Source organism: Melospiza georgiana, chromosome 7 (assembly GCF_028018845.1).
Source record: "Melospiza georgiana isolate bMelGeo1 chromosome 7, bMelGeo1.pri, whole genome shotgun sequence".
NCBI classification, from domain to species: Eukaryota; Metazoa; Chordata; class Aves; order Passeriformes; family Passerellidae; genus Melospiza; species Melospiza georgiana.
Genome location: NC_080436.1, coordinates 7,535,905 through 7,822,775, shown reverse-complemented (window position 1 = coordinate 7,822,775; position 286,871 = coordinate 7,535,905). Strand labels below are relative to the sequence as shown.

Sequence of the window (286,871 nt, the reverse complement as noted above, 5' to 3'; positions counted from 1 at the left end):
TTAAAGAAAAAACAGGGCTTTCCTAGACTTCTCACAAGTTTTACATTCCTTCTCCCTGACAGACCCATATGGGAAAGGGTAGAAAGAGTGACATCTGTCAGTGCTGATCTTCTGTGACTGCTTGTCCCTAGAGAGAAAGGGTTTTCCTTCACGATGGGTCTGCTCAGCCAGGACAGAAGCCTGCTGGCAGCCAGTGGAAGAGTAAGATCTCGAGGATGTACGCAAATAAATGGTTTTTTCCCTGCATTTAGGAATTCTTTGCAGCTTTGCTCTTGGAAAGGCTGCTGCACAACAGAATGGCTTGACATGCTCTTGAGAGCCTGGATTCTGCAAACAGAGTTCAGATAAACAAGATGTGAATTCTTAGGAGCGTGTACAGCAGGGTTTGATTAAGAGTGGGAACTTGGAGAGCATAACCATGGAAACAAGTGCAAGGCAGTGAGGTTTGAGCAGCTCCCTGCTCTGAGCACTCCTGTGTGGGGTGGGGGCTTCAAGCTCAGGTTCTGCTCTGTGTCCCCACTCTGTGCTATCCTGCCAGCCCTGACTGGTTCTGGATCAAGGCTAAAATCCTGCTGTGCTGGATTGTAAACAACTGTCTGATGAATAAAGGAGTGATCAAGCAGAATCCTGTGATCTGGAGGCATGTCAGACTCCTCTTGCCTGCAGTGAGAGAGGAAATGGCTGGTTAGTGTCATGGGCATCTTCTGTGACTGAGCAGTTGGCATGGGCTAGGAGTTGCAGTCATGCAGAGCTTTCTCCGCTTTTCCCTCACCTGCTTTGGCTTTTTGCAGTAGTCTTGATCATTTTGAAGAGACTTTTTGCAGTAGTCTTGATCTTTTTGCAGGCAGACTGACCTGTGTTTCTGTGCCAGCCCAAGGTGCCAGTGTAGCCTAGAGAACAGAGCACAGGTGAATTTTCAGGACACTGCTGCTGTCCTACTATGATGGCCTCTCTGAAGACTCTATTTTTTTCCTCTCTCTCCCAACCGTAAGGGAAGGCAAGGGGCTCATTTACAGGACTTTGCCTTTGTAGCATCTGCTGTAGTGTTAGTATTTAGGTGTGGTCAAATGCTAACTGCAAATCTGAAAGTCTTTGCTGCCAGCAGAAATTCAGTATAGAGATAAATAAAATTTTCCAGATGCTAAAATTTCTTCTTCTCTTACACATGCAATTAATTGTACTCACAGAGATACAGATTGCTTCAGCTTTGTGGTGGTAGGCATTGTCTCCAAAACAAGGTGAGAACAAAACTTGTCTCTAGCAACTGTCGAACTTAATGTAAAGTACCTTTGCCACCTCCTGGGTTTAGTGCTGGTCACGGCCTGTCTGGGTTTGAGATCTGCCTCTTTATGCCTGCAGTTCTTGTGACAGAGCCAGCTGTTGATAATGCTTCCTTTGCTCTCTGATTTGTTTTGCATCAGAACTTTAAACCTCTGTACAAATAAAGGGATTTATGTGCCTTTTGTGACTGGCTGAACAGCAACATGCTGCACTCAAACGGCAAGCTTGACTAGAACTGCAGTTTGCAGTTCTATTTCCAATTTCAACAAAGTAATGATAAACAAAATTCCAACAAATGATTTAATTTCTCCTCAGTGCTGGGCTGTGTAACTTCCACTTGCAAATGGTTTATGACTGGCTATGCACAGAGAGAGTAAGGAAAATAATCCTGAACTTCAAAGCTATTTGTGTCCTCTAAAGAGTCTTCATATAAGCAACCAAATGTCACTTTTTTTTTTTTTCCTGTGAAAACTGTTTGGGGTGAATTTGCATTGGTCTTTCATTTTATTCTATTAATTATTTGTTGTAGTATACTATCCTCTTACATTCTTAGGTAGAGAAGGAGACCTAATCTGACAGTGCCTGAGAAATATTTCTAGCAAACCTGACTCCAACAAGTGCTTGTATTAGTCAAATCAGTCTGGTGTCTAAATGGAAGCACCAGTAAATCTGCTTGGACTCTTCCCATCCTCTCCATCTCTGCCTCAGCTCTTTGGTGTAAGAAAAATCTGTGGAATAACTACCCCAAAATTCCTCTGTTCCTGCCACCTGTTGGATTAGGCTCTTTTCTGACCCAGAGATGGGGTAATGGAGAGAGATTTAAAAACTTTTATTCTATTTTCAGTCTCATGTGAAGAGTGAGAATGCAGATGTTAAATTTGCTCCATCACAATTAGAAGCCAACTATTTCTTTATTACAGTACATGATAAGCGTTTCTTGGCCTATTAGCTTTAGCTATGCCATGCTGTAAATGCCTTAAACCATCTAATCATCTGGAATTACCTCTTGTGGGTCATGATACAATGCATCTTTGCTAGTTCTATTTCTCCAAAGTATCAAGTCTTATTTGCAAGGTCATCCTTTGAAACTTGTTTCTAGTTTCATTTGTCTCAGCAATGTCTGTCCCATTCCGTGGCATTTCTAGGTCGGCATTCCTTACCTCAAAGTTTGCATAGAGATGCACACATTATGTGAGCTTTCTTTCCGGCTTTGAGTATTCTCTACAAACCCATTTCCCGCAATCACCGACCTGCACTTTCGGGGGGGGCTTGTGCCTTGCTTCCCTTCTCAGCCCATTTGGGAAGGAAGAAGAGCGGATAGGAAGGGGGATAGAGGGAAGAGAGGGAGGGTCTCTCCCGGCTCGGCAGGCTCTGGGATGCTCCGGGAATGCCTCTCTCTGTCGGGGCTGCCCTGTTGCTGTGCGGGAAGTTTGGCGGGCGGCGCCTCCTCCCGCCGCCCTCCCCCGGCACCGCCCGCTCCGGGCACCGGGAGCTGGCCACAGAGGGAGGTGCTGAAGGCTCGGAGGAAGCCGAAGGACGCGGACATCTTCGCTCCCCCTAATTTCCTCCTCCCTGCCTCCTCTGCAGCCATCTTGCACCGGCGGGGCTGAGGGAGGGGGCGGGCTGCGGGCAATGGAGGGGAGAGCGTGAGGAGTTGCGGGGGCCTGAGGCGGCCATGGGAGATCCCGGCTGGCGCGTCTGCTGAGGCTGCGGCGGCTCTCACCGGCACCATGGTGAAAAGGAAAAGCTCCGAGGGCCAGGAGCAGGAGAGTGGCCGCGGCATCCCTCTGCCCATCCAGACCTTCCTGTGGAGGCAAACCAGGTAAGAGCGGGGCGCTTGGGATGCGGCTGCAACAGGGCACTGCGAGTGCGGAGGGGATGCGGGCTGCCCCAGTGGCGGGGAGGATGCAGTGATTACTGCAGCTGCAATGTGAAGCCGTGAGGAAAAAAAACAACCGTTTTTTTTTTTTTTTTTTTAACTCAGTATAGAGCAATTAGTGTGTATCGGCTGTGGGAAGAGGTCTCAAGGCAGCTAAACCTAGAGGCAGTCCCAGGCAGCGTCTTGCTTTGACTTTAAACCCTCCATGTCTGTTTGTCCATGCACCTTTCCCTCCATCCCTGTCCCGTGCTCCCCATCCCCTCCATCCCCCATCTTTAAGAGAACTCATGGAGGAGCCCTTGTAGCAGAGGCAGCATCCCTCAGTGCTGCACCAGACCTGCAGCTGTGCTTCTGTCTGTATTTGCAGCTGTCCTAGAAGTGCAATCTGTGCTCAGAGAGGCCAGCATGCAAACAGAGATATCCAAGTCTCCCCTCATTTCCCAGGGCTGCAGAGTGAGGGATTGGACATGTGTGAGGGGCAAGCTCAATGTACATCTAGTGCTTTATGTTCCTTCTGAGTCCTGTCAGCCTCCCGTCCTAGCAGGATTCTAGATTGAAAACATTGCGGGGGAGGTTGGGAGATTTGAAGGTTGTGGCTCTAATTTAAGGCCTCAGTCACAAAATCCCCTCATGCCACAGCCAGTGTCCTTCAAAATAAAAAAAAAAAAAATAAACTGCAGTAAGGTGACCTGATTATTTTTTTTTAATATTTACTCTGATCTCATTCTGGAGGAGAATGATAGAGGGTGAATGTTCTCTACATACAGCATACAGGCCTGCACTTCACCATGAGCCTTCCACATCAGCAGCTGTGCAGAAAAAATATTTCATATGGAGCTGGCAAGTTGATCTCTGGCTTAAAATAGAGGCAAGGCAAAGTTTGGTAACATGTAACTAATTTTATACAGGATATGTTAAAAATATTTCACTGAAGTAAAATGGCTGAAAATTGTCTGCTGGAAGATTTTATCCCTGGGAATGTGTGGGCTGAATTAAATGCCTCTTGGCATATCAGGGTGGGCACTTCTTCTGGAAAACATAAAAGCATTTTGCAGATATCATCAACAGGTATCTGAACATAGTTTTGGCTTATGTCTTCCTTTACAATGAGTTTGTCAGCATTTTGACAACGTTCTGACATGAAAAGAATCCTAAAAATAACTAAGAAAAATACATGTTGATGTACTGGGTCTCTAATGCTGCTTCTCCTTTCTTTCAGTGCATTTTTAAGACCTAAACTGGGGAAACAATATGAAGCTTCCTGTGTGGTATGTACATGTGTCTGTTTTTCAATGCTTGTTGGTCACTGAGTTTTCATGCAGATCAGTCTGACCACAGTGCTGATCAGCAAGGTGCTTAGCTTGCACCAGACCTGGGCTTAGTGCATTCAGCTTCATTTTGTACTTCTGTCACATGAAGGATTTGAAATTGTTCCCATACAGAGAATCTGCATATCATGCCCATCTTAAGACAAAACAAAAATAATTCATTTGGATATTAGTGATAAGTATTTCATTAGTAAAGCTGTAGTAATGAAATAAATAATGACAGAGACAAACTGAGCTGTGACCGTCTGGGTCTAACCTTGCAGTTCATCCTGTGTGAATGTGCTTTTTGCATGAGACTGATGTAGTTTCAATTTATGATTGCCAAAGGTGCTTCAAGCTTATAATATGGAAAATCTAAACAATATTAACAGGCTTTGGACAATACTTTTACTATTGTGCAATATGGGAAACACTTCTGCTGGAAATGAGAGGGAGCATATCTTATCAGACTTAAGGAGAGGCTATTATGCAGATATAAATAACTATTATTTCTAAAAGTACTTCAAATAAAGCCTCAAGTTACTGCCAAAAAGGAGAAAAAAGGAAGACTTGAAGCAAGTTCAAATAAGATGGCTATCTAGAGAACTTGAGAATTCCTTGAATGGTTGCTAGTCTTTGAATTACTTAAAGTACATTAGTCAGTTGCAGCCAAACTTGACAGAGTGGAAAAATTTTGTCTGGACGTGTATCTCAATAGTTTAAAGTTCTTAGGTCTCTCTGCAGCAATTTTCTGACTTCCTTCTCACAAGACATTATGCTGGAGAAGCTTTATCTGTTGCTGAGTCATTTTCTTCTAAGAAATCCATAAATTTTTCAGAGTTTTTGCTAGATACCAGGTAGAGATAGAGGAGTGCTGGCTTGGTTTGTAGGGGAGTAAAATGCTCAATTCTAACATATGCAGCAGTGATGACTGGTTAATGCCCACTGACAATATCTGGAAAATGGAGCTTGTTGTTTTATGTCCTTTGCCAGGAGTGGAGCACCTCTAACCTGGGGCTGTGGCTCCTTCTGTGGGCTCATTCCTGTTGTTATTGGGTAGAGGGGCAGAGCTCCCTGTGATGTGCCTCTCTGCCTGTAAGTCCCTTTGCTTCCTGCTGTGCTGCTGGCATCAGGAATTTTCCCTGAGGAAAATTCCAAAGCATCTTTCTTCTGGGAGGGCATACTGGAATTTACTGAGTGTAAAAAAAAAAACAAAAAAAAAAAAAAACAAACCACACCCAAAAAAATCCCTAGACTGTGAGACAACAGAAATTACATGCTTCAACCAAGATAAAGGGAGCTCTGAAAACAGGCATTTTATAAAGATCCAATAAATTTCCACCTCTTGGATGAAGAACTTGATTCTTCTCCAGTTCTTACCATAATCATTAAATTATGGTAGAAAACTTTCCAAGGTGGAACTTAGTTTTGAGAATTTTGTAGGTTACAGGTTGAACTGACTTTTGCTGCCTTCTGCTTCATCCTTTTCCTGCTGATGTGCCCACACCAACACGTTCTGTATTATCCAGTGTGACAGCAGAGTGCTGCAGGCATGGGTGAGACAGGGTTCTGGAACTTGACAGGTTCTTGACTTGTCTTCTGAAACCTCCTGCTAACTATCTAACACCCCTGTATTGACTAGTGTGCCTAAAAATCCTGTGCACCTGTTACTTGGTCTATCCTTTGGTAATTCTCTAGCCAGCATTGCTGTAGGCATGCCTGTAGGCTGAGGCTTGAATTCTCCTGCTCTGGTTTGCATTGGCCGTGGAGGAACTCAAATGTTTTCTGGAGGATCCTGCAAATTCCAAGTTTCCTTCTTTTCTGGGTTTTGTGGTGGTTTTTTTTGTGTTTTTTTATTGGTTTGTTTTGGTTTTGTTTGTTTTTTGTTGTTTTTGAAAATGTAATTACGTGTTTTGATATTATGGATAATTAAAGTATAGCTGTGGGACAAAGTTCAGAAAGAGGCCACCTTTATTTTTTTGATCCAGCCAATGGATATGGTTGCAGAAAACTGAATTTCTGTGAGTAAAGTGTTTGGCATCTGTGTTTCACTACTTGTGAATGTTTATATTATTGCTTTGTTTATTAAACAATGGAGCCTTACCATCACTTGTACTATGAACTCCCGGGTTCCTGGATCTTTCCAGGAGCTCTTCCTTGCTCAGTTTGTGGTGATTGGGAGTGGGGCTGGCCCAGCCTCATCCCCAGTGGGCACAGCTGTGCAGGACAGGTGAATGCTGTTGAAGGGAACGAGCCATGGAGTGCCCAGGGGCACTGACCAACCACCAAAGGGAACAGAGGGCACACAGGTGCAGGGCAGCAACAGCAGGGGATAAAAGGCTGGGCTGAAGGACAAAAAGGGCAGATGCTTGAAGCCTTCTAAAGTGACATGATCTTACTCTGTATGGGGTGAAGCTTTTTGAAATTGTGTGGTGATGTTCTGCATCATGGGTGTCTCAGCTGTGGCATGTGCTGTGACAGGAACAGATAGCCTGAAGATGCCTAGACAAGAGGTACAGGACAGAGCAGTGTCCCACAGGCTGATCCTGGTCACAAGGTATTTGGCAGCACCTTTGGTTCTTGGTGGACGTGAAGGTAAAAGGAGAACAGCAGCAGTGGGAAGGCAGCCAGACAAGGCTGGCCACCATTCCCTGTGAAAACAGCTGTCACCACGAGGCTAAAAGGAAAAATGCTTGTGTAAGTGGTCCTGAGGGAGCTGAACACACACACAGCCCTGCTGAAAGGGCCTGTTTCTCCAGCCAAGGCACCAGCTTCCCTCACTATCCCCTTGGCAGATGTTCTTTATCTGCCTTTGGCGTGGGGGGTGTTGCAGGCTTGAGCAAGCCTGCTGTAAGTAGGTAGCTGTTTTCTTAGCTAAGCTGCAGCCCTGAGGCTGTGGCTCTAGACATACCCAGGGCATGACAGTGTCTGTCTTCTGACTCACAGGGAGCTTTTTCAGACAGTCTCATTCAGCCTTCTTGTTTGAGCATGGAGCTCCTCTCAGCTGGACCAGTGGTTGCTTAGTTCATGCAGAGTGAAAATTAGGTCTTCTGCCCCTGCAGCAGGTCCTGAACGAGAAGAGTCACAACACACTGAAAAGGAGGCTCAGGAGCAACACAGGACCTTGCATCCTGAGTGTCTGGAGGCAAATTCCTCAGGAAGGCTTGTCCAAAGAACTGCATGTTCCTGTTGGGCATTCATTCAGTGGTTTCCTTACAGCAGCTTTTGTGTTTGCATTTTTTCTGGCAACGTGTAGTACTTCTGTGTCAGAAGCTTCTGATCAGATAAGCTATTCCAGAAGCTAATCTTTCATTGTAGTACAGAAATATTTTGCTTTCTGCTCAGGCCTGGAAAGAACAGAAGAATGTGGTGGCTAACCACAAAGGGAAATCTTCACAATGGCTCTGCAGCCCAAAATGTTGTGATAAATACAAGAATAATTTAAAGATAAAATTGCAAACTGCTTAGCTGCCTCTTGAGTTTCTGAAGCACGCAGACAGTGGGGCAGAGCTTGCAGAAGGCAATTGCTGGGGACTTTCTACCTAATGCCATTGAGGTACCCAGGAATGAGACCTTGAATAGAAAGCCAGGGAGCAACAAGGTGTTTTCTGTCACACTTCAGAACAGGGTTGGTGTTCCCAGTGATTTCTTTTTTCCCCTCCCCTTGCCCTGCAAACTGAACAGCTTTGTACACTCTAGTAAAGTGTGAGCTTATGGTTTGGCTTCTGTGCTGGAGGTGAGATGATTCAATGCAGTAAGGGCAGCACTGGTGCTTGGCAGGCCTTTCAGGGAGCTGGTCCTGCTCACACACATGGGTGGGAACTGCTTACCTCTGCACTGACCTTCCTTTTGGCTTCTGTAGGGATTGGCTTGGCTGAATGAAGGGTTCAGTGAGCCCCAGAGCTAATGGAAGAATGGAAATAGGAGTGTTTGGCTGGAGCAATGACTAAGGAGTAGTCCCTGTCCTCTTTTGATAACAATAAGTACAACCTCATGTTTTTCCCTGGCTGTTTCAATTTTTGTGGTGTTTATAACAATGCACCTCTTGTTCTTCTTCTGGGGATATTTTACTGCTTTGCTCCCTCCTTTTGTTATGTAATAATCCCTTTACTGGGATATTTACTCTAAACCTCTGTTGTCTTTATACTAATGCACTCTCTGTCCTCTGTGAATCCTGACTGGGACAGAATCAGGCCTTACAATGGGTACTTTGCTCCCTGATCTGTCTGGGCTTCCAAAGCTTTGGTATCCCTTCATTTTGCCCCCATTTCTGAGCTGATAGGATTGAATGGCAGGAGACTTTTCCTTTCACATGCTTGTGGTCCCCAGCAGATCACTGTAAGGGTGAGCTGAAGCATCCCTTCTCTGGTGGACAGGTTATCCATTCCTGGTGCTGAGAAACACATGTGGCTGATAACCTGACCCATGGCACATTATTTTTGACTAATCCTCAGGAAGCCAGTGTTTTTTTCCATGTATTACAGCAAAGCCCTCCAGTTTCAGCCATTTTTGGTCCACAAGGAAAGTGTATTACATTTTCTGACTGCATCCTGGTGTTTCAAGTAGGTAAGCAGTGTGACCTTCTGCACACTGGTATTTGCTGGCAGCTCTGGTGGTTATTGTCAGTATTTCAGGGTTCAGTCTGTTGGCTTAGCCCTCTCTAATGGATATAGATGTGTGTTTCTGTGTCTCTGAGAACAGAACCATTTAGTTTACAGCTGGATGCTGTAAAACTCAAATGGTGTGGCACTGTGCTTGCACCAGGCCCCCCAGCTCTTGGTAGAGCAGCTCATGTCTGCCCACACGAGCAAACAGGGCCACAAAAACTGAGAGAACAAATGTGCCCAGCTGCTGGCACAGGCAGGAGGATGCCTGTTAGCACAGGTTAGCATGCCATGCTTGGGAGTGGTTGCTCATTCAGGAGAACATGTTTTGACATAATTGTTTTGCTCTTCTTCTTTTGTAAATAAACCAAATTTATTCTTATTACCACCCCCTCAATTTTACAGGAGAAAAAATTGGTATGACTGGTGTTGCAGGGGAAGCTTTGTGAATCTGGAGTGAGGGGCTTTTGAAGCATCTTTTGGGCAACAGTTTGCCCACAACTTGGTAAAATTGGTGAAACAGCCAATAGGTAACCATGAGGTTAAGCTGATTTATGGAAAGAATGTGCATTGGTATTATCTTTGCTGTAGGTACTTCAGTGAAGGAATATAACTGCACTTGTGACCTATAATGGGATCTTTGTATCTGATCACAGCAACAATTTATTGAAACAGTTGGAGCAGCTAACAGTAAGGAGCTTCCTTAGGGATTTGAGTGGTAGATAGCCTTATTTTGTGTTGATTGAGGTGGAAATAATGAACTTGCTGCAGCCATCAGCTCTGTAAGTGTTCACAAAACCATTACGTCATAGCTCGACAAAAAAATTTTGTACACGGATTATTTTTTGTGACAGGGTGTGAAAGCATTTCCTAAGGCCCATATACCTTTAGTGGTTTGCCCTTTATGTTACAGTAAACTGAAAGAGCATGTGTGTGAAAGAATATGCAGCACTCAGGTCCACAAATACAGGCTCTCCTGGGTCCTGTGACTTCTAACAGGATTAATGGCTTTACCCAGCAGAGCTGCAAGTCTGGCTTCATGTCAGCACTGACTAATATACAGATGATACTTCAATTCTCTTATATTGCAGAAAATATATTTTGTGGTCCGTTCATTTCTTAGTCAAGTATGTCCATATGTCTGGTGAGCTTTAGTTGCAGTCTGTATTTTTCAGGACAAATTTTATAAAATTTTCTTCAGTTGTACAATTAGAGATTTTTAAAAGATGATGTTCGTGTACTAGAAGGAATGTGAAGAAAGAGACATAACGTATATTTTTTCCTTGGTTCTTTTAGTCTTTTGAAAGAGTTTTAGTGGAAAACAAGCTGCATGGCCTTTCTCCAGCTCTCTCTGAAGCCATCCAGAGCATTTCTCGCTGGGAGCTTGTCCAAGCTGCTCTCCCTCATGTGCTGCACTGCACTGCAACGCTGCTCTCCAACAGGAATAAGCTAGGTCAGTGCTCATGTGAGCTTGTTTTCATTATTGAAGCTATCAGCTAAAATGTGACAGATTGCTGCGCAGGGTGCCAGCACATTGCAAATCCCTAGAATCCTAATTAGTTTCCTCTGGGGATTGCCTTTCTTGATGATTGTCTTTCTCTTTTATGGGAGGATAACCTGTGAAATATTCCCCAGTAAAGTTAGTGGTCTGATGAGCTAGAGAGTCAGAGTAGTTCAATAATATTTTGCTAGTTATTTCCCAGCAATAATAGAATTTATTTTGGCACCCAGCAGGCATGGATTCCTTGTAGGAATATGTATTTCTTTCAAGGCATGCTGCAGTGGTCAGTTGCAGCAGGTACTTTCAATATCTTCAGTTTTTGGGGGTTTTTCTTCCTATTTTTCTTTTTATTTAGACCAATGCATGTGACTCTCAGCAGATAATCAATAGAGGGGCAGATCCAAATCCAACTTACTTTATTTACTTTTGTACTGATTTCAGCAGGGATTTGCTTCCTGAAGCATGCCAGTAGAGAACATGAACAAGAAACAGCTTGAGCACCTTGCAGTGCTCACTGGCATTTTGTCTTATTCAATAAAGTCAGACAAGGCTGTTGAGTTATTTTCTTTTGGGACCACTCTGTGTCCATGCTGCTGTTCATGCCCTGCAGCTGACCTTGCAGAGACTGAACTCCAAATGCTGGGAAATAAATGGAGGCTTCTGATTTAGGAGGTCTCAAATGCAATGAGACAGAATGCTGGTGCTTTTCATGGTAGAATTTTAGTTTTCAAATGCTTATCTGAGAGTTGGATGTCCAGCCTCCAGTGCAACTCTGAGCAGTATCATTATTGGAAACCCTATGAGATAATGTGATGGATTTTTCCATACAGGACATCAGGATAAGCTTGGAGTAGCTGAAACCAAGCTGCTTCACACTCTTCACTGGATGCTGCTGGAGGCTCCTCAGGACTGCAGCAATGACAGATTTGGAGGAGACAGAGGCTCCAGCTGGGGAGGGAGCAGCAGTGCCTTTATCCACCAGGCTGAAAACCAAGGATCACCAGGGCATCCCCGGCCCAGTGCCGCGACCGATGAGGAGGAGAATAACAGGAGGAAGTTCTTCCAGAATTCCATGGCCACCGTGGAGCTGTTTGTGTTCCTCTTTGCTCCCCTCGTCCACAGGATTAGAGTAAGTGGCACACTGATGGGGTTCTTGTGTGGAGACAGCTCTGGGCAGCAAAGGAATGATTCTGCCTTTGTGGTTATTTAATTCAGCTCACAGTACACACTGGGGTACTGCTGGAAATATTTTACCAAGCTGCCATTGGGAAGAAATTCTTCCAGTGCCATGAACAATGACCACAGCATCAGGCAGGCACAAAGACAAAAATATACAAAGCAAGCCATTCTTAGCCTTTGGGAATGGCAAAGATCTGTGGCCCCTGTGAAGTCTCTGGGATCCTGAAAAGTGCAGAAAGGATTATGAGCTTTAACTTGCTCCAGTGATTCTCAGCCATGCCCCAGAAAAGCCTTGCTGGGATTTCAGAGATTCCACAGTGGGGCTGCCACTGGGGTTTGTTGTTGTCATTACTGATCATCATGATGCTAATTAGCAGGACAGTGTTACAAGCATGGCAGTGGCAAAGGCAATGGAGCATTCCTTTGTTCTGAAGTGTGAAGCAGGCTGCAGGCCTCCTGTCTGCTGGGGTTCCTCTGTTAGTTTTAATTTATCACCTTTGCAGAGTGATGTGATGAAAAGATTTTCTTCATGCTCTGGGAGGCTGCCATTTAGCCTTTGTTTCCAGGTAGGCCTTGAAAAAGAATAGCTCCTTGAAAAAAAAGGACTGTAAAGTCATGAAGTGATGGGGCTATCTGTTCTAATCCTGCCTTCTATGCTGCAACAGTAGGAAGGAACAGGAGATGAAGGATAATCTTTTGATTCAGGCAGGTAAAAGTGAGACTGGAGAACTAGATTCTTTCTCTACTTCTGCTACTGAGTTCCTATGCAGTAGTTTTTTATTTATTTAGCTCAGATTGTTCATACTTGTTTAGTAGCTGTCTGTAGGCTACTGGGACAGGACAGGAAGAAATACTGAATTCTTCTTGCACTACACACAAAAATGCAGGCTGCTGTTTGAATAAATGGAATGAAACTGGGGCTAGACCTTGGCTATTAGAGATCGGACGTCCAATCTTTAACATAAATCTTTCTGGCATGTTGTTTTCAAGATGGGGTTAATAACAGCACCTCAAATTTACCTTGAAAATCTCTGAGATCTCTGGAACACTGGGGTGATGAACGCTGAAAAGCCAATTAAAGCATGCACATTTCTGTCATCAAAATGAAGTGCAGGAAAGGAGTTAAATGAGGCATCTAAGTGGTTCACTAAGTGAGCAGTGTCCTCTTGATGTCTTTTAAGACTCAGGGGAAGAGCACTCACTACCTGATAGCCAGAGGAATGCATGGGCTCAAGGAAATAACACATGTTTGCATAGACAGACCTAAACTGTTCACTTTCTAACTTATGGGAGGGTTTTTGCCTTCAGCAAAATGTTTTTAAATCAGGCTTTGGGGGCTGCATGTAGTTCTTTAAGTGCATGGCTGTAGGTAGAAGTGTTGGCACGTCACCACAAGCTGGCAGTGCCAAGTGAAAATGCAGTGTCACTGCTGGCAGCTCTGAAAGCTTTGCAAGCTGCTATTAGTAGAAACAGTAATTAAAACCAAGCTTGTGAGTTGATTATGATGAGAGAGCACTGACAGAGGGTGGGGGAATAGAAGGGCTGGGGAGCTACAAGCAGTGGGTTCCTGCCATTCCTGTAGCTCTGTCTGCATCATCCATTCCAAATGCCAAGGCATCTGGGGCTGTCTCAATAGGAGAGTGCTGTGCACCTGAAATTACACCACCAAAACTGCTGTAACCATGTTTGTTTGCCACATTGGGGGTAGCTGGGGCAGTACTGACATCTGTGTCTCCCAATGTAGATCTGACATGAGGTCAGCTAAGTGCATAGCTGCCCCTTGATCCTGCTAATATTGACTTGTGTACTAATTTAGATGATTTCAGCTGCTTGCCTGTGTAAAACAAGGTTAGCACAGGTGGAAGTAGTACCAGTGTCTCTATGTACTGACAAGTTCAAGTACTAACAGTGCTAATGATAACAATAATGTGTTACCAGTGATGTGTACCACTACTTCATAGTAATCTGTTACATGTTTCCTCAATTTCTAAGGAATGCTTAAATATTTAGTATTCTTTTGGGGAAGAAGCTCAAGTCGTAGAGTGTAAATCCTAAAGTTGAGCTTGAATACTAAAAAAGTGGTTATGTATAATTAAAAGGGATACTTTGTAATGAGAATGGTCTTTTCTCTTAGAGCCTAATGTCCAGGGAAAAACAGGGTTCATTGACTAGGATAGAAATTTCCCTTGAAAAAAAACCTTTGTGTATTTTTGGACTGTAACTTCCCTGTGATTTTTCACTAGCTATAGTTGACATGTATAGAGCCTGCTGAATGCTGTCAGTAGCCCTTGAGTTAGCATGTACTGACTGGACAGCTGCACATGGCATCCCTTATTTCTTGTAAGACATGACAGGCTTTGCAGAGTGGAAACAGCATTCTGTTTTTCTCCTTAGGAGTCCGACCTGACGTTCCGGCTGGCCAGTGGCCTTGTCATTTGGCAGCCAATGTGGGAGCACAGGCAGCCTGAAGTTTCTGCCTTCAATGCTCTTGTGAAACCCATCAGGAACATCGTTACAGGTCTGTGACTTTGCTGTGCTGGTGGAGCTCCTGAGACCTGGCAAAGCTTTGCCTTTGTTTGCCTGGTGCTGCCTTTGCATTCTGTACGTGGAGGAATGTGTTGATCCTGCAGGAGCTAGTCAAACCTCAGAGTAGTTTAAGGTTGTTCCCCCTCAGGGTCAACTGACATTTGCATAATAATTAAATAGGAGATGGGAGAACCATCAAAAATAGGAAATTTGTAACTTGACAGTATCTCATAGCAGCCTGACATGAGTGAGGAAATCTTTCCCAAAGTGGCACTGGACAAAAATGAGCAGTGAAGAGCACCCAGGTGGTTCTGCTGTCAAAAATTTGATTTCCAGCATGTTATGAAATTAGAAAACATAGTTTCAAGAGAGTCCAAAGAAGGCCTAGGTTGTGAATTCACTTTTGGATACTGGAAGGGGTTGCTTTTCCTTTGTGCTTCAGCCATAGTGAAATTGGAATTGGGTGCTTAGGCTTCCAAGGCTTTGGCTTCCAAGTCTTTTTGTCTGGCTTAGTCCTAAAAAACCTCCCATTTTTACTGTTGTATATTTTAAGCAATAGCTCTTTATAATTGCTGTGATGTGGTGAAATTGCAAGTTAGCTGGGTATTCTGCTGTACCATTGCTTCCAGTTCTCAAAAGCATGGAACTGTAATTCTCTCAATAGTGAAAATGTAATTCACCAAATTAGATTTTTCTGATAACAGATCATTTTGGATGTCATATTTTGTTCTGAAGACTTTGTAGACCTACTGGGAAAGTCCAGAATTAAAAAGGTTCAGGTTTTCCATATGATTTAAAACAGTCTTTTACACCTTGCTCTTTGTCCCTCCACTTCAACTTGTAGAATTAAAATATAGTATTTCAGCCCTGGAACTAACAGAGAAAATCAGTCCTAAGTTTTCTTTGACTATTGGATTTTTTTTCTATAGGTCTATGTGTGGTCAGAAAATCCCTAAAAATAGTTTCAGAAGTAAAGTCTGGAAAGAAAATTCTCTATGATATTTTGAAAGTTCTTTCAGCAGGACAGAAATACTAATTGGAATGAGGTCTTTTATGTGGAGGAAGATGCTGCTATCCTAGCATTTTCACAAAGTGGGAAAAAATAAAGTAAAATTTACTTCAATTTTCTTTCAAACAACAAATAAAAAAACTAATAAAGAAGCTTTGCAGTATTTGTTTTGCAGTGTCTCATTAACAGTCATACCTGCACTGTTTTCAACAGGATTTCAAGACTTGTCATACCAGTCTGTTTGATACCCTTGGTCTGCTACAGCATTATAGATCAAACTTTGTGTGACATTCATTTATTTCCTGTGCTGAAGGCATTTGGCAAATTGGAAATCACAATACACTCTGAGTGATGTAATCTAGAAAAGGACCTGAATATATATACAAATAGGATGAAGAGCTCCAAAATAAAAGGCACTACTCTGCACAGGAAACACACTTGATGGTGAATGGATTTAGAACAAAATTTATGTTCAAATTTAGTTTTAAAGAAATAGAGAGTTTTCAGTAGACAGTGTTGTTGACAACACAATAGAAAGAATTGAAAAAACTAACCCAGTCCTATTTTCTTTTTATGGCTGTGATTAGTGCCTAGGAAGTTGGCAGCAGATAGATGGCTGGTTTTGTTTTCTGGTTTATGCTTTTATTATAATACTTTATAATAGGTACATTATAGTGCAGGAAGCATTTCCTGAAATGTCCTGCTTTGACTTCTTTCCTCAGCCAAGAGAAGTTCTCCCACCAATAATCAGAATGTGACTTGTGAATCCCCTAATCTGGACAGTGGACATACTGAGGTAAATCCTGTGCTGAAGTTTGACAAGTTTGAATAAGGTGCTGAAGGAGGGGGCAATAAATATTGCAAGAGAACTTTCAGTTAGCAACCTAAAGCATTTCATCTCCTGAAGTTACAGTTATTCACAGCTAAGGCTTCCCAGCATTGTTTGCAGTGGAACCAAAGGGTGTGGGGTGTATCTGTTTGGATCTCCTTGGCCTTATCCTGTCTGATAGGGTGGAAGCATGATCTTGTGTATGGCAGGAGGGTTGGAGCCTGATTTTAAGGTCCCTTCCATCCCAAATCATTCTCCTGGCCAAGAGAGCTGTACAATGTACGTTGTACCCTTTACTTCTACAATGCCTTGCATTGAGAAGCCCCAGGCTTGATCAGTTTTTCCATGGTTTTATGGTGTAAGTAACTGTTGTGTCTAAGCCCAAATTGCATTTATAAAACTAACCTGAGAGACATAAACATATTTATATACCTGTAATATATTCATGTACTTATTTTCTTTTTTGCAACTATCTGAAGGGACTGCAGGTGGTGTGTGAGGCACCGCAGCCAGATCCTGTACCTCCAAAGGCTTCTGGTTCAGCATGTCATCCTGGAAATTCCTTGGAGGGAAGTGTGTCCTCCCAAACATCCCAGGAGAGAAGTTCTGCACATCCCAGGTACAGAGACCTTCAGGAGAAACTTGGGCTCATGTAATTCAGGGGTGGAGGTCAAACAAGTCCATCTTGCATGCAGTTTTGTCTGGACATGCTGAGGGTGCAGGATGTTGGTATCAAATTCTTAATTCAACAAATCTCAGCTCTGGGTGATGAAAAAGAAGGCAGCACTTGTTACTCAGTGCTGCTGTCCTCAGAAATCTGTAGCTGGCCTGTTGGGACAGTTTCTTTGGTCTATTCTAGAATGTTGGAATTTAAAGACTCAAAAAATAACCCTCAGGTTCACCCCTTCCAGGCTAGTTTCACCTTCAGCCAACTGGGATATTATCTGGCTTCCTTCTGACCAGATTTTCTTTCCCCCCAATAAAGAATTTCTGCAAGTTTCTCTTCATTGCCTTCATTATGTCTCCTTTGCATCCTGCTGCCTGGCTGGCTTTACTGACCCAAAGGAACAGACTAACCAAGAAGCACAGCTATGAAAATGTGCTTCCAGCTTGTCCTGCAGTGCTCAGACTCTGGTTTCCAGCTTGGCACTAATAAATTCATCTAGATTTTGGCACAGAAAGGTAGAAGCAGATTTTCAGTAGTGCCGGACATTCGGTAGGGCCATAAAGTAAATCAAGATGAGTATTTTCAGAGATTTTGCAGAGGCAGGGCTGTAATTTTAAGTATTTATGGATTTAGGGGTGTCACTTGAACACCTGAAAGCTCTGGTCCTGTTGCTTATCTCTTTTGATAAATGTCATGTCCAAAACACTGCAGTTTTAGGAAATGGCTTCATTACAGTGACAGAAATAGAGGATGGAGTGATTTTTCTGAATATCAGCTAGGAACAGCTCTGATCTCTCTCAAATGGGAGCTCAGGGCATTTTTTCACTGATGCAAAGGAAAAAGCTATTCCTTAAGGCTCTCATCCCATCAAGAATGAGGTAAAACAAAATCCCTTGGGATTTTTAATCAAGCCCGTTGTCAGTTCTGGATCTGTATTTAATTTCTATTAATGTGAGCCAGTAAAACCGAAGGTGGGGACAGAGCTGCCTTTCTGTGTGTGAACACTACTGCTCAGAGAGTGCACAGCTGTAAAAAATAAGCAACCTTTTAAGAAGACAGAATCAGGTGATCAATTTATCAAGCAGGGCCTGGTTGTTGCCATGGGGATGAAGCTCCAGACAGGCTTTGAAGAGAGCATCATTATGCCTCCTCATTTGCAGAACTCATTGATGAGTTAAAACTGTACAGGGAGCTTTGGTTGCCAAGCAACAGATAACTGTGGAACAAATGTTGTTTACTCTGCTTACCAACAGCCAAAGTATTCCTTTGTCCTTGGCCTGGGGTTGAAGGAAGGCTGCTTTTCCACTTTCCCTGCAGTCACAGACACCCATCAGCTGATTGTACAAGCACTAGGTTTTCCTCTAAATGAACTACAGGGTTTGATTTCTGGTTCTTCAGAAAGTGTCTAAACAAATGGCTTGTTCTGGCCTTAGCTGAGTGTTGCTCCTTCACTCAGTGTAATTCTCCATATAGAGATGATTCAGTTTAATCCTGAAGCAAATAAACCACAGCCCTTTATCCAGCTGCTACCTTGAACAGGCTGCCTGGGGAATAAACTTTGCAGGAAGGACTTTAATTACAAATATTTCCTAAGGAAAACATGCCTTGCTCCAGCCTGTGAATAGGGGAGCATGAAAAGCTGTTTATTTAGCCCCACACACTGCTCAGGGTCCTGCAGAGCCCTTTGGCAATTGCTACTGGGATGACAGGCTTTATTTCCTTTGCTGGGGTACTTTGAGTCTACTTCTGGCTTTTTGTAGACTATTTGCACTATATACACATAAGTGTATGTGCTATGCACTTATTAGGAGTGTATAATCACTCCTAAACTTGGACAAAACCACCCTTCACATCAATTTTGTAGGGAAAATGTTACAGCATATTCCCATTTCACGTTGTTTTCTTTCCTAAATCAGTTTTTCAGGTTTTTGTGACAGCTCATTTCAAAGTTGTCAAACTTGCAGCCTTCTTACCTGGAATACAGCACTAGGGGAGAAACTCTGAGTGTATTTTGTGTGGTGTGGCATATGCTGACACAGGCTGGGCTGCAGCTTCCAAGTGCCTCCAGCATTGGCTTGTGGGGCTGGCAGCAAACTCTCCTCTGCAAGTTTGAGCTCTGCATCCATGTGTTGATCCAAGCCCAGCCCTGACACCTGCTCCCTGTTTCCAGGCATGTAAGATGGAGCAGGGTGCATGTGATTCCAGTTGGTGTCAGTGCTCCATGCACACTTCTCTCTCCTTTGCCAGCTCCATGCCTGCCTTGGGGGCACAGGGCAGAGATCCAGCAAAGCACTTCAGCACTCAGAGGTGCCAGGGGTCAGAGGTGCTGCTGTTCCCTTGGGCTTTCCTGGGCCACGGCCTTGGATTCATCTGCTTAGAATGTGGTGGAGATGGGGATGACCTGTCCACACTGTTTGCAGAGTTGATAATAAAAATGGCTTTTAACAAAAAAAACCCACCAGCCTGATGTTCTTGTGTTAATTCTCAAATGCCTGAGAATATAGTGCATAAAAACACTCTTAATTTTTATAGAATCCCAAAGTCCCAGAAATAAGCAGGTCACAGAGGTGACCTTCTAATATAGAGTGGAGACTTTCAAAATGTGTGTTCAACAGACCAAAAAAAGAAAAAAAAATCCAGAGTTTCTGCACCACCCCCAGCATTTCACACCTTCTCTTACCATGTGATTCTCCTTCCTATGACTCCCTTTCACTTGCTTCTTTCTGACATGTTGTCTCCTGACAGCTAGAGACTGTCCAAAGGGTAGATCAGGCCAGTTGTACTCTGCTGGGAGAAAAGTGGTATAAAACATTAGGAATGAAAAGTTGGGGGCATTTTATTGCAAAAACATTTTCTATGAAGGACATATAGATGCCTTTGAAATCTGAACTTTCTAGATTCTCATTTATGAAGCTCACTACAGCCGCCTTGCTTTTGTGTGCACTAATTTCTGCAATACTTAGGAACTCCCATATTAAAATCCACTGGGAAACTGATAGGGCAATAAATTTATAATGAGCATTTTAAAAGGTGCTTTTCTCTAGAGCACCTTGGAAAAGAATGCTCATAATAGTAGCTTTTATTTATGTAGGAGTCAATTTAATTAGCTTAAAAGGTTAACTAACTTTGCTGCCTTGCCTGCTTTTTCTTAAGTAAGGCCTGATATGTTCAAATCTAAACCATTCCTAAATATGCATTGCTAGTATCAGAGCTGCAGATGCTCAAGGGTTTTCTGCTTCTTGCTGAGCAAATTGCTCAGCACAGGTACTGCTTATCTTTAGATCACAGTTTAAGAAAGCATCCCTATCCAAGAAAACACCTAAGAGCATGTGCTGGAGTCCTCTGGGACGCCGAAAGCCAAATATCCAGTTAGGTGCCTTCAATTATCAGTTAGGCACCTCAATCCCAAAGGACTTTATGCAGAGAGCTGGGTATCTAAGAAGGCCTAAGGAACGTGAGGGCTGACATTTCTTCTCTGCCTTTTGGAACAGGGTGTCCTTGGTGATTCCCCCGTGCCAGAAGTCTCGCTACGCCACCTACTTCGACGTGGCCGTGCTGCGCTGCCTGCTGCAGCCGCACTGGTCCGAGGAGGGCACGCAGTGGTCGCTCATGTACTACCTGCAGAGGCTGAGGCACATGCTGCAGGAGAAGCCTGAGAAGCCCCCTGAGCCTGAGGTTACCCCTCTGCCACGGCCTCGCAGCAGCTCCATGGTGGCTGCTGCACCCTCCCTGGTGAACACCCACAAAACCCAGGTGAGCGGCTGTGGGCGGTAAGAAGATAATTGCTGTCGTGGTGATGCTGTGGAGTGGCTGCTGGTCAGGTAGTGGTGGGCACAGCTTTGGTATGGGCTCACTTCCAGGTCAGTCTTACAGTCAGGTACCTGCATTGGTTCAGAAAAGCAAAATTGATTGCTTCGAAGTGCAGAATCTGATGCAGAGAGTCGCAGCTGGTGACTGCTGAAAGCTGGAGCGTTGATTTGGGATAATTAATCTAGGGGGAACTGGGATAACATTAGTTTTAATGTGAGAATGTCCTTTTAATGTGAGAAAGTGCTACTGCAGCTGTCAGAAGAAAGGGTTACCAACGCCTTTGCATTACAGTGTAATAGTCAGGACACACTGAGCTTCCCTGGTGTACTCCCTCAAATGAGAGGAAAGGAACTGCACTTGGTACAGGACTGCACACTTCAGAGAAACTCTTGTGCTAAAATATTGACAAAATAGTGTTAGTTGAGAAACTGTTCTAATAGGTGTCAAGTCTTGCTCCCTGTTTGCTGGGCAATGAACCCTGTCTTCCTAACCTTGCTCCACTAAAGATCTTTGTGTTTGAGCTTAAATATTTTTTTCATTTTGTGTTGTTCACCTGTTCCAGAGATAAAAAAAGAAATGTTGTTGCATTTTCAGTTAATCTCCTTGTGGATTTGTGCTACTTTTAGGTTGTGCCCTCTTTTCCTGTCATGTGCAGCAAATGCCAATTTACTTAGTTGATGCAGCTGCCTTACAAAATTTAGCAGAGATTCTACTTTTGCCATCTGATTTTATGACACACTTGAATAAAAGACCTATTTGTTTTGCTATCAAATGTCTTTTTTTGAGTTGGAAATCTCAGAATTCTTGGTGTTTTTCCTAAAATTGATGCTTTTGGGGCTCTGATAGGTATTGACTGGAAGGAAGGTGAAATATCTTTTCTCCAGTAGACTCCAGATGCTCAAAATCTAGAAGACAAGCAAAAACATTGTAAATATTACTACTGTTAGTTTTAGATCTCAGGACTTTATAGACATTCTTAGCATTATTGTGAGAGCTGCTGGTTACTTGGGGTTCTAAGGGCTCAGCAGCAGCAATATTGTTTAAATTGTGTTGTACTTCAGTGTAATTTCTATAATGTGTTTCACCCCTGGAAAAGCTTAACATAGCTCCATTAGGCCAGGTGATAAGAATTACTATTCAATCTTAATCTGCCTATGCTTGGAGACTTTATAGGGTTGTTGTGTGTGTACAAAAAACCCTCCCTAATATCATCTCCTGGAGGGAAAATTGAAATACATTGCTCTTGATGTGTTTCACATGCATGTTTTGCTTTTGCCCTCCGATTTTATGACACACTTGAAAAAAAGATCTGTTCATTTTGCTATCAAATGTCTTTTTTGTGTTGGAAATATCAGAATTCTTGTTTTTTTTCTTAAAATTGCTACTTGCTTTGGTTCATTGCAACCTGGTTGTTTTGCATATTTGCAAGTTTAGCTCCCAGAGCAACAGGGAGTGCAGTCAGTAGTTTTCAGAGGCAATGTGAATGACATTGTCTTCCATGGGCACTGGCTGCACTAGTGTTGCCCTGGTTCTTCTCTTTATGCTGTAAAACACTTCCTTCCTTTTACAGCTGTCTTGCTTTTCCAGGCTGTTTCACTTCAGGAGACTCCACTGCTCTTCTCTAATATTGTTCTGTTAAATCCATTTGGCAATTCCACTGGGTACATTGTGGCTGCTAACAGGAGGGCTCTGTCCAGGGCATGCTTCTCTCCAAGGCTGAGTTTGAGTGCTTTTGGTGACCTCTGTGTCAGTCCAGTGTATTTTTGCCATACTTCTTTAAAATAGAATCCTGTTCCAGGGTTACAGCGTGTTAAGCAGAACAGCTGTGATGGAGGAACTGAAATGGTCTTCCAGGCAGCAAAACTTTCAACTCATGCCCCCCTTCTTTACAGCTTTGAGGTCTGAAACCTGTGCAAACACACAGAAGCAGCTGGATTCTGGTTCATCCCAGCCAACTGCAGAAACTTCACTGCTGTTCTTACATAAGTCTCATCAAAAAAGGCTCTCTGCTAGTTCAGAGCAGTGAATGCCACCTCCCAAAGGTTGGGATTTGTCCTTTCTGTTAACACAAGGGGTTGTGTGCTGAGCCTTCTTAAGCTTGTCTGACACAGGGCTATGCCTAAAGTTTTAGTTTTAGACTGTTTTTTCAGTCTAGACCTGAAATTCCTAACGTAGTGTCATTATTTCTACTCAAAGGTGATCAATAACTTCTCAAAAACATTGACACGCTGTGTTTCAGCAGGGAAGATATAAAGTGGCAGGCAAAAACTGAGTAAAGAAAAACCACCTACTAAACACCGACTTAGTAACCAATGGGCAAAGATACTTAATCCAAAATAATTTCATATAATGTTTTATAGCCTGAAGGGGCCAGAGAGCTATAAAGGCTAATAAAAAAGCTATGTGGAGTACTTGCTGGCCTCACCGTTGAGAGTGGCTAGGGTTGAATCCTGATTTACTGTGTGCTGGATTTTATATGTGACTCCTCTGAATCTTTAATCATGTATGCAAAGTGGTAGATAAGCATCCCTTTGTACTACAAACAGTGGTGAGGAGGAGACTTGCTGCTGTGTGTCTCCTGCATTCTTGTGCTGATAAAATTAAGAGGGAGGATTCAAGGGTAGTCTTTGATTAGCCTGAAGCATCTCTGAAAAATATGTGACCCCCAGTATTTGGTGCTGCAGACACCAACTGGTGTTAGACTTCAGCTGCAAAGGCTTCACCAGGTTCTTCTGGACCTTGTTGGGCATAAAACTGCACAGTTGTGTGCTGCAGAAGCTGGCTCTGCAATTTGCAGTCTGCCTAGGCAGGATCTAAACCTGTCACCGTGGTCACTTCAACTATCCCTGACATATGGCTATCTCTGCATTGAAAGCAGAAAGGTGTTTTAGCATGACCTGCTTTTTCAGCTGAATGTTTCTGGTGGGACAGCAAAGAAAAAAGCATTCAATTGGAAAAAAGCTGATACTTAGGGAGAAGCAAATTACCCTGAGGGAGTTTGGTCAGGTCAGCTGCACAAACATCTCATGGAAGATGGGCATTAGGTCTTTATTGAGAGCAGATGGCTGGAAGCTGAGTTTGTGCCAGTTTCCTTCTTTGCAGCAGGCAGGTATGGCATGTGGGGTTTGATGCTGAGGTGAGTTGGGTGAGCTCTGCTGAAGCTGGGGTGAGGGAGCCTCGTGGTTTTTGCTGTTGTGGGATGTTCTGTGATATAGGAAAGGGGAAGTTTCATATGAAAAATGATGCCTGGAGAGCCCTGTTATTACAAGCAAAGGATGTTTACTGATTTAGAAGTCTTAGATTTCTTTGAGTAAGTAATTTTTCTGAAAATTAAGTTTCTTGAAGGATGGTGTTACTTATTTGCAGTTTAGTTCCAAAATGTGTATTTAAAAGTGTATGTTATTAAGGGCATAGATCTTAAATGAAGCACTTTGCAAGGGGTAACCATTATGACTGTTCACGAACTTAAACCATCATCTCAAGGACATAATTAGTTACTTAGAGTCTTACCTGGGATCACAGTCAAACATGTTCTTCCATGCCACCAGACCAGGCTGACAGCAATGCCTGAGGTTTTCTACAGTGTGCTGTACTTTTTTTCCTTTGGTGACTGAAAGGTTAGACAAAGTAAATAATTCTGGAAGTTTCTAAATTTTGTTCATTTATTTTTCTTTAAACGTTTAAGTGTTTTTTTGTAATGAATTTGAGGTCTTTTTCTTCTACAGTGCTCCTATGATAGTTCTAGGAAGTAGCTCCTTTCTCAAAGCTGATTATCCTCTATTTCTCCTTGTGCTTGTCTTCTTTTGGGACCTGCAGGATCTTACAATAAAATGTAATGAGGAAGAAAAGTCACTAAGCACAGAGGCATTTTCCAAGGTTTCACTGACCAACCTGCGTAGACCAGCAGTTCCAGATCTCTCCACAGACCTGGGCATGAACATCTTCAAAAAGGTGAGTGAAAGAAAACTGCACTTTAATTCACCTGTGATTCAGCACCTCAGTGTCTCCCTAAGTAGCTGCTGAAGGTCTGCTTGGACTATGTATTCATGAGGTCTGCTTGGAATGTATATTCATGTCATATGTGAGATCATCATCCCTTTTCACTAGAGTTGATTCTGCATGTTATTATATTGGTTTTTATATGCACATCCTGAGCATAATGCTGAAGTCTTTATTCGAGTAATTGTCCTGATGGAACTGCATGAGAGGAGGCTGCTCAGACAGTGCTGAATTTTAAGTGCCAGTGCTCACTGCAATGCCAGCTAATTCAGTGAGTTCTGCTTTTTTTCCCTTGCCTTAGCTCTGGGTTTCCAACCATCCATTCCATGCTCAAGGTCAAAGAATGCCATAAAATTATCCAAGGGCATCCATCCCAGCCTCAGGCAAGACTGAAATCCTTCCAATGCTCACAGGACCCCGGCATGCAATTAGACTCTGCCATGGGAAATGGCCAAGATAAAATGCTCAGAGTGGAAAGTTACACTTGGGGAAATATATCTGTGTTATCTTTTTCCCTGAAGTGGTTGTTTTCCATGCCTCAAAGCTTCTTAACTGCTCCTGTTTCTGGTCCTCTTGCTGCAGTTCAAGAGCCGCAAAGAGGACAGGGAGCGCGAGCGCAAGGGCTCGATTCCGTTCCACCACGCCGGCAAGAAGCGGCAGCGGCGGATGGGGGTGCCCTTCCTGCTCCACGAGGATCACCTGGATGTCTCCCCCACTCGCAGCACTTTCTCCTTCGGCAGCTTCTCTGGGATCGGAGAGGACCGGCGTGGCATGGAGAGGGGAGGGTGGCCCACCACCATCTTAGGTGAGGCGTCGCTGGTCTGCCCCCGGCTCCGTGTCGCTCTTGTTGTGAACGTTCAGAGATCAGCAGGGGCTGTTTCTTCATCCAGCCCTTTTGTCACCCTCTGTTCCTGGTTCTGTTTGCTTAATTAAAAAAAACCCTCTTAATTCCAAGACTGTTGTTGAGCGGAATTGAAGGCTATGAGAACCAGAGGCTCAAAGATATTTGAGCGCATGGAAGAGCGAGGAGGTATCTGTGTGAAAAGATTGGGCAGAATGTTAAAGCATAAGCGAGTACACTGCCTGTATTTTCACTAGGATAACATGGCCTGGTGAAAGGATGTGACCCAATAGTTTATTTACAGCTTCAGAGGCCTTTGAAAGTAAAAATGGACTGTGTGGATGAGTGGCAAATAACCACTGTGACTGATCATCATTAGCACTGATAACCTGAGCATAGCATTGTAACTTGTGCTAAGCATTGGCATTTTCAGTGCCTTGAAGGGAAGCAGTGAAGAAGTCTAGGAAAGGGATGAGAAAGTCTAGGAAAGGGATGAGATTGCATTCCTGAGAGTGGGAAGCTACCAGGGCATAAATGTTTGCATTACATATCTGTTGGTAACTGTGTGGTGGTGTTCACAGGGGTCCCAGGGCAAGGGAAGAGATGAGAGTGTTGACTCCATGTTCCAGAAGGCTGATTTATTATTTTATGATATATATTGTATTAAAAGAAAATTATATACTAAAACTATAGTAAAGAATAGGGAGAAAAGGATTGCATCAGAAGGCTAGCAAAGAATGGAATGATAATAAAATCTTGTGACTGCTCAGAGTCCTGACAGAGCTGGACCTGTCATTAATTAAAAACAACCACGTGAGACCAATCAAAGATGCACCTGTTGCCTTCCACAGGGGCAGATAGTTTTTGTTTTTCTTTTCCTCTGAGACTTCTCAGGAGAAAAAATCCTGACAAAATGATTTTTTCATAAAATATGTCTGTGACATAACTGCTCACAGCAGACCTTGAAGGACTTATGCTTCAGTTCACTTTTTCTCTGAAAACTTCTTTACTGGAACAATAGCTACTCTGGGAGCCTGTAGTGATCTCTGTTCCACTTGAACACCACCATTCCTGTGTGATAGCAAGCACTACACAAGCATTGCATCTTCAAATAGATCCAAAGAATTTTTATATTCCCTTCTTTAAAAGAGAGATCTTTGAAGAGCCAGCAGTATCATTATTATGACAATTATTACAACAGTATGACAATTATTAGCAGCAGTGTCATTAGTATCATTAACAATGTCATTAGTATGCTGAAAAGTTCTATTCACAGTTTTCCTGGGGTGCATATTGGATAGAATATAAATAGGGTATTTTCTCAGTGAGGTTTACACTGTCTTGATATTGCAGAGGTACAATGTTTGAACCTAAAAATTTGTTACTTCAAATTTCTAAGTTCACTAAACAGTGTTTTTTTTTTTGTATTCTTGAAGAATTTAGTTTACCTTAGCACTCCTCTAAAATAGTATATTGATTTTGGGGGAAAGAGGAGAAGAAACTAAATTCCTATACATGCCCCAAAGGGTGGAGTGCTGACCAGTCTTATTTTCTTGAAGGTGCTGTTGGTTAAGAATGCAGGTGTCTGCTAAACCAGTATGTGCTGAGGGGAAGAGCCTTGCAGAGAGTTTGGACCATTTTGTCTCCATGTCAATGAACCCACATGAGGGATCCCACCATAATCTTTGGTTCCGCTTCACAGCATGATGAAAAAAATCTTGATTTTTACAGACTCCAGTCCTTTAATTTTTAATCTCAGCTGCTATCTCCAGCCACCCCTCATGTAGCTAAACAAAATCTCCATTTCCTGTTGTCTCTCTAGGGAAGTTTACCAGGAGGGGAAGCTCTGACACAGCCACGGAGATGGAGGGGCTGAGCGCCCGGCACTCGCACTCCCACCACACGCTGGTCTCTGAACTGCCAGACCCCTCCAACAGCCATGGGGACAACACAGTCAAGGAAGGTAAATTTAACACATCAGGACAGGTGCTTCACTGAAATATCAACCCCAAAAAGTGAAAGGAAGAATTACTCTTTCTAATGTGTGCGACTAACTGATTTTTCCTTTTTTGTTTCTGTATCTCTTGACGGGTTTTATGTACTATGAAGAAAAAGGTTTCAAACAGTTCATGTTTATCTGGAACGCTTTTTAAAACAATTGGTGGCCATCAGCAGGGAGAAGGCATGGTTGGAGGTTTTCTTGCCTTATCACAACACAACACAAAAGTGTGAACAGAAGCTTGGTATTGCTATCTTTAATGGCAACTGCACAACCTGTCAGGAAATGTGATTGCCACTCTGGCAAGTTGCTATGTACAAAATAGCACCAGTCCATCACTGAGTCACTGTTTATTAAATGTACTAGATGTCATTAGTTCATTAATTAGAATATATTTATATTCAATAGCCATAGGAAGAGATTCTTTGTTATTCTCTAACCCTTTTACTGTCCTATCTGGCAGATGGTGGTCTAAACAACCCTATGGGTGTCTTTCTGCACTAGAGGGTATATAAACCTACTTACAAAGCACTAGGTGTGGGAAATTATGAGCACTGGGACCTAGAAATCAGCATGAGTTTTAAAAATATGAGACATCCTTGATTAAAAGTTGCTCTTGAAGCCAGCTTGCTAACCTGAGCAGTTCAAAGTTCCTGTCTCTGAACACTGTGAGCTCAAGACTGCAGTGCCTTTCTCATCAGACAGCTATTCATTGTGGAGATGGTTTAGACTGTCACAGGTATTGTTATTTTCAACTGGTGTGATGAAATTTTCCAGATTGATGTGACTTGGAAAGCTGTTTCAAATTTGTGCTATGGTGCTGCTACCTTGACCCCTGCTGCCTTTCAGCTGCAGAGTTCTTTCTCTTTGCCTTGCAGGGGCAAACTGCTGCTTTTGAGATGAGGCACTGGATTAATGCAGAGAGAAAAATCCTTTTGGATTAGATTTAGAATGTCTGAGTTGCCTGATCTACCTGACTGCCCATTTAACATGAGCTTGAGCTGCCAGAGAACTGAACTGCTGGAACAAGCTTGGGGTTGTTCTAATTTACACTGTGTTAAAAGAAGAAATGAGTATACCTTTGGTCACTGTGCATGTGATAGGAATTAGGAGTTTGTGATTTCTTTTGGCATTACAAACCACTTTAGGAGCCGCTCCCTTTAGGCAAGCTCAGCCTCAATTTTCTGTTGTGTAGCTGTAGAGATGGAAATTTATTTACAGGTCGCTGTTTTCCTCCCTGCAGTGCGGTCCCAGATCTCCACCATCACCGTGGCCACCTTCAACACCACCCTGGCCTCGTTCAACGTGGGCTATGCCGATTTCTTCAGCGAGCACATGAGGAAGCTCTGCAACCAGGTGCCCATCCCCGAGATGCCCCACGAGCCACTGGCATGTGCCAACCTGCCACGGAGCCTGACAGACTCCTGCATCAATTACAGCTGCTTGGAGGATACGGATCACATTGATGGAACCAACAGCTTTGTCCACAAGAATGGCATGCTGGATCTCTCGGTAATTGGCAAGGAATGAGGAAAGCCAGGTCCCTCTTCTGTCAATGTAGCTGTTCCATTGAGATCAGGGGTTTGATGGGCTTTTCCTTCACATCTTTATATGACTTCTCTCAGCAGTACATAAAGGTCAGTCAGATACATTTGTGCATACCCTAAAAGTCTCCTCTGAGAAACTGCAACTCCTGTTACTCCTTGCAAGGAGCGCATGTGCATGTGGAATGCACACATCAGATCTTGAGTGGCTGTGTTCCTGGGGCATGCACCAAATTCCCTATAAAATAGTATAAGACTGAGTAGCACCTTTCTTCTAGCACCTTCAACCTCACTTTTTCTGCTCTCCCCTCAATGACTTGCCAGCTCTTGATGCACTGAAGCAGTGTTCTCAGGCTCACAGATGTCATCTCATGGTTTCCTTTTCAGCCTGACTGTGCCCAGCCTGTGGTTTATTGTCTGACATCTAGGTTGCAGGCTTTTGGTATTTAAGGTTGTGTATTATTTGTTCAGTTTGTATTGTGCCCGCTCTAATGACTCTCTGGAATCTAGAATCTTTAAATATTACTAGGAGAGGGAATAATTCTGGCTTTAAATAGGATGTTTGAATTCCTCAGGTGGTGCTGAAGGCTGTTTACTTGGTTCTGAACCACGACATCAGTTCGCGGATTTGTGACGTGGCACTGAACATTGTGGAGTGCTTGCTGCAGCTCGGTGTGGTGCCCTGTGTGGAGAAAGTGCGCAGGAAGAGTGAGAACAAAGAAAACGAGGCCCCTGAAAAGAGACCAAGTGAAGGCTCCTTCCAGCTTAAAGGGGCTGCTTGTGGTTCAGCCTGTGGGTTTGGGCCACCTCCAATTAGTGGAGCTGGAGATGGGGAAGAAGAAGGAGGTGGTGGAGGAGGTGGCGGAGGTGATGGAGGTGGTGGAGGAGGAGGAGGGCCGTATGAGAAGAATGACAAGAAACAAGAAAAGGTATGTCTTGCTTCTCTCTTTGTGCAATTCCAAATGTACTTTAATATCTGTTAAGACTGAGTATGCATGTGTATGCAGCTGCCCTTCTGTCTTGTTGTGGTGCTCACTTGGGGTTCTGCTGAGGAAACGTGATTAGCAATTCAAGCACTGTAACTACTGCAGAGAAGCAGCTGCCAAAAATGAAGTTTGTGAGCCTGGCACGGACATTTTCAATATCTTCACAAAGTGTTTGCAACCCTCAATGACAATTTTTTTTTCAGGTTTATTATTCATAGCTTGTAAAGGAAAAATGGAACCCAGTATGTGAGCACGGTTTCTTTTTTATTTGATTACTAGAAGTCTTAAATTTTTCAGTATTGCTATGAGAATTGGACAAGAGATGCTATATTGCTGACCTCTGAAGCTGCAACTTATAAGAGCATAATATCTAAGACATTTTAAAAAGAAACTTAGTTTTCTACTCAGCCAAGCCAGTTCTGTTTTTCAGGGATAATTTTTTGAAGTAAGTTCTGAATGGTATGCATAGCAGCATGTAGGGACTTCACATTTATAGCATACTTTTTGCTATAAATGCTTCACATTTATAGCATACTTTTTGGGAGCTGAAAAGGAGGGGGCTGGTCTCTAAACTTGAAAAATAATTGGAGTAAACACTTCAAGAATAACAACTCAGTGATGGAGTGTCTGAGATAAGAAATGGAAAGCAGTTTGTCAAAAGTAAAATGCCAACAGAATGCCAGTGGTTGTGCCAGGGTTACCCACTATCCTTTCCTCTGTGACCCTCAGGATGAAGGCCCATCTATCAGCACCCATAGGCTGGCACTCACAATGCTGATCAAAATTGTGAAGTCCTTGGGCTGTGCCTATGGTTGTGGAGAAGGACACCGAGGGCTCTCTGGAGACCGCCTGAGACTCCAGGTATTTCGGGAGAATGTAAGAGAATTAAAGCTCATTAAAGTGTCCCCCCTTGTACTGCTGAGATGGCTGCCTGCCCCCTCTGTAGCTTTCCCTGTATTGACAGTAAATGTGTTGCTTTTTGCCCCGGCTCACAGACTGTGTTGCAGCCCAGCCGTAGCAGATTTTCAGCTGTAGCGTTGCCTTCCAGTCCCTGGGGCTTTCTAAGGGCACACCTGGGGACCAGGGTGCTTCTGGCCACCCCAGCAGATGGGTTGGGACAATACATGGGAGCAAATTCCATGTGTGAGCTGGTGTTAGTAATTTTTCACAGGATAGTACCCCAAAAGTGTATGCTACTTACAAGAGGTGCAGCTGTCTTGGGTTGCCTATGTAAATCCAAAAGTCTGAGGTGTAAGTATGTAAGTATGTCCACCTTTGCTAGTGGTGATTATGACTGCTGGGCTGCTCCATCAGCTCCTGATGGTTGGAGTGCACTGTATTTGCACTGTACTTGTTCTGTTGTTCTGCAAGGAAGCAAAAGACTCACTTGGGCCCTTTTTGAAGAATTTTGTGGGTCATAACTGTAGGTTCCTAACAATTTTGGTCCTGCCCCAGTCAAGACATTGGAAAGTGCCCAGAAATCAGATTTAATCCAGAAGAATTTGTCTCCTTGAGATCAGTCCAACTCCCTGTTAAATGGGAGCCTTTCAAAGGCCTTCTCAGTGCGTGCCTCTTCCTCACCTTGTGTGCTTGCAGAAGGGAGCCTTTTCCACGACTATAGTGAGAGTTTACTTATCCCATGGGATGTGTGTGAACCACATTCTTCTCCATGGCTTTGGTTAGCTTGAGCTGTGGCAACAGAGCTGTAATTAGATTCTGGGCTCTGAGGCTGATTTCTCAGAGATGGATTGGCTGCTCTGTGTCCTTGCAGTGTTCTTGTGTTAGCTAGATTTCCAGGTGCTGCAGGAGTGGGCACAATTGGACAAGATGGATGAGAGAGTCCCAGTGGTAGCAGTAGAAAGGCTCTGCACAGAGCACTGGTTGAACAGGTTCCATATTCATCACCATGTCAGAAAGCAGAAAGAGTTTTCCTTTGGAGCTGAGCCAGCAAAGCATTTAGACCTATGCATAACATCAAGTATAAATAAATAAGTCTCTTGGAACCAAGATTCTTATCAGGCCCATAGAATTGAGGAAAACATTTCTCTACATGTGTAAGTCTGCTGCATTTTCTGTGTGTTTGTCTGGCCAAACTGCTTTGCATGCAGCGTTTGTGTTGACTGTGTGGACAATCATGTCTGAGTTTACTGGAAAGTTAAGCACCCTATTGTAGATAACAGGAGAGTTCATGTTTCCTGTAGAGATGATATTTTAGATTCTTTTAACTCCAGGCTTCCTGGGGTCCCAGTAGAATGGCTAGTTTTGTGATAAGAAGTTGACAATTAATAGTTTTTAAGTAAAAAGTTAGTGTTTTGTATGATGTAAATTGGATATAGGGGCATTCAATAGGTTGGGTCTGATCTGGAGGGTGAAAATCAGATGCCTGAGGCTAAGAACCTGTTCCACCAAGGCACTGAGCATTGACAGAGGTGGTGCATTCCCAGTTCATTTACATCCAGTGAGACTTTGCTTTGGGGTTGGGCACAGGAAGAGAGGACAGGAGATAGAGCTGGTAGTGGCTTTATCACCACCTCAAACAGTGGCACCCATACTGGTGCACTCTCTTTGGTGCCGAATTTCTTGGTGGCTCCAGAGGTGAACCTGTCCTGTTATGGGACCATTGACAGACAGCTAAGTGCAAAGTCACCTTGTTCTTGTTAGCAAAACTCGAGCTTGTACTTTGATGTGATATGATTTGATGGGCACTGTTGCAGGCCCAGAACTGCCTGACCAAGCTGTACAAACTGGACAAGATGCAATTCCGGCAGACCGTGAGAGATTACGTGAACAAGGATTCTCTCAATAACGTGGTGGATTTCCTGCATGCTTTACTGGGATTCTGCATGGAGCCAGTCACTGACAGTGAGTACTCCTGGCATCAGTCACTCGTGTGTGTCTTAAACTGTGCCATCACACTTGTGTGTCTTAAACCGTGCCATCAGAAAGAAGCCCCATTCCTGTCCTTCACAAACTACAAAATGTGATTTGCTGTTCTCAGAATGTATAAACTGAATCCTTAGGCAGTGGAGGCCAAGGGAGCTGGACCTCTTTGGATCTGACCACCTTGCCTCTAGATCTTATGGCACACAATGCACCTGACATTGAAGGGCTCCCTTTGATTCATCTTACCTCTTGTTCATGGCTTTTCACAGAAGAGACTTTCATTGAACCATGCCTGGGGCAGGAAGTTTTCTGCTTCATGACATGACAAGGCACCAGGGGGAATGGCCAGTTTAATACACAGTTTTTTCTGAATAAGGAAGTATAATGGAGCTTTAAAACCCTCTGGGTGCCTCAGAGCTTAGAAGGCAGCACAGTAAGCAGCAAGAGCTGCTTGAATGAATGAGAATATGGACACACAGATGCATATGCCTGCAGTTACAAATGCATGTGTGTACATAGGGGGGGTTTGAGGATTTTTTTAAAATCCTTTTTGTTGTATTAGAACAATCAAGTATTTATGCTTGGTCACTGCATGAAGCAACATTTAAGAGTGGCTGTTTAACAGAGTAGGAATAGCTCCTCTGAAACACTCAGAGTCTGACTAATTTATTAGCCTGTCTTTGATGCCAAGAATTTCAGGGAAAGCATCAAAGAACTTTATATAGCCAGCTTTCATGAGGAAGATTCCCATATGACATTTCCCTAAGTATTCATCAATTATTGACTGGCTTATTCTTTGAAACATGACAGCCTATGCAGCTCTTGAGAGTCTTTTCTCTCATCTCAGGAAACTGGGAAGTTTTTTGTAATTCATGTAAATGCGTAATTATTTTTTGAGGGTTTCTGAAAGTTTGGTGTTCTTGTGCACCTTCCAAGAAAAGCATTCCTATAGTTCAGAAGATTTTTGTTTCATGGGTGTTGTCACTTTGCTGCTTAATCAAACACCTCTTATCCCTTAGAATGGTAACTAGAAAAAACTGGAGTTATTCAAATTTGAAGCCTTATTCTGCACTTCTCTAAATGAGAGATGCCAATGGAACAAAGCTAGAAGTGTCCTCATATTTTCAATCCTTTTTCATAATGCATCTATATCTAGGAAATACTTCCATATTTATCATTCATTTTACCCTTTGTTTCTGCTATATTTTTTATAGAGTGGGGCTGAGAGAACTGAGCATAGGATATTAGACAGGAAGTTGTCTCATATATCATAATCATAATTCCTTTATGTGTGTCTTTAAGCCCTCCCTTTATAACTGTTCCCAACAAGATGGCTTGTTTGTACTTGAATTTTACAGATAAGGCTGGATTTGGGAATAACTTCACCACGGTGGACAACAAGTCTACAGCCCAGAGTGTGGAAGGTATTATTGTGAGTGCCATGTTCAAGTCATTGATCACTCGCTGTGCATCCACCACACACGAGCTCCATAGCCCAGAAAACCTGGTAAGCACTTGATACCAAGGTAACAAAGTGATTGTCTCCCTGTACTGGGCACTAGTGAAGCTGCATCTCAGAATCTGGGGACACCCTGAAGTTTTCTCCCTAAAAAATGGAAATGGGGCTGGGAAAGAGTCTGGAGCACATGTCTTATGAGGAACAGCTGAGGGAAACAGAGTTGCTTAGCCTGGAGAAAAGGAGGCTCAGGAGAGACCTCCTTGCTCTCTACAGCTTCCTGACACAGATTGTCTCAAAGTGTGGGTCGGTCTCTTGCCCCAGGTAGAAGTGACAGGACAAAAGGAAATGGTCTCAAGATGTATCGGACGAGGTTTACATTAGATATTAGGAAAAAATATCTTCACTGAAAATGGGAGGTCAGGTATTGGAACAGGCTGCTCAGGGATGTGGTGAAACTGATGCCCTGTGAAGGCTGACTTAGAACAGAGGCTAGATAGAGTTAAAGAATAAAGTAGGGATTTATTAAAAGGCCTCAGTGGATGCACCTTGGGCAGCACAAGAGCCCAGCCAGGGCTGCACCCAAGATGAACCAAAATGGTCACAACATGGACAACTGGTCACGGGGTCTGTCACTTTTATAAGTTCTGGTCCATTTGCATATTGGAGTTAATTGTCCAGTTACAGCTTTAGGTTATGAAATCCCATCCTTCTTGTTTTTCTCTCTTCAGTCTCCATTGTTTGTGCTCTTGGGCCTGAAATTTGGATCATTTGTCCTTGGTTCCCAACTAGAGAAGGAATTGTTTTGTCTCCCTGCTCTGTGAAGAGAGATTACCATCCCCTCATATGAAAAATATAAAAGCTCCAACCAGAAGGGATCAAAATAGGATTGTGATCAAAATCACTATGCCTGAAGGGATTTAAAAGATATGAATGTGAATGTGGAAGCAGGGACATGGTTTTTTGGTGGACCTGACAGTGCTGTGTTAATGGTTGGATTCAAGGATCTCAGCAGTCATTTCCAACTTCAGTTACTCTGTGATTCTAAGACCACAGCTGCAATGAATCACCTTTCAGCAAAGTCAAAGGCAGTTCACTTGGTTAACCATGTGGCCCTCTGGTGCTAGACTCTGTGAATTACTGAACAGCATCTTGGTAGATCTTCCCAAGTTTTAGGCAAACATTCAATTTACTGAACACATGGAGGAAAGGAAGGTGTTCCTTTGTACTATGCATGTGCTGTCTTCCCAGAGCAGTCAGTAGACTGAGTGACATAAATGTTCTTCTCCCAAATTGGTGTACCCTAGCAGCTTGTCTCAGGCCATCTGCTTTATTGTCAGAAATTAGGATTTTTCGTGGAAGCAAACAAGAAATATTCTTGTATTCCATCGTTACAGCAGAGCTGTAGAGACACTGAAGTCCAGCTAAAGGGGCAGTAATGCTCTGTGAGGAGAAGTAAAACCACATAAATGCCTTGAAGGAAAACCACGTTAATACTTAAATCAGCAGTGTAGTCTACCTATGTCCAAATCCTCTAGTTCTTATGGATATTCCTCCTTTGGAATGTTTATTGTAAGAGATTATTTGGTGGCGTACAGAAAAACATGCCCCATTATTGGACCTAGATTAGGAGCACTAAGGGTAAATTTTTCTTATAAATTGTGTTTCTTTCTGGAGCTTTTTTAGTGTTTTAGTGTGAAGCTTATCCCTAAGGGTAACACTGTTAATTGTGACTGTATGGAGAATACAGCATGTAGAGCATGTGTGCAGATTTGTTGTTGCTTTGTCATTGTTTAAAGTTAATCTTGTCATCAATATCCTGCTTAAAAAAAAAAAAAACCTTAATCAGGATACAGGTGAAATTATAAATTTGTTGAGGGTTTTTTGTTTGTTTGTTTTTGTTTTCATTTGTTCCTTGCTGAGAATTTTCAGAATAATCCAAGGTCTTTCAGGAAAGCTCACAGATCAAAATTCAAGCCCTCTAAAACTGTTCCCTCCATCCCCTTGCCCCCTCAGGTATAGAGGTGATTTGCACATCACAGATGTGTATGGATGTTCAGAACTATAAAGGGCTTTGAGTGTAGGAGGGAGGTTGGGGAATGAGTGAGTCATTCCTCTCTCTTCATATCATGTGAAGCTCTAAAATAACAAAAAAAAAAAAAATCCCAATATATCCCTGGTTCTGAAAAAAACATGCAGTTGTTTGCACTCAACGTCCTCTCACATACACCTGAGGTATTTTGTTTCTTTTAAGTTTGTGGTCTAGATGAATGGTATAAAGCAAACTTTAAGTTTGTAGCTCCCTCATTTCACAGGTTTTCTTTTAGCCTCTGATACCTCTCCATCTACAATATCCCAATGCAGATCATGTTGTTCTGCACTATGAGTTTCCAGCCAAAAAGCACAAACCATACACCTGAAGAGTAGATCACACAAGAGCCAGAGGAGAAGTTATGGCCTGGTGAAGTACCTCAGAAAGTACTGACTCTCACTCTTCTTTAGAAACTGCAGACTGAATTTGTTTTTGGGTTTTTTTTTTCCACGGTGTCTTGCTGCTCAGGGCCTGTACTGTGATATCCGACAGCTGGTGCAGTTTATCAAGGAGGCCCATGGGAATGTATTCAGGAGAGTGGCACTCAGTGCCCTCTTGGACAGTGCTGAAAAGTTAATACCAGGAAAAAAGACAGAGGAAACAGAGCAAGAGCCAAAACCTTCTGGGAGCAAAAGGTGAGTGTCAGGAGGGAGAAGGTAAATGACTGACTTGCATATGACTCTATGGCTGTCTGTGCCAAACACAAATATAGGAAGTCCCAGAGGATTGTTTTATATTTAGAGCTTGTCAGTTCTTGATGTACAGACTTTTGCTGTGGCAGCAGCCTCCTTTAAAATTTAACGATCTGAGACTGCAACAAATTTGCAGAGAAAATCAGTGGCAGTCTCATATGAGAGGCATAAGAGAACAGGAAACACTGGGACAAGGAGAGGTTAAGAGAACTAAGAAGCACAGTGTCACTCCCAAAACACTCAGTGCATGTACTTTTTAATATGCATCCACATCCTTTGGGATGTGTACCTGTTTTTCTGACAGGCAAACCCTGGTATGCAAAACAAGTCCCAGAAGAAACCTAATACTGACATGCTTCTTTATCAAAAAGAAATTTCCCCTGGTGCTTTGAGGAATTTGTCATATTAAAATGTTGAGAAGAAGGATTAAGAGAGTTGAAAAAGTCCTGAAAACCTTGGCTTTGCTGCTAGGAGCTGATGCCTTTTTTTGGGAATAATATGTGAGTTGCTAAGGAGAGAGTGCCTCTCTAAAGCTACTTTGCAGGTTTCCATGTGCAGTTCTGTGTGATGACCACGAGATGGGCCATCCATTTGCTTTGGCTGATGATTTATCTTATGTAGATCTTATCTTTATCTTACCTTGTGTAGGTCTGAGGCAGGAAGTGTCGTCATTGACAAAGGGCAGGCCTCAGCTGCCCCTGATGAGTGCCGGAGTTACGTTTCAAGCCGCCCCATGCAGACTCCAGAGCAGTAAGTAAATATATAAATATTGAATTGTTCAATGTGTTCATGCCAGCAGCTCCCTCCTGGGGTTGGTGCAAAGGGGCAGGAGAGCAGACTCACCTGCTTGGATGGTACAGCAAACTGTTGAGTGTCTACACAGGAGCTTCTGCAACCAACTGGGTAATGCCTATTTTCAGTGCTGCCAACTGCACCCATCCTGATTTTGGTAGGGAAACAGCAGAGGTTTGCAAATGACAATGCAGGAGATTTGTCAATACTGTGTACCCTGCTACCAGAACATGTTAATTCCTCAGAGATTTAACCACTACTGTTCTCAAAGATTTGTTTGTACACCTGGGTGAGGATTTTATTATTTTTCAGCTTCCATGTTGTTGCTCAGAGGCATTAATACTTCAGTGAGAGCCTGTCCATTCCTGACCTGCCTTGGGCTCTGAAGATTGCTGTAGTTCCCTTTTCAGCACAGGGAATCAACCTGCTGTTGGCATCGTACATCTGAAATCCATGTCCAAAGAATTCTGCCATTTACTATTGAATTAAACTTAGGCAATACTCTTGAGAATTTTAGAAAATTATGCAAGTGGCCAGTGATCCCTAAGTAATTTTTGGGCAAGTCATTTAACTCCTCTGAATACATGTCTGTCTTGTTAAAGAGCTTTGAGATGCACTGCATGAAGACATTGCTTGCACAAGGGCCCAGAGCTCTACATCACATCCTGCCGTAATTGAGCCTGCAAAGTCTCACTATTGCTGAGACAGCAGGGATAACACAAAGCCTTTTACTGCTCTGCAGGATTGTAGCAAGTTGTTCCTCTCTGAGCCCTGCCATAGCTGTGGGACATCTCAAGAATATAGTAAAAAATGTTGTCCCAATTCCAGTTCTAAATGAGCTGTCATCATGTCCTAAAGCTTTCGGGTGCAAATGCTTGTAGAAATTACTAATGTGGTCTTAGAAGTGTAGTTCATTGTGACATAAAGAAGGTGGTTTACTTTCATGTGTAGAAACTAAAAATTGGAATGACCTGTTCAATGCATGTTGTGAATGGAGAGGAGAGCTTAAACAAGTCCTTCCTTTGACTCAGATTTCTGGCAGTAACTCTTTTTAGGGGCAGCCTGCACCACAGATTGCTCTCACTCCTCGTGTTCTTAGTAACAACCAATTAGGTCTACTACAAAATGAATTATTTATTTAATGGACACAAATTTAACTGTCATAAGATTTTGACTGATTACTTACTACACAGGATAAACAAAAGAAACACTACTAATAGAGGAACATTTTGGTGCACTGTAGTAATAAGGTACCTATATGACAGCTAGAGAAGAAATACTTTAGATTAGGATTCAATGTATCTTACTATCTGTTTCTGGTGGGGCATACATAAAAAATCTTTTGCTCTCAATTTCTGGGGAAGTAACCACCAGGATGCATCCAAGCCTGGGGAAGGAGCCCTACAGGTTTCCAGGGAGTGTGTAGGAGACTTGTGCCTCCATGAAACTTTGTGTAGCTTTTATAGTTGTAAAGTGTCTCTCAGTTAAGGATTGCTCACTTATCTCTTTACACCTTGCTCTGAAGGTCAGGGATGTACACTGTCTGATAATAACCAGAGAGAACTCTCTTTTGGGCATGTGTCTGGCCTGGGTTATCTCACCCATGTGCACCACGTGTCTGATGTACAGAGCAGATAAACTGTCTATGCTAGAGGGGGATGATGTTCTGCCACAGTGCCTAAGGGCAGAAAAGATGGATATTTTGTGTCTTGAACAACACTGAGTGTGTTGTTATGTCCCACTAAGAGCAGTGTATTTGGAATTCAAAATGAAACAACTTCAAGCAATAGAGAGATTAGGAGTGTGCTGCAGAAAGGAGATTCTGTTTCCCTGAGCATCCAAGCTTCACTGAAATGCAGTTGATGCTTTGCATCCCTTCTGTTCCAGTGATGAGCAGATCCAAGGGGCCAATCTGGGTCGCAAGGACTTCTGGAGGAAGATGTTTAAGTCACAAAGTGCAGCCAGTGACACCAGCAGTCAGTCTGAGCAGGACACGTCCGAGTGCACCACGGCTCACTCTGGAACCACCACAGACAGGCGCTCCCGCTCTCGCTCTCGACGCATCTCCCTCCGAAAGAAACTCAAGCTCCCCATAGGTAAATGTATGTCTCTTTCTATTCTATATACCTATTGCATGTGCAGAGAAACACAGCTAGACATAGCTGGTTTAAGAAATCCTGCAGCACAGTTCCTTATTGTCTGTATATTCTCCCAAAAGAAGCTGTGATTTGCTGCTCGCTCCATTTTGCAGATGTGGAAGTGAGGCAAAGGGAAATGTAAGCAATTTGCCAAAGAGATCAGGGGATATTTTTGTCAAAATAGATTAGTGAAATTTTTCCTCTAATGTAGTAGGCTAGTACTGTAATCCCACAGGCACTGTTCCTGTCTGTGGAAGAGAAATATTCCAAATTAACATTTGTTTGACAGAGAATATTCTGTTACAATTCCCAGGACCTGGCCTTGCATGGTAGTTAATACATGTTACATGAAAATGTTACCTTATGCTTGTCTCTCATTTTCTCATGCCTTGGTGTGGCCACTGTGGAGAAATAGATTATTCTAGGAAGAATGCTTAGATTTGCACTGAGTGGCTCATTCTGTGACAGGGAACTGGCTGAAGCGCTCCTCCCTCTCTGGCCTGGCTGATGGGGTGGAAGATCTCCTGGATATCAGCTCTGTCGACCGTCTCTCCTTCATCAGGCAGAGCTCCAAGGTAAATGTGTCAGGCTGGATTACAGAGAGCTTAAAAAGGCAGGATCTGGCTGGTTTTAGCTGCACATGGGAACATTTTTATTCAATATGGACTTTGCAGCTAACAAGACTGTCAGAGAAGTCTCCAGAGTAGAGCCATGGCAATTTGACACTGGACTTCTGTACTTCAAGGTGAAGACTAGGTTAAACTTACACTGCTCTGGTGCACTCAGAGGAAAGCGCAGGCTCTGTCAACACACTTGAGCTTTAATTTTTGGTCACACTTCTCCTTCCTTCTTTGTCCTTCCACAGCCCCTCAAGAAGGACCAATCCTTTAAGCAGAAAGCTTAAAAGATGAAGTGCTTCAGCGTATGTAAATCCGTGCCCAGACCCAGCTGTGTTACTCTGGTGACCCTCACAGCCCCTCTGTAGATGTTTGTGCCCAACCAATGAGTGTCTAACCAGGTTCCCCAGGCTGACCAGCCCCTCTGTCCCTGCACAGGTGAAGTTTACCAGCGCAGTGAAGCTGTCAGAAGGAGGGGGGCCAGGAGGAGGCCTGGACAACGGGCGAGACGAAGAGGAGAATTTCTTCAAGCGTCTTGGTAAATGGCGCACCTGCCGAAGACACCCATCCAAGCTCCATCACACAGAAGAAAAAGATGGTTAGAAATCAGGGTTCTCGTCTCCTTTTTGCTTTCTTTTTATCATTTTTAAAAAATATATTTCTTTCTGTATTTTACCCCTTTCCCTTTTTTCCTGCTTTCTCCATGGTTTTTGTCTCCATCGTAGCCTTCTCCAATTTTTTAGTCTTTGTAACTGTTTTCTTTCCCTTCCTTCTTGCTTTTGTTTTGATTTAGAAAAAAGCTGTGGTAAATTTTTTTTTCTAAAAAAAATTACCAGATTATCCAAATAAATTATAAAATACAACATTTGGGCTTTTAAAATCAAATCAAATTTGAAAATTTAATACTTGCTTCAAAGCACTTATTCAGTTCAAAATTAGGTATGTAAATCTTCTGTTGTCCAATACAATAATTCCATCTGTTTTTTTGTTTAGTTTTGTTTTTTCAATTTGTAACTATTTGGCAGTTTTAGCAAATATCAGCACAGAAATGGAAAACCCTACACAAACCTTGTTGTAATTATCTCTTTTCTTCTGTGTTTGCATGTCTAGTCTCTGCATACCATTTGTTAGGGATGCTGTCCCTTTTTCTTAGCACACAACGTAAGAATAGAAACATTCCTTTTCTGTTCCACAGAAGTGTATTTAATTGTTATGTATTTTCAAAGTCAGCAATGTCTGAAAAGTGCTTTTATGAATAATACAAGGTCATGGTATAATCTGTTTTAAGATATCATGCAGTCATTGACATGCTCATGTTGTCAGCTCAAAGCACATCCTTCTTGCCAGGGGGATAACCTTGTCTCTTGAAGTTCTGTTACTTTTTTTTTAAGGCAACACAACTGGATTCCCAAAAACACACAAAAAGGAGTCAATTTTATTTTTTAACATGATTTCTGTAGTTTTATGATATGCTACATTTTCTGGCATTATGTTTGGTTTTCTTCTGACATTGCACTTTGACATTGCATTGTGTGTATTTTGCCATCACCTGTCCCAGGCCTGCAGAGTAATGCATTCAAGGCATTTTTAAGGCAAGTGATAATTGCAAAACATAAGCATATCTTGTCACTGTAAACAGGTCATCATCTGCCACTGGTGAATGGTGGTGCCTTTCTGTTAGCTCCTAGATGAAAAATATTGTTCCTTTATGAGAATGCATCAGTTCAGCACCTTGTTGTAGTCTGGCAGCATTCCCTAGCAATGGAAGAAATTTGTTTCTTCATCCACTGTTTTGTGCTGAAGTGGGTGTGAAATACTTCCACTATATTTTAAAAATGGTTAGAAATGGCTGAGGGGCAGTGAGAACTTTACAGAACTTTACAGACTGCCACAGCTCTTTCTGCAGTGTGCCTGTGAGATGACCTTCATATTTTGCCGTAGAAAATTACTTTTTTTTTTTTTAATCTTGCTAATACAAGAGTAATAAAAGTTTATGAGGCAAATTGTGACAGTTAAGGAAGCTGTATCACTGTATCTACAAGGGTCTCTGATACTCAATGAGAGCCACATAGCTTTAGCAAAAATAGTTGTATCTGCCCTCTGTATGTCTGTGCTTGCATGTGCACAGTGATATCAGAGGCTGTTTGTGGTGGGACAGTTTATAACCCAGTAGAATTCTACAGCAGCAGTACACTGAGCCTTCAAATTTCCAGTGCTTCCTTATCTTCCATAGAGATCAATTTTTCTGTGCTTAACAAAGGGAGAATAAAAGCCTTTTAATGGCAGATGGGTGTACTGTTAAATCCCTCAAGATCTGATCATAGGCATTATCCTGGAACCTCTCTCTGCCTTCTCATTTCTGTCATTCATGGTGTTATGCTATTACTTTGCTCTTGTGTTTTTTTCATGTGGTGTTTCCTCCTGTGTTTTTGGGTTTTTTAACAGTAGACCAAATTTAAGAGGTAATGCATAAAGGAGAAATAAATTGCATTAGAAATTATAAAAAGTAGAACAATTTGTGACATTATTTATGAACTGTAGTCTTCGTTGTGATTTATCATGTAGACCACTGGAAATTCTGTGTTACAGATGTATGTAAGCATACATATGTGTGTGTATCTGTATGTGTGCATATGTATACATATATCTACACATTCATGTGTAAAAATATTTATTTTAAAGTAAATAAATATTTAACTATACCTCTTTTTACCTATACTAAGAGCACATAGACATGGATAGAATTACAGTGCTTTTATGTGAGACCCAAAATGTTCCTTTGGGCACTTACTGAAGATGCTGTTATAACAGTCATAGCAGGGAGGCTCAGATAAGATATAAAAGCTACAAGAAAACAGGAGGACTTGGAAGGATGTTTGTAACTGCTCACATGTGTAAGTGTTCTACTTGTTCTTTCCACTTGGTTTGATCCATTTCAATGGAGTATTTTCCCAACATAGGAACATTTTGTTTGCTGGTAACTAGGTACAGCTTCACTGGAGAAAAAAAAGGACAAGGAATTTGTAAAGAGGTCTCTTGAAATTTGATATACTTCTGTCTTCAAGGGAAAAGTGAAGATCTACATTGTTATTTTCTGTTGTGGTTTTTTTTTTGTGGTGCATAAATGCTTTCCAAGTAATTCTAGGAAGTGAGTTTCAGCCATCCTTCTTTCCTGAAGTAGACAAAAAGTCCTGTAGAGCTGATGTTTTTACTCTTGTCTTTCAAGTTATCTATACTTAAAACCAATTCTGAATTCTCTACTCTGTGTTCTCTTCTTTAGTGCTTTTTCCTTCAGTGTTCTGTAAACTTTTGTACTTTTAGATGTAAACAGGGAGAGTATTATGGGCAAAGACAGAAAGCCCAGAAACTGACTTTGCTTTTTTTTTACGAAACACTTTGACCTTCAAACAGCTTTCCTTGTTTCTAATCTGTCTTTCTACCATTCTCTCAACTCTGTCATTACCAATTGCATAATGATGTTCTGCACTAGAAGTGCTAATGTGGATTAGTTGATTTAGGGTGTGAACTCTATACATAGCATTTAAAATTGTCCCCAGGGTGGGATGCCATCTTCATTTTTGAACTGAACTCTGTTTCCATCCCAAAACATACAAGACCCTTCAAGGGAGAGAGGCTGGAATGATGAAATCTAGGAGTTGAGGCCAGTCTCACTTTCCTCTTCACTCTTGTGGCAATTGCAGATGTTTGCCTGAAAAAAGTGCTTGATTTCCACATAGACTACACATTCACTACTGATTTTTCTGTCCTAGTAGATATGTTACTAAACTGATCCATGAGGAATAAGGGTTATGCATGCTGCACTTTAAACTAAAAGGTAATAGAGAAGTAAGTTAGGAGATTATTAAGGAAAAAAAAGAACTGTAAGCAAGATCATCTGTGTTAAACAGGTGGGGAGGAAAGACAGCATCCTAGTTCACCTGTGTTGGAGTAGCTCCTGGGCTTCCACACTGAGTATGGTGGGACTGTTCTGGGAAGATATCAGTGTGACCAATGCCAGAATCTGACTAGTTGTGTGTCTGTTTCATGGAAGTCAGGAATGTTGCAAAAATGAACCTGTTATCTTCAAGATAACACAAGGAGAGAAAGAGATTTACACTAAGGCTGTACTCATCGAGGTTTTTGTTCCCCATTTTTTACTGGTGAGAGACTGTGTTCCCTTCTCTCTACCCCTCCCTGCATCCCTTCTGTACTCTCTCCCTCTTTAGGTTGCCACAGCTTTGATGATCACTTGGCCTCCAAACAAGAAGGAGGGAAATCCAAGAACGTTGTGAACCTGGGAGCGATCCGCCAGGGCATGAAGCGCTTCCAGTTTCTGCTGAACTGCTGTGAGCCAGGCACCATCCCTGATGCCTCCATCCTGGCAGCAGCCCTGGACCTTGTAAGTGATGATTGCTCTGTGGTTTCCTGCTGGGAGCATGTGCACACGTGGTGGTCCACTGTCATTCACTAGTGCTCCTCGTGCCCCACAGACAGAGTGTAAAGCATCACCACCAGCTGCTGCTGGTGGTGTTAGCTGGAGTTTTAGCATCTGTGAGTGGACAAGTTTGCAGACAAAATGGATCTTTTTTTTATTACATGGCTCCCCATAACTGCATTATTGCCAGTGCAAAGCTTGTATTGTTGTCTCAGTACTTCTCTCACAGACGCTCTGTTTCTGCTCCTAGTGCCAAACTAGAGAATAAAGATTGAATAACTGCTTGGAGAGGTGCAGGAATTCCACTCTTAAGTTCTGACAGAGTCTAAGTGCATTAGGCAACACTGAGCTATTAGTTACCAGAGCCAGTCAGTGGAAAAAAAAATTATATCACAGTATGCTTGCTTTTAAATGTGGATATTGCTGATTGGCCAGTGCAAATCAAAGAAGTGACGCACTTCAGTCCCTTCTTCCTGATATTCTGTATCTCCTTCCTTCTTATCCTTGCAGTTGTGTTTTTTAACAATCCCTCCCATTTCTAAAGCTGTGGCCTTCACCCTGTGATTCATGAGCCAGTGGGGCTCTGTGAGGTGTTTATGTGACAGGCAAGGAGTGTGACAAATACAGCTGTGAAAAACCAGTCAAATATTAGCAATTTCTCTGCATGCTGCTTTTTACTTCCTCCCCTAAGTGTTTGGCTGTGTGCAAGCTGAAAAAAGATTAGAAGATTAAAATCCACATGCTCTCTATCCCTTTTCTTCCCATGCCTCACCTCTCACCTGTGTGACTGCTGTGCCATTTGTGCACAAATTCAGGTTTTTTGCTTACTGCTGGAGGTCTCAGGCTCATGGACTCTGCCTTGCTGCCCTGACCTGTGCTGCATTGCCTGCTCCATGGCTGTGGGGATGTTATGCTCTGTGCTCCTCTCCTCTGTACCTTCACCTTGACCTTGCACCCTTGCTCTGCACATCCAAGCACATCTGCATTGGTGTTGGTCTGGAGTTGCTGTTGCTGTCAGTTCCCATCCAGCTCTGCTCTTTGGAGTGCTCCTCACCCATCTTCCCACAGACACGGGTTCCATTCACTGTTCCCCACACCTCCTGCCAGGGATTGCTGTTCCTCTGGATGGAAGCTGTGGCTGCAGGGGCTGACAGAGTGCCCTTCCTGGTGGCTCTTACCAGTCAGGGTTGCAGTGAGCTCACAAGGTGGCTTTCAGCCTGCTGAGTGTGTGACACTCAACTTCAGTCCTCAAGGCTTCCAGGCTGCCACCCTGTTCCAAATTCTAAGCTAACACAGGAAGGTGTGAGGTGCATGGGCAGGAAAGAGCTCATTCCCAGCAAGTTTGTCACCAGGAGCCTTCTGAAGATGCGCCTCTCTCTGTTCTGATAAATCAGATGGTAAAATGGGGTTTGGCAATTATGTCCCTTTTGCCTGTTAATATTTTACCTAATTTTTTAAATTTCCCAAATGCCTAAGCACAGACCAGCTTACTCTGCCCATGCATGCAGTCAGCTGGAAACTACCAGTCAGAGTGAGCTGTTTGAAGATGTCTGACTTCCAGAGCTGACTTCTACAAACTAAAATGTAACTGTCTCTCCATTCCACTGAGTGATGCAGAAAATGTTGGTATTAGAATTTCTAAAGGGTCTTCAGCTAAAGATGAAGGAAGCCTTGCTCTAACTATAGCCTTGGGAGGCTCCAAGTACCTGTTCAGTTGGCATTTTGTCTACAAAGTATGGGAGATATATAAAAGTTAGGCAGTCACATGCAGTGTATATCTTAAAAGGTGACAGCCTGTCATACCACAGTATTTCTTAATGGCAATGGAAAATTCCCACACTGTATGTCAGCAGAGTATTCTGGGTGTTTTAACTTCTGTTTTCAGGCTTTTGAAGTAATAGTTTGAATCAGGTCTGATGCAAATGAAAAGCATCTTAAGTCATTTTATCCAGCCTGGTTGCTAAGGCAACCTTTAAAAAATGAAAGGCAAACAGTTCCAGTTTCAGTTCTCCCATAGTTTTTCTGAGCATGCTTTATCATTCAGGTTTGCAAAATTCTATTCTTACAGCAACTTTGAAATCTTTGATCAGCCTGGATGTTTATTTAAAGAAATTAGAGCAATGGAACAAAAGATGCATCCTCATGGAGTGAATAATTTGTTTGTGTATTAAAATAAGTGTTGCCTTAGGTTTAGTGGCTATGCAGTTAACATATTTTCCTAGAAGCAGCATCCATACTTGACTAAATTTTTAAAACCACTATCAATATATGGATGTGAAAACATTCACTGATAATTGATACATTGCAGACAGCTTCATCTTTATGTCCCCAGATTAAATCCAGACTTTGCAATAGTAAAATTGATTTACTTTGGGATATTTCAGTCTATGCTTAAGTTCATGTTGAGGGTTCCAATAAATGTTACTATGTTACCTCAAGTATCCTAACTAGACTGCTGTAAATGACTTGCCATCATTTCTCCAATAAGATGTGTGAGCTCATTTCTTGTGACATGTAAATCTTTTATCCTTGTTGGAATGCAATAGTGGTGCTGTTTTCTGGTAGGATTGTGTTTGAGGTGACCTCTGAAGTACTGGGACAGTAGAAGCAAAGTCTAAACTGCAAGAATACTTTTCAATATCCTGGCTCCATGTCACCCTGGGTCTTTGGCAGACTGGATTGTTCCCATGGCAGAAATATTTCTCTGTGGAAGTGCTTATGCTTGGGAAGGAAGTCAGAGATTGCTACAAACAGGTCCCAGAGTAAAAGACTGGGAACAAAACCAAAGAACTGTGTCATGGATTGTACTTGACCATTTTGTAGATATAGCCAGAGAGGTTTGAACTAATTGGAACAGGCAATTCTCCAAGACACTGATTAATAATTTACTTGCAACCTGTCTTTGTGTACCTGCTAAGACAACTTTCATGTCAGAGTCACTTTTGCTTAAACAAAGCAGAGCTACCCAGTCAGCACCTTTTGAGAATACTCAAATTTACCTTGGCATCTGTTAAAAGTAGGTTATTGGTATTTCATGCCCTTTTTTTCTGTCTTGAAGAGAACAGAGCCAAAAATGAATTTTTGTTCAAAGTACCATGTGAACTTTAAGAAGGGACTCAAGGAAAAGTACCGCTGATTGATTAGTGCCATAAAAGTCATTGTTCATGACAACAAAACTGGACATAGGTACTCTGTAGTGATAAAACTGCAGAATCAAGTTTACATGGCCAATAATGTGATGCTGTGAAATTCCAAATCCACTCTGCATTTGGTTCCTTCCACCCAGGTCACTTGCTCTTTAGAACAAATCAGGTTATCTGTTGAAAAAATTCATTGGGATGACTCGAATTATTAACAAAATCGCAAATTAATGTACATTTATACAGCACAAAAACAATTTCAAGGTGCAAGACAATATAGCAGGTCTGATGTTAAAAGTGGGCTTGTGAACAGTTGCATAGGCACGGACAGACTTGTGAGGGTATTGCTGCTGTGTCAGGTGTTGACAGTGACCACGGTGACTTGTGTTCTTTTCAGCTGCTCATCACCTGCCTGATTAATTTCTCTCCATTTGTGATGTGTTTCTCTGTTGTGTGAATCCATCTCTGTTCATTCTGTCACATCTTCATCTTTCTCTTGCTGCTGCTGCTTCAGGTTTCTCAGAGCCTCAGGTAAGCAATCACAGGGAGCTTGAGCCCTATCATGTTCCTTCATACCGGAGGTCTTTGCAGTGATTTTAAAATAATATAGTGATTTTTAATTAATCCTGCTCCTCCCTCTGCCCCCATCCTACATATCCTCCTTTAATTGTGCTAGCTATGTGCTTTCATCGTGTTTACAACACTTTTCTTTACAGGATTCCAGTATGCTAAGAAATTTTGACCTCATTGCTAGTGAACTAAACCAATAGTATACTAAGGCTGGGGCTTTATCTCTTCAAGTATGTCTCCATGGTTAAGGTTTAACTTTGTGAGAATAAAAAAATAAAATCCTCAACTATTGTGTTCCATAATGCATGTGATCAAAAAGTATTTAGTAATGTTTTTCCAGTGCTAAATACTAGTTTTGTTTCTGGGTAGTGAGTGTCTGCATTCAGCTTTCTGCCTTCTTCATCAGAACATCATGGCAGCTTAAACCTTCCTCTTCAAGAGAATTGCCTTTTTTTTTTCCCCAATGTTTGTAAAAATGTGAGCAAAAGCTGCATATGGATGTTGTGTCAGTAATTTCTTAAATCAAACTTAGAAGCATTGGTCCAACATTTCTTGTTTTCAGTTTTTGATTAAAACACTCTTGGAGGCTCTATTTAATAAAGTTCAACAGAGCATCTTACAGGGTCTCAGGGCCTGTCTAGTATTTATAGACCACATTTGACAAGCCCTTCTTTAAAAGTAGCTGCTGATCTGTTTAAATTTTTTAATTAAAGCTGTCAGCAGCTAAAAGTGTATAACACATGTTTGTGCTCTGTGAAATCCCTGTTAGTGAACCTTTTAAAGCCAGCTGGTAAACTGTAGGCATTGTTGTATTCTTAGTTTAACAGCCTGCTGTTTGCAGGAGTTTTGGTTGTGGAAATTGCAGGAAGAAAGGGGAAAATTAAATGGAAATTAGGAAATCCATTTGCTTTTTAGTCATTTTCTGTGTCTGTAAGGATATTATTTTGGCAGTTTAGTCTGCTGGGGAAAAAAGCTACTCCTGAGTCTGAGCTACCCTTTAGGAAACAAAATTACTGTGTCCATTTTTTGAACATTTCTGGAAGTTTCAAAAGCATTCTTTATTGGTCTAACATGTCTCCTGCTGGGTGAATTAATATAACCTAAGACACAGTCAATATAATTTCTTCCATTAAAGTGATTCTTTCAAGCCAGGGACAGGAGGATTTTCCTCTGAAAACTAGTCAGTCCTTTCAAAACTCAGCTGCCTGCTGTTATTTCAGTACTGAATTGTTAAGGTGATTGAAATTTGGGCAGTGAAATTTTGTTGACTTACACCAGAGTAATGTACTTCTGTCTCCATGGGTATTAATTACAACCCCCAAATAGTCCTTTTCCTAGTTTTAATGAGCCTCTATTTATGCTCTCATCCCCAAGATTCAGAAGCAGAACCTCAAGTGGCAGACGCTAGGATCTGTGTGGCCGTGGTGTCATTTGTTCCTGCAATATTTGCAACCTCAGCAGCAAAGGTGGATCTAAAACTTGACTTGTTTGTACAGTAACAGTGCCATGGTGCCATTTGTTCCTGCAATATTTGCAAGCTCAGTAGCAAAGGTGGAACTAAAACTTGATTTGTTTGTGCGGTAACAGTGCTAGATACACGCTTCTGCTTTTGCAGTTAGGTGGTTTCTGAAGGAGAGCATTACAGAGGGCTATAATGTTCTTTTTAAGTTTATATTTAAGTGTTTCTTCCTGCCCTTCTAGTGGACAGAGCAAGACTGCTCAGTGTTTATGAGCACAAGAGGTGAGATGGTGCAGAGAGACTCTGGTGTCACCTTTTTATGGAGACGTTGCTCATACCGTGTGACTCCTTGGCAAGCTAGCAAAGCAGTTTTTAAATCACAGAATACTCTAATGTTCTGAGAGCTTCTCCAACGTGTGCTTTGCTTCTAAGGTGATTTTTTTGCAAACGTTTCAGGAGGCTCCCGTGGTGGCACGAGCAGCCCTGTTCCTCGAGTGCGCGCGCTTTGTGCACCGCTGCAATCGTGGCAACTGGCCCGAGTGGATGAAGGGCCACCACGTCAACATCACCAAGAAAGGGCTCTCCCGGGGCCGTTCTCCCATTGTGGGCAACAAAAGGAACCAGAAGCTGCAGTGGAATGCAGCCAAGCTCTTCTACCAGTGGGGAGATGTAAGTGTTGGTTTCTCTTCTGCTTGCATTAAAAAATATGGCGAAGTATGAAGGTGATTGGATCCTGTACAGATTTCAGTCCTTGTAGGATGGGGATTCAGAAGCCTTCCTTCCCACCTGCACTTCACAGCCTGCCAGGATCCTCTGTTCTCCTAAGGGAAGTGACTTTGCTAGGACATGTTCTCCCCAAGGATCTGTTTGGCCCATTCTCCTTTTTCCAGCACTTGTCATATGTGAATGGCTAAGGAAGAAGGAAGATGTGGGCTGTGGTACTATTTTCTATTTTTCTTACTTCCAAATATATTTAGCCTTGGGCTCCTTGAACTAGGTGTGGTGCTGTGTCTTTAGTAATGAGTTTCTCTTTGCTGTACTTAATTCAGTTTCTCTTTGCACCCATACAGACTGTTAGCACTTAGAATTCTTTGGCAAGGAATTCTACACAGCTACTATGAGTCATGTAAAGAGTTGTCTGTTTTTCTTTGGCACTTGAATCCTTCAAGTTTTATTTGATTGTGATCTCTTACCATGCAGGAAGGAGGCAATTGCCCTTATCAGGCCCTATGAAAGTCACTTGGAATTTCCTTGTAAAGCCCCCAGGATATAATTGCTGAACATCTGACATGTATACAGGTCATTTCTCGCAACTCAAAATAGTGGGAGAAGTTCCTTTGACTGGTTTCAGATGTCTCCTGGAAGTGAGCTTTGTGCTTCTCACCTCTTCTGAAAACCAGTGGTTTTCACAGTGAGCACCATGATTCCCATCCCCCCAGAAAAAGAAGACATAAAAACCAATGCTTTTGGAAATTTAAAAGTCATGTTTTGCCTCGCTGACTTGAATTCTTGTAAGTTAAACCAACATGTGCTTCTCAGTGGAGCACACTGTAGGGAACCTCAAAATAAAGCTGACCACATGAATGCATTCCCACCACAGAACAGCCCAGGGGACAATCCAGCTTGGGTCTTAGAACCTGAGCTTAGTGTCTTTGCAGATCTCCTCCTTCCATTCCTAAAGCCAACTCAGAAAATGCTGCCTGGTCATCCTACTCTCTGGAAAAGTCTCAAACACAGGAGATTATCTTAATAACAGCACAAATACCAAAGTTCCTTGAAAAAGTAAATAGGGTGAAGGTATTTGTTTCTGTATTCCACGAAGTCACTGCCTTAGCCTGACTCCTTTGAGAACTCCTGTTAAGTGGAGAGCATAGGATTACATGGTCATTGAATTTTTGCATGTTTTCAGAGAGCCAGAACTCTGAAAGCATCTCTGTTTGTAGATGCTATGCTTCTAGACCTTCCCTTTTCTCAGATTCTAAAAAAATTGAAGACAAGAAAGACAGTAACTGTTAGAAGCCAGTTAAATTCCTCTTTAGCCATTTGTTTTTAGCAACTGATATACCTGACCTGGAAAAAGTCCAGGAAGGTTTTCTTTTCATAATGTCAAAAGTATTACCATGTGATTCAAGGTCATAAGAAAGGAGCCAGGGGAATCTGATCATAGGGAATTTAGCATAATTGTCTTCCCCTTAACTTTAATGGCATCATGAGACTTATCTGGATGCATTCTCCATTCTAAAACTAGTGTGTGTTTGCTGCTGCTTAGGAACATTTCAGAAGGGGAAAGCCTTGCATTTACTAACTGTAAGATAAGATAAGATTTGGAGAGTAGTTTTAGAGTGTGGATTATTTTCCTTTTTCTGCAAGGTGTCTTGCTGCTCACTCATATTTCTGATTCTTCTCACTGAAGGCCAGAAGAGTTTATTTACCCCCAGCCTCCCTAAAAACCATCAGAGAATCACAGTGACTTGGACTGCCCATGGCAGGAAAAAACCTTTTAAATCAAAAGAACTGACTTGTTCTGCTGTCTTTTAAAATAATACAATGCTAAATCTATTCTGATCAGGTTAGTCTGCCACTTCCTTTGACTGCTTCTGTTAAAAGGACTTTTGGTTTTGCTTCTGTGTTTGCTAGAAAACTGAAAATACAGAAAACACACTTCAGGAATTCAGTGCTCATTAAATGGGAAGCTGTGGGATTATGTCTTACTGCTTTAACATTAGGGTGGGCTACACAGCATAAATAATACATAATAAATTACTGTTTTATGGCATGCAGAGCATTTCTTCCTTTAAATGCTGAAATTTCTTCCTTTAAATGCCTGAAATATGAAAGGAAAAAAATTTGAGATGTGTGCAATTCCTTTAGCAATGTACAGGCTCAGAGATAGCTGAGATTGACAACTGTTTGTGTCAGCATGCAAACCACAACAATATCAACTCATTCTCTTTCTGTAGCAGAGTCTACCCTTTCCCCTGTTGCTGGGTTTCAGAGGAAGTGTTTAATAGCAAGAATAAGTGACCATTTATGTATTTCTGTGTCACTTCATCCACAGGGGGAAAATTGCATTGTGCTGGCATGACCATCAGTTCTGACTTGTAAAATATTTAGAAAACCTCCTTAGTATCTTTGTCTAAAACTATCTCATACTCAAATAGACAAAATGAATAATGCTGATGAAAACTGTAATTTAAAGCATCTCTCCCCTCACAAAGTGATGACCTCACAGGATAAAATTTCACATACTTATCTGTGTTCTACTCATGCATGTGCAGCAAAGAAAATTCTGAGTTCTCAAGAGCTCTCAAGTGTCCTAGCAGGAAAGCAATCTCCTTGCTAACACACCCTTACCTGGAGCTTGCTGACAACACCACAAGGGCTTTTGACATGCTGATAGTGATGCTGGCAAACAGCCATGATAAACAATCAGTTTAATCAATCACTTTAAACAATCAATTCCTCGAGGATGTAAGATGGAAATCTGACGGACTCTGCTCTTTCCGTGGATCCTCTGTACACCATTATCCCTGCACCTTCCGAGCTCCTCTAAGCACTTACAGCTCATTTCTGGGAATTGCATCAGTGTGTTTCTCTCCTTTGAAGATGGAAGCAGGCTTTCCCATGGGTATTTAACTGTCTTGTGGAGGATATAAGGACTGTTACTGGTTTCCTAATTCACAGCATGTTTTCTTTAAGCAGAAGACCTACATTCTCAGTGGAAAGACTTAGCAGAAACCTGGAATAAATATATCAAAGAAACAAAGAAAAGTGGAAGAAATTAATAGTTCGCAATGACCTAATCTCCTTCTGGGTGCCAGTTTGGAGGGGTTTATTGTTTAACTAAATTTACTGAAAGTTTTCGTCCTGAAATTTTGACATCCTGACACTTTGCATATTTTTGTTGACAAAAAGGGGGAAATAAGTTATAATTTTGATAGCGGTTTGTTCTCTACAGCCCTTTTCTCCCCTTTAGACAGTAAGAACAAAGCCAGGGCGCTGTGGTGGGGCTGAGACCCTCACGTGCCGTGCTTGTGTTTGCCCATCTGCAGGCCATTGGTGTCCGCCTCAACGAGCTGTGCCACGCGGAGAGCGAGAGCCCTGCCAACCTGCTCGGCCTCATCTACGATGAGGAGACCAAGAGGCGCCTGAGGAAGGAGGATGAGGAGGAAGACTTTTTAGATGACAGTAAGGAGACTCCCTTTACTACAAGAGCCCCCGCTTGTAAGAACCTCTGCTTTAGGAGCACTTATTATTTTTTTTTTTTCTTTTCATTTTATTGCCACCCAGCTTTATTTCCCAGTCCCTCGCTTTCACCCCAGCTTCCTCCCCTGTTCTTTTTGCTGTAAAACGTGACAGATGTGTGAGAGTACGGAAAGACTTGGATGGGAAAGGGAAGGGGAAACCAGAAAGTGAGCTGCAATTCCTGCACACAGAAACTGCAGTTGTAAGCAGGGTCATAATTTGTTTCTTGAGCCTTGCTGTCACCTGAGTGTCTAAAGTGGTTCAGGCTCCATTCCTCACAGTTACCTTCTGCCAAAATATTTATATAAGAGCAGCCACTTTTCAGTTTCTGAACATTGAAGGGTCAACTCAGCTGATGTGAATTGGTACAGCTCTGCTAAAGGCTTTTAAATCTTGACTTCAGTATAGTGCCTGATTTTCAGGCAGAAATTAAAAAAAAAAAGCATCATTAAAAATCTGTATAACAACTAGATGATGAAAACACATACATTTGTGCCTTGTGGAAGAGCTGTGCCAGATCACTGATTCTGAATGTCTGTATAGGCCTGCAAGTTACAGCAAGCCCTGTGAACCAAAATAAATTGTCAAAACACATCCTGTTGTAGCTGAAGGTGGTAGCAAACATGATGTGCTCTTTTAGACCATTTGTGTATGCATGTGTGCTGCAGTTTACTGGTGCTTGCCTGCCTGTACTGTTGTTCCCCATTGGTTGTAGTGTTTTATCTTCTGCTTTCTCTCCCTGTGGTTCTGGATTTGTTTTTATCACTGCATAAAAGCCCACTTTGGGCAGTGATATAGCACATGGATTGCTTGCACAATTACAGAAGCCTGACTTTAAAGGAGGCTACATTTTCCAATTATCAGGGTAGTAATTAATAATGATAGGAAAAGTATCTCTTTAACAGCTAGTCATAACTCAATTTATTTAAGATAATTTTCTATATTTGAAAGTAGTTCTTTTCCAACAGCAAAAGATTTGACTGAATGCAAAACTGAAAAGGAAAAGAAGGGTATCTACTTCTTAACCTGTATTAGCCTTAAATGACATGTATAGAAAATGTCACAAACTTGTGGTTAGTTTAGTAGGTACTTCAACATAACATACTATAATATTATCCATGTATATAATCATGGGATTATCAATGTATACAATATCAATGTAATCCAGTCTAATATAATAAATAATACAATATAATAGACAATTAATATATAATATAATACAACATAATACAATAATAATTAATATAATATATAGCATAATGTAATATAGTATAATCAATGTAATATAAATGTTGGTATGATTTCATGTGCTGGTAAATCCATGGTTGCTATTTGGTTGATTCTGTTTCCTTTAGTGTAGGCAAGGTGGCACAGAAGTGTGGGGTTTCCTGTTTTTCAGTGCAGCTTGCATCGTGCACCATATGTGACAATGTCCATCACCTCTTGGCTCCAGATCTTGCATTAGCCCCTTGCTCATGACAGAAATATTCTTTCCTAGGCACTGTGAATCCTACCAAATGTTGTTGTCCCTTTGCACTAAAAATGGCAGCCTGTCAGCTGCTCCTGGAGATAACCACGTTCCTGAGAGAGACCTTTCCCTACATGCCCAGACCACGCACCGAGCCTCTTGTGGTAAGTGGCCCACACACACTGGAGAGGGATTTGCCCACAGAATCCCAAATTCCAGGCTCTGAGGAGGGGCAGGGAGGGGTTAAAAACTCCAGTGGATCTCTGCAGGGAGAAAGGAGCCATTGTGTGGTGAATAGAAGATGGTCAGGGTACATGGAATGGGTTGGTTAAGAAGGTAAGGCCATGGAAGCACAACGTGTGCTGCTGGAAGTTAAAGAAAATTTCCAAAGAGAGAAGAGGGATTGAGAAAAAAGGGTGGGAGACCTGGGTAGACTATAGGAAGTGACGAGCTGAAATGCTCACTAGCTGATTAGCAGTGGCCAGAGATTGGAACAAGACAGAGGAAGGGAATAGAGTGGTTTGCAGAGAATTTGCCAGAACTTTAAAGGTGCACATTGGTTTGGGTAAGACCCAGAGAATTGCAGGGAGAATGGGAAGAAAGGAAAGAGATGGGGACAAAGAAGCAAAGAAAGAAAAAAACTCCATGAGACTCAGAGGCAAATCCTGGCATAAACAGTAAACTAAACAACTGATTAGCTGACACTAACCTGTGTCACCTGTGAATAGCAGAACGCATGAAAACAGATTTTAAGTGTTTCATTCTTGTGTGGATTTTCTTATGTCTATTACTGTTGTTTAACATTACCTTTAGCCTGTTGTTTCAAAAAACACACATGCACACAGTCATCTGTTGACAAGTTGTGAGAAACAACTGCTCACTTTGAAAATTTAAAAAGGTTTATTAACCCTTAACAAAAATACAAGAAGAGGACTACATAAGGAAAAATTTGCAGTGCTGGGAACTGCCCTATGGGAAGATCAGGGGACATCTAAACTACAATAACTATACATGACTAAAGATTTTCTTAAATACTCACAGAATAGTCATCCCTTAATTGCAAGAGCCAAAAATCTCATTATCCATCTGTAACAAAGCTGAGTTGACTGTGACTCTCACCTTCAGAGGTGGTTAGCATAGAATGAGATGAGAATTGAATGGCTGATGTAGTTTCAGCTTTTAAGCCAAATTTCTTTAAGAAACCAGGATAAAAATTATAAAGAAAAAAAGAGAAGTTAAATCTCCATGAAGGATTTAGCTCTACTATCCTGGCTTTTGTTAATGACAGATCAAATTTTAGTCATGGCAATTATGCTTGACAGGCTGATTTATCTGGATAGCATTGTAATTAGGTTCTGAAAATGAGTCCAGAGGCTGTAGATGACCTCTGATGAAGTGGCTCAGCCCCAAGGTGTGCAAGAAGGACAGTTTTAAAAAGCAATAAATTCAGCAAAATCCTCCTTAAATACACTGGTGATATTACATCATAATAAATCACTGCATCCACAAGCAGGATAATACCATGGTTTAGAATTCACGTCATTAAGTACTTAGGCTTGGAACTAAGAATATGTTGGATAATGAGGGTCAACAGAAATCAGTGCTTTTATGTGAGCTAGAAGTGCAACTGGTTAATCACTTTCTAGACTTGTGTATGGGAGACAAGGAGGAGGAATTATTCTGTGAGCTATAGGTGAAGGAAACCTCAAGGGCACATTATGTAAGAGTCTGTAAGAAAAAATGGCCATAGAGTGCTGCTTCTAACTTTGTACAGAGGAGAAAAAAAAGAGGCAACAGTAATTCAGATTAAAATATTAAGCCTGTATTTTTGGAGTGATGCTTCCTTTCCAAGAAGATCAGGTACATAATGTAATGATCCATATAGCTGGAGTTTCAGTAGAGCAGATCTCACTTCCACTGGTGTTTGTAGGCAGACCTGTTCCATAGGTAGGAGCACAGCCTTGGAGGCCTTGAAGAACTGAAACGTTTTCAACTGAACTAGTTTTGGTGAGCTAGTTAACTACCAATAGAGCAGGCAGACTTGCCAAGGCTGTGGGCTGAGTGAGGTGCTGTGTGTGGGTCCTGACTGAAGTTTCACCCAAAGCCCTGGACTGATCATGGAACAGATACAAGCTCATTTTGCTCACAGCTGGAGCCACTCCAAACCCACCTGGATGTGTTCCTGTGTCACCTGTTCTGAGTGACCTTGACTTGGCAGGGGGGTTGGACCAGATGATCTCCAGAGGTCCCTTCCAATCCCAATAATTCTGTGGTTGGTAACTCTTCCATCCTGGCAGGTGGCTCAGACTGCTGCAAGGCCAAAGAGCAGTTGGCTTAGATGTGATAAAAATAAATCCCATCTGAAGCAGTTCTTCCTCAAGAGCTGGGGGTGCTCAGCCTGGGGAAAAGGAGACTCAGAGGTGACCTTATCACTCTGCACAGCTCCTGAAAGGTGCCTGTGCTCAGGTGGGGTTGGGCTCTTTCACCAGGCCGCACTGACAGAATGAGAGGACACAGCCTTGAGCTGCACCAAGGGAAATACAGGTTGGATATCAGGAAAAGGTTTTTTACAGAAAGGGTGATAAAGTTCTGGAATGGCTGCCCAGGGAGGTGGTGGAGTCACCGTCCCTGGATGTGTTTAACAAAGCCTGGATGTGGCACTGGGTGCCAGGGTTTGGTTGAGGTGTTGGGGCTGGGTTGGACTCCTGATCTTGAAGGTCTCTTCCAACCCAGTGATTCTGTGAGTCCTGTGAAGCTTCTCTGGCTGCAGTGGGAGCTCACACTGCTGGCACATGTGTGTGGTCTCCGTTCTGCTGCAGGACCTGGAGAGCTGCAGGCTGCGGCTGGATCCCGAGATGGACCGACACAGGTATGAGAGAAAGATCAGCTTTGCTGGGGTTCTGGATGAAAATGAAGATTCAAAGGATTCCCTGCACAGCAGCAGCCACACCCTCAAATCTGAGGCTGGCTTCGAGGAGAAAAAAGGTTTGTCAGAACAATAAGGCTTTTGTACTCTCAGGGCTTGTGAAGTGGCGCTTGATTTTGTGTTTTCATTTGCATAGACTGTGTTAAAGAGCAGGCAGCCATGGAGTCACGTGGCTTTAAACCATTTCTGAGACGCTTTTGGCCTTCAGGGTTCAATATAATGAATGTGAGAAGCAAAGATGTTAAATTTTATAAAACAGTGCTATGACTGAAATCGATCGAAAGCTTTGCACCATTGCTAAAAAGGAGCAAGCCTTGTTTGAAACTGCCTCTTAGTGAGATGCTGAGAAAAGAGGCATCACTATTTGATTCACTGTAAAAATAAAGATCAAAAGTGGTGTTTGTTTTTTAATGATCACAGTTTTTCACTTTGGGGAAATCACAGATAGAAGGGAAGATTGGTATTTTTCCGTGGAAAATCTGTACGGGTTTGGAAGTCATGGCATCACAACAAATTAGTGTGATTGGCCTCTTGAATTCTTTGCTACCACATGAAAAATCCACTGTGTGGCTTTTGATGGCTAGCAGATTGATGTTACCAACATCCTCTATAGTGTACAAGCAGACTTCAAGCTCACTGTGTTTGCTGAGAGCAGCAGATCGTTTCCATTTTTGAGCCATCTCATGCAAGACTCATATTCTATCTGATGGTACAAGTGTTGCAATACAATATAGTCATTGTGTGTGTATTTGCAATTAGAGACTAAACTGCCAGATACCTCTAGATCACCCTCTAACAGGTTTCCTAGAACTTTTTACATTCTGTCTTGTAGTAGTTATTTACAGGTGCAGGGATTTGAGTGATAATTTTGCTTGAAAAGGTTAAATGTTTAATGATTGTTTTACAAGAATGAGGTCTGTGGCTGGTTTTCCTCTCAGAACTGTAATGTGTATTAATGAATTGGAGGAGCTTTTATTGACTTCTGCCAACTTTGGGTAAAATTTATGTTGTCTTCAGCTGTGACCTTGCCACAATTACTGGAGAAAATATTAGAAATGCTTCCAAGACTTGTGTGGTGTAAAACTTTCCCCAAACCTGTGTGTCTGGTGGGACAGTTACTTCTGTGCCGACCCACCTAGGAAAGGTGAGCTGGATAAATTGATGCTCAACCTCATTTTGTCTACTCTTGGTATATTGGCAGCCCAGAAAAACACACAGCCTTATGGTCTGTCTGTTAGTCTTAAGATGTGTGGGATAAGATGTCTCTGCCTGTTTAGATGAGAAGCAGTTTAGGTTGGGGTTGGGGTTGTTTTTTTATGAGGATACCTTCAAGCAGGCAGTCCTGCTGGAAATTGCTGGTGGAAAGTCTCTAACTATCCTCTTTTTCTTAGAGACAATGCTGATTTAGCTTTTCCTTTGCATGTTACTGTGCTACAGGCATAATGGATTTTTGCAAAGATAGTATTGACTTTCTGCACCCTTTTCTCCATTAAACTACATTTTCCTGGAGTTTTGAGTTTTCTTTCCATTTTCCCTTTTCCCTAAGCTGTTTTCCTTTACTAAAGCTGCCTCTTTAATGATTTTAGACGTGGAGAAATTGACTTGGTATATGGTAGGAAGGTTGAATCCTAATATACTTTAGCAAAAATGTAATTCCAGTATTTTAGAAGCTTAATAAATGCAAGGTAATGTTATATTTTAAAATTACAATAATTATGTTCTTCTCTTTGGCCACAGCATATTCTTCTGGGAATCCACCTGGGCCAAACACTGCAGAGGCATCTTTCATAATCTACACTTTCCTAGATAAGAAAACGTTGTTGTGTGAATGTAACTAAGTTTTGCTTGCCTGCAGTGAGGGGTTTCTTTATCTCAAACTCTTTGATGAGTGCTAATCTGTTTCCCCTTCGTTTTTCTTGAGTGTTAAAAACTTTGCTCTCATTGCTCCCCCCAGGCATGGCTTAGCAGCTCCCCCAAAGCCACGGGTTTACTGTATAGAATCTGCTCCAGGTAGGTCTGAAATGCAGACTCCACAGCTAGGTAGATGCAGGCTCTCAGATGATCACAAGTACTCTTTGGGTGCCAAAATGGGATTCTGCAGAGCTCATGAAATGCAGTTACATGTGCTGAAGCAGTCTGGGATTCGTGGAGCTGATGTGAACATTGTTCAAGCAGAAGCGATTGCTGAGGAACTTAGCATGGGCACTTGGAGGGAGATTCTTGGGTCACCCAGCAGTGCTTTGCCAACTGATTTGTGAGGACTGAGGGATAGCTCCCAAAATATCCAGCTGCCTTTGACCAGGATGCTAGCCACTGCAAATGGGAGTGGGAATTCCATTCTGGAGGAGCTGGGGGCAATCTCAGGAGTAAAGGTGTGTTTGCTTTATCCTGAAACCAAAATCCAATTCCATTTAAATCTTTTGCTTACCCATAGTATCCAAAAAGCTCTGTGCTGTTGGTTCCCAACCACACACCAAAGGTAATTGATCACACGTGGCCTTGCCTGGTTAGACCTGCCGTAAAATGACTGAGTGTTGCAACATTTGGACTGACATACTGCCATGTACTGCCTTTGAACTGGGAGGAGAATGAAAGTGCAAACAGTTGGTGCTTTAAACATTGAACCATTCCATGTCTGTGCTCATCAAAAATGCAGAGTGTCAATGGATGTTGTTAATGCCTGAAAGCTGCTGATTTGTCTGAAGGAGAAGATCTACGTGCTTCTGTTTCCTCTAAAGCATTCTAATGATGAAGAGTAACATGCAGAGACACGGATTTATGCAAACCTCACTTCAGAGAAGCCTTGAGTGCTAGCCTCATGGAGCAGACTCCCCTCTTGTATAAATAAATCATTGATCCTACTGCAGAGCTCAGGGAGGTTTACAGAGCCCAGGCCCATGGGAAAATAGGTTTGTCCAAGGTGCCTTGTTCATGCTTGGGATTCAGCCAGCTGTCCATAGCAAGAGGTGATGCTGCACTAATGTAAACTCTAAGGACTGGCAAAGAAAACTACAATTCACATCCATTGGGCAGATCCTGCTTCCTGGCAGGAATTGATTCAGTTTGGTGTAAACTGTAGGATTTTCTTGTCCACGCTTTGGGTTTCTCTTAGTGCAGATGACTCCACTTGCTGGTGGTTGAACAAGGGCTAATTCCAAATACAGACAAGGCCTGAGGTGATGTACCAGATCTCCAGGATTTGAGGTGTTGACCACATTTTTGTGAAGCATCTTTGCTCCCCGAGTGATCGAGCTGCATTGGCGTTGGCTTTGGAGGGAGCCTCTGACCCCACTCTGATTCCCTGGCAGAAGACGCTGCAAATACAGGCTGGCAGCAAAGGGCTGGGAGGGCGGGGAGGGCCAGCATCTCTTTCTTTTTTAAATGGGGAAAAATTAAGGGGAAAAAAGTCCTCTTTTATTCTTTCAATACAGTTCCCAGCAGGAAGATCAGGATAGGAGGCTCCCGCTTGCTCCAGATTAAAGGAACCCGCAGTTTCCGGGTGAAGAAGGGGGGTTCCCTTTCCAGCATTCGCCGGGCCGGCAGCCTAAAGAGCACCAAGTTATCACGGCAGGACTCAGAGTCTGAGAATGAGGAGCTGCAGCTGTCCCACAGCAGGGACACTGTCACTGATATAGGTAACTTAGATGAGTGGGCGGAAAGGGAGGGGACAGCAGGAAGGATAAAATTCTCTTGATGTGATCCCAGCAGAGCTAGAAATGATGAGAGAGATCCCCACCTCTGCAGGCTAGGAAAAATCTGGAGCTCTCTTCAGGGACTGCCTGGGCCAGGGCCTGGGAGGAGCACGGTACAAATCCTGGGTGCAGTGTCAGCTCCATGCACAGCTTGTCAGCTCAGAACTGTGTTAAAGCATGAGCTCTTAGAATGCTGGCCTGCCAGCTGAACGCTTGCTGTCTGTAGGGGAGCACATGCACCTGTGTATCTGCACATACACACACCCCCCTAAATCACAGGATATCATGAATACATGAGGTGATATGTATATATGATATTTTATTGTCCATAGCAACAGATTGGCTATATGTGTGTATATATTTATATATAAACACATATGTATTTAGGCATGAACTTCATATTCTGTGTCAGATATGATGTCATAAGCATGTCTGGTGACATGTAAAACATGTATTCATATATGCAGAGCATTAACATTCACATGCTGCACACTATATTTCTACATACTGGCATATAGATTTATTTTTGTGGTTTACAGGTGCTTTCTTTAGTATTTAAAAGATGGATGTCTGTAAATTTATCTTATGGGAACAAGATGTGCATCCTACTTTGTGAAATCTCCATCACAGTTGAATTAAAGGGATTCCCTTCACGATTGGTGTTAACCAAAAGCTGTGGATACATTTAGAGCTGGAATAACCTCCCAAGTTTAATGGTCATTTTTATGTTGCCCAAAAGATGCTTCAGTAGGAGAACACGGAGAGTGGGATTGTCAATTCTGTAAACTTTGACGAGTCACAGTTCACTTAAAGAAGAGAAAAAGGGTAAACTAAAAGTAATTTCCAGCCAAGTCCTAATATCATTAGTACTAGTTTTATAGGAGGCCCATAGGGTGTGAAGTGGTTAGGGGAAACACAGGGGTCAGTGAAATTCTCAGGGAAATCTCTCCCTTGGCTGAGGTCTGAAGTGTTCTAGTGTTCTAGAATCAGGATTTTTTTCCCCTTTCATCCCCATGGCATTAGCAGTTTCTATGGGCAATTAGCAGGGATTTTCCTGTTGGCATTTCCAGTTGGGTGCCACTTCTGGTTGGATTTTTGTTGACTTTTTTAACCACAGAGCCCAGTCAATGCAGATCACTAAACCAACCATTTGCAGCATCTGAATGGTGCTGAAAGAATTTGTTCATGATGGTTTTGGATTATCCATTTCCCTTCCATTAAAGAAAAAAAAACTAAAAATGGAGGGACAGACGTTTGCTACTGACAAGATGGCCCATGGGTCAAGTCCAAATAGTTCTTGTAAGTGTCAAGCCAGCAGAGGACTGGGGAGGGATGTCCCGATGCAGTCTTTCCAGTGTGACACACTCTGTGTACTCTCATCTGTTCCCACAAGGCTGGCCTGGCTTACAAGTGCTGTCCCTAGTCTTAAAGCACACAGGGAGCAGTAAAAACAACAACCTTTTGGGTATTTTTCTTTTGAAGAAGGGAGCCCTTGGAGCGCGAGCGAGCCCAGCATCGAACCCGAGGTACTGAGCAGCACGGGCATGGAGGAGAACTATCACCGGAACATGTCCTGGCTGCACGTAAGTACAAGCTGCCAGAAGTGCTCCCAAGGATGGCATTTTCAACTAAGAACACCTTGGTCTGGCAAAAAACAGATCACAGTTTGTGCTTTTCCCATATAGCATAAAGGATCTCAGGTGTAAGTAAGCTGCGACCTTTGGGGATTGTGTGTTTGCCATTTCTGAAATGGAATTAAACCTCCTTCTCTCTAGTTCATATATTTGATTTGTTTTCTCCCTAGGTGTGCAGGGACAGCCGTGCTGCCTCAGCTGAAAAATAAATTAGCTCAGTACCTTATCTCCAGCATGGCCAGTAGTGTGTGTTTCAGGGAGAGCAACACAATGGGCTACAGTGTGAGCTGGGCTTCTGGGAAGTGGCATTTTAGAAACTGCCTGTATAAGCCAACAGGGCCTTGTTGAACAGGGGCTAATTCCAAATACAGACAAGGCCTGAGGTGATGTACCAGATCTCCAGGATATGAGGCAGTTTGTGTAGTCTTGACTCTGTCCAGCAGCAGACAGGGGTACAACAGTGCAGATATGGTTTGGCCATGCAGGGTCTAAGGCATCCCTTTGGGCAATCTCTGTGCCCTAGACTTAAATCTCTGTGATTTAGACTTGCCAGAAGTCAATTGGGCAAGTCTGCATTGCTGTGCCATGATTGATGGTGTCCTGTGTGAGCACAGACACTCTGACTTCTGAGTTGCCTTTGGGAATGGCAGCTTGATATCTGACTTGATATTTTCATTTTTCAATACTGACTTGATGTCTTCATTTTTTTCCCTGGGTATTTCACAGAGCTGCCCCATTCCTATGGGGTGTGGGCAAAAACAGGCTTAATCTAATAGTTTGATGTCAGAAAAAGTTTTTGATAGTTTTCTTTTTCAGATGAGGCTGGCAGGGCAGGGAACTTGAATGCCATGTCTTCCAATCTAGTACCTCAATCCCTGGACTACCCTGCTTTCTTTAGTACTCCAATGCTCTTGGTAATGGTTACACCTCATTTGGAAATTGCAGTGTACTAAAGTGAGTACATATGTGTACTAAAGTGTTGGACATATGTGTTTGTATTAGAGGCTGCATTACTAGTGGATAAGGGAATTTCCCTAGTTAGAAGCTTAAGATACATCATGGTGTCCTTGCTCAGTGTGGGAAGCTGCATGAACTCATGAATTCTGAAAGAAACTTGAGATGTTTGTCTCACTTTACATGAGATAACCTTGCACAGGAGAAAGGATTGAAAAATCACCTGATACAGTTAATGACACACAGGTACCAATATTACATGACAATGCTATTTTTTTCCATTTGTTAGAAAGGAGGTGTGGGTAGATGGTCACTAAAACTACAGGCAAAACAAAAGCCTGCTTTACTTAGTTGCCACAAGCAAACAACTCCAAAGGATCGCTGGTTCCAGTTGCTGCTGTGAAGGCATCAACATTTCCTTTACATGTCCTTTAGGGAGCCTGGTGTCCTCACTACTCTAAATTACAGCAATTTGTAACAGTGGACCAGAGGCTGGTAGAAGCTCTACACTGCTGCTGTATGATTTGCACATTGATAAAAATACTGAGTTATTCTTGACTGACCCCAAAATGATAGGAGGCCAGAACAAGGAGGCAAACACAGGAATCCCACAAACATTCCATAGATTTATTTTAGGTTAAGCTCCTGTCATTTTTAGAAGTTTCAGTATTTTAAGGTTGAGAAGGATGTGGCAGCCTGGAGAGAGAGACATCAGACTGCAGCTGCACAGACATAGACACAGTGGATGAAAAATTGGGATAGCTTCCTTCTGGTAGTTCTGGGTACTTCTGCACTGGATTGTGGGGGGGAACACAAAGATTCATAAAGGCCTCTTAAGACCTGCAGTGTGAATGGCTTGGAGATGTCTGTGTGTTTTCCTCAGTGCTAATAAGAGGCTGGGTTTGTGTGTAATGTGAAGATCAATGTACAAAGAGCTGCTGGGCTGAGCTTTGCTCCTCTGGCAGGAAACCATCTGAGTTACACCAGAGAATGGTCACTCAAGTGGAGACTTGCCAGGGCTATCTTCAATTAAGTAGCTTAGAGACTAATACCAGTGTTTCTGCAGCAGGGCTCAGAATAGCTAAATTCCAAAATATTTACCTGATTTCTAGCTAAGTTTTACTACTCCTTGCTGCCATATGGCAACACTAGTAGAAACAGCAACTGAGCCAGCTCCCATAGAGCTGGGCTGGATGGGTCTGCCCAATGACATGCAGAGCAACTGACACAGCTTATTTCTACCTGAGAGCATCCTGAGATATTTCCCTCTGCACCCCTTGAAGGAAACTAACCCCAAGCATGGTGGGTTTGCAGCTTTATTAACAATTGCGTGGTTGATGGTTTCCAGTCCAAGCTCTCATATCAGAATGGTGATACAAACTGAGAGTATGCTGTTTTCCTCACCCTTAACCTTGCCACTAGCCAAATATACACATCTATAGCAGCTCTGTTCCTTTTCTTTGTTAGCACTAATGTTTCTTTAGCCATGCCCAGCTAGTTTGCAAACCTTTTGTCAGTATGAAGACCTACACAGACAAATACCTTTTTAAACCTGCGTTGAGCTTCACACCTCCCTAGCTAGGCTGAGAAAAAGCTGGCTTGCCCATCCCAATCCCTGCCTGTGCAGCTCCGTTTTCTGTAGGCAACCGTTTATGCTTTAATTTCCAGGTTATGATCCTGTTGTGCAACCAGCAAAGTTTCATCTGCACACACATTGACTACTGTCACCCCCACTGCTACCTGCACCACAGCCGCTCCTGCGCCCGCCTTGTCCGCGCCATCAAACTGCTCTATGGGGACACAGTGGACTCCCTGAGGGAAAACAGCACCCTGAACAACGTGGCAAGAGGCAAAAAGCAGAAGGAAGTGAGTAGATGGAAAAAGCAGTATGTTTTAGGGTTGGTCCAGACATGTCATGGTTGCCTTTGCAAACTGCGTGATGTACTCATACAGCTCTTTCATGACAAAATGGATACAGGTTTTCCTAAGCTTGGCTTTGCTGTAAAAAAACCCCTGAATGCTGAATTAAGTCATTAATGTTGAATTAAATCATTCAGCATTATTTAAGGAATGTCATCTCTATTGACTGGGATGAATCTTAGTTGCTGATAAGGTCATTTCAAAAGCTTACAACCTGACTTCACTTTTAATGCTCTTTTGTGGCCTCTACTTACTACCCTGTGGATTCTGTCTCTCTTTGTTCATGTTTTTTCTTGTCTATTGGTAATAATCACTCTTGAAATTCTTGTAAAATCTTATATAGTTTCTTTCTTTTAGGTCTGATCTCTCAGCTGTTCCAAGAATTGTACACATTGATCTTTAATGTTTGTCTCCTTTTAATGACCCTTTCAGCAGGGTATTCAGACAACTTTGTGCCTTTTTATATGTAAAAGTGTACTTTTAACGTCAGTGGAAATACATTTCTGCTTTCAGGAAAGTGCCCACCCAGACACCAACTGAATTGTGTCAACAGTTAAACCACAGCAGGCAGACTACAGTTATCCTGAATAATTGTAATGGCAGAGCCATTCAACTGCTTGGCAGTAACACTGAAGACAAAAGTGTTCATGGAACTGTCACGAAGCTTTCAGCTGGGTAAAGAGGCTGGCAGTGGCATACGAAGGGGAAAAATTAATTATGCTTTTTTCACCAACCAGGAGATTGTTTGTTTCCTGTCAAGTTAGGAAATTGAGGGATGTTTTCATGGAATAAAGCACAGAGCAGGTGAATCAGAATCTAATGTTTCTGCTATCCTGAAAACTGTAAACCCCACATTTTTCCTCTAGCACGGAAAAGCACAAGTTGTTTAGAAAGAGAAGCAGTCATTTCCTCTGCAGAAGGCAGGCAAGAGATGAGTAGCTGGTGTGTTTCATGAAAGGCAGCAAAAGAAGTGTGCATTTCTTTGGCTTGTTTCATCCCTAGCTTTGAATTGCACGACAGAGATAGGCATTTCATCATACATCAAACCATCAAAGCATTTAAGAAACAGCAGGAAAAAAGAATTTGAGAGGCAGTGAGGTCTCCTACAGACACGCGCAGGGTGTTTGCACAGACCTCACTTCCAGAGAGAAATTGACAATCTTTGCTTTTTTTCATAGTCCAAGAAGGACATGGAAGTGTGTCCAGAGAAGGGAATGGAGAGGAGGAAGGGGCAGGAGCACCAGGAGTAGCTGAGGGAGCTGGGGGAGCTCAGCCTGGAGAAAAGGAGGCTCAAGGGGACTTCCTCATTCTCCAAAACTGACAGGAGGGTGCAGCCAGGTGGATGTTTGTTGTTGATATCTTATTGTATTTCATATTTCTGGAGTCCCATACTCTTGTTACGATATTCTTAAAGTCCATACCTTCTAGCTGGTTTTCTACCATGCAGCTCCTCTCTGCTGTGCAGTTCCTCATGGCTTCACAGGGGCTCCTTCTGGGCTCTCGACCCACCCCCTTTTATCCCAGTTGCCTTCATGAGCTACAGCTGCTACCCAACCAAGGACCCCACAGCTGTAGCTCATCCAGAGCAACAGGACCCACCTATCCAATACATAGGACTCTCACTACATTTCCCCCTTTTTCTATTACTAACAGATGTATTCAAATACAATATAGATATTCAAGTACAATATATTCATTCCCTTTACAATACATGTTTTATCCCAAGACTCAAAGGCCTCGTACACCACACAAGTACAATACACACAATCTTCCACAGCTCTTCAGGCTGCTACAGCTCTCAGGCTGTCCTTATTTTCCACAGCTCTTCAGGCTGCATACCTCCATCATGTCGGGGTCACCAATTGTTGTTGTTATCTTATTGTATTTCATATTTCTAGAGTCCCATACTCTTGTTATGATATTCTTAAAGTCCATACCTTCCAGCTGGTTTTCTACCATGCAGTTCCTCATAGCTTCACAGGGGCTCCTTCTGGGCTCTCGACCCACCCCCTTTTATCCCAGTGGCCTTCATGAGCTACAGCTGCTGCCCAACCAAGGACCCCGCAGCTGTAGCTCATCCAGAGCAACAGGACCCACCTATCCAATACATAGGACTCTCACTACAGATGTTGAGCTTTGCTCCAAGGAAACAAGGGACAAGACTGAGAGGTAATGGCTCAGGGCCATTTGAGTTACACCAGGGAAGGTTTAGATCGAATATTAGCAAAAAATTTCTTCTCTGATTGGTTTGTCCAGCCCTGGCACAGGCTGCCCAGTGAGGCAGTGGAGTCACCATCCCTGGAGGACTTAAAAAAAAGCAAGGATGTGGCACTTGGGGACATGATTTAGTGGTGGACTTGGCAGCATTAGATTATTGGTTTGACTTTAGAGGTCTTTTCCCACATCAGTAATTCTATGATTCTGTGAGAGGAATCATTCTGTACACTGAACACTTCCATTGGTAATTTTTTAGAGAGAACCTGTAGACTTTTTGCCTATAACCTACTTAACTAAATACATGGGTGTGCCACCAGTGAAGATTACACAGAGAACATTAAAATTGTTCATTTGGTTTACTGACTTCTGCCTTAAGATTTTATTGGCAAAGGCATTGTTAAAAATAGAAGAAAATTGGATGAAATGTGTTGTCCCACTGATACTAGGCCTGTTGCCAGCAAAGAAGGCTTTGTGCTACAGCTCTGGTACCAGATGGTTTCTAGTATATGGAAATTCCTCTTGTACATAATCTCCTTTTCCACATTTTGAGCAATATAAAAGTGAACTCCACTTTGTTTTTATTTCCTTCCAGTGCTCAGACAAGTCATGCTTGAGAACTCCTTCTCTTAAAAAGAGAGTGATCGATATCAACTTGGAAGGGAAGAAGGACTCTGGAATGCTAAAATACATCAGGAATCAGGTATTGATTAGACCATATGCTAGTTAGTGAGGCAGATATATAGGTGCCATGTTAAAATGCAACAAGAGGGAAAATAAATATGGATCTCTAAGCCCATGTGAAGAGCTGTTCCTGAATATCAATCAGTTCAGCTCTACATCTTTTCCCAGTCTGAGTAGTACTAAATTTAAACTTCTTAAGGAAACATGGTCAAAGAATCCTTTAAATATTTACCATTAAATCACAATCTGCATCTCTGGCTTTCCATAGTGCCATATGCACCAGAGCTGAGGATTAAAAAAAAAAACAAAGAATTCACAGGTATGTTTAACTGCAGCCTGTCAGTTTACAGTATTTGTTTTCTTTCTTCTTACTTGTTCAAAGTTCCTGAAGAAGCAACAGCCTGTTCTTAGCGAGAGTTTAATGGACCTGTATTGCTGGTTGTGCACCACTTTGGGAGAGTTTGGCTTTCCTTCTGTCCTCGTTTTTGGTGTTTTGATGATGTGAGGGACAAGCAAAAAACTCTAATTTGGAAACACTGTCCTTTCAGTATAAGCTGAAGGCCACGTCCCTTCTGTGGAGCATTTTCTGAAATAGTTGAACTTAGAAGTTATTGGTGGGTAATTTGCAGACCAAAACCAGAGTAAAATCACTGAGTGTGTTCTCCCCTGTGGACAGTTTGCTCAGCCCTGAGGCGTGGCTTGGTTTGTTGCAGGTGATGAGCCTGTCCCCTGCCCCTCTGTCGCTGCTGATCAAGGCGGCTCCCATCCTCACCGAGGAGATGTACGGGGACATCCAGCCAGCAGCCTGGGAGCTCCTGCTCAGCGTGGACGAGCACATGGCTGGGGCAGCAGGTGAGACAGCCACACACTCAGGGTGGCTGCTGTGGCTGCACAACTCACAGCACTTGGCAGTTCTGCAGTGGAGGAACCTGAATGGCACCACACGTTTCTTGGTTTTCATAGACCTTTGTGTGCTCTGTGGAAAAGAGGTGGTCAGAAGGATCAGGAGGGCACTCTCTCTGGGGCCCTGAATGTGGTGGATGTTTGGAGAATATTAAAATTAGTATTTGTGTTCAATTGGGTTTGTAGGCAGAGGAAACACTGTGATTCAGGCTGTCCAGAGTCTACTGAAGCATTCTGTATGTTGCCTCATGGAAATGTTAGTACTGATGCCTTGAGAAGGCTGACCTGGAACAGAGGCTAGATGGAAATAAAGAATAAAGCAGGGATTTATTAAAAGGCCTCAATGGATCCACCTTGGGCAGCACAAGAGCCCAGCCAGGGCTGCACCCAAGATGAACCCAAATGGTCACAAAATAGACACTCGGTCATGGGGTCTCTCCCTTTTATAAGTTCTGGTCCATTTGCATATTGGAGTTAATTGTCCAGTTATAGCTTTAGCCCATGAAGTCCCACCCTTCTTGTTTTTCTCTCTTCAGTCCACATTGTTTATGCTCTTGGGCCTGAAATCTGTATCAGCTGTCCTTAGTCCCCAGCTGGAGCAGGAATTGTTTTGTCTCCCTACTCTGTGAAGAGAGCTCACCATCCCCTAACATGGAGCTCACACACTAAAGCAGCACAGAATCTGAAAAATATAAAAGCTAAAACCTAAAGTATTAGTACCAATTGAGAGCTCATACCAAAAGTGACACAGGGAATGAGAGTGAAACTGTCATAGCTCCTGTCAAGCTGTATGGAAAATTCCCATGTTGCTTGGAGACAGCAGCATTGCTCATTAAGTACTGTTATTGTACTAAATATCTAAAATTTTCCATTTCCACTTGGTTTTAAAGTACACAGATGATTGCTGATGACACATAGTTGAGAGGCATCTTTAAGAGAGATGATTAGGACATCATATACTTGTGAAAGCAGGACTTTGAAATTTTGCACCTGGCATGAAATTTATTACCATCATATACGTTGTTGCAAAGTAGTAATAAGAATTTTTCCACTTTGAGCTTGGATCTTCTCCCATGGAAATTATCTAGGTTCAGAGTTTATCCCTTGGCCAAAAGATGACTGACCTACGGACCAGCTGTGAAAAAATAAACAGGATATGTCAGAAGAAATATTTCCTTAGCAATTCAAAGTATTAATGCTACTGTAAAGCATGATGTACAATTACCTAGAACACAGCACTTAAATGCACAATTTTGGTCCCTGAAGTGAGATATTTATGTGTAACAGATGCTGTTAGGACAGCAGGAAGAATGAGGGGCCTATATGATATGTAGGATATTTATTTAATGGATTCAGATGAAGAAATAATCTGCCTGATGCAGTACTCCTTTCTCTGCTTCAAGTCCCTTTCTAAAGGAATAATTTTGGATACTTTTTAAACTATATGATCTTAGAGGTCCTTTTCAACCTTAATGATTCTGTGATTCTAATAAAAAATCTGCATGGGTTACAGGGAATGGGATGAGGAGTGCTATCTGGCTGCTGCTCCAAAGCAGCCTCTGAAATACATCTTCCTTCTTCTCCCTTTCTTGAAGGGAGGACTAAAATCCATTTGAGGGTTTGTAGTAGCTTTTTTTAGAAGAAGGTGAATACAGCCCAAACATAAATTGCATTCATTGAGGTCAAAGCCAGTGCTGCTATACAGAAACTGGATAAAAAGAAAAAAACAGAAGGTGGATAAAAAGAATGCCTTGTTCATGTACTGCAGCACCATCTGCTGACCTCTCCCAAGGCTCTGTTTCTGCTCTTGGTGGCCTCAGAATGAACTCACCCTTTTACATGTGTCCTGCTAAGACTTGTTATAGTCTGAGGAGATCAGAGAGCAGAAGGAACTCTCTGAAGGTCCCCACAGATTTTGAGCAGCACCAGGAGCCCAGGCAGTCAGAGACTAACCCCACAAACACTGCTCTGGGGCCTGGCACCTGCTGAATAAGCATTGAAGAAAACATTGGCAAATGTCTTCTTGCTACTGTGGAGGAGCAGCCACCAAATCTGGAGAGATTATCTTCAGTGCTCTGCAGGGAGCTGCTGGTCAAGGAAGCCATGGATTCTCTGACACCACTGAGCTCCCAGAGCAACAGGAATCCCTCTGCTTCTGCCTCCTGCAGTGCCCCTCTGACACCATCTGCATTCACTGACCTCCATCAGTCTGTACTTTAATTAATGTCTCTTTATATTCAAATATGATCCATTGAAGCAACTATTATAAATAGAGATGGGAGCTTAGATAAGTCCCTGCCTTTTGCCCAGGCCTCTGGCAGCAGGCAGTAGCTTTGTTGGGGCGGCCAGCACCCCAAAACCCACTCTCACTCTCAAATTCTTTAATAATGGCTGATTTGGTTCATTATAGAATAAATTATTTATTTAATAGACACAAAATTAACATACATAAGCTTTTAAACAGACTATTTGCTACACAGGAATAAAACAAAAAGAGCTACTAGTAGAGAACACACAGTGCACAACAGAGGTACCTATGTTACAGCTAGCAAAGAAACAGTACAGCTTAAAATCCAATGTACTGGTGATGAGGTACACATGGAATCTTTCCTCTCAATTCCCAGGGAAAGTGTCTGTGGAGTCACATCTGACCTTGCAGGAGAAGATGGAGAATATCCCCTGTACATTTCAGGGAGTGTGTAGGAGACTTCTGTCCCTGTAGAATTTTGTGTAGCTTTTATAGATTGTAAAGCTGTCTCTCAGGAATTTGTAGCTTATTTCCTCCCACCTGGTTTTACACTCAGTTGTTTATTTGGAGTTTCATTTGTGGCACCACGGATAACTCACTGCTTGACCTTTGTCTGGCCTGAGTCACCTCAATTCTTCATGGAGGTGGGGAAGGCTGTCCAGAGATGTGCACCAGGTGGTGGAAAGGCCAGATAAACTTTTCTGTGGTAGGAGAAGTGTCCTGCCTCAGCTGCCATCATGCTGCTTTGCTTCGTCCTTTGTCTCGCTCTGTTTTCTCTTGGAGACAGATTGGGATCATTGCATGGAGCCCACTGAAATAAAAACTGGTTTATGCATGAAAATATCCAGATGACTTCTACTGGGGCTCTGTCTCCTGTTCCAGAGCTTCTGCTAAAGGCAGAGTTTCTGTTAAATCAGCCTTGATTAAGTAACACAGAAATCACTTGGAAGTGGAACCTTTGAAAGCCGAACTCAATTAGTCCTTTTAATTCAAGAGATGTTCTTATTTTGAACAAGTCACAGCTGAGAAGATCAAAGGGGTACTCTATTTTAAAAAGCAGGTTTTCCAGAAGAATTTGCAAGCTTCAACTGTAATGCTGTGTGGCTCCAAAAGGTGGAATGACACGTGCTTGGTTTCATGAAGCACAATGCAGTTTCCTCTAGGCGTGGTACATTGGTGATCCTATTTGTGGGGTTTCTTTTGGTGTGGGTTTTTACACCTGCAGATTTTCTTTGCAAAATAAATATATTATTGAGAAACACAGGTGATCAGCTGTTCTCTCCCTGCAGCTGCCATGTTCCTGCTGTGTGCTGTGAAAGTGCCAGAGGCTGTTTCTGACATGCTGATGTCCGAATTCCATCACCCAGAAACAGTGCAAAGACTGAATGCCATCCTTAAATTTCACACACTCTGGAGGTTCAGATATCAAGTGTGGCCAAGGATGGAAGAGGGAGCACAGCAGATCTTCAAGGTAGATAAATGAAGCTTAATGATGGTATTTACAGCTCACCTTATGGGATAGATGATTCATGACAGACTGCCATGAAATTTCCTGAAACTCTGTTTTTAGGGAAAAAAAAAATTATTGTATAAGTCTCACTAGTGGGGGAGGTGATATGGAGAAGTCCTGTATAAAAGAGGAAGAATAAAATGGGAGCTCAGGTCAGGAAATATGAGAGAAGATGAGTGCCATACATGGTGCTACAGTGCAGTGAGATACAGAGGTGGGAAAAATTGGCAGAGTTAATTTATGCCTTGGGTCCTTGTGTTCACGTTCAATTAACAATACTGACAATAGTTTGCTGTAACAAGATGTCTTTCATGGTTTTGTTTAGATTCCTCCTCCAAGTATAAACTTTACTCTGCCTTCTCCTGTGCTGGGGATGCCATCTGTGCCAATGTTTGACCCTCCCTGGGTCCCTCAGTGCAGTGGGAGTGTGCAGGACCCTATCAATGAAGATCAGTCGGTAAGCAGACATCCTGAGAGAAAGCACTGATTCCTCTCTGTAGAGGTGTGGGGTAAATTAAGCCAAAAGATGTGGATTAACTCTGAGATTGTTGGGAAAAAATCTAGTATAGTCAGTGTAGGACACAGAATTTTCTACATGGGCATCAAGCTTTTCTGTTTGTTCACTGAGGTACTGCACTGCACCTCATATCCCTGTAAGAGACGCTGACTTAGATCTTAGAAGCACACAGCTGCTCTCTCTCCAAGAGAAGATTTTTTCACTAGAACTGCCGGAGAGACAATTTAGTCTGCACTGGTTCCTGTGGTGTCTCCTGGGATGAGTTTGCACCAAATCTCATTGTAGGTTTATTTCCAATAATTCTCCTGGTGAATCTCTGTTTAGCTGGCACCAGTCTGATTTATATTTAGAAACTGAGCTGATGAACCTCACTGAGGTTAAGCCTTTATCAGAAAATCTGTGTGCACCTTACCTAACAGCTTCAGGCTGTGTTTCTTCTCTCTTGCTCCCAACAGAAGTCCTTTTCTGCCCGAGCTGTGTCCCGTTCCCACCAGCGAGCGGAGCATATCCTGAAGAACCTGCAGCAGGAGGAAGAGAAGAAGCGCCTGGGCAGGGAAGCCAGCCTCATCACTGCCATCCCCATCACTCAGGAGGCCTGCTACGAGCCATCCTGTACACCAAGCTCTGAGCAGGAAGAGGAAGGTGTGCTCTGGGGCCAGGGACTGCATTCCAGCAACCTGAGAGCATTTCCCACAAACACAGAGCGCTGCTCAGGGCAGCGACATCCAGGAAAATTTATTTTTAGTGTTAGGGAAGGTCTCAACCACATCCGGTTGTTGAAGAGTCCAAGTCATTGAGAAAAAGTGTGTTTGAAAATTATAGAGCACTGCTTAGGGCAGTGATGTCCAGGAAAACTGATTTTTAGTGTTAGGAAGGTCCCAACAACGTCCATTTGTTGACGAGTCCAAGTCATTGAGAAAAAGTGTATTTGAAAATCAGTACCAAAAAAGGGACAAAACCTTGGATATATTGAGTTCTTACTGGGTGATAAAGAGACTGACCCCATCTGCCCCAACTTCAGTGGAACTTGGCAGCATTTTACATCTCAAAGCTCCCAGTTTCTTGCAGGATTTAACACAAGAGAATATGCGACAGTAGGAATGAAATCCATCTTTCCTAACTTCAACTTTTTAGAAATTAAAGTGTGGGAGGAATTGCTCTTTGGCTGTATCTGTCTTAAGAAACAGAACTTAGGATATTCTGAATTGCCCCTGAGGTTTTCTACCCTTGTGGTGAATATTGGGGGAACTCAGGTGACCAAATCAACCTCAGTACCAAACTTTGAGTCAGCCAAAATTACATGGCAGGAGTCAGAATAAGCTTAGTCTGTGGGTGAGGAGTTTTACTGGCCCAGGCTAACAGAGCACAAAAACTTCCTTAAAGGCATTCCAAAGTGTGTGCCATTAGGTGAGTAGAGAGTAGATGAGATCTAAGCATACACTGGGTAATCTGCAAGCAGAAATCCTAATTTTTAAGAAAAACTGAGGGCAACAATGAGGGCTAACAGGGAGTGGATGAATAGGTTTTTCCAGGAGCTTTTCCAGGGTTTTTTCCTGTGTTCTTCCAGAGGTTTTCCCAGGATTTTTCCAGAGGTTTTCCAGGATTTTTCCAGAGTTTTTTTCTGGGGTTTATAGGGTTTTTCCCAGGGATTTTCCAGAGGTTTTCCTGGGGTTATTCCAGGGTTTTCCCAAGGGTTTTTCCAGGATTTCTTTCCTGTGTTTTTTCCAGAGGTTTTTCCAGGATTTTTCCAGAGCTTTTTTTCTGGGATTTATTGGACTTTTTCCCAGGGCTTTTTCCAGGGATTTTTCAGGGTTTTCTCTATTAAAATGTGATGCACCAGAGCACTGAACATTCTTATGCACCAATGTTCTGCTGTTTCCCAAAGCATGAGCAAAAAACCTCTCTGGCTGATCTTGACAGCTTTTAAATTGTGTATTCTACACAATTACCCGACAATTTTTCAGCGTTCTGATTGGGTTGCAATTGCTGTCCTTCAAAAGCTTCCTTGGAGCCTGCTGGCTGGATCTGGATTGACATTTCCTGTTCTGTTTGTCAGTAGAAGAAGTTGCCAACCTGGCCTCCCGCCGCCTGTCCGTGAGCCCGTCCTGCACCTCCAGCACCTCCCACAGGAATTATTCCTTCCGCCGCGGCTCCGTGTGGTCGGTGCGCTCAGCAGTCAGTGCAGAAGGTGGGTGACTTCACTTTGCAGCATTCCCTCCTAGGATTCATTCACTGGAAGCCTTTCCTGTTGACCCATAAAGCTCTGGTGTTCCTTTTTGCCAAATATATTCCCAAGCTTGAGCTTCTTTATAATAAGTTACTGCCCTTCGTTATTTTATTTACCCCTCTTGCTCTCATTTTCTGCTTGGAGAGTAGTGCTACAGGGAGCACTCCAGCTGAAAAAAAAGAGATTTTAGCAAAAAGAACTGGGTTGCCTACAAGAAAAGAAATGTAAATTGAAAAATTACGTATTTACAGTGAAAATTCTTGATCAAGAAATTGGCTGGAGGCTTCATTTGTACTTTGAAATAGCTGCAAACCTGTCGTGCTTGCAATGTGTTCTGATCTTTGTTCTGCATGTACAGGCACTAACATATATGTTTGTCTAGATAGTAGCACAGTGTATTCCCTGACTCCTCTTCCTCTCACTGCTCCAGATGAAGAGCACACCACGGAGCACACCCCAAACCACCACGTGCCCCAGCCACCCCAGGCTGTGTTTCCAGCATGCATCTGTGCTGCAGTGCTCCCCATTGTCCACCTGATGGAAGATGGAGAAGTCCGGGAGGATGGAGTAGCTGGTATTGACCTCCATTAAACTTCAAGGCATTGTTGCTCAAGGATGACAGAACCAGTGTCAAAACTTTGAATGTAGATTTGCAATAGAAATGTATCTTTGTAGGGTTTTTAGTTTTTATTTTCTGCATAATTTGTGTTTGGCATTGAGAGGATTTTGCCCCTTCGGAACCCTAAAAAAGCCCCTAATTAAAAGAAATATTGAGAAGCTGAAAAAAATCTAGTGAGGGGATACAAGGATGGTAAGAAGCCCAAAAGAAATATTGAGAAGCTGAAAAATTTTGGTGAGGAGATACAAGGATGGTAAGAAGCGTAACACAAGTGTTCTTTGAGGAGGAACTCTAGGAGCTGGGCTTGTTTGCTGTGATTCAAAGGAAACAGAGAGTTAGAAGAACGCTGACTTCGAGTTTACAGCTTGGGAAGTTCAGTTTAGAAATTATGAAGGAAGTTAATCACCAAGTGCATAATTTCTGTTGATTCTCCATGCACAGGGGTTATCAAACCCTGGCTAGTCATAGCTGTGGTTACTATACCCAGTGTACATGACAGTCCTGCTCCAAGCAGGGCTTGGACTGGAGACCTCTGGAGATCTGTGCCCACTCATATTTTTGTGTTCCAATCACAAGCAGAATGTCACCTCTACACAGCCTGAACATTTTGGTCATGGCCTATGTTATGGTCTTTGTAAATTAATAGTATATTTCCTTGTATTTGTTTTATTGAAAGTGGTAATACCTGGTGGGCTTGGTGGGCTGTTCTGCTTCGTTCATCTCTCACTCATCATGTCAGCTAGTTGTGGATTTAATTTCCTGTTACATTTTGTATTCAGTTTTAGCTGTATGTAGCCAGCCCTCTAAACAATGTATGTGTGATTTTGTGATCAGGAGCTGAGTACTGAAAACAAAATAATGAGTAATTCTATGTTGTTGTTGACCTTCAGAAAATTGCAATTAATTGCACTTGAGGGAGTTGATCATGAACACAATTCCCCTCTGACTACCTAATACTGTTCACCAACACCAGATCAAATCATTCTATGAATCACCATGAAATTGAACTTATTTGCATGAACAAAACAAGTACATGAATTTATTTCTCTCAGTTGCTGGGGTTTTTTTCCAGCTCGAGTTATGAATCCAATCAATTATTTAACAGTTGTGAAGTGCTTCATGTCATGTCACCAGTGGTTAGGGAAGGTTCAAATAACCTGTGATTATTATTTCTGGGATCACTGCACTGGTTACCAGGAATTCCAGTGCATCAAATGGTGTCTTGGGTGTTCAGTATAAAATATGGCAGAGTAAGGAAGAGGACTAGGGAGGTTTTTTTAAGTATAGCAGTTCATGGCTCTTCCAAGAGACAGTTCTGACCTGGTCTCCTTTCTCTCTCCCAGTCAGTGCTGTTGCCCAGCAGGTCCTGTGGAACTGCTTGATTGAGGATCCCTCTACAGTTCTGCGGCACTTCCTGGAGAAGCTCACCATCAGCAATCGCCAGGTACCCTCCCAGGGACAGGGACACAGCTGCCCCTCCCCAGGGACAGGGACACAGCTCCTCAGGGGTGGGGAGCACTCCAGGGACACCACTGGAGAGAGAACATTTGCTGTTATAATGCAGCGTGCCATCATTTGGCCTCAGTCTTTGTCCCCTGATGTAAACAGGACACAGTTGATTTATCAGCTCTAAGCAGAGCTTTTGCTCCCAGCCAAGCTTTGAGCAGCTGTTTAGGGAACATGGCATAGGCATGATGGGAAGAAAAAAAACTTTTGCTTTTCTTCCAGGATGAGCTGATGTATATGCTGAGGAAGCTTTTGTTGAACATTGGAGACTTTCCTGCCCAGACATCTCATATCCTCTTTAACTACTTGGTGAGTAGCTTGTGGGCCCACTGTGCAGCCCAGAATCTCTCCTTTGCCTTCACGTGTGCAATAAATGCACTCAGTTTTTCTTATATAGCTCATACTTGCTCCTGCTTGTGCGTGCAAGCCACCAGGCTTCCACCAGCCTTTCTGGCCTTCTGGGGAGAGGAAAAGGAACCTTTCTGTTTTCATTAAATCCCTAAGCAGCCTGTCATGGATTTCTGAACTGAACCTTGGCCAATGAGTTGAAGACAATTAGAAGGGTCCCAGCACCAAAAAAATTTTAATTATTTTACTTAATTTGGGTTCAGAAAGTGCTTTGCTGATAGACAGTCCTCTTGGAGCAGATCTAGCAACTTCTTTCAAGACTGTGGAGAAATGTAGTTAGGAGGTGTTGCAGACAAGATGTATGCTTCTCCAGGGAGCCCTCTGAAGTTTGTGAGTTGTCTACTTGGCAGCATTTCAGAGCATAAAGAACAGGAAATCTATAACTGCAGACATTCTCACTTCTCCTCATCTGCAGTGGTGCTTAAGGCAGGAGTACATTTTGCCCCCAGTCCTCATGATCTCTAGAAAAAGGAAGAATAGTACAGGCAGATTGTTCTTTAATGCATATAAAATTTCAAGATGAAAGTTTAATGAGTTTATCCCTCTGAATGAAGAAAGGTAGAACAATACTGTTATTCTGTGTTACAGAATATTCTGTGTTCAATGCTCTGCACAGTTAAAAGAGTGTGTACAACCTGACATTCCTCTTTCTCATTCCTTGCAGGTGGGTTTGATCATGTATTTTGTACGGACTCCGTGTGAATGGGGCATGGATGCCATTTCTGCCACTCTCACCTTCCTTTGGGAAGTGGTGGGTTATGTTGAAGGACTCTTCTTCAAGGATCTCAAACAGACCATGAAGAAGGAACAGTGTGAAGTGAAGCTGCTGGTGACGGCTTCAATGCCAGGTATAATAAGTCTTTAAATTTACTTCACTTTATGGCCCAGTTTACCAAAAATAAGATACATCAGGTCTGGATCAGAAAAAAAAACTTTTACAAATGGCTGCATATTTTAAGGCAGTTTTCCTTCAGTTGAGTATTCAGTCAGTAAATTCTACTGCTGATTCCTTGAGATTCAGAAAACCACTTTAGGTTTTAGGAGCTCTAAAAGAAGCAGACAGAAAGTGAATTAGAACAGTATTTCAACCCAGAGCTTTGTGCCAGTTGGGCTGTGAAAGGCTGGAGCAGCATCATTGTAAAACTCGATCATTCAGGCTCGAGATATCTTGCTGATAAACAGGTTTGACCTTTTGCATGTTTCTTCCTCAGAGCTGACAGTTGCTGCTAAAGTCAGCTCATCCTTTTAGGAACAGCTCAATTTCTCATTAAACTGTGGAAGTGGGAGAATATGTTAACACTGCTTAATGGTTCTAGACAGGACTGGCTTAGTCTGCCTGTCCAGGAATGAATTTCAAGTACCACTCTTCCTCCATGGGCAGACTCCTAAAATTGAGTTAATTAAAGAAACCAGGGAGAATGCAACAACTTTTCTTCCTCCAGGCACAAAAACCCTCGTTGTGCATGGACAGAATGAGTGTGACATCCCAACACAGTTACCAGTCCACGAGGACACACAGTTTGAGGCTCTGCTGAAGGTAGGAGTCAGTGTTTGAGATGGACAAACTGCTGACATGACATGCTGCCATACCTGCATGCCAGCAATCCATTCTGCCTGATCATCCTGTCCCAGGCTCAGGGAGGGAAATTCTGCTCACAGGGATGTCTGTCTCCCTGGGAGGGGAGCTTGGTTGCAATAAACAGGCTCTCACATTTAAGGATAATAGAAATACTCTGAAATCAAACCTCACAAATGCAACTACATTTGGAGACACTGCAGCTTGCTGGGTATTTGCTGTATACCTTTGATCAATACACAAATCATTTAAATGTTTGGGTTTATCAGCACTAGAGACGAGAAATTGATCAAGATCAGAGTGAAAATGATGGCTTGGTAGCCACAACAATATTTTGGTAGCCAGGAGCTATGCAGTCGCTTTCTGCCAAAAATTTCCTGAGTGGTTTTAATTGAGCCACATAGGAAACAGATTTGTAAAGGCTTCAGTTTGACTGAGTGTGTTAAATTTTACTGGGAATCACATCTCAGTGTTTGGAAGGGTCAGAACTTCAGTGTCTCTGCATACCACTTATCACTAAATCTTGATAAATACCCAGGCCAATATGGCTCATCCAGTCAGACAAATATGTGTGATATCAAGACATCAAGATAATTAACACCAGTCTTCAGGATTGTGAGGTCAGCATGCTTTGATTATCACAAACATACCTTAATGATTAAAAAAGGAAATAAATAATTAAAGCCCCAACAGTGTGCCAGTCTGATTGAGGCATGCATGTTTGTAGCTTTATAAATTATTAGATGGATATTCTTCTTTTGGATGTTGTGGTATTTGTACCAAACAACTAAAAAGTAACAGGATGTTTTGATTTCTTTCTTTTCAGGAGTGTTTGGAGTTTTTTAACATACCTGAAACTCAGTCTTCTCATTATTTTTTAATGGATAAGCGTTGGAATCTCATTCACTACAACAAGGTGAGGCAAAGATCAAGTCCCTGTGACTTTTCATCTTGCTTCTTTTTAAACATCAGGGTTATCTAAAGGAGGAAAAACAGCCTATAAATAGAGTTCTGTCCTGTGAGCATCACATCTTTAGCTGTGTGTGGTAAAAGATTGGAAATTGAGAGAAGAGGGAGAGGCAGAAGACAAGAATGTCTAGTTTTGTTAGAACAGATCAGATTTCTCTTCTGTTTGTGCTCTTTCATGATGCCTGACACTGTCTGAAAGCCTTCCCTTCAGGAAGGGCTAAAGGGCCCTTTTTTCCATTCTGTTGAGTGATGCCATAGTGATTACATTTGTTTAAAATACACTTTTTCCCTTTCTTGGCAGACCTATGTCCGTGATATTTATCCTTTCCGGAGGTCAGTTTCTCCCCAGCTCAACCTGGTGCAGATGCATCCAGAAAAGGGTCAAGAGCTCATTCAGAAACAGGTAACTCATACCTCTAACCAGAAACAAACCCTGAAAATATGTTTTCCCCCCTTTTAAAGGCTTTTCCTCATGCTGCATGCAGATCAAAAGCTTTGCTGGAGAAGTAGCAGTCCGGGTGAAATCTGCCTTGAGGCCACATATTCTGTACATTATTAAGGAAGATTAGAGTGTGATGTGAATTCCCCCCTCCCCAGCTCTGTCCAGCCAGTTTCCTTTTAGGTGGATCATTTTGCAGAAAATTTTAAAAAGTATGTGCAGAAATGTGCTTAAATATTATGCATTTAGTATTAACAGTTGTGTTTTTGTAGCCAAAAATCAGCTATTGTAATTGTGTTCTTACTAAGAATAGGAAAATACCATCATGAGTGGTTATAAAAGACAGCTATAATGCTGCTTAAGAGCTACTAGCAGCTAAAATAATGGAAAAGAAAGTCAATGCCATCTCATATGTGTGTGGCACAGAATAGGACAATATTTCATGTGCTGCATCTGTCAGTAGAAAGTCAGTAGAAATCTGAAATTACTTGGGATCAACTTGGTTGCTTCCCTGACAGAAATTACTCTGGTTCTAGGAGGTGTCCCACAAATAAATGAGTTTAATACACTCTACATGATCCAAAAATGCTTATAATGGGCTTCACATTTTTGTCAGGGCATTATTTTGCTTTCCACATTTTTATATTTAGAGCACTCAGAGCCCAAAATATTTCTAAGGTAAAAACTTGTATCACACATTTGCTAGCCTCTCTCTAGTCATGCAAGATGTTGCTGGAAAACATCCAGCTTCAGAAAAGAAAGCAACAGTGTAGCAACCACCACTGAGGAGCAAAAAAAGGTACTTTTTTACTTGGAGAAATACTTGCTTTGTTTTATTGAGTACTTTTCTTTTGCAATTATAAATATACTTTCCATGGCCAGATGTCTTATCCCAGAAGGTAGATAGCAATTCCAACTTCTTGTTGACTTTAATCTAGGGCCTTGAAGAGAGGAAATACAAACATGTGGCTTTCAGCTTGGGTTTGGTTTCTCTGACCACCTTGGGGCTTACATTAATCTACAGAAAAACCCACGGCAAAGTTGGAAATTGTTCCATAACCACTTGGGGTCCTCCAGAAGACTGAAAATGTTGTTAGATCCATTTTTACAAACACAATCCACCTTGGAGACCTGGGCTGGAGAACTGTGGCACACAAATTCCAGCAGGAGGGTGCAACACCAGCCCTGTGAATTTCACAATGATCCTCTGAGCCATGAGTGCAGCATCCTTTGGATCAGAGCTGTCAGAACCCAAGAAATTCCTCTAGCTGCCCTGGAGGACTTGAAAACCTAACAGAGAGCTCAAAAACCTTAGCACAGAGTCAAAACCACCTGTGCCTTTGATTTTAAGCAATAGAAACAATGACCAACTTTGTAGAAAGAGTTACAAACCACAAGAGTTTGAATAAAATAATAGTGAATTTATCACAAAGTAGAAAAGTAGAATTTTGGAGTTTTAGAATGAAGATTCAAGAAGCAAAATAGATGAATTTTGGCGTGTCCTATCGTTCTTCCTATTTCTTTTTAGCCTCCATCTTCTAAGTGATAGTAGCACTTCTGGATTAATTTAGAGTAGAGACAAACTGTCTAACATAAGTAATAAGTATTTAAAAATTATTGTAAATCAAATACACGTAGTTTTTAGTATAATAAGATAACACACTGACCACTGAGGGTGGTCAGTGTGCCTCAACCTGACTTGCCAGACAGACCTTGGCAGGTCAGGGAAAAAATGTTATAGATTTAAAAAAAAAATAAACAACCTTGAGAACGAGAGCCAAAGAATCCTGTCGTCTTCCTCAGTCTTGAGGCTGGGAAAAAAAGACTTTCTAACACCTTGGAGTCATCTCAGCAGCAGAAACCTTGTCAAGAGCAAGCCCTAGAGCTGAACTTGCTGAAGTGCACGGACATTTTAAAGGTTTCTGGATTGGGCTGACGTAGACCTTTGTCTCTGTTTCCCTGCCAGGTGTTCACCCGCAAGCTGGAGGAGGTGGGGCGGGTGCTGTTCCTGATCTCGCTGACGCAGAAGATCCCTCCAGCCCACAAGCAGTCCCACGTGTCCATGCTGCAGGAGGACCTGCTGCGCCTGCCCTCCTTCCCCCGCAGCGCCATCGACGCCGAGTTCTCGCTCTTCAGCGACCCCCGAGGTACGAGACCCTGCTCTCCTGGAGGGCTGGACAAGGCACACAGAGTTCAGCTGATGCCTCAGGGTTTAGATTTTATATTTTTCAGATTCTGTATGGCTTTAGCGTGTGGGTCTGGGCTTCATATTAAGGGTTGGTAAGCTCACTTCACAGAGGAGGGAGACAGAACAATTCCTTCTCAAGGACAACTGATACAAATCTCAGGCCCAAGAGCATAAACAACGTGGACTGAAGAGAGAAAAACAAGAGGCATGGGACTTCATGGGCTGGAGCTGTAATTGGACAATTAACTCCATTATGCTAATGGACAAAACCTTATAAAAATGTGAGATCTTGTGACCAAGCTCTCTTTTGCTTCCATCTTGGAGCCATCCGGGCAGAGCCATGACTGTGGCTCTGGCACTGCCACGATGTGGCCTTCGAAGGCTCTTCAACAAATGCCCTCTTTATTCCTCTGAACTCTGTCTAGCCTCTGTTCCAGCCCTTAAGGCACCACAGTGAGTGCTTCATTTGCCTTACTAACACACAGGCTTGCAGCTTTTCTGGAAGCTGATGAATCTCTTCCTGAGGAAACCGATAAAAAGTTGCTGGTTTGTAAGCACAGCAGCAGAAAAGGCTTCAGTGTTAGAATTCTCCAGGCAAGGCTACTTGCTTTGGGCCCAAATGAGAATAAGTTTTAACTGACTATTAAAATTATGTGTGAGACTACCTAAAAAGAATTTCTCAAAGTTCTTTGCCATCTACTTTGAGGAAACAATTGACATCCAAGGAAGACTGAGCAAATTCTGCAGCAGGGATAAAGAAACAGTCCACATAGAAACTTTGCTCTGGATGTAAAGCAGATGCTAAATAGGTTAAACAGGCCATTGTTGCACAGTGGTAAGCATTGGCAAGTTCTGTACCTTGATTTCAGAAGCATTATTGTAACTCTGCATCAGTTTCCTGTAGTGTGTGAGTCACCTGGGACATAAAACCTGAGCATAAATCTGCACAGCCTCTGTGTGGGGCAAATGATGCACATGCAAGCTCAAATCTTCCACATTTTAAGAGAAGAGTGTCCAACCAGCAGATTAATGAACTGTGCGATATTTCTCATTCTTCATCTTCATATTGATGCTTTCAGTCAAGGTTTGCTCAAGTTCTGTGGGCACTTAAAGAAACACAGGATGGGGGAAATAATTTTTAAAAGGCAGAAGGATGGTCATGGGATTGTGGTGATGGTTGTGGGATGGTTCTTTGCAGTGAGGTGAGGCTGGCTGTGGTGGACAGAGCTGACTGCTGCTGATTGCTCTTCTCCCCTGCAGCCGGCAAAGAGCTCTTTGGTCTAGACACCCTTCAGAAAAGCTTGTGGATTAAGCTGCTGGAAGAGATGTTCCTTGGCATGCCCAGCGAGTTCCCGTGGGGGGATGAGATCATGCTGTTCCTGAACGTGTTCAACGGCGCCCTGATCCTGCACCCCGAGGACAGCGCCCTGCTCAGGCAGTACGCCGCCACCGTCATCAACACGGCCGTGCACTTCAACCACCTCTTCTCCCTCAGCGGCTACCAGTGGGTGCTGCCCAGCATGCTGCAGGTGAGCCATGCCCAGGGGCAATGCCAGGGAATGCTGCCATGTCCTGCTGACAGGGAGCAGCTGCAGGTCACACCTTGGCAGGGAATTCTTGCCGTGAGAAGAACTTCCCGTGAGTTCTTCCCCGTGAGCCTGGCAAAGGTTGCCCAGAGAAGCTGTGGCTGCCCCATCCCTGAGAGTGTTCAAGGCCAGCTTGAACATTCAGGAGCATTCAGGGATAATGGAAAGTATCCTTGCTCATGGCACAGGGTGGAGCTGGATGGGCTTTGAAGTCCCTTACAACCATCCTGTGATTCCATGATGGAACTGACAACAGGGAAACTTCGATCTGCTGAGTCCTCATAAGAGATTTTAGATTCCCCAAGAAGGCAACAATGGGATGGCCCAAATTAGCTTTCTGTTTCCTGCTTGAGTAAATTGCTAAATTTTCTGTTCTACATTGTGTTAAGTAAATAAATGTCTGTTTTCCTTTCTCTGTATTTCCACACAGAAATGTGAAATTTCTGAGCCATTCTTGGCCCTTAGGCATTTCTCCATGTTTTTTATTTCAGGGGTGGCTGAAGTTTGGGAAATAGTTGAAATATCTGGATTTACTACTTGCTAATTAAAACTAAATTATATTCACTTTTTAAGTATGAAAATAACTCAAAACATTTATGAAAAATTGCATGTTTTTTCTTGTGAGTAATGACAAATATTGGAAGTGTCAGAGGTGGAGTTTCTCTTCGATTAGAGATGATCAAGTGAGCTGATTTTCTTTTCCTGTTGAAAATCAGCTACTGAAAATAAAACATAAAAAATATTTCTTTTAAACATAAAAAGGATTATTTCTGTAGGGCTCAAAGGCAGTATCTAAGTAGAGATTTAATATTTTAATGCAGATACAGAAAAGAAGAATCCCTATACATGTTCATTTTCACTTAGTTAACAGAGAACAATTATTAGACCCAGTGATTTACTTTGGCTATCTAAACAACCTGTGTAGTAGCTGGAAAGTCTGATATCCATGATTAGGTAAGTATGAATTGGATCCAGCTAAGCAGTGCAGGGGTTTATTAATGAGACACAAGAGATTTGAAATAAAATAGTCTAAAAACATAATTTGAAGTTGTCAACAGTAACCATTCAGTCCTGCAGAGGATTCTCCCTTCATTATCACTTCATATTGAGAGAAATTAGTTTGTAATTCTTTCCTATCCTCACCCTCAATTATTGTCAACTGCTGAATTATTAAAATACTACTCCTGGGAGATAAAAAAGCAATTGCAAAGAAAAGGGGCTCTCAGGCAAAGATGTGGGAATAGGAATAACAGTTCTTTATTAGGGAAGAAAAAAATAACGTAAAAAAAATGTAGTAATACAAAACAGCACTGCCAGAGTCAGAGCAGGAGCTGCCCCCCTGTGTGTCAGGGAGGTGGCACAGTCCCATCCCATATTGGCTCAGCCCTCCTGCAGTGCCAGCTGTGGTTCTGCTGCAGCAGGGATCCTGCACAAGGGGGGAGGTTTCCTCTGAAGCTCCAGGGCTGCTGGAGATGGGCCTGGGCTCCCTCTGGGAATGCAGGGGAGCAGAAAGCTGCTCCTCTGGGAATGCAGGGCAGCAGAAAGCTGCTCCTCTGGGAATGCAGGGGAGGAGAAAGCTGCTTCTCTGGGAATGCAGTGGGCAAAGGCTGCTGTGCTGTTCCAAACCTCAGATTGTATCCAGGTAGGAATGCTTGGCTCCTCCCCTGGGCAGAGCATCTCCCAGTGGGATGATGGAATTTTATCATCCATGCAGGGACACTCACTGGCCCATGAACAGCAGAGATCTCCTGGAGGGAGGATTGGTTGTAGAAGAGATAAAGAAAACTGCCCCATGAACAGAAGAGAACTGCCCCACCTCTAAGGGATGGTGATAGAACACACAGCCCCAGGCACATCTTGTACCCTAAGACACCATGAAATGCATTGCCAGGGAGGGGTGGTCCAGTCTCCATCCTTAACAGTGTGTTAGACAAACCTGTCAGGAATGCCAGTGCTGTAATTGATTGAATCTGGGCTCAGGAGGTGCAGAGTTGGAGCAGAGCCTCCACGTGCTTTTCCATGTGCCCAGGTGTACTCTGACTACGAGAGCAACCCGCAGCTGCGCCAGGCCATCGAGTTCGCGTGCCGCCAGTTCTACGTCCTGCACCGCAAGCCCTTCATCCTGCAGCTCTTTGCCAGCGTGGCCCCTCTCCTGGAGTTCCCTGTGAGTCACAGCCACCCTCCTGTCTGGGGGGAAGCCTGTGAGTGCAGCCAGCCCCCATCAGAGGTCACAGGCAGAGAGCACTCAGTGATGCACAGAACCGGGTCCAGATTTATTTCTGCACGCTTCTGTGCATCACTTGATGGAGCAGGGTGCTGAGATGGCAGACTGCTGGTGTCCAGGCCAGTAAATGTGGTCTCACTTTAAATTTCTATGGATAAATGTATTATGAAAGGACTTACCTGGCTATTTAAATGGAGTGGTGTTTGCAGGGGTCTCAGGACAAGGGAAGAGATGAGAATCTTGAGTCCATGTTTCGGAAGGCTGATTTATTATTTTATGATAGATTAGAATATAATGATAGATTAAAACTATACTAAAAGAACGGAAGTAAAGGATTTCATCAGAAGGCTAGCAAAGAAAGGAATGGAATGATAATAAAATCTTGTGACTGACCAGAGTCTCAACACAGCTGGACTTGTGATTGGTCATTAAGTAGAAACAACTCACATGGACCAATCAAAGATGCACCTGTTGCATTCTACAGTAGCAGATCATTATTGTTTTTCTTTTCTTCTGAGGCTTCTCAGCTTCTTAGAAGAAAAAAATCTTAACAAAATTATTTTTCAGAAAATATATCCATAACACTTAAAGAGTTATAATGGCTTACGACTCTTTAAATGCAAATCTGTTCTGAGAATCCAGCAATAGGAATTAAAGGCTTAATACCAAGTTTTTAGTACATGTGAAGTCTAAGACTAGATTAGTCGTGTTTTGAAATATTCATTAATGATGTTCTAACATTTTAGGCATGTTAATGGGATCTTAATTTGAAGTCAGCACACCTATCTTTGTCCTTCACAGGGCAGCAAAGATCTGTGTGCAGTAGCATCAGTCTGTTGAGTCAGGCAAGGCTCATTGTTTGAAAGCAGTGAGTTCCTGAACTCCATGTGGACCCTTTGTCAGAACCAAAGGTTGTCCACACCTCCAGATAAACATTCCTGCTGGGATGACATGAATGTCTCTTGTTGGAACAGGATGTTACAAACAATGGAACCAGCAAAGGAGTGTCAGCTCAGTGCCTGTTTGACCTGCTGCAGTCTTTGGAGGGAGAGACTCCAGACATTTTGGACATCTTAGAGCTGGTGAAAGCAGAAAAGCCTCTAAAGTCATTAGGTAATAGTAAAGCATCCTGTATTCAGTAATTCTGGTTTATTGTTTATTAATTCAACAGACATTTGGTGCAGCATGATTTCTTCGGAGCCCTTCTCTTCTTTAGGAATGTCCTTTCTGTCTCCTGTGCCTCATGGGGCTTTTAAGATTGGCTTTATCACCATCATCCTTTTGATATTTTCTGCAGGAGGGCAATTATTAATTAATTTTATTGCAAAACTATTTTTCCTGCCTAAAGCCTTCTAGTCTGAGACTAGCCTCTGGCATTTTGAATTTTAACATGTGTGAGTGAAGAATGAAGATGCCTGATAAACTGTATTATGCTGATAAGATCAGTGTCATCCTCTGCTCCACATGGACAGGAAACAGAAGCATCCTCTCCTGTGGGCAGACTGTGACTGGTGGAGGATGATGGATACAATTCAGACATCCAGCAGTGCTGAGCTCCTGGGGAGGCTGTTGATTTATCATAAAGCAGAATATTTATGGCTCTATGGTGTATCCAGGACATTCTGTCTCTTGATAGTTATCCATGCAATGCTGCATTTAAGAATTTGGCTGCTTTGTGATTTTTATAAGGATCTTCAACTTGTTTTCCAAATTTGCACTGCTCTGAAATACTGGTTATCTTGATGCACTGTGAAGCCTGTCTGGCCTTGGAGTTAAAGCTTTGTAATAAAGTGGGATTTTATGATATAGAAAGTTTTAATATAAAGTAGTACAGAAACAGAAGATATTTCTTCCTCTTTGTGGATTGTACCAAACTTTTGTATAAAATCTTGGAGGTTTCTTTAATTGTTTCTGGACAATTAAAAACATCTCTGAAAATTCTCAAGTATGAGTTGATGATGAGACTGTGGATGAGTATGTTGTGTGTCTGGTATCTTCCATATGAAGATGAGAATTATTATTTACATGTTTTAGGACCTTAACTTTGCCTTGGGTTCCTGCCCAAAGTCACTTCTGAAAACAGGACTATTGTTCTATTAAAAATATTTTTCTTGTACAAATATTATTCTTTCTAGGTTCTTAGTGCCCAAAACTAATTATGCCCAAATTTGTATTTGTAGTATGTAACTTAAATGCTTTTGAAACCTTTTTCTGAAATCACTAGCAAAACAGAGTCACTTCTGTGCTGGCTCCCATGTGGCTATGAGTATAAAAGGGGATTGATTTTTGAGAAGTAAAACTGCCTTCTGCCTTCAGTGGTGCATCAGCATCACTTTTTGTGTGGTTGGAACATCTAATAAAAAGCATAGGAAGCATAAAAATTATCATTAATTTGACACGTGTCCTTGCCATATATGAGCTGAAGACTTAGCTTTTGATGGGTGATGTTTGAAACAGGACTCTGCAGGCATTTTGCTCAGCAGCAGGTGACCTGCTCAGAGCTGTTTCACTCACTGAGTTCCTGGGCAGTAGGGTTCAGGTAGGAGTGCAGCATTTGTTTCTTTCACAGAGACAGATTTTTATCTGTCCAAAAGCCTATTGGGCATTGTTAACATGAAAAGCAAGCAAGAGGAGAGGGGGCAAAGGAAATGTGTTAGCTCCTTTCATACTTAGTGTGATTGTGTGATAATCCTCTCATATTGCTTTACTCCCTCAGACTTCTGCTATGGGAATGAAGATCTGACCTTCTCCATCAGTGAAGCCATCAAGCTGTGTGTGACAGTGGTGGCTTATGCTCCTGAGTCATTCAGAAGGTGAAAATCTGTTGTCTTGATTTGTGCACACTCAGAAAAGGCATAAAAGCTGCCTATGGTATGTGAAAGCAAGGCTGAAGGCAGAGAATAAAGGATTCCAAGTGTGGGGCTTCTCTGAGGCCAAGCCTCTGCCTGTTACCCCCTCCTAGGGGTAACACCAGCTCCAAAGTACATCTGTTAGTTTGCAAGAGGGAATCTGGGTAGAAAAGAGTCTTTGGAAGGGAAAATACTTGTTAGCAAATGGAGGACATATTTGGAAGATACCTGAAAGTCCAGGGGGTTTTTAGTAGTAGTAGTATTGTTGTTGTTATTGTTGTTATTATTATCATTATTGTTATTATTGTTTCATGCATCATCTGGTTTCCCCCTGAAGTTCCTAATCCAATTTGCTTTGGTTCGTGACTTCTAATGAGAAGCAATAAAATCATTGCCTAATTGCAGATCTAGGGACTTCAGATAGAAACCTAAGCCTCTACCTAATGTGAGTTCAGGCATGGCAAGATAAAACAGACCAATATTGTTATTTTCCCAGCCTGCAGATGCTGATGGTCCTGGAAGCCCTGGTTCCCTGTTACCTGCAGAAGCTGAAGCGCCAGACATCTCAGGTGGACACAGGGACAGCAGCTCGTGAGGAGATTGCTTCCATGGGTGCCCTGGCCACCTCTTTGCAGGCCCTCCTGTACAGTGTGGAAGTTCTCACCAGGTAACACACGTGGGCCAAGGGGCTGAGCCTGCATTTGCTTGTCTGTGCAGGGACAGGGAGTGCCCAGGAGGCCACAACACGCAGCTTAGCTTGAGTTTTTCAGGCTTGGTAAAATTGGTGCATGTTCTCAGAGGAAAAGCAGAATTTCTGTGTTTGTTAGATTTAATGTGCAGTGTGCTGTTCTCCTTCTCCCTGCCAGGCCTATGACAGCCCCACAGATGAGTCGATGTGACCAAGGCCATAAAGGGACCACAACAGCAAACCACACCATGTCAGCAGGTGTGAACACCAGGTAAGGCTTTTCTTTCTTTTTTTCATTTTCTGAAACAGTTTTGTTTGTTCTGTTTGATTTTTTTGGTAAGGTAATATCTCAGACAGCTTGAGGGAGTGCTCTGGGTACTGTACTGTGGGAGAAAACAGTCACATCCAAAGAGCACATTCCCCAGGACTGCATTTCTGATGATAACCAAAACAGCCAAGACTAGGATTTTTAGTTTGAAACAACAGAAGACTAGAGTATCAAAATGGAGGACACACAGCCTAAATGATTCATTCCCCTTTCAGCCCCCTGGAAGTATATTGCTGAAGCTCTCTCACTCTCTGCTTTGCTTCCTGCTGAGTCCAGTGTCAGAGTGATCTGTGGGCATGGCATGCTTGGCCAGCAGAAGGGTCAGATCCTTCTGACTTTGTTCCAAGGGGCTGAACACCTGTACAAACTCAAATTGCCCATCAGCTGAGGTTCTCAGACACTGGCACCTCCTCTAGTTTTCTTTTGTTCCCTTTCCCATTTCCTTGTACATTCCTGTGATCTCTTTCCTCCACATTGGTCTGGGGATTTTTTGCAGTTACAGGTAGCACAGGAGGGATAGCTGAGAGCTTGAGAGAAGTCAAAGTAAGGCCTGGAAATATTCTTGTCCTTCTTAAAAAAACCCCAACCCCAACAAAACAAAACACCAAAGAACTTTCTCACAGAAGAAGGAAGCAAAGAAGGACATGGCACCAGTGAACTGTAATTTTGATCCTTGGCAATAGTGGCCATTCCAGTTAGCCTGCTGCAAAATAGACAAGGCCACTGACAATTTACTTGGTCATAGAGGAAGGGCTTAATCCCCCACAAACATTTGGGATTGTCAAGTTGTTTTTTTTGCAGCAGGCATCCCTGCTTTCTCCTGGCCGGGCTAAAAAATCTGAATGTTTGTGCTGGAAGGGGAATTGCAGCCGAGCAAAAGCTGGGGTAGCTGTTTTTCTGGAGTTTTCCAAGTTATTACCTATCTTTTTTTTTCTCTTTTTTTGAATTCAAGGGATTTAGAAATCAATTTCTGCATGGATCATCCAAGGGCTATTATGTCAGTTTATAAATGTGTACACATCTTGGTTGGTAACTCCTGGCATGAGTCTGTTCTATTCAGTCATGGTTAAAACATGGCTTTGACTTTCAATCCCTCATCTGAGAAGCAGATAAACTCCAGACATGACAAGCCAGCAGATAAACCAGACATGCTGAAGTATGAAGTGGGCCATTTACTTCCATTTGTATGCCATTTACTTCATTTGCAAGATTGCTCACTCTAAGGAGAATAAGGTGTAATGGAAAATAGTATTTTATTATCTATCTGCTGATTTTGGAGAGCAGTTAAAATGTATCTGCTGACAGACAATGTAGACATTCCCAGTGCAGTGAGACTCAGGCATCTTGACTTACATTTCCAGATTTTTCTCATTATCAGATGTTCAGTGTCTGATCCACAATATTTTTGCACTGCTCTAGGTTTCCTGCACTTGTTTCTTCTGTTATCATTGCTAGCAACAGCAGGATTCTCACAATGTTAGAATGATTACTGTTCAAGCCTTGGACATGGTGGCCAAGTGGTGCAGGGCCTGTTAATGCTTTCTCAAAAAGAAGTAACGAGAGAAAATGACAATAAAACAAAAAACACTCTGAGGTATTATTTTCACTTGGTGAGCTCTGGTTTCGTGAAAGAGATTGAGCACTGGGGTGAAAATCAGTAAGAGAAATCACTTGAAAGAGAGCGATGGTTTTCAAGCCTGAATTTTTCCTTTCAGAATAAGGCTAATAACTCTAGGAATATGGGGGTTTTTTTGATGGAAGTTGGGAGATAAAGGCAATTCAGTGTGATCAGTGTAGGCATTGTTCCAGTGGCACAAGATACCATCCTGACCATGGTACACAAACCCCTGGGCTAGAACAGTGTCACTTTCTTTTAGAAAGGCAAGTTTAGGCATTACTAAGTTGCTGTTTGCAACCTCACTGTTTCTGTTTTCCCAGGTACCCAGAACAGGGAGCCAAACTGCACTTTATCAGGTACAGTAAAATTTTATCCCAGTCTCCCCTGATGTGTGATGGAACATTCCCACACACGGTTGCTGTGACAGGCAGCCTTTTGTCAGGGAAGGTATCAAAAGATAGTTGATACAGAAAATATTTACATTTTTAGCAAGACTTGGAAGATTATAACTTCCCTTTTTTTGTTTCTCAATTGCAGATGCAACTACCTTTCTTTCAATTGCAGAGGAAAGCATCTGTTTCAAAAAGAAGATGAAGAGGTGGTTGTAATCTGTCCCTGATGATCCACAGCATATAATAAATACTGTGTCTTACTTTGTATCCTCCAGGGAGAACCTTCACCTAATGGAGGAGGGCCAGGGCCTTCCCCGAGAGGAGCTGGATGAAAGAATTGCCAGGGAGGAGTTCAGGAGACCCCGGGAGTCGTTGCTGAATATCTGCACAGAGTTCTACAAGCACTGCGGCCCCCGGCTGAAGATTTTGCAGAATCTGGCTGGTGAGCCCCGAGTGACTTCTCTGGAGCTGCTGGATGTGAAGTCCCACATGAGGTATTCCACAGGCATTCTGCTTTTACTTGTTCATTTCAGGGGCATTCCTTTCTTCCAGCTCTTTCTTTCTCATAATAACAGATGGAATCACTTTTTGGTTGTGTAGGTGCATGCTTTTGTCTGAAACACGCAGAGGCTGTTTTGGATGTTCCTTAGATTGTACTGATGCTGCTTGTGTATAAAGAAGGTTTCTTAAAATTTCCTCTGGTCTCATTCTGACCCCCACCTGAAACAGCTCCCTCTGATGCATCAGGACAAGATAAATCTGTCTGTGCAGGGCAAGGGCTGGGGAAGCTGCCCACCTGCTTGAATACAACATTTATCCTCTCCAGTGGCACTGTGCATCAGAGCCAACAGCTCATAAGCAAGAAAGGCACAACAGCCATTTTCTAAGTGAATGAAATACCAGGAAGGATGGCACAGAGGGCATTTACAGCCCAGCACCTCAGCATGTGATGCAGCAGATGCACAAGTCTTTTCCTGAAGTGCTGCACTGAGTCCAGCTTACAGGTTGGATGCTCACTGCAAATGGTTTCACGTGGTGCTGACCTGGAAGAAATCTGGGGTAGGGCCTCCTGGCACTTGGGGTCTGAGTCTGAGTTTGCTGTTCATGGTAAACACAGAATACCATAAATTGCTGCTGGGAAGCAATATCTGGGACAAGAGAGAATGGATCTGATTATTTTGTCAGTTTTTCATTTACACTAGCAGCTGGCAAATGCTGCTCTCTTTTCAAGAGAGAAAACCTCTGACTCTCATGGTCAGAGGTTACAGCAGTAAAGCTGGCATTGATTTACAGCAGATAATGAGTTGTGCTCTGATTCCTTTAGGTCTCCTAGAAAGTGCTGGAAATAGCTGCTTTGTCAGGGTAGTGACCTAAAATGCTTAATCATCATTATCTCTAAATAAAAGCAACGTATCTCAATCCTTACATAAATTCATAAGTATCAGTGACATGACTGACAGGATTTAACCACTGTAGAACAAACACAGTTCTACATGGAGAGCAGATTGATCAGGATGTGATGTGACACTCATGGTCTTGGGAGACTGGCAGGTGCCATTTCAGAGGCTTCAGAAAACAGGATAATATGGTAGCCACTTCAGACAGGATTCATCTCACCAATTTTAGCCATTTAAAAGTCAAATGTTTAGTGTGCAAAAGTCATAAAAATCTTTTTGCACCCAGTGGAAAGGAAGATGCACATCCAACTGTTTACCCCAGTATTTCAGGAAGATAAAAATTTCCCAGGTTACTTGTTTCTGCTAGGAAGGAGCTAGCAAATTAATTGAGATTGATGTTTCAAGTTGGATGAAATGGATCTCACACTTTATAATGCATAAGGAAGTTTTTATATGTCATTGCATGGAACTGGTATTGTATTGCTGGCAAGAAGCTTAATTATATGATAATTTAAATTTCACAGCCCTTAAGAAAGCAGACCTACTTCATAGTAGGACAAAGCAGTTTAAAAAAAGGAATAATAAAGAAATACTGGATAATACCGAATTTTCTACCAGTTTTGGTTAATCTGAGGAACTTGTTGCTCTTGATATTATTAGGCAGATTATAAAGAGAATAGAAATATGTTCCATTGCTTGGATGCATTTCAGAAATGCCCCCACAATATGGATAGGATTGTACTGTAATCATCCAATACAAAGTCTGTTGATGTTTCATGGTTTATTTCTGGTCTTTGCTTACCACAAACATCCAAGTATTTCAGCAGATTTTTGTCAAACTGCAAATGTAAGTCAAATGCTGCCATGATATTTCACAGTGAATACAAAAAAATGCCATTGGCAATGCCATCTGGGATAGTGGAAAAAGCAACAGCAACACAATCTGTAGGAGAAACAAATAAAAACTGCAGGGAGCAGTCCTACAAGGGACATGTTGTGTAAACCTATGGACACTTTATTTTTAAAACTTAACACCTGAAAATCGCACAGTGACACTTCCTAAAGTGATGGTAATGCTGAAAAACAAGCACAGAACCAAACCAAATCACTCATTAACTGACAAACAGGTGATGTCAGGTCTGTGTTTCACAGACATTTGCATTGTTGTAGTCTTACTGCTAGCACAGATACTCTGGTTTTAGCTACCCAAATCTGTGATTCCTGATGTTCCCTTGGTGCATTTAATGTCAATGTAAAAGTCATATTTAGACCATTCATGAATTCTTAAATATAAACAGTGATTCCAGCAAAACAGTCTTAACAGACCAGAACTGTGGTATCAGATCTGAGAGTTAAATTAGCAGCACATTTGACTTTTGCACCATTTTCTCTTCATTAGGCTCATGAAGATTTAAATGTTAGTTCATTGGCACATGTGTAGAAATGTTGGAACCCTGGATGCTGAGAATTTTAAACTTTCTGTGCTGACACTGACCCCCAAAAGGACACTGCATTTGACCTGAGACTGTGGAGAAGGCTTCCAAAATTGAATGACAGAACTGGGATTGTGGGTGTGGAGTTTGAATAGAAGTGTGTAACATCACATGGTGGAAACTGTATGAGTTTAAGGCTTTAGAATACAGTAATATATATAAAGCAAGATGGAGGTTTAGGGTGGAGGCTAGTAATAGGAGCTTCTTTGAGCAAGGTCTCGTAAGCTCTTGGAGGTCTATTTTTCACCCAAGATAGTTCAGCTACCTTTGGAGGCATAAAATCAGCAGGATGGCTTCTATTGCAGTGTTGGAAATAAAATGTTTTAATAAAAGACAAAATAACAAACTCCTTACAGAGAAAAATCCAGGTGCAAGAGGTTCTTGCTCCTGGTAAAACACCTCACAAAAGCCATTAGTTTCTTTGTTCTCTTCTTTTTCTAGTAAATTGCTCAGAGGGACTTTTTGGCTCCTGCCCAATTTTTGCTCCTGTCCTTAAGTTTGAGGTGAAGTTCTTCAGGCCTATGAGATGCCTTTTTCACTAATCCAGGAGAGAAACTTCTGGGCTTCTTTCTTTTTTGAGGGGACAAAGGATAGTTTTGTCACTCTGTCAACAGGGGGCACATTCCTATAGAGGCTGGTCCTTCTTCACCTTCTTTTTAGTTTGGGTAGTATTGTGTAACTGGATAAAAAAAATCAGCATTGCGGGCATGGGTGGTTGATTATTGGGTTAAAAGTAAAAATAATTTAGGTGTCATTTCTTAAATGGACGGTTTATCCTTAAAAGGCCTTGTAGAGAAGGAGATGGGGCTCCATTTTTAATTTGTTAGAGAGAAGTACCGTGGGAGTCACAGTTTGTGAGGCTGTATCATAGATAAGAACTGATAAATATCTGAGTCCCAACGAGAAATACCATCTCACTATTGGAATCCTGACCTTGGCAGGAAAGAGGCAAAAAGAATGGGCACAGAAATGCAGGTTGTATTCACATTTTCTCCCAATGCCCTTGGTGTCAGGCTGGCAGAAATCGCCCACTCCCTGCTGAAGCTGGCTCCTTACGACACGCAGACCATGGAGAGCCGCGGGCTCCGGCGCTACATCATGGAGATGCTGCCCATCACCGACTGGACAGCCGAGGCGGTGAGACCTGCCCTGATCCTCATCCTAAAGAGATTGGATCGTATGTTCAATAAAATTCACAAGATGCCAACGCTGAGGTGAGCAGGTGGTCTGGAAACCCTCTGGGGTCCGTTTCTGATGTTGCAAGCCTTGAAGTGTGGGTACGTCATCTGCTGTCGTGTTGCAGTGAGCCTTTACAACATACCAGAGAATTGCAGGTGTTTTTATCTCTGTAAGTGTGTTTATGTTGATGTTTTTGTGGTGTCTTCTGGTAGCAGTGTGGTTATTAAGAGCTAAAGAGAGAACTTCCAGAAATGTCATTTTTCTTTCCTGAAAAGAAGTCTTCAGATTTTTTTTCCATCTCATTGCCCTTTTAATTAATTTCTGCTGTGAGTTTTTTAAAGTTAGACTGTAGTAAGAGTATTTCTAGCATGGCAATACTTGTAAAGACAAAAATAGTCAGGAGCTATGCAGTAGATTCTGATTGCTCCCTAGTAAAAGGCAAAGAACTGCATCAGCTGCTTCAGGTCCATGCCTAGTGGAAGCCTGGTAGATCACACAGTGGCATTATGGTACATGCAGGCTTTGGCAACTTCAAGAAATACTGACTGTGGAGCATCCCTGATTGGAGGCAGTGGTGCAAATCCAGTGCTGGGTGGTATAAAATCACTCAGAATTGTGAATTTTCTGGTGATCTGATTAAAAAGAGGCATATTGGTCTTGGTCACCCTCATGGGCACATGTCCTCAACTGCTTGAATGGCACTTCATTGGCAGTCTCAGCTGAGAAGCCAAATCATGTTAGAGAACATCAGAAGTATGTCCCAGTAGGAATAAAAGATGGAACAATAATAGGGAGGTGATATCTTCTTTCTGGCATCCCTATCCTTTTCTTTGGCTAACCTGCTTCAAGAAACTCCACCCTTCTAGGGAATTCAGAGGCAGAAATTTTGGTGCTTCTCTGTCCTGTTGGTTTGAGTCTTTGCCATGTCTTGCCTGTTTCTCATTCATTCCTTCTTTCCCCGCTCATACTTTCTACTGCCTCAAAGGCAGATAAGGCTTTCTGTTCCTGAAGATCTTTCTTCCTCATGTAAGCTGAATGGACGTCCATAAATTAAAATTCCTTTCATATTCTCTCTCTCTATGCCTGTACCTCTGCTTGGCTTAAATTACCCTTTTGTCCACAAAAGGACAGCAAAGCTACCGGACCAAATGCAGCAACTAGATCGTAGCATCACTGAGTCAAGCAGTCTCTTTGGGATGGGTCTGAGTGCAGGAGCCCAGGAGCCATCCCTTGGGCTACTCAGGGATCAGAATCTTACACACTGCCTCCTGTGGGCATCCCACTCCAAACCTAGTGCCTGCTGTAATCGGTGGATGTGTAAGAACCAGAACAAACCTCTATTCTGGGGATTTAGTGACAGTGGATGCCCAAAGGTGAGATTTATTTTGGTCTGGAGAAGAGTTTGCATAGAGAACACTTGATTCCCCATGTGGCTCTGAGAAGTCACCTGAAGAGCTTGACTGGGGTATTGTTTAAGGCTTGTGCTGGCAAGCTGTGCCAGCCTTGTGTATTTCTGTCCAGTAAATACAGTAGCTGCTGACTTGTGAACTACAATGCCTGCAGAGAGTCAGGCCCTGAGATGAAGGGGTCGAACCACTTTGATGTTACCTATGCTTATGATTAGGAAGGGAAATCCTTTCAGCATCTGGCATAATCCATAAATTTCGTTTTGGTGAGGAAAGCAGTGTCAGGGAAGAAAGCATCCTGGAATGAAGGGTCCTGCGATGAAGGAATTCACCTCCTGTGCTGCAGGAGGTGGAGATGAAGATGATACAGCTGGTCCAGTTGACATTTAGGGCAGCGTGTCTGGGAGTGACACTGAGGAGCAGCCAGAGGAGCTGCAGAGGATCCCACAGAGGCACTCAGGCTGATGGGGTTTGTTCCTGACAGCAGGAACATCCAGGAGGCACACGAGATGGAGTGCATGGTGTCGGCACAGCAGGCCTTTCCCCACACAGGCACAGCCCTGGGTGGCCTCCCTCCTCAGCGGCAGGGAAGCACCAGGGAGTGAGCTGAGCTCCTGCCGTGAGGGGAGCGGGGTGTGAGGGCAGCCCCAGCCCGCTGTGCCGCGTCTCTCGTCTCTGCTCTGTGCCTCTCCCCACACAGGCACACCGCTGTGTGGCCTCCCTCCTCAGCGGCAGGGAAGCATCATGGAGTGAACTGCAGCTCCTGCCCCGCTGCCGCCGTGAGGGGAGCGGTGTGTGAGGGCAGCCCCAGCCCGTTGTGCCGCGTCTCTTGTCTCTGCTCTGTGCCTCTGTGCCTTTCTCCACACAGGCACACCTGAGGCCGCTCTGTGTCCTCCCTCAGTGACAGGGAAGCATCAGGGAGTGAGAGCAGCTCCCGCCATGAGAGGAGGGGTGTGTGTGGGCAGCCCCAGCCCGCTGTGCCGCGTCTCTCGTCTCTGCTCTGTGCCTCTGTCCCTCCGGACCAGCGCTCTCCCTGCGGCCACTCCGTGCTGCTCCCGGACACCCATCGTGGCTGTGTGACACGTCTGTCACTGTGTGTCCGTCGCCGTGTCTGGGCGTCTGGTGGGGGGCAGGAGCCCGCGGCTAATGGCACCTACTGTTGTATTGCAGGCGCCAGGTTGAGTGGGAGCCTGCCAGCAGTTTGATTGAAGGGGTTTGTTTGACACTTCAGAGGCAGCCTATCATATCCTTCCTGCCTCACCTTAGGTCTCTGATCAATGTCTGTGTCAATCTGGTGAGTAGCCGAGCGGCAACCCCATGAACCTTTGCTAAACCTTCCTTCCCCCCTGCTGTTGGTTTCTCTGGACTGAAGATGACAGCTTATTCCCGTTCCTGTCATTTTGCCTGTCCCCTTTACCCCTCACGAGGGGACTCTGCAGGTGACACCAGAGACAGGAAGGTTCATTTTTGAAGTGGTGCATGGGGAGATACCGTGACCGGCAGCAGCGGTCGAGCGATTTCTCTTCCATCCCTTCCCACGCACCACTTTGAAGATCGGCCTTTGCCAGACTGAGCTGAGAGCTGAGGGCTGCAAGTTGGAGAGTGGGGTGGTGGACACTGCACACACCTGGCAGATGGGGAGAGGGGGCACTGGGGATACCTACCGTCCCCAGTGGGGAGGGCCCTGGTGGCTCTGCCAGAGGCCAGCGGGTGCTGCATAGTCAGAAGGGTTTGCAAGGTGAATTGACTCCACTGTCTGGAATGTCCCTGGCTTGATCTAGTACAGGTTTGTATCGTACAATGTTCAGATCCCTCTCTTGGTGAAGTTTATGCCCCTAAGTGTGGTGTTTGTGAGGTCTCCGGGATGAGGTGAGAGATGAGGAATCTGACTTCATGTTCTCAGAAGGCTGATTTATTATTATATTTATTCTATTCTATTATACTAAAACTATACTAAAGAAAGAGAAAGGATACATCAGAAGGCTTAACAAGAATGAATAATAAAAACTCATGATTGACTCCTCAGAGTCTGACACAGCTGACGGTGATTGGTCATTAAGTAAAAGCAATTCACATGAAACCAGTCAAACATGCACCTGTTGGTAAACAATGTCCAGACCACGTTCCAAAGCAGCCAAACACAGGAGAAGCAAATCAGATAGTTATTATTTACATTTTTCTCTGAGGCTTCTCATCTTCCCAGGAGGAGTCCTGGCGAAGGGATTTTTCAGAAAATATGGCAGTGACACCTGAGAGTGTTGCAACACACAAGTGATATGGACAGAGTTTGCCTGGTCATTCAGTGGTAGACTGCAGTGTTTCTGCAGCTGTTGCACTGGGGACAAGCCCCCACTTGGATATCCATGTAGCTCCAGGCACTTGGGCACACAAGCATGCTTTCATTCCATGTGCAAAAATATTAATTAAGGGGGAAAGGCTGCACTAAAATTTTACTGTTATTGGGTTCTATAACATTTTCTCCTTGGAGCATAAATGTTATAACCTTATCTTGCAGCTTACCAAAAACATTTCAGGATTCACCAGTGCTCTGAGGGCCTTTAAAAGCAATGATCACTAGCTAAATTGCAATGTCAGGTTTTGCCAGGTTCCTGTCCTTCAAGTCTATTCAGCACTCATTGCTGCAAGGGCAGGGAAGCTCCAACCTGTCAGAGCCCATAATGCAAACCTGGGCCCTGAGATTACTCAAGAGCTGTTACATGGGGAGGTTGCCACACAGCTAGCTCAAGCAGGAGTTTGGAATGGCCTTGCAGTTTGTCAAGCAGGCGTGGCAGATTGAATCACCCCAGCGAGCTCTCCAAGGGGGCCACAGTAAGAATTATCCCGTGCTCTCAAAATAGCAGAAAGCTCTGTAGTGCTGAAATAAAGTCATTCTGCTTATATTCTGCTGGCTGGGAACACCAGGGAGAGCTGCCAGGAACACATACTTACTGCTACAAGTATTTTACCTTATTGCACTGGGAGCTGTGGGAGCACTGACTGCATGGTGTGTATCATGTGTAGACCCCAAAGCCCAAAAATCAATCAGCCAGAAAAGTGGGGAAATATCTCAATGATAATCCATAGTGATGTAAAGAAGGAGCTCTGACTCTTTCCCTTCTAAATTGTCCTTTGGTTTTCTGGCAAAAGACTTGTTACTGCCTTTTTCCCCAGGCTGAATTTGGAAGAGAAGCATGCTTTCATCTCCCATGAGCTTAGGTGTGGCCAGGTACCTTCTCCCTGTTCCTGTCATTTGGATATGTCTGGTCATGGTGAGAAACAGGCACATGCAGGCCTGTGATTTAATTCCTCCTGAGGGACACATCCCAAACAGTACAAATAACTCCCTCCCAGAAGTGCTGTTTCCCTGTGGTGATTATTCAAGGAGCTCCAGACAAGCAGGTCACATGCAGGTGACTCTGCTTCAGACAGTCAGCTGAGAGGAATCATGCTTAGAGTTCCCCCAAACAGGCTGTGCTTGAGAGGAATCTGAACATTGTACAAAACCTGGCTTGGGTCAGACTTAGGACATTATTTTTCAAGCAAGGGAAGGGAAAAGATGTCCACTTTCAATGCAGACTTTTTGCTTTGATGACAGATTTTTATTTGTTACAGTTGTCAAATGACATATCCTCCAACTCTAGCCGTTCCACCAGTCCAGTGCTGGTCATTCAGGGCTGGTACTGGGTACATTTACAAATGTACCGGGTTCCCTGTGCTCTCCTCCCATCCATGCTGGTTCCCCTCTTTCCCCCTCCCTTTCTTTCCCTGCTAGAACACCTTCCCCTCACTGGCCCCAGCTCCTGCCAGGACCACTGGGGGGGCTGGTCCCGCTAGATCCACCCCAGCTCAGTGCTCAATGAGAGGCACCTCCATTTCACTGCCGTTGGAGGATATGGCATGGGTGAAACTGTAAGCAGGCAGCTGTGGTGATGTGCTCTGTTTGTATTGCAGGTGATGGGAGTGGTAGGACCCTCCAGTGTGGCTGACGGATTACCCCTTCTTCATCTCAGCCCTTATCTCTCGCCACCTCTGCCCTTCAGCACAGCTGTTGTCCGGCTTGTAGCATTGCAGATACAGGTGTGTCTGCCCTGGCCCACGGCCAGGCCTCTAGAGCTTCTGGTTGAGGCACCAACTCATCAGTGCTCTGTTTGCTTTCTGCAAAAGCTGGGCAAAAACTGTGGAACTGCATCAAAAATTAACGAGAAGCGACATGTAAATTCTCCCTTCTTTCTGAAGGCTTGAACTGAGCTCAGAACCCATCTGTTGGGGCCAAGGCCACAGCAAGCATCCATCAGCTTAACTCTGCCATTGAAACCCAGGGAGTTTGGCTGATGGATGCTGCGTAAGGCTCTGACAAGCAGGTCAGGATTCTCTGCAGGATCTGAGGAGTTAGAATCCTTCTGCCACAGGAGGATGGGCCCTGGCTTGGGTCACATCCCTTCCTGTCTTCCTGTGGGACCATGTGTGTAACTGAGAGCGGGGTTTGTGCTCTTCTGCTCTTAGCTGAGCTGGTCACACAGTGTGCCAGCACAAAAAGCAGGGCAACTTGGCTTTTCAGCTGCTGACACAATGGTATCCTTGTTGCCAGAATTAAAGAAAAAAGTTCTAGGCTTTTTGGAGAATTTCACCACTGTTCCTTTCTCATAGCAGCACTGTAACTTTTTACAGAGTCTTTCTGCCTCAGTGTCCCTTTCCTTCCCCACTGGCATAAAATTAGTCTGAATGGTGACCAAAGAAGTGACAAATTTCCTTATCTAGCTCCAGCTTGCATTTTAAAATGTGCATTGGTACATCCAGTTGAATACTTAGGCAGGTATTTCTGAGCAGCAGGGTGGCTTGGGAAGGAAGGCTTACAGGGACCAACACACAAAGCTGTCCCTCACAGCATGAGGTACAAAAGGACTTTTGGGTACAAACTGACACAGAAGGATAACAGATTTCTTCCAGCTCTGAGGTAATGGTTCTTTAATCAAAACAAATGAAAACAAAAGGCTACTTTCACCTGCTGTGAAATGTTATCTACTAAAACCCCAAAATAGATACCAAATTAATATTTTTTATTAATTATGGGGAACATTTATTATGCTTTTTCCCTGTTCAATCATTTGTGGGCTTAAATGTAATGAAAATTGAACAGGTCAGGAAAAACACAAGTCATAATTCCCAGTTGTATTCCAGCAGAATACAAAGCAGTAGTACTTCACACCCCATCAGAAAACATCTCCTAGAATTTCTCAGCCCAGGTGTGCGAGGTTGAGTTGCATTTCACAGCTAAGTTTGCAGCAAATGGGATGTTGTAAATGAGCAAAGGTTCCAGTGACAGCCATCTGAATTACCTCCTCTGAAGGAAGGTGAAAGACCTTTCAATCTAAGCTTGACTGTGTGTCAAGAAGTAAACATGCATTTTGTTTATTTTTCAGGAGTTCATTCTTTGTCTCAGGGAGGATGACAGGGCAGCACAAAGTGAGGCAGAATGAAAATATGTTTTGGGAATAGCCTCCATGTTCGGGCAGGAGAATAGTTAGATAATGTCATTTGTGCAGTTTCCTCTGCTCCTTTTTTATTCTCCGTGTCAGATCCTGGTACCACTCAGAGCAGTGCAGAGCTCAGGACTGGCACTCAGCTGACTCCTGTGGGATACACGGATTCTGTGAATGAGAACTGGGAGTTAGGAGAGCAGGCTGCTGATGTTTGGCTATGGCACGAGCAGGTGATCCCTGTGCTACCCTGTGAATTCACTTCACTCCTGACTGAGTGCAGTCTGAGGGCATCTCATTCAAGCAGGTTATCCAGGCTGGTGTGGTGCTGTGTGAACAGGGATCATCACTCCCTGCAGTGACTTGTGTGTGTGATCTGCTGATGAAATGGTTTAATCCTTTTTTATTATTACTGCACAGGCTTTGAAAGAAGATTTCCCCCTAAGCCATGTCGTCTCCCCATTCACCAATCAGGAAAGAAGGGAAGGAATGCTTTTAAACCTACTGATTCCATTTGTGCTCACAGTAGGATCTGGAAGCAAAGGTCTGACTAATTTAACAAAAAGAATTTTTGTCCCCCTTTTCTGACAACTGATGTTTGCACTTTCCTTGCTCTCTGTATCTTATTTTAATTTGTATTTTTTAATTTGGTTTTCTGTCACTGGCAGTATGTCAGCTAAGTGCCCTCTGGGTCTGAGACTGAAAAGAGCCCCACTGGGATTAGTTATTATTTCTTCTCTTTATTTCAGCTGTGCCTTGGTTCTTGTGTCAGGTCTTACACAGATGTGCTCTGCTTTTGAAACTGGAGTGCAGGGCGAGACAAATCTGTTGTAGCAGAAGTCACAGAGGGGAGCAAAGGTCACAGAAATTGTGTGCCCCCGTGGATCACAGTTTGCCCAATCCATGCCACTTGTCTTGCACAAGTCCTGCTCCTTGCTTTCTGCTCTAGAGTGTTCACTGGTAAATCCCTAAATGAAAGCAAAGAGTAAAGGGAGAGGGGCATGCCAGAAGGAAGTGGGACCACTGAACGGGACATTTCTTTGTGCTGTGTAGCTCTGTGTTTGTGTGTGTTTGTGCCAAAATAAACTTTGCCTTTGCTTGCAGGAGGAGAAGCAGCATAACAAGGTGTGGGGGACGGAGTTTTGGCTTAGGGGACATTTGAGATGTGCCCCATTTTGGAGCTGAACAGGGTCTGGATCTTTTGGGTGTCTATGATGGGATGTAGCCTGACCTTTCTCTCTCTTTCCCCTCCCACTGCATCTCAGACAGCCCCTGGCTGGAGCAGCCTGAGGTCCTGCTGCTGCTCCAGACCGTTATCAATATCCTCCTGCCTCCTCGCATCATCAGCACTTCCCGCAGCAAGAATTTCATGCTGGAGAGCTCCCCCGCCCACTGCTCCACCCCCGGGGACGCGGGCAAGGACCTGCGCCGGGAGGGGCTGGCGGAATCCACCAGCCAGGCTGCCTACCTGGGTGAGTCAGGGCTCCTGCTCGCCACTGGCAAGGGACAGAGTTAACACGGAGTGCTCAAGGCTGCAGAGAGCACCAAAAAATTATTAAACTGGAGATGCAGCATCACTGAGGGCAGTCAGGCCTAGACAGGGACAGTTTAGTCTAAGCAGCTTCGCTGTGTCTGATTTTGTGAGGGCATTTATCTGAAGATTTATACTTGGGTCTTTGTTAACCTGTATCTGAAGAACGGAGTAAATCTGATGAAAAATTGGCAGTTCACCACTGATTTAGCCCCCTACCCAAACAAGCCATGATACAGATGTGTAATGGCTGAGAAGTCTTGGCCATCCCATTAAGAAAAATGGAGTAGTCAACTTCCCCCCCAACAATTCACAGGCCTTGCTGTTTTTGCCAGACCAGGGGAGCATGGAAAGGGGGAGATTCCTTGTTTCTCCTGTGAGCCAAGGGTTAATCACTGCCCACTTTAATGCAGAGCATTGTTCTGAACTTGATTGCTGTTCATCCCCATTTGTAATGCCATGCTTTTGCTCTTGTGAATTACTGCCCTTGGTTTACTGGACCATATTTGTATTTAAATTGCAGTGTGGCCATGACTCATGCAGCTGCCCTGCTAGAAACGTTCTTGTCATCACCCTATAAATCATCTGCAGTTATTGTGCTCACTGTTGTGTGGATATGCTTGGTCAAGGTTTTTGAAGTTGTCTGATCAGCCAGGGCTGTATTCCTCCTCTGAGCTGCTTTCAAAATATCTGATTCTGAAAAGACAAAATAACTCTGCAGGGAAGGGAGAGGGAACACCAGAGCAAGAAAATATAGAGGAAGTTAGGTATGAAGTAGAAAATTTTCTCTTGAATGGGACTGCCAGTCCTGATCCTGAGGTCCTTACTACTAGAAGGCTGCTTGCTCCTTCCCTGCCATGTTTGGAGAGTGATGGAGAAGCCAGTTGTGACTCTGAGGCGTGCAGGCAAAGCGCACCCGTGTGGGTTTGTGCTCACTGTGGCCCCCCTGTCCTGCCCCAGTGCTATGGGGGACACTGGTGACATGTCTTGTTGTATTCATAGTGTTGTATATCATATTTCCAGAGTCTCATACCTTCTGGGTGGCTTTCTCACAGCAGATCTTCACAGCAGTGGTGTTGTTGCTTCTCAGTCAGGGCTCCTCTCCAAGGCTGTCCCTGACCACCCCACCCCCTTTAATCCCAGCTACCTCCATGGGCTACAGCTGCTGCCCAACCAAGGACATCACAGCTGCAGCCCATTTACAATAACTAGAATCAGGGCAGGGTCACTAATACAATACAGAGATCTTTTACTGCCATACATATATTTACAATACATATATTTACTCAGGCCCCTACAATGTCTGACTGCCCTTTGCTGGTGTGTGTTCCCCTGTAGCCCTGAAGGTGATCCTTGTTTGCTTTGAACGCCAGCTGGACAGCCAGTGGTACTGGCTGAGCCTGCAAGTGAAGGAGATGGCGCTGCGCAAGGTGGGAGGGCTGGCCCTGTGGGATTTCCTCGACTTCATCGTGCGGACGCGGATCCCCATCTTTGTGCTCCTCCGGCCCTTCATCCAGTGCAAGGTAACATTGCTTTGGCTCCTGGTGTGTCACTCCCTGAAGGCAGGCTAGCCCTTAGTGCCCAGCTGAGAGCACAGGAGAGCTCCATGTAGTGAGTGAGTGGCCTTTCAGAAGTTAGTAGGCCTAAGAATCCTTTGAAATGAAATCACAGAGCTTTTTCCTAGCCAAAACTACAGAGCATGCCGGTCATCCAGGAGCTCTGATCCATGGAGTACAGCTAGTCTTGGTTCCTCTGGAGGGGGAAGTGCATGTGGACTTAATTCTACAATGAAGACATTCAGAGCCCTTGGGAGGAGTGTGGATGTGCTGAACCTGGGAGGGTGTTGAAAGAAATCTTGTAGTAATCTCTCTTCGGCACAGAGCTGGGCAGTACAGCTAACAGCCAGGAAGGACCACTCCCCTTTCCATCTCTTGGATGAAGGTTCTGACAGGACTTTACTGGGTGAACAGGCAGCTGCTGGGCTAAGGCATTGTGGAGATGTTCACAGGCATCCCAGGACCAGGGAAGAGATGAGAATGTTGACTCCATGTTTCAGAAGGCTGATTTATTATTATTTTATTATATAAATTATATTAAAACTATACTAAAAGAATAGAAGAAAGGATTTCATCAGAAGGCTAGCAAGGAAAGCAGAAGAAGAATGATAACAAAATCCTGTGTCTCACCAGAGAGAGACACAGCTGGACTGTGATTGGCCATTAATTAGAAACAACCACATGAGACCAATCACAGATCTTCCTGTTGCATTCCACAGCAGCAGATAATCATAGTTTATGTTTTGTTCCTGAGGCCTCTCAGCTTCTGAGGAGGAAAAATCCTAAGGAAAGAATTTTTCATAAAGCATGTCTGTGACAGGGCATCTGGGGTTTGAGTTAATCACAGCTCCTTGCCAGTTACCAGGTAGACTAGCACATGGTACTCTATTTAGCCTAGCTTGTCTCTCAGGCAGACTAAATTGTCACGGAGGAAGAATTGGATAGGATTGTGAGCTTAGCATAAGGGAGCCCTCCATGTACCCTGTGCCACTGAGGGTTTGATCTCTGTTCAGTCAAATGTAAGACTTCCTCTGAAAGACAGGTGGAAACCTCACAGACGGAATCAAAACCTCTTGCCTACAAAGCCTGCTGGCTGCAGGCTCATGCTAGCCTGGAGACCAGTCCCAGTTCCCTGGGCACCATCTCCCTGCAGTGCTAACTGGTGGCCCTTTTGCAGCTGCTGGCCCAGCCAGCTGAGAACCACGAGGAGCTGAGTGCGCGGCAGCACATCTCGGACCAGCTGGAGCGGCGCTTCATCCCGCGCCCGCTCTGCAAGAGCTCCCTCATCGCCGAGTTCAACAACGAGCTCAAGATCCTCAAGGAGGCCGTGCACAGCGGCTCTGGTAAGGGAGGCAGGGACGGCTCGGGGCCAGCAGCCTGGGCTGGAGCAGCTGCCTGCCCCTGCAGGGAGTTGTGAGGCAGACCTGGCCTTTGCCTAACACAGGAGTGGGGCAATCCACACACACCCTGCCAGCCTGCCCCTGGAGCTTATGCTCAGCCTTGCCACTGAACAGCCAACAGAAGTCCAGGTTAGTTGTGAAATGCACCTTTTTGTGCACCAAATCTGAGTTCCCATTCCAGGCTCAGCTGGCTTGTGCAGCCCCAGCCCCAGTGCAGTGAGTCCCTCCACACCACTGTAAAGCCAAAGTTGCTTGTGCAGAAAGCTCTGGCTGTTCAGCAGTAGCAGATCCTCCTCCTCCTTCCTCCTGGTCTCTTTGATTTTCCTCGACTGTGACATTCAGATCAGCATCCCTGAGCTAATGGGGCACTTCAGAATTCTCTCTGCACAAGGGGAGACTTTTCTCCAGTGACAGCCAGCCCTATTGCCACGAGGTGGCAGCCACTGCTCATACATGGCAAGTGGTTTATGCGTTTAGTTCTTAGGAAAACAAATTCAAAAGGAAATGCTTCAGTCTTTTTTCCTTGGCAATAATTTGCCTTGTTTCTAAATGTTGAAGCTGATCTGTAAAATACAGGTTGTGAAAATCAGGCTGCGTAAGTAAAACAGAGATTTTGGAAAGGTGAGGTGAGCAAGGCAGCTGCTAGTGCTTTATCACCTCTGCCACCCCTGTCACAGTATCACAGAATCATCAAGGTTGGAAAAGATCTCTGAGTCTTTTCCAAGTTCAACCTTTGCCTGATCACCACCTTGTCAACTAGATCATGGCACCAAGTCCCAAGTCCAGTCATTTCCTGAGCACCTCCAAGGGTGGTGACTCCACCATTGCCCTGGGCAGCCCATGCTTATGCTTATCAACCCTTTCCATAAAAACATTCCTCCTGTCCAGCCTGAGCCTCTCCTGGTGCAGCCTGCAGAACATTTCCCCTTGTGCTGTGGCTCCACCCTCCTGTCAGGAATTTGTAGAGGGTGAGAAGGTCCCCCTGCCCCACTATTCCAGGTTCCCCATATGCCAGGAACGCTTGCCTTGCTGTTGCTCTCCAGTTCCACCGGTGACTCGGGTTTGGTTTTCCCCCTCTTGCGCAGCTTACCAAGGGAAGACATCTGTCAGCACAGTGGGCACCTCCACGTCTGCCTACCGCCTGAGCCTGGCCACCATGTCGCGCTCCAACACGGGCACGGGCACGGTGTGGGAGCAGGAGAGCGAGCCCTCCCAGCAGGCGTCGCAGGACACGCTCAGCCGCACCGACGAGGAGGATGAAGAAAGTACGTGGCCACATACCACGCCCCCAGCACTGAGGATGTTTTCTTCGTGCCCAGAGGCCGTCTGGGAGGGGAGCACAGTTGCCCCCGTGTGCCAGTGTGAATGAAAGGGCCACAGGAGCAGAGGTTGAGCAGGTGGTACATGGTGTTGAAGTTTGGGCTGTAAAATACCTCTTCGTTGCCTTCTGAGCTGTGGCAGGGCAAAGGGGAGGGCACAGGGAGATTTTTAGTGCCTGATGTGCAATTGTCAGTGCTGATAAGGCATTGGGATCCTGTTCCAGCAGGATCCCCAAAAGCATCAAACAGACGGAATGAAAATGGGGGGCTCAAAAGAAAGGTCCATGCAGTTACAGTGGAATTGCCTTTTGGGAAAGAGCAGTTAGCCTGAAACTTTGCAGGTTGAGCCCAACTTTATTTCGCCACTAAACTAATTCACCACTAAGTGGGATCACCACCAGACTTTGTACAATCCACCCAGAGCTCTACTGCTTGTACATGGTTCAGATATTTACTCACTGTGGCAAAATGTGGTTTCAGCCTCAGATTAATTCTGAGCCACCGTGTGGAATGGTAAGTGCCATCTTCCTGTCTGAACTGTGGCATTATTCCCTCAGCCCTGCCATGGATAAACACTGCTGTAAAATGTTTCAGTACATCAGAATGGAAAAAAAGGTCAAAAAGAGGAGAGAAAATTGCACAAACCCACCCCTTTGTTTAATATACTTGTAATTAACAGGTTTCTGTGGCAAAAAAACCACAATAAAGTAATTTCTTTCTGGATACTTATACAATTTGAAACCGTACTGAAAGTTTTAAGCAGTCCTGATTGCAGTCCAGCTGTCTGCATAGTTCTCTTGCAGTATCATCTTTTTGAGTCAATTTATCCAAATTTTTGGTTGCATTTTAAAATGCATGCCTTGAAGGGTGTCAGTTCCGCATTTTGCTGTCAGGTATTTTGGCTTTTTTGTCACAATGCTTTGCTAGATCATAGCAGCAGTTTATTTCACAGCAGGAAAATGTCCAGTTGTAACCTTTGTGCTGGAAACACTGTATGTTAACAAGCAATTTATAATTCACAGGAATTAATCCCTAGTGGAAGCTGAATTCTGCAAACACGTTTTCCTGAGAGCCATTTAAAGAATACATAAACCCTGCCCTGTATTTGTCAGGTTCTTCGTGCTGCAGAGGTTTATGAGTATGTCTTTCTGCACAGTGGCTGTAAATCTAATAGAATTTTCCAATTTGCAGGCTTGGGCTCTTGGTAAGTGAATGCTGGGTACTCCTTTGGCATCCTGTTATCTCTTGACAACTGTTGGGATGCAGGTGGGCTTTGGGGGTGGTTGTTTCCTCTCCTTTCCTGTTTTTTCTCTCTTTCTAGATGACTCCCTGAGCATGCCCAGTGTGGTAAGTGAACAGGAAACATACCTAATGGGTGCCATTGGGAGGAGGCGGTTCTCCAGCCATCTCTCCAGCATGTCTGCACCTCAGGCTGAGGTGGGCATGTTACCCAGCCAAAGGTAAAAACATGGGCTTTTCACCTTCCCCATTTTAATAACCAGAGCAGAAATGGCCCAGGTACATCAGAGAGGTGGGGTGGTGGAATTGCTGCCAGCATAGTGATGCTGAATTTATTCATCTAGGAATAGTGTTGCACCAAGGGTGCAGGGTTGGAAATAATGATTTTCCAGGGTGATCTGTGTTGTGTAGGGTCCATAAGAACAAGCTGTCATCCCCAGCAATGTTCCTCTTAAACAGCTTCTGAAACACTCTACATTATTATTTCTCTCTGCTGCCACTGAACTGCAAAAGGAAATGTGGTTTTGGAGTATTCATTGAGCCAGGGGGCCATACCCAGTTTGTGCAGGAAGGAATCTTGAGAAGCTGGGAAAGAGGGACAGAGGCAGTTTGATTTGTTTTCTTCCATGTGTTCTTTGTCCTTCCTAAGAACAGTAACTAGCTCATCACAGAAACTAAATGCTCTGTTCAAAGATGGGATTTAATACTGTTTTAAACCTGAAATACTTGTTGATACAAATAACTTTGCCTTATTGCTGCCTGACATGGAATAGTGAGAGAGAGCCTGTTGGGAAATGTTCATCTTTAGAAGATGTGGAGAGAGGTTTTGCATTTAAACATGATTTTTTTTCCAAATAAGCAGTGTTTATGGTTTTATTTGTCTGTGACATAGTTATCCAAGGATATCTAACAATGGATGTATTAATTTATGTTATTTCCTTTGAACCCTTTAAAAAATATATTCTACATTATGTCTTGACCACCCCTGCAAAATCAAACAACATTGTTCCCTCCCCATTCTTGCTCGGAGTTAAAGAAATAACCTTGATAGATGAAGGAAAATTAACAGTTGTGGTACCTACCAGCAGAGATAGGAGAAGTGATTTACAGGGGAGAAGTTACACAGATTTTATCTGGGAGTTTTCACAAAAGGACTTACAGGAACTCCTTTGACTCTTGAACACAGTTAATTCAGTCCCTTTGTTCCTTGAAAAATTAATATGCAAGACTGCATTTTCCTCAATCTTTCACTGCCATCTTCAATGCATAAACTTCATAAGAGTCACAGCTGACTGAGAGCTTTGTGCTATCCCAAATCATGGTGATGCTGAGAAAAAAAGTCTTTAATTAACACAGAGCTTCAGTCTCTGCTTTTTAAGTGTATGGTATAGCAGGAGAATCACTTTTCATCTGGGTAGGGGAAGGACCAGCTTAGCAAGCATAATCATAGTCCTCAACATCCTGCCCTTTGAGTTATGGATGGTCTCTGGGCTTTCAGACTGCCTCACAAATGTAAGCTAATTAATGCTAAGTAATATTATTACTGCTTTCCTGCTGGTAACCCAGCAGACTACTTTCCTTCCTTCCTTCCTTCCTTCTTTCTTTCTTTCTCTTTCTTTCATGTTTTTCCTACGGCCTGAGCAGGCTGCTCCTGCCTCCAGGCTGCATTGGAATTGTGTCCCTTTGCCAAGACCCTTGCCAGCTGTTTATTTACAGTTTCACTGCACTATGAGACCTTGTTTCCCAGATTTTTGTCCTTAGAGTTGCACCAACAGGAGAGTGGTCTATAGCTCATGGGAGATAGATCAGCCCTCCCTCAAGGAAGTTGTGGCTCATGGCGAAGGGAAAAAAGCTTTCTCTGAGGCTGAAAGTAAATAGAACTGAAATAAACCAAAATGCTGCAGGAAAATAGCTTTGAAAGCAGTTCCCTGCCTTATTTCCTTTAGAAACACATCCTGTTGAGTTCTCAGCTCCCCAAATCTCAGCAGAGATGTGGAAGGCTTCATGCAGTGTGAACTCTCTCTACAGACTGCTGCTGTTACCAGATGTTCTTTCAGCTCCTCTGAGTCATATTTGTGCCGTTGAGCGTGTGAGACCAGTTAATGTTACCCTCCTCTTTTTACCTTTTTTTATTCCTTTGATATTTTTTTTCCCTTGAAAACAGAGACAAGCGCATGCTTTTTTTGCATTTTCTTTCCCTAAATTCTTAATCTCCCTGCCCCTTCCTGCAGTGAACCTAATGTCCTCGATGACTCCCCGAGCCTGGCCACTGAGGGCAGCCTCTCTAGGTACAGTGTGAACACTACCTGTGTGTCAGTGTGTGTGCTGGGAAACGAGCTGTTCCCAACCTTCTGTCTCTTCCCCCTCACCTTTTGTCACTCTCTCCATCTCTGTCTCTTGTGGCTCATCAATATTCAGGCCTGCAAGTCAAAGGTGTAGCAGCCCACCTTCAGTTTTCAGCTTTGATTGCCGATAACTATGAGAAAGGGAAGGGAAAAGCTGTAGTGAATGAAGCAGCAGGCTGGCCTTGGGGTTTTCCCCTTGTTTAACAATTGCTTGGAGGGCATGAGAAAGATGACCCACGAGGCATTAGCTGTGTCCTGTTAGAACCATTAGTCTGAAGGCTTGTGTAAAATGGAGACATCTGTTTTTTCCATTCATCTCACAATGCTGTCACCACAAAAGACTTCATACCAATCTGAGGTTTTTTACCATTCACTGATAAAACTGATTATGGTAAGTCCTGTGGAATATAGTGTTTTGTGGGTGCTTTACAATAATTCTCATTAATTTTGCAAAGCATTTTCAATTCTCAAATGACACCTTAGAAATCTTGCAGGTGGACACCATAAATACATATCTGAAATGGCTCTGTTAATGCTGGAGTTCAGGTCTAGCTGTTCCTCATTGCCCACAGACAGGGGAGCAAACACAAATGGGCCAGGAGTGAGCTTAGAAGGGAAGGCTGCACCTTTAACACCCAGATCTGTCATGTAAATCATTCTCCCTGCCTCTCAACCCATCCTCTTGAGGCTGGAGAGCTGCTGTAGTCCCAAGAGCATCTCTGTTTCCTCCCAGGAGAACACGGCCCCGTACACTGGCAGCACAGAGGGTAACTTGCTGTTTCATTCCTGCACCACTGGAAGCTGGGGATATGTTGAGAGATGTTTGTGTGAATGGTTTCTGTTCCATTAGCTTGGGTTCCCATGTTGGTAGTGGCTTTTTGGGATGGGGACAGGCTGCTGTGTTTGTTTGCTCACTCTCCTGAGCTGACCAAAGGAGAGTTTATCACCAGTGCTGTCACCACAATGAGCTCATTCCATGCAACATGGTGTCCTTTATGTGAGTGAGCCCTGCTCTGGCAGACTGCTCTGGGATGGGTTAGGAAAAGACATCAGCTTCTTGGCAGAGGCAGGAGTGCTGTTACCTGCTTTTTTGACATAGTAAGATGGCCTGCATGGCCATCTGAGCTAAAGAGGTGAAGAGAAATCACTTAGTCAAAGAACTTCTGTGTTGTCCCTTTAGCAGCACTAAAATCTCACTGCAGTTTTTGAAGAGGATAAAGTCTGTACCTAAGCTAAGGCCATAATGACCTGATACTTGGTTACATCAGTGTTGGTTTTGAAATGTTTAGATCTTGTTAAGTAGGGGGTAGCCACTCCTAATTACAGTGGTGAGGCTGAGTACTGTGAGACACCTAAGTCAACAAATGTGTTCAAACACAACAATTTATTCTGAACCCTGAAATGTAATCAGCTGCACAGTGGGTTCCTACTCATTCCTGTCCCAAAAATTTTCTTTGGGGACCAGGACACCCTGCTCTGTGGTACAGAGATTTAAAGCAAATGGGTGGGCAGATGCACTTGGGAGTCAGCTGTGCTGAGGTTTATTATCCTTTTCAAGGAGCAGGCACTAATGTCTTCAGGATGGGCAACAGGACTGCAGAGCCTTAAGAAGGAATGAAGACACTGCAAATATGTCTGAAAAGATTAGGTTAGATCTCTGTGAGGAGGAAAAGATGTTCCAACTGCATTGTTAAATGTGAAAATTGGATTCCTCCTCCAAAGGACAGCAGTAATAAAGCAGATGTTGCAGAAGCTTATTCTGCTGTGGGGATTATAGGGCAGAGTTAATTTGTTTTTACAATCAAGAATATTAGTTCTGAATAAAGCAAGCTTGAGTTTTTCTGAGGTAACTTTTTAGGATCACCTAAATTCATAAGTTGTTTAGTCTGAGATAAAGAAACAACTGAGATAAAGAAATAAACAATATTTACTAGGGACTAGACCCTTATAGAAGGTAGGAGCCTTAAATAAATTATGCAAATTGTGACAAATACTAAAGTAATAAAGTCTGTTTCCTGTTGTTCTATAGAAATTAGACACAGCCTTGGAGAAAAGCAGGGAAGGCAGGAAGGGGAGAGCACTGAAGTGCTCAGCCAGCTTGGGATACAGGTCTGAGGAGCATCCTGATCTGTTGTGGTTATAATCTGAGAGGACAGGACATTTGCCCAAATCAGAAAGGAAGAAGGTGAAGCCACTGTAATGGAAATCTGTTGCACAAACACATTTCTCTCTAATGTTTGTGCCTATCCTAACTCAATGGCTCCTAACAGGAAAAATCAGATTGAATCCACATTGCCAGGGCAGTTTCAGCAGCACATTTAACGCTAACTGGGCTGGGATGTGTCTGGAAATATATTTAACCCATTCTCCACTGCCTTTGTCCAATAACCCTCTCATTCATATGTCTAGGGACACAAAGAGTGTGTGCTCTACTGTGATGGTGTGGCAAGCATGTACATCTCTTTAATAGACATTGAAACTCATTGCTTCCTTTGTTTGGTTTGTTTGTTTGTTTTTGTTTGGTTTGGTTTCTTATTGGTTGGTTGTTGGGTGGGGATTTTTTTTGTTTTGTTTTTTGGCTTTTTTTTTGCCTGCATGGTTATGTTTTCTTTTAATTCCTGAGCATCACTTCTTTTACTTGCCAGCCTGACAAAGTTTGTTTTGGCCCCCGCTGTGTGTCACTCCTTGTAGGGCTGGCAAGATGCATCCATAACCTTGGGTTGGTTTGATCTTTGGCTCACCTCTGCCCTATATGATGGGAGTAACATTAGTGTGCAAATAAACCCCTGACAGAGATACTCAGAGAATGACAGAGCATCTGCGTGTTGAGCAGGAAAAAAAATCTTGTTTCTTATTCCCAAATAAATCCGGCTTATGTCCTTTAGAAAAACTATACTTACAGATTGCATTGCCATGGGTGGGGGGAAAATATACAGCCAGCTGAAAAGGGACTGGATTTGGTTCAAGTTTTGTTCCTTGGTTGGGTCCCACGGGCTGTCATGTGAACAGTGTATTCCTGGTCAGGTCTGGTAAACAAGGAGAGACAGAAAATGAGGGGAGGGCAGGCTGCACAGAGCCAACCCTCTGCTGCCATGCTCCTTCTCACAGAAACAAGGTGGGTAGTTCTGTTCTTTGAGGTGAAAAGAAACCCCCACAAACCCTCATGAAGAGAAAGCTTATAGCTGAAAATTCAGTCACTCATCTGAAATTTGTGATCTCTAGCATTCTCTCTCTCTCTTTCCTTCTTCAAAATGTGGGTACAGAGAGCAAAAAGCCCCAGCAGGATGTGTTGTGCACAGGCAGCTCTGCAAAACTCAGCTGCTCTCAGGTCCAGCATTTCCCTGCAAGAGGTATCTGCAATTTTAGCTTGTGAGAGCATCCCAGATTATTCCAATTTGTGTAATGATTCAGTACTGGAAGTAACCATCCACCAGCTCACTTCACTCATTTCACTTATGTTTATAACATTTATGCTGAAAATCCCAGACTCCAGCAGGAAGACACGAAGTCCAGCTTTTTTTTGCTTGCCTGTTTTTTGTCTCCAGTGCATGGGAATAGTTTTTATCTCGTGTGTAGCCTCTGTGCCCCCACACAGTCCATGTTTACCTGTTATCTAAGGCTTTTTCAAGTGTTTTCATATCACATGTGAAGTGAGTTTGTTTCAGCACTGTAAATGGTTTTGTACTGAATATAGTTGCAGTCTTTCTGCTACAGACAGGTCTCCTTTCTCACAGCCTAAGAGTTCCTTCATCAGAAATTCTAACAGTATTCTCAAAGCTAGTCCAGCAGACATTTTTTTTTTTCAAGAACTTCCCCAGCTAATTCCTACTTCACTCACATAGTGGCAAAAACCATAAAACACTTGTAGAAATTCAGAAGAGTAAGTTTTTATGTAATCCTAGGGACAGAAGATTAAGGAAATTCACCAAGCAATTTCAAGTAGTCTGGATCACAAATATAAAGACTAATTTAAGTGCAGTGTCTGCTTTAATAAGGAATGATGTGATGCTTTTGGCCTTAGCAGTCATATGTGCTGCAGTCACTGTCTGAGTCAAAAACATGTTCCTGCTAATAGGAGGAAGGGCTCTGCTCTAAGGGCTCTGCTTATCCCTAGGCAGGTGTTTGTGTGGTGTTCAGGATGCTTGCTATGTTAAGCTGCTATGGAAAAGCTGGGATATATGTTCCAGGGACTGGTGGTTTCATTGGGAATACCTAAGGAAGAAAAGGACTCAAATGTGTCTGAGAGTTTTTTGGCTTTGAGCTTGCTGAAGCTTTTCCTCTTTTTCCAAGGCAGAGCAGCTGTGGTGAGATTGCTGAGGGCATGCCCAGGATTAGGATTATCAGGCTGTAGTCTGTCAATCAAAAGATAAACAGATTCAGGGTCCCAAGATGTCTCTCTCCTCGAAGTTACCCACTGTCTCCCCTGTAGAAGTGATAAACACATGGACGTGGTTGATTGCAAAGTCTGGCTTTAGTTTAAATGAAAAGGAGGAAGGAATAAAGCTTTCAGATCAGGTAACCAGACTTTGCCTCATCTTGGTTTGAGAAACAAGTGTCTGCCAAGGAGGATAGGAACCTCCCTTGGAATGGAAAATATGACCCACTTCCCTCTGAATTATTATAACTTTGAAATTAAGGGGCTTTTAAGCAAAAAATTCTTGTGGTATCTCTGCCCCTCCAAGAGAAACCCCTCAGTTAGGAGAGTGGCCAGCTGCACCCTTCCCATGGAAACTTCTCTTGTCTCTCCTAAGTGTCGGTTGTTACGGTTTCTTAGTGACAGATGGGACAAAATTCCATGAGAGAGAGAAAAGGGAAAATCCTAAACCCCAACAGCCCCAAAGCAGAGCAGGAAACCCTCCATGTTCTGTTCTGCCAAACCTTCTAAGGACAATCAGTAACTTCTGCCAAACTGAAGAATGAGGTTCTCAGAAGACAAAGCTTTTTAAGCCATCCTCCATGTCTTGTCTGACCATGTCCCTAGGTTTGTCTTCTTCCTGCACCCCTGCACGGTCAGTTGATTAGTCTGACCATGTTAGTGGTACTGACAAACTCCAGGCAGATCCAAGGGAAGTATCTAGAGAAAATAATGTTGTTTTCCTTTAGATTGATGCAAGCCAAAGACAAAATGGATTGCAACACTGAGTCTTGAACACTGTGCATACCAACTATAGCTGGAAGTTGCTTAGATAGGACACGTTGCTCAGTGGATTCCAGTCTGGCTTAAAAAAAGCAGCTGCCTGAGTTCAAACAAGTCTGTCATAATTCTTAGTGACTAATGTAGTCATAAGTGTCTCAGCTAAAGTGTTTTGTGACTGCTAAATGCCCAGTGTTTGGAAGCATACAGTACTTTGATAAAAATGAGGGGAGGCTGGGATTTTTATATGAAGTAGGTTGGATGGTCAGTTGGATGGCAGTCTGAGATGGTACATAGCTCAGTATGTTTTATTGCTAAAGTTTCTTCTACTGCAGGTTTTCAGATCAAAAAGCTGTGTCTATCTATCGATCTATTGATCTATCTAATTTTTGTTTACTTGTCTCTCTTGTTTGTTAGTCACAAAAAGACTTGAGGCTGCAAGTGTTGAGTGTGGGGGCCTTGTTCACATAACTCATGCATCCATTATGTGAATGGATCCTTTGTCACTTTGCGTTTGTTTTTTGTTTGTTGACTTAAATTGAAATTAAAACCAGATGACAAAATTGTGATGAGGCCACAGAATGTTGTTTGGGAAGGAAAAAAAATAGCTGTTACAACATTGTCCTTGAATAAAGGAAAAGCAGACAAGAAGGCTTTTGAGCTAGGAAGCTGATGGTCCTGCCTTCACTGATGTGGCAAAGGATGCAGAGAAGTGAGTGCTGCTCAGTGGGATGCATCAATCAATGACTGAAAACTGAAACCTGCAGTTATTTGTATTTGGATGCTACCTGTGCGTGGCCAAGTCCTGAATACCATGACTCCACCTCCCACCCCTTCCCAAGCCCCGGAAGCCACAACCCAACAGACATGTCCCCTCCCATCCTTCAAAGATAGTGCTGCTCTTTGAAGTGACTGTGCCATTAGTGGTTGGTGGATCTCTTGTTTATTTATTTACTTTAGTCCCAATTGCCAGGACACCTACTAGTTATGCAGCATGCTTCTGTGCTTGGCCTAATGCTGTCACCATCTGACAGGGTGGCAAGCGTGCAGAGCGAGCCAGGACAGCAGAACCTCCTCCTGCAGCAGCCCCTGGGGCGGAAGAGAGGCCTGAGGCAGGTGAGAACATGGGCAGTAATGAGCAAACCTCCTCTCCTGCTCTGGGATTTGGTTTGGCTTGTCTTGTATGGGGCTGTTTGGACATGAGGTGTGCATGGGATGTGTCACCTCCACCTAAATTTTGCAATACCTGACAAGGGACTTTTGCACTCCCTTGACTTAGCAGGGACCATAGCAAAAATGGTAGGTGTGAAGGCAGGCAAATCCCTAAGAGAGGAGGTGCCCTTTGTTTGCAATTCCCCAGTCTTGTCCTCTGCAGGCTGTTTTCTTATTACTATTATTAAATGATGGTCATGCAGCCTGCACTGCATTACATTCAGTGTTGAAACGGAAAAGGCACAAAGCCCAGAAGCTTCATTCCACGTGAAGGAAATGTGTGAGCCAAGGAGACCTTAAAACACTCTCAAAGTAGAGTGAGGGGACCTGAGAGGTACAGACAGTGATGTTCTCCCCTCAGAGGAGAAGCTGTGCAGGATGTGCCCACGCACCAGGCCAACTCTCTGTTCCCATGTGCAGCTTCGCCGGCCGCTGCTGTCCCGTCAGAAGACTCAGACGGAGCCTCGGAGCCGTCACGGAGCTCGGCTTTCAACCACCAGGCGGAGCATCCAGCCAAAGCCTAAACCCTGTGGTAGGGCACTGCTGCACTTCCAGAGCCACACTGGCAAGCAGAAAATGATGTGCTTTGAGCTTTAAGGAATTGTAGGTTGTTAGCAGCTTATATGAAAGTGAAGTCCCAGCAGCTTTATACTTTTTCCTATCCATCCCCTTTTTTGAAATCCAACCCCTCAAAACACTTTGGTTTCTCTAGAGGTCAAGGTCAAACAGGGCATGGGCAATGAATGATCTTGTTTCCAAGAGTTATGGAGAATTTAGGGGATGGGTTTCCTCTAGTCAGGATGCCTCATCCAAAACCTCCAGATGTGCAAGTTTGGAAGTATTGAGAGTAGTAGAAAGGAGGACATGTCCCATCATAAGCTTAGCAGTGCAGAGCTCTAAGGACTGTCCATGGAAATGAATGTAGGACTGTTCCAGTCTGTGCTGTGTGTTTCCAGCAGTCAGCACTGCCAAGCCGAGCAGGTGGCTGTATTCTGTACCATCTGAAGTGATCAGTGAGCTCTGGAGGAAACATCTGGAAGAGCAAAGGTTCCTTGTGAACTTGCTGGGTTTCAGCAGGAGTGTGCTGGAGCAACACCACTGCTGGAGATGTTTGAAACATAAAAGTTAACAAAAAACAATTAAAAACAGGAATGGGAATATCAATTTTACTGTTAAGTTTTTAATTTAGCTATCTTTACTCAGTGCTCTTCTGTTATTCCTGGCTAGTGGACTGAGTCTGCAGGAATGAGGGCTATCTGTTGCACTTTTTATTTTAGATTTTCAGCAAAACCTTGGGGGATTCTCCTATCTTTTTGCATGCCAGTTTTTCTTTTATATTAGAGGGCATCACATGGGAATTCAGCTCAGTGTAGTCTTCTGGAATGGAAAGATGTTATGGGTGGTATTTTTCTCACCAAGCCATGACAAGGGTAGGTGTGCTGGCTAGACTTCAGGAGATCCCAGAGTATTGCTGTGGCTGCATTGAAACCCAGGAGAAAAGATTTTTAGATTACACAGCTTATATAAAGATAGAAGGAACCACAAACCCTGTCTTAGTTGTAAAACCCCCATGGATTCTCTCTCCTCTTCTCTCGTGTATTTCTTCCCGAATTTTAACCCTGAGTTTCCTGGCTTTGCACCCTCCAGCGGAGCAGAAGCGCTCGGTGACGTTCACGGAGGCGCAGCCTGAGGCACCCCCGAGCTGCCCCGCGGAGCCGCCGGCGCAGCAGCAGCAGCAGCAGCAGCGGGGCTGCAGCCACAGCAGCCCCCCGGCCGCCGGCCAGCAGGAGCCGCTCGGCAAACCCGGGCTGCCTTCCTCGCCTGCCATCGTCGTGGCTGATCTTCACAGCCAGGTAATGTCACTGCTGGGTCTGCAGCCTGTGTCCCTGCACAGCCAGGCAGTGTCACTGCTGGGTATGCAGCCTGTGTCCTGTCACTGCTGGGTCTGCAGCCTGTGTCCTGTCACAGCCAGGCAGTGTCACTGCTGGGTCTGCAGCCTGTGTCCCTGCACAGCCAGGCAGTGTCACTGCTGGGTCTGCAGCCTGTGTCCTGTCACTGCTGGGTCTGCAGCCTGTGTCCCTGCACAGCCAGGCAGTGTCACTGCTGGGTCTGCAGCCTGTGTCCCTCCTGTGCTCTGTCCCAGGCACGGGGAAGTGCCAGATGTATTACAGCACTGTGGTGAAAGCTGGCAGGAGGGTAAACACAGCAAACTCTCCTGTCTGGCTGTTTTTTAGGCTGTTTGCTGTCAAGCCCCTGCTTCTGTAAAGCCTTTCCCTTCCAGGTCTATGTAACAAGTCTAAATTTGAAAATGTATTTTCTGCATTTTCCCTTTCTGTCTTCCCATCACATACAGTGTCCTTGTGGACCCAGTCACCAAGGCAAGCTGTCCTCAACAGGTTTTCACAGCTTGCTCCCTGAGAGATGCCCCCTTAAGGAGGGAATCCATCAAAGCCTCAGGACTGTTTAAGCACCACATTGCAAAAGAAATTGCTTGTCCAGCATTTTTCTGTGTTGGTTCTGAGCATGGTGCAGGGACAATCCCAGTCATCCCTTCAACACATCAGTGACACTGAGATCATTTTTATACACCCAGATATTCAGTGTCTTTTGAGGTTATGTCCTTTGCCATGCACAAATGAGTGATCTCTGTCTTCAGAATCCTAGAATGAATCACAGAATGGTTTGGACTCATCCCACTCTATTCCACTATCCCAGGTTGCTCCAAGCCTGTCCAGCCTGGCCTTGAACCCTTCCAGGGATGGGGCAGCCACAGCTTCTCTGGGAAACCTTTTCCAGTGCCTCACTCTCCCCAGTAAAAAGGATTTTCCCCTAATATCTAATGTAAACTACTCACTCTCCATTTGAAGCTATATGCTAAAAAAGGTTAAATGAGCAAGTGTTAATGACTCAAATCAGATAACCTTTCTGATCTTGGATGTAAATTGGTATAGTTATAAGGTATAATGTTAAGGGATTTATAATCTGCAGTGCCTTGTTCTTTATGGTAAAATGTGTATCTGAATGAGAAAATGCTTTATAGACCTCAGTTTGCTTTTGTCCCCCTTTCCCTCCTGCTTCCTCTGAGCTGACCACCAGCTGTCCTCAACTGCAGAGCGAGGCCCGGTGTGCTGAGGAGGAGGAGGAGAAGGAGGAGGGCCCGGAGTCGCGGCCAGCCACAGCGCAGAGCACGCCGCCCCCGCAGCTCTCGGACACCGAGGACTTCGCGGGGCTGGAGACCACGAGCCTGCTGCAGCACGGCGACACCGTCCTGCACATCAGCGAGGACAACGGCATGGAGAACCCCCTGCTGGCCACGCACTTCAGCTTCACGCACGTGGAGCTGGGCGAGACCGATGTGGATCTGGACGAGTCTCATGTGTAACTCTTGGGGAAGTACAGTACTGGGAGGAGGAAGGAAGGAGGTGGTCACCTTTCCTTAGAGTTCCCTGCTAAACAGTAACTAATTAAAACAAGAGCACTTTATTGTCCAAGAGCAGGAAATAGCTATCAGCTGGTTGCTATAGACTGGCAAATTTCTGTTTGTGAGATCTGTTTTCAGTTCAGGGCAGGACCACAGGAACCAAGAATTGGTACAGAATTCTCAGGATAGGGGTGTGTAGGCAAACGTGGTCCATGGAGCCCTGATCTCCAGCCATGTACTGTGATCAGCAGCCTCAATGGGCTGCTGGACTGTGTGAGACAGAGAAGTCTCTTCTGAGACTGTGCCTGAGATTTATTTTTGTAGTGTTTTTGAGAGCAGGGCTACACAGCAGCTGAATCCAAGGCTCCTACACCTTGAAAACAGTGACAGAAAGTACCAATCTAATGCTTGATTATCTCAAGCCTGGGACCATTGTTTCTAACATGCAGAGCAACAATAAGCACCATAAAACAATTAATTTTTTTTTTTTTTGCCACTGCAGACTTTAGTTGAGTTTACTTTTGTCTGTTAGTTCCATCCCACTCTGTAAAATATTGCCCTTGTGCTACAAAAATATTTGCTCTGTAAAAACTAAATACAGTATATAGTGTAAGCAGGAATGCATGTGCTGTCCACAGACACAGATGGGCAGGGGCTGAGTGGTCTGCAGGTGGCATAAATGACCCACACTGTCCTGCTTTAATGTACTGAGCTGTTCATCTCCAGACTTTTAAAAGTCTGCATCTGGAATGTGTGGATCTTCTGGCCCCAGGCAACTGCTCCCCTGATGCTGTTGGATGTATGTAGAGGGATTTAAAGTAAATATTTATAGATGGTATTTTCATGTTACTATATATATATATAAATATATATGTACATTGTAAACAAAAGATGGATATTGCAGGGCAGAAACTTGATGAAAGAATCTATTTTTGGCATGCTGAGATTGTATTTTAAAAGGTTCCATTTTATGTATGTAACGTTTCATGGCTGCAAGTATTGGATAAATGTGTGTAAGGTGGAGATCCCTGAGTTAAAGGGTTTTTCTGCAGCATCATGGAATTACACTGAAATGTGAATTTAGCCATTAGCTGCTGACAGGCAAACTGCAAAATAGCTGTGAAGCCAACCATGAAATCATCAGCAATGTCCAAAGAGACCCTTGGGAATCATACACTGCCTTTTTTGGCTCATGTTAGACTAAGTGGAGTTTATAATCACGTCACTATTGTGCAGAGGAAAATGTTTGGGATCATCCTGAGAGTATCTAAAACGTGCTCATTACCACTTTGGCTCCTGAGGGCCTGCAATTTGGACACACACATGATAAACCAGCCTTACTAAGGAGGGAATTGGTATCCTTGTAGCCATCTCCACAGACAGGACTTCAGCTCTCCTCCTGGGCTCTGCAGTGGCTGTGGAAGTTCTGCCCTCCTGAGAGCTGCCTTGCTGCTCTAGTGCAGCACACAGCTTTTCCTGGGGCTGGCACCATTACCCACACAGCTGGCAGAGGTGTCAGCCTGTGCAGCCCACGGAGCCTCAGGCTGTGCTGCCTGGCATCTGCCAAGTGCTCACATTTGACAGGAGCTGTGCACACCACTCTGGGCAGGGAACTCACTCACATTAAACCTCTGAAGAGAGCAAAAGCCATTTTTGTCCCAGGGGCTGAGCATGCTCTGCTGGTGAGAGGAGGAGAATCTCAGCATGTCTTGGGAGCAGCAGGGCTGGAAAAACCCAATTATTTTTATAGTTCACCACCTCTATCCCCCACATATATGGGGCTATATAATGTACAGGTGGTGGTCTAATGCAACTCCAAAGGGTTCTTGGTGTTGGAAGAGAGGTGACCATGTCCCAGCGGATGTCGTGGATAACAAACTGTTTCCTCTGCTGATCAAAACATGCTGTACTGCTTTTATCTCCTCAGTGCACTGGAGCCTGTGCCAGCTACCTGTAGGATGCTGCTTTAGATTAGCTCCCAGCTCAGAGGTCACTCCAAGAATTGCTGAATTCCAGATGTTGAGTGTTATTATTAACACTGACGCACAAATGAGAGAAAGACCCCACAGCTTTGCTTCCAAGTCCCCAGGTAGGCTTGGTCACTGGCAGCCTGGGGGGAGGAAAGCTTCAGACAGGAGCTGAGTGTGAATGGCTGGGACACAACACACAGAATTCATAGTGCACTTTAGAGAGTGACCTTTTCTGCAGAAAAGGAGGAAGCATCCTCCTTGATGAAAAGTAGAGGCCTTCCCACTGTACTCTGCTCTAGAGATGACAAAATAACTGTGATTTACTTCATTTCATTCCGTGTATATAACGTTCGAGTTTCCACTGTCACAGGTGAATCCACAGTAGTAAGCCATAGCAAGGACTAAAATGCCTCTTTTTAATGTCTACCCTACTAGAAATCAATGCAACTTCTAAATGATGTAATCTGCAGTTTAATTTTATCCAGGTGGCTGTGCAGCTGGCTTTGGTTTTGTGGGATGATTGCTGAGAGATGGCACAGACAGGCCAGCCCGTCAGCCTGCCTTCCCACGCATTTTACTGTCGTACCAGTGCATTTAATGCCGTCCCGCTGAGTGGCATACCAAGTTCTTTAGCTGGTTTGTGCTGTCCTGCAGTCTCTCTGTACCAAACTCGGTGTTATTTCTGCTGTGGAGACAAACGATGCTGCTTTACATAGTGCTAGCCGCCTTAAGCGCATGTCGTGTTCAGCCATGTCCGGCCGTGCCTGTCTTGTCCACGTGTCAGTCGCTCCCGTTGCCTCAGCATTTTATGCAAACGTTGTCCCGAGGATTAAATACAAAGGAACGACGGCAAAGGACAGAGTTCTGTTGTTCTTGCGTAACACGGTCGGTGTCTGGCGCTCCGAAGGGTTTCCATGCGCGGTTTTCTTCCGGGATACCGGCAGCGCTTGTTAATGTTTACCCATCTGCTCCAGGCCCGGCGTGGGGCTTTCGGTGGGGGGGAAAATACACCTACTTGGGAATTTAAAATCACCTACACCAGGGTTATTACTACTATTATTACTATTATTGTAATTTCCGCCGGTTTCGGTCCGAGGGCGCGGCCCGTGCAGCGTCAGCGCGGCCGTGAGGGCGGAACGCGGCCCCAAGATGGCGGCGGCACCGCCCCCGCCCTCCCCCGGCCCGCCCTCCGTCCCGCCCTCCGTCCCGGCAGCAGCCGCGGCCGCAGCGATGGCGTCGGGGTGTCGGATCGGTCCCTCCATCCTCAACAGCGACCTGGCGGCGCTGGGCGCCGAGTGCAGCCGCATGCTGGACTGCGGGGCCGACTACCTGCACCTGGATGTAATGGACGGGTAACGCCGGGGACGGGCGGGAGCGGCCGGGCCGGGCCGGGGGCGCGGGGAGCGGGCGGAACAGCCCGGCCCGCTCCTCCCGGCCGCACCGGGTAACCTGTGGGCGGGCGCGTCTCTCTCTTCGGCCCCAAGACACTTCGTCCCGAACATCACCTTCGGCCACCCCGTCGTGGAAAGCCTGCGCAAGCGGCTGGGCCAGGAGCCCTTCTTCGGTAAGGGCCGGGGGCTGCGGGGCGCTGCCCCTCCGGCGGCCGGAGCCGGCCCCGCTGCCCGCTCGCTCTCCTCTTCCAGACATGCACATGATGGTGGCCGCGCCAGAGCAGTGGGTGAAGCCCATGGCAGTGGCTGGTGCAAACCAGTACACCTTCCATCTAGAAGCGACCGACAATCCCGGGGCACTGATAAAGGACATTCGGGAGAATGGCATGAAGGTGAGCGGAGTACACACTACACTGTGCTTAACTAACAGCTGCCTGGCTGGCAGGTTCTCTGCGGTGAGTAGTGAGGGAGCCTGCAGCTGTATCAGGGGAGGTTTGGGCTGGATAGCAGGAAAAGGTTTTTACCCAGAGGGTGCTCGGGTACTGGACAGGCTCCCCAGGGAATGGTCACAGCCCCAAGGCTGCCAGAGCTCCAGGAGTGTTTAAACAAGGCTCTGAGTCACAGGGTGAGATTGGTGGGATGTCTGTGCAGGGCCAGGAGTTGGCCTCGATGAGCTTGTAGGTTCCTTCCAACTCAAGATATTTTGATTCTGTGGTTTTATGGAAAACTCATTGTTGCCACTTCAGGTGGTCTAGGATTGGCATGTGCAGTCCACACACACTGTGGATGAAGTCAGTCTTTAATTTGAGTGAAGAAAATTTGGAATTTTTAAAGAAAGAAGCATGTTCTTCCTGCCATTATACAGTTGTGTAACTACTTCCTAGGAATCTGTACTGAGCTCAGGCCAGTCTTGCCCTGATGTGCACTTGGATTTGGCTTCCTTTCCTGCAGGTTGGCTTGGCCATCAAGCCTGGCACTACGGTTGAACACTTGGCACCTTGGGCCAATCAGATTGACATGGCTTTGGTGATGACAGTAGAACCTGGGTTTGGAGGACAGAAATTTATGGAAGACATGATGCCAAAGGTAAACTGTGTTTCTCTTTCATTATTTATTGAGCTGAAAGCTAATTAAATGAGTAGTGAAGTTGATAAATTTTTTCTAGATATATGAGAAGCTGTAGGATGGCAGCTCAGTGCTCAGCCTTTTATTTTTTTCTCAGGTTCAGTGGCTCAGGACACAGTTTCCCTCCTTGGATATAGAAGTGGATGGAGGAGTGGGGCCTGACACCATCCATAAGTGTGCAGAGGTAAGAGGTTGCAGCATTCTCAGTCACTGTGCTTACAGACTTATCAACTCCCAGAAAATAAAGCTTAGAATTTTTTAGTTTCCAGAGGGAACTGTAAAACACATTTAATATCAAAATCTTTTTGAGGTCTAATTTTGTGCCTGTTTTAAAATAGTGGCTGTTGAAGGCTCCCATAAGCTAAAGGAGTTTGTTTCTTTTATGTTGCTGTAAATAGGAGCAGTGTGATGAAGAAATTATATATTTGGGGGTTTCAGCTGTGTTTTCTGAACTTGATTTGGGGTTGCAGTTAGGGCTGTGTCCCCTGTGTCCCGCCCGTTTGCACAGCAGCCAGAATTCCCATGTCCAGTGCTCTCCAGGCAGGCTGTAGGCTGTGTTCCATGTGGCTGAGCAGTGTTTGCTGTCCCCCAGGCAGGAGCCAACATGATTGTGTCTGGCAGTGCCATCATGAAGAGCGCAGACCCCAGGTCTGTGATCAACCTGCTCAGGAACGTGTGCTCAGAGGCAGCCCAGAAGCGCAGCCTGGACCGATGAGACCTCCCCAGGCGTGTTCCAGAAGCTCTGGCCGTGCAGGAGAGCCCTTTTCTCGTGCACAAGCAGGGGCTGGATGGACACCAACTGCAGAAACTTCTTGCTGCTGAACAGAGGAAGCATTCCTTCACTGCAGTGAAGCAAGCAGCAGTGGGAAATGTTCTGGCTGTCTTTCAGGGTTGGAAATGCAATGGTTTGAACCTGTCTCTTGATTTTGTGGAGGCTAATTTTGTGGCACAACCTCTAATGCTGACTGGATTGAACTACAGTCAGTTTGTTGCTTGCTAGAAGAGTGTAGCATCGCCACAAGAATCTCTTGTGGAAGACTCTTTAATCAAACTGCCTTCTGCTGTCTGTATTTTTGTCATTTGATCTGTGCATTCCTACAAAACTTTTTCCACTACTGCATTAAACACCCCTTCCTTGATGTGTTAAGTTCTTGAAGCTGACTCTCATAAATAAGTGGGTTTAGGAGTAAGTTTAGGAAAAAGGCAGCTTAAGAGAGGTGAAGAAATCTCAGTGATGGTAGAAATGTTCCTGTCCTTTGCCTCTATTGCACTGGAAGTACTTGGCTTGTAGAAATCCAGCATCAGGTAAGTCAGTGCAGCATCTTTACCAGATCACAAAGTGGGGAGTATCTTCTCAGTTACCTTTCAAATAGCCAGTTAGGACAGCTGTGTCTGAAATTGCTGCAAGTGATGGGATTCCTCAGGAGAATGTTGCTCTAATACTCTTCAGGTAAGTAACAAGCTTTTTCTTGCTGCACAATCTCCTTGGTTTGTACATGTGTCCAGGTAAAGGATTAAGATGGTAATATAGAGGAAGGGTAGCTGCTGAAGAGATGTGTAGATTGAAATGCCTGGAGATGGGTCTGTAGAACAGCTTGTGGAACCAATCATCAGTCCTTCAGTTTGCTGTGTGCACAGGCCTGGCCTGCTTGGGCACATGAAAGGTGAGTTACAGTGCACTGGAGGAAGACTGAGCTGGCCATTTTTAAGCAGTGTCCCATGGCTCTAATTAGCATTGTTGCCTCTTAAATATTCCATGGTATTCTGTGTGGCATTTTTCTCTTTAGGTTGCAATGACAGAAGGGTTGCAGACAGTCTGCTGCCTTGGGGGCCAGGCAGGAGGCTCAGCAGCTCCCACAGGGCCAGAGTCAGCTCTGTTCTCTTTGCAGCAGCACTGGGCAGGTGTCACCTGGCAGCAAGGGGCACTTGGTGAGCAGCATGAGCTAGGGCCAGTTCAGATACTCTAGACAAGCACCTCAAATTGCTGAACTGCCACGTTTTTTCTGGGTGGTTAATTGTGGTTTAGGTGAACAAACGTTGCTTCCTGTTTCCACCTGCAGCCCCATTTGGGGACTAGCACAAGAAAAATGGAGTTGTGTGGACCTGCTGTACTGAGAGATATTTCAGAAGAGGTTTGCCAAAAGCAAGCTTGGCCATGAAGGCTGTAGTCCCAAGGGCTGTTAGAGCAGCTTATCCATGCTTCTGGAAAGAACCAGTGTGGAGTTTAGTGTATGCATGGACAAACAGTCATGGCTCTGGTAGATAAAGGCAGGCTGAACAGGCACCAGCTGAAATGAAAATGCTAGTTCAGGATGGGGAGTGGCTTTTCATGCTGTTGAAAGCAGTAGGACAACAGCTGTAGTGTAGTAACCTCCTGCAGTTGAGTGTAAGCTGCATTGGAAGGATAATCAAACTATTTCTGCTTTTTTCCTAATTAATTTGGAGGTGACATCCAAGTTGTGCTAGTTAATTGATGACATGGCTTCTGTTCGTAGGTTGTAGCCATTTTGTAATTGTTTTAAGGATGGTAAGGATGCATTGACTCTTGGGTTAGGAGCCATGTGGAAGAGATGCTACACTCACAAAGTACAATTACTTAATTGCTACTGTCTGAATACACTCAAGTGGGTTTATGCAGGTGACTCCTGCTGAAACAGCTTTTACACATCTGAGGTTAAATGTGTTAGTGACCATGTCCAAGAAATCAGAGTGATGAGTTATTCTTGTTCTTTAATGCTTAAGACTGTTTCAATTTCTCACCTGTGTCCATTTACTGAAGGGATCTCTCTGGGGCCTGTCCTCCAGTACTCAGTAACAAGCCTTGGGTCCCAGGACTGGAACTGAGTGTGACCTGAAAACCCAGAGAGCTGCTTGCAGGGTCTCCCCAGGCCTGAATAAAGCCCAGGCCAATGAGATGTTGCAATCCTCTGATAAGGTTTCAGCAGTAAGGGAGAGCACAGCCTGTTGTACTCAGGCATGTGCTCTAGAGTGGTCCAGAGTGATATGACAGCACAGGTCTGTCTGCTTTGAAAAACAGGATGAAAACAACTTGGACAGAGCCAAGTCACACTGGGGTTGCACATGTGCTGCACAGGGTGGTACAGCCACAGCCCTGAGAGAGATAAAACACTGCAGGAGCCACACACTGAGCTTATTTTTAATAGAGTTTAAAAATTCTTATTTGTACTTACATGCCATTAAGATCCTGGATGCAGAGATGAAGCATTTTAAACCCTCATAGCAGCAGGAAGCAGAACATAAGTGGTGTTAAAAAAATGCCTCAATTCAACATGGTAAATAAAGCACATGGAAAATGGCTTTGTGCAGCTGCAGACACCTACTTTCATGTGTGGAGGGGCCTTGCTGCATTAGGTTTTAAGTTGTTTTTTCACAGTCACTGTGGCACCTTCAGCCACAGCAGTAGGAGCAGCACTAACAGCTGTTTTCACAGCTTAACAGCCAAAGAGAGGTTGGGTTTTGTCTGGGGTTTTACTTTATGTTTAAAACTTTGAAAAGGCATGAAAACAAGCAGGGGATTCTGCACATTTTATGGCTTCAAGGATGAGCCTGGCCCTGAACCTGCTGCCACAGCAGGTACAGCTTCCTCATGACACCAACATTCCTGCAGCACTGACCTGCCTGGAGCTGGGAGCCCAGCAGGCACTAGAGCAGCCTACCAGTGCTGATTGCAGCTGCTTGGAGTAGAGGGACAAGAGAAAGGACAGGGCTGCTCCTGGAACCAAGGTGAGTTCAGCCAGTTTTTAAACCCTGTGCCAGTACTGAAAAGAGGGCTGCTGAAAAATCAGGTGTCTGGAGCCAAGACACAGAGTGGAGACAGAGAAGGCAGGGCCAGGTCTGCAGCTGCTGGAGAAGCAGCTCCCTTGCCACGTGCACCCAGCACTGCCCACCTGGAGCTGGAGGGATGCTGGAGGTGGGCAGGGGATGGGGAAATGCAGCCTGTACCCTGCTCAGCTGCCAGCAGAGCCCTGTGCTGGCACTGTGGGAGGAGCAGCAGCTCTGGCACTGTTCTCCAACAGCCACAGTGTGCTGTCACATCCACACTGTGCTGTCACAGGCCTGGCCAGCTGAGGCAGCTGCTGGAGGAAAGGTTTCTGCACTGAGTGCACTGGGGTCATGACCATATAGACATTTATTTTGTCTTGGGCCTTTCTCTAACTGGCCTTTTTATTGCTGTCTGATGAAGCAATAGCAAGTTCCCACAAGGGCTGCCAAGAGCATAGAAGGGACACAGCTGACAGGGTTCCCCTTGCTCAGACCACTCTGCAGTGGACAAGGAACCAGCAGCTGCTTTAGCCCACAGCAGGCTGAGCCTGCAGGCACACAATGGTCTGGCACTGCAGCTGGGGCCTGAACTGCAGTGCAGGGATGCTCTGCAGGTCCCCAGGCTAACCAGATTGGGGTAACCCTCTCCTCTGACACAGGGGGTCCTTGGCCTCCTTTTAACACCCTTGTGTTTCCATCCATCCTCCAGTAAAGCAAACCCCTCCTGTGACAGACTGGATTGTATTTCCACTTCTGGCAGCACTTGCAGGACAAGGAAGGCAGCTGGCCTGGCTGGCTGGTTACTTGGGCTGTCCCCTCTCCTGAAGTGCAGGAGTTCCTCCCTCTGCCCCAGGGATCAGACAAGACAGGAAACCCATACCTGACAACAAAGCTGGGTGAGAGCTGGTCAGATCAGGCTTCCTAAGGAGTAGATGGGGGTGTGGAAAAGACCTGCAAAACATCTGAGACACTGACCTTTGAGAAAGCTCTTCCTGGAAGCAGGTGCACATGCAGGGCCAGGGAGAGGGCAGCACACACCTTGTACTGAGGCACTGAGGGGGCCTTGGCCTCACAGCTTAAGTGCAGCCTCAGTACCACAGCCAAGCTGCAGGCCAAACAGAGCTCTATGCCAAGAGGAAGTATTGCTGCTACTTCTTCACTTCTAAAAAGCCATCAAATTCAGACTATATACAACATATATAGAAATAACTTTTAATTAAAAAACCAACCTTGCATCAAAGATTATTGTATCAGACATTGAGGCAAGACTCAAGTTTAAGACAAACCAGTGTTAAAAAAGTGTTTAAAAAAATAATCAGAATGTGCAATAAACTACAATGTAGCAATAGGATGTAGTGTTGAAACTTTACTGAACTGTTTTCATATGCCCAGTGTGTATTTCCTGTCATTTTGACCAAAAAAAAATTGACACTAAAACTGGGTCATCTGTTCAGTGCCATTCCAGATATTACACATGGAAGAAAACTGCACAAAAAACAGAGACTCCTATTAAATTGCCTTCAACTGTCCTACACAGAAAAACTGCCTGTTGATGGATTACACCTACATTCAATGTTTAATCTTTGTTAATACCTCTTGGGATTGCAGATACATTCCAAGCTATGCTATTCAGATGCAAGTTTAAACGACTTGCCTTTGTTTTCTCACTGTGCATGCATTGGGAAATGAGAAATCTATCCAGAATCACAATGGAAAGCTTTGGGGCTTTTTTTTTTATTGCTCTTCAAGACATCCATCATCTTTTCCTTTCCAGCTAGTCACCAAATGTTGGCATACTTACGAGACTCTTACAAGGCACTGTACAGAAATTGGAACAAGACTTTAACATATTAAAGCAAAGTATTATGAGCCTCATTAGCTACTGAAGGACTAAGGAAATAAGATGATCCAAACCACAACATTCCATGGGCCGTGTCACTGATTTGGCTCCACCCCTCTCTCCTGTCTCTCCGTCCCCACAGGCTTGAAGCAGAGATCCTGCTTCCCCCTGTGTCAGATACATTGACTGTGGCAATGCTGTGGCTGCTTCTGCCTTATTGCTTGAGGATTTCACCATGAAACATGCCCTGGCACTGCTGAGAGCCATGACAAGCTAAATGCAAGGCTTCCAGATGCCCTGGTTTGAAGTGCTGGTTCTCACCTCCCCTGACCTCACACGTGCAGTTAGAGACAGGTTTCTGCCCTATGGTCATGCCACACAGGAGAACAATCTGAGGCTAATGCTTATCCCCACTATTTTCAAGTAGTTTTTCTGTGTTCAGTTGAAGTTGTTGGATAAGGTAGACAGCATCTCCTGCTGCACCAGAGTCCACTAGAACCAGATATGCATTTGAAAACAAACAAACAGAAAAGGATGATTATTGACAAATGTGGCAATATGACAACAGAAAGTGAATGGTGCCAGCAATTTATGTGCGCCCACTCCCGACATTGGGAATATTAGACTTCCAGCTTGAAATAATTACTTTCTCTTGGGGTTCAGGAAGAAGAAAGTGTTGTCTTTGGGATTTATCCTGCCTGTTACAAAGCAAGAAAGAAAATATATTATACGCAGCTAACATAAAGGTTTTGAATTGTGCTGTCATATGCTGTGTGAACGAGAGATTTTACCTTACACTTCTCTCCACCTTAATTGGCTTTCTTAATGAACCACATTATTCCCTGTCACCTTTGTCTCCTTGTACTGTTGCTTCCCAGGCAAATGCTTTTGCAGTCTTCTGACTCTGGGGTAGATTGTTTTCTTGGTGTACAGCCATTGTCTGGCACAGCAGTGGGTGTGCCTGGAGTGCAGGAAGAGTTGCTGGGGAAAGTTGCACTTGACATTTCAGTCTGATTCGTTACTTGATCTTGGCACAGTAAAGCTTCTACCTCTTCATCATTTAGTGGAAAAACTCGAAGTTCCCACAGCCCAGACTGAAAGGAAGCAGAAGAGTAGGAGTGAGGGTGAAAAAAAAGAATATAGAGGATAAAAAGGGATTTCAGTTGAGTCTGAACTGATTAACTGTGTGCAGAATCATGTGCTATCAAATAACAAACGAGTGTCTTTCTTTACAGTGTTTGCTGGGCTCTTCAGATAAAGAATACAACACTGCCAGGCACCAAGATGTAAGCTGGCTGCATAAGGGTTTGAAGTAATAATAGACTTACCCTTGAACAGGCAAGGAAACTCTTTTCCACAGTGCCAGACCATCAGGATGCGTGACCCCCTAATGACCAGGCCTGTCTGGAACCTTGGCCAACACCCCTGAAAAAAACCCCAGCCCAAACCCAGTCCTTCTATATTTGCCTCAAAAAATGTGCCATGTGTACTGAGCAAGGAAACTTGTTGACAGATCTGGGGTTAATTTACAAAGCACAGCAATGTAGTTCTAAACAGGAGTGCTATGTTGAGTGCACATTAAATACAGTGACAGCCTGAGATTCTGATCAGTGAGACAGGAGAATTATCTTCAGGTTTTCTGTTGTCACTGCAGAACTGATCAGAGCTGGAAGCTGTTGGAAGCTCACCCACCTTCTCTTCCTGGCTGTCCCTGCAGAGTGGTGCCATCCCTGAGCACACAGAGCTGTGGCTTTCCAAAGCAGGCTCAGGAGCAGGGTCAGCAGTGCAATGGTCTTTCTGCAGCACGTCCTGGCTGTGTCGAGCATCAGCATTTTTGCTGTAAGATCTAGTGCAGAATTAAAAATTAGTTTTAAGAGCTACTCCCTGACCTTTTACACTACCATGAGCAGTTCACATTTTCTTCACAAAGTGTTCAGTTTCTCCACACATGGTACCTCCATTCTGCTTGCTTAAACCAAAAGAGCAGAGGAGAACGGGTGTGGTTCTTGACCTTGCTGGCTGGAGCCAAAGCAAAGCACTGTGTGGGGGAACTAAGTGGATAAAATGGGTGGGACAGGCACACTCTGGCTGCAGACAGCTAGTGACTGTATCTTGCTCCACATGCTCACCAGAACTGTGATTTTGGACAAAAGAAATCAGTGAGCCACAGGCTGTTCCACTCTCCCACAGGAGCCCGTGGGGTCCAAGCTGCACTGTCAGCACTGTGCCAAGTGCAAGCTGAGGGACAAGTCCTTGGGCTCCCCCTTACCACTTCTGCTCTGGACTCAAGTGCAAAGCAATCAAAAATGTAGTAAGATTAAAAATTTTGACCTTACTTTTAATAGAAATTTAAAACAGATAAAAAAATAATGCCATGCATCTGAAAGGCCAGGTGGAATCCTAACCTTGCTCATGTCAATGAGCAGTTTACTTCTGAATTTAAGCAGCACTAAGATTTTACCAAGAAGTTCAGTTTCAAAGTTAAGGTACATGTAGGACTTTTTATTTTTCAGTACACTTTTGAAGTTGGGAGGTTTTATGTTCAAAATTGCTTAAAATAGAGTTCCTCAATATGGCTTAGCTATATTTTTATCCTGCATTAAAAAAAGCTATCTTTGACTATATATTCCTAGTGTCATGGTTCACTTTCAGACAAGAGTAGACACAAGCATAGGATAAACACCAGAAAAAGTTATTCCAACATTTATAGGCTGCTTTTTGCCCTGGCAGACTGTAAAGTGATTTATGGGAACCATTTTCTCAGGGCCAAACTGCAGATGCAGCTTTACAATGTTTACTCTGATACACACCACTACTTTGTGCAAGACTTTTAGTGGTTATATTTAAATCTGATGAGTTCTGCACCAGATGGCAAGCCTGTGAGAAAGAAAGTCATTGTGTGAATGGTTCAAAGTGTAAGGCCCCTGGCACAGCCCAGGACCCTTTAGAAACACATCTCTGAACACTTTGGAGTTTCATCTGAGTCAGGTGAGTGAAGAAGGACATATGATACACTGGGTGCCTAAAGCCATAGTAACTGGGAGTGGCACAGTCTAGCAGAGCTCTGTGTTCAGAGAGGGAGATTTGTTTGGCAATGCCAGGTCACTAACATGCCCAATTTGTAAGTATGCATGCCTCAGCACTGCTTTCCCTTACCACCCACGAAGTTCAACATACCTGCTACTGTCCCTGATGAGTTAATTAATGAATGCCCTCATTTCCAAACTGCTGTGCCAGCATTTCTGGCACTGCTGTACCACAACCCCACCAGGTTCAATGGAAGGCTCTGATCAAAGCCAATACACCTGCCTGCTGTTCCTCCTGGGCCAGCGGCTCTGCTCCCACAGTGACCACCTGGCGCGCTCCCGCTCCTCGAACTTGGTGTGGCGCAGGGAAAAGGCTTTGTCTGACAGGTCTTCTACCTGTGGGGAGGCACAGGAGAGCTCTCAGTGCCAGCAGCACCCAAACAACACCAGCCAGCATTATACATACCTGTGTTAGACAGAATTCTGCAAACAAATGCTTTCACTACAAAGGCACATTTACACGCATTCACTTTATGAGAGCTCTGGTGTATGGGATGCTGTCATTTTAACTTTATTTCTTTACAGGTCTATGGTTGATCTGAGTGGATACAGAAGTTATACCCCTGCCATGCAATTAATACATTTTTCTCTGTGGTGATAGGCAGAAAATTTAGAGGATGAGTATTCATTTGCAAATCAAGGCAGTGTAAAAAAGTACATAATAAAGACAAGCAAAAATTCCGACAGTTTCCAGAGACTGCTTTAGAAGGAAGCTAGGAGGCAGCAGGATTTGTCCAGTGCTCTTTAAGCACTGAGAAATAGGTTTGAGATCACCAAGGACTTTGATAACTGCACAGAGAGGAACTCAGTGAACCTGAGGTGCCACATTCCTGCTGTGAAACCAAGCAGAAAATGGCTTCTGCTTTGAAGATCCTATTTCTTACCCAGTGGTTTGCATGATCCCAAGTGCAGCTTAAACCAATCTTAATGCAAGTACTTTACCTGCTCTAGTAAAACAAGAGACAGATTTTTAAGTAAAAGATTGCACCCACACTTTCACTGTGAAAGTACCATCCGTGTTTCTCTGATGGCAGCACACCAGAAGTTTGTTCCTTAGCCAGGGCTGGCTGAGAACTTTGCTGCTCCTCCCCCTCACTCCCCTGATGGCAGGGGGAGTTCTTGGCTGGATCCCTCCAGTACAGCTCACTGTTGTTTCAAAGTGCTCCAAACCATTCAAAGTTCACCTAAAAAGCTGAGGTTGGCAGCAGCATTTGAGTGCTGCAGCCATGGATTTTATGCCAGCAAGTCCCAACTCAAAAGCTGAGAAATTCTTGGAAAGAACAATTCCTGGTCATAGGAGTTGTGAAGCTGCACTGCCAGATCAGTCCTAGACAACAATTATACTAATAATTGGGGGAGGTCATGAAAATAAACTGCCTGTTTTTTTTTCTAAAGCAAAATTCTCAGTGGTGTTGTACAAGTACCACCATTTATCTTCCAACTGAGCCTACAAAATAGAGAAGCAAATGCCCTGTGCTCCCTGCAGTGCCAAGCAGTGCCATAGAGACCCTGGCAGGGCTCCATTGCTGTGTTTCTGTGGAAGCCATCTCCACATCAAGTCTCTCAGCACTGAGGTGGTTCACAGCCATTAGGGCTACAATGGCAAAGAATCACAACCTATCCATGTGATCCCAAAGGCTTCATTTTGATTGGAATCAGACACAGAACTGTGGCTGCCCAGGTCCTCCTCAGCCCAGCACTCAACAGGAAGCTTCAGGCAAACAGGCTGCTTAGTTTGCTCATCTCATCACTCCTTGCTGAAGGCTCCTTCATTGCTTTTATTTATTTATGTTAAACACAAACCACTTTGTTAGCTGCTGGTTTCCTTTCATGCAAGTGAACTTAATGGGCTTCCTCCTCTCTGAAATTCAGCAGCTCTGTCACTTGGAGCACATCCAAACAGGGCTACATCTCAGTTCACATTCTGTCTTTTCCAAGGTCAATGATGTATAGCATGAAAGTGAGAATTTTATTAACTACAAAAGTGTTATTCCCTTGGGGGAAATTCAGGGTTTTTCTGTGCTCAGATTTCCTTTGAAGTGGAAACAAAAGATAATTTAGAAAGAAAAACTAGGAATTTGAAAATACTTTTCTTAGCAAATTGCCAAAACTTTTCATGCTGGGAAGAGATTTCATTTTTAACAAGTTTCCATTCAAAAATCAAAGTCCATGTTCCTCTCCAAGTGAAGAGTTTTGAAAAATACAGAAATAAGCCTTGTTTGCTTTCCACAGCTGGTGATAGCATATTTAACCACTTCTTTATTTAAAAAGAGTTCCACCCTATTCTTTTGAACAGTACATTTTCTTATTTAAGAATTATTATCTGTTCTATGGATAAAAATGTCATGACATCAGAATAAAAGGTCTCTACTTAGTTCACTATAGCCTCTGCCACTCCCAGCATTTCCTCCAACAACTTTACATTAATTTAAAGTTCTGTAACAGGAAAAATGTGGTGGTTTTTCCTCACTAAGGTTAGTCTGAAAAAGGACAAAAGAAGTGTCATTCCTCAGTGGATGAATCTGGCAGGGATGTTGAGGGAAAAGGCTGTGGGGAATGCCTGTTTGTGAGGCATGTCTAATGATTTCACTGACAGAAAACCAAGCTTTGGATTCCCCCATGACACTGCAGCACACTGTGCAATAATGTGGAATAGCACCAGGACTATTTCTGAAAGGTTCTCAAAACAACAAAATCTGTGTTTCACTCTTTGGCTCCACAGGAAACTCTGAGTCACAGGCCATGAAAACACTTATGCAAAACTAATTGCACAAGGAATTACTCCAAAGAATTTTTCATTACTAAAACAACTACGAAATAAACTTGAAAGTTGCAACTGAGCCTTTCCAGAAGCTTTGACCTGGACAAAACAAATTAAAACCAAAACAAAACAGGAAAACCTGTGCCACACCCTCCCATGCCTTAAAGCAATAACACTGCAAATTCAAACATGCAAACCAGGAAACTCAAATGTTCTATTTCCAGAAAGTATTTTTAGAGCAAGTAATAGAGCAGACATAGATAGCAGATTAACTTTTGCATTGCCAATGTTGTTCTTATAAGGCAAAATGTCCAGAAACAAAAAAGCAGCCATAAAAGGTAAGCTTTTGTTCTCAAAGGCACAATGAATAGGCCTGATTCCCAGAAAGTGCTCAGTTCCCATCCTTGGCAGTGTGGCTCACATGGGGCATGACAAACTGGGGACCTCACATTTATCTGTAACTTAGTAATTGTTGGATGCAGATTTATTGCATGGATATGGGCTGTTGCATAAATGAAGAAGACAAAGATTAAGACAACAAAGACAATGAAGATGGAGAAAAGTTATCCAGTGGCAGAAATCTGACTACTGCTCCACACAAGGACAACTCTGAAGTTTCAAATTTAGCTATGCTGAAGATAGAGAAGTAAAGAAACCATTATGTAGTACCACAAAAAAAAAAAAATCATTTCCAACACCACCACAGGCTCTGAAATGCAGTGAAATGGAGGAAAAGAGCATTTTATATAAAAGCAGGAAGTATTTGCCTTCCCTTGTGTTATGTGAATGGCCTGCTGAAGCTTGCCTTGACTTGAGCACATGGAGGAATATTTCAGGAGTGTCAGAGCATGAGGGCAGGTAATGGTGCTGTCTCCTCATGTCTTTTTACAAGCTTACTCAGTAGCAAATGTACCTCAGCTCAAAGCTAGAGAAGTTGAAGAATTATGATCAATCACCTTTTCTCAGTACTCTGAAAAACATCCAAACTAATTATAATTAACATGATCCCAACAGAGGGGGGAATTGGCAAAGGAGGATTTACACAAACAAGACCATTAGTACTTTTCTCTGTCTGACATCTCTCCCCCTCATTCCAGCCAGTGGCTGACAGATGATACAGAAGCAGTGGCCACAGCAGGAGGCAAAGCTGCTGCATTGTTAACTCAGGTTATTTCCTGGCCAGAAGATGAATCATACAGGATTGAGAGTCATGCCAAACACCAGAGTACTGGGTGGGCTACTAATTCAGACATTAGCCCATGAGCTTCTGAGAGAAACCTTGAAGTCCCTTCAGCAAAATACACTAAAAGCACAAGATAAGTCATTTTTATGGAATCTGAAATCCAAACAAGAAATCCACTGATTCCATGCAAGCTCCTTGAAGCCCTGAATGCAAATCACTGTGAAATTCTTCACTGCCCTGAGACACCAGGCTGAAGACAGCAATGAACAGTGGATGCTCAAGGGACAGAGTGCCCTTGCTGCCTTTATTAGTTATTGTCCAAATGGTTTAATTAAATATCCTTGCAAGAGAGTTCTCCCGTGTGTGGAATTTGACCTTCTTGGTACAAAGGAAGGACAGGCATATTTCCTGCTAGCTGGGAGGGTACTAACCCAGAGTCAGTGGGTGGAAGTGACATCAATTTGACCACAGACTTCACAGAAATTTCTCAATTGCTCATTGGAAAAGGCAGACACAGCGTAAGCTTTTCTATTCCTTCTAACCCAAGAGTATCCATCCTGCCAGATAAGTGCAACTGCACCAGGTAAGGAGTTGAGACCATGATGTTCTCCTAAAAGAAGGGTTATAGAGCAGGTAGTTACAGGTCTATAAACTTCTGAGGAAGTTGTGCCTTTGTGGAGAGCATATTTTCTACCCCAGGGGAGTGACATAATGATTTGTTTACTGAGTTTAATGTAACCTTCTGCACTGCTACCTAAATGCCATCTTTTTCTACTGCTACAGCAACTAAACCTCAGCTGTAGAGATTCTCTCAAATTGCTCAAGAACAGATATTGTGGATAAAGGCAGGAACACAAGTCCTACAGTTACAATTGGTGACAGTGGCAGAGACTGGAGGGAGATTAAAGATGTCCAAAAGACAGCAAAACTGACAGGTTTCTGGAAAAGAAGCCATAAAAAGATTGGAAGGACATAAAACCAGCCTAGAGACCAGACTTGCTGGCACATTCACCCCAAGGTTAGGAAATGCTTCAAACCCCTGATTAGGAGAGAAAGGGACCCCCAGCTGCAAAGTTCATGGACATTCCCTGAAGAAAAAAGTAGATTTTTATGTCTGGAGGAAGCAACAACCAGCCCATGATGTGCAAACTTAGCTCAACAGGCAGGCAGGAAATGATGAAGGTTATGTTGTCCCTGACAATGCAGAAAAGTTTGTTCCCAACAAGAGGCCTGCAGGAAAACAAACACTAAAAAGAAAACTTGCTGGACCCACAGGCAAGATTGCTGAATAGCAAAGAGCAAATGCCATGGGAAGTGGCCTTGGAAGGAAAGGATGAGAGGGAGGGACAGCACTGGTGGCCCCAGGGGACAGTCACAGTGGGACAGGCAGCATCACAGTGCTCAGGAGCAGGGGGGCAGAGCCTGACCCAAGGGACCCTTCAGGAGCACTGACTGTGCAGCAGCAAGGGGCAGAAGAGCCACACAAACAATGAACAAGGAAAAGTAATGGTACACTTCCATTTCTATCTTCCACTGTAGGGACAAGACACATTTTCACAATTCAAGTGTTATCAGAAAGTATGTACCAATTACACCAATTATATATTGTATCTACTTTAAATAAACCTAGGGGTTTAATGAAAATGCAGCCTACCTCTTCTTCATCTGTTTGAGATTTTTCTAAAGGTTGAAGTTCAACAACTCTCCAGCTACAAATAAGACAAGGAAAATCAAATTAAGTTTAAGGTGCTGAAATTTATATTTTCATTTCCCATCAAAATAGCTAACCTTTCCTTTTCCTAACAGAGTGTTTAAGATATCCAATACAGTTTTAATAATATTTTTCAACTTAAAAGACAATAAAAAAGCAAATGCATATTATGGATTTAAAGTACAGAACAAGTACATTTAGCCCTTCAGGCAATGTGCTACTAAGACACTGAAGTGAGGAGATTAATTACACTGGTTTTGAAATCTAAAGATGTTCTCTTTCTAAAACAAAGGAGAAAAAGATCTCTAGAATCATGGATTGTAGGCCTACACTGCATGGAAAGAAATAAGCCTATTCTACTGTATCAGAATGGCTAAATTAAGAAAAATGCTAAATCCATTACTGTTAATTCACAGAAAATAGTTTACTATTTCTCATGTGCTATCAGCTGTCCAGTCTTCCTACAGCTTTGGTCACTTGAACTGAAATGCACACATAAAAAGCCAAGTGCATGAAAAGATCATCTTTAATACCATAACATTTTCTAATTCCATGTAAATTATATTCTTGTTTAATGTTCTCATGTTCATTTTCATGTCTTTGCAATTCAAGAGGTTGTGAACAAACCTTGGAGTAAGGATTTCTTTGTACTGTAGTTTCTCCAGCTTTGAGGGTGCCACCAGTGACATGGGAATAACAATGTTGTCTATATCATAGGAGCTCTCACTTCTCAACCTCCTCCTGGAGTTATGCTGAATAATAAAATCAACACAAGAGGATCAGCTCAAATCACAGGAAATACATTTTAGCAGATAAACATTAGAACTTCACAAGGAGAAAGCCTGAACTTTAATGGAAACAGTGCTCACTTATGTGTTCCTTGAATAAAGGAGTGTGTGTTGTGTAAGCTGTGTGGGATGCACATTTAAACTCAACTCTGCATTAAAACATGACAACTCTCAGAGCACCAGTATACCACTAGGCTTAGCAAAACCATGGGACCTGAACCTGAATATTGTTGTGAATTTTCCATTAATTTCAGTAAAATAGTGTGTTTCTGTACACTGAGCCAGAGTTCTGCTGCTCCTCAGTAAATTATATACCAGGGACTTTGCCTGTATTTCTGCACAAAGGCTTGTAAATAGGGAAACTGAGAACTAACAAATTTTGGGACTCTATTTGCACCATGAGGCCATTTTATATAGCTTCATCAAGAAAAAAAGGTCACAAGTGCCCTAATGTAAAACTGGCAACATAAATCACTGCGTATTTAATGAAATTTGAAAAAAAAGGCACAATGCCAATAAATCAAATTTATACTCCAGTTATATGATCTGCAAAACTCTTTTATAAACAAGTACACATACTCAATCTGGAATAAATTAGTTAAGGTAATCCACTTAATTCACTGTAAAAATGCTCTGCACTGTCACATGACACAAAATCAGGTGTAAAAGGCACATGGCTTTGGACTATTAATTTGCACAGCTCTCTGTTGATGTTTCAGTTGAGACAGCGCCACATTTTGGGTTTACCTGTGATGAAGAGCTGTGAGTGGGCCGGGCCATGGCACTGACACTGCTTGTGGGAGTGAAACTGCTGTGGGACTCAGGCTCTGCATGTTGGAAGGAGAAGGTCTCAAACCGAGCGCTACTTTCGCCTGTCATAAAAAACAGCAATAAACAAGACATACTGCCTGTTGGCTATTAGACTGCAGACATTTTTCCACACAGTAACAGTAAAGTCATTTCTAGAAGCCCACACTGAGCCACTTACAATTTACTGGATACTAAAAAAAGCTATCTAAATAAACATTTGCTATTCATCCTGTCATTGTTGTTCCACAAAACTCATCCCTCTTGTTCCATGACGGATTTCTTCTCATGGAAACAGCTTCATATGGGCAAATCCTGACTCTTTTTTTCAGGAGCTGTCATAAACTACACACAGAGCAATTACAATCTGACTTAGATTCCCTCTGTTCCTCAGCAGCAGTTTGGGTGCATCTCACAAGCTCTCCCTGACTATTTCTTCTTTAAATGATTCTTCTTTAAATGACTGTTTTCTTCTTTAAATGATAAAACTGGCAGCAAGGGTAACAAACGAAATCAGATCAGATCTCCAAACCAATAGTGGTTTCTTCTCATTCACTGCCCTCACTCAGTCCCAGTATAAGCAGCATTTAGAGGGATTCACAATTAACCCACTTGTTCTGCTTTCCTTCCACCTCATTTCCAGTAAGAAAGGAGATCTCAGACTTAATATACCAATGAACAAAAAGAATGAGTATATTCCAACATGGAAAGAGATAAGACTGATCCTAAAGACTGTATTGCACAGGCTGGGTCAAGGTAATGAACTACCATCTCCCAGGCAGCTCTGCAACTCCCTGGCACACAGCTTTTTTTTGTGGCCTTGTTCATTAAGCTGACCTTCCTCATGGATAATTTCTCCTAGACAGAGCCCAAATTAGGAATAAATATGTAGTACTACACCCATAGCACTAATAAGCTAGAACTTGTGCCTCTACTCATGAATGCACCACAGAACAGTTTACTGGCACTGGGATGATCCTCATGATAAAAGATTGCTTTTTTGGTTCCATTTATTAAAAGCTAAATACTATTGTCAGAGGACTAATGGTAACTTCAAAAGGTTTATAGCAAGATGTTTTCTCCCTTTTTAGTGCTCCCAAGTAACTCCAGCTGTTGATCTCAGTGTTCCTGACTACACTGTGGGAAACTGAGGAACACTGTGTCAGCATTCTCCTCTTGGGAACCAGCAAGTGGAGTAGGTGGAATGGGAAGCAGGATTACTGGTGGTCAAAGGGCACAGCACCCCCCTGGACACAGGCACAGAGGGCAGGAGGAGGCTGTACAGCACCAGGGGAAGGACTCAAAGGACAGCCCTCATCTAAATCCAAAGCAGTTTTCAGTGTGCCCCCACACAGCTTTTATTCTCTCCTAAAACTTTCTAATTGATTGGGTGGTCTTGCTTTGGGGTTGTGGATTGTGGGTTTTGGGGTTTGTTTTAATCCTAGATTATAATTTTTTATTAATTCATCTCTGTAGTAATTCCCGTATCTCCACCTCCAGTGAAAGATTACAGTTTGAATTTAATTTTTCCACAATGTTAATTTTTCCACAATGCTAACTGATCATTTATTCCTTTTCATTCTTTCCTAAAGGAAATTTTAAACTAATATGCTTTTGCTCAGTGATTTACTTTCTTCAAATGTCTTGTGAAGAATTTTGCCAAAGGTTTTTCAAAAGTTACATAAATGAATCTGTAACAGAATCTTAGGCTTTACATTCTAACAGCCTGGAGAGGTAAAATGCCATTTATCTTTACAGTGGTATGCTAAATTTTGTATCACATTATTCTACAGAACTTTTAGGGCACTTCCTATTAACTTATCAACTGCTGAAGTAGAGATTCAGTGGATTAAAACAGAACAGTAACAAGGGTAAAAACACAGTAAGAACTGGCTATTAACAAGTCCTCTTAAAAAGTCTGGAAGGGATCCAGAACCACAAATGACAGTACACAACAAATGAAATACAGTGGACAAAGATGCCAGGAATAGTAAATGTTTCACTGGGCACATGATGTAACAGATAACTTTGCAATGTTTGTTTCATTGACTACTATTAAAAAAATCCTTTTGTACTAAGAATGACACTCAGTATTAAAAGAATACAGTTGAACTGCTGAGCAGTTTCCTTTAAGAGTACTCCAAAAATAAAATACAGCAGCTTACCTCATTCTGTATGTACACTTAAGAAGAAAGATGATTACTATGCTTTAAAATAGCAAATTATTTTCATGGGGTTCTAAGTCTGTTTCTTCACAAGTTTCATAACAGTATCCTTTATGGAGACAACTTTTAATCCTCAGAGCCCAGTGATATTCATACAGTACATATTTTAGAATATGTAGTAGTCTCTTGCAGTGCTATTTTTCTCTTACCTACTGCTGTCTCACTTAGATGCCTTTTCTTTCTTCCTTCTGACAGGTGGTCAGGCGTCCCTAACACCAACTGAGATTTGGAATTAGACAAACAGCCACTGCTCCACTGTTTGACAGATACATGTGCATTGTAGTCTGTAACAGAAAAAGCATGTATCAAGTTGAGAAATTACTTTTCATCAGTACAATTAACAGGAAATCTCAACTGCTCAACTATTTATAATAGTCCTAAACTTCTGACAGAAATCCAAGTAATAACAGGACTACAGTCAGGCATCTGGTCCAAACTCCCCCCACTTGTATCCTCCTACAGCTCTGGTGGGATCATCTCAGTGCAATTAGGGAGAACCTGACTCTGTGCTCTGAGGAGAGATTTCTCTTCCACCTAAAACCATATTTAGTTACCTTCTCTGATAACCTGCTTTGTGACAAGTTTATAAACTGAACCTCTTCATGGCATAAAATACTGACAAATGAGTGAAAAACAGTCTTGCAAATGCTAAAACATTTTGCTTTACATACCATTGTCAGCAGATACTTTAAACTCCCCTCCCAAAGATGAGGTATCAGCAGGTTCTCCTTTGATGTCATTATTCCTTAATAATGTTTCAAAGTATATGTGAAGAGGGATATCTAATAAAAAAACAGAAATCCAAAGGAACAGAGCCTGCATTAGAAAGATGGCAACCTCTGAGCCAATGAATTATGCATTAAAACTAGAGCACTGATTCACTCATCACATTCAACAGAATCTGTGAGCAATATTGCTAAGGACTGAAACAGACTCTGGAAGTATTGAGTGTGAATAAGACTGGGGTCTTCAATCTTGACCAGCTCCTGCACAAAACCCAGCAGAGCAGAGAGCACACAGTGCACTTCTCCTGTAAATTGAAGAGGTTTTGGTTCAGCCTTTTGGGTACAAGTCACAATTGCTTTTGGAATTTGTTACTGCTGGGAGCCTATGGGTATGCTCAAGGTAAATTCCCTCTCTGTCTCCCTGGAAAGGTCTACAGCAGGGCAAACTAATTCATTTTCTGATAGGAGTTCTGATGCAGAATTAGCCTGCAAAACATTTTAAGTGGTAAGGAATCTATCCCCTGTTGTAAGGCAGGGAGGCTTAAAAAAAACTACCATTCTGAAAAGCCTTTCTGGGAAAAAAAATACAAGAATGAAGGGAAATTTAACCGAAAAAAAGTGTCAGTGTATAAAGTAGGCTTGACAGCTAGCAATGAGAAGAGCACTGTAGGCAGGCCCAAGGGTGGGCATTAAACTACATATATTTATGTACAGTCTTAGTCTCATGTGCCTTCAGGACAAAAACTTTCAACACACTTTGCTAAATAATAAGAACAATTTTCTTTTCAATTTGATATAGATCTAACTTGATTGCTTTATCTTAACACCCCAAGGTTTTTGCTGTGTTTCCTACTCTACTTCCAAGTTAAACAAAGAAGGTCAGAAAAGTGCATTAGTCACAACATTTAAGTAAAAAGAGAACCAAAACATTTCTCCAATTTTGTTGGTCTTTTGGTTTTGTCTTTTTGGGGTCTTTTTTGTGTTTTTTGTTTGTTTGTTGTTGGTTTTGTTTGTTTTGTTTTTTAACCTGGGAAACCACCTGGGTGATCCAGATTTTTTATCATGTTTTCCTGTATCTTCATTGAAAGGGCAGGAGTGCTTTTTTCAATCAACCCACAGAGGTAGAAATAGAAGAAATCCAAAATTCTTAGATGCAAACTACAATTTTCCAGTAATCAAGGTGCAAGTTGAAGGAGGTGCTGTTATGTTAAAGCAATACTGCAACACTCACATATCTTTAGTCAAGATTATTGGTAATTTGAAAACACTGAAAGAAACTTAGACATAGGGCAATTATGCTTCCAAAAGAGAGCACACCGGTGAGCCAGTCCCGCTGCAGTATTTACTAGATTTTCTGCAAATTATGGTTCAACTTTAAAGCAAATCACATGAAAAACCAAGGTTGAATCTTGAATTTGAATCCCTTCTTGCACACACACACACACACACACACATAAAATATCAAACTCCCAGAGTTCCAATATGAAACAATGTATTTTTAACATACAGAGAAAATGAATGCAAAATGCTTTTCTTTTACTCTGCTGACAATTTTTATATATAAAGATGTGGGCACAGCACAAGCAGTATTTTAAGAGAAGTCATTGCTCTGAAAGGGGATAACCAAGAAAGCTGCAAAGAAAACATGAAATGAGGAGGTAGGCTACAACTTGGAAAATTTCTACCATGCATTTATTCACAATAATTCTTTCACATGAAAGAAAATGTCAAATATACTAGTCTTCATGAGGAGCTAGAGACAGGAAAGTGCACAAAATAAAGCATGAATCCAGCCTCTCCCAAATGTGAGGACTGCATCTGAACAGGAGATGGCAGGTCTAGTACTTCTTCCCTGCCTCAACTATTATTAGCAGGGCTCCTGGAAAAGAGAACAAATATTCCTTAAGAAATATGTTCTTGATACTGGAATGAAGCTGAAAACATTTTTTCCTCCTCCATCCTGGCAAAGTGTCCAACAGTAGCCACAGCACAGTCCAAAGATTTTAGGATTTTTATGATGACAAAGCTTTTTCTGAGAAAACAAAAGCTCAATGTTCTTGCTGCACACCCCAGTCTCCTTTTACAGGGAGGTAAGAATGAGCACAAGGGGCACAGACCTCCCTTGAACAGATGTCTAAACCCCTGGGGTCCAGCTGGGCTGCCAAAGTCACAGGGGAAGTGACAGTGTGTGTAAAAGAAGTAAGATTTAGGTTTTTTTCTGTCCACGACAGAGTTCTGCTGAGTGGAATGTTTGCTGCTGCACTCTTGGAGTGAGTGTTCCATTTCTCCTACAATAATCTCCTCCTTAACCCATGCATGGGATGCAAACTGCCAGAGCTGAGGCTTCCTCTGCATTCCATGTCCACACTTGGGTCTTCTCTACAGGCCAGTGACAAGTTCTCCAAAACCAAACCTTAATTAATTCCTGACTTCCTAATACAGGGCTGCAGTGTCTACACTGTCATTCTGGGAAGACAGTGGGTTTGACTGAAGATTCAAGCAGTTCCATGGAAGTCCCAGCCTCATCTTCAGAATTATTTTGTGGCAAAGAAGCCCCCCAGAACAGCATAATTTCTGTACTGGTCAGTAACTATCTGGAAATGGGTTTTTCCTAAAACAAAAAAAACCCACAAAAATTCAATCCCTTCTGCTGCATTTTGGCTGTTATTTTGAAGTCCCAAGTTCTGTCAAGTTGCACCTGCACTAATTTCAGGGCTGAGTCACAGACAACACTCTCTACATTACTGTCCAAAAAGACTAAAAGATCAGATGACAAGAAACCATAAAACTTCCAAGACAATCAAAAGGGCCGACTATGATAAAAAAAATTTAAAAAAAACCCAAACTTTTTAGGCCTAGACCAAAGGGCCTGAACAGAAAGTTGCTTATGAAAACAACACAACCATGGTATTGTGTTGGCAAAAGCACCATCTCTAAAGGACTGACCCTGACTCAATTAGACACACCATGAAACACCCAAGCACACATTTTTTCATGACCAGTCTTTCCAGGCTGTAAGCACACTGTTGGTATGAGAAACCTACAAGGTGTGTTTTTCAAAAGTCAGGATCAAGGCAAGATTTTCATTTAGTCTAAACTCATGTATTTTGACAGTGTGAAGTTAAGTGAACTAAGCCTTAAAAATCATTGAAAAGACAAGTTATTCCACAACCTGCAGAGCTGTCACAAGCACAAGCACTCTTTAAGTCATGGCATTACTCACCTGAAGGGAATGATAAGACTGGATGGAAGGAAGAGTCCAGCTCTTGCACATAATCTAGGAGTTTAGATTCTGTGCTGTACTCACTGCTGCTGAAAGTGGAGGCTGGCATCACACATGGCAACTGAGCTTTATATGGAAAAGAGGCATCTCTAGATGGAAAAGTCTGCAAGAATACACAGAAATAAAAGTTAACTTTTCCTTTACTCATGTCCTTCAAATTAGACCAGAAGAGAGAAAAAAATCCAACAAATCAACAACTCAGTGAGTGACACACTTTAATATGTGAATGGGAAGAATATTCCAGCAACCTTCAGATAGTCTAAATATGACTTACCTTCACTTACTATGGACAACAGTGCACAACACAAAGAATACAAACTGCTCCTTCAATTAGGACCAGGAAACAGCTGTCAAAGCTTTCAGATAAAATGTAACTGTTTCCAATCATTCTTTTATCTATCCAAACAAACAAACACCACCTAAAATTTGATTCCAGGATAAACAGGCATGATAAAAATGCACAAACAAACTTAACACCAGACTAAATAGAGGATCTCATTCATTTATCCCCTTAGTAAGATTCTCAGCATCAGTATCTTTAGTCACCTTGAGCACACATATTTTAATGCAAGAAATTATAGTGAACATTTTGAGCACACTTTGTACATAAACCAAAAAGGCAAAGTCTTTACCTTGTTCTAATTTAAACATCAGATACAGATAAACAACAGAAAGAAGACATCCAGTAATAAACACAGAGAGGGATGCATTAAGAACTGATTAATAGGTAGCAACAGGAATTACTAGAAAGAGGAAAGGTGCAAAGAAGGATTAATTTAGCTGCTTGGCTGCAAAGCTTGTTGAAGTATGGAAGGTAAAATGATGGATGGCACAGAACTGGTAGATGGGAGGTAGCAAGACTGAGGCAAAAGGCAGGGTGAAAATGGGCAGGAATAACAGCAGAGTGCAGGCCACAGACTGAGCTCTGAATGACAGAAGGAAAGAATTCAATGTGATGGTACAGGACAGCAGCAAAGTGTGCTCAGTGCTTCAGGATGTGCTACAAAATCACTTCAGGGAAATAATGTGGCATAAGCTACTTTCTTACTGGGTACTTGTGCTAGTAACCTCAAAGACACTGACATTTTTAGAGGCTTCTATAGGTTTCTGATATTTTGCCAAATGCTGCAGATCTGCAAATGGGAATGGAGAGAAGGGAACACTGGAGTACTTAGGGGGAATCTCAAGCCTATCACTGCACCAACAATCACACTTATCAACCCCTGGGAAACAGTTCCAGTGTAACTGTAGGAATAAATGACATTTTCTTAGGACTTTTTATGGAAACATGTAGCATCAAAGGTGAGACTCAAAGAATATTAACTGCATTTTCTGTATTTCTGCTTTCTGGATCAAAGAAAACTCTTTCTCTTGCCTAAAATACTCCAGGCTGCACTTTAGCACTGCCATTCATGAATTAGTGATGCAGGGATTATATCTACCACATAAAATTCCCTCCACTTAGTCAAAGCAGTCCTTCTACCACATGGCATCAATATTCACAACCCACATTATCTCAGAAAATATTACATTAAGAAATTCCCCTTTTTTCTCAGTTACTGAGTTCTCTCTGCTGGTACTGTATCTCAGAAATTATTAAAATCAAGTAATCATGTTATGATGCTGGAGCAGAGAACACAGTGATGGTGGGAGGAGGTTTTTGTATTTAACTTTTTTCCACCCTCAGGAAAAAAATAGCAGTCCTAAATCCACCTTGATCTCCATATACAGGTGTATGCACAAGTGCTTTCAACTTAACCTGGAAAGAATTTTTTCCTAGCCCAGGACTCCTTCAAATCAATGTTCTGTTATTTTCCTGTGACAGGCATATGGGACTCTTCATCTGTTAAACTTTAAACATCCATAAAGTGTTGGCAGAACCGGGTCCTGTGTTTGAAAACACTAGAGGGATAAATGCTAAAGTAAACTTTATGTTTCCCATTATATGGATCATTACACTAAAGCTTAAAGAGCTTTTAGGTACTTGTTGTACCTCAATGCACTAAGGACTTGCTTTTCAAAAATGCACAAAAGCATATTTCTTGTTGATATTTGGGTTTTAGAAATGAAGTAATTTACTAGGTCTCTACTCTTTAAGCTGCAACAGCACCACTTCTGCCTGTCCTTTTTTTCATAGAGGTGAATCATATTATAGTATATAAATCTCTCACTCTGTTTAAAAAGAAATTCCCAAAAACTGAGCAGTAAAACTACCTAGAAAGTAAACAGATAAGACCAAGACATTCTGACATCCAGACCTTTAGCCCTTACTCACTTTTTCTTGCTTTAATTCACTTTAGCCCTGAACACATCCAGATTATTAAAGCTGAGCCATTTCAAAAACATGGATACAAGGTCAAACAACCTCACAGTCAAAATCCATTTATTAAAATAAATGGATCACAGTCAAAATCCAAAATCTTAAAACTATATTAAAATCCATTTGCCAATATCAGCAGATGGAGAATGCTTTTCTTCAACTTGCCTGTGGTAGGAATTACAAAACCTTATGCCTGAATTTGTGCCTTGAATGCTCTAGCATCAACACCTAATGACATTTTCATTAAGCCAGTTTGTAACCCAAAAGAAAACACAAACTTCACAGAAGGAAGAGCAATTTTATTTAAATGCCTGTGAAGCTGCTAGGGAAAAAAGCTAAGAAATGTGTCAGTCTGTGCTCCTAGCTACCAAATCTGGTTTAAATTTCTGATGGAGTAGTCTTCCACGGGAAAATGCTGAATTAGTGAAATCATGATGTGTCTCAGAAATGCTGACTTAATAAACTCTTGCTGAAAAAATTTCAGAAGCCCTTAGCACTGGAATTAAAGCATTTTACTCAAAGAAAGTGATTCAACTTTTATTGAAATAAAATAGAAGAATTGTTTATTGGAAAACTAAACTCTTCCTGCTTCCAATTCTAAATAGAATACAGTCTACAAACCAATTGCCTTTTACTGCAGTCAATTATTAAAACTTTACACAGCAACAAAAAAATTCACCAAAACCCAGCTGAAAACAAGCCCACATGTATATCCATTCAGCCATGGCAGGAACACCATGGCACACAGCTATTAGGAGACAGCAAACCTGACCATGATGCCAACCCTTCAGAAAGCAAGAGAGGTTACAAAACTCTTATCAATCTTCCCCTTTCCCCTTGCTATGCATCACCTTGCACATCTCCTGAAACATTTTTCTTCCTACTGAAGTACAAAACCTCAATTTTCCTGAGCTCAAGCAGATGTGAAGGATAATATTATATAAAATTCACTGTATTAGAGAAAACTCACTGTGTTTAAGAGGAAGTGAGGAGTGTACAAGCTTTAAATATTGAACTAAAATAGCAGTTCTGGTTTAAACTTATGAAATGGAATGGTGTCAACCAACAGACTCTAATTCTCTAGAGTATTATGAGTTTTGAACTAGGATTTTTTCCCCCTTGGTACTGTTTTACTGGGTTACAGAAAACATAGAGAGCAATTAATTTTGATACTCAAAACAATTCTTGTGCTTGCTTGTGACAGACGGATGCATTAGACAAAGTAGAATTGGCTCATGGCTCTGTTCTTGAAAGGTCAAGAAGGCTGAACTCTACTGGCCATCCCATCCTTCTGCAGAGAAAAAAGTGTGAGTCTATGAAGTGTGACATAACTGAAAGGAAAAAAGTTTTGTGCTCCCATTTAAAACACTGTGAAGTGAATTTCCATTTTGTGGTTTCAGCTGCTGATCACTAAAACTCCCACCAGTTTTGGAAACATGCCCAAGTGTAACAGTACAGAGAGCCACAGTTCAATTATGCCACTGTGTCTGAATCCAGGAAGGTAATTAAATTAATTCAAATACACTCTGCTGAATACCTGTCACATCTGCTCCTCATTACTCTTATTAAGCCCAAGAAGGCAAGGAAAAATGCACTTATTCTCTCTACAAACACACTCTCAGGAGTTTGCAGCAATATCAAAGAAGAGCTATCTCCCTCAATATTCAAAACTGTTCTTCAGTATATGGGTAGCAGAGATTTAATTCTGGGACTCAAGAGAACCTCTCTGGGGGTGGCTGACACCTCACCTTTGAACATCAAACACCAAACACATCACACACTGAACAACTTTTAATCCTGTGCTGAAGTTTTTATAGAAGTTAAATGGATGTGCTTTCCCATACATGTCAGGTACAGGGATGCAAGCTGCCCCAGAATGTAAAATTCAATAAAAATAAACTGGCAGATCCTATGGCAGAGATCCATTTTCTCCAGGAAGAGAATGGAGAGTTTCATAAAACACTAATGAAAACTTACTCAGCATCCAACTTGTCACAAATTCAGATTTTTTGGTTAGTACCTACAAGGAGTGATAGCTTCTGCTGTTCTCAGGTATCACCCACCTCTCCTAAGCATACATAGAGTTTAGATTCTTTAATCCTGCAATAAAGCCAATGGGACTTTCACCTGCTCTGTAGAAGTGCATGATGTCTTCTACATCCTGAAACAAAGATGTTTTGTTTAACTGAAAAATCAATTGAAAATTCAAGAATTCAAGGTTAGTGCTCATCTTTGACCAGTTAAACCAAAAGAAAGAAAGATCCGTTCATCCACAGGGATATCTATCTTCTCAGAAACACCATGCAGAAATTAAGAGTAGATCAGTAAAACATTACAGAAATGTCACTACACCAAAAGTGAAAGACTGTGGAAAGCATGAAAGCTTTTCATTCTGACAAAAAAAAAAGAAGAGAGAATTCACAGGCTTACTGGCTTGCCACAAACCTCAGGGGATGATCCAGCTCTACTGGCAGTATCACAGACTTGCAAAGATAGAGGTGTTTGTCCCCTTCCTTTCTGCCTTCATGCCTCCCTCCCTCAGAGACAGAATTCTTGTCACACATTCAGAATAGCTGAATGTGGATGAGAAATTTCTTTTGCCACTCAGTTTTCATTGCTTTTTAACTAACAGAAGGCCTTCTTTTTTAACTTCCAGGGTTAAAGCAACAATTTCATTAACTACTATTTTAATGTACAAACTTGGTAACCAAGGGATTCTCGTTCCCAGACCACAAGACTGACATATCCACAGAGATACCACACCACTTCCACTGAACCAGTTTGCAGGAGACTTGGCAACAAAACAACATTTTTTCAGAAGTCAGCAATGCCAGGAAACTGTGCTGAAGCAGGTGGTGGAGCCAGTACCTAGGGATACCAAGGAAGAGGATGGCAACCAGTAGACTCCACTCAATGCAACTTCTTTCCTCCCAGGTACAGACCCCTAGCAAATAGCATTGCTATTGAGCAAGTAAGATAAAGGCTTTGCATGGTGGATACAATACAAATTATATGTATGTATATGTGTATTATATATAAATAAAATAGATACATACTCTTTCCAAAAACCTGAAAATGAACAAGAATTGGGGAAAGATCCACATGTATTTATCAAGTGGCATCAACAAAAAATATCACTGGCACTAGACATGGCCTGGGAATGCTCCTGAACACAGAAATCATAGAACCAGCATGAGATTTAAATCAAAATAAGAAACTCATACCCTACAATTTAAATACTTTTCTCCTGTCTGCTCTGGAGCCTTCGGGACAAGCACTCACTTTTTTTTTTTCAAACCACTAAATGAAAGCAGATATTCTGCTCTTACTTAAATCCCAGTTGAGACTGCAGAGAAGAAAATGTGGCAATATGCAACTGCAAGAGTTGGCAAAATTATACCAACTGTTTGCCTGTGGTATCCAAAATGTAAGTTTTTGCACCTCAATTCCCAGCTTTCAGAGTGCTGGCACCTTTGTAAATTTGAATTCTGTTTTCTCCACATGCCTCAGTCCTCACAACCAACTCTTTCTCCAGCAGGTGGAATACAATTACAATGAGAATTTTCAGATTAAAAAACCTCACAATGCTCTACAACTCTGTAAAGAAACAGACAGGGACAAAATTGATACAACTCCAATCTCACTGCTCTATTGTCTCTTACCTTTACTTAGAGCCATATAAACTTTTTATAGATTAGAAATCTACATAGCATCAATGACATCTCTTGGCAAAACATTACTTGAAGAAATGATATTAATATCCTTTTCTAGGATATTAAATGAGAAACTAACAAAACATACTGGCAGAACAAAATCCTTGTTATTAAAAAATCCTGCAGCAAGTAACACAGATAAAATAGCAAAAAAGAAAACATCAGGGCATGTCAGCTAAGCAAACCTCTCTGAGAGTTTCTGACTAGTACAACACTTGTCTGCTTTTAAAACTTTTAGTATGTCACAGATAATTTAGTTCCTTCAAGTGCAGACAAAAAAATAGCAGGGAACAGAGCTAACATACCACAATTTTCCTCACTACAGGAAAAGCATTTGCAGAAGCACAAGGAATTAGACTGGAGAATGTGGGGTGGGGGAGGAAGGCAGTTATAAATGCAACAACCACTGAGAAATGATTCAAGAGGTGTTTGTACCTTACAGTCCTGACACCAATCTGCTACTTACACACCTTTTGGGTTTTAATGTTTAGATACTGTTGGCCTTCTTTCTCAGCATTAAAAATATGTAACACACATTTTATTGGAGACAATGACCTAGAGGTTGTGACTTGCCAGCTGTAACAATGCACACAAGGGGCAGATCCAACATTTTGAACACAGCACTCTCAGGCTTCCAACTCCCACCTGCAAACACTGTCTGCTCCTACTACATCACATCTGCAGCTTTCTCCTTTGTGCTGCTTTGCATGCAAGTTTTATCATTCATTCATTCAAACATCATGCTGAAGAAAGGCACCCCTACAATCCTGTCCTCTAGACTGAAGCACAGATTGCAATCCCAGGGTTTGTTGTGCATGACTCACAAGCAAGAAATGGCCTAAGCTCTCACAAAGCTGTTTAGATAAAGAAGAAAGATACAAAACAGATTCCAGGGCCAAATCATGACTCAGGGATCATCTTGTGGTACTTAGTCATTCTAAATTAGGGGACAAATGGATTTGGCCCCAAAGGCTGTTTCAAGTTCCCGAGGATATTGGATGGTGGCAGATAAACCAAGCACCCTCCATCCTGTTTAATTTATCTGCAGTCTATCTTGCCAGTCTGGAAGGTCTTCTAGAATTTCACAACTTCTGTATTTTCTTTTAGATACTACCCTGTGTAAGCACCATTTAACCAGCACAGCAGGGGAAGGTGTAGTCCTCAGAAAAGAAGCAGAAAAGAAGAAAAGACAATATAGGGCATCTCTCCACAGGCAGTGGGAGGCTTCTAGGTCATACACACTCATTGTAAATGTATGTGGCATGGCAGGAGATAAGAGAAAAAATGTGGCTGCCTTCCCAGTGGCCTTATGAACTAACAGATGGCACAGCAGTTCAGTTTCATACTTTACTTTTCCTAACATGGATGTTAGGGGGGTGAGGGGGGAGAATGAGCTTCCCAAATGAATCTGAAGAGATGTGAGGGATGACACTCTGAATGTCATTCAGATGCACAAAGGGTACAACCAGTCATTGCAATGAAATCCCAGTTGAAAATTCCTCAAAGCTATCCCAGCATTTCTTAATGTCCCACACATAGAGAGGTCTGCATTTTGCTAGGATTCTCTGCTCATAATTCTTTAGTCACCATCTTGCTCAAATTACTCTGCAGAGGAACATCTCCCCTCAGCACTGCCAGGCACTGCTCACTGGCTGCTCAAACCAGGCACCCCCAGGAGCTGCAATATTCAGGAGATTCAGTTTGCTCCTCTGATTTTGGCAAGCTGGAATTTGTTAATTCCACATCTGCTGCAAGACTCCCAGCTTGTTTTCAGGCCAGTGATGTTAAAGAAATGGGGGTCCTCACAGATTGTGGTACTAGGGGTTATATGTTAAATGTGAGGAAATATGGGAGAGGCACTTGCTAGAGAAGGCACACTAATGTTACATTAAAAATCCAACTATTTCCTATATGCTAAGAAGTTACTCATTTTTTCTGTGAAAGACCAGAGGAAATTTGCTGGATTGCTCTGGGGAATATAAATGCATTTTCAGAGAAAACTAGATATCAATCCCAGAACCCATTCCCCATTTTGCATCCTTACCCTTAAACATCTGCCTAATCCAGAAGGCAGCCTGGGCTGATGGCCAGGGCTCTTTCATTACAGGATGAGCAATCTCATCAACAGCTGGGTGACCAAGTGTAGCAAGTGCAGGACTAAGAAAGTGACAGGGCCTGTTAGAGTAAGATTTCTTGAATGAATGATACACTGCTGATGGCTCTTAATTTAAAACCTTGATACTGATTTAGGTTTGGTTGTCAGAATGTGCTGGAAATGTCCAGTCTAATTTTATCACTTATTTCCTTAGCAGAATCCCTGATCCTTTGTTTTTAACCAACATTGTGTGAGAGGCTTTGTTCCCTGCTTTACCTTAATTTTCAAAACTTAACTGAGTTTGGCACTTGCATGATGACTGAAGCTGACAACTTGATTGCTGCCATAATTTCTTTTTTTCTCAAGGAACAAGAGCTCCAGAATCTGTTTGTAGCCCATGATGTAGTTCTCCACATTGCCTCTTGGTTAACTTTCCATGGAAAGTACATGGACAGCAGAGTCAAAACACAGAGCTTTGAGCTGAGAGCTGCAGTAAGCATAAATAGGATTCCCTACAGGGGTGTTCTGCCCCACTGTTTTTGGGACAGTGACACTGAAGCTGGGTTAATATAAGGCACCAGAGATGTCAGGAGTATGGAGCAGACACACAGTTGCACCAGCTCTGATACTTGAATCCTTAACTAGTAACCTAAAAATGCACTTTTTGCTCACAGTATACAGCCAAAGGTTAATGATAAATCTTTCTTTGCAGCCTACAAGTCAGGGTAAACTATCAAGCATGCAGAGCAGCTAAGCTCTGTATCTGGTTGAAGGTAAAAATGTAAACTCTGCCTTGAACTCCTGCTGTCAGGCTACAGACATGGAGTTCCTGATCACAAGCCTTTACTGATATTCACTAGCTCTGGCCCACTTCTCAGAACACAGAGACATAGGCAGTGCTTGTAGAAATATGAAATACTTGAACCTGCAAGACAAGAAGCTTCCAGAAAGCCCTGCTATCTAGAAACTGCATCTGGAGTAAAAACCCTTCATGTTTAAGACAAAGGAAGGGAAAGTCCTCGAGTCTCTTGCTGAGGAGCTCTCTCCACAGCTGCAAGAAGCAGCTGGAGCCACAGCACAAAGTCTCCAACCCCTGTGACAGGATTGCATGGCACACAGTAACTCCAAGCCCACAACAGCTTCCTTGGGCAATGCAAGGAAGATGGAAAGGCTAAGTACCTAGGAGAAGGCAGAGCTCCCAGCCTCACTCACCATCCCCCTGGCCCAAACCTTCCAGGCAGGTTGCCAAATCTTTAAGCCCCACTGCCAGGAAGCTGGGAACTCAAACAAATAAGAAACTGGACAGTTTTTCAATAAAGTATCTTGCTAAAACTAGGGCACCTCTGCCATTTTGCAGAGAATGCTGAATCAGCACAGAGCATCCTTGCATGGGAAATTGCTCCCCAGACCACTGGCACACTTAGTAAATCCTAGACAGTTAGAGATTTCCCTCAATACTACATTTAAAAAGGCAAAGGAAAATCAAGGAATTAAAACCTCTTGGGATTAGCATTGCTCTGGAGAATGAGTTCATACTGTCTCTGCTCCCAAATTAGACTGTTTCTTTAAGCACCACAGCTAAACTCATTATATATTCATACCAGCAACATGCTATTAATATCAGATGTGAGCAGATAGCCTTGCCCTGCACAAGACAATGTGGTTTTTTCCATTTTAAAATATTAATTTCTCTGTAACGCAGAAAATTCTAGGAGTTTTAAAGCACTCTTTGTGTCATGAAAAAGGCAATATAACTAATGAGAAACAGCAAAAATGGAAACAAGATTAAGATATTGCAATTCAATTTCCTAGAAAATAATGTGCCACCAGCTGTGTAAGCTTTCCTGTAGCTAAAACAAATATTCTGAAAACAAGGAGGCAGATACTTTACACTGTAGCCTGTCTCCTGAGCAGCCAGGTCTCCAGAAGAACTCTCAAGTTGCCTCTTAGATTGTACCAGGGCTTTAAAGACAGTCATAGAACACACTGATTTGATAAGCAGGACTCTGGGCTATCTTTAATTTTTATGTTCAACTGAGCAGACACATCCAGTACTGCCACCACACACACTCTATGGTCCCTGAACACAACAAATGAGCAGCACAACGTGCACCATTCCTCTGGCACAGCAGACAAGACACATGCTGATCCAGCAGCTGGACTCTTTGGTTTTCTCTCCCAAACAGAGAGGCAAGGGCCTACCTGCTGATTCCAGTGACAGGCACTGTGCATTCTGTAGAGTTTCCTCTTCTGGAAGCTGTGCAGGGGCCTGGTCCGGGCAGATGTGCTCACGTTAGTCACAGAGACAGACCTGAGCCTTGTCCTGTCTCTTCTTCTTTTCTTGATGTGCTGATGGTCAAGCAGCCAACTGCCTGCAGAGGACACCTCTCTATTGTCTGAAGCTCTGCAGTTTCATGAATAATGAGGAGAGGAAATACAAAATGTCAGATACGCTTCATGTGCACAGGCCAAGATTTCACACGCTGATTAGCATTAGCTATCTGAGAGAATTTTATAAACACCACAAGGTTTTAGTATGCTGTTTCAGACAATTGTGTATGTCCTTTGTTTGCTAGTTAATTACTTTCATGTCAGGTCAGGAAGGGGAGTTTATCATTCTTCTTCACCTTTGTGCTCACAGAAACAAATGTCAAAATGAAGTTAAGCCCTCAAGCATATATTGAGTTTTGTTTTTTACAAATTCAAGAACTCTCTAATATTTTTAACACAAATGAGTTTCATGTTACAATCAATATTTCCCTTCATACTGATGCTCCATTCAAGACACCAGTCATGCTAACATAAAGGAGACCTAGAGTGCTGTCCTAATATCTTCAAGATTTTTTGGTTTTGTTCAAGAACTGAAACCTAAGTAAAGCTTTACAAACCAGTGATCATTCAGCACAGGGTTGCAATTCACTGTGAAGCATTTGTATCAAAATTAGAAACTCTACAACTTCAAATGTAGATAGTCAAAATCAAGCACAAAGATGTGGCCAAAAGCAGTGGAAGCCCCTGCATGTATGTGTAGAACAACCTCACACCATTCTCACCAACCTACAGCCTGGCTGGTGACCAGAACAGGCAACACCACAAAGCAAGAATTTAAAACACTCTCCCATTGGGGTGGGAATGACTTAATGGAAAGAATGAACTTCCTTGCTATAAGTATTCCTGATTTTATTTATATTTGATTTATATCAACATCTCTCTGCAGAGCTGAAAGCTTGCTGCAAAACTCCCTCCAGCTTTTATTTTTACAATACTGAAGACCTTGATCACAGCTCTGGACTGTCTGAGCAGTGTAACTACACAAGGTATTCTGGCCTTGGTTCCTAACAGGTCATCTATCTGCACAAATGATTATTTTGTCTCATGACAAGTCACAGTTTTATTAGCAAAGATGTGACACAAAAGAACATGAAAATGAATTTATTACAAGGCCACTTATAAATCTTTTTTGACAGGTGGTATTCTTTTACCAGTACATTTTTATTAAATGAAAAGGCTTGTAATGGAAGTGTGATTAAACACCATCCCATGCTGTGTTGGAGTGGTAACAAAGCTTTACAGGCTTCAATTTGAGCTGTCTTCCTGACACAGCAATATAATCCAATAAGCAACACAGACACATGAAAACAACATCCTAATTAACAGAAGGATTGTACAAAGCATTTAGAGGAACATACCAGTAAGTGCCAAGAAAAAGCCCAAAATACTGAGGCATGACATTCTTAATGTTAACACTGGATTTTTTAAGGCTTGAGAAAGAAATACAAGGTTTATAGTCCATGGAAAAGATTTCTTAAAATACTCTCTCTGAATTCTCAGAAACATTTTCTAAGTCCGATGGTCCCAAGCTCAACTTGTGGATTTCCACATACTTAAGTGAGAGACAACTTAGACAGATAAATTAGAACAAAAAGCTCCTCAGCCTGGCTCTTTAACTTCTGTGATTCCTGCCTTTGTTCTGGTGGTCTGCCAAGGCCCTTGGTAATTTCCCTGCAGTCTCTGACATCTGCTGTGTTTCCCCTCCTGTGCCTTGCAGCATTGCACTACTCCAGTTTCAGATGAAGAGATCTCCTCTTGTGGCCTGGAGCTCCAGTACATGGCAGGGGGGTTTTCCTGCCACTTGTATAAAAGGTTTCCCAATGAAGCTCTGATTTTTAGTCTGAGTATTTTTCAACATGTGATTCTACAGAAGAGCAAAATGAACCACAGCCAGATGTGAAAGTCATAAATTTGCTAAAAAGCTCCTTTCAAAGCTCATAAGTTTGCCTATCTTGCTCCTAACCTGCACAGCAAGCCATCAGACAGGCACTATTTGTCCTGAAGAATTAAATTTTTTCCTTCCTCCCCCTTCATAAGAAAGTGGGTATCACTTAGGGAACTGCTTCTGTGAGCATCCACCTTCATGCAATGCTTTGCTTCAAAAAGCAAATTTGTATTTGCTTTTTAATCTTGCCACCTAGATTCAACTGAGCAAGGAAAAGAACACCAAAAAAAAAAAGGCACTAATGTAATTAGGCCTTGACAGATGGCAACTCAAGGTTACCCACATTTAATCAACCAGGAACTGTCCAAGCACCTCCACTTCCTCTGTGAACAGCCCAGTAACCAACTGTACTGCAACCCCACAATTACCAACCCCAGAGCATCTTGTGTTTAAACCTACTTTCAAATGGAAAATTGTGGTTTTCACATCAACAGCCTACAACTGATTTCAAGAACTTGCTTAAGTGAAAATTGCTATGATCTGTTTTTTCTCCCTCTCAAAAAGAAAAGAATCCCCTTATTTTTCATTTGGTTTTGATTTCTGCTTTCTGAAATACTGAATACAGTCAGAATGGACTCTAAAAAAAGCAAGGGGAGAAGCAGCTAAGAATTAAGTTAACTGCAGCAAGTTAATAATTAACTAATAAGTTAATTCAATTAATTGAACACACAGCTACTACAACAACAAAATACCACCAAAAACCTGAAACACATTCAAGAAAACCTCCAGAAGTAGGAGGCAGTGAATTTCTCTGCAGGATTCTCATGCTAACCACTCTTTATCATGCATCTTTAATGAAAAATATTTATTGGCAGATTTCAAAACACTTCATAAGCAGTAAAAATTTAAAATTAATGTTTAACTCATGTTTAGGACAGCATCTAGAAAGCCCTAAAACCTCTCAAAGTCCCTTCCAACACCTACCTTGCCAAACTCCAGTTTAGAGCTATGGCATTGAGGAAATCTTCCAAGTTCTAACATTTTTCTTGGACTTTTTTAGGTCATGAGTAGAAAACAACCAACCTTAGAGAGTGGTCCATGAGCATGGAAAGACCAACTTTGGACTAATAAATAAGAAGAGAATTGGCTTGAAGTTACATCATTTGAGTCTCTCATCATGAAGTTAACTTCCTACACTCCTGAAAACATTTTTAAAAGCAGGAATGCTTCCTCATATATCCTATTAAAAAGTCAGACTCAAGACACAGGCTAAATGACTCTCTTCTTCCACACACCCATCTCTATTAGCAACTCTTATTTCAGGGCTATTTTTAGTCCACATCTGAGAGGAACCTTCTGATTTTCTCCTACATCATCTGTAAACATCAGGAGCAGGGATGCCACAAGCCAGGACTCCTTCATCCTTAAATTTAGGGCAGAATCACACAATCACTGTGGAACAGAAGGCAGCTAAAGGAGCTGCCCATCCAAGCTGCTCACTATAATCTCTTAGTGGGAGGCTCCAGCCTCTGCAGCAAAGCTGGAACAGACGGTGTGGCCAGCTCTTCTTGGAGTCAGGAGCCAGGGAATTATGTGCTGCTGCACACTGCCATAAACACCCCAGCTCTACTTGGAAACAGTTTCTTCATCCACCTGATCTTAATTAACAGCATCCTCAAAACTCACACTACAAGTATCTCAGGAGAAATATCCAACACACCTAGATTTTTTTAAACTGTATTCAATTACCTTAATGTTGTTTTGAAACTAATACTTATTACAGCTTGTACTGTACTTAAAATCTTTGAATAAAAGAGAGAATTACCTAGCAGTATGGACTAGCACTGAGAAACATTTTTCTAAAATATTAATTTCAACCTATAGTCATCCTGAAAGGTATGTCCACCCAGAACAAAATACCTTGAATGGAAAATAGTATGTGCAAATTCCTGAAAATGTGGGTGGCAAAGATAAATTTGGCCATTTACTGAAGACTGATCTTAAAATTAATGAAGTTGCCACCCTGACACTGACCCCTGCTGAGACACATGACATTGCTTATGTATTCTACTAATCTAGTTTGTCAGTTTTCCAGAAATAAAGCTGCACTTGTTATGACAGAATGCATTAAGTCTCAAACAATCACACTAAATATGTTCCTATACTCTTTCACTACTTCACAGATTCATCTTCCAATAATAGTTAAATAGTTATAGTGACTATACATTTATGATATCTTTAGGAACAACACAAAACCCTACTATTTTCAACCTTACAATCAAGACTTGACTTCTCTTCAAGCCTGCAGAAAGCAGCTCTTCTTTTCTTGTTTAATACTGTAATGATTATGAGTTCCATATAGATAACTTTACCACAAGTTACTCACAAAAAAACCCCAAACTAGCACACTGTCACCCACCTGAAGGAGATACCATTGACCAGCTGTCTGTGTCTACAGGTCTTGGATGAAAGAGATGAAGAAGCTGGAGACAGATTGAGTGGAGCAATAAGGCTGCTGATGATTTCACTTAGTTGTGCACTCTGGAAAAAAAATTAAAATTAAAGATAGTCAGACTTATCCAGACTCAACAGCTCAAAGGTCCTGGGTTCTTGTTTTCCTACTTAGGATTTCAGTCCTGTACATCATGGAATAATTTAGTTTCTTCCTGTGAATAACCATGGTGGCACGGTTTCCTTTCACAATTATTATGTTCAACCCTACCAAAACCCACATAAAACACCAACAAAACACCACCACAACCCTGAGCATTGTTTATACACTTGAAGTAGTGCCCTGAATACATCAGTGACCTCAGCATTGTAACCAAAGGTCTTTAAAAGGAAAAAAAGAAACCAGAACACTTTTACAGCTGATATTACAACAGCTGCAGCCAGAGCTGCTAACTGGCCATTTGACAAGCATTTCAACAGAGGGAAAAAAAGGTCAACTGTCTTTTCATTGTACATTTTGTTCACTCAAAGTGTTTTTGTTCTTAAAAGAATCCTCTTCATTGCTTATTACAGGTTGACAAAGGTGTTTTTATAAAAGGAAGTGTAACTAACTACTTGAGGATTATTGTAATGACAGACAGAATGGGGAAGATCTTTGCTATCCTCAAAAATAGCAACAAGAGGCAACCACCCTGCCACCCTGCTCTCCTGCAAAAAAGCCTGACTTTAAAACTGACCCAAAACAAATGAAACTAATGTAGCCAATTTGTTAAAACTAAGAATTACTCCTTCCAAAGCAATGAATTGTGGACTGACTCCAAAAACATTTCACAATGATTTTTTGTTTTAAATGTCAGACCTTAAAGGCTATTCTCACAATAAATGTAGTTTGCTTAAAACTGTGTTCTGCACACTGAACAGAAATTAAATGTATCTGAAATGGCATACTTCTTTTTTTTTAAAAAAACCCAACCTTCTGCATTACTTTGCTGGATTTTCAGTCAAAACTCTGAATGTTTAAAACATGAATTGTTAGAGTTTACCTAGTAAGTTCTCCTTACATTTTGATTTCACATTTATATTTATGCAGAAAGAGGAAGAATTTTTTTTGTTTGTTTTATTACAACTCACATATTTTCTGTTAACATTTAGGTGAGGCAGTCAGGTAAAAATTTCACATCAGAATAAAAAATTCTAGGATGGATATTAAAGCATAGAAATAGCAAGTCAATTATAAAATAACTGTGAAAAGCAAACAAGATGCCAGTAAAATAGTTACCAGATTGATTTAAAAATCTCAGCAGAATTTATTTTGTAAGGAGTAGTCTCTACTGAATATAGGAGTATTAAAAAAATAGGCAGACTTTCAAAACACAAAGAAAAACATACATGTAGCCAGGAAAAGGACTTGAAAACAGTGTTAATAAAAATTGCCAGCCTTAGTCACTTTTATTCTACATGACTTTTCTTTTGGTTCACAAGCAAAATTCCTTATTTTTAACAAAGGAATACTTTAATACCAGGCTGAGGAATTCTGTGGGAATATCTGTAGACGTTCTTCAGGCTGCAGGACTGCTGCTCCTGACACTGAACAAGAAACTCAGACTTTCAGAGTTAAGAACAGAACTGGAAGTCAAAAATGCAATCAAACTCCAAGGTTTTTAGTGGTGCAAAAATTAAGAAAACCAAAGTGTTGTGTGAGGTATGTTAGTCCACTTCCATGTAATTTTCAGATCATTAAAGTTCTTGCACCCCTTGGACCAAATTTGTGGCTACTTGGGGACCAGGAAACAGAGCACTATCCTTTGAATTGTCAAAAATCTTACTGAAAAGTGTGTTAAATTCTCCAAGCTACCATTTAAAAGAGGGGCCATTCATCACATTCTAAAAATGCTCTTTGGGTTACCTTGTGCAATTGCCTGCACTGAGCATATAAAGTTTCTGTTTCATTACTTCCTCACTCCTGCCTGTGGTGGGTAAGATTTATCAACCAGGGGAAGCATTTTAAAAACAGGAAAATATGACTGTCAAATAAGGAAAACTGGCACAGAGATTCAGAAACAGGCACTAGTATTTAATGCTATTACTTATACCCCTTTTAAAAAATGTGTTTATGACCAGGAGTTTATGTAGAGCAGCAGAGCAACAAATTAATGCCCCACAGTGGCTTTGTTTTACACAAACTGCATAAATTCATTCTGTACAACAAATTTCCAGTATCCCTTTCAGCAATGTGATCCTACCACATCCTTTATGTACTTTCAAGCAAAAGAAAACCTTGCTGGATTCTACATAGTATTTCCTGGAACCAACCATGGAAACAGCCATTTTTCACACTGCAAAGCAAAACTCTGCTCACAACCACTGTAAGTAAGCACCTGGAATTCCTCAGCTCCAAACCAGAGTCCCACAATGTTTGAAAAGGCAGATGAACAATTGTATTCTGCTGGAGCTTTTTTTTTTATTTTTAATTTCAAGTGCAATATATCTCTGCTGTCAGCTGTTCTCTTTCATCTCACATAAAGCTTTTCCTGAAACAACCTGTGGAAACTCTACACTGACCTGACTATAAAGCAGGAGCAGGTTTGTGGATGGTTCTTAGAGGCTGTTCTGTGTCCCTTGGAGGGAAACAATGTGGTAACACAGACACATCAGAAATAAAAGGTTAATTTGTAAACCTGCTGTACAGAGTAGTTATTTAAACCTTTCAATTAATCACCACCCAATCCCAGGACTGCAAAATATCTTTCTTTTTGGGAGTCATCACCATGGAACCTCCCTATTTCTGAAGTCAATCGTTTGGCTTCACTGATGTGGAAAGAAAAACTCCACAACTCCACACCAATTTTCACAGAAGAAAATTCTGAGTTTATTTTAAAAGTATAAAAGACATATGCATATGCATTAAACTGCCTTATCAATTTTATGAGCCTGTGTAATTTTTCAGTCATGTAGTTGTAATGTAGTGTTTGCAACCCAGATTTAGTATTTTTGTTTGTTTCAGCCTCAAGGTTGGTGGGGCCTCTTCTTATCTCTCTTTAGTTTGGATGTTTGCACTCTTTTATAAGTGGTCTTGAACATCTTTTGCTCTCTCTGCAGACCTTGTTGTGAGTACACAAGTTAAAAGACTAAACAAGCAGATTCTAGCTAAATCTAAAACTGGTTTTTATTCCCAGTTAAGTTTCCAACCCCCTGTTTGAACTGCCAGCTGAGTTTTGTTTTACTTTACCTGTTTTTCTATGTTTCGTAAAAGCAGAGTGGGACTGCTGGGTGACATTTCAAAGTCATGCTCTGGCAGAGAATCCTGGCTCTCAATGGCAGCTTGGCAATTCCCTGTGGCGTTTAATAAAGCTTCTTGCTCTGTCAATTGGATCTGCTTCTTCAAAATGTCTTTTGGAAATGGGAATTCTTCTAAGACCACCATCCCCTAGACAACAGCAATTGAACACGGTTGGTTGACAACAGATTAAGCCTCCTAAATAATTTTTAAGGGGCAGTCAAACCTGGCACATTCCTCTTAAATCCTCCTGATGATTTTCAAGCACTTAGCTAGATTTTAAGTACACTTCATAGCTAAAATATGGAAATAACAGGCATTAAAAAAAACCTCCTGCATCAATTATGCTACTCCTTGTAACAGCAATCCCTCCGGTGTTATACCACTGCTTAAACATCTGTGCCAAAATTCAAATCAGGAATTCATACTTACTAGATTATACAATAATTTGCCTGCTGATTTAAGAGGAGGTTTTTTTTGTCTAAAAAATTATCACCCTTTGATTTGAACTTGGTTTTAGTCTTTGCAGTCAATAAACTCTGCTGGAGACATTCTGTAGTGCTCTATTTCTCTTATTTCTATCCATGTCCTATGCAAAATATCAAGGCTGTTATTTTTATGTAGTAAAAATGACACAATTCTAAACACAAGCATTTAAAAATTTAATAACTGATTTTTTAAGGTGAGCATTTTTAGTGTTTCATAATCAAAAGTAACTATCTTAAATATTTCAGCACTGTCACTACTTTTCAAGACCATTTTCACAAATGTGGTGTACCATCTAAAGCACCACCTAATAAGATAAATATAACTTTATATGGTAGGGAAATAACAGAGTTTCATAAATGGAACTAGGAAAATAATACCCCTATTGTGTTTTCCACATGACAGATTAGAAAAATGGAAGTCTCTGGTATAATCCTAGGTAATGTATCAGTTGGTTTAAAAAGATAAAATGTTAAACAAAATAAAAGCAAAAATAACCTTGTGATAGTCAAACCCAGTCCTCAAATAGTTCCTTGGTTTGTCATTATCTTGAGCAAATAAATTTAATACCAGAAACAGCTATCAAACCTCTCCAGGCTCTTTTCAAAGAGAAAGGGGAAGAACTCATTTGCTTTTAAAGTAACAACTGTAACTCAAATGGAAAGCAGATATTAAAAGAATGTGATCATTATAATTCTGCCTCAAATTTGTCTTTCTAATGAGAATATTCCACTCAACCAAAGGACAAGGAAGAATGCTATAATGTGAACACAAGGAAGCCATGCTGCTATTTCTTTAACCAAGTGAAATTATCTTGCTCTCACTGTGCCTAACTTATTCCATTGTTTGAATTATAAATTCAAAGTGAGAATAAAGATGTTCTCTAAAAATAAACAAAGGTGCTCAAAAATTTGGTTTAATGCCTAAAAAAGGCAGAAAGATTCTGAATGTCCTTCAGTGCTGGATTTTCCACACAGATCATCACCTGCACTTTTCCATTTACAGCAGGTGGACACAAATCCAGACCAGCAGCATGCTATGGGCAGTACCTTCAAGGAAATTCAAGCAGAGAACTAATTTTTGTGTGCCACAACAGGAGGACAAGCTACCTCAACAGCTTTAAACTCCTTTAGAACTTAGAATCTTTAGGTCTTTTTAGTAAAAGGATTGTAGGTCATGACCACAGAGAGTCTAAAAGGTCTAAAACCAAAATTCTGAGGTCAGAGGAACAGGAAGACACAAATTAAAAGTGTTGAAAAGAGGGACATGCACACACACATGCTTCCAATGGAATTTTATTTTTTGAAGTTTTAGAAACTTGTTTACCAAGCAAGGTAAGAGGAAAGGAGAAAAGGAAGAGGGAAACTGACAGAGGGTATGAAGGGGAGAGATGGACTAGGCACAGAGGAAAAGAGGAAGAGTAAAGAATTAGAAGACAGGCTATATTACAAGAAATGGGTTACAATCAGTAGGTTTTGGCAATGACTGCCTTCCTCCCCAAATGGAATTGTTTTGTTCTGCAGATATGGATTTTTTTTTTTTTAATGAAAGGACTCTCAAAGACCCAGAGGTGCTACTTCTGTGTTTGCAGAGATGGAGAAGACACACTGTAGTAGGCCAGGAAACAGCCCACAAGTTACTCATGTCCCCTCCTATTGCATTATGGTGCTCAAGGAGAGGCCTTTTGCTTGAAATTGTTGTTCCCTGGCTATGAATCACATTTTTTTCCATTCCAAGCACATAAAAACCACTCTGAAACCATTAAATAGCATACAAATTCTAATGATATTGTGTAATTCCTCTGCAGCCAGTAAATAAAAACAAAGAGCTCTTCTATCAGCCCACATATCCTTCTGTAGCTGCTGCACTGCTGTACTATAAATATGTACACAAATAAAAATCCCATCTGAAGAAAAGAGGTGCTTGCTTCACTATGGGACACAGTGCCAAACACTAAATACCACAGCTGGTAAAATGGACATAGAGCTTCAGAAAGGAATGTCACTGAAAATCTCCACCAGGAAGATGATTTGGCTCCAAACTAACATACCACCTAATGAAAATGTGTGACTAAAATCATGTTTTTCCTCTTATTCCTCTGATGTTTATTTCTCAATCTCCTGTAGCTCATCGACCTATGGCATCACAAAGGCTGACAGCTTTTGGGTGTAAGAGTGTGCATGTATCTGGTATTTAGGGCAACACCAAACCATGGGCATTCTCACCCTTCACCAAAATATAAAATCTCCTTACACAGACCCTTAAACAAAGGCTCTTCATTTCTTTGTAAAGAAAAACCTGACTGGGGACAAGCTGGATATGAAAAGAAAGGCTCTGAGGGCAAAAAGGAGAAGCAGGAATAATTCTTTATTTGTTCAGAGGGAAATGCTCTCTGAGGTGATTTTCCTCTCCTTTTAAACTCCCTCTAAGTCTCATGTTCCACCACATAAAGTCTGAAGCATCTTCCTGCTCCTCTCAGTGGTGCTTATCTGATCCCAAGACATACCAGAGAACCCACATGGGGCTCTCTGATGGAGAGACAAAGAGCCCTGCTCTAAAACCCCTCACTATCAAACCACCTCACACAGGTTTGGCTTCTTTTTGTCAGAATGACCTGAGGAACCCATTAAATTGATAGCTACATTACTAATGGTTTAGGAATGTCACTTTCCCACTGACTAGGCAGCTCAATTTACAAAAACTAGTACATGAATTACACACACTGGAATTTTAGTAATTATTAATCTTTGACCTGTTCAAAGTGCTGTACAAACATTAACCATCTAATCCTCAGAATAAACATGCACTGCAAGAAACAAAAATCCCACCCTGAAAGGCCACAGCACAAAAACAAATAACTGACCATCCCACCTGAGAAGGCAATCTCACCTCTCCTGCAGAGGGAAAAACCAGTGATAAATAATACTATGTGCTGGGCCCTGAAAGCCACTAAAAAATCACTATACAGGTACAAAAAGGTAAAAGCTCCCAAATCCCAGTCCTATATTGGTGCCATATTTTAGCTCCTGATGTCTTTCCCAGGTGGGAGCCTGCAGAGACACAAGAAGTCTAGGGCAAAAAAAAAAAGAACAGCAACAAGGAACCAAAGACATAAATATTACAGAAACACTGTCCAAAGATGATTTGAAAAGCCCATTTGTGAGCTTCCAGACAATACCTTGGTGGCACGTATCTGCCTGTGAAGGTCAGTGAGTTGTTGGATTTTGTATTCTAGTTCTGAAATCTGGGCTTGAAGCCACGTCCAACGGCTGCCAATTCCAGCTCTGTCTGCAAGCCACTTCCATTCAGAAGTATAGCTGCTGTGAAGACAAAATGCTGGTTAGTCCAACAATAAAGATAACCACATTTGCACAAGAACATTTTTGACAGCTGCTCTGCCTCACGTTGCAAGCATCTCAGTTGCTTTCAGAAGATATCTGATTATACCCATCCAGTTTCACATCAGCTTATTTCTGTAGCAACAGAACTTGCCCAAACCAGTACAGCCCATGCTCACTGGCTATTCCCACACTAAGCTAGTTTTTTGTTCTGGATTATAAAACTCAAGAGCTGGATAAACTACCAAACCATATCAGTTAAGGCTGATTACAGATGTGTAAAGAATTCCAGTAACTCCACCAGCAAGAATCCAAACTCTTACACCATATTTCCTCCCACAAGGTTTCACAAATATTGTTTGCTAACAACTGGAATCTAATAAAACATCATGCAGCAATGACCAGCTAGATATCAGGTCACTGCCGAAAAAACCCAACTAAGTAGTTTAAATTTCTTTTATTCAAGTTTTTTTAAAAAATATCTGTGTCAGCTTACTTTAGTCAGATCACTCTTACTACTGTTTAAAATAGATGCTTTTTAAAATACAAAAAAAATATGCCTCCTGGTACTTGACATTGTGAACACCTTAATTTTATCATGCTAAATTCATCACTGTTATCAGCAAACATTACTTAACCTCTATATTAAACAAATGAATGAGGAAACCATACCATGCAACAAACAATCTGAATATTCAATAAGTTTAAGCAACACAGACAAACAATGCAGTATTTTAGTATGGAACTCCCCCTACTATCCTAGCATTAACTGAGTTAATTTATTTAAATTAAGAAAGCACAGAAAGCAACTGGTGTTTTTTTTCCCTAGTGAAGCTTTCAAGTATTTTGCCACAGCTGACTTAAAAAGCTGTAAAAACAAAAATCAAACTTGTAGAAAAGAAGTGCTTTTCCTCAAGTTCTTGTGATAATGACTGGATCTAGATCCTTGATGACACTGTAACTTCTGCACATGCAGAATACATCATCTCCTGTTCCCCAGGCAATGAAGAGCACTGAAGTATCACAAAAGAGACAAGAAACAGCAGATGCCAAATGAACTGGCACAGGAACATAATACAAGTGTAATTGTTTTGGGCAGAATTTTGTGTCAAGTATCTCAACAACAAAGAAAGATAATACAGCAGAAGATGCTACAAATGTCCTGGCATGAGTAGGGAATCATCACATTTGAGAATCCTAACATTTTCTAGGCTAATATTATAAAACATAATATAATTCAAATTTAAGAACCTTCAGTCCAGTTTAGCTATCATAAAGAGTAAGGATAGACAGTTTCTGGTAGATCACCTCTAAAATATATAATCTTCTCCCTTTTTAACATAAATTATCCTCCCACATAATTTATCACCAGTTTAAAGTCTCTCATACACAGAAAAAATGAACATATGAAATTATGTGACTGAAACATCCTATTTAAATACAAACTATGAGGAAGAAATCTAGATTACTATCAAAAAGAAACTCAAAGAACTCTGTAAATATGTATGATAATAAACTACTTGTATTTTACATATTCTACTAGTAATTTCCTCCTAGAAAAAAGGCATATGATGTCATCTTGTGAAAATCTATTCTTCTGGCCTCTTTTTATTTATCTTCCCATTATTACCAGCAAAGAGTAAAAAGTCCCAATAAGTTATGCTTTAACCAGGTCTTCCTGACAAGAACTTCTCTGGGATTGACATCTTTTGCATGTTTGTGCTCCTGAAAGTCATAAAATACACTTTGCTGGGAAAGGGAGGCAATGTGAATTCCAAGTTTTTAATTAAATGTGTTCACACAAGCATGGTGGCTGGGATAGTTAAGACTTGTCTCAGGACCCTGGTGTGGCAAAAAGCTAGTCCTAAAAAAGAGCTGCTTAATGAGTCTATAATAATCCTTTACTTAATAATTTTAACCAAAAAAAGTTAGAGAAATAAAGAGCATAAGGGAGAAAACCCCAAAGTTAAAGAGGAATAAAGAAGATAAGGGATAAAAGCCCAACTGGAGTATTGAGGTGTTTATTTCTGCTCCTTTCTCAAAAGGCAATTGAGGAAATGAACAATGAAATCCCACAAACCAGGACATGGTAGAAAGAAAGCTGCAAGGAAATAAATCACAGCAACAGATTCACCTCCCAAACCAGATCCAACAGCCTGGGGACAGAGGTGAGCTGCTCCCAAGCAGACTGAGGAGGAGAGGGAAGGAAGTGAGAAGAAAAGCAAGGTGTCCTGTACACAGCTGGGGAACAAGAAGCAGAATGGAATGGCCAGAACTGGCCTCATGTCACCTACACTGCATGAAATCAGTGTGGCATAAGGGAATCCACAACCAATATCACACCTCAGCAGAAGGAATGTTAAATGTTGTAACCTCTGTGTATTACTGTCTTACACATAAACAAGAATCCTCTGCAAAGCTGCATCACAAGTTCTGTTTTCACTTTTTTTCCACTTAGACACAGTATTTAATCTTGAATTAACAGCATTCACTGGTAAACATATTAAGTACATTTTTGCTTCATTCCAAAACACTATGCAAGTATTTCCTAAGGCTTTAAATTCTATATGATAATTTAAATAACAGCATTTAATTACACTGTGTAACAATGTCCTCAGGCCCCACTCTAAGGAAAGGTTTTCACCAAACTAAGCACAAACATTCTATGCTCAGGCCAAAGGAAGCAATTTTAGCTTCTCTGTCCCTCCAGGCTGCCCCAAGCCAGAGCCTGCTCAAAGGCATGGGCATGGATTGACATGGATTAGAGAGCTGCTCCTGGTTCATTTTAATTTTAGGGGCAGCATGACTGAAGCAAGTTTAGGTTTAGATCTCTTGCCCATTTTTAATGTGCTGCACACAGGGTGAGAGACAGAAGCATTGCTGAACTCTGTTCCCATCCCTGGCACTCCTATCTGTTTGATCTTGCATTATTTTTAACCATCTTTTCCTCTAAGCCTATTTCTCTACAAATCTTTTAGTAAAGCTTGTAACTTCTAAGGAAGATAAAATCACTATGAGCTATCCTCACACTCCTTTGTGTTCACACACAAAGTAGTACAGTCACTCAAGTGACAAATGATAACCTATTTCTGCAACAAAACCAATCCAAATCAACCCTGAAACAAACCCCAAACCTGGGTAAATCTGCTCCTGCTGGACAGTAAAGTTTAACATTCACTCAGTAAAGGGAGTTGTTTCAGGGTGGCTTCAGAGAATTCATTAACTCTGCAAACCCAGAGAAGAAGAAAAAAAAAAAAAACCAAAAAATTAAGCACAGTTACAAAAATAACCAGGCCTGTCACTGGAGGAGGAAGTCAGAAGCAGGTGCTAAAGTAGAAGCTCCTGCTCTTGTTTTCTGTTGGGAATGGGACAAGAAAAAAGATGTTTCTGTCTGTCCCACTTCCTGTTTGCTCCCTTTATAAATATCTTACTTGGTTTCTGTGCTTTTGAATTTAAGATCATACATCCTTACCAGGAATTCCAAAATCTTTGTTCTGCTAGCAACTCAGTATAAACCATGTAACACTGGAAAACTTTGTCATGTTCAGTACTGTAGCACAGTGGAATATTAAATTTGCATATAGATTTACTGCTCTTGCAATGACTCTAAATGTGCAGATGATCTCCTACATTCATCCAGGACTATTAGAATTGGAAGAGAACACAGCAATACTGATTTTGTATCAATAAAACATCTCATTTAAATTTCCCTAAGAAAACATGCTGGAAATGCATCAGGGGCAACTTGTTTCAATGCAAAATACCTGCCTGCATTTCTGTTTTGGTTGCACTGCAAATCAATCCTGCACAACTTCCAAGAGAAGGAAAGAAAAGAAATGCAGCAGAACAAACATGGCACAATGAGCACGAACACAAATGCAAACTAAGTATGATCACAAATACAGCTTGGGAAAGAGTTCAGCTGGGGATCAGCAGCGACAGCAGAGGCAGTGTAAGTATTTCATGCTCCTTGCCTCTGCTGAGAGTGAAGAGGCAAGTAAAGAGCACTAAGGAATGCTATGGCAGTCAGGAGTGCTGCTGAACTGCAGGAAGTTCCAGCCATGACCTAAGGACAGGACTCTCAAAGTATTTCCATTGTGTTTTGGGTGAGATTTACGTTATCCAATAGCTAAGATCAGCTTGTCCCAAAAAATAAATGCAGGCAGCCTAGCTGAGCAAAAAAGGGAGCAGCTAACCAAGATAAAGTTGCTGTGCTACACACACTGCTGGTTGGGGTTTGTGTGTGGGTTTGGGGTTTTTTGGTTACAGGAGACAAGAAGAGGTGGAATTTCAACCTTAGAGGCATATTTTATTTTTATGAGCAAACAAAACAATAAGCCTGAAAAGTGTTCATAAATGATGGAGAAACACAGTGGTGATTAAAATGCACAGAACACACAGAACCTGGGACTGACAGTAAGTATCCAGGAGGGTTGGTTCAAGCAGGTATGATAAGCACAGGAAGGAGTGTGCAGCCCTCTGACCATGGCAAGATTCTCCACAAGTCATGTCATATGCTGGAAATTAAAGCAGACTAAAGCCTTCCACCTTTGTACCTCCCAGTGAGAAGAAGCACCATGCCCTGCCATGACATGTCTGCAGGGACAATGACAGGATGCTTCCTGCTAAACAGGAAAGGAATGTGCTTGTGCTTGCAACAGACCCACATCAAAACTCAAAAACCATTTCACAACCCACAACACTGTCACCTTTCAAAAGGCTTTAAAAACACCAACACTTTCAAGTAACAACACTCTTAAATGCACACAAGCCAGAGAGCAAGGCACTCACAGAATGTTGGTGGTGAAAAAACCTCTCCAATTCCAAAATTCTTCATTAAGCCTAAGAAGGGCAGCTGTTCCTGACATCCCCTCACACCATTTCTGCTCAGTCTCTCAACGTGGGGTGTTTTGCTCTTTCTGCTAGGTCATGTTCTCTTTGCTTTAATCCACATTGTTCTGGCATCCAGTTTTCAGATATCTCTAGAGTGATCTCCACCACCCCTGCTGGTTCATCTCCTCTCATTCCTGGGCTAACAGAAACCTATTGCCCACATAGCAGGGAAGTATTTGGGAACAAGAAGCAGCTCATAAATCACAATGACTCTACCCTCAGGATAAAGAGCTGATCACCCTCCTTAGTGGGAGTCACTGAAAACAATGGCAGAAGTTTATTGTTTTTATGAAGGACTGATCTTCAGAAAAGAAGAAATCAGAAGATTCTCCAGTCTTAAGTTCCATCATGTGACTCACCATAAACTTCATGAAACACTGGGAAAAAAATCACTCATCCCCCAATTCTCTTGGGAAGCTCACCCAGTTGTACAAAAATACAAAATATTCTCCACACAGCACTCTCACAAATGCCCCACAGCATACTAGTGTGGTGGGAGTCCCCCCAGGACTGGAGCTGGTAAGTTGTGAACTTCCTCAGCTGTCTCTAATTTTTCACCACCATCACACTCAATTCTCTGACTACACATGGTAAATCCCAAAAAGCAACTGTCCTGAAAACAAGGATTTTCTTGCAAGCCACTAATGTGGGCCCAGGGCTTCTGATCCCTTTGGTCAACATGGTGGAGAAATTCAACACATCCAATTTTCTTCTCTCTGCAGACACTGACAGAAAATAAGACATTACCTATATAGACTAGATTATATAAAATATTCAAATTAGGTGAACTCAGATATGCTTGTATTTTAGATAAGCTTATCTAGATTTCAGTCATGAGATAAAAGTGTGTGCCCACTCCCAACCAAGACTCCAACACTTGTAATAGCTGAATAAATATGTTCAACTATTAAATGACCCGTAAATGCTTTCTCAAGGACTAATTCTTCCAGAACACCTACATAATGTTTGTTTTCAGAATGAACTAACTTCAGTTGCTGTTGAAGCATTAATTCCCCTGGATCAGTTAACTGTTAAACCCCTCAGAACCACATAACTAAAAAAAACAGTGTGTGCTGTTTTATGAATGCAATCCCTTCTATGCATTCCTGAGTACAAAAAGGATTAAAACCAAACTGTAACAATTTTGGCTGATCAAAATGACACAAAAAACCACTATTTACTGTGGCAGTTCACTCCCAGCCTTTGCTCAGACCTTCCAGGAGCAGTGTGCTGCTGTTCTGGAATAACCAACACCAAACCAAGCTATGCACTCCCTGCTCCTCACTCCCACTCCAAAAAAATCAATCAAGGGAATTTCTCTGGTGCTCAAAATTAGCTTGCAATCTCTGTGAAGATCTGCAGTAGGTCATTCTTCTGGATCCTACTAGGTTGCTACCTCCCTTGGTGTTTAACAGGAATTTTTACCTGGCAGACATTTTCCTGTGAAGCACCACACAGCTTCCCAAAACATGGGTTATAATTCTCCCTATCATCTACAGACATCAGCAACTGCTTATTACAATTACAATTTCTGGTATGCATGCCTGGTTCCACCACCTCTGACACACTGAGGCCCTTCAATATTTCCAATAATGCATGTTCATACCAACACATAACACACACATCTTATCTTCCCAAACAAAAATCTTGTACCTAGCTGAAAACTTATGCTATGCCATCAGACCTGAGGAATTCATGCAGTAACACCTGAAATTATCAACCATAGCTGTGATTTTTCAATAAATTATCAACCAGGTCTGATTTTTCTCTTGGAGAGAAAATTTATGGGGGAAAAAATTAGGTAGTATGAAATTAAGTAGCAATGGAATCAAACTTTTACATCTCCCACAAAATGAGAAGGGACAGTGGGGAGGATAAAAGAGGAAAATCAATATTCAGAGCAAAAAGGCTGTAGGAGAAAACTGAAAATATGAAAAGAGAAAGTCTCTGTGCTTAGATACCCTAGAAAGGGAGAGATTTCAGAAGAATTTCACTGGTGCACTATAAATGCTCCCTATGTGATAGGGAAATCACATCCTCCAAACTGATGAGGTGCCACAGACAGTATTTGCTGCTACAGGGTTCCTGCAAAGGATCACACACTGCTGTTGTTTTATATTAAAGACTGAACTGTTACACTTGCACTGAAATGTTAACTCAATTTGGGCACAGAATAAATTAAAAATTCAGCTTCTTAAGGGATCTCTTAGAGTGCTGAATCTTTCCAATGGCTGGTAGGTGCTCTTCACCTCCAGCTCTGTCTACGTAATTCTTTAGAGCTGAGTTAATTATAAAAGGCCAAGTGGGTTAGTGAAGGTGGAGTCAGCCAGAATATTAACTGGCCAGAAAGAAAAACCTGCAAAAGGTAAACAACCAGCTGCACTTCCTCTTAATAAAATAATGAAAAACCCCAACATGCTGTAATTTGAGTATCTGCCAATGGCTTTTGTTAAAAATATTTTAATATTCATTTTTAAGGTTCTGCTGTCTGCTCCAGCACACCAACATGTTCAAAGTGAAGCAGAGAAGCAGGTAGTGCTAAAATGCAGAGAAAGAAACTTCAAGAACAGCAGGGCTGCCTAGAAACGAGCTTCTTTTCTTGCCTTTGAAATGGCACAACATCAACAGATTAACAACAAAACACCAGGAACACAGGCCTAGAAATTCTCTTTAATATTACACAACTGCCCTTCAAAAAGAAACCAAGTAATGCTACATCTGTAGCCCATGCTCAACATAAAATAAGGCAGAACTTACCAAAAACACTCCTTCCAAGATCTGTGCAAATGGAACATTATGACAGCACATAAGCAGCATATCAATGCTGTCCAGCCACTGAAGTTTATTCCAAAATTTGTATGTATATTCTTACAGGGAAAAGATGGGTATGGTATTCAGGCAAGCTCATATTCCATCTTATAAATCAGTGTATATACATATTTATATATGAATGTATGTTTGAACAGTTTGCAATTTGGGTGTTTTGCAGGAGCCTGGGATTGAATTTCACTGAGTTTTTCTGCTGCTCAGTCTACCCCATGGGCTGGGAGGAAAGGGAGTTTATATTACATATATTCAAACACAGACCTTCAGGTTTATTTGTTTTTCCAACAGCAGAATCAGTAACTAGAAGTTTGCTAACTGAAAACTAAATTTATTTAAATTCCCCAACAGAAAACTTCATTTAACTCACAAGAGCTAGGCAAAGTGTGTGGATGAAAATAAAATAATTTACAGCTGTTTCAGTAAAAAAAGAGCACAGGTCAATATATTTAAATCTAACATCACATTCCTAACCCATATTTAGCAGTATGAATGAAACTCTGTTACAGGAGAGCATTCCTATTTTGGGAAGTCTTTATGCACACTTTTTACTTCATGTGAAGAGGAAAGCACTTAAATTATTTCCTGTATCAGGGGCCCATGCATGCTGATTTTCAAAGGCACTGGTGTATCCCTTTGAAGCAGATTCTCACTAAATCAGTGCTAGCTATAAACCAAAATAACACTGCACTTGCTTTACAAGAAGTTAGAAAGACAGTTCATTGTTGTTTATAAGCAAGTATTTTAATTAAAGCAAACACACTGCTCAGCTTAGTGAAAGGAAAAAGCCAGCCATAAAACACTGATTAATCAGCACTTGACATCAAGCATCAAATTCTTCTTGTCTCCAATTTAATTAAGCATACAAGGTTATATATGCACACACATGTGCCTGCTCATTAGATTTGCTATTCTACTACACTATCTTGACTGTGTATTAAAAAGTTATTAAGTAATGCCAAGTTTTTATTTAATATGAATTCAACACCCATCTCACTTAAAAGATTTGAGATTCCCAGCTCCAAGTTTCCCTTGCAGGTTAAAACCTGTCAAACCTTCTGCTTTTTGTAGTCTGCCTTCAGCAGCTACAAAATTATTAATGTAATTAGAGGTTAGAAATCAGGACCCCCACCCACAGGAGCATTGCTCTGGTATTGAGAGAGCAAAGTCCTGCTCAACAGCAAGTTTTTATTGCTGCACTGAGATCTCTAAGGCAAAACAGTAAATACATGTGAGACCCTGAAGAAGTTATTAATTCATCTTATGGAAACTCAACCAAGTGAGGTTAAATATATTCTGAGATAATACATGTATCCTGAGAGTTAAAACAGAAGGTAATGTAAAGCTATATTTTCTTTTATTCTCCTCCCACATCCTAGAGATAGGAGACAAGAATTGAGAAAATGGAATTCTTGAAAAAGCAACATATAAAACATTCTTAAATCAGCATATTATTTACACCAGTGAATTTATACTTATTCAAAAGCCCTCATATTAATCTTGTATGCAAATAAGACACTTCCTGGACTTATAAACTAAAAAGGTGTTAAAACCAGGAAACAAGTGGGGTTTGTGCTTAAGAGCAGCATTTTGCCCTGGCAGACTCTCTTCCTCCCCTTCCCAAACTCATAATTCAGTTCTCATATCAGGCATGAAGTGCAATTCCAGCTCAGTGTGGAAAATTAGGACCTGACCTTGCAAAAACAAACAGTCTCCCTTTATAAAGTGGCTCCAAGACTTGCAATAAACCCTGTCCCTTTAGCAGTGCCATGTATAGCCAGGCCTGCAGAACTGCACTGATGCTGCTCAGTTAGCCACTAGAAAAAATGCTAGGAAAAATGGAAAATCATCTAGAACGAACAGATTAGATCTGGAGATACCAGTCATAAGGTTTTCTTCCTTCCTGTATTTTCTCTGCTTAATGCTCCCCTCCCCATCACATGCTTGTGCTAAAAGCAGATTTCCCATCTTCTCTTTCCAACTAGCAATCTAAGGGGGAAAAAATAAAGGAGAAAAAAAAAGAGTAAGATTTACTATCTATTCACATTCATTATAAAAGTTTCCAGGCACAACAAACCCTGTGGGCATGGAAAAATGTAGCAGTGCCTCTTCGTCAGGCTTGAGGTTGCTGGAGGATAATCAGTAAAACATGTCTTTCAAAATCAGAGGGAAAGGCATGAAAACATTTCAGAGGGAAAATCCCACCAAACGATGCTAAAGGATTCTATTTGGATAGGGAAAGGAGAACTGGGAAAACAAGGCACAGCATTTGTCATGAGTACAAAGAGCTACTTATTTTGCAGGAAAATCTACTGCAAGCAGGTTTTCTGTCCAATTGATTAGATGCATCTACTACTGTTGGATGGAGTGAGCAGCTGTTTCTTCAAAGAACCACAGTGAGTAGCTTTTGATTCTGGAAGATCACACTTGTAGTGCACATAGCAGAAAACCTCTGCATTCTGCAACTTTACAGGTTTCCCAAATGACTCCCTGAGCATCAGAGCTCTTTGTGGTACATTGTATTCCCTACTACACAGGAATAGACACAAAATACATCAGTAAGAATGAGGAGTTGGCCTAGCAGGACACACACTGCTGCCAGAGTGGAGCTGTGTTGTTGAAAAACCTTTGAGCTCACATCATCATCAAATTCACCTTGTTTGGAATCTATGACTACTTCTATGCATCATCTTTCATCTTCATGAACCACAAAGATCAACAAGTTTCAAGTAAATTCAGCTGGTGAAATGTTGTCTGTGTGGCAAATCAAGTGTTAGTTATGAATCCCTAAAGGAATTACTCATGTTCAGCTTTGTGTTGCCTTCCTTGGGCACTCTGCTCTGGTTTCTAACACCCAACAGTGAGCCAGAGAGCAGCACCTAAAAGCTGCCTTTGAGAAACTACAGAGAAGAACTACTACATCCCCTGAGTAGTGAGACTCTCCTGTGCCCAAAGGATGGAGTGTCCTAAAATACAGCAAAATTTCCTGCTGGCAATGTGGTGCTATGAAAACTGACAGGTTAAAGATATTCATGAGCTGACAGTAGCAGCAAAATGACAAAGGTCCTGAGGACAGCCAATTGTTTTTTTGTATTTCTTTTTAGTAGACTCTCAAAAGAATAAAATATGTTTTGATGAAACTCTTGAAATGCGATGAGCCTTTCCAATTATTCTAGGAACTAGAGAAGTTTGTTAAGCACTATGAATTGCCTTCACCAGCAGACCAAGGATCTCTCTTGCCTTGAGGACAGAATCTATGTAATGCAGGAACAATGGTTTAAATATCTCACAGCAGCTATTTGCAACTGAACAACAAAGGTATTGAAATAGATGGATAGAGACAATCTTGCTTGAGCCACAAAGCACTGAGATACAGGTCAGAAGAGCTTATGTCAATACTCATTGGGAAAAGCTCTCCTCAGGATAATGAGAATGAACAGGTTCAAAAAGCTAAAAATAACTCCAGGTTTGTTATGCAGCATGAGGAGTTGGAGCTGGAATCAACTTCTCCCTCCTGATGGGAAACAGACTGTTCTCAGGTAGACATGGTAACTGCAGCTTCTCCCTGCCTTGCACACTGGACTGATACCTCCTCCCCTCACAAAAAGAATGAGAAACACCACAGCCACAACAATGAGCACTCACCAGCCTGACTATACCCTCAAGTTAAATGCAATCAGTACCACACTGAGATATGGGTAGAACCAAAACATTCTTTCCATTCATCACTACATTGTTTGAACCTTATAGTAACTACAGTTAAATATTATTAAGATTATCACAGAGGAATTCAGAGTAAACATTTCCATACAGGTGAGGAAATGAGTATTGTCTCACCTACACGATCCCATTGCTTCTGGAAAGCACTTAGAGCCAATTCCCAAGGACAGAAAGGCAATTCAAAGCATGTAAATCTGTAGGGGCCTGAGTAAATATATGTGTAGGGGCCTGAGTAAATATATGTATTGTAAATATATGAATGGCAGTAAAAGATCTCTGTATTGTATTAGTGACCCTGCCCTGATTCTAGTTATTGTAAAGGGGCTGCAGCTGTGATGTCCTTGATTGGGCAGCAGCTATAGCCCATGGAGGTAGCTGGGATTAAAGGGGGTGGGGTGGTCAGGGAGAGCCTGGGAGAGGAGCCCTGACTGAGAAGCAACAACACCACTGCTGTGAAGATCTGCTGTGAGAAAACCACCCAGAAGGTGTGAGACTCTGGAAATATGATATACAACAATAAGAATACAACATAAATCCACTCAGCAGAAATCAAAATGGATATTAACTTTGTTTCTTTTGTCCAGATGAAAGGCAATCCAGAAGGCCTTAAAGTGGCAAGGAAACAGCAACTCTGACAAGCTGAACTGGTGAGTAACTGATTCAGTTACCTCCAAGAAAAAGGGCAGCATTTTAGCCACAAAGGCAAATCTTAAAGTTGGAGAAAAGAAGAAAAACATTGTGAGCTGAAGATAATGATGATTTCAGATAAGAGACAGCCTGTCCTTACTGCATGTTAACTCCAGCATTTCCTCAGCCTAGGCACACAGACAAGACTTTGCTTAAATCAAGCAGTACTTTTAACTCTGAGCTTGCTGGCCCAGCACCTCACCTCAAACAGCAGCGAATCCTTCCCTGCCAGTGCAGCAAGGCTGCTGTGCTGAACAACTGCTCAGCAGCAGGAGCACAAAGAAAGGCAGAGCAATAAACAACCCAAAATAAAGGGCCACACTGAGTCAGACTAGAGATCATCTTACCCAGTCCTCCTGCCTCGCAGCAATAGCTGAGATAACAATGTTACACCAGAGCAGGCATGGAGGGAGCAGGGCAGCTCCTGAACATTCCCTCAGCTCCCAGCAAGAGCAGCCTGGGGATTTCCTGAGCCAAAGGTGATGGGTTTGATGAGGTTTTAATAATCCTCTGTGGATTTTTTCATCAGTGCAACAAAAGTAAACTGAGTAAGCCTTAAGTGGAAAGATAACTGCCAAAAGCCACAAGAAGCAATAAAAGGAAAGGACTGGCAGAGGGAGTTAGAAACTCAAGTGTTGAGGGCAGGAAGAAAAAAGGAAACCATCACACAAAACTTTGGTCCAAGTTTTACATTACCCACTACTGTTCAAGAATCAAGAGCTTCTCAAGAGCTTTCTTTTTCAGCTCATGTAATCACAAGATAAGAATCCTAGAGGCAGAGCTATTACTTAGAAGTTCAAGTGTATCAGTTAGGAGAATGTGGATTCTCCTATGCTGGGGAGAGCCCAAATGATGTTTTTTATTAAAATATTTCAAAAGAATAATTATTTTGCAAACTCAAATATTTAAGGTGCTCCTAACTTAGTTGACAAGTCATTATGCTTTGGCTGGACGTCAGCACAGTATTTACCATTCTGACAACATGTAAAAGAAAATGAAAACATTTTCTCCTCTGTTTTTCAGCCCTACAGAGCTTAGCAGAACACAGCAGAGATTTGATAACAGCCTTGCTGGACTGAAACTATAAATATGTAACAGGGCAAAGCTCTTCCAGTTTCAGAAGCTTACTTGATTTCTTCTGAGCATTATGCTTTTCAGGAAGCAGAATGGGAAGTAAGAGTTTTTAAATGTTTTTTAATTTATTTTTTCTAGACATTCTCTGACAGCAGAGGGTATAAGGAAAGACCAGTAAACACAAACCCTGTCCTGACAATCTACAAGAGCCCACGAGAAATGTGGGTATCCTGGAGTTCCCACCAAGCTGCTGCATTTGTGTGCAGCTCTCTTCTGTGTACCACAGTCCTGACTATTACATCCCAACAAACCTTAAGGCAGGCTCATCTCTCCAGCTTTGGGAAGAGGAAAGCAGCTGTCCTTTCACTGTTTTCTAAAATTTCTTGACTGAAGAGATTGTGTTAGCAGTGTAGCAAGGTAGAGGTAAAAAAAAAAAAAAAAGAAATAAGGTGGTACCATCATCAGAGAGCAATTTTACTATCTCCTCTTACCCACCACTGATTTGTAATTTGTATTGACAGGATTCCTGCCAACTTAAGACACTACTAGTTAATGATATGAATTTCCCTCTGGTTCATCCTGAAAAAGATACCAGCAATAATAAACACTCAATTGCTAGCTCCATTCATAGTTTCAGAGTGACTTCAGGAAGTAAATTAATATTTTTAAAATTAAAAGTTAAAGAACCAAACTTTTTCAACATACCAGTGACCAAATACTGGATGGCTTGATACCTACATCAGATGATAATTTTTAATTTTTACTCTTTATCACAATATAGTGGATCTTGAGATCCTAATATTGACTAATAAATAACTCCAGAGTAAAATGAAAATTATTTTCATTCTGGCCCCAAGTATTTACAGCAATCACTATCTGGTTTACAGCACCATTCAGGTATTAGCAGTATTGATGGAATGCAAACCGAGAGAGTGCAGTACGAACTCTAGTTCTCTGCAATCCACTAAAGCAACTGCTCCTTAAATGCATTAATTAGAAGTTACTACTTTCTGCCAAACCCAGCTCACACTGTCAGTCTTGCTGATTTCAGTAAGACTACTGAGTGAGGTTACTCACACAAGATCTGTAGGTCCAGACCCTTCCATCCTGATTGATAAGTAAGAAGCACATGAGTCTAAGCAGGAATTTAACACTTACGCTTCCACAGTCTGTTCCTCACCATCTTCATCTGAGCTGCTGCAGGTTGCATCAGAGTCCAGGTCCTTCTCCACACGGGACAGCAGCCCTCCAGTAGAAAGTGCAAAGCCACGGATTTCACCTGGTGCGACGCTGACTCCGTTCTGTACATCCACACCCAAACTACTCTCCGGAGCAATCGTGTTGTTTTCCAGCCAACCTTCAGTGCATCTGAGGGAGCTATTGCTCAAAAATCTAGCTGGCTCATGGAAAACCTTCATTCTCTGAAGCTGATGTTTCACAAAGCATTTCAGCTGCTGATCACAGTGTTTGATAACGTGCTTTGCCAGGAGCATTTGTAAACGCTTCTGAGTTCTTTTGGCGCGACTGATTTCCATTTGTTGCTTAGTGACACACTGGAGTAAGCGAGCGTACACCTCCTCCTGGGTGCAGCTCAAAATCCCTTCTGCAGGCCCGTGAAGAATTTGGTGTAATAAATCCCCTTTTATTGTTTCAGTGCAGACTTCCAAAGCCCTCCCCAAAACCCCATTCTTCTTGTACCATTTACCATTTAAAAGTTGCATTTCTTCTGCGTTACTGGATTCTGTTACACCCGAACCTGAAAGTCTCTGCATTCCTGCCAAGTTTGGAGATGTGGTCTCTGAAAACGCTGCCCCTTTGACCTGTTGCTCAGGTTCTGAGTGACTAATATGACCAAATGATGTGTCAGCCCCATTATGTAATGACTTTCTCATCTTGGAGCAGCCAGGCTCTCCTGCTTTTGTCTGCTTCCCAGTTTTGTTGTTAAATGCAGAATTTGTACTCATTAACAAGACAGACTGATAGCACTTGGAGGATGGTGGGGAACCAAAATGCTGCACACTGAAGATATCATTCCTGAGGTTGGGCTCAGCAGTGGGGAACCCCAGGACTGAGCAAGTAATCCGTGCGATGGAGTCCTCTTTTATCTTCTCTTCCACTGCTCTGGAATTTTCCATGCACAAAGCTGTATCAGACTCCATAGCTCTAGAGGACAAAGAAGGTGACAAGTGGATACCATGACCTTTTGTTGTTGCCTCTCTGAGAGCTGGTGTCATTATAGCTACGGTAGGTAGTTTACAGCAAACCTGAAAATAACATGGGCCATGTAAATTTTCTCATTTTCATGACACAGTACAAATACAACAACTCTGACAGACATTTCATTCTCCCAACGTCATTCAAAAATTCCATAAAAAGGGACTTTATCTAAAGAACACAGACTATGTTGCCTCCCAAGTCAAACAAGAACACCCTTTCTGTTTTTTCTTTATTTCATTCAGAGGCTGTTCTGTGTGCAATGAAAGCCTTTACATCTCAGGGGAATAACCATTCATAACTCATTTCAGTTTTGATTCTATCAGTCTGAGAAATAAGACTCAAAAAGTTCAGGTCTGTCATCTAACCTTGCCCAAACTGAAAAACATGACCTTGAGCAATGTGACTGGCACTATTGTGAGAAATGTATTTACTGTAAATCTGTATAAAGAAAGCATTTGATGAACTGTTATATATTCTTATAAATACACATTAGAAATCAATCAACAAGGCTAATGCTTTCAAAATAGATAACTCTAAGTTCTGAAGTTTCCTACTAAAAAAGAATTCTTTTCTGTGCCTTTGGTACCACTGTTTATTCATCAGGCACTGTCTGTGTAATACATACAGATTATTTTTCATAGCAAATTGAGAAATGACAGTTGTCCTTGACAAATCCTTTTGCTTGTGGCTTGCCAATTAACAAAGGGCTCCCAGACTTTGGGATCAAAAGGCCAATGTCAACCTTCACCCCTTTTTGTCAGCAGCTGCCAAGTCATACTGTATCTATTCCACGCAGGAATCACTTGCACAGTACTTACAGCTTTGTTAAGGATATGGTTAAATAAACCAAATGAATGATTTAATTGAATATGGCCTGCAGAAGCTCCTGAATAAGAAGCTAGAGACAAAACCAGAAACCATATGAGAGCAGTAGCAAAAGTGGGTGCAGCACAGCAATGCCCTTTACAGTAAATTCTGTTGAACTGTGCACTAGTTGAGCAGTACTTCCAGTGCCCTCCTTTTCATGCCTCCAGTTCCCCTGATCTCCCCAGCAACTGCCAGCTCAGCAACTTGCAATGCACAGATCCCATAAGGGGTCAGTGATTCTGAGACTACCACACATGGATCTTAAGAAAAGATCTGTCTGAAGCCTTGGTTGTTTAGAACCACAGGTTTTTTTACACTGAAGGTGCAAACATTAAAGTGAGATGTGGAAACCTAGGGAGCTGAGAAATACCAGTTTGGATATTTGCTCCTTGACCCGCAAAACATGAAGCAGAACAGAGAGAGCCATATGCTCCAGTACTGCCTTACCACTCTGTGTATGCTTTATTCACCTTTCATTGCTCCAGTACTGCCTTACCACTCTGTGTATGCTTTATTCACCTTTCATTGCTCCATGTGTACCTCATCCACAAGGTTTTCATCTCTGCACATCACCCTCCCAGCATCACTGGCACCAGGTTTGGTGGTCTTACTGCTAATCATAAATGATACCATTAAAACCCCCAGGATTTTAACCTTTATAAATAAGGCAATAACTTCAGCACAAAGTCCTCCCAGTGGACAGCTGCTCAGGAAGAACCCCATTCTAGGATCAGACAGGGAAATGCACTGTTGAGAGCTGGAGCCCCAAGTCCTAAAGCTCTGGTGGCTCAGTAATGCTCTCAGCACCTGGCTGACTTGTGTCTTTCCTCTTGTAAAAGCCAGCAGGCCTGCAAATCTGAAAATCCAAATGAGTTTGAATTCAGACACCAATGCCTCCCTGGCCCTAACATAATGGCAGATAACTACAGCAAGTCAGAGCAACTGTGCATGGCCAAAACATCAGGGGAGAGAACTGAACAGTTCCTCTGTGGGGTCAATGTGAGCTCAGGAGTCCCTGTGTTTGACTCCCCCTGAGAATTCCAAGAAGCTCTCCAAGAAGAGCAGCATCAGCCTGGGATCCACATGCACCTAGCACTGTGTTTATAACTGTTCCAACTTTACCATCCACCCCCCTTAGTCTGAGTGGTTTGGTTTAGCAGCCACAGGTTGCTACTCCTGAAACACAGTGTGCAGTTTTTCAGGCAAAAAGTACTTTGGAGATGTGGATCACATAGCTGGGTGAAGATGGAGGTTATTCAAAGAACTGGCAGCACAAAACTTTATAATGCTGGGTTTTAACTCCATCACATCCCCTCAAACACATTCACTTTCACTGTACCCTTTTGGTACAGTTTCAAATTTCCAAAACTGCAATGAATACCATTACCAAATTTGTGGTTTTTTCATCTGGGGGACTTCTTCCTAACTCTTCTAGGGGAAAGGGGGGAAGAATCAAAACACCCTCATCTGGAACACAAACACTGAACTAAAGAGCCCTGACAAATCACTCATCTGGAGTGCCTGACCAAATATGCTTAAACTACAAAGCGGCTAAAAAATAAATAAAATGTTTTTTAAGACAGAAATCACTCAACCCCTTACCCAGCAACTTGGAAATTTCATACAATGTTTCTGCCCTGAAGACAGTGTGAGACACTCAGGGGTGCTCATCTCACTACAGTGACATCAAAAAGAACTTATAAAAGCTGGTACTGCCACAGTGTCCAGCCCTTGGCAATTCTCCAAGAAGTTTACATACACACAAACACACAAAAAAATTTTCATAGGTACAGGAGCAAAACAAAGTATCTGCTGCAAAAAAACTATAAATGAATTTTAGGACAAGTACCTGACTTGACAAAAGTTATACAATTTACATTTTTCACACATTTTATTTAATTTTGGCAGAAAGCTGCAAAAATTATTTCATTCCACTCATATTGGAAGTGAGTTTCCAGAGCAAAACCTACTGTCTTGGAGGGGGGAAAAAATAAAGGCAAAGAGGGAGGGAAGACAAGTACTGCAAAATGGTATACCAGAAAACCATTTTCATTCTGGAAAGAGCTTTTCTGTCATAAGTAAAAAATTTCACAGATTTCTTTTGCATTGTGTATTACTTGAGGTCTCAAAACCAGAACAGCTGAAATTCTGCTAAACTGGCAAACAGCTTTTCATCTACTAAATAAACACTCCACTTGAAAGACTAAAGAGTACTGTAAAAAGAAAAACTGACATTAAATAAGTACTGGGGGAGGGAAGAAACAAGTACCAGACAAACACAATAAAGCAAGTGATGTTTAAAGTGACTTTGTGCTTATCCTCCCCTAATGTTTTAATTACCCAGGAGGATCTGGCTGGGAATTGCAGTTTACCACAGCAGGACCTGCACCCTGCTCCCCTCCACCACAGGTTCCTAACCCCCAGTGGCTCCTGCTCCTCTTCCTCTCCCTCTGCTGATTTCTTTGTCCTCCCTTGACACTTCTCCCTTATACCCTTTCCCTACCAGGCTTACCTCAACAGAATCTGCCTAAATCCTGAAACGAGTGTCTTCATGTTGGTGATTAGCAGCACCCTATTAAAAGAAACACAACAAAACCCAGCCACAACTCAGCACACAGGGTGGCACTCCCTCCCTTCCCAGCTTTTGTTTACAGTCCTTTCACTTTTTGACTCCTCTCCCCCTTGCATAACACTATCACTTTGGTTACACAACGCTGCAGACACTGTTCTGGGGGATTTTTGCTTGGGGGGAGGATTGCTTGGTCTTCTAGTGGATTTTTTTGTTTGTGAGCTTTTCGTTTCCAATGACAATAAAACTCCACTCACAGGAGGCTTTTTAAAGCTCCTCTGTAGCAGCCTTCTCTCCTTGTAAATTGAGTCCTTTTTCCTCATCATAAACATCTTAAATTTTCCTCTTAATAATGAAATTCCTCGAGACCACGAGGAGATTTTTACCATTATTGCTTTTTGTTTTGAAGCTCAGAAGCCTACAAACAACATCTCAAATGAATATGACTGTTTCCAGCTTATTCACAGATAAACAGTGTTTCAGATAAGGCAACTTCCACTGTTTATTCCTTGCATAGATGGCATTTCAAAAGCAAAGCAAAGTCCCTGACAGCAGCCAGCCTCTGGTGAAACACCCAAAATCAATCTCAGTAAAAACACTCAAAAATACTGTATTTCAACCTGTTTTAAGGCCTCTCAGAGACAACCTGCAGAAGAGAGGGCAGCTCCAAAAGCAAACTGCAACACAACAGCCAAAACCTGGTTTCCTACAGCTTTGTGCTGTTTGTCCTGTAATCCCCAGCCAGCTCCTCCTGGGCAGCCTTCCTGATAATCACTGGCCAAAAATAAAGTGCTCTGGCAGGCAGGCACTGCTGCAGCACTGCCTCAGCAGAGTGCAGCACCCAGACCTGAGCCTGGCCAGCCTCTGCAAGCCCTGCCTGGTGGCAGGCATCCCTCAGCCTCCAACTACCCCTCCCAAATTCTGGAAAACCTACAGGACGGTAGTGATTTCTAAGAATAGCAAGAGCAGCTCGACAGCACAGTGCGCATTTTCTCATGGAATAGTCTGCAGCAACGACCCTATAAAAGATATTGGTCCCGCTGGGCATGTCCTGGTTAAGAGTATGAAAGGAAAAGGAAAGAAGCCCATGTTTAATAACACACCTGGGATCAGCTTTTAAGAGTGAAAAAAAAAAAAAAAAAACATTTCCGTAGGCAGCTTTTGTTTTCACTTCAAAAGCAGACCAGTTACTCATTATGTGTATTTAAGTATTTTAGTATCTTGTTCTATTAATAGATTGGGAAAAAAACCTATAAAGCCAAACAGGATCAGTGGGGAGTCTCCACGTTCAGCAGTGCTCACTGTGCAGGCACAGCTATCCAGACAAAACACTCGAGAGATTTGTACACCCCAGAAGACATAAGCACAAATTCCTCCTACTTGGAAAAACAAACAAAAAACTCCCCCCCCCAAAAGGATCTGTCTTTCAATACTAAGAGATCTCCATTTAAGGCAGACCACCCAAAGTTTCAATCATAAAAAGATTCAAAAGGAGGCACTTCAAGTGGAACTCATCAATACTAACTTATGGTAAAATCCACGACTCATTAAAATATCTGAAGAGGTTTGTTTTCCTCCTTGTTCAGATCTGCTCTGAACAGAGAATCCATATAACTTCCAGGTTTACTACTACATCATCAACTAATTCTTCCTCAGTCTACAATACCATATTTGCAAAGCAACATCTGAAGTAATTTTTAATATATGTTAAATGCTTTTTGTAGTACAACAGGTGCCTCTGTAATAAAGTTGTACATATGTCTTTAACATAACTATCTGCGATATCTTCTGGTACCTTTCATCGTAAATTTCATATCCACATTTCAGTGATACTTTTGAATTTTAGCCTTTGAAGAGAGGGCTATAAAACCTGGTCTGAAATGAGACCCACTCAGCTCCTAAGACACTAATTAACATGACTGGAATTTAGGCTCCTCAGAACATTTCCCAGGATTTCAAACCATGGACCAATACAGCAGGAGAGTCCTAAGGCACACAGGCTGCTTTCCATGTAATTTTTACTATTTCCTTTTTATTAAACTAGCACAAAAAGGACATATTTACCCTTTGACAAAAGGCATACTTAATAATTTAGATTGTTTTTTTAATTGGCTCACATTGCAAATTGGAAACTGAAAATTCCCATTAGAGAGGGGTAGGTTCAGAATACCTCAGTCAGTGCTACATTTTCGTGTGGGGGAAAGTGCTTCATTTTGCAAAAAGTGGATGGAAAGAGTAACTCAGGAGCACAGAGGAGCTCTCAAGGCAGGCTGCAGGACCTGGATCTGAGATGCTTAGCTAACTACAAATTACACACAGATTCCGGTCCGGGGTTCCCCTGAGGCACAGCGCTAGGTGGGCACACTCAGATTATAGTGAGGGGTCCTCCGGGGACACAGCACTAGGTGGGCACACACAGATTCCAGTCCGGGGCACAGCACAAGGTGGGCACACACAGACTGCAGTGCGGGGTGCCCTTGAGGCACAGCACTAGGTGGGCACACACAGATTCCAGTCCGGGGCACAGCACTAGGTGGGCACACTCAATTGCGGTCCAGGATTCCCCCCAGGGCACAGCACAATGTGGGCACACACAGATTCCCAGCGGGAAGTTTCCATCCGCTGTTTAAATCCCGGCTGGGACACGCGGGGCGGGCACGGAGCGGCGCCGCCCTCGCACGGGCCCCGCCCCCGCCTCACGGCCGCCGGCCCCGCCCCGCCGCGCGCACGGACCGTTACCCCCGCCCCGCCCCCACCCCGCGCATGCGCACCCGCCACTCCCGCCGCGGGAACCAACCGCCGCCCGGCCCCTCCGTGCCCCCGCCGCCTCACGGCGCCCCGCCGCGCCGCGCCCCGCGCTTGCCTCCGCGTCCGGCGGGTTCTCCGCAGCGGCACCGGCGCCGGCGCCGCCTCAACCCCGCACAGCACGGCGCCCGCCACGGCTCACACTGCCGCTCTTGAAGAGTCCGCGCCCAGCTAAAGCGCAGCGCGGCGGGGCGGGGCCTCCCCCGCTCCTCAGGGGGAGGAGCGCGGCCAATCCGGGACGCCGGGGGGCGTGGCTCGGGACGGGGGCGTGGCCTCCCGCCATTGGCGGGGCCCCGCCTGACGCGAGGACACCGCCCTCCCCTCACCCCCCCCGCGCGCCGGGGCTGTGTGGGAGGGGAGGGGGCAGCGGCGCTCCCCGCTCCGAACACCTTCAACTATTAACGCCCAGCGTGGGTAAAGAGCTAAAAAAACCTCCTAAACACACAGTTCGAGTTACTATCGCAAATCAACAAGCGCCAAGTTCACATGCATCACACTGCCTCCCTCCGAACTCCCCCTGAGCGCCCTGAGGTGAACACGGGCACAGAGGGAGATGCCCCGTTTCCCCACGGGCTTTGAAGTAACCGCAGACAAGCGTGAGATTGCATAGAAATGCTTTATTATGTTTATTTGACCAAAGTAATTAAAATAAGGCATTGCAGGTTAGATGTAAACATAGAGGTCAGCTGCACGGCAGGTGGCCGCTGCACAGTGAGCAGGTGTATGGCAACAACAGCAAGAGTGTCAATTTCTGCTTCTCAAGGGGAAATACAAATTCAAAGTTACATTAATATTTCATTTTATTTGTTATGAATATGGTTTCTCTCGAGATTTGATTCTGAAAAGCAAGGTTTGGATTCAACACAATGGGTTCAAGTCTGAAAGACCAAGAGGTCCAGAGATAAAATAAAATTCCCTTTCACTACTGCAGCTCTTGACACCTAGAGAACTACTCTGTATTGTACAAAGACATTTAAATTTTAAGTTCATTGAACATTAGATATCCTGCATGTGAGCACATTGTTATTACTAACATGTGCTTTAAGTGGCACTTCCTTTAAAGAACATTATACAGCATATTTATTTTACTTACATTCTGATGTCTGATTTTATGCCATATATTAATATAGAAAAGGATTCTGCAAGACTCTGCAAAGTAGTAATCATCTGCCCTACTTGTCACTGACAATGTCTCTAGCAATAAGTTCCTTCATTATTTCATTGGTACCACCATAGATTGGCTGAACACGGGCATCCACAAAAGCTCTGAGGGAGGAAAAAAAAAAACCAAGGAAATATTACAAACAATGCCTCGGAATGACCATGTATTAAAAAAAAGAAAAAGAGCATTTTATCTTTAGAGATCCCTCTTTTCAAAGTATACTCTTCCCATTGATAAATTAGTTCTTACTTTCTAAGAGGCCTCAACTCCCTGGAATATTACAACTTTCCAGGGTGCTGTGTGCCAAACCAGGAACTGGGTCAGCATCTCTTCCCTGTTTGTTTATAGTGTGAAGTCTCCACTATTGCCTCTAATTAAACAAAAAAACCAAAGCCCTATAAACCCAGACTCCTGCTACTACTCCACTCCCAATTCTTGTTCCTGGTGACAGCACACAGGATGATGACAGAGCTTTTCCATGTTCATTCTGCTTCCTCACACAGGAGCAATGTGGCATTCTCTGGAAATCTACTTACTACTGGACCTCAGAGACAATAAAACCCTGTGTGGGGAACTACTGAACACACAGACATGCAGGGGTTCAAGGACACCCCAAATTTGCCTTCTTTTAATAAGACAGTGCAGATCACCCACAAATTACACTCCATGAAAACATGGAGGAACAAGTGATTTTAAAGCAACATTTCATACCCCATGTATTTAAAGTTAAAAAAAAAATCTGAACTTCCTCAGTTTAAAAAAATTAACTTACTTATGACAACTGCACAGCAGTCCTGTGTTTGCTAGTTCTACTGTCAGATCACCCCCCTCTTTGATAAAATTAATAAAAACAGCACAAAATCTTAATTTAGTGTGTCACAGCCTGTACACAAACTTCACAGAAAATACATGAGGATATATAAATGATCCATAAGTGTCTCTAAATTCACAAAGTCAGAAAAAAATGGGAATGGCAAATTTCTTTGTCTACATACAAATCTCTTAACTTCTTAATTTTCAAAGGTGTAAAAGAGCTGGATGTAGCCAGTTATGCTCTTGATCTCTCACTTTACTTGATACTCAGTGGTAGAAAAAACAGGTTTTCTTCACCCACATGCATTTAATTTCAGATAAAACATAAAACTAGCTCCCCTCATTTCTACTTTTTATAGCTTTACTTCTGTTTTTTTTAATTCACATTTTTTTTTCTAAAAAACCAACTTTTGTGAAAAAAAAAAAAAAAACAGACAACAATTGCTGAACAGATCTTCAGTTGTTTGGAGAACCAAAACAAAGCCTGCAGATATCTGTACAGTAATTTCAATTAAACACGATGAGAAAATGAACATAAATCACCACTAACCCTAAATAACTAACACACAGATACAGAGGAAGTGCTTCATTTGACTTTGCTGGTTATCCTTCATCACACAACCTGAAATGTTCCACTTACTTTGCAATTGGATACTCCCACATGTAGCCCCATCCTCCGTGCATCTGCACACACTGGGTAGCAATGCTGTTTTGGAGATCAGAACACCTTCAATGGCCAAAAGGAAAGTTGCTGTTAGAAGGACATCATGTTGCAAAACATTACAGAAGAAAAAGACAACAAGACAAAACCAAAATATTATTGGTAAGAAATAAATACTGCTCAATTGAATGCATTAAAGGCTTGTTTCCTATCTGGGACAGCTTTTGGAGAAGGAAAGGTTTCAAAAAAGGCTTGTTTACCTTTCTCACAGGCCAAGAGAATCCTTTTGTGAAGCAAGTTGGTACAGGCTCTTTTCTTGCCAAGTCACTCAGCTTTGTCAGAAATTAACAACAAACCAGGCTTCCCCCCACCACTGCCATTAGCAACACACCAGGATACTCTCTGAGCATACCCATCACCTGGGCATAATTTATTTTCTGCAATAAACTTTCCCAATAGCTTTTTCTGCAATAGCCTTCAATTCTAAACATACTGTGATTCTCCAACAGCATTGGCTGACTACAAAATATGGATTTATAGCAAAAAAAAAAAAAAATTCCAGCTCAAGCTGTTAGAAGACATGAAAAAAACACTTTCTAAGCATACAGCTTTCAGTGGCAACAGAAGAAATGAAAATGAAAAGCTAATTGCTTCTCCTGGAATAATGGTCTTTTCCCCCAAACTATCCCCTCATTCATTTAAACCCTTACAGTTTATGATATCAAATGTAATTCTGCAGGTGTGAGTTACTGCAACTCTCTTTCCCAAATATAGTCTCAAATTCAAAATTTTAGGTATGTACCACAACCTGTCACCACAAGAAAAACCAAACCAAAACAACCCTACAGACCTTTTCCAGATATGAAAAAAGACATGCACAAACCAGGTTTTAAACTCCTTCAAAGCTCTAACTCGAGTCATTGACTATACAAAGAGTTTAAAGGAAAATTTGAGACTGGAGAGAATGTCCCAATACATCTGGGAATAAAGCAATTCTACATTCAAGCATTTTCTAGACCATTTAAGTGAGTCTTATGGAAGGGTCACAGGGACACCACTGGGGAGAGAGGAAACCCACAACAAATCATGCTGGTAAACAGCTGTGAAAGTGAGGGATTTTCAAAAGCCTTGCTTAGGGAAATTTGTTGAGGAAGTGAGTCTGCATACCTCAGCTGGCATTAGTTGTTTTCTCCTCCTCAAAATGGAATGCCTTTGCTTCTGTACCTGGTACTTCTAGGTAATCACTGCCAGGAATAGCACTCAGAACCCTTCCTTCCATTGTAAATATTTCTGCTCTATACTTATTTTGAAAAGCCTAAAAACTGTGTGTGTATCTTCCATAAACTTCTTTGCTTATGTCTCATGTGGGTTTTTTCCTCCCATCTTTGCAACAAGCTATAACTATACAAATCCATGTACCCACTACCTTAGATATTTCTTAGATATTGTTTTGATGGGGTAAAACTAAGTTAATGACACCACCAAGTACAGGATGAGGGAGAAGAAGTTCTGGACAATATAGGAAAGCACTGCTCAGTCTCAGTTACAGCAACAGCTGTAGCTAACTATTTCTTCCCAAAACCAGATAGCTTTGAAAACTGGCTGGGCCAAACAGCTATTCTTAAGTAACCTTAACTAAACAGTACCACAGAGCTTTAAATAGATTTAAATTTAGCTCCAAATATTCAAATTTTTCTTTAATAAACAAAAAAAACCAACAAAAAAATTAAAAAATTAAAAAATTAAAACCAAAGAAAATTAAAAACCACCTAACAACAAATTGCTAACAATAAAATGCAATTTTTTTGTCTAAATACCAATGTAGCACTTGCCTTCACTTAAAGCTAAAGCAGAGGCATGACCTTGTTATTAATGGAAGCCTATTTTAAAAGTATGCCTTTATTTTGAAATTGATCTGGTTAACCAAACTTAGCTGTCAGTGTAACTCTGATTTTTGCTTCCCACACCACTGGAGTTCAGACCATGCCAGTGCCAGCGCCAGATGACTGTGAGCACATACCAGTACTTGGCCATGGAGGCTGTGGCAGAGTCCAGGCGTTTGTCTGCATGCAGCTGCAAACAGTTGTCCATAAAAGCTCGGCCCACACAAATCTGAGTCTTTATTTCAGCCAACTTGTGCTGTACTGTCTTGTTTTGGAAGAGGATAGAGAGGGGAGAGCAAAGAAATACAGTGCAGTTAATGCTTTAGGTAGAAAATGCAGCATTTTCCAAAAGGATTGCTGTTAGAAATCACTATTTCAAAATTTGGCTCTGTACATCAGAAGACACCAGACAATTATGTATTCACCAGTCCTATTAGACAAAGTTACTGCTCTTTACTTCTCAAGGTCAACTGAAAACACAAATTTAAGAGAAAAAGCACAAGAGAAAGGGAAAACAAATTCCTAGAGAGCACATGGCAGAAGGCCCAGAGCGCTCTGTCACTCTCGGCTCCCTCTGGCGAGGAATGTCCTTTCACTCTGTAGAGCCATGAACTTTCCCAATTAATAACACTTCACCATCTGCTGAATGCTTTTTCTGTGTATTCTTCAGAGTTTAAGCTACATGCAAAGAGACTGAAGCAAAAAAATATAAGGAATTTTAGAATATCAAAGTTTTTCAGCACCAAGTTCTGTCGTATTGGAAGAGAGGTTTAGATAGAAGAAGCAAAATCCATCATAAGGTTATGTAAAACCAGACCAGGCAGGCATTCAAACATCTTCTTGTAATTCTGGTAGGGAAGGGATAAAAACATCACCCACTAATAAAAGTTCTTTCTTATTTCAGTTCTAGAAATATATATATAAAAAAAAAAATCTTGCTTCCCTTGACAAGAAATACACTGGACCAGTGTACTGCTACAAGGAAAGAATTCATTTCAAATGCTGTAATGTGGCATGACTAAATGAATTAGCCCAAGGCAGAGCTCTAATTGGAAAGGATTATTTATAATATGCACACTCAAGTCATCAGCAACAAAAAAGATATGCAGGAATTCATTATTTTGGCAAAAATAATATACTTTATAAAATTTATTGTCTGCCTGCTGGTGGCCTGGCCTAAAGAGGGAGATTATTTTGGAGATCTCTGCACAGTGAACTACTACAAATAGGAAGCATCTCCTACCTACATTTAAACAAGTTAAAATACAGTTCTTTTGTGTTTCAGTCACACAGTGAAAATTCCATCTGGAATTATGGATTCCTGAAGGTTAACTTTAAAAACCATGAAGAACATAATTCCCTGAAGGATATCTAGCATTCCAGCCTCTAAAAGTTTCAGCTCTGGTGCTCTTCACAACTAAAGATTTGAGTCTGACAAAGTCTCAAGACATGGAAATGGATTTTTTTTTTTGTTAATTATTTCAAAAGTGTATAAAATAAAGAAGCAGCCAACATCTTTAGCCCATATGAGTCAGTTCTATCCTTTAAACCAAACATGCAGGAGCTTGGCCTCCTTCAGCCCTAACAGTTAATGCTGTTGTCAGGAAAACTGTATTATAGCAATCCTGTGGAAAGCAATATCTATTTTATGACTGCAGCTAAAGAGTGTAGGCACAAATATCTCAAAACTCAATTACCTGCCCCCATCAGGAGTGAGCTCTGCCCACAGAGCATCAGCCAGCAGTTTTACACACAGCCACGCAAACACCCAGACTGCTGCTGCCTGAGGAATCTCATTACAACATTCATGAAGCACCTCCACAGCACTCAGGCACCAAGGTCACTGCTGGGAGTCCCCCTCCTCCAGGAACATCCAAAATAATTTTTTTGCAATGCTCTGTGTGCAGAGAAACACAGGACCTGCACAGGCAGCCCCCCAAAAGGATTTTAGGCACAGACAAACAGAGGCAGGTGTGATGGAGGCTGTGATTAGGACCTCTGGCAGTAAAATGCAAGCCTGAGATGAACAAGGGAATCATTCTTCAGCAGGAGCCAGGATACTTCCTGCTATTTCCTTCTAAGAAACAGCACTGCTGGGAGGTTACCTACCCAAGTCATAAAATACATACAAATTAAGGCTTTTCTTTAAAATTATTCTTTTTGCATTCCAAAAATGAAAAATAAGCATAGAGGCAAAAAACAGCCCCAGTGAAAGCTTTGAAAATGACCCTTCAAAATCAGCCCAGTGATTTTCATTTGGTCACTACTTCACATGCACAGCCATACAGCAAACACACACTAGAATCTGTACACAAGCAGCTCAGTTCTAACTCACCTGCAAATGTGCAATTGTCTTCCCAAAAGCTTTTCTTTGCCTCACATAATTCCTTGTCTCTTCAAACATGAATTCACAGCTAGCAAGAGCCATATCAGCAATTAGCAGCCTTTCCTTTTGAAACACAAATTCCAGAATGCAGTTGAGTTAGTCCTACATTTCTCCACATCAGATGCACAATTAGGACACAGATGTTCAGTGCTGTTCATTAAGGGAGTGGGAGCAGAAGTCACATAAAACATCAAACCAGACATTCTGCATTACTGAAATTAATGAGTTGGACAAATGCCTTGCTGTCTAAAGCTCACTTTTAAGGCTTTACTGCTGTAATGCTCCATTACAATGACTCAAAAAATAGCTACAGATCGACCACAGGAATCTTACTGACTGAAAAATTCACATCAGATTCTGTTTCAACTATTGGCTTCCACTGCTCAGCTAAAACAACTTCAATTAACAATTTCAATAGGACAACTCGAGGGGGGGAAAAAGCCTACAAAAAAAAGTCTTGTTTTTCCTTCATTGCACAGTGGAAAACAAAAACTAAATGCAAAACAATTTTTTCTGGCAACATTGAAACAGTCTGATGCTTTGCATTGAATCTGTTCATGGGACATCTATTTAAAGCATGAAAAAGATTTCCTTTGATCAGGTTTTGTATTTACTCACAATGTAAAATTAAAAAATACGATCCCTACTAAATGAGGCAACTATGTCATGGCTTTGACAAAGCACAGACACATTCTGGAAAACAACATTGCCTCCTTGTCCTCCAAAATAATTCCAAAACTTCATAAACTGACTTGTAAAGTAGCAAGGTATTTTGGCAGCTAAACAATTTCTTTACTTTGTTGTATGAACAGAATCCCATGTAACTTTAATATGTTTCTACTTGTAGAAGAGTTAGAACAGCAGTGTTTGTTTCTTGAAAGAGAATGCTAAATGAATCAGAGATGTCCAAGCTACACTTAATTTACTGAGCAAAGTGCTTCCATACTAGAAGTACACAAGAAATCTGTGGTATGTTTTTTTAATACACTACCCTCAGGTTTTTCAGTAGCTGGGTTGCTGATTAAGAGATCTGTCTTTGACCTGGTGGGATATCAACACTTTTAGCAATGCCCAAAGAATTCTACACCTAGCACTGTGTGCTTCAGTTAAAAATCAGCAGTGTGAACAAAACATTGCACAATAGACTGTCAGAGACTGGAAAAGACATTGAGACATTTTGGGATGAATGTGTGGGGGTAGGGGGGCAGGATGGGCCCTGCTCTGCACACCACAGCCCCCAGCCAAGCCCTGCAGTGTCTGCCAGCTGTGCCACACTGCAGGCAGTGCCCCAGTCTTGCTAAAGCCAGCTCCTGAGTGACCACAGTCCCAGCTGGGAGGGTCAGGGTGCCTCTGGGGTTTAAAAGGCTGACCACAAGGGGACGTGTCTTGACCCTATCAGCTTCTTGGAGTCTCTACCTTATCATCACTGGAACTCAGGAGTTGGTAGTTACATGTGTGTTTTTCTGTATTTTTCTATCTCTAATTCTTTTTCCATTTTGGGTCATGTAACATCAGACAGGTTTAAAGGTTGCTAAGTTAAACAGACTAAGTTAATGCTAAGGCATGAGTTTTATGTTAATTGGAGGTCCTTTGTCTAAGTTCCTTGATTTTCTACATTTTGCCAGTCAACTTGTATAAATTTGACCTCTTGAGTATATCTGGTTGCTATTTCTCCTGTGAGCTTAACCCATAGAAATGTTTTGGGCTTTTACAAAGGCATCCCGCTTCAGCAACCCAGGTGGCTCACCACAATACCTGAACTTCACAACTAATGACAAAATCTGTGTCTGTGTTCTTCCTGCAGACAGCAAACACTCACATTCCTTTTACCTGAGGCAGCTCTGCCATCAGATAGTAGAAGCCTTTGTTCTCTTTTCCAAGCAAGGCACTGGCTGGCAATCGCACATCTTCAAAAAACAGCTCTGCTGTGTCCTAAGATTTAAAAGGCAACAGTTGAGTCTGACATTCTCATCCCATTAAACTAATTTTTCCTATTGTTTTCTTGCTACTGTGCACCTTAACTTGAAATCCCAGATTTAGCCTGGAAGGATCATCCAGAAGTCATCTAGCTTATATTCTACTCAGAGCGGCTCCAGAAAAACAATCAGCTGAGGGCCTTGACTAGTTAAGCTTTCCAAAGCTCAAAAGATGAAGGCTCCAGACCTCTCTCAGACCCTGTGCAAGTATCCAACCATTTTCCTGGTGGATCTTTTTTCCTAATACCTGCTAAGAATTTTCCTTAATGTAACTTGTCTCCTTTGCCACTCTCCTCCTCAAAAAAGGATGAGGTCCCAGCATCTCTATACCTAAACACATCAGTAAATTCTTTCAGGCTTCTTCCAAGTAAATGCATCCAGCTTTCTCAGCTTCTCTTTGCACATCACATGCTTCAGACCTCCACAGGTAAAATCAGGTTCCATTACATTGCATGTTTGTGCTCTGAAGTCTAACAACTAGAACAGAACCATAATTCCATCTCATACTTATTTAGCATTTGCCAGACATTAAGTGGGTTTAGACTTCCTCCATGTTTAGATTCCTTCCAAATCTAGTGCATCAGAGGTTGTATGAACTCACTTGAGCTTTCAGGCCAATTTTGTTGAGTTTGCGCCCTTTGATGAAACCTTTTGTTCCATTTTCCACCAGGAAAAGGCTGATGCCGTGAGCAGGGGATCGGGCCTCCCGGTCTGTAACCGCAACCACGATCACCACGTCGCTCATCCAACCATTAGTGATGAACACCTGCAAGGAAAAGGAATTTAGAATAAAGCAAGGTGGATAGAGGTTACAAGAGATCACCAAGCAGCAGGAAGTAAAATTACATTGGCACTTCCAGAGGTGAACTGAAAGGCAAGTTCAAGTGTCGAGAAGAATTTCAAGGTTTTGATATAAAGTGTTTAGGAATGAGGCAGACATTAATTTGAGAAGTATTCTGTGACACAGAAGTGTGAACTTAAAGAATGCACAGATCTGTTTCTTCTGTCTGTCCCATGATAAAGAAGGAATACAGTATCAAATGTAGATATTAAATAAATAAACACAGAGGTTCTCTTGTCTAGAAATTAAATTATTTAGGCATAACACTCAAAGCTACCAACAGCTTCTTGTCACAACAGTTTACTATTACCCTGCAGAACCACTCATGAGCTGTCAAATGGATCCATCTTCAATCCAGCAAAAGAAAGCTTTCTGTCCTGTCACTTCAAATGAGTGGCATGGACACCTTTTTAGCACCTATGCATATATATCTGCTTGCACACGCTCTCACCACTGAAACTGTACTAAGAAGTCTCTATTGGACTGTTATCAACAGCAGTACAAAATAAAATTAAGACATTTCATAGCTTTCAAAAAAATGGTCTGTTGAACCAACACTCCCACTTCAACATCACTTCTGCCTTCTTATTTTTCATTATGGTAATGAAAAAAACTGCTTTGCCACAGCTTGACAACACAGTGAGAGCATCTGACACATTGTTTTGTTTTTTTTCCAAACAAGACCAGCAAGCTCCTGAATAAATATTGCATTGTGGCAGCACAAGTTTTTACTCAGGCCACAGAAGATTTCACAGCAGTACTATATATACTTTATTGTTAAACATCAGTACTGAGAACCATACTGCTCATACTACACAGCACATTTTCCCCCCTCTCCTTCACAGTTTAAGGGAAAATAAGCCTTTTAATAGGCTTATTTTAAAGCTACAAAAAACAACCTATACAAGCCTGCCTATAAATCAGTTTGTAAATTGCCTGCAACAGACATATCTCATACCTAGAAAAAGAAAAGGTAACTGGACACCTACAACATAACCCAGACAAAAAACCCAAACTAAAAGGATTGGGAGGAGATTCTGAGAGAAGTGTACATCCTGTTGCATTCAGCTAAATGTGTTCAGTTCCTAAAGCCAATGAGCAGTATGTGTGTCAGTGCACTTACCTTACTCCCATTAAGAATCCAGTCACTTCCATCTTTTTTTGCATATGTCCGTACTCCCTGCAAGTCACTGAAACAGAATTCAAAAGGTCCTTCAAGAAACCATTCCAGAAGCTGCATTTGTATCTTGGATTCTATGCAGTACAGAATAAGGTAGATTTTATACCATGCAGACATGGGCTCAGTAAGAGAATAGTGCGACACCATGAAACAGGTGAGTAACAGAAGCCACAAGCAGGGTGTGGAAAGGGATGATCAATCTGTGCAGCCATACAGGAGCACCAGGCCCCATTTCCCCATCCCTGCTTGTGGGAGGTGGTGCAATGCAAACACTGACATCAACAGGTCAGCATCCACTTACACAGTACACCTCAGACAACAAATGGCAGATAAAACCAATCCTCTTCACAGGCTCAGTCCTGATCAGGAGGCTCTGTGAAAAGCCATGAGCAACATCTGCCATTTGGAGAAACCTCACACCAGCAGGTTTTGCACTTCACGTGTCCCCCTCTCTCTTGCAAACTGGTCAGATCAGCAGTGTCCACTCCAAACATGTGCTGGGCAAGGAGGGACATTTCTCTGAAAGGATTCAGAGAAAAGAAAAACAAGGTGTTCTGTTCTACAGAAAAAGCTAATAGTTAAGCCAAGCCTCCTTTACCAAAGTAGGTAATTTCCCACTTTTTTTCTCATGTTGTAAGTATGTTCACATGCAAGCAAGTTGATAACTATAAACTCAGACTGCAGAAGCAAATACAAAGCATATTTGCCCACAGTGGGACAATACAGAAATGGATTCTGAGCTACTATCTTGAAATGACAAAGCTGTAATAAAGTAATCTATAACAGGTGTTTTGAGTCTTGCCTATAATGGGGGATAATCTAGTCTGCAAAGTAACTAACCAGGAGGCTCAGAATGTTTTTTTCACTGACAAAGGAACAGACAGCAAATAATGCTGAGACCATTATTTTAGTATTTGGCTTACCTGCCAGCCCCAGGCTCTGTCATGGCAATAGCTCCAATGCACTTGCCTGCAACCATCTGGGGGATGAAGTGTTTAATCTGCTCTTCAGAGCCATAGTTGGCAATGTAGGGCATGACTATATCTGAGTGAAGGCTGAACCCTGGGCCTGTACAGTTAACATACATCCTGGAAAAAACGGGGAGGGGGGAAGTTCAGGAAAAAATACTAACAAAGACTTGAACACTGAACTTGCACCATTACAACACAAACACAATAGTGAAGAGAACCCCACAACACAGAAGTCTCAGAGATATTTTACCATTATTTACAGAATTTAATTTCACAGCCAAATGGGTACATAACCTACCAGGCTATAAAAAAAGTTTCCCCCAGTCACAAAGCCAATGTTACTCAAACAATGACACTGAATACTTAAAACAGGAGGGATTTACATAGGTGTAAACTATCCTTTACACAGGGAAGATAACATCATTTTCTGTAAGGAAATGTAGTCCACAATTAGAATAACTTATGAAAAACAAAATACAGTCACAAACAATAAGATCATGGAAATTCTTCCTGAAGCATGCAGTACTCACTGCTCCTCCCAGACAATGGCTGAAGAGAGAATATCTGCTCCAATGCCTCCATGCTTTTCAGCAATAGCAACACCCAGCAAGCCCTGCTGTCCAGCCTTTTCCCAGAGCTCCCTGCTCACTTGGCCATCCTTCTCCCACCTGTGGGATGAACACAAAGCCAGGGTCACACACTGAACCCCCCACGTGCTCCTGTTTATCTGCCTCACACTGAACACCAGCAGACAGTGTGAAGGGACACGGACAGCTCTGTGTCACAGCCAAGAAACAGTGGCTTAACCACACAGCTTCTAATCTGCAAGTCCACAGGTGACACTGGCATTGCAGGGACACCAGCTGCACAACAAGTCTGAACTCCTGCTGCCAGTGTGTAACCTGACAAGATTTCATTAAGACTTGTTATGATTCTTACACCAGACTGGGATTTAGGCAATTTAGCCCCAGCCATCTGGATAATTACAGAGAGGTCTTTATCCTCCTAACATTCCATTTGTAAATGCACTTTTACCCACATAAAAAATGAGTATCACTATATTATATTATTTATTATATTATCATTATCATTTTATTACATATGATATATATATACAATATTTACTTTATACTATAGTATATTTATAGTATATTTATAGTATATTTATAGTATATTTATAGTATATTTATAGTATATTTATAGTATATTTATACTATATTTATACTATATTTATAGTATATTTATACTATATTTATACTATATTTATAGTATATTTATAGTATATTTATAGTATATTTATAGTATATTTATAGTATATTTATAGTATATTTATACTATATTTATACTATATTTATACTATATTTATACTATATTTATAGTATATTTATACTATATTTATACTATATTTATACTATATTTACAATCATCATTATATTTATACTATATTTACAATCATCATTATATTTATACTATATTTACAATCATCATTATATTTATACTATATTTATAATCATTATATTTATACTATATTTATAATCATCATTATATTTATACTATATTTATAATCATTATATTTCATCAAAGATTTCAACTCTACCAATGAAAAATGCTTTATCAGAACCAATGATATAATTTAATCAGTTTTGTATAAAAATCTGCCCCTGTGCACTTCTTATGAGTCAGTACTGTATCTTGGTAAATTACTACTTAAAGGTCCTTTCAAGTTTGTGTAAATAGACAGTTGAGGCTTATCTGCTGACAGCTGGCAAACTTCAACACCACAGGAATCACCTATTCCTGGAAAATTAGTGCCTCTTTATGGGGTTTGCCAACTCAATAGGGATGGCCATTAATGGTCCAGGTTTTCTCTTTTTTAAATGCCTTTATTTTCTAATGCCACAGTTTAAAAATGATATGGTAAACAGATGATTTCAAAGCCATTCCTCTGACACACCTGTGTGCAGCAGAGCCATACCACAGCTATTTACCTGCAGTTAATCAAGTATCTTAAACTACATACAAAACAGAACCATAGAATCACAGAATGGTTTGGATTAGAAGGGACCTTGAAGCTTATCCAGTTCTGACCCCCTTCCATGGGCAGGAACACCTTTCACTAGCCCAGGTTGCTCCAAGCCCCATCCAACCTGGCCTTGAACACTTCAGCAATGGGGCAGCCACAGCTTCTCTGGGCAAACTGTACCATATTTAAGCTGATTCACAGAGCTTTTGCTCCTATACTGGAAATCTTAAATCTCTTTTCCAGTATTTAAGCTAATTCACATAACTTTTGCTCCTACACTGGAAATCTTCAATCTCTTTTTACCATCTTCTCTTTTGCCCTGATCCCCACTTTCAGGGACATTGCTGTCTCTCCTTCACCCAGCACCAAAGCTCCTCCTCCTCCCAATATCCAGTTAATGTTGTGTGCCTGAGGCCTCCTTGTTGCCTTGAAAGGTGTGAAAACAGAGGTTCAGAGGCCACTGAAGTGATGCAAGAATTCAAGTTGAACTTGATACAGCCTCACTAAGAAATTGTTGTGTCAGCAAGGTGGCAAATAGGATCTTCAGAAACCTCAAGCAGAGTCAATGCAAGTCCACAAAGCTGCCCTGGAAGTCCTTCCAACACAAAATGAGGGAAAACATCTGCTTTTATGGACAGAATATGACTGTACAGTGGAAGAACATACTACTAAAAGGTTATAGTTTGAGGATTAAAAAAAAAATCCAAACTGTCACCAACCTTGCTGTAAGCCTCCTGCTGCTCATTCCTGCCCCAGAGCCATGATGTTCCACCCACACAACCGAGGCACCTCAGCTGTTTGTGGATACACACTTCAGCTCTGTCAGGAGCCTCTCATCTAGCAGGGCCATTTCAGAATAAGCCCTTTGCTATCTCTTGCTTACCCTGAGCTAATTTCTTTCATTTTCACCACTATAATGTGACTGCATATGATTAAAATAAGGGCTAAAACCACCCTCCAGCTCTAGTTCAGTGGAATTGCAACACTTCTACTCGGTACAGAAAATGCACACATTTCCACAGAAACAAATAAATAAAGAAATTCAAACAAAGATGTTTTGTGCAAGTTTCTTGGGAATACATAATTCACCTCACCATGCTGTAGGTACTTGCATGTAGCTACAAAATCTACTGCAAGCCAGTAAGAGATGATCAAAGCCTTTTTCAGTGACTATTTTCCAATAGTGTGGGAACTGAACTGCCCCCCAGCTCTACCCCAAAAACATCTGTGTCACTTAATCCTAGAGGCAGGGACACTTTGCTGCAACTCTGCAAACTGCATTTATCTGCTTGTGGGCATAAGCTGAGGCTGCCCACACTAAAGCTCAAAGGATGCATTCAATTTTGATTATGTGATTTTTCCTCCATGCATGACTTTTATAGGTTTGTTTTCATTTGGCAAATTTGAAATAGAAAGCTTGTACATAAAAACTAATAATCTTTATATCCTGCTGTGTCAGAAGTAACACCACAGAAAGCATTTTGGGGAGAAATGAATTTTGGCAAATCAAAACGTTCAGGAGGTTATCTTACTCTGCATGAAAAGGCAGCACTTCTTCTTGAAAGAATTTCCTGGCACTCTCCCTGAAGATATCATGATCTGATGAGAAGATCCTCCGAGTGCCTATGTCAGTCAAAGTTTTAGCAGAAGATGGCTCCAGGCGCTTTGTGCCATGCTGTTCTGTCTGCAGAGGACTGGAAAAAGACAAATTCATGCATCTGTTAGGACACAGGCACCCTATTTGCCTTTCAAAAGGGAGGAAACTCCTGTGTTACTAAACACAGCTCACATACCAACTGTGGCACACCATGAGGTGTAAAGGATACCCATGAGAAATACAAAGAACTGACATACACTGGGCTATTAATGGAGGCAAAACAAGGCTGGTTTGTTCTTAACACTTCAAATAAATTAAAGACAATAATAATACATATATAAGAATAAAATTACCCTAAGGAAAACAAAAGAATACTTCAATCAAAAAACCCCAACCAAACAAAAAAAAATCAAACAAAAAAACCCAAAAAACTGAAACAGTGGTGAATGTCAGTAGTAGAAACCACACAAGGAAAGTATAATTGTGAAATAAGAAAGAAGGGGTTATAACGTTTTTGTAGGGGTTTGGAACATCAAGGATGACATACTACTTTAAGGCTGAAATGAAAATTCACTTCTCATATTTGTGCATTGGATTTTTTTGACTTTCTTTTATTGTATTGCTATGAAACATCAGAAACTTCAAGTAGAGAGCTGAGTACATGGAAAAGGCATTCACTTTTCCCTTCTCAAACTATTTTGCCAGCCTCAATTCCTCTGCACATCACCTGTGTGTAGTTCTACAGAACTGAGCTGAGCCTGTGCTTATTTACTCTGCTACAGAGACAGAAGTCTCTATTTATTACCACATGTAGCTACTCAGGCTCTGCCAAGGCAATAATCTCCCTGAAACACAGACTCTACTTCTAATAATATTTGAAAAAAACGAGACACAGCAACTTGCCTGCTGAGTACTTTGAACCCTCAAAGCTAGACACACAGTGACTCAAAACCCCCACCTTATTTTTAAAGCCGCTTAAGACGATGTTGAGTTTTATTTAAGCCCAACCTTTTGTTGAACTGTGTCACACAGGGAAGGGCCTGGCTGCTCCCTTCTTCTCACACTGGGAAAGACAAGCGGCTGGTCAGGGAAGGTGTGATCGCACTCCTGCCCGGGGAACGCGGTGCCCGGGCAAGGTCGCGCCCGCTGTCACTGTCACTGTCACCTGCTGCCAGCACGGGACCCGCCGCTCCCGGCAAGTGGAGCAAAGGTCGGCACATCCCGGCCATGGATGTGCCGGGACTCCCGGGGCTCCCCACACACACACACACAGCGCCCGTAACACTCCCGTTACACCTATACAAACGCACCCACACCCTCCGAGCACACTGAGGTGCGCGCACACACCCGCACGGAATGGATACAATAATACGAGATCATACAGCCAGCCCCGAGCAGCCGGCCAAAGCCATTCACCCCGCGGTCTTTACGGAAGCCAAGCTCAGGGGAACTCCGCCACCCTCACGGCTCAGCTGCCCTCCACGGCCGGTCCCGCTCACCTGGGCTGGGCGGAGAAGGGCCGGCAGCCGGCGGCCCTCAGGAGGCCGCGCAGGCGGAGCAGCCGCGTCGCCATCTTACGGGGCAGGGCGGGACAGGACAGGGCGGCACCGCCGCTGCAGCCCCGAGTTATCCCTGTGCCCGCCCACCTTCGGCTGGAAATCTCTTCCGGGACGGAGGCGGAGTGCCGTGAAACAGCAGTGTAATTAATGTTTTTGTAATGTAGCTTTGCAGTCACGTCACGGAAGGCAGCGGCAGCAAAGCCGGACGAAGGGTTGTGCGCTGAGGGCGGCTTGTGTGATGGCAGCCGGCGTGAGGGGCGAGGCGCCGGGCCATGGCTCCATCCTCCTCCTCCTTCTCCTTTTTCTTTTTCTTCTTCTTCTTTCCCCTCAGGAAAGGGGGTGTCACCCCTCCTGAGGGAGTATGGAGGGAAGCTGAGGGCTGCCCCTCCCTGGGCCTTTTCGCCATTTCGCCTTCGTGGGCCGGCTCCTCCTGCTGTCAGCAGGTTTTGATTGGCACAACCTGCCTTCCAAAATAATTTAGCACACTTTTTGTGTGGGGGTTTTTTTTTTCTTTCGTTTATTTTTAGGGTTTTGTTTGTTTGGGGGGTTGTTTGTTTGTTTTGGTGTGGGGTTGTTTGTTTTGGTGTGGGGTTTTTTGTTTGTTTTTTGGGTTTTTTGTGCGTTTTTTTATTTGTTGTTTTGTTTTTTGGGATTTTTTGTGGGGTTTTTTGGTTGGTTCTTTTGGCCTTTTCTCTGCGGATTTTTTGGGGGGCTTTCTTGTGTTTTTGTTGTTTTGGGGGGGGGGTTTGTTTGTTTGTTTGTTTTTTGGAGGTTTTTTTGTGTGTATGTATTTGGGGTTTTTTTTCTTCTTTGAATCCCGGTTCTCTAAATTAGGTGGTTTACCATTATTGTCAATAGGGGCTTTCCCAAAATGGAGGCGCTGTTCTGAGTGTTACCCATCGCACAGCACCAGTGCACACACTGAAGCAAAGTATTTCTATTTTTTTATTACTCTAGTTTGTGTAAAGTAAGGAGCTGGGTGGTAACCCATAAAAGGCTAGGTCCCCATTCATCAAAGCTTTACACTACTTCTATAGACTTTGACAGACAAAGGCATATATTTATTACATAATCTCTTTACTGATCAGCACTCAAGCCCCTATTTGCTAGTTATTTCTCCCATTTCTCATGCACATTAGTCCTCATGTGCAGTTCTTCCCTCTGTTTGAGTCTGGATTCTATTTTGAGTAGGTGGTGGATGATCCAGTGGTCACAATCTCCCATGCCAGAATTACCTTTCCTTCACTTACTGCAATGCTCATAACTGTTACTGATTAACAACTCAAAAAAAATTCAATATTTTAATCAGTTATTCACATCTTGGGGGGGACTTCATATCAGAGCAAGCATTTCTTTAGGGAAGAGCAAACCCCTGGAAGTGGGGAGAAAGATAAAGATTTAATAGTGTGCTCACAGTTCTTCATCCCTTTGGCTCCTGAGGTCGCCCTGCTGCAGGAGTGACAGAGGATACTCTCCCCCGTTAGCCAATTTGGGAGAGTTTTGAGCCTTAAATGGACATCCTTCTCCAAGAAATTACTCATATCAGTTCATTTTACCTACAATACCCTGACCTACAAACTGATAGGTACAACTAGATATGCATAGAGATCTGATAAATAGATTTGATATCTAGAAAATATATCTTACCAATCATCATTAAATACGGGGTTAAAATGATATACAGTTCTCATAACTGGAGTTTTACATACTTCCCTCACTTCCTGTGTGGTGGTGTGGAACTTTCAGGATTTACCCTCTGGAGTCATAAGATGGCACCAAAAAAAATTGGCAAAAAGGAAGTTTTGGACCTTGATGTTGGTTGAGAAATAAAAAAAAAAAATGCTGAAAAGGCTCAAAGTGCAGACTGAACCAGAAGATATTTTTCAAAACTTCATCATTTTAAACTAATACTTCATTGGGAGTGAATTGCACAAAATCTGTTGAAAGAACGCTTGTGGTTTGGGTGGTTTTTTATATTGATCCATACTCTACACCTGTTGTAAAGTTTTTTAACACATGTAAAAAAATATTTTCAGCTGCAGTGTTCCTGCCCCTTAAGCCGGGAGATGGCACTAGGGGAACAGCTATTCCTATGGATGGGCGTGTCTGAAAGCAGCAATGCCTTCCGACCCGGCACGGTGTTTTCGGTGTGACACATCGGCAGTACACAGAGCTGTCTGTATTTGCAGTCAGAACCGCTTGCAGCCTGGACACTCGACTGTTTTTTTCATTTGGGTCTGATGTCATATTATTATATCAGAGTAGCGAGGAGGGAACCATGCAGGAGCAGTTGAGAGGGAAGAAGTGAAAAGGAGATTGTTGGGGATTACTGAACTTGGATGCCTAGAGGTAAAATGTGGCTGTGTTTGGGAGGTCCTGTCAGGTACAGCCTCCTGGAAAGTGCTTCCCTAAGCTGGTGTTGGCTCCTGGGTAAGCCCAACACCTTGGTTATAGATCTCTTAGCAAGCAGGAGGCTGACAGGGAGATTTGCATTCCCAGGGTTGCCAGCTCAGCCAATTTAGTCTTGGTAGCTTTGCTGTAGCAACAAAATCTGGCCGGACACATCCCATCATATATGCACTGTAACAGAGCTGAGAGATGGTGGATCTTGTCCTAAGCCACAGAAAAGTAAACCTTTGACACTTGGCATTCTTTGGGGAAGGAGGGTGGCTACAAAAAAATGGGACATTAAGAACAACCTTTCCCCTTTTTAATGTGCTTGCAGAAAACAGAGTAGGAGTAGATACTGCCACAGGACAGAGACTGCAAATGCATTGTTGCTCTTACAGATGCTGTTTCCTGTACAGCCCTGACCTGAGGACTTTGTGACATTTGAGCTTTGCTAGGCATTGGTTTGGTTGAGCAGTCTCTTTTCAGTCCCTCATTTATGGTTGTTTTTTTCATTATTTCCAGTGCTAGTAAGTCATTGCTACAGCTGGAAAGGATTATCTTCAGTGTCTGCTTTGCTGTGAACCATGTCTAACATGTTTACTACAGTGAGTATCATTTAAAGCATTATCTTGCTGAAAAAAATGCACATGGCCTTGCTAGAGACCAAATTAGCAAATAAAGGAATTGTAGGTTACCTGGAGAGAAAGTGTCCCCAAGCTCTGTGGGTAAGGCAGGTTGAAATGAAAATTGGCTTGGTTTTTGTCAAACTTAGTGTTAATCTGAGCAACATGTATTCTCCAGACATGAAGACTGTACAGGTATATTCAGGTAAGAACAGCCATATAAAAAGAAATATTTGTTTTTAAGAAGAGAGAATTTTTGCAGTCTTTGATTCCCACTGCAAAGTAAAACAACTTTTAAAGGAATTGATCAAACAAGTCTTATTGTATGCTTTTTTTCTGTCAAATAATTTACCTGCAAGTTTCCATGTGTATCATTAGTCTATTATGTCTGCAGCAGCATCTGTTGCTGTGGGTGTTCTCCTCCAGGGATAGGCATGCTGGATTTTATTTTGATAACAGACAACTTAATGTGAAAAACTCCCAGTTAATGTAGCCCTTCGATGCAGCTGTCCTAATTTTTCTCAGAGCTTTTTTGTCACGTGCTTGCCTTTGAATGATGTTTGCTGTCTAAGGAACAGATCTGAAGTGGAATATTTGCTTATGGACATGTCCTTCTTGAAAGATCAGTCATTGTGGGCAGCTCCCTGACAGCTGCTGCCACCATGTCCCAGCCCTGGGGGTGATTTCTGTCTCTGTATCTGCTCCAACAGCCTGGTCACCTGTGCTCCTCTCTTTTGCCACATGTGGTGGTGCCACTGTCTGTAAAGCCAAGCTGCAGGATCTGAGCAGAGCCCCAGCAATGCCAGCACTGCCCCCTCTCACAAAGCACTTGATTTCCTTTTTAGACTTTCAGTCTGTGTTGCAAAGAGTGAGTCCAACTGTTCGTGTCCAGCATTCATGACATGAATAGCCTAGAGGTTTGGTTTCTGAGTAGGTTATTTAAAGCTGATGTGCTGTCTTTTCTCAAGAAGAATACAGTGCCAATTTAGCATGGGTGCCCATCAGGGGACCTCCATGTTCTTCATCCAGCTTTTCTATGTTGGCATTATAGTGCAAGGAGAGCTGGAATAAGATGCAGAGCTCTCAGCTTACTTCTGCCTTGATACATGACTCTCCTTAGTGTGCCTTTCATGGGGTCACACCATGTCAGTCATGTGGGCATGGGCCCCTGGTGACCAGCTCTCGTTCCTCCATCCTGGCTGAGCTCCACCACACTGCTCTCACTCTCTGACCACATGTGGCACACAGCTGGAGGGAGAGCCACACCCCAGGGAGATCCCACAGCCCTGCAAGGCCTGGATGTGAGCTCCAGCATTAGCTGGGAATCAGCAGGAAGAGGCACATGGGAGTGTCATGAGCTGGGAATGAGACTTGGCAGGTCTGAAGGTGATGTTGGCAGGTGCTATCTCACCATGGGACAGATTTTGTTGTCCTTGGGTCTTCCAACATGAAACCTCAAAGGAATGTGTTTAAAAAGTTGGTAATCTAGGGTGCTGTCCTGAAGGCTGTGCAGGCATCTCTTTGTCAGCTAGTTAGGTCACTGTCAGCAGCTTTCAGCAGTACCAATTTGGAGCTTGACTGTATTAATTGCTTAGTAAATTATTTCAAAATCACTTCTACAAAAGCTGAAGGAGAGCAGCAGTTTCAAACACTCCCAGTGAAGATAGAAATGACACAGTGAAGGCCTGGTTTCCTCTGTGGGAAGAATTTATGTCTGATACCAAAGAAGGAAGCTTCAACCACTCAGGTGTTCATCAGTTTGTGTTTACATTAGGGGTAAAAGCTCTCAAAGAGGGCTATGAAGATTTCAAAGAATTTTCAAATGGAAAGAAAATTTGAAGAATTTTCAAAAGAATTTTCAATGAAGTTTGTCTCTTGATGGGTTTTCTCCTGTGTTAATTATCTGCAGACTATTAAAAGATGCACTTGATTTTTAAGCAACCTAGAACAGCAATTTGTGATGATAAAAGGCACATAAAGGCACTGGCTGAATGCAGCAGACATGAATATACTCAAGATGTTGCTGATTGTTAAAAGCATTACATGTAACAGGGCTGCACAAATAAGGCATTATCTCCCAGGAAAGAACCACTGCCTTGGTAGTGTAATAAGGATAGTTGTATTAGGAGGAAATTGTACTTCTGTAATTTTTATTGTATCAGAATCAAAATGAGTGTCATTACATACTTCTAATAGTGTTTTAAAGCATCTCTGTTCAAGCAGTATTGATGCTTACAGTTTCAGACTTCATGTTTGTTATTGGTTTGGTACTGAGAAAGCCACTCATTTGGCTGATTTAACAGAGCTCAAATGGTAAAGACAACACTGAGATCAGCCCTCATGCACTACTTTTTCTTCAGAAGTGCCAAATAGTTTTGAAGCTAGGGTTTCCTAATCCTAAATTCTGTAGCTTTACTGCTCTTTTAACATTTTGGTTTTTGTTGTTGTTGTGGTTTGGGGGGTTTTTTGGGGATTTTTTTGGGGTTTTTTGTAATGTGCAGAATACACATGTATAATTTCATGTACCAGTCACTGGCTGTTGGATACAGTAGCTCTAATGAGCTAATTAGTCAGTATTTCCTTCACTGGTTTTCTGCTGCAATCCAGCTTACATCACCCTTTAGCTAAAAACATTCTCACCAATTCAGAGTTGGTGGTTGTCTTGGTTTTGGAGACAAATTTCAGGAGAAAACACCCTGGAATGAGTGTTTCCTCTAAAGAGAAAAGGGCTTCAATAACTCCCTTTTCTCCTCCTGCCTATGAGAGTAAATTGATAATTGATATCAGTGGGTGTAAGTGAAAAAAGAGAACTGTTTATTAACAAAAAAAGGCTGGAATAAATGCTAGATATGAACTCCTGGAAACTTCCCCTACACCCACAAACACACCCCCACAAGAGAACAACGAAAAAAAAAAAAAAAAAGCTCAAAAAATGCCCAGGGAAGAAAAATACTTGGGCTGACAGCTCATGGCCCAGAAAACGAAATGGTGACTGGTCTGGGAAGGGGAAGAGGAGTTCACATAGCAGCCTGGAGCAGAGCAGGTGGGAAACCTGTTGAATTTCTGGCATGGGTCTCCTCCTCACAGCAGCCAAAGTTGGTGAAATTTAATGTCCTTTCATGTGTTGGTTCAGCTCCTCTGAGATCTTGGGTTCAGGGTGGTCCCTCCAGGCTCTCTGGACAGGCCAAAAAGAAAAATGAGCCAAGCTGAAAACTGTTCAAGGGAAAAAAACCCAAAAAGTTGCCAAGAGGATTTCCAGTAGAGCCTCCAGGCTAGGGGAAGGAAAGGGAAAAAACTTCTTGTTTCAAGCTAGCAAAAAAACCCAATTGAACAAAAAGAACAATGCATTGTCCTCTGCCCATGCTGTCCAGAGCACACTGGAGAGAGAGACTGAGCAGAGTCTGTGCCTGCTGTTCCCAGGCTCCAGTCTCACCCTTTGCTTCATCTAAAAGATACCACAGACATTTCTGGGCATAAAGCAGATGATCAGGGAATGAAGTATCAGCATAAAATCACCCCAAGACAGTGGTGTGAAAGGAGATTGAGAAGTGTGTGGTTAAGCTCATGGCATGGACTCATTCCCATGTTTTGCAATGATTGTGTTAGATACTGAGACTGATAGCTGTTCATTGTCGCTGTCTCGGCTGTTTTATGGCCTGGAAAGGCTCGAGGTGGCCTTGGGCAGCCCGTGCTCCAAAGGATGAAAAGAGGCTTCAGGTGTTTTCTTGGTCTCCAGTGTTTATTAGTTATTTATCTAAAAGATTTTCTCTCAGCCCAACAGAGGTCTGCACAGCAGCCAGCCATGAGCACACTGAGAGCCCCCAGGGCAGTCACCTATCTTTATACTCAAAACTACGTATACAATATTTACCTATTTTCCCCAATACCTTTTACCCTTATTGACCAGTGCACTTTTAGTAATAACCAATCCCAAAGTGCCACCATCACCACAGAAGATGGAGGCCAAGAAGAAGAAGGACAGGACACGCCCCAATTCCTCCATCTTACTTCTCCAGACTTCCCTGTACAGAAATCTTAAACCCTGTGTCTCACACTCTAATTAACTTATCCCTTCACCATTTATCCCAGTGAAATCCCCCCATCCTCATACAGGTGTGGTCTCCCGTGCAGGATCAAAGTCCAGCCACCAGACACTTCTGGCAACATTCCAGGGCTCCCGAGCCCCCCAAGGGTGGTCTTGGTCACTCTGCACATCAGTCCTGAGGTGCTGAGATCCCACAGTTCATCAGCTGTGGCTGGCCCTATTAGTCCAGGCATATAGCAAACAAGAGCTTCAGAAAGAATTTGTCTGTGTCTAAGAAAGTAGCACCAAATTTGGCAGGAAGAACATGATGGAAGCTACCACCAAACTGTGTAAATTAATGTAATGGCGTTAATCCACCCTGAGGGAGGAAGGATTTCTTTAACAGGTGCTTGCTGCTTTCAAGAACAAGAATTAGGCAAGCACCTCCCCTGCCCAGGGGTAGGTATTGAGCTCACAGAATGTAGGAAGGCATGCTGAGGTGGCTGTTGAATTGTTGAGTATATTCCTGCTGTGGTAAGCAGCAAGGCTCCTTTGTGATTGTGGGGTGGCTACTGGCCTGCCTTCCTTGCATGCCTTGTTTCACAGCCTTAGCAGACTTGCTAAGCAGATAAACAAGTCCTGCTCTTATGAAAACATGTTCTTACTGTGGCTTCATACCATTTCCATGTTCAATTAACTGCTGGTTTTTATCCTTTCAGAGGTGAACAAGAGGTACAAGAAGAGCATCAACCTTTGCTCTGAAGATCAGGTACACTCCTGGATGACTTAAGGGACAGACCAGAAGAAACCTTTTCAGTTAAGCAAAGGCAGAAGTGTTTTATTTGTTATTTTCTAAAAACTGACTTAGCTTTGGAAATAGACAGGATGGTTACAGATGAGATACTCTGAATTGAAACCACTTTTTAAACTAATGAAGCAGTTAATAAGCACTGTCATTTGCATGAAGGAGAACAACTTAAAAATTAGTAGTGTTCAGTATAGCATGGAGTAAAAAATATGTCTGTTTTTGTGTCAAAGGAGCCAAAGAAAATGCCTTCCTGAGCAAATAGTCTGGAGAGCTGATACCTAGAAATATAAAAGAGAAAACTGATTTTGGTTTTGTGTCTCTGAATTGGTAAAGCTGAGGAATGCAACTGCCTAAGAAGTAGCCCAGCCTATGGTTTCAGGTGTTTATGGCATGATAACATAGACAATGTTCTTGTTGGTCCTTGAATGATACAGAATTCTAAACTGGGTAACAAAAGCATAGGAAGAAATTAATCCCTTTTACCTGGAAGGAGATACATATTTCTCTTATTTTTGCTGGTTTTGGAATTCAAAAGTTCCAGAGTTTTCTTGAGCCTTGGAAAAGAGTTCAGTTATTGCAACTGGAAAGAGCTGCTTCTCTTCAGTGAAGAGAGACTTCTTAATGAGTCCTGAGTACCAGGAACTCTGGAAAACAATCTAGAAACTTTGTTTGCTTACTGGAGCTCTACATGTTAATGATAGGGTGGATGGCAATTCCTTTTTAGCAGCTATTTTAAGGCTTTCTTCAGTCATAATTTCTTGTAAAGATTTAAAATTGTCTCACAGGCTCTCTGTAGCCTTTGCTCCAAGCATTTAACACCAAGTGGTGGCCTCAGACACAGTTAATGTTCTGCAGGGTGGATGAGGGTTATGTTCTTAGGACTGGCTAATTAGTTAGGCTCCAGGAAATTAAATTCAGCCATCCTCACCATAGCTGTGGGCAGAGACCATCCCTGTCATGCCCTGTGTGCACAGGATGTGACTGAAGGAGACATCCAGTGGGGTTTGCTGTGACAATAAAGTGAAACTCTTTGATGTTGTGAACTCTGTGCTGTACTGACCTTCCTACAAGGCATACCTGACTACAGGGCTTCTTCATTATTTTCTCTTCCTTTATTATCCAGGTATGAAAAGTTAAGCATGGCCATGCTCTTGAGATTTTTTTAAAAGGGGCTTGTGAAACTCTGCCAGTTCAGAAGGGCTTTGAATTCAGTAACACTTTTATCATGAAAAGGAGCTCTATTTTAAATGGGTTGTATGGCAAGGCCTTCCCTTCAGTGCAAGCATTCTGTGGCTGCCAACTGCAAATCTGTATGAAGTGTGAATCAAGTTTCAAGCCCAAAACCCTCAAAATGTGATTGGCTTAAGTGCATGAGGCTTTTTCTTCCCCAACTGTAACAAATTATAAGTACTTCGTTTCTCCACATTTTCACATCCAAGCCTTCTTCACAAATCTCATGGCAACCACAAGAGACACACTTACTCTTCTTATCCCATGTGGTTCATGGGGTTTACTTGTGCTTTCTTGGTTCTTGTAGCATAGGCATGGAAAAACAACCTCCATTGTGGTGGTAGAAGCATGTTAGGCACTCCTCCTCACTTTTGGTTTTCTTAAGGATCTACCTTCATGGAAAATGTGCTACATAGTCCTGTCCTGCTAGGTAAGATCAAAAGAGATTGGAAATTGTTCCAACCTACATGCTCTGATGTACACTAAAGGCACAACAGTCAGTTCCTTTTGCTGCCTAGCAGACAACAAGGAGGTGAGAAGGAAAAAGGTCAGCACAGGGAAAAGTGCAGCAAGAAGTTCCAGTTTCTCCAGCTATGGAGAACATAACTGCTGAGCCAGTGTGAGGTGCTGATTTTAGTTAGCATTTGCTTTCTCAAGAATTTGTGCTGTCTCCCTGTCCTGGTCCCTCTCATGATGTGCTCCTCATTGACCAGTTTTACTCACAAGACCATGAAGAGGCCAAATGAGCTCCAAATGACATTTGTGAGGTTGAGCACAAGCTGAATTCCTTGCAGCCATTGGCCACAATTCATCCTGTGACATTTCTCTGTGCCTAAATCCCTTTCATCCAGCATGAGACTATTCTCCAACAAAATAAATGAGGCATGTAGACATGGTGAAAGTGATTTTTTCTGTTTAAAAGTAAAATCACAAATAACTGTTATCATTGCTATTTCTTTTAACCAGTGTGAATAATCCCTCTTGAAATACTTTTCATGTTGCTAAGGAAATACTTGGATGTTTTTATGGTTTTTATCAATCTGCCTCATTCATTTCTTAGTGTAAGACCTTCCCAGAGGGCTGGCAAAAGCCTTTCTTCTACAACAAACAGTTTGATTTAGGAGTGCTGCTACCCATTATTGCTACATTGGTGGAGAAATTATAGTTTATGAACTAATCTATAGCATCCTCCCAAACCATAGATTTTGATAATGGATAATTCAGTTTAGTGCTCTAATGAACCATGGTCTGATAAGTACTGTTCCAATTAGTCTAGAAGTTAGATATGTGTGAAATTTGATATTTTCAGCAACATTTGGTACTTCATTTTAAAGTAAATGTAAGTGCCTGTGTAAATGAAATATTGCATTTTTTTGTTATAAAATAAATGAGAAATAACAGGTTACTAAAGTATCATTTCTCTGTTAAATGTTTGAGCACTTCTTTGTATCCTTGTGAAAGACTCCTGGCATAAGGGAGTAGATTTAAATCTGTGGAAGAATTGCAGTGAGAATAAGATAGTACTTGTGTTGTGTTTTAAAACCAGCTGGGAATTAAATTCCAGATTAGCTGCTCCTCTCCCCCTGGCCCCTCTGGTGAGAGAGGGACAAAGGTAGAGACTATGGATTGAGATAAAAACCAGCAATAGGATGAAAAATTAGCAAGCAACAGTATTCATAACAAACGTGTGCAAAAGAGAGGGTGATTTAAACACAGAGGCAGAGTCCAGAGGATTTGTCATTGACAATTTTTCTGAGGAAAGAACAAAACAAAATGGCAAATGTTCAACTTTTTTTTTTAATTTGTTTCACCCTGACTGATTTGAGTGGTATAGAACAGCAACCTGGTCACACACACTTGGCTCTAAGCTCCACCCACTTCTGGAGACCTGCAAGCAAAACTGGAACAACTCAGAAGAAGGATGCTTAAATGTGGTGTGTTTAAAGTCTGAGATTTGATTGAGAACATGCTGAAGTGGAACAATTGTTCTTGTAATAAAGAGAGGAGCTATGTGAAAATGGAAAATCTTTTGCAGTTGAAGGAATTTTATTTCACGGGGGAGATAACACTTGTGGATTTTGTTCAGATAAGTGTTGTGTGTACTGTGGCTTTTTAAAAACACCTCAGTACTAGTGTAAAGAAGACTAAGATAGGAAGGCTGAAAGGTCTTGGTGATGTGAACAGCCAAGTTTGCCTTCCAGAAAGATGTCTTTGCTCAACTTTCTTCTCCTGGGTTTGCCCTTGCACCATGAGGTTCATGGCTAGCAGATCTGTGTGAAGGACACAGGTGATGTTATGCCTGTTGTGCTTCCTCAGTTTCTTGGTCTGTAGGTGGGAGGGACAAATGACCAGTGCCTAGCAGCTCCTGGAAATGAGCAGAGAACCACACAGAGAGGGTTTTGAGGAGACTTGTGTGAAGAATCTTTTTCCAGATGAGTTTGGGGCGGTGGGCGAAGCTCACTGTGTTCAACACTCCAGTGCTGTCTCTTGACACACCTGACCTGCTGTGTGTTGTTGTCCTGGAGAAATGCTCCTTTCTGTCCATAGGGTGTCTGTTTCTGCACAGAGCTGCACCACCCACTGGCTGGAAGAGTGGAATTTAGAAAAATGGAAGCCATTCTTCTAAAATAAATTAAAATACAGCCCAAGACTAAGGAGAGTGTTGATAGAGTGCAGAAACAGTTGTTCCTTTTAAGAGTAGCATCTCTGTTCCTGGTACTCAGCTCCTGCATGTAAGAGGCCTTTCTGTTGATAACATGGTTGACACTTTTGGGTCTAGGATACCTTCAAAGAAAAGCCCTGTGAGTTATGGAAAACAGCCTCTGCCTTTACCTAGACAGGGACCTGGACCCTTGAGCAGTGCTGGATTGAGGGACATTGCTCCTCTTGCACTTCCCTGCTGGCTGAAATCCATTCTGCTCTGTGCACATGAACCCCCTTCTTTGAGAGGCCTCTTGGCTGTCCCTGGCCTGGCAGAAACAGCTGTGGAGATGTGTGATAGTGGCTAACTCAATGAACACAGCTCTACCCAGAGCACAGTTACATCCTTGGAATCACCTCTTGTCAAACTTTCTGACACTTCCACCTGAGTTTAGAAGGCTGCCCTGCTCCCTGTGCCAGTTGCTGGCTCTAGTGCTGCATACCAAGGACTGGTGACTCACAGCTTGACCTTCCTCTGGGAATTTAGCCTTGGTCCCAAGGAGTTAAACTGTCACTTGGGTGGAGTAGTGGAAAGTATGTTCATTAACCATGTTCTATTTAAAATACAAAGCAAATGCAGTGATGGCAAGAGGGATCAGATGACAGAGACTGAGAATTGCTTTTTCTGTTCAGAGCCTGAACAGATGCAGGCTGGCTTTCCTTCCTCAGCTGCTGGGGCCTCCAGCCACTCTTGGAGGGGTTGGTTGTGCAGAGTATTTCTTTCCTTAGGTGAACACAAAATATAAGAGCAAGCAGCCTTTTGTGAGGAGCACTCTCCAGGAACAAATCTCTGAGTGATGCTTGTTTTACTAGTATGGAGGCAGCAGGTTGAAAAAAGATCAACCTTTAAATGGTTTTGAGCCAAAGTAAGAGGTTTCTCTGCTCTCCTACAGATGAGGCACTAAAGCTGTTTATGCATTTCCATACTGTGCTTTCAGATTTTGGTGGGAATTTCAATGAGATTTATTGATTAATATGATTTCAGTGGGATTTATTGATGAAATCAAAGCTGATTTTAATACAGTTTTGTGTGTTTCTCAAAAAAGCCCCCAAAATCCCTTTTCATTAGGTTTCCAATTCATCTTGTTTCTTCATTTTCAAAATGGATGAATAAAAAGGGTTTATGTTGAAGGTGTCACTAGCTGAAAGAGGTTAGTAGTATTTAAAGTATTTGCTTTTCTTTATAAATGACTGAGTTAAGATCTTATGAGAATGTGAACATTTTTTCCAGATATTTATGTCAATTTAGGCGAAAATATTTTAAAATTGCTAAAACCTTTGGATAGAATAAAAATCCACTCCAGCTCTATGAAATACTCTAAGGCTTGACCTCAGTTTAATAGGAAAGGAGTATTCTCTTCATTTTCATCAGTTTTGTCTGCAACAATTATTTGTACTTTAATTTTTGAGGAGTAAGAGTAATGTAATTAGTATTACCTTGATTTCTTGCAATTAGAATCCAGAGAAACACTGTCAGCCTCATTATGCCCCATAATCTGGCATTTTGTTTTAAACAAAAATTTGAATGTGAGTTTTTAAAAACTAGTGAGCTTAAAACTTCTAGTTTTTAAAACTGCTTAAAAACTGCTTCTATGATGGTGCGAAGTCATCTGACTTTGTGAGTTGCCTGAGCCCCAAATATTTCAGAACTTAGTAAAACTTGCAATTCCCAAAAAAACCTGTGATGGAAAATTCAGCCTTTCCTTTAGGGCCTTGTCCAGCCTTGGACTAGGCAGGTTTGTGACCATATATCAGTGCTGTGTGAAAAAGAGGCTGACAGCATAGAAAGATAGATAGATAGATAGATAGATAGATAGATAGATAGATAGATAGATAGATAGATAGATAGATAGATAGATAGATAGAGATAGATAGAGATATATAAAATGTTGGTTTGGTTTTCAGTTTTTCCATTCCCAACTGAGGTCCACAGTTTCTTGAAAAGAGAAACTGCTTGGAGCATGGGTGTACAGACAGGATGTTGAGGATGTGTAGCAAGCAGTGTTTTGAGTCTGCTCATGTATCCTGCACTTTTTAAAATTGCCCTTTCAGGACAAAGTTTAATAACTCCTTTTTACTTCTTTCTTCCATCCAGGCTTTTTTTGCATTTTGAGTGGAGCAACCCCAACCCTTTGTAAACGATCTGCTGGCAGAAGTCTCTGGGCAGGGTGGAATTCCCAGGTTCATTTGGCCCTGTGTGCCAGCATGGTGAGGGTTTAAATGGAGATTCTTTGGGAAGCCTCAGAGAAGGGGCAGCTGTTGTTTGAGCGGCTGTGGTTTATTCTGGTGCCAGCCACCCCCCCTGCACCTGTTGGCACTTGAGTTATGGCCATTTTGTGCATAGCAGCTCAATAAGGCAAGGTAGGATTTTAATAGAACAGGCTGATACCCAGATGGGGATTAAAGGAGTTTCATGAACACTTAAGGAAGAGAGAGGAGCTCTCTTTATTTAAGGGCAGGGATGTAACAATACTTCCCTGAGCAATGGCTATTCCCACTGTTGCTGCAGCAGGGGTAGTTGGCCTCTTCTTGCCTGGTGCTGGGCCTGTTCCCAGATACAGAGTGTCTGTAATAACATCTGATTGCTCTTTCTAGCTGTCCCTAAAGCTGTAAATAAAGGCAGCAGGGAGGATTCTTTCCTGAGAGTGCTGCTTACCTGCTCTTGCAGCAGTACAGAGGAGATTTGGCTGGGAAAAGTGGCTCTGCACAGTCCCCTGCAGCAGGGCCATCCTGCCTATATTATATTATATTATATTATATTATATTATATTATATTATATTATATTATATTATATTAATTATATTAATTATATTAATTATATTAATTATATTATATTATATTATATTATATTATATTATATTATATTATATTATATTATATTATCCTGTCTGGTTTTGGATCTTGCCACTTTTGGAGCTGTTCTGACAACAGATACCAGGCCTTCTTCCAAAAATGTTGTAAATGCTGATGCTGGTGATAGTGTCCTAATTAATTATTCCTCCTCCCAGACCCCAAAGACTTTTTCATTAAGACCAAGTCAAGTGATACTGGAAATGTCCATATTTATACTTTTTATAAAACTTTATTTTTATGGTATGCAATGTACAGGGAAAATTAATTAACTGCTGAATGCTGTTTTGAGTGGGTTTGAACAGATGGGGGAAAAAAAAAAGACTTCATAGCCACAAAGTGACCACAAGGATTTATGGATGTTTTATTTTTCCAATAAATTACATTGTTTCAATGCAAATAACATGGAAAGAGATGGGTGGGATGGATGGACCCTGGATGGTAGAGTTTATTCCATGTAGTTTGCTTTGGAAAAAGCAAAAAAACCCACCATGTGGTTTTTTCAATGACCAAAGATGATATCCATGGATGTGCTGGTAAAAAAATGGTAGGGTTGGAGTCTTATCATCCAGTTCTATGCAGTTTCCATGTTGATGGTGACAGACTGAGCAAGAATTTCAGGCAAATCTTGAGTGCCAGCTGATCTTTCTAATTTTGGCTTGTTCTGGGAAGGAATGGGAGAGTTGTATTTGAAGTTAATGTTAGCTGAAGAAACAATTGCTAAATGACAAACTGAGCCCTTGATTTCTGTTTTGAGGTGTTTGTTTCATACAGTTGGGAATGTGTATTTCTTTGGGTAGAATAACTGACAGTTCACAGAAACCCACAAAAGTTTGTTTGCATTTTAAAGACAGCTGCTGTTTTGGTGTTTGTTTTTTGTGATTTTTTTTGGGTTTTTTTCCCATCCTCTGGACAAAATAGTAGCATATAAATGCTAGGGGGCAGGGAGGGGTTGTTGTTTTTATTTTCCCCTACTTGTAGGAGAAGCGGTAAATAATTGGGTACTTTTGAAGCCCTCTTTTGGCTATTGATCAATATTCTTCTGTGACAATATTCTTCTTCAGATGATTATTTTGTTTGAAGATTATTTTGTTCTCAAGTAACTCATGTGAGTATTCAGGCTGCTCTGTCTTATTAGAAATCTACAAATTATTGGAAGGTGTTGCTTTGATTTCCATTTAAAAACAATCTCAATTGTGCTTGTAGGATAAATGTCTCAGGTTGTCAATTTGCATTGTGTTTGAAAAATCTACTGAACTCCAGTGAGTTACAGGGCTGTGAACAAGAGCAAGGAACCTGCAGTCCAGCTATCTTTGCTTTTGGACAACAGTCTCATTTTATTCTTTTCATATTGTTGGGGAAATGTTGGTGGCATGGTTTTGTAGCTCTATTGGCCATGGGTCTATAGAAGCCTTTATGGATAGCAAGCAGATGAAGTTAAGTGTACAAATGAGAAGAACATACCATTTGGTACCTGGAGAATTCCTCTTAGACTGACAGGATGTGCTTTACAAATGCTGTGGAAAAATACAGATATGCTAGTTAGAAAGAGCAGCAAATATTACTTTGGGAAATAGCCCTAAAATTAAAAGCTGTTCATGAGTTGATGGCATTAAAAATATGTACCTGGTTGGATTTGATCTGATATGGTGATAGAAAATTTTAAGTGTTTGATGTTGTACAAATCAAGTTCTCCTCTTGCTTAAATGGGATAAGACAGTAGCTATTGGATACAATCACTGCAACTGCTGTGCAGAAAGTCAGAGTCCAGAGATTTGGTGTTGACCAGAACAGCCTCCTGTGCTGTGTCTGAATGGGGTCTCTGGCATGGTGTGACTGCAGGATGAGCACATTGCCATGCTTGTTCTCACACACAGGGCCTTTGACCTGACTCAGCTGGAGCTTTGTCTCATCTGCCTGACAAGCTAAATGCCCACTGTAGTGAAACTGTAAAAGAAAGGAGAAGTGTAGGATGGGTGTTGAGCTCTTGCACCTACCCTCATAGTTGATGCAGCCATTTGAGTCCTCCTGACCTTTCATGAGCTCGTCTACTTCTTCTTCTGTCATCTTCTCACCTGGGAGTGGAGAGAACTCGTTTCATTCTTCCACACAGAACTGAGGCTGAAACCTACAGCTTTTCCAAAGGCTTTTCTTATTCTCTGAGTTAGTGAAAAAACACCTATATATTACATAAGCTTAATGAATTTTAACTTTCTTTAGAAGACAGAGACATATATGCATAGGAATTCCAGTTATTCCTACAGAGTAAAGAAATATCTGTACAGCAAATCCTCTACTTTTGTCCATTTGTGTTATGCCACTGAGATGTACAGACTTTTCTCTCTATTCATCAAATAACAGTCAGTATTAACATCTTGTCTGAATTTAGATGTCATAGCCTTTCCCTTTGGTTTTTAGCGGGAACCCCAAATCTCTGATTGCTTTCTTTGTGGATTCAAGTTAGGAAACCCAAAGTCTTGTCTGACTTGGTGGCCTCCTACCTCTTCAAACTGTTTGGGCTACCTTTCCTTCCTCTCTCATGCCTGCAAAGAGCTCTGGAAGTGCTTGCAGAGAGGATGATCCTTACCCAGAGTAGCCAGCACGTGGCGGAGCTCAGCGCCCATGACTGTGCCATTGCCTTCCTTGTCAAAGACACGCAGACCTTCAACGAAGTCCTCAAAGGTGCCCTGCTCCTTGTTGTTGGCAGCTGCTTGCAGCATGGGCAGGAACTCCTCGAAAGTAATCTTCTTGGCATTCATCTCTGGGAAAAAAACACCAGTTGTTACATGCTAGGTGTTTGTAAGTGTATTCCTTTAGGCATATTTGCCCTCAAATGTGGGAGAGCTTTTCACAGCTCTTTGTAGCCTTTAGTCTTTGCCTCAGAAGTTGATAGTTCTTTTGCAGAATCTGGATTCTCTTATCCTATGAGTTAGTTTTCACATCCATGATCCTTCTCACATAGTGTTGTATGCTTTATTTTTCTTTCAGAAATGAAATTTGCTGCATGAGTTAATCTTTGAAAAAATTTGGGGAGTGAGGGAACTGTAGAATACAGTCAAACAAAAATCTTGATCCCCAGCAATGGAGAAAATGTGACCAGAATGGGATGAGGGGACTTAGACAAGATGATGAGGTTGCTCACAAGTTACTGGTCTCTTCAGGGTCTCTTGGATGTGGTGGCAGAGCCTATTAGCAAAAGAATAAACTAAGGAAAACTAGGAAAGTTTTGGGCATGTCCACAATGGAGGTTTAAGACCTCCTGAGCTTAGTCCATCTAACCCCTTTCCTCTCATGAGGCAAAACTTGTTGTCCTCAGTGAGAACTTCCCCAAGTGTTTCTCATTTTGGTTTGTTTTGGGGTTTTTTGGTAGTTTGTTGGTTTTTTTTTGAGCAAGGCTGCTAAATAAAATAATCTTTTTTTTATTCTTTCTTCCTCCTTCCTGTATCTTTCTTGCCAGCCTTCATCTGGGCAGCAACAAAATATAATAGATGGAAATAGATGGGCAGATATTGCTCATTACACAGTTGTTACAAAACCTATTTTACTATGCAGCTGTATCAGTCATTTTCAGTTATTGCTGGAATCACTGAAAGTCCTGGTATGATTTTACCTCTGTGTTAGTCCTCAATGCTTCCTGCTGGTACCAAAGCTTTCTAAATTGCTCCTCAGAGATGTCTTTGCCAGGCCAGAGGATGTGAATATAATTTAGCCTGTATGACTGAAATCAGGGGTCACCTGCTTCTAGGCCCTTGTTAAAATGAGGGGAATATAGTATTTACCCTTTTTTTAATCTCTAAAAGGGAGGAAAAAGAATTTTAAAATGGCTTCAGTAATAAATGACCAATGTATGCTTCGGTGTGCCCATGTTTGTAGGAGCTTTGGGAAGATCATTCCAGTCAGGTGGGTTCCAGTCCCAGGGAATGTCTTGGCTTCTGCAGAAGTCCTTGCAGTGGAAGGACTGAAAGTTGTTAGAAATGGACCCACAGCTCTTCAGGCAAAGGCTGGGGCACTAATGGACTGTGGGCAATGAGTGTGTGCTATACCTACACTGAGCTGACACCAAAACAGTCCTTACAGAGAATTCTCCATGTCTTAGGCAGGTTTTCCTCTATTCCCCACCAGCATCATTCTCTTCCAAAGGAATGAGTGAAATACCATGTATTGTTGCTTCCCACCAGAGCACAAGCTCCCCTCTCTCCTGCTGTGACTATTGCTGTTGCCTGATGGTTGTTCCCAATTTCAGGAGCAGCCCAAAGGACAGCAGGGCACTTACCCTCTTTGCTGGGGTTCCCCAGAATTTTGTTGACCTCTGCATTTGTTGGGTTCTGCCCCAGTGCCCGGATGATATCGCCAACCTGGCTGAGGGTGATCTTGGCATCACCAGTCCTGTCAAAGAGGAGGAAGGCCTCCTTGAAGTCTGCAAGAGAAGAGCAACACTGAGCCAGGCAGCTCCCTGCTGACAAAGATGTGAGCCTGCTGTTTCCTGGCACTGTTCCACTGACTCCAGGGGAGTTAGCCAGGGGAATCTTTGGCCCATAGTCCCAAGAAAAACTCCTCCCCTCTGACATTTTGGTTTCACTATTTTTAAACTTTTATATCTACCTTTCATGTCTTTCCTGGCTGTAATAGCCATCAATAGCTTTTTGATTGACCCTGTATCTATTTCAAGTACAGGGAAAGATAAGTTCTCTACCAACACTGTCATTCAAGAACAGGTTCCTTCACATGATGTAGCAGCAGATGGTAAAATGTTGTTATCCACGTCACCTTATCTCTCCAGAGCTCAAGAGCCTGGCAGTGCAAAACCTTTGCCTGCTTCAGTGGGTTCTGCCTGCAATCCCAGCACCTCAACTACACAGTGCTAAAAAGAAACTTGAAGGTGGATTTCAAATGCTTTTACTGTTGTTTTACCTTAAAATTGTCTTACAGTGTGATTTCCAAACATGTTTGTTCCCTCTTTTTATCTATTCTTTGTAGTTTGTCCCCGCTTCTTACAGATGCAAGAATATTCCACTTTTCCAGTGGAATTACTCATGTGGTGCTTTTTCCTGTGCCTTTCCAGTGTGTTCACTTTGTGACTTCACTTTACTTCTTTCAGTGCTGCCAAGTGATCAGTGTTCACTTATTTCCCCTTGTTGGACAAGACCTTTGGGTACAGGCATTTCTCCTACAAAAATCAGCACAGGTAGTTGCCTTCATTGCATCACCAGCCTTCATCTTCTGTTGTGAAGTTCCATGTCAATCATATTACTCTATTTTTTGGCTTTTTAGAGAATTTGAATGAAGAAGTGTGGCTTTAAAAAAAAGAGGAGGGGACAAAGGACAACTGGGTGGCTAAAAAGCTGTCTTTGAACCCCATTGCCACAAGCATCTTGGTTTGTGCTGTTGATCTGTTCTGCACTGCAGTGTCTGATGATGCTGTGCTTGAGCTCCAAGCAAACTGAGTAAAATGTCTTTTCCTTGGTCATGATTCTCATCCAGCAGCCACACAGGCTTTGTGTTCCGCAGCCTGTGCCATGTTCATTCTGCTCTGGGGCAGGTTTAGGAGTAAGAAGCCACATTTCAGGTCATGTCTTCATTCATCTTGTGCTGGGGGCGTGACGCAGAGGTATTTATGGTTTTGCTTTACTCTTCCTTGTACCACCATGGAGTTGTTGCTGGCACCCAGTAAAAGTGCTGATCCACAGTGTCAGCCTGCTAGGCTGTAATCTAATACATCTGAAAATAATCCTCTTACTGTCTCATGTGAGACATCTATAACCCTTTGCTGCTACCTCTCTTTCCTTGCAGCTTTCATTGCAGGCTATGAAATTATGGCCTTCTGGACCAGTGCAGAGCTTCCTGATATCAGCTCCAGCAGCTGAGATGGGTGGAGCTGTAGTGATTTATATTGTATGATCTGATCTTTCATCTACTAAATCAATGACATTTAGCTGCAGTGAGGTATAAAACAATGCCAGTGTGCTAACAGCAAAGCCATCAGGAGAGTTTCTCCATTTTGTAAATCCCATCAAGTTTTATGGTCACTGAGTTCTGAACACAGCTCCCCAGCTTGGAGAAAAGGACAGATTGATTTTTGTCTCTCAGGCATGCATTTCACTGCAATATATCTTTGCTGTGGGTTTTTATTTTGAAGCTTTTATTTTTAAATTTTTATTTTTTTTAAGGGCCAATCCTAGTTTATAGCTCTGCTGGAGTAAGCATGTTCAAAGTCTGTCTGAGGATGGTATTACCCAGCTGCTGGGGCATCAGCCTGTGCAGATAGAAATAGTTACTGAGGGTGGGCATATCTGCTCCTGGGAAATTCTCCCTCTCTCAAATAGTTTCTATTTGCTCTGCTGCTTGGTTCAGCCATTGTAAAAATACAGCAGCTGGATGATCTGAAATGCATAGGGAAGCTGAAAGAAATATTTTGCTTTCAAAATTTTGCCAGCAGCTTTGAATTGAGGACATTTTTCCATTAACCACCCAATCCTTTTGTAAAATTTTTCAGAATCAAGAAGTAAGGAAGAGTCCAAATGACTTCTTTTGTGACCAAGAGAGTTTGGACTGCAAGAAGAGAATTTTCTCACTTGCTGCACTGTCCCTCTCCTTATTGCTTTGATGGAGTTACCGAGTGCAGGCTCATCTTCACAAAGTTTAGGGCTCTCTCAAGACCTGTTTCTAGCTACTCCACTCCCTCTGAATTTCTAGGAAATCCTTGTATCTTCCTTTCTAAACACTTTCTTCAGTCTACTGTATGGGCTACTGATTTTTTGACTTTTTAAAATATTACTTAATATATAGCCCAAATGCATCTCTTAGCCTATTTGAAACACTTAAAATTAAATTTCCAGAGCTTCAGTAAGAATTATTGTTCATGTCAGGTTTTTTGTCTCGTTCTAGAAGACTGAAACAAAAAATTTGGAAGCTGCAAGTTGCTTGTGAATCAAAGAATATAGCAAGATGCTCAAGAAGTGCAGCATATCCACACCATTGTGTAAGCAGCAATTTGCACAAGTCATTTATTTGCTGACTCTTTCCATACTTAAAAAGAATATTTTTACAGTAAAACAGCCTCCAGAACACCTCCTGGCAAAAGTGACATACAGAACTCTTGCATCTTCTGTTCATGTGAGATTGCAAAGTCACTGCAGCTAAGTTAAATTTTCAGCCCACTTCCTCCTTCTGTTGTCCTCCTTCTGCCTATTTCCCCTGGGACTGTCAAGTTCAAGACTTATTTTCAGCATCCTTGTGAAGAGCCAGAATAGGAGCACAAGTGAAGAATGTTCAGTAAGTAGAGACAGTATTTTTCCTCTTTGTGTCATGGCATAAACTTCTCAGTTCACACAGCATGTAAACAAACATCCAGATAAATTACATGTAGATCTACAGCCACCTTCTTGTTCAGCATAAGTCATCACTGCTCTGAAGTCAAGAGTGTGGTGATTTATATCAGAGGAAGTCTGAGCTCATTGTTTTATAAAAGTTAATTTCTTAAAAAGAGCCCACAGCTCTTTTTGAACCCACACACATGTAAAAGGTATCAGCTCTCTTGTAACTTACCATCCTGCTGCTCCTTGGAGAACTCGATCTGTTGGAAGGAAATCAATCACAAAAAATAGCTTAGGAAGGGGGGCTGGGGGAGAACCTGTGTGTTTTCTAAAGCATCCAGCTCAATCCATGAGTCATCTTCCAGAAGAGCAAAAATGTGGCCTGTCAAATGTGCAGAAGTAATGCAGATAGCAAAAGAGCTCTTAAGGCTAGTGAATATTTAGCATTTGGTAGCTATTTTGTTCCCCCTCCTTCCCCCTGGTAAAGTTTAACTTTGATTTCACTTACCATTGATTTCATCAGCAGAGAAGGACTGCAGTTGGGGAGAAAAAGAGAGAGAGAGAAAAGAGAACTAGTACTGCTGAAAATGCACTGAGAGAAAGTAAATAGCACCGAGTACCTGAGGCTTTCACTTCTGTCTTGCCTAATGTAGTCAGGCCATAGCAACCTAATCTAGCAACTTCCTGCATAAAAATCCACCAGCAAGTCTATTCTTAAAGTTTTCCTTAAAATCTGTATCCTAGGAAAAGACAGAGCTTGGCAAGAAGCAACAAAAATAGAAAGTCTCTTAACTAAAAAAACCCCTAATTAATTGCCATCAGGTCCATTTACTGTTTTACCATAGATCCATTTTAGTTATACAATTTGAAGTAATATTTCTAAACAAGCAGCTGTTTTTTATTAACATAGAAATTAAATTATTCCCTTAAATTTTATGTCTCAAATTAGTTTTTGATTGCACGCTGTTTCATACAGTACTAATATATTATATTTATTCATATAAAATATGATTTTTCCTCGCCACTTTAGCTGGTTGCATTTGATTAAAAAAAGCTTAGGAAATTGTAACCCTTCTGTCAGAAGCTGTGGGAGCTGCACCACTACTGTTGCCTGGTTCAAAACTGGAGGCTAACTGGAAAACCTTTAGGTTTTAACAGGAAAACCAAGCAAACCTAAACTGTCTCCTGAACTGTCCTTCCCCCACCCCCCAAGACCTATCATGGGCAAGAAGCCCTATTTACTTCTGTAAACTACACTGGCTGGCTGCTAACTATTGCAGTGCACCCACCATGGTTGAGTTGGAAATGCAGAGCAGCAGACAGCAGGAAGGATTAGCTGGGAGGTCTTGAGAGTGGTCCTGCTTCCCTTGCCTTTCTTCCCCTTATTTATCTGGCAGTGCTGACGGCATTGCCTGGATTAGGTGTCAGAAGGAAGAGGTCCCTCCCCTTGGCGAGTTCTTTAGCTTTCTTAGGGCAAAGTGACAGGAGGATCCATGTCTTGATAGACATCTTATGATGGCTATTTTTAGGAGGCTGAAGAGGGGCAGGGAGTGACAAGCAATAAGTTTGATTCATGTCAGCACTTTCTGGGTCCATACCATCAGGAGGAGATATTCCTTGTCCAGACCTACCAAGACTTCCTTATAGGGAAGGGTTCTACTTCTCTGATGAGCTGTAGAGTCAGGAGCAGTGAGGGTGAGGAGCTGGCTGGTTCCACACGTGGCTTGCAGGATGGGTGAGATGCAGTTGAATGGTCCTCACATCTTTGCTGGGCTTTGCTCAACATGGATAATCCATGGAGTAGTACTGCTGCCTGTCTGCTCAAGGGGTTCCAGTTGTTGACACTGAGCAGAAAAGTTATCTGTCAACAGAGAAGCTGACAATCCTTCTGGGAAGCTCTTCCTCTGCACACTCTGATCATTGTTTCCCAAATTTTTAGCATTTTAGATGGAAAAATTATCTGTGCAGTTTGTATGAAGTTAGTGGCTGATGTGTAGATGTACCCTGCAGGGCAGTGGGAAATCTGTATTCATAGGAGCCTGGGATCTCTAGGATGCTTTTCCTCTGGGGCTTGGGTTAGGCAGGGCACCAGGGTGCTGGGTTTGGAGCTCCCAGGTGTGTACAGATGTGGTGCTGCTCAGGTGTTTATGAGGCTGAGGTAAAGGAGAAGCTGTGATAGAAGCTCAGCACCCCAAAAGCCTTTGTGAAGGATGACTGTTCACAGTGGGGAAAAGGATATTTGCTTTTTGGGTTGCAGGGTGGTCATGGTGGGCCTGCAGACAGGGAGCAGGAGGTAGAGATTGCAGTTTCAAGGCTTGCCATGCAGCATCCCCCAAGACCAGGTCAAATACCTCAGTGGATGTTATGACTTGTAAAAGGATTGGCAAACTTTGCTCCAAGCTTCTTCCATTCCCTGTTGCCTCAACAAGATCAAGAGTGCCATGAAGCCAGGGCAGGAATGGTTGTGTGACAACAGCACACTCCCAGTTCTGAACTCAAATCCCCCCTTTTAGTTTCTATTGGTTGCCCCTGCTAAGCAGTCACTGTTTCTGGTTGTCTAATGATGAAATGTGATTAGTGAGGAAAAACTTCTCTTATAGCTTGCTCCTCTCCTGAAGAGAAGCATAACCTCCACCACTGTGTGTTTTCAGTATGTTGAATGCTCTGAATGAGAGAATCAAATTCAGATTATTTTACTGTTGTTACAAAACTGAGCAATCAAATTAAGTGGATTTGAGATACCAGCCTCCTACCTCCTATTAAAAAAAATAAAGATCCAACTGCAAAGATTTTTCTCAGCTTGCCATTTTAGCTGGAAAATGCTCTGTTCAAACAAATTATTTGCAATTTTTTAGAAATATCTGGAATTATACTGAGTATGAAAAAAACTCTGCTAACAGTTCTTTGCTTTTGGTTGGTTTGTTGCTGGATTTTGGTGGTTTTTTGCTATTTGTAATCTATTAGCCTGTGGGAACAGGGGTGTGTTCACAATGGTGTAGCCACAACCAGGTGTGGCTGCATAGAAAGGGGGCTGATGGTTTTGCCCTGGGTTTGCTGACATAGGTTTAGCACAGTGCAGAGTTCCTGATTTACACTGGCTGGGGCTGGAATTCAGGTGAGTGAGAAAAATCCTCAAGGCCTTGGCCATCAGTCCCCATGCATTAAGAGAGGAGCTTTTGAAAGACTGAAATGGTGTCTAGGTCAATGGAGTATGTTGCTTTTTGTGGAATTTTCTTTCTGCCTTCAGCATCTTGTTCTCCAGTGCTTGCAACTAGGAAATGTTCCCCTGAAAACAGATTTGAATTTTTAAATTTGTTTTTTGTTTTGGGGTTTTTTTTGGTTTGGTTTTTTGATTTTGTTTTAGGGAAAACTTAGACTCCTTCTCTTGAACAGGTAGGTTCTATGTTTGGCTACAATAAAACTCATTCCAAAAGATGCCAAGCAGAAAATAATTGGAGTGCATTTATCTTGGGTATAAAAAACAGATACAGATACCTGGATTAGTCATCTGGTTTAAATGGGCTATCAAATATTATCAGCTTAGAGGGCCTACATATAAGCTGATTGTCTTTTGACCATATGGGAGTTTGGCTCAGAGTTCAGATAAGGAAAAATTAGTGCACTGTATCAGCCCTTCATTTTAATACTGATCCTTGAATAACATCTCACTAGACAGAGTTTTACTGGGGAGGAATATTCTAGCATGGACATGTTGCACTCATTTAAATTAAGAATCTGCTCTAAGACAATAGAACTGTTGGGGAGGTTAAAATGTACTTGCTTTCAGTAAGGGCAGCTACAAAATGGCCTAGATGAAAAATATTTCAAATACTCCTTAAAAGAAATTAAAGGTGAGATTTCCAATTCTAAAAGGAGCTTTCAGAAAATTCAAAAGGGACAAAGTATTTTGCAGTGATCTGGTCTTTGCTCTGATCCTGGCAGTGTTCTCTGCATTGTCAGAGGACACTGGGTCTTGAGGCTTTAGGGATGATTTGGATATTTCAGGGAGCTCAGTTTTACAAAAACTGAATGCCCCACCCCTAGCAAAAAGAATGAGAGGTTGAAGCAACTGCAACACATGGGAAAGACCAGAACTACCTGGAATTCTCTAATTTCATATAGCCCTATGGGCAGAGTTGTTATCCAGAGGGCTATCTGTGCCAAAGAAAAAGGTAGTGTGTTTTGAGTTTGGTTGTTTTGTTTGTTTTTTCCTTGCATTGTCTGTGACTACTTTCTAGTAATTCTCATGCCAGAGGTATTCTGACCAGGTCCCAGCTCAGGGGTGGGGCTGATGGGGTTGTGTGCAAACTCTTTTTCACCAGTTAAATGGAGACTCAATCCACAAAAATTTCCAAATTATTAACAGAGTTCCTGATTTCCCACAAATCATTGGTTTCTGTGCCTTAGGGCCCCGAGCTTTGCAGTGTGATGCTGTGCTCACCTCTTTTGGCTGGTGGGCACTGGGACTGTGCTGAGAGGCAGCTGCCCTGTGCTCCCTGTAACTCAGGAAAGGTCTGGACAGGATGGAAAACCCTGGGAGAAGGTATTGCTGGAAGTTAAAGCATTAAACTACTCCATTTGTTTAATAATAAGAAGTAGATCATCTTAGAAGTTCATTAGAGAATTACCAGCTATTTCAAGGTGCTGTCTCTTTAAAAGATACTAAGACATACTGGATATCTTGGAAAATCAGAGAGGAGAAAATTTGAGATTCTCCTAAGATACTTATTGTATATTTAGCCTTCTATTCAGGACTGGAGAGGTTTAATTTTTTTTTTTTTATGAAGTTAAGATAGGATTGTGCCTACAGTAGTTTATATGATACCTGCTCACTATTAATGTCTGCTCCTTGATTAATACAGCTGCACATCTTTTCTAGTAGACATCACTGAGTGCAGGATTACACAGCTTCCAAACCCCTCTGAAAAGCAGGTTGTCCTTTTCCCATCCCTCGCCTCAGTTCCATAACTTGTGCAATCAATGCCACAGGTTTTAGAGAGTAAGAATTAACAGCCTGATGGATTTAGCTTCCTGCTGTACAAGGCAGAGAAACATTAGAAGAAGAAGAGTTTTTGAGAAACTGAGGTCTGTTTTGAGAACAGAGCTGCCTAGAAACACAATTGAAAAAATAAAAACAACCCCCATTAATACAGGAGAAAAAATTGCATGTGTGAGATACTCTGAGATTTGAAAGACTGCTTCAGAAATATCTCTGAGTTTAAATGACTTGACTGCAGATTAACTTGACCTTTTTCCTAAGCATTTTGTGTCACTTTCCAGTTTATAGGTTTTTAAACCGTCACAGTTACTCTGCAGCTGTGCAGAAACTTTTGGATGAGCCTTGACGTTTAACTAACGTGCCCTTCTGAAATGTCTGGCTGTGATACATGCTCTTGCTGCACTCTTGATCACATTTCTCCAGCTTCAGGGGGCAAAGTGCCTTCAGCTGGGCTCATTTGTAAACATGTCCCATTTCTAATTGCTTTTGTGCTGGAATGTGTATAATCAAGGGGATAGACAAGATGGGAGGCTCTGGAGCTCTGCTTTTAGAGGGATTTCTTGTTTTAACATGCCTCCCAGTGGCACTGTTAGAGTATTAATGTCATTTAAACCCTTGCTACTTGACATTTAAGTGCTCTGTGGTAAACCAGCCAGCTGAAAGTGCTTCTTGGCAGTGGGTATAAGATGTAATAAAGTCTTAGTGAAACAAGGGCAAATTTCCAGGTTGCTTGTTTCAGATCCCCTTACAGACAACTTCTTTCTCTGCTTGTCATTGGCTAAATTTGTCACCTTCTTCTTGCCTTATGTAAGATTAACTCAGGTATCTGATTACTATCTTTTACAACATCTCTGTGCTCTGAAGGGGCTTAAAACAGTGTTTTAGAAATATTGTGGGGTTGTTTTGATGGGTCTAAGGTTCTGCCACATAATTCCTGTTAACACTTGGAGTTATCCTGTGAGCTCTTAAAATGTTACATTTTGTGTAATTTGCTTTCCACTGTTTCTACCAAAGTCTGCCATTCACCAAAGCATCCAAAGGCCACAGGTATTCTTTTTTAAATGCTGCTAAAGCTGTGAATTACTAAGAATGGGTCTTGTTTAAATTAAACAAAAAAAATCATTATTTTTCAAACAATTTTTCCAGTTAGCAACATTAAGGAAAAATGTCTACTAATATATGTGGGTAGTCTCTACTTTTGATGGGCTTCTTGCTTAGCAGCAATTTAGGAAGGCAAAATTCTTCTGAAAGCTTTGTAAACAAAACTAAGCTGTGGTTTTTGTGTGTTGTTTCCAACAGTGTGCCCAGGGGATGTTTGGTGTGCAGCAGTCCTTTCCAAAGTGCCTCTCCTGGGACACCTTTGTGCTGTGCCTTGCCTGTCCCGGGTTTGGCAGCAGCATGGGCTGTGACATGTCAGTGCTGAGGTCCACAGAGCCAGGGGCTGGGGCTGTCCTGGGCTGGATCCTGGATGGTGCTGGGTCAAAGCAGTAGCAGGAAGCTGGTCTGGATGGCATCAGAGAGGCACCTTTACATCTCTTAAGTCTGAATTCATATTGACATTTGTCCCCTTCCTACCTGTAAGGACACTTGGGACTGGTGACCTTGTCCAACAGATCACCCATCCTAAGGAATCCTTCTGGAGTCACAGCTGGAGATAAATCAGGCACAATTTGAAGACCTGAGCCAAAAGTTTCAAGTAAAAAACCTGCTGTCTCATAAAAAAGCCCTTAGCACTCTTGAGCAAAGCCACTGTTGACATTCCTGCTCTCACAGCTTCACGTGGGGTTTGTCTGCAGCACAACAGCTCTCCAAGTGCTTCAGCTGACATTTGCAGTGCTGCTTGCCCTCTAGCCCAGGAGCTTTCTGTCAGTGCATTTTAGTGAGTTTCTCTCTCTCTCTCTGGTTAAATCCAAAGCAATATCTCTTCAGAGATGACCTACTCAAGTGGTGAATGTAACAAGAAATAAGGATACTTGGAGAAACACTTTTTACTGCCTTAAGAGCTCTGCAGTTAGAAACAATCCATGCAACAGGCATCATCATCATGCATCACACAGTTACACAAGATTTTAGCAAGTCTTTACTAATTGGTAGCCTTTAATTGTTTTTCTTCTAAACATTTGGGTGTCTGATCTGCAGTTGGGCAAGGCATAATTGATGTCATGGTGTCTGAGTCTTGAAAATGCAGGTATAGGAAGCCTTGTGTACCCCTAACCTCACTTCCAGTGTGGACACTTGCCCAGTCTCTGTGTGTACTCAAGAGAAGATACTCAGCTGTGTCCTTGAAGTAAAGGACCTAGTGTGACACCAGGTCAGGACACATCCAGATCACCATCTGCAGAGTGGCAGCCTGTGAAGCACTGCCCTCAGCATCTTCAGCATTTGCATCCCTAAACATCCTAGTTGACTTTATGAGCCTGGGCTCTGTCCAAGGGCTGGGAAAGACCCTTAAATTTCCACTAGAAAACCAACATACTTTTCATGTTGGTGATAGGAACTAAGCTATGCAGATTTGTGCAATGGGAAGTTTATCCATTTCCCATTGTCACTTGCAAAACCAAGCATGAGACATCTGCATCGTTCATGTTTCATCCCAGTTGTTGCAGAAATAGACCCCCAGTAGTGCTTCTCATGAGTTAAACATTTCTTCTCACTCAGGCTTGTGTGGGAGAAGAAGGTTGATAAAACACATAAGCTGTGTTTTTAGGAGAGTCATGGGCCACAATTTTAATTGCAGAATTCTTGGGGATCTCTTAAAAAAAATTATCTATATGGTAATTTTGATTTTAATCATGGTTGGTTCCTAGTGATGGCTCTCAGCTGTTTCCACTGCCCTGTTCTCTTCTCAGTTATTATTTAATTTTTAACTTTTGTGCCTATACAAATCCAAGACATATTAGTAACAAGGAAAATTGGAAATATACATATGGTCTGGAAAGGCTTGTGCAAAGATTGAGTTTTTAAGCTGTTCCCTGAGTAGAAGGAAATAGGTCTTCACATTTCCATTAAAAAGCAAATTCTTCATCCCTGCCTTCACTCTCTTCCTATGGTTGTTATACTGTAGCCCAAGGTGAGCTGTAAAAGGGCTCAGTTTAGAGATTTGAGTCTACCAATATTCCTGTTACTGAGTTTTATAGTCATTAGATGTTGCTGAAAAATAGAACATCTTATATTAGGTGCTGTTGGCACTAGCAAATCACCAAACATTTGCTCCAATTTGGTTAATTTGAAGAGATCAGTGAAGAGCAGAGAAGAGTCAATGGCCTGTCACAACTTTATCACAGCTTCTGATGGTGATAGACAAACCTCGCTTGAGTTCACTTAAGGAAGGAGGGAAAAAAGCGCCAAAGTTGCAAAATGTGTACTCCAAAAAGTCCAGAAAACCAGATTGCCTGAAGATGGGCCAAGAAGGGTGTCTGAGTGGGGAGGTACCCCCAAGAGAATCACTGCTCAAGTTTGTAAACCACCATCTTTGTTTTGGAGCCTATGACTTCTGATGCCAACTAAGAATGAAGTGCACAGCCAAATGTGGCTTATTTGGCTGCTGGTTGGGCACCTCTCCCCTTACCCACTCCAGCTGTAACAAGGGGCTTGGATGTGTCTATAAAAGCTAACAAAGCCTTTCTGTGCATTTAGCTGCTGTGTGGCTCCCCAAATCATTGTGGCATTCAGCCTGACATTCCCAGTCACCTCTCTCAAGCAGCAAGCTCTGCCATGGCTGCTAATTCCCGGAGGAGGAAAGCACAGCCCTGTGGATCCCCTTGTTTAAAGTGATGTGAGTTTTGTCTCTGTGTCTGGTAAATCACTGTAAAGAGCCTTGGGTCAGGATTATTCACTGAGTCCCAGACAAAACCTTAGTTTTTACCTACTCCCTGCCTCCAAAGTTGTGCTGGAAATGGTGCTGTAACTTTTATCATGCTGAGACTTTGGTGTTTGAATGGAAGTGCTGAGAAAAAATTGAGAGACTGGGCTAAGACTCAGAAAACTCATTCCTGACTCTGCCACATATTCTAGACAAATTACTTATAACCTGGGATTCTTTCCCTTCACTGCCTGAACTCTCAAAATAGGAAAAGAGGTAACAATCCATGGTGATTGGTTGGGACCCCAGCAGAAAATATTTTGTCTGGTGTCTTTCAAAAGAAACTCTCCCTAAATTCTATCTTTTTTTTTATCAGTCTGAATATGACAAAACCTGGATAGTTCTCTCTGTTCTACCAGTGCATATTTCTTGCTGCTATTTCCTTTGGGTAAGTGAGTGAACTGCAAAGATGCCTCAGAGTGCAATTTGACATTTTTTAACTGATAATATATTATTGTTTATACAAAGATAGATTAGCTAGGTTCAATGGAGTTCAAAATTCTATTTTCTTCTGATTACTGGAGATAGAAAGCTATCAAATCATATTCATTTATTTAGCAGGAAATCTAGCTTGGTTCCCCATCATCTAGTGCAATGTGAGGCCTAATCTAATTTTCAGACAGTATGCTCAAAACTAGTGGGTTTTTCATCTATTCTTCAAAATTCTAAATATTTCAAAATGCCTTTTTTTTTTCCCTCTTGTCAATGGCTTCAGCTTCAATCTTATGAGAAGATACATACATTTTTAGAAAAATACTAACTATAGATTGGGAAAATTAAAGTAAACTTGGAGAAGTTTCAGTAAATGGCTTAACATGTCAGGACTATATGTGTTAAGGTATCTGAAATACAATTCATCATGTATAGATCTTATTAGTAGTCTTTGTCCTTTTTTTTACCCATAATAGGCGTGAATCTTTCTGTAGAATTTAGCAAATTGGTCCTGGGACCAATCAGCTTGCCAGGTAGGTACAGAATAACTATTTATAGTCCTACTCAGAGAAACTAGTCTGTCTCTTCATCTCTTCACTGCTTAGCTTCCCTCTCCTCTTTCCTAAGTAAAGAATCTCCCAAAATGGGGGAGTTTTCTTCAAAGGGTCAGGACAACAGTTAGTGATGTTGATTGGCATGCAAAGTCTAAAGACATTTGGAGAACAAATGACAGTGCAGTCAGAAGGAAACCCCCAAAAGACTCCTTCTCTTTGTTGCTTTCAATTTGCAGCAAATTATAAATTCTCAGCAAACATATAAGGATGAGAGGAAATCACTTGAAATGCTTCCATCCGTGGCTTTCTTGCTCTTGGTCTCACCAATGTTTGTTGTACAGTGCAAATGAAAAGAGAACAGGCAAAACTGCCAAATCTCTCTTTTTAAAACTATTTTGTTTTGTTTCTTTTAAAGATAAGTCATATTGATCTCAAAGCACATGACCAAAGGGTCATCAGGTGGTTCAAAAATTTGGAAAAGAATTTTAAACTATAAAAGATGAGGTTTCATACAGTGCAATGGGAAAACATTGTATTTCATGTTTCAGTAATCCCATTCCTGTCCTCATGTACCTCCTTGAGGGTATTTGGGGTTTTTTTTGTTGTGTGTTTATTTTAAATTTATCTGAGAGAGAGAGACTGGTACCAATTGAGTAAAAAGTTCTGAGGTCCACACTCCAACATTTGTCATCCCAGGCTTCACTCTTTGTTAAATCATGCACCATGCCTTACACCCTCCAGCTACTGAAACACTCCAAAGCTGGGGCAGCTCAGCAAATCCACGGGCTGAGGTTCCTCATTCATTGCCCGGCAGTTCCCAAACCGGAACCAAGCCCAGGCCAGCCTTCAGAGCAGCTCCCAGCCAGGACTGTGCTCCCTGTCCCCTGGGCCCCTCAGGCCATGCTCCCCCCTTTACCTTGATGCTCTTGAGGTCGATGGCAGGTTCTTTGGGCTTGGCTGGTGCTGCTGGTGCTGGTGCTGGCGCAGGCGCCGGTGCCGCGGCCGCCGCTGGTTTCTTTACGTCCTTCTTTGGTGCCATTTTGTGTTGCTTAAATTGGAAAGTAAAAGTGCCCTAAAAAAAAAAACTTAAAAAAAAAAAAAACCAAACAAAAACCACTTAACAAGTGATTCCTGGGAGAGGAGCAGTGGTCAGAATGAGCTACAGCCTGTACCCTGGAGGTGGACCCGATGTGCTAAACCCTGTAAGGGCATATATATATTTCACTTAGTGCCTCATACAGTCCTGACACATGCAGCTGGATTGGACAGCCTGATAATCAAGGGGGATGTCATTCTAGCTAGAGCTATAAATGGAATATAAGAGTTCAGGGCTTCATGAGATCAAGGGACTTTTTTCCCCTTTAAAACACAGTCCACCTCCCTGTCTTTTTTATGCATGCAAAGGAGAGGGAAATATTACAAGCCCAGTTTCAGATCTGCTGTTGTTCTGAAATTTGGATATGGATTGAACGGTTCTTTTTTAAATCAGAATTTTAGTTCTGCTTAAGTAATAAATCTTTCTTTCCTTCCCTCCCTTCCCCTTTTCCCCCATGCCTGTGTAGTACTCCAGGAGGATTCAGTTTCAAACAGTAATTTTGACTTTCATGGCTGGGGAGATCATATTTTTCCAACCCCATTAGCTTCTCTCTTTACAGCCCTTCTCTCCTCCTCTGCTTCCTTTTTGTTCAAGGAAGTGTTGCTCAAGCAAAGGCTCTGGGTGTTTAAAAATAAAGCAGACAAGTACGGAAAACACCGCAGTACCTTCAGCCAAGGCATCTCTCCCTGACCTGACCCTTTCAGGGTGTCTTTCAGCTGTTCTTACTTTTCCTTTCCGTCACATCAAGACTGTGTTTAAAATTTAAAATTGAAAACTGCTTCCTTTAATCTTTTTCTTTGATCTTTTTCCTCTCCTAGGCTTAAGCTGTGCCCTAATGGCACAGAGATCAGCTGGATTTTATCTTCCCACACTGAAAGGTTTCCCTTTGTAATGTGTTTATTATTGTAAACTAGCCATCAGGCAATGGAGGCAATTCTGTTTTCACCTGTTTCACCTGCCATCCTGTGTCCCTTGTTTATCTTTCCACCCCTCCTGGATGTTCCTGCTCTCCATGCTCTCCAAGAGACACAGCTTGCAGTAGAAGGTGGCTTTTGTGTTTTCACTAGACATTTTCCATGACAGCAAAACAGCTTCTAACTCTTTAAACTTGATGATTTCCTTGAGCCCATATGATTGAGATTTTCTGCAGAAAAATCCTGGAGCACTGATTGTTCCTCCCTTGTCTAGCAATCCCTCTCCTATTTACTCTCCAGACTCCTGAAGTTTTGTGCTAGTAAGTTCAAGGCTTTTTGATGGAGCCCATGTTTCTGTCTCATAAACGATGGGTAGAGTATTTTGTACTTAGAACCTAAAAGCTTGAAGGCTTGGACATCCAAAATCTGGCAGGATATCCAAGCACTTGCCTTTTCAATTAATGTGGGGTTTTGGTAAGTTTGCCTTCCTAGATAAACTTACCAAAAATATGCATACCAAGAGGAGGGATGGAGAGTGGCTAAAGGTGTACTTTCATTTCATGTAGGATCATGCTCAGATCTCTTCTTTGCTACAGCCCATGACCTTGAGCAAGGGACCTGATGGAAATTGAGTCATCCCTTTTGAATCAGTAGTCCTGTACTGATGGATATAATTTGAAGTCTTGGCTCAGCCTCTGCTTCAGGGAACACACACTAGGAAGGACTTTATTTCCTATTTCTCTGCCTTTAAGCCTGTGATGTATGAGCTCTGCTGGCTGCCTCCAAGATGCTTTATGGAGAGATTCTTGCTCTGCTAAACTGTGTGGGAAAGTGTTAGCATGTACTCTGCACTGCTGCTGACCAGCAGGAGCCTGTGGGCTGTCATCCCCAAGGGGCCTGATGGGGGCATCTCCAGTGATTCTGATGTTTTACATTGCACAAACCAAACTTCAGTGAATCCATCAGTACAATGAATCCCAGAGGTGTGACTTGGATGGAAATAGTCTAAACCTACTTTTATGCATCACTGCACCTGTGAGAACTTTCATTGCAAGAAAGAGTTGGTGATGATCTAATAATTTCTATGCTCACCTGTGATTTGCAATAAAATAAACCCAAAAGCCACCACCAAATATATTTTTTAAAGGAAGAAAGTATTTCAGGAATGAAGAACAAGCTTAATGGGGTTTTTGCACAATTTTGGCCTGTGTAATAATGCAGATGTGTCTGGACATGCTTAATTCTGCCAGTAAAGGTGGTTTTGTGATGTGCTGACCCAAAATAATTGTATATTGATTGGATGAGAAGATAAAACAGGTATGGGAGAGGAGGAGGATAGCAAGTCCTTATTTCAATTGCTGGGTTAGGGATTTGAATCCAGTTAGTTCTCTGTGTTGGGACAGGACACCACAGGTTTATCTGCCTGGCAAGCTTGGATGTGTCCCAAGACATCTCTGGGAACACATCAGGTATGTCCCTAGGGAGCAAAGTCATTCCAGGTGATGCAGAGATGTGTCCCTGTGCCATGCAGCTGTGCCAGGACAGGATTAGGTTGGGTGTTAGGAAAAGGATTTTCATTCAGGGAGTGGTCAAGCACTGGAACAGGCTCCCCAGGGTAGGGGTCACAACACCAAGCCTGACAGAGCTCAAGAGATGTTTGGTCAATGCTCTTGGGCAAAGAATGTGATTCTGTGCAGGGCCAGGAGTTGGACTCAGTGATCTTTGTGGGTCCCTTCCAGCTCAGGATATTCCATGATTCTGTGATCTGGCATGGGAGCTGAGGTTTGCAGTTCTCTGGCAGTGCTGTTCCATCTCACTCTAGGCTGTGGGTTCCAGGGGCTGCAGCAGGAAAGCTCCTTTTTCACTTTTAGCATGCACCTTTGCAAGCAGGATTGCCAGAGCAAAATCCAGGGTCTCCCTTGTGCTTGCTGGGACTAGCCAACATCCATGTCCCAGGGAAAGCAGCTGGGAATGAGAATTCATGGGCATCTGCCTTCTTGGGTGCACAGCTCCTGGGCAGTGCAGGGATGCTGCTCTCCCACAGAGGAGCTCATGTTGAGGGGAAGGAACAGTGATGAAGCTTCAGCTTTTCCAAAATTCAGCAGTGAGAAAGGTGTTGGTTGGAAGCCATGGCCTGTTAGCCCTGCCACTCACTGACACAGGGAGCTTGCTTGGGGCTTGCCTGGTCTTTATTGGTTTAATTGATAAGAATATAGTTCTGGCCAATGCAAAACTTCTATGCATTTGGGCTGCATTTAGTTGAACTAACCATAAAGGAATTGTGTTTTACATCCAGATCATTGAAATGATTCATTCTGACACTTCTCAAGTGGAATGTGTTCCTTTTGTCAGGCTAAAGTCACAGAGAGGTGGTATCAATTGCAACACCAAAATGGAAATGGAAATACCTGGGATGCACCCCCTGTGTGTTTGTTCTGAGATCTCTGTCTTTCTGGTCCAGTTTTAAAAGGAGAGCTCTGTTTTGGGATTCCTGTAGCCCAGGGAGTCAGGCCCCTCTTCAGGAGGAGGGAGCTGATGGTTTAAATGGGTACTGTGAAGTAGAAGACAAGATGTTCTTTATTTCAGGGGATTATGCAAGCCTGGAGCTGTTGGAAGAAAAGGTGAGTGCTGTTGCTTCTGCTCTGTTTCATAATGAATTTTTTTCATAATCTCCCTTTGAGATTTTTGCCTTTTGCTGCCTAAAATAGCTGAAAATGCAATTAACTTCTATTTGTTTAGTGAGTTCATGGCAGTATACCAGATCAAGCACCAGAGGAAGTGTTGGTTGCTCTGATGGGGGTTTGCTTTCAGCAAGATGTGAGAATACAGAATATTTAGAAACACCTAAGTGCAGTCAGCATATTGCACTCTTTTCCTGGAGACTTTCTCCTGTCCCATGCACACTTACTTGCTATAATTTCAGCTAATGTGTTTTCTCTTTCCTGTGATCAGCTCCTATCTGACACCTGTTGCTGTTAAATATTTGCTGTGTTCCTCTTCTGAAGGCTGGGTGCCTGCAATGTCAGCAGGAAAAATTACAAGTGTACATGAACCATTTGGCAGGCAGCAATCTCAGAAAGACTGCAGCAGTCTGGAGCTGTCCCATGGCACAAACACATATTTTATTCAGCCCATAAGTGAGAAATGGTCTCATTTTTTAATGTAAATACAAAGATATTCATGGAGGAGCCTACTGAGCACAAACAAGGAGGGAGGTTCAGTGAAATTTAACATTAATACATGCAAATGATATTTTTTTTTCTGACACCAATTTAATTGTACACGTTGGAAGACTGTTTGAAACCAAGAGCCTGATAAGGTCTGGGAAAGAACTGGGTATTTAGGCAGTTATCAGGAATATATGACTTTATTTAGGCAGTTATCAGGAATATATGACTTACCATAATTCACAACAGATTTGGAAAGAATATATAATCCATTTTACTGTTCATGAGCAGTTCTTGACCTGATAGAGGCTGGTTGCATTTTTCCACACCAAGATGCTGCAGAGTTCCTTGTGCTCTCTTCAACGTGTGATTTGTGCTGTGAGAGAGAGGGACTGCTTGTCTGTTTTGATTCTTGCATGTTTCATCACTGGCTTTAAGTATTAAGCCAGGCATCCACTTCCAGCAAACTTTAAGGTCTCAGCTTTAGCTGTAATGTTGGCTGTGTGCCTAATTAATCTGCTAATGATTTGGCTTTCCAGTGCTCACAGCATGGAAGCCACTTCCAACAAAATAACAAAGCCTTTTGCTATCCAGGATGGTCAGAGCTGCAGAACATCCTGCTAAGCTGTAGAAACTTGTGTAGAAGAGAGTGAAGCCTGGAAAATTGCCTGGCCAGCATGTTTTAGAGGTCCTGGTCACAGGAGCCTGTCAGGAAGGAGGTCTGGGAGCAGAATGCAGCACGGGAGATGTCGAGCTGACTGCAGGGGTGTCACCAGCAGACAGCCAGGAGCACCCCATGGGATTTGCAGGTGGTGGGAAGGGCAGTGATGGGTAAACTGCACACAGCTTTATGTAATGGCACAAAGATGGGATTGCATGGACAAGTGAAGGGCTCTGGTGGCTCCAGGGAAGGTTTGTCCCTTGGCTCCTTTGGGTGCTACGTAAGGTGTTGCTAGCCTGAATGCAGCCAGGGGCACGTAGCAGTCACAGGGCAGTGCGGGCTGAAGTCAAACCTTGCTGAAGGAGCAGGCAAAGGAATGAGCACCTAAAGAAGGGGAAAGAAGGCACCAACTGGTGTGCCACATATAGCACATGGCTGACTTAGCACTTGTGTCCTTCTGCTCAAGGTTTTCTAATTCTGTCCCAGACGATGTCAGCGTCCCCCAGCAACTGGCAGCAGCACATACAAGGCGTTCCCTGCAGAGCTGGGAGTGTCTGTCACTCCCACCCTGCCCCGGGAGGGTGCCTGCAGGGGGAGGGAGCAGCTTCCTGAAGGTGTGGCTGCTTCTCACCCTTGCCCAGGTGATTTGGGGGCTGCCTTCAGCCCCACCTTTGGGCAGCTCACCTTCCTAATGCCATCTTTCCCTGTGGAAGAAAGTGCCACCCAAGTGCTCTTTGCTTTCCACTGTCCTGTAAAGCTTCCAGTCATTTTTTGGCACCTCGGGTTCCTCGGCATGAGCACCAGCTTATAGATCACTGAGCAACCAGGCTCTGAAATGCCAGTGCCTGGCTAAATGTAACAACAGCGTGCATGGAGGCAGAATGTGAGCATCCAGTGCCACCAGGCAGGACTCTCCACCAAGGAGAGCACTAGCTGGCAGGCCTGGAGGGGTGCTGTGTAGTTTATAAGATGTTAAATTCTGCATGCTATCTCACACTGCACAGGATAAAATTCCCTTGGTGCTGCTTTGGGCAACTGGGATTCCTGTGTCTTCAGAGCTCCACATGTGAGCTGCAGAGATTCCCTTGGCTTTTCCCTCCACTCTTTTCCCTGGAGCACACAGCAGAGGATTTAAATTACTGCCATTTAGAATGATCTGTCTTTCCTGCATCCCATGTTACTCTACTGGGAGATGGAGTGACTTTAGGCTTGGAAAGGGCACAGAAAGATAGCTCAGTGTCCACATACCTGCACTGCCTGGAAGGTTTCATTGTGACTTATGGGGCACCAGCCTCTTTTTCCACTTTTTTATTTCTCCCTCTCTCTTTTGACATGAAGTGCTCCAGGTCTTGAGTCAGACCAGGAACTAAAGGACTGACTGGCTTAATGTGATGTGGTTTAAATTTTGCTGATTTCTGTTAGGGACCAACTGGGCTTGAAATCTAACAAAACTCAAAGATCATATCTGGTTTTAGGAAACCTGGTGCTTTCACAATCTAGACCTCATTTTCGCTTCAGTCATTAGTAAGACTTCTCAATGAGGTATGGATAGGTTTCAAAACAAGGAGCTTGGAGACATGAGCATAATTCTCTGAGATCATGTGTTCTCTGTCCTTCTCACTGGAATCCTGTCTTTGCCAAGCACACAGTCTGCATTTGCTTAACACTAAAAGCTCAGACACTCCAAAATGTGTTTAATACACTGGAACACCCTGTTTTTTAATTACCTGCATGATTCTTGCTGTTGTGTTAGAATTTAAGGCGTGTATAGCTCAGTCTTATACAAATCTTGAGATGGCCCAGTGAGAACAAAGCTGTAGGAACCAAAATTTTTCAACTATTTCCATGTTTAGCAGTAAGTACTTTGGATTTATGAAACCTGTGTAGATTTCAGATAATATTTGTGCATTTTGAATTATACCCATGAAGATGATTATTTTTGGGGAAAGATGGCCATAACTACATTATCATATAATCATTCACATTATACATATCTACATTATCATATAACTACATTATCATATAATCATTCACATTATACATATCTCAAAAAGCTGTTTTAAGAATGGAAGTAGCATTGTCAAGACTTATGAAGTCCTGATAGAGGTCCCCACCAATATCTAGAATGTATCTGTATCACAGTTGTCTGAGAGGACACAAATGAACATAAAGCATTTGATGAGCTCCCCTTTTCTCATGAATCACTATGATGATGTTTCTAAGCATCCTGTGTAAAAAGTGTCTGTATTTAGAGAATTGACATGGAAAGATGGAGCTGACAGTTTGGGCTGGTGGTTTGGGAGTTTGAGGTTGTTGTGTCTGGTGGCAGTGCTCCCTGTGGTACTCCCAGCTGTGGCATCCCTCTATGGTTAATGCTGTTCAGCCTCCCAGGCATCCCAACTCAATGCTCTCTCTGAACTGACATTGTTCTGTACCATTAGCAGGTGGTTTTTGGTGGCACTGTACCCTCTTGTCCCAGCAGGATGATCATTCCCAGTGCTAAGCCCATGGCTGGAGAGGTGCCTTCCACCCAGAAGGCAAAGGAGGCTGCAGGCAGGGCCAGCCAGGCTTTTCTTACACTTCTCCAACCAGTCAGGGGCAAAGAGCCTCCTCCCAAAAACGTGACAAGATGACAACGTGGGCCCCTTAATGCTGTTAGTGGGAGAGGGGAGACTCAGAAGCCAGTCATGCTGCAGTCCAAGCTGAGAGCGCACAGGAAGGTCTCACTGCTGCCAGCCATCCAATGGATGAACCTGGCCAAGCTGTTTAAAACCAGCTGTGATGGAGCTAGGCCACTTGTGCTGTGCTCTTAATGTTTGTGTGTTCACTCTGTGTGTGAAAACAACCTTGGTGAAGCACTGCAAAACCTTCCCAATGAAGCTGCTCCTCAGTGCAAGCCTGTTTTTTTGGGGAGCAGTGATGTAGAAGTAAGAAATGTCTCTCCTTCAGGGTCTGTCAGAAGCTGTGCTGGCTCTAAATAGACTGCTGCCACTGCTCTCCTAATTTAGCTGGAGGCAGGCAAGTGACATGCTAAAGCTCAAGAATGTCACTTTGCTTCTTGTGTGACCTATGAGATCAGAGGTTTTTAGGAGATACACAGTGACTGTTGCAGAAAGTGCTGCAGGATACAGGAGGTGGAAATCCTGTGGGACTGGGCAAGATGTTAGAATGCAAGGGATAAAGGATCTCCTGAGAGGGTTTCTGGCTGTAGGGAGTGACAGCACCTTGAAAACCCTACAAAAGTTTGTTTGTGCTGCCTGGAGTTTGGCAGCCAGTGCAGGCTGTCTATGCCTCTGCCTGCAGCCCTTGCAGTTATTATCTCTAAAGCTGCAGTTTCATATAAGCCACATGTGATCAGGTGTTTGGTGGTCTCCTAGAGTGCAATATAAATCAGGCTTATATATCAGCCACTTCTGTTTGAATTGCTAGCCCTGAGAGCTTTACCCCTGCTCGTTAAACTTCTGTCAGAGTCAGATATTTGCAATATGAGACGCTTCAGAGCTGCCACCACGAGGCTGATGACATATTTTAGAGGACTGTTACTCCCAAAAGTAGTTCAAAAATGCCTGGTATTGTTATTGAATACTTTTCCCCAAACTCATCATCCCAAGCAACTCCATTAGGCTGATAGAACTGCAGCAGTTGGCTGTGGGCTGCTCTGTGTGCATGTGCAGGTTTTCAACACTTTGTTTAGGAGGTTACTTCTATTTTTCTGTTTGAGAAATATAGATCCTAAAGTGGGAAGAGTAAGTGCAGCTGAACCCTAAGTGCCAAAGCTGATTTGGGTGATTTTTTTTATAGCAGAGACAATTTTAGTCACAGTGGTAAGTACAGTGGAAGGCAGCTTCACTTCTGTAGTTTTGGAGGCTGTAGAATAGGTGGGAGATTGGGTCCTGAAAGGTTATGCTGCCATGCAAGAGTTGTCTAGCACAAAACACAATGTCATGGCTTCCTTAAATTAGTTGTGCTGCAGTGAATGCAAGCCAGTGCACCTCCTTCAGAATAATCTGTGAAATTGTTTCATGTGTGTTCATTTTTGATTTGTCCTTCTGAATGTTACATACAGCAAATGACTGATTAAATTCTTCTATTAATTCTATAAGTGAGTTGGCAGGAACAAAGATGATTGGTCAGATTTCAATTGCAAGATTTTAGGGACTTAGTATTTGTACAGCAGTTTTCAAAATATACCATCTTCTAGTTTCAATGCTGTTCTCTGCAATGAGTGTGCAGGTTTCTTATTACAGTAAAATCATATTGAGATCATTGGGGGATGTGAGAATCAATCTGGAATGTGGCTGTGGATATCCAACCTTTCCCTTGTTGGATGGGAAGTATTGTAATGTTAGCAGCCTCCTGCCAGTGCCTCTCTTCTTCCTCTTCCTGGGCTGAGTGTCAGTTTAGCCCAGCCTTTATAGGGTGCCTTGGAGTGGGGGGCTGTTCTACATTTAATAATGGCATAATGACCAGCCTGAGAGGTGTGAGGCTGGGATATCACATTTGTGCCTGCTGTTGTTGGGGGTATCTGTCTTCCAGTTGTGGTTTTTATGATCTGAAAGGAATTGAGACCCTCAGTCTCTTGTAAAATTAGATGGACCTTAAGTTTCTTCAGAGCATCACTGTAGTCTCTTCCATTTTCTCTTTGCATCACCTTTTCCTTTTCTGTTTTTTAACCTTCTTGCAGTTGCAGTTCCTTTTGTTGCCATTATAGAGGCAGAATTTTTATCTATCCCTTAGAAAGGATATTTGCAATTTTACAAAGATTTTTTTTCTAGTGTTTTGATAATTTTATCAGTAATTAAAGAACCATAATCAACTCTGTCTGCTGTGGGTTTTAACACTTAATACAAGTATGCTGGTAATCCTGGCTAGCATGTTTGCTTCTCTGTCTGAGGGTGGTGAATGCTGAAAAGCACTTTGTCCCCACTCCCAGTGCACGAAGTTTAGCAGACCTGCTTGCTTCACAGCAGAGTTCAAAACTAACATTGCTCAGTCCCTAATTAACTTGACAAGTCTTTCTCACCCCACAGTCCTGTCCTTTCAAGAGGAAGGAGAAAGCTGAAGACACATGACAGTTGTGAAGCCTTGTGCTCTGTCTGCTGCTGGGAGGGGAGGAGCAATGTCTTTGCTGCAGAGGGATTGAACAGCTGAAGACAACAGCCCAGCAGAAAGTGGCAGGGGCAGCTCCTGGGAGAAGATATCTGCCAGGAGGAATGTGTTTTTGGCAGCTTCAGCCACTGAAGGTTTGTTTTCCCTCTGATGCAGACCTGCTTTCCCCATCAGCCTTTGCTCAGTAATGAGGATGGGAATTGTTATTTATTGGACAAGGATTTCAGCAGTCACAAGTGACTTTGAGAGACTTTGTCTTGGGTTTTCAAAAAGTGATGCACACTCTCCTCTTAAAACCAAACCACCCTGTGGCCTCCTTTCATGGATTTTTAAGGAGAACATCCTCCAAATCAAAGTGTCTCAACTCATGTCATTTTGAAAATCAGTTACTACAAGATGGATTTCTAAGGAGCAAGTGATGACTAAGTCTGTTTCTAATAATGTGTCTGGAGCCAAGAACATGAATTACACTGTACTTTGTGTGTTGCATGATTAGGATTTAAACTAAGGAGGAAAGGATCCTAATGGGAAACAGTGGTGTCTTGGTTTAGGGCAGGTTACAAGCAGACACAAATATAGGCAGGCAGTCTGGTAAGTGGGTTCAAGGTAGATGGGTAAACACAGATTTTTGGTACCCAGTACCTTGAAATGGTGTCATCTGCAAATACTGGATGCTGAATTGATGGGAACAGTTAAACAAGGGTCTGGCACAGCTTTTTCTATTCTGAGTTTTGGGGGCAATTCAAGTCTGCACAGTGGCCAGATCATGGGGCCTGAATCCCCAGCCCCAATCTCCTGCAAGCTTCCAGAGCTGGGCAGTGCTGCCTGGGAGCCCTGAGATTTTCTGCCCAGCTTTCTCCCTCTAGCTGCACTGGCAGGCCTGGCCAGAGGCAAGGAGAGAAGGGCTCTAAAGGGCTGGCTGAAGTTCTAAAAGCTGGCCAGCTAAAGGGCTGGCAGCTGTCTGAGATTCACAGAATTCACAGAATGACTGGGTTGGAAGAGACCTCCAAGATCATCCAGTCCAACCCAGCCCCAACCCCTCAGCTAAACCCTGGCACCCAGTGCCACATCCAGGCTTTGTCAAACACATCCAGGGATGGGGACTCCACCACCTCCCTGGGCAGCCATTCCAGAACTTTATGACTTTTTCAGTGAAATTTTTTTTCCTGATATCTAACCTGTATTTCTCTTGGCACAGCTTGAGACTGTGTCCTCTGGTTCTGTCAGTTCCTGGAGAAAGAGCCCAACCCCACCTGAGCACAGGCACCTTTCAGGAGCTGCAGAGAGTGATAAGGTCACCTCTGAGTCTCCTTCTCTCCAGACTGAGCACCCCCAGCTTGTGGGGTTCCCCCAAGATACGAGATTTCTACCTTCTTCCTGAGCACTGTGAATCCAGCCAGAGCTCATCTTCTTGCCATGGTGGTACTTTCCTGACTTTATTACAGGGGATAATCAATGGCAGGGCATGATGATAATGGGTTAATCAGATGAGAAATGATTCACACATTTCTTCATTTGGGAAATGAAGCACTTCTGTGAAGACTTTTAGTTTCCCAGACTCTCTTTCACATGACTCAGAAAGGCATAATATTGGAATCATAGTATTAACTTTGCATTGCTTTGTTCTCTATTTCTGTATTTGGAGTTTTAGGTACTGATTTCTTCCTCAGCAGCTTTTAAGCATTTTCTAAGTGTAGTAAAAATGTTACTCTTTGCAGTATGACAAATGCAAAAGAAGCATCTTCAGATTTCAAACTCTGTTTTGGGTTTCTCCTTGGTGTGCCATGTCCAGAAATAATGAGAAACGCTGCATCAGAGATGCTGGAAAATGAGCAAAAAGAAATGAGAGAAAACCAGAGCAGAGAGCAGCCAAATGACTCATTGGAACAGCCCCAGCTTGGCTCTTCTGCTCATTTGCAGGCAGAGGAAGGAGACTTGTCTGCTGAGTCCAAGGCAAGGCTGCCTCACCTGGGCACCTTTCAAACCACCTCCAGACCTCTAAGTCTAAGAACTGAGTCTAAGAACTTCTCTAGGTTTTTTTCCTTTTGATGAAATGACAAGGTTTAGGGAATTGTCAGAGTGTTATGTAGAGATGTCATAAGCTTGAGTCTAACCTCTAGTGGGTTAGACCTCCATCAGCCCTAAGTGGATGGAGGCTTTCTCCTGGTTCCTAGTGGAGTTCTCAAAGCTGCCTTTAAAAGTGGTGTGAGGGCACTGTCTTGAGCTGACTCGACAGAGGAGACACATCTGGAAATGATGTGTCTGGATGGGGCTTTTGAGCCACCTTGTCTAGTGGAAGGTGTCCCTGCCCATGACAAGGGGTTGGAAAAGATGAGCTTTAAGGTCCCTTCCAACCCAAACCATGCTGGCATTCTGTGACCTTCCTCTCAGACCAGAAATGGTGGCAGGATGGCACGTGAAACTTCCATCAGCTGAAATTCTTAAAGGACTCAGCTCTGCATGGGCACAGCATGAACCATTTACAGTTGAAAATGTGTTGAGGTTAGTAATGTGTTGAGGTTAGTAATGTTAGGAGGGTTTTCTTTTTTCCAAATGGTGCAATTCATTGGGGAATTTGTCCATCATCTATCTAAGGAAGATTCAAGCTGCATGTGGATTGTTAAAGAGTTTTGTTCTGGTTTATCTAATCTATTTTCTAACTGAATACTTTGCAAAATAGTCTGAGTAATGTGATTCACTCTTCTTGGCCTGGTTTCCTAAGAAGGTGAGGCTCTGGTATTTGCCTTCCTTGTCCATATTTCTGTATTCTCTCAGTGATATATTTTACTTATTCTTTTTTGTTTGTTTGTTTAGGTTTGGTTTTGGGTTTTTTTGTTTTGTTTTTCTCTTATTGCAGTAAAAAATAAAAGAAGGAGGGAAACCTGTAGGAAGGTGATTGCTTTCCTCATAGGTTTTGTGACAATTGCAGCTGCAATTCCCAGTTGCAGCTGGGAAGAGTCCCATATCAGGGAGTCCCATATCTGGCCCTCTTGCAGTAAAATACCTTTCATATTTAAACCACTAAAAGCATGTCAGATCATATTTCTTTTATTACAGAGAAAGTCCATTCCCCCTTGCTGACACCACCTGTCCCAAATCTGGGCTATAGGGAGTAGGTGCTAATATTATTCTCCTGGGGTTTCCAAAGTAGCAGTAATTCCACACTTGAATGCACAGACTGTTCAATGGAAGGCAAATGATTATTGGAATGAGTCAAGGAGATTACTGCTGCTGAAAACCAGGGAACTGGCATTGTGAATATAATAAAAGAGGATGATGAATGATGATTTGTTTTAAGAAGGATCTGTGTGCTCCCAAACCCCAGATTCATTAATGTGTACTCATTTGGGATCCCTACATTTGACTGTCTTCTCCATATGCTTGTAAAGCCTGGGGTCAGCCCTGCTGGAACAGGATATTTCCCAGCCTTTGGGGGGGTATAAACACCTTGGATTTATCCCCTGTGATGATGAACCACCAGGGGTTCCCAAAAGCTTCCACTGGCAACTTTCCCCTTCTGGTCTGGAGCCCAGCTTCTTGCAGATGAATTTGTCAGGCTTGCAGGTATTAACACTGCAATCTAATGGGGTGGTGAGCCCAATTCTGGGAACTGCTCTGCTGTTTCTGGGTGTGGCTGTCACCTAATTGCCACCTGCTGTAGCTGTCACCCAGGTGGGGTTTGTCCTCTTTCCCATTGAGATAAATGAGCTATGAACTCCCAACAAGGGTATCCCTGGATGTAGGATATAATTCTATTCAAAGTTTGTATTTTATGATGATTTTCTTGGAGTGTCCTGAAGCTTGTTTCTGGAGGTGTGTCTCTCTTTATTTTTGCAGCCACTCATAAAAATCTGGTCAGTCCCTTGCTGTCCACTACTAGGAGTGTCAGGATGGAGTCAGAACACCTTATTTACAGAGAAAAGTGTTCCAAATCTCTTCTGGGAATAGGGGAAACCCCTGCAATTAAGGGCTGCATTGCCTGTCCCCTGTGAGGAAGCTGTTTGGCACCACTGTGGTCACCCCCTCACCACTTAGGGGTATCCTTCAAGAGGGGGATCTATAATAAAACTTGACAAAATGGTGGAAATATGATCCACTCCTCAGTGTGATTAAGGCCAGCAGTCATTATGTGGAACATTTGCTCTTGCCTTGTATGCAGCTCTACACTACAGTGGAACTATTTATGGGCCTGGCTCCAATGGGATTTATGGAAAGCAAAATCCTCCCAGTGGATTCGATTACAGGCTGCCAACGCTGCAAATGCTGCAGCAAATTGCAACTGCTGCAAAATGAGCTTTCCACAAGGGCTGCCTGACACGTGTCCTGCTAGCAAGAAATTCCCCAGCCATGAGGAGATGGAGTTAAATGGCTCCTCACAGTCCTGTTCTTTTTTCCCTTCTTAAGGCTTACGAGTTGGTTTTGGTGCTGCCTCTGTGCCTTCTCCATTTCTGTCTGTCTTCCTTGACACAGAGCAAGCAGAGCAGGGTACTGTCATACCCATGGCCAGTCATTAGAGGGTCTATTGTACTTTTTTGGCCAAATTTGTTGTCTTTCACCCTCTGGGGAAAATGAAGGCATTGCAGGGCATCTGAGAGTGAAGGATGGCTGCAAGTTGTCCTGTCCAGAAAAGAGGGTGGCAAAAACAAGTGGGTTTTGTCACTCTGAAGTTGAGGGATACATGAAAAAGAACTGTATTCTCTACTTTCCTTGCTGCTGGTACTCTTAGCATCCGGAATGTCCAAATACTGGGAATGGGGTTGTTCTTGGGAAGTCCTGGACTTCCTCCCTGTGAGCTGCAGGAGGGTTCAGGTTTCCTTGTGTTAAGGAAGGAAGGGTTCAGTTTCCTCGTGTTTCCTTTGTTTTGCCTTCCCCCTCACACTGCATTTTGCCTTCCCCTTGCTGTGCTGCTGTAAACTGGATTTGTGAAATGATCCACAGTAAATGCTGCCACCCTTGTTCCCCAAAAGTGGCAGCGTGGACACAAAACCAAGTGGGTGAATGAGGCAGGGAGAGAGGTAAAGCAGAAGTGTCTGCAGCAGAAGGGAGAGGCAGGGACCACCATGCTAAGGGTGACAGCTGGCTTGGGAAGCGCTTGAGAATACAAAGCTTTGTGGGTGAGGCAAAGCAGACTGTCTTGAATCAGCAGCTCTATTGAGAATTGTTTTGTTCTGCTTTTCCCCAACAGCATTTGAGGGAGTGGGTTTGATACTGACCCAGGAAAAATCCTGCAGGATTCAAAGATACACCAGATCTCTCTGGGTCTCAGAGCTGCCATGCATTGTACCTACCCAGGAGACAGAGATCTTTGTGCTCATCCCCTGTTTGAAAGGGTAATTGTGCCAGTGGGGTGGCACGAGGCTGAAGGGCAGTGCTCATCCCCAGACCCCAGATGCCATGTTTGCAGTGGTGCCAGCAGCCTTTATGGGCTTGCAGGGCATTACCCAAGCCAAGCAGCATCACTCCTGCAGTAGCAGCATCCCTGATCCTTCCTCCAGAGCTGGGAAGGAGCTCTCTGAAGCCCAGCTGGTATGTTGTGATATACTGAAATCTTTGGCAAAGGCAGGGAGTGCAGGAGGAATGTAAATACATTTGTCCTAAAGCGAGAGTGCTGGTGTATCTGTTTCCAGCTCATGGTAAGGGGATGTTTGATGAATGGCATCCTCACTCTTGGAAGAATTTGCTTGTTCTTTCAAAAAAACCCAAACAAACCAACTCTCCCCCCGCCTCCCAACACAAACAAATACAAAAAGAAAAATGAAGCAACAAAATTGTACCTGTTAGATATTGCTGGGATCCAACCAAGACCTGCTTGTAAGGTCAGGCACAAGCTTATTAGCTATGTCTGAAATTTGACCAAACATTCAAAGTTAAATAATTCCCCTGACTCCTGTGTTCAGCTGTTGCAGAGGGGCTGGATCCTACACTGCCCTCAATCAGTTGCAGCTCCAGAACTGGCCCACATGAAGGTAAAAAATACCTTTTGCCAAGGTTATTGAACTGTGCTGGGTAAGTTGAGAGGCACAGCTATGGAGGTGCTGCACTATCCAGCAGTGACACTGAATTTGGGGTTTAAGTCTGTTGGCCTGGGCTTATCTGCTGCTTGCTGCATTAAGAGTGAGTTTGCATGGTAGCACTGCACGCCAGCTGTGCAGAGAGATCCCCCTGAAAACCTGAAACAAAGCACAGCCTGAGACCCTCCCACACTCCTTAGGGCCCAATTCCTTGCCTTGTGCTTCTCTGCCCTCATGCACTGCTGAAGCAGGGGATTGCCTGGAAATTCCAAGGCAAGCAGCAGCTGAGGGAGACCAAGGTTGCTCTGATCAATCCCTTGCTGTCCACTACTGGGAGTGTCACATAGAGGTGGAACGCCTCATTTACAGAGAAAACTGTTCCAAATCTCTTCTGGGAACTGGGGAAACCCCTGCAATTAAGGGCTGCTTTGCCTGTCTTCTGTGAGGAAGCTGTTTGGCACCACTATGCCAAACTCTGTACCAAAACTCTGCCCTGTTGGGCAGAGAGATAGCACTGCAAGCCCATCTACAGGAGCCATTTCAGCTCGACCTAAGCTGGGCTTTTCCCTTGACAAATACCCCAGTGGTGAGCCTTGGTGCCCTTACACATATGTCCAGTTGGATTTTTTTGATGCTCTTGCCCTTCTGGGATGTCCCCAGTCCCTATGGCATTTAAGGGAAGGTATGTTTGGTGCAGCAGACTTCAAAGAGTGAAGGGCTGTGGAAAAGGGAGTGCTTGGCTCTCTATTCCCTGCAGGCTGGGAGTAATGCCTGTAAAACTGTGGGCTTGTGTAAAACTGATGTGGGGAGATAAAGTGTTGTCTGTAAAGCTGATGTGGGGAGATAAAGTGTTGTCACCCAGTATGTGGAGTGTTTCCTTGATAACCTGAGCATGAGCTGTCCTGCACTATGGAGAGCTTGTGTGGCTTCAGGCAGGACTGGGAAAGATTTCCTAATTGTTTTTTTCTTTTTCCCAGGGCTGTGTATGACTCAGAGGCCGTGCATTTCGGAAGGGCTTCCCTGATTGTCACACGTCTCATCCCACACAGTACACAGACACAGCCTCTCCCGTGTGGGCTTTTCTGTGAGTGCCTTTCCCAGGAGCCGAACCCGAGCTGTCCCGAGGTAGGAGCGAGCAGCTGAGGAGCTGAGGTGCCTGCAGTGACAGGGTGGCCGTGCTGTCAGGCTGCATTGCCACCTGCTGGGGACACCAACGCCGTCTGCGAGGGGTCCCCTGCGGCATTCACATCCTCTGAACAGAGACATCATTCTCACTCCTAAGATTTTGCTTGGGGAAGGCAGTGAGAACCTCAGAGATGAGGGAAAACAATTCGTATTTCTATTCACTACTCTTGTTGTTTGGCACACGTAGAATGTGCAAAGCTGTGTCTGACTGCCTGGAGACAGTCATGGGTTTTTCTTTAGTATAGTGTAGTATCTTTTTAGTATACAATTTAGTATATTATTAGTGTAATATAGCTTAATGAAACATTTGTTCAGCCTTTCTGAATCATGGAGCACATTATTCCCTGCACTGGGGTCACCCTGCATTGATAGTCCCCAGGCTAGCACCCTGCTGGGATGAGCCTGGCTGGGCTCCAACCTTTTTCCTCAGCTGCTTATTTTGAGCTGATCTGCCGCCTCTTGGTTTGTTGGAGTTTGTCTTCAGGCACTAATAATGTGAAAGTTGTAACTCAAGGGGGTTAAACTTCCTGGTTTGGGCACTGGCCTTCAGGTTTCTTTCATGGGTGCAGCCAAAGGAATGCAGGGGACACTTTGACCAAAAGACTTGGACATTCTGGGCAGGAACAGGTGAGGAACCTGTATTGTTCTTCTCAATGTGAAAAAAAAAGTAATGCATATTAAAAAAAAACCCAAAAACTTGCTAGAAATTATCTGTATGTGCTGGGAACCCACCTGGAGCAGGACCCAAGGGAACATGGAACCCAGCCATGTTCCCTTGGGTGTTGCCATCAAAGAACCCCACTCAGATTTGGCCAAGCTATTACAGTGAGGTGCAAAATCATGGATTAAAAAAATTAGGGGAAGTAAGAAAGATGAGACAGTGGTGCAGTGAGGTATGGCTGGATAACTCAGGTAAGCCAGCAGCTTTGGGCCCACTGGCTGCTTCTCCCAGAGCTGCTTTTGTGTACTGGATGTGGGACATGCCACCCTTACTCTCCACCTGGCTCAGCTCCAAGCCTGTCAGGTAGAAAGTCTGTTCTGGAGCAGGGGAATGAGCTAGGGTTTGTGGAGGCTGAGATCTCCTCTGCAGTGCTTTTCCCTGTTCTGCTGTGCTTTTCCCCTATTAACTCTGGGAGAGCATCTGCCAAGACAAGCCAGCAGCCTGCTCCAAAGTGGTTTCAAAGGGTGCATGAAATCCCTGCAAGTGGTAGTTCATAAATGGATTTATCAGCTCAGTGAGTCTGACTGCTAAGGCTACAGGGGCTGAGGATACCTCATGGCACGATTTTTTGGCAAAAACTTTAAATGATGCTAGCCACTGATTTAGTGTCTGTGCTGGTAGCTGTTGGTGGGCATTTAAAAAGTTAATATGTAGGAATGAGAAATGAAGTAATTCAGGCAGACACAGCACTCACTGTTGCTCTCTTGCACTGCCTCTATGTCACATCTTTGATAACTGAGGCTGCTGACAGCTCCTGAGAGCTGAAACCATGCTGGGCCCCTAGGGGACATGCACACATACAGATGGCATTTGGTTAACAGTCCTTGGGATGGTTTTTATCTTGCTGATCACACTTGCATACACAGGAGGTGAACACAAACAGATGATAAAGCATTCAAAATATGTTTTTACTTGTTTCTTGGGAATATAGGTTATTTTATATGTTTTTTTTTTTTTTTTATTTTTTTTTTTTTTTTAAACAGACCACCACCGTGGACAAACACAACCAGCAACAAGTGTCAACTATCTACACTTCTGATAAAGTCACTCTCAGGTGGCTTGAAACAGGACCAGTTGAATTTTCAAACTTGGTCCTGCTCCCTCTCCTTGGCACAAAGGTGGGTGGAAGTGGGCAGCACCAAACCCAACCCCTGTATGAGAAAGGAAGGGTGACCAGAGAAACTGCACTATGCTGTTTTCTCATCCTCACTGCTTGACTCTCTTCCTCAAGACCTTTACCACCAACTTTAATAGAAACTATAGAAAACCAGGTTGTGTAGGACCTCAAGCTTGTGCTGGAGGGCAGGATCACCTCTATCCATCCAGCTTGGTCTTAAAGCCTCTGCTGCTGGACAGTCACAGCCTCCCTGAGGTGCCCTGCTCCTCCTTTCACTGAGCAGGAGGTGCTTTTTTAGGATCCACCTCTTCCTTTTGGGGGCCAGCCCTGCAAACAGGTGTATTTTGGTGCAACCAACAGTAACCTGCAGGACTCTGGTCTCCAATGGAAGCCACAGAGGGAGGATGCAGCCTTGGGTGGAGATATCAGTGCAAAAGGATGCCCTGGGATGAAAGCACAGCCTGCAAGAGAAAGCCCAGGACTGGCTTTGATGGATTGGAGATGAGGGGAAAATGTGAAATATACTTAATACTCGAGGTGGGTGGAAGGCCACTGAGCCTCCAGGAGCTGCCAGCACAGCACAGCTGTTGTGGGATATGTTCATCTCTTCAGACATGAATCCTGGTCACAAAGCAGGAGGCAGAAATGACCCAGAGTTTGGTTGTTTCAGCATTTTTATTAGACAGTGCTCCACTCAACAGTTGTACACGTGGCCCTGATGCTCCCCTGATCAGTGCACAAACCTTGGGACATCGTGCTCTCGTGCCACCATGACCCAGGCTGCACAAACCATCTCCTTTTACAGAACTGGTGCCCAGGAGAAACCCAGGCTCAGAGCAGTGTCCCTGCACTGCCAGCACACCAGCCAAGTTGGGAGGTAACTTCAAGTGCTGTTTGATTAGGCAACTCCTCCCTGCTTCCCAGTCACCTCCCTGTGCTGCTCAGTCCTGTGAGTGACAGGGGATGCCTGGTGCTGTGTCCACATGAGCCTGAGGCTCCTGACAGGGGTGCCCACCCTCAAGGAGATGAGTTTTCTGCAATCCAGATGGATTTTTGGAAAGGCAGCAGGAGTGTGGGCTTTGAGGAAACAAATCAGCCTTTGGGGGTTTCTGCTCCTTGCCTACCCAGGAGGTTCTCATGGAGCTCCCTGTGCCACTGGGCTCAGCTACCCTGCATTCAGGCACGTGTGAGTGTGACCCTGCCAGCTCTGGTGGTCCTGCTCTGTCACTGCTGGCCCAGGAGAGTGGCTGTGCTGCCCTGCTGTTTCTCCCCTGCCCTTCTGGGACTTGAGGCACTCAGCAGCTCAGCCCCTGAAAGATCAAAACCTGTGGCCACATTGGACAGGCTGAGGAGCTGCTCTCAAACAGCACAAAGCTGTGTGGCTGCATCTGTAAACTTCCCTGAGCTCAGTGTGTATGCTCAGTGCTAAGAAAGTGATTTACAGAGCCAGGTCCCAAATTCCTGTGAACTGGTGCAGCATCAGCTAAGGATGGAAAAGCACATCTACTCCCTGCAAGCACCTGACCTGCCTGACACATCAAAGCCAGTTAACCCAGTGCAGATTTTCCAGTTGGGTAGATGAGTGGTTGCAAATCAAACTACAACAAGCAGTAGCAAGGCAAACAAGAGACTCAAATGATCCAGGTTTGGGAAAGCTTATAAAAGAAAACATGTAAATAACATCTATACAGCTAATAGCTTAAACACTGTCAGAACTCAGTGGCATACATTTCCCTTGTTGCTGCTGGTGGGCACCTGGCACCACCTAATACACAAATTTAAATAAAGACTGCAAAATAAACTCTCAAAGCTAACAAGAAGAGACCACAAAAGCAAGCATGCTTAGCTCACTTTTGGACTGGAGTCTGCCATTGGATGACCAGTGGAATAGCAATGTTTAATGTAAGAAGGCAGTGGATTACTTGTCTGTCACTGGAACAAATGCACAGAAGAGCTATACATAGCCTTTGCCTTTAGAGCAGATAGGTGCAAACTCAGGACAAGCCTTTGGCATGTCAGTCCCAGCTCTGCCAGCTGCAATATGACATTAAAAATATACATAAGACTCCACAGTCCAGCACATTCACTTCACGTGGCACAGCCCAGATACTGAACCATCTGCTCTCTGGGTGCTCAGAAAGAAAACACTTGAAAACAACTTCCAGGGCAATAGTCTCAGTTTTCCATCTGTTGTTCTCCAAAGGCAGCTAAATTCCTGCAACTATTTGTTAGCACAAAAAGAAGTTAAATAGCCCAGGTTACATTCAATAGAAAACTTCTTCCCACGAAATGGGATACAGGAAATAGCAAAACTCTGTAGCCAACAAAATACTGTACAGCTCTCCCTGCTCCCACCTGCAGCCCTGAGTTTTTAAGGGACACCAGCAAAATCTGCATTCTGTCTTTAAAACTAAACAATGCAATGAGACAACTAGAAATGTTAGAGAACTCAGCATGCCCCCAGGAGGATGGATTCATGTTCAGTTAGGCGAACAACGGTGAGTCTGGAAAAAGGAGAAAGCAGCCTTGAACTGCATTTCCAAGTGCAGAAGGACACAGGGCAGCAAACTGCCAAGCAGGATTCAGATTTAGAGTTCAAATGCAGGGAACTTGGCCTTGGTAGGCACCAGCAGGTCAGCAAGAAAGTAAATTGTTCCAGCCATTCCTGAGGATGAAAAAAACAGACTGTGCTTCAGAGAAATTCCCTTTGGGCACCATTTTTCTCAGTTATCCAGGGAGTGAATGAGTTATGAAGACAGGAGAAAAGGTCCTAAACATTTTTCAAGGTCTGAGCCCAGCTTTCCCAAGCAACTTTGGTACCTCAGTGTGGAAAAGCATTTTGAGGTTAATCAAACACTGAAAAACACCTGGCAAAATGCCATGGGTCCTTTCCCCACTCCACCTCCCTCCCTTCTGCTTTAGCCATCCACAAGTTAAACACTGGGCAGCTTTGTCAAACTCTGGTGCTTGAGACACTGCTGCCCAGGTCCTGACTGATGGAACATCTGCTGGTGATGGCAGATCTGGGGGCAGCTGTTAGCAGGAGGCACAAAGTGCCACAGGAGCCACCAAGGTCCATAACAGCAGCTCCATTTGTTCCTCACCTTCAGAATCAAACTGGAACACTCATGAAGGATTTCAATCCTTAAAAAGGTACAGAAAAGAGAGAAGCCAGGCTACAAATAACCAAAAGGAGCCATGAAAGAATTCTCCCTGAGATCTGTATGTAAATCTGGGAGGCCTAAGAGGACAAGATGCTCCAGCTAAGACATTATCCTCTGCTACAGGGAGACTGCTTCTGGGCAAGGGTAGAAAAAACCTTCTTGGGTTTTGGTGGGTACAATTTCCTTTCCATCCCCTACACTGAGTTTTGCAAAGATTCCAGTGGAGCTTTCATTCTGTTTTCCTTGGTGCTAGAACAACTTAGATCCAGGAGCAAAACACAAGGCTAGAGACTGAGATTACCTTCAAAGAGAGAGAATGGTGTGTCTGGAGTCCGGCACCCGTGCTGCCCATAGCTTAAACACCACTCTGCAAACTGACAGAAGAGGTACAAAAAGTGTTCAAATTTGGTTAAAGGCAAGTCTTGAGAAGAAAATACGACCCCTTGTCCCCACACTACCCCTTGCAGAGCAAGGCTTCTGAGGGAAATCCCTTCTGTACAGGCTGTCAGACAGTGAGTGCACTGCTGAAGGACTACTCTGGTGCAGCTGGTCATATTTAGCTGCGTATGTGCCCCACTAGAAATTGCATTTCAAAGGCAAAGGCAGTGATGTAGAAGGCAGAAGTGAATAAGGCCCTCTACTGCCTCCCACAGCCTTACCTTGCAGGCCCTGTAGAGGTATTTCATGCTCTGAGTGAGGTTGTACAGTGCCAGGAAGGCATAAGCATTGCCAGCTGTGCCATGGCACAGCCCGTAGCCTTTCTTCAGTAACCCATACTGCCAGATCACTTCTGCACACTGCAGGGCATCACTCAGGTACTGCTGCTCCCCAAAGACCTGTGGAGACAAGAAACAGTTGTCCTTGCTGAGGCAATGTCCACCAAACAAAGAGCATCCCTGTGGGATGCAGAGGTCTGGGTGTCCTGCTGAAGTGACTGCACTGTTTACTTTTTAAGGAGGATATTTTTGATATCATGAGTGGGGATGTAACACCATTACTTCACACACAACTAGCTGTCACCATCTATCACCTGCAACAGGGCAGCCCACACAACTGATGGATATTTTCAGAAATATTTGTTTAAAAGATTAATTTCTGTATCAGAGGTTAGTGTGGGGTGATTTCACTGTAACAAGCCATCCTACTTCTAAGCAAAGGGGATGTCCCAGCATCTTCTCCAGAGGAAGTTTGACATGTAGGGGTCTCTGAAGGGTCTTTGCAAGGTTTCTGGTACCTTGTATGCCTGGAGAAGCATGTAGATCACACCTGGTGCTCCATGGCACCAGTGCACGAGGAGGTCTCTGGTGTCACCGATGCAGGGGGGGTAATTCCCAGATGGGAACTTCAGCTGGCACACATAGTCCACACTGGGCTTGACTGTGTTGTGCAGCTTCACTTGGCTCACTCCAAAGCCAGGCTAAGAGACAGAAAACATTTGAATCAGGGAGAATTACCCTTCTGTGTGTCCCTAAGAGACCCAAGGTCTGCCCAAAAGGTGGAAACGAAGTCAACCATGGCTACACTCTCTCTTGCTCCTTGTAAATTAAGTCATTTCTTTGCTTTGAGCTTTCACAGTTCACAATTACCCACTCAGTCACTGGTTGCTCTGCCTTTTAGCAGGAACTTATTTCCAGTCCTACCCTTCCATCCCACAAACAAAGACTGCTCCTAGCATGTCACCTGCCCCTCTAAGCAAGAGACCTTGCTGCTGCTTTTCCTAAGATGAGCAGGAATAGCTTCAGGTACCCAGAGCTGAAGTAAAGCAATATCAGTCTAAGATCAGTATTAAGGATGATTCCTTGCACCTAGAGCATCTCAGCCCTTAGCTGCTGGGCCAGCTCAGCTGACAGGCTGCAATTCTGAATTCTGAATCTTCACAGATGCTGCTGGCTGATTTCAAGAGGCTGACTTCACTGCTGACCTCAGTTGGAAGCAAGGCAGTGGCTTCAGTGTCCCAAAGACACTGCCCCACATGAAATCTGTGCAGTTCTAATTTCCCATGGCAGACTGCAATGAACACTCTCATCTAAGGAACACACTGTTCTCAGGCTGGTAACTGGAAAATGAAAAATCAATACTTGTGCTGTAAAGCCATTAGAGATAAAAGATGTTTTCCTCTCTGTATTTCACATTCTTGCTTCTTCCAAGGCTTTTTATGCATCATGCTTGGCTGATCCAGGCTCCTTTTACTTCACACAGCAGAGAAGCATAAAGCCCATGAGTATTTTATGGGAGACAAAATTATTTAAACAGCTACTTGGGAAGAAGCTCAGGGACTTGGTACAAATTTAGGCTCACAGCACATTGCTGTCTCCCCTGCTCCTAGCTTGCTATTCTGTGCTTCTGGGAAATAACCACCTTGCATCCCCCTCCTGCCAAATCTTCTAAATCTAATCTTCTTAAAAATCACCAACCACCTCTTCCTCTCTGAGCAACAGAAACGTTATATTCACAGGACTGCTACTGATCCTGTATATGGGCTTTAACTTTGACAGTCCTGAAGGAAAGCTCAAATGTTTGAAACCTGGTGCCTTCCTTTTCCACCTGCTCTCAGACTTATGTCTAATAAAAGATTACAGACTATTTCTAGACCAAAATAATTTGTGTTGCTGATGGGTACTCTTAATGCTTTAAAAATTCAATGTTATTTTTTGCTGTTATTTTTCTGAGTGCTTGAGCACTGTAAATAGATGCACAAAGGGACCCTCATAGGGGAATTATCACCCTCATTTTTTTTCAGAGCCAGAATAGGGAATATTGACAGAGCTCCAGTGAGTTGTGCAAAACAGTGAAAAAGCATCAAAGCAAATGGGTACTGCATCTCCCAGCCTCTTGTCTTGCTCTGCCTGCTTCAGGCACTGCAAAACTCAGTTGCTTTATCAAAGTTCCACATCTTTCACATTTAGAAGCAGGTTCTGCTTTGGATACAAAGGCATTTCCCACTTTCCTACTATGAGCACAATTTTTTTCAGCATGCTTTTGTTTCAGAGATTATCACTCTGCTCCAAGTAGCCACCTCAGAAAATGCAGGGAGGCAGCAGATACCAACAAATGTGAATAATGTAGAAGCAATTAAAATGAGGGAGAAACTCAGACCCAGCAGAGCTACAGGCCTCCACTGTGTGACACTGCTGGTTAATGCAGGTCACATTTCTCCACGGATCTCCAAGGTCAGAGATTCAATCTTAGATTTGAAGAAAACCTTTTAAATTGGAAATGCATGATAAACACATGGGTAAGTCCATCAGACAAGGTATCTTTCCCAGTTTGACATTACTAAGAGCCAATTCAAATGCTGTTCCTTGTTCAAAGAAATGTGAAACAGTGCTAAGGGCCCATCCCCTCACGTCTCTTACCTGCATGAGATAGTAGTAGATCCCAGCCAAACCATGGGCTGCTCCTACATAGTACTCCTGGTACCACTCAAACATCAGGGGGCTCTTTGCTGTGAAGTTCCTCTTTCTGGCTAAGTTCTCTCCTGAGGCTACAACTGCTTCACAAACCTGTGCAGGGATGGGAACAAATGTGGGTGAGGGAAATGTTGCTGCCCTGGACACAGCACAGTGAGTATTCTGGCACAGAACAAGATTTGTTTTTCTGCCCAAGAAGAGGGTGGAGTGAAATGTATGCCAGGCCAGTACTGCCCATGGATTTACATAGACAGCAGTGCTTTGTTCCTTTGGAAGAAAAGCAGGTATACCATGATGTGGTTTCTCCCTTATTGCCAGAGTTCTTTACATCTAGCATTGGTTTTTACCTGCCCCAAGATGAGTTATATGAGAAGAGACAGATAACAAAGCAGCAAAAGGCACAGTACCTGCTGGATGTGGCTCTGAGGGATCTTTTCCTCTCCGAAGTGCTTGTTCACAAATATCAGTGCAGAGAGATAGCCCATGCGCCCGTAGAGGAGCTCGTCTGGCACTCGGGGGTCAGCCTTGTGTAGGTGCAGCAAACTGCAATGGAACATTCCCATGGGGGACATGAGAGGGAAATGCACTCAAACATTGCACTCAAAGCCATGGAAACAAGCACTAAGGCTGGAGCTCAAAACCATGGTTTGTTCCTTATGCTGCTGTATCGGAAATCAAAGTGATCCCTCCGGCAGGGAGAAAGATGAGGAGGACTCCATAATATAAGAAGGCAAATTAATTACTTTATTATACTATATTATTCTATACTACATGACATTTCATCTAAACTGAATCTGCACAAGCACCCAACTCAACTCAACTGCCCAGAACCCAGTGACTGCCTGCTGACCGATGGTCTGGACACGTACTTGGTCCTGATAGGGCAAAGGAACAAAACCCCATCACTCGTGGGTCAGCCTTGTGTAGGTGCAGCAAACTCCAGTGGAACATTCCCATGGGGAACATGAGAGGGAAATGCACTCAAACACTGCCCTCAAAGCCATGGAAACAAGCACTAAGGCTGGAGCTCAAAACCATGGTTTGTTCCTTATGCTGCTGTATCGGAAATCAAAGTGATCCTGGTGGCAGGGAAAAATGATGAGGAGGACTCCATAGTATTAGAAGGCTAATTAATTACTTTATTATACTAGATTATTCTATACTGTATTACACTACATCTAAACTGAATCTGCACAAGCACCCAGCTCAACTCAACTGCCCAGAATCTAGCAACTGCCTGCTGACTGACAGTCTGGACATGTGCTTGGTCCTGACAGGCCAAGGGAACAAAACACCATCACTCTGGGTAAACAATCTCCATATTGCATTCTGCTTTGGCACAGCAAATGAGGTAAGAATTGTTTTGATAATTCTTTTCTCTGCTTTTCTCAGGTTCAGAGAATGTGAATCCCACACTGCTGTGTGGAGCTGTCAGGCCAGGCTCTGGCTCTCAGCCTTCTGCTGCATGAGGTGTGCAATCACTCCTTTCCTTCTGCCTCTTGTTTGGCTGATTGCTTCAGTCTGCTCTGCTCTTCACAATGCACTCATACTATGTGCTTGGGTTTTAGAGCACCAGCTTGGAAAGCTACAGGAGGGGGAAACCTGGACTGAAAGAAATGGTCAGCATAAGCTGCTGCTCAGGAAAGGCTGCCCACCATTATCTCCTTGTGATGTTACTGGCAAGGGGGACACTCTGCCAAAAATCACCACTTTCAAATTATAGGGCTATCCTTTTAATTTGGCTGCCTAAGGAATATTTGAAAGTCAAACTAGTGCTAATGGTATGTGGAAAAAAATCTCACCCCTAATGTTCTAAAGTCCTCATAGAGAAGCCCCTTCCTCTCCATGCCTACAAATAGCCTGGGCTATACTGCCAGGTGAGAAAGAGGTGTCTCCATGAGCTAAAAATGTAAGGGGTGGAACTACAGATGTTGTTTAGTATCAAGCTGCTGTGGCACATGGAAAAAATATCCTCTAGGAAGAACTGAGCAGCAGTGAGGACACCTTAGCAAAGTGGGAGTGCTGTGGCTGGCTGAGGACACCTTGTCTGGCACCAGGCTTTAGCCCACTAGTGCAGAGTGAGGTCTGCTGCAGTCAAGTATTTTCTTGCCACTTTTCTATTATGATATTGCCAAGCTGGTGATACTCCTGTGGTGTTAACAGAGACTGACAGCACTTCACACTGGTGCTTTGTAGCCCCATTCACTCTTGATGCAATTTTTCCTTTGTTTTACCTCTCATCACACTTCCAGAAAGACTGGATATCCTTCCCTGTCAGGGCAGCAGGTAGCAGTGTGATTGGATTTGGCTTTATCTTTCTGTTCACCTGTAAGACAGCAATCTGAACAGTGCCATCACTTTTAAAATACCAGCAAAAGTGGCTTTAAGGCTATTCCCTGACTGTTTCCAGCTGTGAAACCAGCCAGGAAGAGCTTTGTGTGTGCTGAGCTTCCCTGCCTGTCTGGAGCAACTGGACCACTTTTTTTGTTCTTTGTGCATTACTGCTTTACCTCTAACTGCTTTTCCAGCTGGATCATCAGGAGAGGAAGCCTGCCAGGAGTTTCTGCTGTTTTTGAAACATGGTCATGCATTCAGAAAGAGATGCCTGGGATGCTGCTGGACTGACTGCAGGCAGAATGCATTTCTCAGGTGTGTGGGGAAAGTTGTGGTCTCTGAAAGAATGAGCCACTCCTATTCACATTATCAGCCTATCACCTCAACTGTCAACAACCAGCAGTTTCTGGACAAAGGGAGATCAAGGCAGCTGTAGAGCCAAATGGGATTTTTGTACACCACTGGCTCTGAAAGCAAAGCTTTGACCTTCTGAATTGGTGGGAGGTGATAGGAAAAAGAGGGCTCCTAGAACATGGCTCACATTTTCACAGGCTCTTGGAAAATAGGCTGCCCTGAAACATTAGTGTCTCTAGAGCATAAAAGCACATTTTTTGGTCATGAACTCGCTTAGGAAAAAGCAAGCTTCTGTCTGTTCCACTGCAGGTAAAACCTGGCTGATGGATTCTCTCCACTGGCTCTGTAAAGATGAGGTGCTTTAAAAGATAGAGGACAAAATGCAGAGAGGCCCTTCTTCTCCACAGCTTTGATAAAAGTGCTCTTTCTGTGCACTTGCACTGCACAGCTTAGCAACTGATCTGTAACTAAAGAGCATACTCAAAAACCATTTAAGAGTTTTGATCTAGGGAGCCACTTCTCAAAGAAATACTCTATTTTAAAGGAGCACAGTCAGGCTAACTGCTCTGGAAATTGGTGGCAGAGTGAGAACAGTAGAACTGTTCATTTGAGAAAGCCACATTTTTCTGTTTTCCTCTTGCAGATGTATGAAGAAACCAATTTCCAGTGTTCTGACATTATTACACCATTAGATGGCAGTGCAAAATTAATCACGAGATTCCATTCTGCCACCAACCCACAGGCAGAACAAGAGGGATATGGGGAAGGAGACCTCAGCAAGAAAACATTAATTAGGGATTGTTTTTACAACCTGGGACTTATGCACTGACCACAACTGACCAGTATTGTTTGACAGATTAATTCTCTTTCTGTTAACAAATATGTTAATCTTAGTGAGATTTTGCCACTCTGTCAAAGCAAAATCTAACCCAGAGATTATTACCAGACCAAAGAAAGAGTTCTGTCCTCAGACTGATTGTATCTGCATAAACCAGAAGTTATTCTTAGTTAAGGGAGTGGAACTTGGTGTCCAAACCATACAGACACCTCTGATTCCCACCTGTGGCTTTTTTTTAATTGCTATTATGCATCACTTTCTCATGGCTGTTTAAGGGCAGTCAGTGCTCTGAAGCATCAGGGGTTTTGTCTTTCTTTGTGCTCATCAGGTAGGAGTGGAAACTCTCTACAGGGCTGTTTCTCACCTTCCTAAAACCCATCTTCCTTAAACTGAGAAATGCTTGCAAATACATCTCCTTAACTATTTTCCTTCCTCTGCCACATGCTGATCTATGCCTGCTTGTTTGTCCTTTTCTTGTCTTAAGTACCCAACAAAAATGCATCTGAAAACAGTCGAGGAAAGGCAGGAAATAGAAATAAATGAATCATAACCAGCTGCATTCTGCAGTTGAAAGGGATGCTGTCAATCTTAGGTTTAAGTCAAAGACAACTAATAAAGAGCAAATGGAAGCAAGTACCAAAATTAAATCTAATAATCTTACCACATTTTTCCTTTTCATCAAAATGACTGCAAAGCTAAATTAAAATGTTCTCAAAAACCACCAAACCCCACCTTCTGGGGTTTTTTTTCTTTTTAATTTTGGCACTTTTTTCTTCCTGTGTTTATCAGAATTATTTTTAAGATGGCAGTAGCAGCTGAACAATAGAGGCTTGCAGGCTGCCATGCAAACGTGTTTGTCCTTAAACCACCTCTTTCACCAGGGCAGGAAAAGTTTGTGCTGCCTTGCTAAGTTACTGAACTATCTCTCACACAAGACTGCAACAAAATGTCTTCACATTTGTCAGAGAGTGCCTCATCCAAGCCCAGAGCAGCTCTGTGAGCAAGAGGAAGGTCAGGACAGAGACATGAGCAAGGCTTTTACCGGATGATGCAGTCTTCTGCCTGCTTCTGGTTCTGCAGCTTGTGGTAGACAACAGCAGCCACTGCCAGGGGCCCAGCATCACCACACAGGAACGTGATGGATCTCCTGGTCAGGCACCTCAGGCTCTTCTTCACATACTCATGGGCCACCTGAAGGTAGGCTGGGTCTCCATACACTTCAAACAGGTGCAAATACAGCAAAGCAATGCCTGCAGGAGGAACAGAAAGGTTGCATCCATTAGAAATGTTCGCTGTGTTACATCAGTGAAGCTGACAGTCTGGCCTGGCCGTCATTTAGGGTATAAGCCTGACAGACAGGCTTCTCAGGGACATAACCCACAGCCTCCTTTCCTTGTGCCTTGCTGCTGCTTGTGAGTGGATGGCAGGTCAAAGAACAGCAGGGTCTGACCCAGGAAGGCCTGGAGAACAGAATTGCATAAAATTTTATATACATTATATATAATTTATATACATTATATATATAATTTATATACATTATATATTAATTACATACAATTTTCATATACAATTACATATATATATCTAATATTGTATGTTTTCATTTACAATATACATACAATTTCATATACAATTCTTTTATATACAATTACATACAATTTTCGTATACAATTACATATATATAATATTGTATGTTTTCATTTACAATATACATACAATTTCATCTGCAATTCTTTTATATACAAATACATACAATTTTCATATACAATTACATATATATATCTAATATTGTATGTTTTCATATACAATAGACATACAATTTCATCTGCAATTATTTTATATCCAATTACATACAATTTTCATAGCAAGGAGCAAAAGGTGAGGCCTAGACAAACCCACCTAAATCCATACACTGTACCTGTGACTTTTGCTCAACAGTGAAAGGGGAAAAAAGTCATCTTTGGGCAGATGGTACTTGTGACATAGCAGAACTGAGTTGTCATCCTCTCTATTTTTTCCCCATGGTCAGGGGGTAAGGGGTGGGGTTACTTAGCTTGGATTGGATTTTTTAAAAAAGTGACACACCATCAGCACTGAGAAACAGAATCCTTAGGACATCCAGACATCATACTCGACTCTTTTTAAAACTTTCCTTTTATTATTCTTTTTTAATTCCTTTCCACTGGGAAGCACCAGCAAGGTTGTTGCAGTTCCCTGGACATAATCTCCTGCTGTTGAGCATGTCCCAAGCCCTAAAGCAAGAACTGGTGCATCCTAGGAAAAAGAGGACTGCCCAATTCTCCTCACTCATGAGATCAGCCCCTGTCTGAAACACAAACAGCTGCCTGGAATACTGCAACAGGCTGCATGGTCCTCACTAGAGGTTTCCAATGGACTGGCCAGCTACAGAAACAGTTCTGCTACTGAGCAGTCACATCAATTGCTGTCCTTTGCCTCTGTGTGCCTTGTCTTCAGCCAGCTCTTGAAGCTTTCAGTAGGTGAATGAGGAGCTCAGTAAGTCTGTGCCTGACAGGTCTGTCACACTTGAACCCTCCTTCTGATCTGGGAGCCATCCTCAAACCTGCACTGAAGAAAGCTACTGGCCTACATCACTTTGAGAAGAGCTTATTTTTCCCCTTAACAATAACCATTTCTGAGAAGACTCAGGTTCTGCATTAAGCCTAAATTAACAGAGCCAATCTCTGCAGATTTTGATGTGTTAAGGTCAAGGGGGCAAGCGTGCTGCAGAATTACAGTCCAAGGTACTGAGGACAATTTCAAACTTGGATAATTTTCTCATTTTGCATGGGTAATCTCCAAAGCTTCATGTTACAGACAATTCAATTCCACATGTACATTATGTATAAAATTTCCATTTCCTGCTGAAGCTAATAACCTTGTTCTCTCTCTAAGCAATTTAGTGCTGGCAATTCTAGAGAGAGCTCAGCTGTACAGTGCCATCACTCAAGTCTGTAAGGATGTGGATATGAAGCCCTTCTTTAAAGGGGAACCCTCCTTTTCCAGCTAGAAAATGTCAAGTGACTCTTCTTGATTTATTTAGTACCTAGCACATCTTCTAGACTCTTATTAGCCTGATAGCTGTCTAAGCACAACTTGCACTCTTGACTTATCTGCTTTAATACAGAACTTTTAGCTTTGTAAGTAGTTTCTATTCCCACTGCCATCATACCACCCTAATTATGCACATAAGTATCCTGCCAAGACCACTGCAGGGATTGAATTCTTAGAAAGTAAATCTCACCATTGTTTTCTTCTGATTTCTTTGCCTCTCCTCTTTTATAACATTTCTCACCCCTTATCCTCTCAAGCCCAAGCATCTTTGGAAAGACTCCAAAAAACCACTGACCTGTACTAAAGGATGAAGCTGCTTCCCCAAAACATTCACTTTTTATTTAAAACTGAAAGGTCTTATAAACTGCATCTAAGGCCAGTTTTCTCAATTCATTCCTGTTGTCATTTGATACTGGCAATACTCCAGGTACCCATGAAAGCTGTTTCTTGTTAACTCTCCTCTGTTACAGTTGGGCAGAGGAGAGGGGGAAAAAATTAACAAAGGACTCATGGGATGAGATAAGGATTGGGAGAAAAAAACACTCTAAGGGTGTTCAAATGTAAAGGTATAAAGTAAATTTATTATTAACAGTCAGAGGAGGATAATGAGAAGTAAAATAAGCCTTTAAAATACTTCTTTCACCCCCAGGCTCTCCCTCCTTCCCACTGACAGCAGAGGGAGACAGGACATGAGAATTTTGGTCTGTTCATCACTCAAGATCTTCTTCTGTTAATTCAGAGAAAGGAGCCCTTTCTCAGCTAGGCTGTGGGGTCCCTCCCATGGGAGACAGCCATTCCAAAACTGCTGTGGCATGGGTCACTTGTCCACAGGGTAGTCTTTTAAGGACAGGCTGCTCTAGTCTGGAAGCAAGGGCCCTGTCTCTGTCTGTCTCTGGAAGCAGGAGCCCTCTCGCTCTACTTGGGTCTCCCACTGGATCACAGCTTGCTCTGGCATCCACCCACTCCAGCGTGAGCACTTCTCCCAAGGGCTGTGAGTGGATCTCTGCATTCCCTGTGAACTTCATGCATTACAGGGGCACAGCTGCTTCACCACAGCCTGCAGAGGAACCTTGGCTCTGGTGCTTGGAGAACCTTCTCCCCCTCTTTCTTTCCACTGACCATGTTTGCGCCCACATGTCCTCACTTCCTCCTCCTTTCTGACTACTGCTACTTTTAGTACCACTGTCAACAACTCCCACCAATTCAAAGACTCCTGTAGGATCCTGTAGCACTGAGAAGCTGATCTCACCTAGGCTCCATGCCAGGGAATTGCCCATCCTGTTTCTGTGCTGGCCAGGCAGCCACAACACCATCTCACGGGCAGCGGCAGCCGCAGCGGTGCTGGTGCTGTTTAACGCCTCTCCTCATGTGGAGAGGTGTTAAAAAATAAAATCAAGGTGTGCAGGCCCCACAGGGACATAAGGTGTGATCTGCAGTCTCTCTGTTTGGCTCATGTCTCTGTACATGTGGGGTGCCAGGAAGGAGAAGCTGCCACCCCAGCCCTGCCCTTTCAGCCATAGTGCATTGCCACAGGCTGAGCCAGCATGGCAGCAGCCACAGTGCCTCCCCACCCTTGGGGAATAAACTGCCTGTGCTCTGTTTTCATTTTCTTCTTAACTATGTCATCACAGAGGAGTTAGCAGCCTCTGTAACTGAGCCAGCAGCAGGTCCATGTTCAGAGCCATCAGAGATTGGCTCTGTAGAACATGGTAGAAGCTTCCAGCAGCTTCTCACAGAATGTACCCCTGTGGCCTTCCCCTGCTACCATAAACCAGGCCATGCCAAATCAACACAATCCATCAAGGAACTCCTTCCTCCCAAACTGATCAGAAGGGCACAAGCAGTGCTGCCCTCAGCTTGCTGGTCCCTCTGCTGGCACCTGTGAGCCCCATAGGGGACAAGGCAGCAGAGGAGGGCAGGCACAAGCATGAAGAGGCAGAGTTGATGGATGTATTTAGAGGGATACAAAACAGTCACCTGGGTGGGGATATCTGGTATTAACCTGTGTGCCAAGGTGCAGGCAGAGCATTTCAGAGGCAGTGCAGGTCAGAGGGAAGAGTATCCAGGCAGTGAACTTGGTTCAGCTAAGGCAGTGTTGCTCTGCCTTCCACAGCTCGCTCCCTCTCCAATGCCCTCCTCACCCCAACTGACTGGGTAGGTTTGGGACTGACTGGTGTTTGTCTGGCCTGCTTTAAGTGGTATACAAACACAGCATCACCAGACACATGCAGCTAGGCAAGTTGTGGATCTGCTCCAATTCTCTGTGACCTGGAGGTCTGATGTTCAGTGTTCCACTTGGAAATGTGACCCAATTTTGTGACCTCTGACTGTTTCCACTCAGAACTACCATCCAGTGGCCTGCTACTGCCAAAGATGTCAGGGCTTTGTCCTGTTGATTGTTTACTATTGGACCTTTTTCTCTGTAGTTTCTCAGATGTCCAATTTTTTTTTGCTTCTAGCCCCTGAGCAGAGCTGAAGGAGATGGGGAATGCACCAGGGAGTCCTTGATGGTACAGGGCTGCACAGAACATGTGCTGCTGAGAGACCAACAGGGCTCTGCTGACAGAAACAGCCACTCCAGCATGCAGAAAGCCAGTACACAGGAGCTGAGTGTCCATGCCTGAGATGCCTGCTCACTGCAGGGAATCAGGAGGCCAAAGTCAATCCTGTGTGCCTCACAAAGCCTGCTTAGTCAACACCTTCAGAAGGACAGTGAACAGCACCTCTCTCCTCTCACCCTCCTGCAGAGGTAGGCACTACTTTGCATTAGAGATTTCTTTAGAGTGGGGCAGTGGAGTTACAGACAATTGTGCCAGTTGTGCCAGAGTTACAGCCAGCTTGTGCTGATGCCCTGACTTCAGCAACCATTGCCTTCAACAGAGCAGGCACTGCTGGAAATACCAGGGGAGGTCCTGCTTGTGAGCTGAAGCTCTGCAGTAGGCAGAAATGTGAGCTAAAGCTCTGCAGTAGGCAGAAAGAGAATCTCATCCACATGATCATTCTGTTGATCAAAGAGAGGCTGTGCCTCAACTTCTCTGCAAGTTTAGACTTGCTCTTTTGTTGGCCTGCAAGCAGTTTGCTTTGTAAGCAAGTTATGCCCTTAGACTGTTCTGAACATGCCTCCTTGCCCAGCAGGAGCTGAGCTGTGCTTCTTCTACCAAGGAAAGGAGGTTACCATAAGAGGATATTTTGTTCCAAACCAACCACCTAGAGTTAAAAAGATCTCAGAGATCTTGCATTGACCCAGGGCAGTAAATCAGCCAACAGCCTCAAAGCAGGATGTCAAACACAGAGGGAGAAGCAGAATCCTATCTCTGCACGGTGATGAAGCCTGATGGTTTCTGGTGAGACAGCTGATGCCATTTTATTAAGCCAGGCATGGGGTAAAAGAGCATGGATGGCCCAGCTTTATTGCCCAGCTCAAAGGACAATTAGCATCTCTCCTGGTGCAGACACATGGGATGCTCCTTGCACTCCTACCTGCATGCCAAAGCCACACTGCATGCAACAGTGAGACACCTCTGCAAGTCCATGTTCAGAACTGGCTGGGGAGTCAGTTTGCAGCTTCTCTTCTGACTGCATGATTGATCATCCAGGATGCCTAAGCATTTATCCTGCCTTAAAACCTGGGTAACAGAGCTTCTTCTGTTAAACTTTTTGCCCCATCACAAAATCCTACAACAGGTTAGGTTAGCAGGGATCAGTGGTGATCTGCTCCAACCCTCTGAAAGGAAGGTCAGCCTCAAATTTGCATGCCATTGCTCTGGGCCTTGTCCAGTCAAACACTGACTATCTCCAAGAACAGAAAATTCATAAAAAACTACCTGCCAAGCATTTGGCAGCAATGTGGTTTATGTGAGTGACCCAAGGCACTCTATTATCTCTGAGCAAATGCATCCTCACTTTCTCTGGTTCTATAGGGATTATCTGAGGATTTACATTTTTCTGAACAGGACTAAAAAGGACGTAAGTTCTCTGGGTTCTGAGGTTAAAATGAACATATTGCACTAAAGTGAATGAAAAGTGTTTTTCCAGAAGTTTTCCTGAACTGGTTCAGTTGTAATTTCATTTTCACATGGCTTTCCTTTCAAAAGACAACTAAGCCCTGCTCCTTGTCCCTACTTGCCAATGGCCAGCCAAAAGCTATGGATGGGGCAGGCCAGCTGAACTCACTGGGCAGTTTCAGAGGCCCTCTGTGACTAAGACATTGCCAGAGAAGTGGATGCTTGCATGGAAAACAAATTCCAAGTGAACCACCACAGTGTGGAGGAAGGTGAATCTCTCCCTTACATACCTCATCACCCTGGAAGGATGCAACAGACCAGTAAGCACTGGACTCAGGAGCATCCTGGCTTCTGCAGTCACCTGTGACAGGAGTGAATTCCTTCCACTCCCTTTCCATCAGCTGTGCTCCCAGTCAAGACAGTTTTTGGAGCAAGGCCTTTTGCATTACCACAAATAACCAAAAGGCATCCAGGTTTCCCTCAGCATCCTCAGGCTAACCTGGAAATGGATGAGGCTGCTGTGCTTCTACCAGATCTGCTTCTGCCTCAGAATTAGCTTAGAGCAGCTTAGCTTCCCTCAGTCAACACCATGATACCAGTGAAACAGATTAGGGAAAAACCTCTTCCAGCAGCCTCCCTAAACTGATGAAAAGCCAAAGCAGAGCACAACAGCTGAGGCTGGTCTGTACCCAGGCACGTACCAGGAGCTGCCTATGGGGCCCTGATCTCTATGGGGAACTGAATGAGAATGTAACAAGCTGATTCAAATATGTTTTGAGGGCATTCAGCCATACACTGGATAATCTTGATCCAAAGTGTGTTTCACTGCCTCTGAGCTGAAAACCTGAGTTCTTCCTTCCCTCTGCTCCAACTTCACGTGCCAAGAAGCCGTGGCTTCCCTGGCACAGCGCACGCTGGGGGAACAGGGCTCTGTCAAGTGTGGTGGGAAAGAAAGGAGCCCCAAAGTAAAATGCCAGCATATGCTGTGCATTACTGAGTGCAGTGTAGTACACTCAAGCACGTTACATCTCACAGAGTTTGTGCCAAGAGAGCCATATTTCAAATCTCCCTTATTAGCAGCCACGAGAGTGAGGGCTGATTTCAGACTGCTGGGCAATGATTCACATGAGGAGATACTCAACAAGCCTTTCCTACACAAGCAATTACAGGAAAAAGCTGCTGTCTTGGCCCAATTAATTGTGTCTCTGGAAACCAGCTCTGAATAAATTAATATAGCTAGAATTGGAAAGGAAGGTAGGGTGACAAAGTTATAGCGTGACATCTGCAAACTTCACCACGCTCGCTGTGACTTCCAGGAAATCTGCCCATGGATTTTTTCCTATTAGCCAAGGCAAGAAGGCTGTGTGCCCATTGAGGAATGATCTCTGGGAAGAAAAGAGAAGAATCCCTCTTGAGAAACTGCCTTCCAAATGAAAACAATCTGAACTCCTGAACCAGATTTCTCAGCCACTGTTTCATAACTGCAGTCACTTTCCAACACAAAGTACCTTAGGACCACCTTCAGAAAAGGAACATGGCCTCTGGGGAAAAGTGTTTTCCTTCTCCCCAAGAGTATTCCTAACATCTACTATCCTCCTGCTTTGTCTCCTGAATTTTCTGCAATCATGACTGAAGACCACCTTTACCATAGCAGTGCTTCTCATCAGTGGGGACCCCAGGGCAGGGTCACACAGACTGGAAAACTGAACATGTCTGCCAAGGTGGAATCAGCCAGCACTCAGCAGAAATGTATAAATTCACTGGCAGCAGCAGCAGAGTGCTGCCAAGACAGCAGCTGATGAAATCAATGTTCTCCCACGCTGGAATTTAATACTGGCATCCTAGCATTTCTTATGAACTGCTCTTCAGTGCTCTCAGTGCCTGTCTGCCTTACTAAAATTTTGAAGCAGGCATTTCTGGCACTGCTGTCATCAAGCTGCAACGTTAGTTTAGCACCAACACACAACACCACTCTCATAAGCAAACTGTTGGCATTAAGTTCCACAGCACCCACACACAAGCCAGCCACACCCAGATTGTACTGTAGAAAGTTGCCATTTATGATTGCAACTTTGCAATCTACAAAAAGAAAAGCAGCAGCATCAAAAAAATCTTGCAGCAAGCAACAGATTGATTTCAACTATCCTAGGGTCCCTGAATAGGGCCTGGCACAGCACAGAAGGCAGGAGAGATGTGAAAGCACACAGCAGCAGCTGAAGTTGGGGCACAGAGAAAGGTGTGTCCTCCTTGGCACCAGTGGGTAGAAACAGGGAGGCAAAGGCAGGGCACACTTCCAAGGAAGGAAAACCAGGTTGAAAATGCAGAAAAGGAGAAAGGCAAGCTCCTAGAAGCTTTGCAAACAAGTTGGTACAAGGAAGGCTTCCACACTTTGTTATACTCACATTAGTATTTCTGCTCCTTCTGGCAGGCACTGGAGCAAAGCCAGTGCTCCCTAAGTGGAGTGGCACTACCTGGGGAATAGGAATGGAGCAATCTTCCAATCAGACAAGGTCATCAGATAAATTACAGCTCCAATAGAAAAGACAGACATTATCTCAGGCCATTAAGCTCACTGCTGCCAGATGCAAGGGCTCCTTGCAGGTAAATGACTTACCGTGTACACCTGCCTACTTCATGGGGCAGTGGATGGAGCACTGGTTTTGTTGTCATCATCCCCACCATGGCTAGATTTGGAACATGTCCCTTTGCAGGCTGCCATGCTTACACTCAAACAACTGCTGGCCTTCTCCGTGGTGTTAAGTCCAGCACTATTAATCCTGCCCTGTGACACTGTGGCCTTCACTCTGCAGCATGAAACCTGCCTCAAAAACGGGGAGTCTAGAGAAAGACTTGTTCTCTTGTTTTAATGGACTAAACCACGCAGAACAAGTGCCATTCTTGACATGGATCTACCGTGACCATTCCAATGGCCAAACCCCACGGTCTGCCAGGAGCTGACCTAGAGGTGAGCTCCAGGGAGCTGCTGCTCCATGGGACCGACCCTACCTGTCCAGCCAGTGTACGCCGTGCAGTCATGCGGGTCGGCGGACTTGAGGCCCTTCTCCATCTGCTGCAGCAGCTCCCTGATTTTGTTATTCAGCCGCTGCGTGAATTCGGGGGTCAGCTGTGGAGAGAAAACCCACCAAACATGAAGGCAACGCGGGTGGGCATCGGTACACGGGGTATCCCTGGGGAACCGCGTTTGGAACCAGACAGGTGTCAGCTCTACACGGCCTGGGGGCAGATCCCGGGGCAGAGCCGCCTCACCCCAGCCCCGCTCACCCGCCCGGCCGCGTCGAAGTAGCTGGTGGCCAAGGACTTGTCATAGTCCGCGTAGGGGTTCGGCAGTGCCCGCTGCGCCATCATAGTGCCGCTCTGCTCGGCTCTGCTCGGCCAGGCCCGCCCCGGCTCCGCCCCGGAAGGCGCCGCTGCCGCCGCTCGCCCCTTCCCGTGCCAGGGGCGGGCTCGGGGCCCGCGGCTGCTGCCGCCCGTGCTGAGGGGGCCGGGGGCGTTGTCTTCTCGATCCTGTGGGGGTGAGGGCCTGTTGCAGCAGGCTGTGTCTGCTGTAGAGAACCCTGTGGAGCTCAGGTCCCTTGCAGCTGACCATGCAGATGATCATCGAGGGGCCGGCTGCAGCTGGCTCTGTGGGGCTAAGGTCGCTCTGCTGCTGGGTCTGTGTGCTTTAGGCAGCCCTTTGGAGTATAAGGTCGCTCGCAGCTGGCCTTTGTGGGGCTTAGGGACACTGTAGGGCTGAGGGTAATTGTTACTGTCTGGCTTAGGGAGCCCTGTGAGAATTTGGGCCCCTTACAGGTGGCCCTGTGGGGTTTAAGTCTGATGTGGGGCATCCTGTGGGGTTTCGTCCAGCTGGCTGCGTGGAGCTTGCAGACCCTGTGGGATTAGGGGCCCCTCACACCAGCCTGGAGTGCATGGGCACCACATGAGTTTGGTGTTGGTGCAGGTGCTGACAGAGGGTCGACCCAAAGAGAATGTGCTGAGTCCTGCAGCCCCCAGCAGGATTTCCTCACTTGGAGTAGGACCCAGCCTGGATGGGGGACAGGGGCTCTTTGCTGTCCCTTGCTGAGCTGCCACATCTCACCCATGCTGGCTGAGCTACATCTTCCTCGTGAAGAGGTTAGGTCCCCCTGATTCAGAGACCTGAGCAGTGCTTTTCCTACCAAGTGCAGCATAACTGTGCTGCCATGCTGCTGGAGGTCTCCTTGGTGTTGTTGTGGGGCAGTGTGCCCCTGTGCTGCCACCCATGCACAATGTCCTTTGTGCTGCCAGGTAGCATTCATTGGGCTCACGTGTCCTTGTGTGCTGTGTTCCTCAATCCAGGCCTTGCTGCTTGGTGGAACACTGTGCCCAGCTCCCTTTCTTCTGACCCCATGGACCTGGGATGAGTTGTGATGTCCCTGCTTGAGCTGTGGGTGCTGAAATGTGTTACAGGTGTAGCTTTGGGGCTCCCCAGCACTTCTAGCACTGCAGGCTTGCGTGTGTGTCTGTTGGGGAAGCACAAAGAGATGTGGCCGAGCTTGAAGCTCTTGGTGGCTTGTCAAGGGCTAAGTGCAGTGACGCTGCCCCTTGTAGGAGCTGAATCCATCTGGGTGGGTTTAGGGGAAACTGCTGCTCTAGGAATTTACACATTGGTGACTGAACACCCTGAGAATCCATTAGGCTGCTGCATTTATGCCCGTGACAGTTGTATTATGTAAGGGATTCTGGCTTTCTGTCCATATGTCCGTTCTTTATTACAATCAATAAAATTAGACCTTAAAGAAAAAAAAAAGTAAATTATTTCACAGTATGGCTAGAAACAAGCATAAAAGAGGGAATTGCAATTATGTTTGCTTTCAGTTCATTTTTCACTCAGCTGTTGCTTGTTTAGTGAATTTCAATCACGTAAACATTGCCTTGCATTCAAGGCAGGGAGATGGACTGCAGTTTTAGTATTCAGGCAGGCAGCTCTAGCATCAGCAAAAAATAATGTGGAGTCTTCTGCTTAAGGCCAAATCCACAGCCCCATATTATGGTTTTCCATCTGCAGGTCAAAGCAGCATTCACTGCCCTCCTTCCCTCAGGCACAGTTCAGTATTAACTTCCAGCATAAAGCACAGCTTTTCAGCTTCTGAGTCTTTCTTTGATTCCTTACATTATTGTTTTCTCCTGATCACTTAAAGACAAAGATGGTTCTCCCAAATTATCTTGCCAAGGAGTTATGTTTCAGTATATTTTTTCTAATTGGTCAGGGTCACTTTGGCTTTGATGCTGCCCAGGATGAACCCAGAAATGCAGGCTGCAGCTGTCACTCAGAGCCCAAGGAAGAGAATCATGATTCATCCTGAGTAACCTGCCCGTGCAGAATGGGGAATGAAAGAAGGGAGTGATCTTGGGAGGAGAGCTGCTCCTGTGCTCTTGCAATCCCAGTCCCTGTGGGCTGTTTGGTGGGCCTGGATGTTTGCTTTGTCTGGAAAGGGTCATGCTGTGTTCTCTGAAAAAACCAAAAAATTAAAAGCTGTTCAGCAGATCTGTTCAGAACACATCTAGAGAGGAGTTGTGGGTGGATGCAGGTATGAAAGCACAAGGAAAATGGTGAGAAAGCAACCTCTAGTAGCCTTCCTGGCAGTCTCATCAAAACTTCCCCACAAAATCTGTCTCTGAAGTGACTTGCAATCAGTGGTTGAATAGATGTCCCCAAATTTTTCTACCTGTGACAAAACTAAAGGATGTAATACTTTCTGCTCCACAACATTGTCTAAAAGACAAATCCTTA

The 286,871-nt window shown here is 42.9% G+C and overlaps 6 protein-coding genes across 21 annotated transcripts; 2 read left to right on the top strand and 4 right to left on the bottom strand.

The window, feature by feature from the left end:
* Window positions 1–2,735: 2,735 nt before the first annotated feature.
* Window positions 2,736–125,612, top strand: UNC80 (unc-80 homolog, NALCN channel complex subunit). 11 transcript variants are annotated; one of them, XM_058027900.1, is made up of 65 exons: window positions 2,736–3,103; window positions 4,380–4,428; window positions 10,368–10,524; window positions 11,403–11,701; window positions 14,146–14,269; window positions 16,009–16,082; window positions 16,595–16,734; window positions 20,274–20,535; window positions 24,409–24,543; window positions 25,174–25,396; window positions 27,255–27,395; window positions 28,675–28,943; window positions 29,551–29,904; window positions 30,691–30,822; window positions 32,676–32,823; window positions 34,203–34,351; window positions 36,861–37,027; window positions 37,733–37,834; window positions 39,764–39,978; window positions 40,483–40,589; window positions 41,070–41,229; window positions 44,858–45,030; window positions 50,692–50,904; window positions 54,288–54,423; window positions 55,979–56,112; window positions 58,768–58,933; window positions 62,306–62,509; window positions 64,049–64,149; window positions 66,823–67,020; window positions 69,884–69,991; window positions 70,686–70,824; window positions 74,413–74,594; window positions 74,959–75,090; window positions 75,606–75,792; window positions 77,207–77,338; window positions 77,808–77,951; window positions 79,340–79,440; window positions 79,725–79,811; window positions 80,575–80,758; window positions 81,353–81,447; window positions 82,313–82,402; window positions 82,757–82,858; window positions 84,861–85,041; window positions 86,343–86,611; window positions 88,698–88,832; window positions 89,867–90,005; window positions 91,609–91,705; window positions 92,238–92,408; window positions 92,608–92,700; window positions 94,696–94,731; window positions 95,043–95,261; window positions 98,671–98,871; window positions 101,413–101,536; window positions 104,194–104,319; window positions 106,140–106,263; window positions 106,985–107,191; window positions 108,589–108,773; window positions 109,984–110,149; window positions 111,292–111,471; window positions 112,847–112,985; window positions 114,996–115,052; window positions 121,278–121,359; window positions 121,876–121,987; window positions 123,103–123,308; window positions 124,568–125,612. In XM_058027900.1, the coding sequence occupies exons 1-65, from the start codon at window positions 3,012–3,014 to the stop codon at window positions 124,835–124,837; spliced, it is 10,026 nt and encodes a 3,341-aa protein (XP_057883883.1). In that variant the 5' UTR covers window positions 2,736–3,011; the 3' UTR covers window positions 124,838–125,612. The 11 variants fall into 11 exon arrangements, with proteins under 11 accessions (XP_057883883.1, XP_057883886.1, XP_057883885.1 ...); XM_058027903.1 differs by having other exon boundaries at window positions 30,691–30,837; window positions 39,764–39,972; window positions 41,070–41,169; window positions 77,210–77,338; XM_058027902.1 differs by having other exon boundaries at window positions 30,691–30,837; window positions 39,764–39,972; window positions 41,070–41,169.
* A 2,446-nt stretch (window positions 125,613–128,058) lies between these two features.
* RPE (ribulose-5-phosphate-3-epimerase) lies at window positions 128,059–130,509 on the top strand. 2 transcript variants are annotated; one of them, XM_058027551.1, is made up of 6 exons: window positions 128,059–128,187; window positions 128,331–128,410; window positions 128,490–128,629; window positions 129,189–129,323; window positions 129,460–129,546; window positions 129,955–130,509. In XM_058027551.1, exons 3-6 carry the CDS (start codon window positions 128,492–128,494, stop codon window positions 130,075–130,077), a joined length of 483 nt encoding a protein of 160 aa, XP_057883534.1. In that variant the 5' UTR covers window positions 128,059–128,187; window positions 128,331–128,410; window positions 128,490–128,491; the 3' UTR covers window positions 130,078–130,509. The 2 variants fall into 2 exon arrangements, with proteins under 2 accessions (XP_057883534.1, XP_057883533.1); XM_058027550.1 differs by having other exon boundaries at window positions 128,059–128,198.
* A 3,023-nt stretch (window positions 130,510–133,532) lies between these two features.
* KANSL1L (KAT8 regulatory NSL complex subunit 1 like) lies at window positions 133,533–195,257 on the bottom strand. 5 transcript variants are annotated; one of them, XR_009114636.1, is made up of 16 exons: window positions 195,164–195,257; window positions 187,806–188,911; window positions 173,291–173,432; window positions 169,579–169,776; window positions 166,318–166,439; window positions 161,885–162,086; window positions 151,495–151,657; window positions 148,218–148,328; window positions 147,696–147,830; window positions 145,262–145,386; window positions 144,354–144,478; window positions 143,670–143,724; window positions 138,295–138,407; window positions 136,678–136,831; window positions 135,777–136,079; window positions 133,533–135,683 (listed from the first exon to the last, which is right to left on the bottom strand). XR_009114636.1 is itself a non-coding variant. In XM_058027545.1 (15 exons), the coding sequence occupies exons 2-15, from the start codon at window positions 188,879–188,881 to the stop codon at window positions 135,831–135,833; spliced, it is 2,970 nt and encodes a 989-aa protein (XP_057883528.1). In that variant the 5' UTR covers window positions 188,882–188,911; window positions 195,164–195,257; the 3' UTR covers window positions 133,533–135,830. The 5 variants fall into 5 exon arrangements, 4 of the variants coding, with proteins under 4 accessions (XP_057883528.1, XP_057883530.1, XP_057883529.1 ...); XM_058027545.1 differs by having other exon boundaries at window positions 133,533–136,079; XM_058027547.1 differs by having other exon boundaries at window positions 133,533–136,079; window positions 173,291–173,429.
* A 447-nt stretch (window positions 195,258–195,704) lies between these two features.
* Window positions 195,705–212,207, bottom strand: ACADL (acyl-CoA dehydrogenase long chain). Its single transcript, XM_058028268.1, has 11 exons — window positions 212,098–212,207; window positions 210,534–210,695; window positions 207,509–207,646; window positions 206,931–207,095; window positions 205,951–206,017; window positions 204,588–204,752; window positions 203,841–203,942; window positions 201,960–202,073; window positions 199,762–199,889; window positions 197,721–197,807; window positions 195,705–196,371 (listed from the first exon to the last, which is right to left on the bottom strand). Exons 1-11 carry the CDS (start codon window positions 212,169–212,171, stop codon window positions 196,278–196,280), a joined length of 1,296 nt encoding a protein of 431 aa, XP_057884251.1. The 5' UTR covers window positions 212,172–212,207; the 3' UTR covers window positions 195,705–196,277.
* A 14,919-nt stretch (window positions 212,208–227,126) lies between these two features.
* Window positions 227,127–245,134, bottom strand: MYL1 (myosin light chain 1). The gene is made up of 7 exons (XM_058028272.1): window positions 244,861–245,134; window positions 234,330–234,357; window positions 231,058–231,201; window positions 229,372–229,545; window positions 228,782–228,859; window positions 228,249–228,301; window positions 227,127–227,448 (listed from the first exon to the last, which is right to left on the bottom strand). The coding sequence occupies exons 1-6, from the start codon at window positions 244,981–244,983 to the stop codon at window positions 228,273–228,275; spliced, it is 576 nt and encodes a 191-aa protein (XP_057884255.1). The 5' UTR covers window positions 244,984–245,134; the 3' UTR covers window positions 227,127–227,448; window positions 228,249–228,272.
* Window positions 245,135–264,969: 19,835 nt separating this feature from the next.
* LANCL1 (LanC like glutathione S-transferase 1) lies at window positions 264,970–284,511 on the bottom strand. The gene is made up of 9 exons (XM_058028232.1): window positions 284,384–284,511; window positions 284,108–284,225; window positions 275,068–275,275; window positions 270,907–271,042; window positions 270,446–270,592; window positions 268,324–268,506; window positions 267,749–267,925; window positions 267,391–267,463; window positions 264,970–266,590 (listed from the first exon to the last, which is right to left on the bottom strand). Exons 1-9 carry the CDS (start codon window positions 284,465–284,467, stop codon window positions 266,514–266,516), a joined length of 1,203 nt encoding a protein of 400 aa, XP_057884215.1. The 5' UTR covers window positions 284,468–284,511; the 3' UTR covers window positions 264,970–266,513.
* Between the last annotated feature and the right edge of the window lie 2,360 nt (window positions 284,512–286,871).

Bases quoted from the DNA above. Each gene is read 5' to 3' on its own strand.
- UNC80 (XM_058027896.1), top strand. From the start codon at position 3,012: ATGGTGAAAAGGAAAAGCTCCGAGGGCCAGGAGCAGGAGAGTGGCCGC. The intron at 29,905-30,690 runs GTATGTCTTGCT...TGTGACCCTCAG, and splicing joins ATGACAAGAAACAAGAAAAG to GATGAAGGCCCATCTATCAG. The intron at 39,979-40,482 runs GTATGTCTCTTT...ATTCTGTGACAG, and splicing joins CAAGCTCCCCATAGGTAAAT to GGAACTGGCTGAAGCGCTCC.
- RPE (XM_058027550.1), top strand. From the start codon at position 128,077: ATGGCGTCGGGGTGTCGGATCGGTCCCTCCATCCTCAACAGCGACCTG. The intron at 129,324-129,459 runs GTAAACTGTGTT...TTTTTTTCTCAG, and splicing joins TGGAAGACATGATGCCAAAG to GTTCAGTGGCTCAGGACACA. The intron at 129,547-129,954 runs GTAAGAGGTTGC...GCTGTCCCCCAG, and splicing joins CCATCCATAAGTGTGCAGAG to GCAGGAGCCAACATGATTGT.
- KANSL1L (XM_058027545.1), bottom strand. From the start codon at position 188,881: ATGACACCAGCTCTCAGAGAGGCAACAACAAAAGGTCATGGTATCCAC. The intron at 173,433-187,805 runs GTAAGTGTTAAA...TTGTCTTCACAG, and splicing joins GAGGAACAGACTGTGGAAGC to CAGCTATACTTCTGAATGGA. The intron at 162,087-166,317 runs GTGGGTGACAGT...ATGAAACTGCAG, and splicing joins GTCAATGGTATCTCCTTCAG to AGCTTCAGACAATAGAGAGG.
- ACADL (XM_058028268.1), bottom strand. From the start codon at position 212,171: ATGGCGACGCGGCTGCTCCGCCTGCGCGGCCTCCTGAGGGCCGCCGGC. The intron at 207,096-207,508 runs GTGAGTACTGCA...CGTTTTTTCCAG, and splicing joins GCCATTGTCTGGGAGGAGCA to GATGTATGTTAACTGTACAG. The intron at 206,018-206,930 runs GTAAGCCAAATA...ATTCTGTTTCAG, and splicing joins ACAGAGCCTGGGGCTGGCAG to TGACTTGCAGGGAGTACGGA.
- MYL1 (XM_058028272.1), bottom strand. From the start codon at position 244,983: ATGGCACCAAAGAAGGACGTAAAGAAACCAGCGGCGGCCGCGGCACCG. The intron at 234,358-244,860 runs GTAAAGGGGGGA...TCCTTCCAACAG, and splicing joins TCGACCTCAAGAGCATCAAG to ATCGAGTTCTCCAAGGAGCA. The intron at 229,546-231,057 runs GTAAGTGCCCTG...TTTTTTTCCCAG, and splicing joins GGGGAACCCCAGCAAAGAGG to AGATGAATGCCAAGAAGATT.
- LANCL1 (XM_058028232.1), bottom strand. From the start codon at position 284,467: ATGATGGCGCAGCGGGCACTGCCGAACCCCTACGCGGACTATGACAAG. The intron at 275,276-284,107 runs GTAGGGTCGGTC...TTCCTCCTGCAG, and splicing joins GGCGTACACTGGCTGGACAG to GCATTGCTTTGCTGTATTTG. The intron at 268,507-270,445 runs GTAAGAGACGTG...TCTGTCTCTTAG, and splicing joins TCTACTACTATCTCATGCAG to CCTGGCTTTGGAGTGAGCCA.